This window comes from Nelumbo nucifera, chromosome 5, assembly GCF_055504915.1.
Source record: "Nelumbo nucifera cultivar China Antique chromosome 5, China Antique-T2T, whole genome shotgun sequence".
Lineage (NCBI taxonomy): Eukaryota > Viridiplantae > Streptophyta > Magnoliopsida > Proteales > Nelumbonaceae > Nelumbo > Nelumbo nucifera.
The window spans coordinates 37130970-37409008 of NC_142653.1; the positions used below are offsets into that span (position 1 = coordinate 37130970).

Below are 278039 nucleotides of genomic sequence, written 5' to 3' on the forward strand. Positions count from 1 at the left end.
GATTCAAGTTGAAGCCTTGAAGCAAATTTTAGGTGGAATTCCAAATGTGGAAGCTTAAGTGCCACCAAAAGTAAAAAGTCTTTTAGTTTTTTCTCCTTAATAACAGGCTTCCTACAAAGTTTTGTAAGAAAAAAAGGGGCTAACGTTGATGGTTCCTACAACCATTATGGAGAAGAGGACACCAACCATATTTTTAAAAATGGTAAATTGCTAAAACCTCCCCTAAAGTTTTTGGTTGTTGCTGAAAGTTTGATAATTGCAGTCACCCCTGGCATTTCTGACATAGTTGCATGTAGATCCCATTTGGTAGAATCTTCTAAAAAGAGGCATGTCCAAAATACTCATGTAGTTGCTTTTGATCAAAATGTTTATTTTTCAAATTTTCTCCTCATGTGAATTGCTAGCCCAAAGCTTCCAATATATTTTCTGAAATTGATTTATTTTCCAAATTTACCCTTCATATCAATCATCCAAAGGCAAAGATGCAACTTTAAATTCTCTATATTTTTGTTGTTTATAAAATTTGTATTGTTTCTTTTTTTGTAGAAACCAGCCTCAATAATAAATGCATGGGTATTTTGGACATTTTTGTGCCTCTTTTTAGAAGATTCTAATAGAGGGGGTCTACTTGCAACTATATCAAAAGGCTTAAGGGAGGTGATTGTAATTATCAAACTTCAAGGGAGGATTCAATAATGGTCAGAAATTTCAGGGGAGGTTTCAGCAATTTATCCTTTTAAAAATTATATTTTTGTGAGACAAACTTGATTGTGCCTGTCTTCAAGGAGTTAAGTTAGTGAAGGCTTTTAGCAAGGGTCCTTTTGTGATAGAAAGTGATAGCAAATCCTTAGTGCAGGCTTTGATCTCAAAGAATCCTATTGAAGTTCCTAAAGCTTTCTTTCTTTGTAAAGATATTCTGGATGAATGTAAAGATCTGGACTGTTCTTTTTCTTTTTCCAGGCGGGAGACTACTTTGCTATCTCACAATCTTGCAAAAAAAGAGTTATCAGAAACAGGTTTATATACAGACGCGATCCCTTTTTAGCTAGCAAATTGGATGATCTCACTGTCCTCTTTGTAACTACTTTGTTTCTTTCCTTAGTATAATCATTTCTCTACCGAAAAAAAAAAAATTGGCTAGCAATTAATCATATACTTTAAAGGTCCTAAAGAAAAGTATTCATTTGTAAGGGAGTGGTGGTCAAATATTAGTGACATTAATGGGTCTAGTGGTGACTATAATAAGGAAAAGTTTGCTTTTATTCTCTGGTATTTGTGAAAGAGTAAAAGAGCATAAACTATAAAGCTTTTAACAATTTATTGGTCCACCCAATATCATGTTCGGATTTGCTCCTGAGAGAGCCTCACAGCACATTGCATTTGTGCATTGAGAATATCTCCCCACGGATGACAATATACATGTACGAGACATATTCCTAATGTGTGGTTGCAAGTGTTGTGAAGTTGGTGTGAATATTATGAGTACAAATGTGATGATCAAATCATGGAGACCATTGAGTGGAAATTTCCCAAAGATGGAACATTAAACATTAATGCCCTTGGTTGTACTTTTCAAGGTATTGTTTATACTTTTAGAAGTATGAAAATATGAAAAGTACAAGATCATGTTTGTTTGACGTGTTTTTACTTTTAAAAAACACAATAAAAGTATAAAATACATGAAAAACATGAAATCAACTTTTGATAGTTTGTACTTTTTGATTCTTCGATATGAATTATACTTTCTAAAACGTGTGCATCAACCACACGCATAATACTTATAGACTTCAACATGTGGAATCATATATGAATTACACATGGAATCATAAGCACATTAGTGTATTCAGTGACATGTGTGTGCCCTATGGTATCCATGTATCATTAACTTGACTTTAAATGCCACATGGCATCCTTATATTGCCATGTAGGCATCTATATATGCCAAGTGGCATTTATATATGTCATGTGGCAGCATATATAGATGCTATGTGGCATCTTAGTGAGGTTTTGGACATTAAAACTTATAACTTGGGAGTTACTACGATTAACATGGCTGAAGTGTGGGCTGCTTGGTTCGGGAACCGTCCAAGCAACTTGGGAATTACCACGATTAACATGGCTGAAGCATGAGGTTTTTGAACCATTGTTGAATTGGATGGTTGGACCATTTGGTTCAGGAACCGTCCAAGCAACCAGTTCCATTTCACCCTTAACATGTCCTTTGGCAAAAAATTGTTGATTTGGTCAATAACTTATTGACCCAAGATTTTGGTCGCTTTTATTTTAATTAATTTTTTTATTTTTTTAATTTAAAATAGGTCATCCATTCAAACTAGATGGTCAAACCGCTGACCCAGAAACTGGTGGCCAAAGCAGTTCTAACTCTATGTCGATTTTTAAAACATTGCTTGAGAGAGTACTCTATCATTATGTGCTCAGCCCTCCTTCAAGATTGAAGAATATCTTCAATGACTACCTAGAGCTGAAAGATTTGCTTGAGGGAGGCATTGTTTATAAACATGTATTTTGAGAAGCCAATCATGCTACTGACTGACTAGCCCATGAAGCTCAAAATACTAATCGGGGTTCTATTTCTCTTACCTTCGAGACCTTCCATGTAGGGGTGATCATTCTTGGCTTAGCCCGACCCAAACCACAAATTTCTAGGCCTAGGCCCAACACTTCAAGCCCAGCCTAGCCCACAATATAATATAATATATATTATAACATTATATTATATATGTGTTATATATATACAAGTATATTTTATGTTATACTAAATGTTTATTATTTTATATAAAATATAAAAATTTTAAATTTTAACTATAAATAAATATTAATTAGTTGGCACATGTCAATACATATGTAAACACTTGAGCCAACTCAAGTATGTAAATTGTCCTCCTAGGGAGGACTTTATATAAATGAAGGCCATCCTCATTGCTTAAGCTATGTAGGATTTAGGAAAACACTTATTGGTAACACTCATTATTTAGTGTTGTCCTAATTCCGACATTGCTCAAGAATGGGAATGGAGGTCTTGCCTTCATTTATAAAAGGATAGGTAAGCCAAGCCAAATCAATTTTGATAATTAAATGAGGCTCATGCCTTTTTTGGTGCATAAGCCCAAAGATTAACCAAGCCCAATTTACCTTGGGCTCATGCCATATTTTTTTTTGCAGGCTTGGGCTTGCAAACTAGGCATGGGGTGAGGATCGAGTTAGGCCCGAGCCTAGGAAAAAGTAATTACCATTAGTGCTAAACCCGGCCCTACCCATGGTCACCCCTACTTTCATGGACAGTCCTTAAAAAATTCTTGAATCTATTTATGCTTTTTAAAATAGTATAGATAGTTGAAAATGATAAACACCCTACTAATCATATCAGGCATTAAGAAGCTTTCTATCCATCTGGCAGCTATGATCATTATATCCTCTGTGATGTGGCCTTCTCCCAATCGTCTGTCTCGGAAAGCTGGCATTGTGTGTGTAATTATGCAGAGTCCAAGATCTTTATGTTGTGCTACTGGTGGAGTGATGATTGTGGGTCCGCTCATGAAGCCAAACTCAGGCCATTGGCCATGTCCGAGGTGACTAGGCTTGAACTTTGGAATCCAATCATTATATCTGATGCTAAAGCAATGGTTCAGCACCTCCTGGGTTAGAAGCAAGTGTTTTCTCCTTTCCTCTCAATTGTAAGAGATATTGAAGCTTCGACCCAACCTTCTCAGCCTATTCGTTTTTTGCGACCTATGAGGCCTTGTTCCCCCATGAAGGGGCCTATGTTTTGCTTGGAAGCTTAGTGTTGTCTTTTCTTTTAAATAAAGGCACTCTTCAATTATGCATACATATTTGTATTAATGCATATTGATATAGTTAGGATAGGACATAAGTGATAGTGACGATCATTTGTATTAATGCATATATACATACACATAGGCCCAACAAAATACATCAAATTATTGTGCTGGCTGGTTCTGAGTTTGAAAGGTCGGGCTTAATATATGGGGATCAATTTGGGCACAGGGATTTAGGGCCCAAATCTTAGGTTGGGCTTGGATTGACTATAAACCCAACTCGTAAGACTTGTTCCCCTACTTATAGCAAAGGGAGTCTGTGTGCACGGAAGTCAAAAGTCAAGACTTAAAATTACTATTTTGAAAAAAACGGGCTAGACTGGACAGTCGGGCCATTTTGACCCAGGAACTGGTCGAGGTTCTGGGTCAGATTAAGGATCGAAAATTTTCCTATAAAATTGAGGCCCTTCTCTAGCTTAAATGGGGCAGGTTTTCCCCAATCTTAAACAAGAATGAAGCAGGGATAGGGAAAATAATGTTTCTCCAAAGTCCAAACTGGGTATGGGAAGGAACGGGGTTTTGTATATAATTGCCCAAACCTACTCTGAACCCAATGGTAAACTAGTAAAATGTTTAATATTAATATCTAAAATACCTCTAAATTTCTCCCAAATTCTTAAAACCCTAGGATCCCATAAATCCATTTTTATAATACCCCCAAATTACCAAAATACCCCAATTTCTCATAATCCTATTTTTAAAATATGTTTAAATTAGATGTATTTTTAGGTGGTTGGTCGGGGTGAGGGAATTCGAGGATTTTTTATCCTTGATGGGGAGTGGATGCCCTGCCTTGAACCCTCCCTGTTGTCATTCCCAAGTCTGATTATGCACTAGACTGCTTTTTGCTAATAAACATTAAAAAAGTCATAAAACCACTGACCTAGATGGTTCAACCATTTGAACTGTTTGACCCGGGCAATGGTTCGCATGTCACTTTTAACATTACTTTAAACATAAAATAAAATTATATAGGTATGAAAAGGACATTTCAGTCCTATTTCTCATTCGACCAATACCGTTTTACAGAAATCTTGTTTCTCAAAGACTCTTAAATCTCAAATATTTCTCGACCAGACTCAACGGCGACCTATGGCTTTAAAGGAGACCATCAAGACATCGACGCCCTATGTCCAATCTCCCTCTATCCTTGCATCAATGACCATCATTTGCAACGGCAGCCTTAGAGGGCTTAGGCTTGCAACAATGACGTAGCTTGAGGTTTCATTTTACTGTTGTAGCTATGCCATTTGTAGAGGTGATTCAAGGATTACAACGAATCTTCACCTCCCACATTGATTTTGATTTTGTTTGGAGAAGTGAGAAAAGTTTCAATTTCCAGATTTCAATACTGACCTCCCACAACGATTTTGATTTTGTTTGGGGAAGAATAGATCAAGTTTCCATATTTGAATCTTAACTCCCACACCAATTTTGATTTTGTTTAAAGAAGAAGAGAGAAAAGTTCAAGTTTCCAAATTTGAATCTTAACCTCCCACACCAATTTTGATTTTGTGCCATTCCTGTTAGACGATGTATTCTTGCTAATAGATAGATTATCATCTTCATTCTCATTTTAGTATGGGTTGCAACTGTGATTCAAACATGTTTATGTTTACTTTTGTGATGAAATTTATTCTATTAAAAAATGCTTTATAATTTTACTATTATATTTATGATATCACAGGTTGAATCGTTCGACCCGGATGATTGAACCATTGACTTAGAAACCGATGACAAAAGCCATTCTATTTCCGTGCCATTTTTTAAAGTTGTTTAAAGGTAGAAAGCATGGCTTTGAAAACCAGACCGATTGGATGCTCGGACCATTTGGTCTGAAAATGGCCAAGGTAATGATTCCATTTTAATACTGAACCTTTATTTTACCAAAAACTGCTGAATTGATCAACAAACTGTTGATTTGGACGGTCTTGACTGCTGAGTTGTTCGACCCAGACAACAATTCGCAGTTTAATATAATTTATTTAAAATTTTCAAAAAATAATAAAATAATAAAATAGAGAAACATAGAATGAAAGGAGAACGATCTCACACCTGAGACCTGAGAAAGATCTCAGATTTAATCATTCATAGATTTGAGATGAGAGAGAGAGAGAGATATCAGATCATTATGGTCGTTGCTCTAGATCACCGTTGCTGCTACAGGTTGCCTTTGCCATCACCGCTACAGGTCAATTTTTTTTCCTCTCAACCTTCTTTCTTTTTAAAGTTTTCTTAGCCAACAATCCTCTTCTCACTCTTATTCTCAACCCCTTTCTTATAACATTTATATCCATCTTACTCTAATATGACATAGTTTTAAATTTGGGCAAATTTCTTAAATTACCCCTACTGTTTAGCTAATTGATTAAGTATACCCTTATTGCTTAACTGTTGTCTTGCACCACGCCTACTATTTCTAACAATTGCTTAAAACCTCCCTTACCGATAATGCTTTGTCATATACTATTCGCATGTGACATCACATGACTATTATATTTTTCAAAAATCCCTAACTTATCCTCTATGATCGAAAATGCCCTCTTTGGTTTGGGCAAGAAGATTCTACCATAAGATGCCCTTTAGTAGTTGAACTAGTCACTAATCTTTAGTTTCAATACATGGGAGATCATTTATGGAAGCAAACTAGTGGGACAACCAAAACTCACAACCCCCAATAAATATTTTAGCTAGTTACAGCCTTACAGGCATGACATTGGGCACCAGTAGCAAAAACTTAGAACTGGTTATAGGCTTCACTCATGCATAAGGGGCGTTTCAGATCTATTACTGGTAGCCAAAGCAATGGTGGGTTTGAAATGGCTAGTGGATTTGTGGGGTTTTCGGTGTAGGAGATGATGGAAAGAGATGAGCTGTGTAATTCCTCTCCTTCAACATTTCTTCCTTGACTAAAACCTATACAAGCTACGCCCATTAGATTGTCGATGAAGAGGTAGTGATTTCTATGGCAAAGAAAAGGCGATTCCAGTCCATCTCTTCTATTTACACCAAGATGAAACATATTAAACCAAATGTTTGCAAATAAGGGTTATTTCACGACTTTTTTGCTCTTTGTTAATTGAGTGACTGGAGTTTGTTCTTTACTGGTTTTTCAATTTTCTTCTTTGTATATATTGTTGGATAACTTTGGCTTCATCTGTGTCAAAATTCTATTTGAGCCATAGAAGAAATTGTAATAGGAAACATAAACTAATAATAACAAGTAATAGTTGAGAGAGAGGATGCTTCTCTTCGATTTGGTTTCATTAATGGCATGCACAAGTTTTCATATGCAGATTAAAGTGGAGCTTTTGGCGAGGACCAGAGAAATTGTAGTAGATAGCATGCAAGAAAAAGCCGTGTTGGGAGAGGAAGGAGAAGTGGAGGCTGAAAATCTAAGGCTATGTTTGGTTTGAAGGAAAATGTAAGGAAATGAAGAGAAAAGTAGGGAAACCTTTACAACCCTTGTATTGGTTTTCTTGTCTTTCTCTTCCTTTTCCCTGCCTTTTCCTCTAAACCAAACATAGCCTAAAAGACAAAGATGGAGGTAGAGACAAAAATGGAGATGGAGGCGGAAACAAAAACAAAAATGGAAATGGAAACAATGATGGGGATGGAGACGGAGGCAAAGACGGAAATGAAAACAAAGATGGAAGTAGAAACAAAGAGTCGAAGATGGAAATGGAGATGAAGATGAAAGTGGAGACAGAAAACGGATATAGAGGCAGGGATAAAGACAAAAAGCAAAGGTAGAGGCGGAGATGGAGACAAAAACAGAGGTGGAGATGAAGATGGAAACAGATATAGAGACGGAGATAGAGATGGAGACGGAAACGAAGATGAAGATGGAGATAGAGAGGGAGTAGTGATCAACTTCCTATCTTTGAGTTTTATTTTGAAAAATTGAGAAATATTGGGAAACAAATTTTACATTTTATTTTTTCCATTAGCACTTAACAACGATGTCATTATCAGAAATAGTAGTACTACTTTAAAATAATATGTAAACAGTAAGGATAAGTTAGTCAATTAATTAAACTACAAGGATAGTTTAAGTTTAAGAAATTTGCCCTTTAAATTTTTAATAGTTTTAACGTTCGAACCGCTTGACCCGGACGGTCGAACGGATGACCCACAAACCGGTGGCAAAAAAGGGTTGCATTTTCGGCTCGGTTTTTAAAACCTTGTAGAAAATTCCCCTCCACCTCCCTCGCCGGCGGTCTTTTATATGGGTTTTCCTCTCACTGTTCCCTTGTATGCTTCTTACGCCCCTTTCGCTTGCAATTTTTCTTTCAACGATAGTTTTCTCTCTTCTCGGCGGATGCCCAAGATGACTTCTTCGTGCCAGAAACGCGAAACCCAAACAAGAAAAGAAGATAGTGATAGCAAGAACAACAATGACAAGACCAATAATACTGCATACTTTGATGTCTATGGGCCGGAAGTATGTCTTCTTTCCCTTTTTCCTTTTCTGGGTTTATTTTTATACATGTATATTGATTTTTTCTGAAACTATTTTGTATTGTCAGCTATATTGTTGCAAAAAGAATTTCTTATTGTTTGATGTCAAGCATAGTTGTGAAGATTGCAAGTTGCAACGCAAAACTAGGTGAGAGGGTAGTGGCGAAAAGGATAGGTGAGAGGGCCTATTAGTCTGCATTTTTTGGTAAATAAAGCCTATAATTTTTTGTGTATGATCCATGTTGACATGCCCCTTTGTATTGAAAAATATAAAAGGTCTGTTTTTTTAGGTGGATATATAATTGATATTAGAGTTTAGATTCCTGAATTGGAATGGAATGGAATTAGGAAATGGATGACATTACTTGGATGAACTAATTAACATTGAAACATTAAGAAAAATTGCTTAATGGTTATGCGAATTGCTAGAAAAATGGGTATGCAGAGGTGTAGATGGATGGCAGTTGCACAAAACAAGAGCCATAAGGACAAGAAAGGGCCGAGGGGGTTGTGGAGAGAGGGGGTATGCAGAGGGTACAACCTATAGGAAGATGATCAGTAATGAGGATTTGCAGATGGCGAAATTGGATGAAAGTCTATTTGAATACTCTTTTTTCAGCCTTGGTAAGCGGAGTGTCTTGTGGTCGCTTTAGGATCTCTAGGGGCTTAAGGCAAGGGGACCCTCTCTCCCCATTACTATTTATTTGTGTGACTGAAGTTCTTAGTAGATTGATGAAAAGGGCCACACCAGGGGGCTTTGTAGAAGTTTTTATGGTGGAAACTTAAGGGTGGAGGTTTCTTTGCTGCAGTTTTCAGATTGACACTCTCATTTTTTGTGATGCTTCAGCTGAACAACTTGGTTATGTAATGGCAGTGCTTCAGTGGTTTGAGGTTGTGTCAGGCCTTCATGGAAACCTGCAAAAAAGTGAATTGGTCGCTGTGGGGGAAGTGCCAGAGCTAGAGAGGTTGGCAGAGGAATGGGGTTGTAGAACAGGTAAACTCCCTCTGAAATATCTGGGGATGCCTTTAGGTGCTAGGTGCAACTCCAAATTGATATGGGAGCCTATTGTGGAGAGATTAGACAAGAGATTGGCTTCTTGGAAAACTAAGTATTTATCATATGGAGGTAAGATAATTCTGCTAAAAAGTGTGTTATCCTCCCTCCCTTTGTATTGCTCTCTTTGTACCCAATTCCTAATGGGACGGCTAAGTCTTTAGAGAGGAAGATTCGAGATTTTCTGTGGAGAGGCTGGAGGGATGAGAAGAAAAAGTTCATGCTGGTTAGCTGGTCTAAGATATGCAAACCCAAACTTCAAGGGGGTTTGGGTGTGAGAAGAGTGAAGGATCTCAGCCCTGCTTTACTGGGAAAGTGGTTTTGGAGATTTGGTGAGAATCAAGGTGGTCTGTGGAGGAGGGTGATAGCAGCTAAGTATGGGTATAGAAATTCTGGCTGGGCCATGGGGGAACCAAATCAATCCTATGGATGTTCTGTTTGGAAAGGGGAAAGTCAATGGTCTTTATTCAAATGGAATTCTCTTTGGGGTTGGGAATGGGAGGTGAGTTCTTCTCTGGAAAGATATACAGACCCTTGGTGGTTATTTGTCCCACTTTGTTTGAAGTAGCTTTGGATAAAGATGCTCTTGTTTCAGACTATTTGCAGGTGCAAAATGGAAGCATTGTTTGGGTGCCTCTCTTCCGGCAAAATTTGAATGATGGGGTTGTGGAATCTCTGGTGGAGTTGCTGCACATGCTGTATAGTACTCAAGTGGATGCAGGGAGAGAGGACAGAAGAGTCTGGAAGTGGGAGAACTCGGGGGTCTTCTCTGTTAGATCCTTTTACAACTACTTTTCTAGATCAGAGGATGAGCCAATCCCAGTTAACATTATATGGTGTTGGAGTGTGCCCACAAAGGTGGTGTTTTTTGTTTGGACAGCCTACCTGAACAGGATTCTAACTAGGGATAATCTGGAGAAGAAGGGTATTCTGCTGGACACAACTGCTTGTGTGCTTTGTCAGAATCATACCGAGTCAGTCAACCATTTGTTACTTCATTGTTGCTTTTCCTATGAGATTTAGAATAAGGTCAGAAACTTGTTTGAGGTGAATCGTTGCTTCCTTGAATCGGTAGCAGATTTTGTGAAGATTTGGAGAGTCAAAGACCTCACAAAAGAGGGAAAGTTGGCATTGGAACCTGACTCCTGGTGCAGTTTTTTGGTGCCCTCCCAAATGGGCCATAAATCAATCCACCTGTCCCATACTCATGTGTAGGGGTGTCAATTGGACTGGATTTGTCCAATTCGATCCAGTCCAATGTGAATTCATTACAAATAGACCAGATTCAATCCAATCCAATGATTATTTGGACCATTTTGGACCGGTCCAATTCAATGTATGGACCATCTAATCTGTTCAAAATTGTTTTAATTTAGATTGGTTTAAACCCAAATCTGGTCCATTGACGCTTATATTCTTATCTTATATCAATAGACCAGATATTGTCTTAATCCAACCCAATCTAATATAAATTTATCATGGATGGACCAGGTCTAGTCCAATCCAATAAATACTTGGGACCATTAAGTCTGGATAGGTCCAATTCAATATGTCTTATTGATCCATCCAATCCATCTAAATTGATTTTGATTTGGATGGGGTTCAATCCAAAACCAGTCCATTGGCATCCCTACTCATGTGAATTGAATCATCTATGCATTGGAATAAATATGAATTGAGAGTTTGTTTTCGCGAGACATGAAGTTCTGACCCACGCTCCAATTGAATATGAATAATAATTGTCAAAAAATTTTATTAAACCAATACTTTAAATATTCTATACAAGTATTTATTTTTCTTTATTTTTTATTTTTATGATTGCTCTTTATTATTATATCGTTGTTATGCCATCCCAAATAGTTCCTTATGTTTAGCTCATATTTTTCTCTTTTATATTGTTATAAAAGAAATTCTTATTATTACTTAATTTTATTGGATAATAATATACACTTTGAGTTATTTATTGATTTATTTATTTTAGATATGTTAGCATTTTTTTTTGTAACCCCAAACTTTACTCTAGGTGGAGGGGCGACCACCTTAAATTTTATTAACCATTTTCAAAAGGAAAATTTGTAATAAGAGGGGAGGACTTAGCAGTTTTATTTTTAATTTCAATTATTCTATAATTTTCTGCTTTTAGAGAGTAGGGTCTTTGTCAAAGATAGAGGTTTGAATCCCACAAAATGTCCAAAGTGAAATAAATGGATATTCTAATTCATATGAAAATGGACACATCCAACATCCAAATTTGGAAGTGCAGCCTACAATTCCAATTCCTATTTGGCTATTTCCTACCCCCAATTCCCACAATACACATACACCATAGCAATCAATATTACAAGAATAAAATAAAGAAGCAAAATTGAAAACCCCAAATTCTAAAAAATTAAATGAGAAGTGAAAACATCTTAGCCCTATTGGTATAAGGCCTCGTTCATTTGCAAGTAAATATGCATGGGAAAGTTGGTTAATGGGTAACTTTTTCCCATTGACCAATTTTCACTGTCACTAAACAAGAAATCTCCAGGGACCCCTGATTTTGCTAGGAAATCAGCAACAGAATTTTGCTCCCTAGGAATCCAGACCAACTTCACATTCATAGAGTCTAGGATGTCCCTGGCTTCAGCTAAAAAGTGGGCTAATCTCCAGGGCCCTCCCTTATCCTGTAACCAAACTATAGCATTTGCAGAATCCCCTTTAATTGTTAAGGAGGATAATCCTAGCTGCTTGGCGCGGCGAATTCCTGTGAGTGCAGCCAAAACCTCAGCCTTTGTGGCATCAGCCCTCCCAATCGGACCACTGTAAGCCCAACAAATATTCCCCCTTTCCCTCGGATTACACCCGCATTTCCTGCTTGACATGTGGAACCTTGGGCGCTACCATCAAAGTTTAGAGTCATTCCTCCTTCTTCTCTTGGAGCCTGTCTTATAGTCCACTCAGATGTTGGAGAGGAGTGTAGGATTTCTGGTAGGTTTCTCTGGAGATCATTTAGGGAGAGCCCCTTGAGCACTTCAAAGTTAATTACCCAAAGATTGCAGAGATATGTGATGTAGGAAGTTAGATCTTCAATATTTCTAGCTTTATTTTCAAAGGTTCTAATGTTCCTTTCTTCCCAAATACTCCACAAGACTGCATGGGTCACTGTATTCCAGTAAAATCTTCCTCTTTTTCCAAGCTCTCTGCCTTGCCATTGCCACAAAATGTCCACCACCCTCTCTGGGATCACCCAGCTGTAACCCACTAGTGGGAGAGATGTAGACCTCATTAAGAGAGTTTAGCAAACTAGCTATATCAGCAATTTCTATTTCCCTTAGAGGCCTTTTGAGGTTTAAGTTTTAGGTTGTTCCGGAGGGTGAGGGGTTGAGCTAGAGGCTACCGTGGCTTCTTTGGATTGGGACAGGTTAAAGATTCTAGGATAGGAGTTAGCGAGGGTGTCCTCCCCCACCACAAATCAGACCAGAATTTGATTCTATTACCCTTTCCAAGGGTTTGATGCTTTGACCCGGTTCAAGTGGACCTTGCTATCCCAACCGTTGGCATGTTTCCCGTACTTGCTCTTGATGATTTTTGTTCACAACACTTCCATCTCCAAGGGATATCTCCAAAGCCATTTTCCAAGAAGGGCCAAGTTCCTTTCTTTAATATGTCCTAGTCCCAAACCACCAACTTCCTTTGGCTTACAAACCTGCTTCTAGCCTACTAGATGACACTTGTTTTCACTACCCCTTCCCAAAGCAAATCCCGTTGTAGTTTTTCAATCTTGCTTTTTACTTTGCCTGGGATTCGGAAAACCAACAGAAAGTAGGTTGGCAGGTTGGTGATGTCCCTGTTCTCCATTCCAGTTGTCGTATGAGGAGAATTGAGAAGCTTCAAATGGACTTTTTGTGGAAAGGTTGGCAAGAGGAGAATAAAATTCATGTGGTTGGTTGGGATGGTGTTTTAAAAGGCACGCCTAAGCGCATAGGCAAGGCACATTTTAGGGTATGTGTCTCACCTAGGCCCCAAGTGCAACACTTCCAAAAGGCGTGCGCCTTGTGCTTCAGCCCAGGCACGTGCCTTTTGAAAATTTGTGCATTTTTTCACCGAAAACTCCATATTTGCTTATGCCTTTTACTCATCCTAATAAAAGACATTTTTAAAAGACACTTAAAAAACTTTTTTTTCTTTTTTTTTTTATGGGGATTAAGAATTTAAGATCCTGATAAAGACTTATTTGGGATTTCCTTGAGGGGCTTGGTACAAAGGCAGTTCGTAGAATTACAAATGCATAATGTTTAACATTACATTAGCTATTTGAATTTTGAAGTAATGCAAGTGGGAAAAAAATAAAGAGATTATGAGTTTACATGCTTGAGTATGTTTATATGTTATGCTTATTTTACTTTCAAAATTTCATTTTAAATATGTTGTACATGTTATATTTACTTACTTTAATTTGAGATAATAGGTTTTTTGAAACATTTATTTTAAGATTTAAGTTTATATTTTTATTAATATTGTGTTTAATATTTTGCATTTTTTGATTTTTTAGCTTTTTTTTTTGCATTTTTGTGCCTAGCATCAAATAGGTGTGCACCTCGCCTTATGCCTTGCATCTCAGGTGCAAAATGGCCCTTGCACTTTTTTCTGCCTTGCAAGCCCAAAGAAACTGGGGAGGGCTTAGGGATTAGAAAGCTCACCAAGTTAACTTAGCTCTTGTTGCTAAGTGGCTGTGGATGTTTGGGGAGGAGGGTAGTATTTGATGGACAGGTCTGATTGCAGCAAAATATGGTGTTCCGAGAGACCCTTGAGTGAAAAATATCCAAATCTATTCTCTATTTTCTCAAATAGGGATGCTGTTGTGGAAGATTGTTATGAGATTTCAGGTTCTCAGCTGGTTTGGCTCCCCTCTTTTTGAAGGAACTTTAAACGATTGGGAGGTGGAGGACCTTAGTAATCTATTGACCAGGTTACAGGCCTTCCACATCTGTCCTGAGGAGGCAGGTCACAGACTTTGAACTGGGGACAGATCAGGTCTGTTTTCAGCCAAGTCTTGTTACAATCTGGTATTATCTCTCTAAGTTCCCACTGTCCCCTGGGCTTGGATGCAGAAAGCCCATTCTCCCCCCAAGGTGGTTTTCTTTTTGTGGACTGTAGCAAGAGACAAGACTTTAACTGTTTAACTTCTGATCACCTTCAAAGCAGAGGCATGCTGGTAGAAGGTTTATGCTGTCTATGTGAGTCTGAGCAAGAGGCAGTGAATCATCTGCTCATTCATTGTTCTTTTATCTTTTCAGTGTGGACACGTTTTTTCCAGCTATTCTCCAGAAGTTGGGTCAGTCCTCCTGACCTTCCATCTCTTTTGGCATCTTGGTCCTCAGTGGGTTTATCTCCTAGAGGAAAAGTTTTATGCGGTCTTCTTCCTTTTGCTCTCTGCTGGGGGGTCTGGAAGGAGAAGAGGAATAGCTGAGTTTTTGAAAATAAGGCAGTGCCAATCGAAGGTGTTATCAGCAAAATAGAGTGGCTGTTGGTGCGGTTGGCATGGGTTTTATCTCTCTTCAGTTCAGTGGCACACTGTTGGACAGTTTCTTTAATAGCTGGAGTTCTATCATTTTCTTTTTGTACATGTTGTTGAAGGTGGCTGAATGAAATACTTTTTACACTTGCCTACCAAAAAAATACGGTACAGAAAGAGGAAACTGGCTCTCTAAAGATGTGGGAAATGTCAGTGGCAGCTTGCTGTGGAAAGGAGTTCTTAGAGAAAAAGAGGTTCCTGCAGGGTATTGGCTTCAAGCTTGGTAATGGGGCCAGACTGAGTTTCTGGGCATGATACCTGATGTGGGCCTTTGCCTCTGGCCCATGCTTTCTCTCACCTTTACTTCTAATTGGATAACAGAGGCCTTTCAGTTGCCCAAACTAGTCAAAGAATCGGTGGAAAGTTGATAAGGATCTCCCCCCTCCTGAAGTTAGTTCTGCAGAAACTTCCAAGACTGGGAGATGGAGAGTGGTCGTCTTTTCTGTCTTTGCTGAAACAGCATTCAATTGTGGAAGATTGTGAAGACTCTTGGATGTGGAAGTGTGACAGAAGTGAGTACTTTTCAGGGAGATCCTGTGCCGTGCTGTCAAATCAAAACAACAACAGGTCAAGGTTGGACCCCCATTGGTTAATTTGGAAGTAACACCCCCTCAAAAGTTTCTTGCTTGATCTGTTCTCTAGCTTTGGACAGAAATCTGACCAGGGATATCCTGATCTCAAGGGTGTATTCTGTGGGGACTCTCTGGAGACTGCCAATCATCTTATCATCCGTTGTAGCTTTTCTCAAAGAGTTTGGTTGCACTTTATGTAGGCCACTGGTATGTTTTGATGTTTCCTGGTTCTATCGTAGCCCTGCTAAGCTCTTGGGGAATTGGGGGCCCTAGTAGTAGAGTCTGATCCCAGCTGTGGTGATATGGGTTATATGGTTGGAGAGAAACAACAGGATCTTCAAAAGCAAGGCCTGTGAGGAAGATGAAATTCTTTGCAAGATAAGGGGCAAGATTGCTTCCTGGTGCTCTGCTGCTAAGGAGTTTGCTTCCTTGAACACTTTTATGCTGTTGAAAGAGAATAGTCTGTATAACATTTAGTATTTTGCTTCTATTTTCTCTTTTTCTGTTTCTCCCATGGCTTTTCCCTGTGCAGGGATGGGCCTTGTTGTATTTCTATCTGACTTGCAATAAAGCTTATCATCCGTTCTAGTGGTATGTGCATGTTGTCATTTGGAGTCTGTTGGAATTTTGTTTTTGTTTTCTTCTTGCCCTTTCCTTCTTATTTATACTTGTATGCTTTCTTTTCCTACTCAAATAATTTTTTTGCTATCTAAAAGGTGGAAATATTGACAAAAGGAAGATGTTTGACCTGATATGTCCATGCAGGGAAAGGCAGATGTTATTTTCAAAACCCCAGAAGCTCACTCAACTTTAAATCTACAGGTATTATTGACAGTTGAATATTTTATTTTTCAGTTCTTTTACTAACCAAAAGGACTCTAAATTGTAGTTTCCATTGTGAGACAGGATGTTCAAGGACTTGTCACATGGGTTTTTGGTGAAGGATTTATGCCATCTTGGGTCTTTATCAAAGTACAGGCTTCGTTCCCTTTTGATTATTCTTGATACTTTGAAAGACTTCCTCTTCCCCCTCTCTCGTTTTCTTTCTGCAGATTGAATTCCTTTGTTAAACTTAAATTCAAGGCTCTTGCAATATAGAGGTTAATTTTGTTGTCAGATGCTTTCTCCATGCATCTTTGTGTGTGGTTGCTTATTTGTTATTCTGCATACTGAATTAGTATTCCTGTCATTTGCAGAACAAGCCTCTTATACCAAAAGTGGTTCTGCTTTATATCCCGGGCCTTGATGCAGCTACGTACATGGCCTATTCCAGTTTATTTACTGGTCTTAGAGAAAGTTGTGGCAATCCAAGGGCAGTTTTAGCCCTTAGGTTGGTAATGATCCTTAAGCAGTTAAATTGTTGCCACTCAATACAGTTACTGATTAGTTTTAATAATTTATTCCTTCCATCATATAGTAGATCAAGCAATTTCTTTTCCTTCTAGCTGATTCTCTCTTCCTGTATTCTATGTTTATGGTTGTTCCTATGTGTTATTTGCTAGCTGTGTATCAGATGGAATGCAGACAATAGATGCACTACTAACATGCAAACTGAAAAGAAAGCGTGGAGAGATCAATCCAGTTTCCCAGATCTGTGATCAAACACGTGAACAAGGTTCATGCCATATTTCAAAGATTTTACTTATTCAAAGTTCAATGTATTACCGCCCATTAAAAAAAAGTTCTTATGTGTTACTACTTCATTGTGCATTGTGTATTGAAGTTCTTAGTGGGGAATTTGTTCCCATGGTTCATGCATATTTAAATAATATACTTGACTGGCAATTTTTTTCCTCTTTGTTATAGTTATGTAATACCCAGCTTATGTTTGGGAACCGATATAGTATACTTGACCTTGTCTTGGTCAGCATCCTATTAGTTGGTAGTGAAGGGTTGGTATTACTATTGAGCCCTTATTTCTGTTACTAAGTGCTTTATCTCCCCCTATTTGTGTTTGTATAGCCATGGTCCTGGTTTGTTTTGTGCAATCTGGCTCACTACTACCCAAGAATAACCTTCTTCCATGATATTTCTGCAATCTAATGATTTCCCTAGCTTCAATATCTAATGCATGCTACTGATGGTTCACCGAGACCTACAGGTCCTGAAATAATGCCTTCATCATTCCATTGTTATCTCTGGAGAAACCATCCAGATCAGATCTTCCTAGGTTTCCGAAACTGCAGCCATCAAAATTAAGCTTTATATGTTTAGGTTTGGTGGGGTCTAAATTGCCTGTACATTTCTCCTTGTTGATGTGTAATTTGCAACTTTTTGCCATCCTCTTATGAGTTATGATACTTTGGTTGATAAGGGATCTTGATGGGTATTATGTGCCTTCATTGAGTTATCATTAATTTTCCATATATCTGTTTGATAAATAAGATGAACTTTGTATTGGATTGTTCTATACACTTGTACAATGGTCACAGGAGATGACTGATGACCCATGTACAGTGTGATATGAGCAGCTTATGGATTTACACAGAAAAAACATCATTGCTATGTGTTTTCTTCTAATTTCTAAAAAATGAGGGAATCTCTTTTAACACTTAGAATGAGTTTATTGTTTATTCTGGACCTTTCCTCCTCCTTTATGCATGATTGCATGCCTTAAAATTGATGCTACTATGCAGGTATTTGTAATTCTAGTTCACATAATCCTTCCTCTTTGGGAAGTATGAAGGATCTACCATTTCCAGTTTCATATTACACACTTACAGCAAAAGAGCTAGAAGATAATGGATATTGTTGCAAGGAACCAGGTGATTTAGGTATGTGATATTAAAAGTGTTTTTGACTATGTTACCTGGATATGGTTTTGGATATGAAATCTACACTAAAAATTGAAGCATCTGACATGATACAGACCCTTGAACAGGTATCTGGGTGTCATAGGTTTTTGGTCAAGGAGTCCTATTAATCCATATTGCCCAGATACAGCAAGGACATAGCTGGACAAGGTGTTGGATACAAAATGTACACTAAAATTTGAAGTATCCAACATGGTACAGCACCCTTGTACAGGTATCTGGGTATCATGACTATTAATTAGTTTGCATGCATTCAACTCTTAGTCCTTGACTCTTCAACTTACTCAATGCAGGTTTTGTCTCAACTCTTCCTGCTCCTATAGGATCTTCCCCATATGAGATGCTGGGACTTGACTGTGAGATGGTGAGGCAAGAGATGACAATTTTGGTTCTTTATATTCAAAGTTGTTCTATGCAATAAAGACTTGGAAAGTTACAGACGTAAAATAGAAAGAAAATAAAAATCAGAAATGTAGCAAATGCTACTGGTGTACCATGTTGAAGTTTGTTGTGTTTTGTGTAAACGATAGAAGGACTATAGATCCATCTTATGAAATCAATATTCACACCATGGTTCAGAATATAGATACAGGGCGATACACCGGTAGGGCGTATCAGCCTGTATCAGTACTGTTTTTTTATTTATTTTTTTTGAAACTGGTTCAGAGGGGCTGGTTTAAGGCTGGTCTAGCCCCTGAACCACTTGCTGGCCCGAAACACTCCCTGTAGGGGCATATCGGGAAGGCTCCGATACGATATGTATTGGCCGATGCGGGCCGATTCGTGATGAAATTTTGATCCTTGATTCACATATGTAAATCTGTTGGCAATGATCCTCTCTATTGGACACATGTTAATGTATATTGGCTAGATGGAGTTAAACATGAGAACTTGAGTCAACTTTTTATGGTTCAAATGAGTAAATTGATTGTTCAATTTAAAAGAACTTGGTAAATTGACCTATTTTGTAGTACAAGTAAACTTTCATTAGAACAAGAGTGAGAGCATTCCAAGTAGGCTTTCATGGCCAATTTATTAGGTGATTGACTGAAAACTGATCCAGTTGAGTTAATTCAGTTTGGTTTGTAGTTGGCATGCGGTTTGTTCGATTACAGATTTGAAAATATGCTTTGCCTTTTCAAACATTTATTAGATGTTCCTGCCTGTTTTTGACTTTTATTTTGTCATGTTATCTTAATTGATAAAATATTTTCGTTATTTTCATAATGATTCCTATATCCAACAATGTGGATGGCAACATGCATCTTTTGATGGGTACTAATATGATCATTGGGAATATTTCTTACTAAATTTAGTCTTCAAGTTTGGACTGTTTTTAACTCTCAAGTCAGATACTGTAGGGAAGTATTTCTTGTTGGATGGTGACTAAAATACCATTTGTTAACCTTTTTATTTTTCAGTGTGTCACTGCGAATGGGTTTGAACTTACAAGAGTGACATTGGTAGATATTGAAGGACAGGTATTTTTACCCACTTTTTTTATTATATCATGTTTCATAAGATTGGTTTTAATTGATAATGATTTGTGTGGTTAGTTTGAAAGTAGTTGGTTTAGATCATCATGCATATTACATGCTTTTGTTGTAGGCAATTTGCAATATATTCGGCCTCTAGATTCAGTTTGGAATTAATAAGTAATAAAACAAGACAGGGATCTTTTGGCGTGGAGGGTGAGAGAGATTGAAAGGCAAGATAAGATCATAAGAAGTTACAAAAAATTCCGAAGAGCAGGGAAGGGGATACCTTCTAGTAGATAAATGGAAGTTGCATGATCTTAGGTTCCCTTTTAGGATACCACTAGTTAGCTTACATTGTGAAGCCAACAAGAAAAAAGATTGCACCATATCTTGGGAGACCTGAGGTAAGGATTCATTGAAATTTCATTTAGAGGGACAGGGGAGGAGGTAAAAAGGAGACCTCCTTTAGCTAAATCAACTTATTCAGTGTCAATAATGCATTTTGAAAGAGATAAACTCGACCTTTTTTGTGTTTGATACCAAAAAAGATGGTGCTTCTTTCTTTTTAGATTTCAGGCTGATTTCTTTGTGGAATGTAGTTTATAAATTCATTACCTAGATTCTTGCAAATTGATTGAAGAAGGTGGTGCAAAAACCAGTCAGCTTTCATTGGGGACAAATCTATCTTGGATAATATTTTACTATGTTGTGATGTGGTGAGAGGCTTTGATGGACAAAATCACAGTTCAACTGCAGTGTTGAAGATTGACCTAAACAAAGATAATGATTCTATAAGATTGGAGTTTGTTGTTAGGGTTCTATGGAAAATGGGATTTCCAATGTTGGATTGATTGATGATACCATTAGGGAGGGCAGATGACATCTCATTCCTAAATGCAGGGCTGTTGGTTTGTCCCATCTTGCTTTTGCAGACGACCTAATGTTGTTTATGAAGGGGGAAGCTTATTTGCGGGCTGTAGCAACTGTGTTATCAACTTTCTCAGTCATGTCAGGCTTGGAAGTTGATAATTCTAAGTTGTTATCTTCTTTGGATGAACAGGAGGGGGCTAACTTAAAATCTATAATTAAATTTACTGAAGGAGAGAGCTCCTGGTCAGATACTTGGGTGTTCCTTTGGTAGCATCAAAGTTGACTTACAACCATTGCAGCCCTATCTCTGTGGCGATTAGGATGTGGGACAAGACTATGGCTGGACAATTGGCACGCTTTGGGGGTATTGATGAACAAAAGAGAGAGGAGCTGAATGTGATTCGGGACAAGTGACAGAGGTAGTGGGGGAGATAAATTCAGAAGCAGAAGAGAGAGAACTAGGGGACAAAATTTGGGAGTTGATCTGGGAATTATTTAGAATCAGAATGGAAGAGGAGCTGAATGTGAAAGAGGGTAGGGTTGAGGAGGAGATTATTCAATTTCCCAATACAGTGGAGAAAAGTGGATACAGTGGAAAATCAAAAGGACAACAGAAAAAGAAGAAGGGGTCAGGTAAGAAACTAGAATGAAATGAGAAGGTGGAAGAGTCTAGTAAGAAGGTAGGAGAGCTTTCTAAGAAGAGGAAGAAAAAGCTGAGTGAGGTGGAGAGGTTGAAGAGTGGGGTGTGTTATGATAAAGCAAGTGGGGGTAGGAAGGATAGAAAAAAGGAGTAAAGAGGGTGGTATGGTTGGGGCTACCTGAAATGTTTGTCCATGAAGTTAATAGGCTGGAATTTAAGAGGTTTGGGGAAGTTCAAAGAAAAGGCGAGTGATCGAAGACTTCTTGAGAAGAGAAAAGCCAGATGTGGTCTTAATACAAGAATCAAAATTGTCTGAGGTGGACAAGAAATGGGTGAAGAGCATTTGGTCAACAAGAAGTTTGACTTGGGCCTTTGCACAATTGTGGGGAGCTTTAGGGGGAATTATTACTTTATGGAGAAATGAAGATTGGGAGTGTGAAGAACAATTAATTGGGAACTTCTCGGTGTCAATAAAATTGAAGAAAAAGGAAGATGGGTGGGCTTGGGGTGCTAACTAATGTCTATGGTCCCACCTCTTATAGGGAAAGGCAAGGTTTCTGGGAAGAACTAGTGGCTGTTAGGGGTTTGTGGGATGGCCCTTGGTGTTTGGGTGGGGATTTCAACATAATAAGATTCTTAAACGAGTCCAATAACCCCAGTCGTAGGATTGAATCTAGCATGAGGAAGTTTAATCTCTTTGTGGAGAATTTTGCATTGCAGGACCTCCCTCTTCAGCAAGCAAATTTTACCTGGTCAAACTTCCATGAAAACCCTACTTGTTGTCGATTGGATAGGTTCCTTTTTACAGTGGATTGGGAAGCTGAATGGGGGATAGGTGTTACAACATTGCCGAGACCTATTTCAAATCATTGCCCAATCAGGTTGTCTCAAGAAAGACTAAATGGAGGCCTGTGCCCTTTTAGGTTTGAAAACATGTGGTTACTTCATCCAGAGTTTCTAGCTAAGGTAAAAGAATGGTGGGAAGTGGACCAAGTGGAATTCCGATGGAAGGGGTATAGGTTTTACAAAAAACTACAACTCTTGAAAGCTAGACCCAAGATTTGGAATAAAGAGGTTTTTGGTAGATTAGAGCAAAGAAAAGTGGAAATCAATCAGAGAGTGCAGGAGCAAGATGGACTAGAAGCTGAAAGAAGGCTGGGGGAAGAGGGTAGGGTGGAAAGATGGAATTTGAAATAGGAACTGAAAGATCTTCTTAGGAAGGAGGAGATAAGCTGGAGGCAAATATCCAGGTGCAAATGGCTAAAGGAAGGGGACATCAATACAAGGTTTTTTCATTCGTTGGCAAATGGGAAGAAAAGGAAGAATTCTGTTTCAAAATTGGAGTGGGATGGGCAATTGCTGACGAGGGGAAGATGATATAGCTCAAGCTTTGGTTAATCACTTCAAATTAGTGTATGACAACCCAGGGAGACCTAGTGAGAGCTTAGAGGACTTGGAGTGGAGGGTGGAAGATAGTGTCTTATTGGAATCTTTGGAAAGAAGATTTGAGGCCCAAGAAGTGAGAAATGCAATCTTCTCCATGGATTGAGCTAAAGCTCCTGGGTCTGATGGTTTTTTGATGGCCTTCTATCAAGATTGTTGGGAGATAATTAGAGAGGATTTGTTGAAGGTTTTTGAAGAGTTCTATGAGAGAGGCAAATTTAACTCAGGAGCAAATGCAATTTTTATTGCCTTGGTTCCTAAGAAGAAGGACACTCTCCAACCAAAGGATTTCAGACCTATAAGCCTGGTGGGAAGCATGTATAAGATCATATCTAAGGTCCTAGCGCTAAGATTAAAAAAGATCCTCCCGTCTCTAATCTCACCGTATCAAGGGGCCTTTGTAGAAGGAAGACAAATTGTAGATCAAATACTTATTGCCAATGAATGTATTGAGGTGAAGAGGAGGAGAAAGGAAAAGGGGTTAGTTTGCAAATTGGATATTAAAAAGGCATATGACATGGTGGATTGGGATTTTTTACTAGAGGTTCTCAAGCGGAGAGGGTTTGGGGAGAGATGGTGCAGTTGGGTAAAGGGATGCATTTCTCAATATTGGTGAATGGTGTAGCTAGGGGTTTCTTTCCTGCAAAGAGGAGTATTAGGCAAGGAGATCCATTGTCCCCATTCCTCTTTACCCTAGTAGCTGATGTGTTGAGTGCCATGATTTCGAGGGCCGATGCTAACAATTTGATAAGAGGTTGGAGGATTGGTAGGGAGGAGGTGGTGGTCACACACTTACAATTTGCAAATGACATCATCTTGTTTTGTAATGGGGAGGAAGGGGAATTACGGAACTTAAAGAGTTTAGTGCTTCAATTTGAAAGGAAGTCCAATCTTAAAGTGAACTGGGGAAAAAGTTGTGTGGCAGGGCTCAATCTAGGGGGAGAGGAGGTGGATTCCCCAACTAAGATTTTGGGGTGTGAAGTGGGGGGCTGGCCTTTACAATATTTGGGGCTACCACTGGGAGGGAATCCAATGGTTGAGAGTTTTTGGTACCCTGTAATTGAAAGATTCTCCAAGAGGTTAGCAAATTGGAAGAGGAATTACATCTCTTTAGGGGGTAGGATAACCTTAATCAAGTCAACCTTAGCCAACCTGCCAGTTTATTTCCTGTTTACATTTAGAGTACCAATGAAAGTAGCTAACCAGTTAGAGAAGATTATGAGGGATTTCTTGTGGGAACCAGGGGATACTAACAAGGATCACTTAGTGAAGTGGGAGGTGGTTTCTAGGAGTAGGGATGATGGAGGCCTTGGGTTAGGAAATATAAGATTAAGAAACATGGCTTTGCTGGGGAAATGGATTTGGAGACTACCGATGGTACAGGACAGAATTTGGTCTAGAGTGTGTTAGTATTCTTGGATTGGCAGATAACGACTAGGATGCAGGACTCGACCCTGGGGCTTCTAAGTGTTCTCCTTGGAAAGCTATTCAAGGTATTTTGCCTTTTATGCTTCCTTATTTCAAATGATGTCTGCGCTGGAAATAAAGTCTTGTTTTGGGAAGATGTTTGGGTTGGTGAAAACTCCCTTAGAGATAGATTTCCTTCTATTTACTCCTTGTCTGAAAACAAAAGAAAAGTGATATCTTCAGTGTTTGTTGATAACTCTTGGGATTTGGGCTTGAGAAGAGGTCTAAGGGATTCTGAAATGGGGATGGTTGATGATTTGATCACTCAGTTAGGGGAAGTCTTTCTTGATCAACCCTGTAGAGATAGCAAAATTTGGAAACCTTCCCCTTCTGGTTTTTTCAATTGCTTTTCTTTCTATAACATTTTGCTTCAGGCCTCTAACCTTGTAGGGAACTTTCCTTCAAAGGAGGTGTGGGGTAGCCCTATACCCCCTAAAATTCAGGCCTTTTGATGGGAAGTGGTACTCCAAAAAATCAACACCTTAGATTTATTGCAGAAAAAGAGGCCAAATATGTGCCTCTCCCCCCATGTTTGTTGCCTCTGTTTGGGTTCTGGTGAGATAATTTCACATTTACTAATCTCATGTCCCTTTGTGTTATTTATTTGGTCTTGGTTCTCTTCTCTCTTTGGCTGTAGGTGGACTCCCTCCTTAAGCGTGGTGGACCTCCTTGATCCAACATTTTACAAGCAACCAACGGTTCGCGGAAGGATTATGTGGAGAGCCACTAGAGCTGCTGTATTGTGGTCAGTGTGGGAGGAAAGAAACAATAGGATCTTTAAAGGCAGATGTAGATCCAAGGAAGAGGTTGTGGAAGGAATAACTACTAAGTTTATCCATTGGTTGAAATCCTGTGATCTTTTTAAGGATTTCTCAGTTGAAGACATTTATAGAAGTTGGGGTATTGTGGCATCTACTACTACTTCCAGAGCTATGATATAGGAAGTTTGGTCCCAACCGGCACAACAAAGGGTGAAACTGAACTTTGATGGAAGTTCTATAGGTAATCCAGGCCCATCTGGTATAGGAGGTGTTTTCAGAGATAATGAAGGCAAGATAATGGCTTTGTTTTCAGGTCCAATAGGAGTTGGAGATTCCTTAAGAGCGGAAATCTTGGCACTACATCAAGGTGTAAAACTGGCCAAACAGTTGGGGCTACAACAGATTGAGATAGAGGGAGACTCCAAGTTGATAATTGGGTGGATGCAATCAGGGCAGCTGGGAATTTGGCAATATAGACAGCTGATAAGGGAAATTCTTAGCATAACAAGGGAGGTGGGTGTGGTTCAACTGGGTAAGGAGATCAGCAAATGGTTTTGCTGACGCCCTAACAAAACAAGGGACTGTAAGGGAGAGCCTTTTTTGGGCAGTGCTGTAATGTTTGATGTTTATTGGATCAACCTTTTCTAATAAGGGTTGAATTCTGTATTTCAGGTTAATTTATCTCTAATGAAAGTTATCGTTTCTGATAAAAAAAAAAAAGAACAGGTCCAATAATAGAGTAAGGTATGGTTCTGGTCTGAATAGGAATGCTCTTGTCAGTTTCCTGTTTCATGGTGGAGAATGGCGCCCACTTGTAGTTAACTCCTTATTTGATTGAGGTATGGCAAGGGTTTGCAAGTTGCTCCTAGGATCACAGGTCATGGGGTTAATGAAGTTAAATGGACAGCATGCAAATCAGGTTGTTTTCTGTTCAAAGTGCTTATGATTATAGGAAATTGGAGATCTGAAGTCTTCTGGAGGAATATTGTTTGGTTCAGGCATAGCATTCCTTGCCATAGTCTTATTTGTAGATTGTGTATAGAGTAGCTACCAACTATGGAATAGTTGTTCAACTCAGATTATACAACACTCTGTATTCTGTGCAAGTGCCCTGCTGAAAATCTGCAGCATTTGTTCTTTTAATGTTGCTCTTCTCAAGCTGTTTGGTCAAGAATGGCAGAGAAATGTTGTCTGGTTACTAGGTATGTTGGTACTTGGGCTGATGAAATCAGATGGATTCTTGGAAGTTTCTAATGCAAGTGAATTGCTTCTTTGATACTAAAGCTTGTATATTGTAGTTCTGTTTACCACGTTTGGATTGAACAAATGCTCAGCTATTTGGGAAGGCCAGTACAGTAACCAAAATTGAAGAGCAGATTGTTACTGTAGTCGAGACTAAATGCCGCAATGCCAATTTGTCACAACATCAAAGCGGATTGCGTGAGTATGATATAGAACCCTGGTTTTGAGCTTAAACTGGTATATTGTAAGAACTGTAGTAATTGAGTTTATTGTTCTTGAACATGTGGGTGACTCTTTGTGTGTGTTTGGAGCTGTTATAATTCTACTGTTGGTTGTGGAAAATAGGGGGGATTGAATTGTGTTCTCATTGTTGCATGGTGTTGGAGTTGAAGCTTTGGGTTGAGTGAAGGTGTTTGTTGGTTGTATTTTGGTATTGTTTCATGAAATCCTTTTTTTTTTGGATCAATAACAGTAATTTTATTAGAAGAGATACAGAAATTACAACCAGAAGGGAGGGGTAAAAAGTCTTAACCCTCCCTAACAAAACTGAGAACACATGTTACAATATAGCCCAAAAGAGATTTGTTCTTCCCACCCCCTGTTTAGCCAAGGTATCAGCCATGGAGTTAGTACACCTCTTGGCCCATTGAACCCTTACAATCATATTCTGAGTTATCTGAATAATTTTCTTTCTTTCATTAGAGAACTTCTACAAGCTGGACACTTCCTTCTGCAACCATCTAATAGTCAACTGATAGTCACCTTCCACCAACAACTTACTAATATTCAGCTGCTTAGCTCTCTTAAATCCTTCTAGAGCTGCCAAGATTTCAGCTCTCAGTGAGTCCCCCCAGCCTATAGGTCCTGAGAACATAGTAATGATTCAACTTCCACATCCCTGAAGATACAACCTATACCTAAATGGCTTGGATTTCCTTCACTGCTACCATTGAAGTTCAATTTGATGAAACCCGAATCTGGTGGAGTCCAAACAGGTCTAAGAGCAGTGGACATGGGAGCTGACCGAGCCACTTCTTCCCACTTTCTAATGATGTCTCCTACTAAATAATCTTCAAAGAGCTTCAAAGGCTTGACCCAATGAGCCACCCTAACATATATAAGTTTTAAGATGGCTTCCTTACTTTTTTCTTTTTCATGAAATACTCTTTGATTTCTTTCGTCCCAGACTGTCCAACAAACAACAGCTCTAGCACAACTCCACAATATTTTCTCTCTCTTTTTTAAACCCTTCACTGATGTGGAGCTAACCAAGCTTTGCACACTAGAAGGGGAGGTCCACTTGCAACCAAATATAGAAAAAAAAACAACACCAAATATCTGAAACAAAAGGGCAAGAAACAAACAAGTGATATCAACTTTCACCATTTTTCTTACATAAGATGCACTAGTGCAGGGATAAACACCAATTAGGCCTTTTCTTTTGAAGTAGGTCACAAGTGTTACACTTTTCTAGGAATTTTTCCTAGCAAAAAGTGCCTACCCTAGGAGGGATTGGATTACCCCAAATTTCCCGGATTGGAAAAGAAGACCCCGGAATTGGACTAGGCTGTGTTAGTGCTTTGAAAAAGGAGGAGCATAAAAAGATACCCGAAGGGACAGGAGACCAGACCCTAGAGTCCCCAATGGAAGGCTCAAGGACTACCTCATCCAAGATCTTAAGCAAATTCAAAATGGGTTCCAATTCAGGATCCCTAAGCGCCCTTCTAAAACCCAACTTCCAACCAATAGTAGAATTAGACAAGGTAGCAAAGGTGGCTACAAGTTCATTTTTAAACCTAAACAGAGAAAACAAAGAGGGAAACTGCTCTTTCAAGGGGGAATCCCCCACCCAAATGTGTTCCCAAAAATTTACTGACAAGCCAGAGCCAAGATCATACCTGATGAAGGGAAGAAAATATTGAAGGATGGCGTGGATCGACTTCCATGGAGAAGCTCTTGAAGCCCTAGATGAGAGTCTCGGATCCCAACCAGTTGCCTCTTGCCCATGAAAACTTAGGATTATTTTGGCCCATAGGTTCTCCCTTTCTTTAGACCACCTTCATAACCATTTCTCTAAAAGAGCTTCATTCTTCTTCTATAGGTTTCCCAACCCCAGACCCCCTTCACTTTTAGATCTTGTAACTTGATCCCACCTAACTCTATGGTGCCTTTTCTCTTCCCCGGGTTCCCATAAGAAATCCCTCATCAGTTTTTTCAACACCCTATAGACTCCTTTAGGTATTCTGAACACAGACATGAAGTAGACTGGAAGGTTTGCCAATGTTGACTTAATTAGTGTAATCCTACCCCCCAGAGACAAATAATTCTTCTTCCAGGAAGCTAGCCTTTTAGTGAATTTGTCAATCACCGGATTCCAAAAGCTCCTTTTTCTAGGATTATCCCCTAAAGGAAGCCCTAGATATTTCAGTGGCCAATGAGCTATCTCACAACGTAACACTCGAGCAATTTCCTCCACCTCTCCCTCACTCATATTAATACCAATCATACAGCTTTTACCAAGGTTAACTTTGAGGTTGGTCATTAGTTCAAACACCTTAATCACCTTCTTCAAGTTACTCACCCAACTAATCTCCTCTCCGTCACAAAACAGAATAGTGTCATCTGCAAATTGTAGGTGAGTGACCGGAACCCTATCCCTCCCCACTCTCCATCCACTAATCAAGCTTCTTGAATTTTCCCTTCTCAATCAACCTCCCTAACACTTTAGCAATTAGGGTAAAGAGGAAGGGGGAGAGAATAATGACAAGTCCTGAAGCACCACCCTACCATTCACTAACACAGAATAATGACAAGTCCTGATGCACCCTTTTATCCACTTGCACCAGTTCTTCCCAAAGACCAATCAACCAGGTCATATGCCTTCTCCAAATCTAGCTTACACACCAGCCCTTTCTCACCTCTACTTCTATAGTCTTCCATGCTCTCACTGGCAATCAAGATTTGGTCCACAATTTGTCTATTCGTCACAAAAGCACCTTCATTGTGGGAAATAATTAAGGGGAACACCTCTCTAATTCTTCTAGATAGCACCTTAGTAATGATCTTGTAGAGCCTATTAACCAAACTGATGGGTCTGAACTCTTTAGGGTGACAAGCCCCTTCAATCTTCGGAACTAAAGCTATAAAAGTAGAATTCAGGCCCGGATTTATCACATCTCTTTTGAAGAATTCAGAGAACAAAGCTTGAATATCAACCTTAATTATCTTCCAACAATCCTAATAAAAAGCCATCGTGATACCATCAGGGCTCGGGGCTTTAGATCTATCCATAGAGAAAATGGCATCCTTGATCTCTTCCAGGTCAAACTCTCTTTCCAACCACACAGTCAACTCATCAGGGAGCTTAGGCCAATCTAACCCATCAACCCTTAATCTCTTCAACAAAGGCTTTCTGAAGATGGATTTAAAGTGCTCCACAAAAGCCTCAACAATCTCATGCTGTTGGGTCAAAACTGTCCCATCAACTACCAACTTAGATATGGTGTTTTTCTTTCTTCTACTATTGGCAATTGCATGGAAAAATTTTATATTCCTATCTCCTTCCTTCACCCATTTATGTCTAGATTTCTGCCTCCAACTAATCTCTTCTTAGAAAATAGTGTCCTCTAGACTCTTCCTTAACTCCCACCTTTGTTCTTTATCACTTTCCCCAAACAACCCCTTTCTTCCTTGGCATCTAAATCCTCTATCTGGCTTATCAACTGCTGCTTCCTCTCTTCTAACCTACCAAAGCGGAGAATATTCCATTCCTTAATTTTGACTTTCAGCTCTTTTAGCTTCTAATGTAATTTCATCCCTACCCAATTGACTTTCGGGTTACTTTCATTCCACCAACTTTTCACCTTGTTTTTGAAGTTCGGGTGGAGTAACCACGTATTTTCAAACCTAAAGGGGGAGGGTCCACTACCACCAATATCAGACTTACAGATCATTATTGGCCAGTGGTCGGAAGTAACTCTGGGTAAGGCCCTTGACACCAAATCTCCCCAATGCTCCTCCCAGTCTGTAGTGAACAAGAACCTATCTAATTTTGAGCAGATATGTTTAGCTTGGAGATTGGATCAAGTGAAGCTATTGTGCTGAAGATTCAATTCCTTTAGCTCAAAAGCATTAATGAAATCATTGAACTTCCTCATGCTGGTAGTACTCCTTTGTCTCTCCTTGTTACACTCTTCAATGAATCTGATCACATTAAAGTCCCCTCCTAAACACCAGGGCCCCTCCCACAGTCCTCTGACATCTTCCAGTTCCTCCCACAACTCCTTCCTCTGTTTATAACTATTGGGGCCATATACATTGGTAAGGGCCCATTCAAACCCATCTAACACCTGCTTAAATTTAACCGAGATTGAGAAACTTCCCATTAATTCTTCCACTCCCTCCACTACTTTATCCTTCCACAAGATAATTAAACCTCCAGATGAGCCCCAAGATGGGCTCATAGCCCAGCTTAGACCATTCACTCTCCACACTCCTAGCCCACCTTTTGTCAAATGTCATAAGGTTAGATTCCTGAATTAGAACAATGTCTGGATTTTCTTTCTTTAATACCTCCTTTATTAAGGATTTCTTCCTAGCACTCCCCAACCCTCTCACATTCCAACTTACTATCTTCATTTCTTCAACACCTCTACTCAGCCCCACTCCCTTTCTTCCTAGAATCCTCCTTTTCTTCCCCTCCCTCTTCTTTCTCTAGCCTCTTTACCCCCATCCACTTCCAACTTCAATTTCTCAGCTTCACTTAATCTTCTCTTCCTCCTAATCCCACCTTCTCTTTCAGTCTGTAAGTATCCTTTCAGCTCATTCAAGTCTTTAACCTTGCAAACTAACTTTGCCACAAATTCAGCTGTTGACTCCTCTTCATCTTCTCCCATGTCTTTCATTTCCCCCCTACCTCACCCCTCCTCTTCCCCTCCTTTTCCTCCTCCATCTTACCACTATCCTTCCTAGATTCCACCCTAGCCAGATTCTTAACCACATCAATTGGAACTGTTTCCCCCATCTTCATCTCCTTCTCACCCCCTCCCATGACTCCCCGACCTCCCCAATGTCAGCCTCTAATCCTTGGGTACACAGCAATGGGGCACAACTGGAATATGAGAGACAAACACCACAGGCAGAGCAGACATTAGTATGAAAAACCGAAACCACAACCATACCTGGGTTGGAGGCAATAGGAGAAATGACAACCGAATGGGTTAGTCCTTTCACTCGCTGGGTAGGGCTTATTTGATCGCCACCTAGACTTACTTCACCCTTGTTCGTACTTTCGAGGCTTTGTCGTTCATCCCCGCCTGTACACTCTCTACTCGAATTTTGGTGAGAAGCCGAGGTCCACTTGCAGATTTCTTGTCTTAAGTTGCTCTCCTAGTTTGATTATTCCCTACTTGGAGATCGATTTTCCCCCTTGTCTTCTAAAGCATTCTTGGCAACATTCAGTTCTCCACACCCAACGGAGGATTTGTGCAAGAAAGAGTCTTCTTCTACACTCTCTAAGAACAAAATATATGTGGTGCAAGGGTTTTCCACCACTCCTGGACGTTCGTCGCACTGGATTTCATCTTCGTCATCAAAGTCTGATGCCTCCTCTAAACTGTCGTAGTTAACCCATCCTTCGTCCTCATCCTCACCATCTTCTCTACTCCCCCTGGAGTATCTAGGGTTTGGCTTGTCACCTTCCTCCCCGTTCTAGTCGCCTTCTCTCAGTTTCACCACCGGAATCCAGCAAAATGGCTTCTTAGAAGAAATTCGGTCGCCTAAGAGAGTTCTTCGGACCCCAACACATGAGTCTCATGAGGAAGAAGAGACACTTATTTTTGTCTATCGTCGGTTGCAAAGAAGGTTTGACTTACGTGACCACTTAAGTGGTCACATGAGTCCAAAGAATAATTTTGGACCCTAGCTTAATATCAGCAAACCGATCACACCTTGAGTCGGCCGGGTCAGATCAAGTGGCAAGAAGCTCTATCTTAGACCTGATACGGATCCCCCCTGGTCTGACCGAGACTCTCCTTTGACCATACCCGCATAAGACCAACTAGTGGGAAAAAAGCTTTTGTTTTCAAAAACATTTGAAAACTTATCCAGAAAAAACATCTTTGCTTTTTACAAACGACTTTTCAGCTTCCACCTTTGGAGAACTCTTCCCTCCAACCACGATCACGTGTCCAGACTTCCTTCACTCTATCCCGCCAACTGGAACCCATCTTGCCACGTCATCATCTCCTTCAACCTTCGACTTCCCCATCCAGTGTGACGCTTCAACTTCTGAACTCACCCAAATCTTGTACCAGTTACCTTCTGCACAAAGGTGTAAAACTCTTGGAACTTCTTCACGCTTTATTCCAACTACTCTCAGTTGAACTGCTCTCAAATTTGTAATTTTGCACGATAGGAGAACACTGTCCATCGCCTGCACTAGTCTCTCCATTGTTGTTTTTTGCTAGAGATGAAAGGGTAATCCCAACATCTTCAGTTTGAAGTGACTGTCTACAGCCGCCTCCTCATTTGAAAGGGGACACCAGTTCTCAATACTTATAGGTCCTTCAGTCGTTACCAGCATGGTGAAATCTATCAAAGCCTCCCCCACATCAAGGACTTGTTTTCTATGAGTGAATGGAATAAGGATGACTGTCTGGTTCAACCCAAACTTCCACGTCACCTCCTCTAGCAGTCCCTTCCAGTATTTTACCTCCTCCCTCACAGATACAATGAATTTGTTCTCCCATGCTCCCTTTTCCCCAACCAAGGCAATTTTTGGTTCTGGTATTGTGAACGCCACTGTTGGATTTTCTTGGTCTTCTACTATTTCTTCTAAGCCCAACCTCTCCAATCTCTTTCTTCTTTCTGTCATCACTTCTTTCTTACTCTGTTTGCTAGCTACTTTTTCTGTCTGTACCTTCATTGCCCTTGACTCCTTAATGACTAATCTCCGGTGAAGAGCATTAGCCACCCCTGACCATCCCTGTAGCTGAACACCTTTAGGGATAACTATTGTTGCCTTCTCCTTTTATCGAACTTTTCTTCCAGAGTAACATACCATCCCCTGTATAAGAAATTCAACTAAATCTACAATCGGTGATTTCTACTAGGTATCAGAGCAGGCTGAAGGTTCCTTGAGTTGTTTTCTCATGCAGCCCTAGATTGGCCGACTGCATGGTGATTTAAGAGGCTGATCGAAGATCTCAGGTAAGCTCGGTTTTTGGATTTTTTGGTGGATCTGTTTGCCTTGTAGCTGGTCTAGGGTTTCTCATCAAAATCAGGAAAAACTAGAAAAAGGGGAAGAGTCCTGTTTCTGTTGGACTCTTCAATTTTGACCTAGGAAGTGGTGCCCTAATTTTTTAGGGTTCCTTGGAGTTTTTTGTAAGGGGCTGCCTCTTCTCTATCTTCTCTCGCATCGCAGAAAAGGAATCTTTTGTGGGAAGACAGTCTAGGACACCAGAAAGTTGTTGGTTCCAGAAGTGTTTTGTTTGATCTTGTATATTTCAGTTATTTTCTTTACACTTTTTGAGAAGCATGGAGGGTCACAGAGTTGAAAATAAGCCCGAGAGTGAAATGGGACTAGTGAGAGGAGGTGCTGGAGACCTTTTCAGGACTGGGACCATTACTACAGTTAGGTTGGATGGTGCAAATTACTTAGAATGGTCACAATCTGTAAAGATGGCCATTGGTGCTCATGGGAAATTAGGGTATATCACTGGTGAAGAAGTGAAACCCGAAACTAGCAACTCTCGGTGGGTACAGGAGAATTATATGGTGATGACTTGGTTTTGCAACCCCATCCCATATTTCCTTAGTTGCATTTGCCTATAAAAAAATTTTACTTATATGGGGCAACATGGAATTACACAACCAAGTAATCCACTCTACTTTCTTTGCTCACACAGGTAGTTCACACGTCACTGCAAATTATGTTTCTACTTCAGGTAAGGAGGGACCTCCTTGGATTATAGATTCTGGAGCCTCAGAGCACATGACCCATAGCTCTACTATTTTTTCTTCTTACTAGCTCTGTTCTGGTAGAGATAGGGTCTCCACAACTGATGAATCCCATGTTCCCATTGTTGGGAAGGGATCTGTCAAGATTAGTGATTCTATTTCTCTACCCTCTGTCCTTCATGTTCCCAAATTGAGCACTAATTTGTTATTTTTTAGTAGTTTGATTAAGAACCTGAACTACTTAGTAATTTTTTTTCCTGGTCATTGTATTTTGCAAGATTTGGATTCAAAGAGGACGATTGGGAGTAGTTGTGAAGTGAATGGGATCTACCTCCTGGATGTGCTTCATCCTCATAAGAGTCATCATGTCAGCAGGGATAGTGAGTCAGGGTATGTGGGTCAAATTATGCCTTGGCATAATCGTTCAGGCCATTTACCTTTTTCTTCTTTGAGTCTTTTGTTTCCAAAACTTTTTGAGTTTGTTAGTTTGTTAAGGCTGGAGTGTGAAGGTTGTCAACTTGGAAAGCATTGTAGACATTCATTTAAACCTAGTAATAAAAGGTGTTCTTCTTTTGATGTTATTCATTCTGATGTGTGGGGACCTTACCATGTTCCCTCTATGGGAGACTATCGATATTTTCTCTTATTTGTGGATGATTTCTCACGATACTCCTGGATTTACCTGATGAGATCCCGTGATGAAGTACCATCCTTGGTGAGGCAATTTCATCAGATGGTGCTAACACAGTTTGGAACAAGAATAAAGGTGTTCAGATCAGACAATGCTAGGAAATATTTTGAAAAACATCTTGCCTCATATCTGTTAGAATATGGTGTTGTCCATCAAAGCAGCTGTCCCTACAATCCACAGCAGAATGGTGTTGCAGAAAGGAAGAACAAACACATTGTTGAGATTGCAAGAAGCACGACGATCACATCTACAGTTCTAATTCGGTTTTGGGGTGATGCAGTTCTCACATCAGTATATCTGATTAACAGGGTGCCCTCTCGTATACTTGGATTCAACACCCCATTCAGTCTCATTTTTCCTGAGGGGGAGATGTTTCATATTCCTCTTAGGGTGTTTGGGTGTGTTTGCTTTGCACACATCCTTGGTCCTCACTGCTCGAAGCTTGACCCCAAGGCAAAGAAGTGTGTCTTCCTTGGATATGTAGAAAATCAGAAAGGGTACTGCTACTATGATCCAGTCTCTGGGAGCCAGTATGTTACCATGGATGTCACCTTTTTTGAATCCACATACTTCTTCTCAAAGAATCCTTCTAAGGGGGAGTGTTTTGGGGAAGTGAGTCAGCAGTCTATTCCTCTCCCAGTTCCAGTCCCTGTGTCTACTCCTGTGCTTGACCCTCCTGTGTCACCTACCTTACCACCTCCATCCTGCTTCTCAGCATTAGTTATGACAAACTTCACAAGGAGGTTGATTCCACTACAGTAGAACTCACATCACTTCCTGTCGGTTCCTTGGAGACTCCAAATTCAGCTGACATGGATTCAGGTATTCCTCTTGGTCCCGCTACTGTTTCAGTTCCCATTGATTCTACTAACCCTGTTACAGATAACCTCGATCTTCCTATTGCTCTCAGAAAAGGGAAGAGAAAGTGTACTGCTCATTGTATTTCACAGTACTTATCCTACAGTGGACTTTCTCCTTCCTACCGTGCTTTTCTTTCCTCTCTTGACTCTGTGTCTATACCCAAGGGTGTTAGTGAGTCTCTCTCCAAACCTGAGTGGAAGACAACTATGTAGGAAGAGATGACAGCTTTGATTAAGAATCAAACATGGGACATTGTGGATCTACTAGAGGGCAAGGAGATAGTTGGATGCAGATGCGTTTACATAGAAAAATATAAGGCATATGGAAGTATAGAAAGGTACAAGGCAAGACTTATTGCAAAAGGGTACACACAGACCTATGGCATTGATTACTTAGAGACCTTTGCACCAGTTGCAAAGATGACCTCTGTTCAAATACTTCTTTCTCTTGCTGCATCATACTCTTGGCCCTTGATTCAACTTGATGTGAAGAATGCTGTCCTAAATGGGGATCTGCAAGAGGAAGTGTATATGGATCTTCTTGCTAGCTTCTATAGTGATGTTGAAAAGGGAAAGGTATGCATGCTTAAGAAGTCACTTTATGGTTTGAAACAATCTCTCAGAGCATGGTTTGACAGATTCAGAAAGGCCTTGATTGCTTTTGGCTACACTTAGACTCAATCCGATCAGAACCATATAATCAATGCATCAGAAGGTGAGCCAGTAAAGGACATTGGGAGATATCAGAGACTTGTGGGTTGGCTGCTATACTTGTGTATGACAAGACCAGACATTTCCTATGTAGTAAGTGTGGTAAGTCAATACATGCATGCTCCACGAGTCCAACATTGGGAGGCAGTTGACAGGATTCTTACATATCTGAAGGGACACCCGGGCAGAGGCATATTGTTTACTGATCATGGACAGTTGAAACTAGAGGCTTATACAGATGCAGGTTGGTCAAGATGCCTTGATGACAGGAGATCAACTTCAGGAGTGTGCAAGAGTAAGAAACAAACAGTGGTGGCAAGATCAAGTGCTGAAATTGAATATAGGGCCATGGCACATGGAGTTTCAGAACTTCTTTGGATCTGTTCCCTATTAGAAGAAATTGGTGTATAAGCAGAAGAACCTATGATGTTGTACTGTGATAACCAGGCAGCAATTAACATTGCCCATAACCCAGTCCAGCATGACTGAACTAAGCACATTGAAGTGGATAGACATTTTATTAGAGAAAGAGTGACTTTTGGAGAAGTTTGTCTTCCATACATTGCTTCTGATCTGCAGCTCGCTGATGTTCTTACAAAAGGTGTTGCAAAGAACAAGCTGGAGAATGATCTACGCAAGTTGGGAATGTGTTACATTTACTCCCAACTTGAGGGGGAGTGTTGAGTTGGGCCTAGTTGTTTTTATTCTTATTTTAAGTTATTTAGTTAGGAAGTTGTTGGGCTTTAGGCCCATTAGTTTATGTTTTTAAGTTGACTGTTTAGCTACATTAGTAGCCGCCCTACTAAGGGCATCCTTGTAATATCTCATCCTTTAAGTATAAATTATAATGAGGGGTTGGCGGCTAGGGTTTATCTAAAAATCCTGGTTGACTTCCTACTCTTTTCTCCTCATCTTTTCTTCTCTACTGCTGAAATCTTCATCTTCTTCCTCTTTCCCTTCACAAGAAATTCAACTAAATTTGCAATCAATGATTTCTACTGTTCTAACTTTTTACTGGAGAGAGTTGATTAGTGTGGAGTACTTTGATGGTTTGGGGTAGCTGGTTCTTAGGTAAATTAGGTGATGAGGGAATGTTGAATCTAGGTTGAATAATTTTTTTATAAGTAAAATGATTGTATATTAATAGTCAGAAACAATAACACAATTTTACTTTACCTTTAAAAAAAAAGAAAAAGAAAATAGTCACAAACAATAAACAATACAAGCATCCAATAGAGAGGCACGAGATGCTACCTCTCACTCAGACATTAGAATACAGAAATCAATTACAACTGAGCCCAAATACAAGCTGTCCCTATTTACCCCTTGTTTAGCTAACCCATCTGCTATAGCATTAGCCGTTCTCCTAACCCAAGTTATTCTCATGTTCATGTTCTTAGTTATCCATTTAAATTTCTTCATCTCAACCCTATAACACCAAATTATTGATTGACCAACCCAGTCACGAATTTCTCATGCTCAGTTTACTTGCAATCTGTACCCCTTTCATGACAACGAGCAATTCCACCCTAATATAGTCTCCTGATCCCACAAGACCCGAGAATAAAGCCATAATGTTTCCTTTCTTGTTTCTTAACACCCCTTTTATACCTGGGGGGCCTGGGTTGTCTTGGTTACTCCCTTCAAAATTTAATTTCACGAAGTCTTCAACTGGAGGTTTCTACATAACATTTTCTTATACTCTTTGGGAGGAGCTTCTTGCCAATTCCTTCCAATTTCACCATATATTGTCAAAGGACCAATGAGAGAAAGAGTCCAGGGTCCTAAGCCAATGTATCATCCTCTCCATTATACAATCTCTTACCTCTTCCTTACTTCTCTCCTTTCCTGAGAAGATTCTATTGTTTCTTTCTTCCCACATAATCCAAATTATCACTTCTCTAGCACTTCTCCAGATGATCCTTTCCCTCTTTTTAGGCCAATTGAAGGTAGAAGGGTCAAAAAGCTTATCTACCTCTGTTGGCAAGGTCCACCTACAACCAAACAAAGATAAAAGCCATTCCCAAATATTTGTCGCAAAAGGACAGGAAATTAGTAAGTGGTAACAATTATCTTCATTGGATTTACATAGAGTGCACCTGTTTGGGGATAAGCACATGATGAGTCTTCTTTTGTATGGTGTTAGTGAGTAGTTGTAGAAACTGGCTGTTGGGGTTAGCTTAATTTTGAAGTTTTGTCAATTAATGTAAGGATTTGTTGGGGGATTTTATTGTTGCTTACATCATCATTGTTTGTGATACTTTCATATTTTTTTCTGTATTACCCTTTTTTAGTGAAAATGGTTTTACATAAAAAAGTGTAGTTCCATTGCTTAGCCATGTTCTGAAGTTCATGATAAAGACTATTGTTTTAATGGTTCGGACCAGTCTTGTTCTAAGAGAAAGAAAGAGAGAAAAGCAGTCGAACTAGAGAGATTAACCCTACTAGTCAACCATAATCTCTATTATAATGTAAATAGAGTACAAAGTCAAAACAGAATTGTCACATCATCACATAACTTAAAACATAATGAAAAGACTAATCTACCCTTACTTGACCAACTCTAACACTCCCCCTTAAGCTGGAGAATATATGCCATATAATCCTAGCTTATTACATATATAGTTCACTCTCCCTGAACTCAAACCTTTTGTAAACAAATCTGCCCATTGATCACTTGAACTCGCGTGTTCTGTGCTTATCTCTCCAGTAAGGACTTTCTCTCTCACAAAATGGCAATCGACCTCTATGTGTTTTGTTCTATCATGGAAAATTGGATTAGATGAAATATGGATTGCAGCTTGGTTGTCACAGTACAATCTCATAGGTCTGCCCATTGTGAATCCAATCTTTTGTAGAAGATTTTTCAGCCATACTAACTGACATGTAGTGTGTGCCATGGCTCTGTATTCTGCTTCAGCACTACTCTTTGCCACAATAGTTTGCTTCTTATTCTTCCATGTCACCAGATTTCCTCCAAGAAACGTGCAATAACCTGTAGATCTCTTATTAGACACCGAGTCTGCCCAATCTGCATCTGTGTACCCAACTATCTCAAGTCTTCCTCCTGGTTTGTACAATAACCCATGACCTGGAGCTCCCTTCAGGTACCTTACAATTCTAAGAATTGCATCCTAGTGAGGTACCCGGGGATTTTGCATAAATTAGCTCACCACACTAACAACAAAGGAGATGTCTGGTCTTGTGATGGTCAAGTAGTTCAACTTCCCCACTAACCATCTATATCTTCTAGGGTCATCAAATATTTCACCCGCATCTCAACTTAGCATTCGGTTCCATGGGTGTTTCAATTGGTTTCACACTTAACAGTCCCGTTTCATCCAGCAGATCAGGAACATATTTTCTTTGGCACAAGTTTACACCTTGTTTTGACCTAGCAACTTCTATACCCAAGAAAACACTTCCACTACCACGACCTCCTCGAAATGCATGTCCTCCCCCTTTATTACCACGTCCACTTCCTCTCGCTACAACAAACTGATCTGTCAGACACTGTGGTACTCTTTGTGGGTCCCAATGAAATCTTGCGAAGCCGAGCAAATACTCAAGTGTAGGAAGGGTAGAGCCTCCCAATGTTTGTGCTCTAACTGGTTCATACTCTGATTTCAGCCCCACTAAGAACCTAGTTACATCTAGTTGCTCCCTTTGTTGTTGCTGAATTTTAACATCTGGAGTTAGGGTATGATAGACATTGAGTTCATTTTTGAGGTTTCTCATACTGGCATAATACTCTTCTAGGGTTTGATTCCCTTGCTGCAAATTGGAATACTCCTGATAGAGTTGATATACTCTCATAGTATTATCTTGTCCAGAATAAAGTTTTTTGGCATGTTCCCATATTTCCTTAGCTGTATCTAAGAACATAAAGTTCACACTTATCTTGGGTTCCATATTGTTCCACAACCATGTCATGATTTGGGCATCTTCTTGTTCCCAGTCATCAAACCTTGGGGATTCAGTTGATGGTTTATCTTCCTTCACATGTTCCACCTTTCTCTTTGCCTTGAGAAAAACTTACCCTGACTTGGCCCATGGCACATGATTTTCACCATTAAGTTTAATTGATGTCATCTGCACACCTAGATAGTCTGAGGGGATCATCACACCAGATTTGTGATCACTACCACCATCTCTAGTTGCTGCCATTGTGTCCCCCTCTACTATTTCTAATTCTGAATTATCAGCCACCAAACAAATACTGCTGTCAAGTCAACACTACAACAGTCTCCATATCACTTATAACAATTTCTCAACCAGTCACAATCAAAGTGCTTGATGTAAACTACCATTCAGACACATTCAGCCACTCTTTCAGCCCAATTTTTTTTTTTTTTTTTCACACCACTACTGAAAATCAACCACCATGACTGTTAAACAACCACCAAGAACTCTCTTGAAACTGCTCAATAGAGGGTCTGGAACACCAAAAACACCACCACATGATTGCTAGGGCTGTCACTCATGGTGACAGCAGTATTAGAACTGTTATCCTAGTGCTGCCGCACCTTCCTAACACTTGTAATGAGGATTGCGGCAGTCCTGGATTAAAAAAAACTTTGCTGCAGCCACCTACCTGGGTACCTTAGGTTGCGCAGCCCAAAGAAGAAGAAAAGAAGAAGAAGAAGAGATCGCAAGTCAGGATACTTGAAGCTGCAGCCTTCTTCTCCTTTGTTTAGCGCTCTGATATCATATTTTAATGGTTCGGACCAGTCCTGTTCTGAGAGAAAGAGAGAGAGAGAGAAGAAGAAGAAGAGGAGGAGGAGGAGGAAGCAGTCGAACTAGGGAGATTAACCCTACTAGTCAACCATAATCTCTATTTAAACGGATATCAACTGAATCAATTATTAAAGAATGGGGAAAAGTGACCAAATCCCCTTTAAGTAAAATTTTGATGGACCCAGAATATGCTCATAGAAGGCCTCAGACGAAGCTTTGCCTTTTGGGTAGGAGTGGATTCAGATGGAGGCCTGAAGGGAGATTTGGGGTTGTGAGGATGGATGAGCAGAGGGTCCTTCGAGCCTTAGATTTCTGGTTAGGGAAGCTAGCACTTTCACATCCATAATGAACATCTCATTCTTGTGTTTGAGATCAGCAAATTTTGTAGCTGATTCTTTGGCAAGAGGAGTGGACATGGTTCTGCTTTACCAGGATACAGGTATGCTGCAGTGTTTTTGTTTTGGTACCGGAGCAGCAGCCTTGATTTCCTTTCCTCTTTGTTATTTGTTTCTCACTATGTTGATCATTGTTATTTTGATATGGGTTCTGTTTTTGGCTCCCTTTTGTTAATAAATTACCATTTATTCCATCCCCTTAAAAGACAAAAAAGAAAAATCAATTTCATCATTGCTTGTTTGTGAACTTGAACTATTGTGCTTTCAGAAAGTTCTAGTTAATTCTAAAAATGCTTTGCTCAATCTTCTTTATAAACTAAGTCACTCTTGATTTTTCTGTAGGTTGTGTTAGACAAATTGGTTAAACCTTCCAATGATATAATAGACTACAACACTAGGTATGTGTTATTTATATTTTTGTTGGTAGTTGCTGGTTGAAATTCTCTTTTGTTTTTTCATGTTCAAAGTTCAAACTGTATGTAAGTTGTTCAAGTGCTTCTGTTCTGTTGTCTTCTATGCTTTTAAAGTCCCATCCGTGTTTTAGTTAGATGTACAAATTTGTTCTTGAAGATATTGTTTGTAATCTTATATTTCATGATCATTCATGCTTTTATCAGCACCTCAGTCTATCATCTTGGACTCTTTTAGGTCTATTTTGCATTAGGTCTTACATCAAGAAAACCTGCAGTAGGAAATTAGGGATGGGGATTGTTGTGGGGGAGAGATTGCAGGGTGCCAAATTTAGGAAGCTCCTAATTTTGGAGTATTTTAGGTTTCTATGTTTGTGTTTTCTATTTTTAATTTGAGAAAAAAGTTAAGTATAATAGGGAATCATTGTTCAGGGCTCATTTTTAATTTTGTCTTTTGTTTTCTTTTGAGGGCTCTAGCCTCTTAAGGGTAAGTTATGACAGTTTATCTCCCCCACTTTGTACTTAAATTTTCTTAATGATTAATGAAAGTTACTTGTTATTGATAAAAAAGTTGGTATAATATTTTTTGAAGAAAGTTAAGTATAATGTTATTCAAAAGCAAAATTTATCAAAAAAAAAAAATGTTATTCAAAAGCAAAAAAGATCCCTGTACAAAAGAAGCTGTACACAAGGAAGATACATCATACAAAAGCTGACCAAGCAGCACTATACCTCTAAACCCTGCTTTTTTAAGAAAGACCGTCATGCATTAAAAGAAATTACAGAATCTATATTTAAATAATTTATGTATTGCTAACCAAGAAAACATCTTTCCCAACATTTTCTGGAATACAGAATTAACAGAACAACTCCTATTCTAGAAAACCGTAGGCCTTTCTTTCTTGCTATATGCACCAAAATACCACTGGTGGAACAATATTCCAGGCCAGCCTTCTCCTCTTGCTCAAAAAAAATTAATAGTGTGATGTCAATGATAACAGAAGACATTTCTCTAAAGGTGGTTTCAATGGCAAATGCAAAACCTTAGCATTTTTTTTTTCTATTTTATCAACAACCATCAATTTTGTTAAGGGTATTTGCCCCCTTACCCACTGATAAGGTTAATGGTGAAAGTAAAATTACTAAATTGCCCATTTGAGATTCTATGGACTGACAACAACAAATATCAAAATGATGAAAATAACCATTCTAATGCAGAAATCATCCTCAAGGCGTTCATGAATCAATCATTCTCGAGGTGTTCTCAAGATGAACTTTTGTTCAAAGAAAGTTGAGAGAAACATGTTAATGTTAGGATTTTAGAAAAGTTAAGTTGAACAGTAAAATGGTCTTATAAAATAAGATAAGGGTAGTTTGGGGTTTTAGAAATGCTTAAAGGAATATTCCATGAGGTTAACTAATGAAATGTTAACGATTGGGGCAACATGCTGGGATTTGAAAGTTCGTGGGGGGGCTTAATGTTAATGGTGGGAGATTCTTTAATACAAGTTTCTATTGTTGATCAAAAACAAATGTTAATGGTGGGGACAAAGTGCTGGAATTTGAAAGTTCAGGGGGGTCTAATGTTAATGGCGGGGGCAAAGTGCTGGAATCTGAAAGTTCAGGGTGTCTTTGCTGCAAAACAAAGTTCGGGGGGTCAAGTGTTACTACCCCTAATAGGTTGGCTGTTTGTAATTTTTTGTTATTTACCCTTTTACTAATTATAAAACAATAAAATGTACATACATGCATGCACTCTTTTGACTTTTGAGAGATAAGACATCTTATTTCTACCCTTTCTTTTTTCCTTGCAATTACGCCTGGAAAACTTCATCTCTCCCCACTCCTTGTATCAACCATACTGTTTGTTGCTCTTTGTACCAATTGAATCCTCACTTCTATATCTCTAGTCAACCACCTAAATTTCTTTATTTCATTTCTGCAAGTCCATAGAGCTGCCTCTTCACTCTTCAACCATCCTATCACCAAACTTGAATCTTCTTCAATTATATATATATATATATATATATATATATAAATATAAATATATATACTCATATCCATATTCCTTTTTTCCTTTGCACACCCTCCATTACTGCCATGTTTCATGATTTCAGTCCTTACTCCTTCGGGAGTCTCCTATACCAATTGGCCCTAGGAAGATTGCAACAATTTTTTTATTTTTTTTGAAGGAAAAGGTTACTTTCATTGCTAAGAAAAAAGAGGGAAGAAGGGACATGGAAGAGAATAACATCCAATCACAACAGCCACCAATAAAAAAAAAACAAAAACAAAAGGCCCACCCAAACATGTACAAGGATAAACTTTGTACAAGAAATCCCTTCCCACCCCAGATTTTTCAAGAGCTTCTGCTACACCATTCAGCTCTCTAGGGATCCATCTAAAAGGACAATACACCTGAGACAGAATTTCCTTAATTTCATTAACAATATGGTTCAATCTCCAAGACACAATATGCTGTTCGTGCTCCTAATTTCTAAAAATACCTCCCACCCCTGATGGCCCTGGGATCCCATATTGCTCCCATCAATTTTAAGTTTTATGAACATATTTTCTGGTGGTTTCCAACTTCTACAGATCTTAAATCTTTTTTGCGGATGTACCTGCTACTTCCATTTTCTCATGATGTCATTTGTTGAAAAGGATAAGAAGCTCTCCAAGGATTTTATTCAATGAGCCACCTTTAGTAGTAATGGATTTAGTTAGTGCCTCCTCTTTGCCATCTAAAATGTGGAAGGTCAAATTACAGTATTATCATTGTGTCCCTTAATGTGCAGGGTAAGGCTGTGCACATCTGTCCCTCCCTAGTCCCACATTGGCGGGGGCCTTGTGCACTGGGCTGCCCCTTTTTATTGTGTCCCTTAACTATGATCTCTTGTTTATGTGCAATTATGCTCCTAACTATTAAATGTGTTTTGAGGAAGGTTCCTTGGTTGGTTCCCTTGGTTTTGGAAATTGCACTTGTATCTTTTGTGCATGGTTGAGGTGGTCCATGGTGTCATGGTGAGGTTGTGATGCAGCTGATTCTAATCGCCCATATGGCTGTGGAGTTTGGAAAGGGATTTACAAAGCTTACTCTCATTTTTTGAAAGGAATTAAGTATAAAGTAGGGGGCAGATAACAGGCTGAAATTCTGGATTGATAATTAGTGTGGCGACCTTACCCTAAAGGATGCCTATCCGGATCTGTTTTCATTGACATCTGATAAAGAGATTTCAGTGGCTGCTTCCTATACTAGACAGGGAGAATCATTGATCTGGATGCCTTTGTTTAGAAGGAATTTCAATGATTGAGAGGTGCCCCAAGTTGCAGAATTTCTTTCCACGTTGCAAAGCCTAAGAATACATCCTCAGCTTACAGATCAAAGGTTGTGGAAATGGTCCAAATCCGGAGCCTTGTTCAGTTAAATCTTTCTACAATGGATTGAGGCCTAATTCATCCAGACCCTTCCCTAGTAAAGCCATTTGAGGAGGGCTTTGCTCCTTCAACAGTTAAATTTTTCTCTTGGGTAGCTGTTGAAGAAAAACACCCCATAAAAGAAATGCTGATTATAAAAGGCTTTGCTTCGCCTGACACCCTTTGTGCTTTATGTAATAAAGAAGCAGAGACTTTTAATCACTTGTTGCTCTACTGCGAGTTCTCTGTCAGAGTCTGGCCAAATTTCCTTGTAGCCATTTCTTACCAGAGTTGCATGCCTAATTCAGTTAAATCCCTTTTGGAAAGCTGGAAAGTTGGAGGAATGAGTAAGGGGCGGATTCTGTGGTTTGCTGTTCCTGTGGGCTTTACGGGGCAAAAGACACAGGAGGATTTTTGACCAAAAACAATCTCAATAGAAGCTGATAAGCCAAATAGTTGAAGTTCTGAGAGGCTGGTTGAGCATCAATGTACATATCAAAGAGGAATTTTGGTCTTCCTTTTTGGCTGTTGACTTTTTTGGGAGTTCTTAATGGTGTTCATATGTACGGAAACTTTTGTACAGTGAATGTGATATACTTGTTTACTTTCCTTTTTGATTAATACAATTTTACCTCTTTGAAAAAAAGCATGCACTTTTAAAATCTCGATTACACAGGGAAAAGCTGGGGTTATGATGGTCCTTTGGACTGCTTAGTATTATCTGAAGAATACAAAAATAGGGATATAAAAGACCTTTTCTAATTATCAACAAACAAACAAACAAATAAATAAGAATAAAAGAGCTTCCCTTTACTTTTCTTATTTGCAAATTTTCTGCCCATGTAGTGCACTTTGTGTTTCTTATCTATGCAAACAGCTGCAATTGTATAACTAGATGTACTGGCAAACCAAATTACAGACTACTATGGTTATACTATCCAATACCTACCTGATCTCTTTCTTGTAAATGCTTGGAATTATGGACTCTAGGTGCGTATATGTACTAATTATCTTCAATTAAAGCTACACAAATATGAACTAATTATCTTCATGATGCATGGTAGTTAGCTAGAGGAATAATGAATGGTCCTCAATCCTTTAAACTAACTCAGGACCAATAACCAATGAACTGACTTTGCTAAACCACTGCAAACTTAACAAAAGCAGTTCAAACATTTGATTCTTTCCTCCTTCCACATGGTCCAGCAATAATCTCATAATGAATTTTCCCATCAGGGCCACCAATAGGCAAACCTGAAAAATGTTCAAGAGGCTTCAGGGGCCACCAGTTGAACCCAAAGAGGGCATAAATGATCCCACATTGTTTGGAAACCCTAAAGTGAAGGAGAATATGATTGTTTCCTTGCTTATTTATACAGAATTCTAACTTGAGAGGGACATCTTCGGATCTTCCTCTTAATGAGCCTTTTCACTCTATAGCACTTGCTACACTAGTGTTGAATCCATTGGAAGAATGTTATGTTTAAAGGAGAATGAAATTCCTAATGAGGGAGATGGGATGGACAACAGGACCTCAGCTTTCAATGCTGATGTAAACATGCCTTAAATGATCCTTTAGGATCACTCTCAATGCAAAAGATCTGGCTGATAGATAGCTGATCGTGGTTATGGTCTAAAATAGTTTTCATTGGGCATGGAATTTGGGAAACCTATTTTAAATTCTTCATTAGCCATACTTCACTTATTCTTGTAATGGGAATAAAAAAACTGTGTACAAGCATTGCCTGTGGAATCTGTAATGGATAACTCAGGAACATTGCTGCCAATTCCCACCATGTGTCTGAGTTTCTGAGAAATAGAATTCTGTGCAATACTCTCTCACATTAGGGGGTTCTAACTTTCTTGGGGAAAATTTTAATTATTATGTTTTGTGCAATTAATTTTTCTCTTGATTGTGCAGATACAGTGGAATCACTGCTGAGATGCTGGATGGAGTGACTACAACTCTTAAAGATATTCAGGTTATTTAATATTCTCTCTTCATTTCTTGTCAAACTTGGGTTTGGCAATAAATATTTTTCCTTCTCAGTTATAAGGCTTATGTTTTGTCTTCAAAGTGCAACAATATTGTTTTCATGATGACTCACAGTTTTTCCTCCCCTCACTCTCCCCCCAACCCCCCAAAAAAGGAAGAGTTACTAAAGCTTGTTTACAAAGAAACAATCCTTGTTGGGCACTCTTTGGAGAATGATCTGTTGGCACTGAAAATTTCTCATGATATGGTGATTGATACTGCGGTGTTATACAAGCACCCTCGTGGTGGACATTTCAAGACTGCTTTGCGAGTTCTTGCCAGGAGGTTCCTCTCCAGGGAAATACAGGGTTCAGGAAATGGGCATGACAGTGTTGAAGATGCAAGAGCTGCAATGGAATTAGCACTTTTAAAGATTAGACATGGTAGGCAATCTAATTTTGTATGCATTAGCATGAACTAAACTATCTTTTCACTGTTTAAACTTGTAAAATCTACTAGAGTTCTGCAGAGGTGTCTATTTCCTTGCATTTCCTCTTTATATTCTGATGAAAAGTTATTTTTATGTACAAATGGCAATACCATATATGAAAACAAAATGATTACTTGCTTCGCCATGGAAACTTAATTTCCAACACTACTGCTAATTAGTTCAGGAAAATGTTAGGTGTGATTACAAATCTAATACATTCACTATGCATGGTAAGCATAGATGTGCATTCTGATTATATAATTTGTATATGAAAATTGTGTGGAAAAGAAAAGAAGAACTTAAACATTATCACAAAAATTATGTCATGTCTGCAATAGGACAATATATCACATGATGTAGTGGCTACCATATGCAAATATGATGCTTGTTCAACTGCAAGGGCAAAAGCAGCTTCTCCTTGAAAGCCATCTCAAGTTTGCTTCCTTTGTTCTTGGGGAATATCCCTTTGAAAGAATGTTATTCTACTTTATTCTCTATCTTCTCATACAAAGCTAAATCTGTCTATCATTTTGTTACCTTGTCCAATTTTTCAATATTGTAGGATTTTGGCTTTCAAAGAGCCTCTTCAAAGAGGGGTTAAGGAACGTTAAAACCCCTCTTGCTTTGAATTTGATTAATACACTGGAAGGGGGAGAAGTTTTGAATGCCTCTTCAAAGCTGTAGCAGGCAGACCCCTCCTGCAGATGTGAAGAGCCTCTTCAAAGTTTCATTTCTTATTTCACCAATGAAGAGGGGAAGAACCTTATAGAGAAGTACTAGGGCAGAAGGGCTGCGATCCTCTGGACAAGGAAGCTCTCATTGAAAATGTTTCTATTGAAGTGGTCAATTGGGTAAAGACACTGGACATTTTCCCCCTCTTCTGTGGATCACAATCTTAAAGTATGGTAATTATTAGCATCCTCCCCTACATATAGGCTGTAATCATGGATCTCTGGGAACCATCAGTTTGATGGATGCAGCTTGGGCAATAGGATATACTTTTAGAGATGGTGTGTGGACAATGCTTGCCATATATTCAAGACCTATGGGACATGGGGATTCCTTGAGGGCATTGAGACAGTCTTGCATGACCTAAGGATTAGCAGCAGTATGGGCAATCCAGGGCTCTCCGGTATGGGGGGAGTTATAAGAGATGAAAAAGGGAACCTGTTAGCCATGTATTCTGGTCCAATTGGGGTGGGAGATTCCTTGAGGGCTGGGATACTAGCAGCTCTTGAAGGGGTACAAAGGGCTAAAGACATGAATATCAATAAACTGATCATAGAAGGAGATTCTGAAATTGTGGTGAACTGGCTAAAAGAGGACAACTCTAGGCTTTGAAATTACAACAATGAAAAGAGGAAATTTAAGTGGCTGACTAAGGGCCTTGAAGTTCAATGTACATGGGTAAAGAGAAGTGCAAATTCATTGGTGGATGGTCTAGCTAGGCAAGGGGTGAACAGAAACTCTATTTTTTGGGCTCTGTTGTAATTGCTTGTATATTTTGGGTGTATCATGGCTGTATTCGGGAGTTATGAGTGTTTAGCTCCCTCATTCTGTAATTTTCTCAACCCTTTAATATAATTTACTGTTATTGATAAAAGGGGGGGGGGGGTTGAAGGGTGGTAGTAGGATGGTTAAAAGGAAACAACAATGAACCATGGCAGTATTGGAACTTAACGAAATAAGAAGCTTGGAAAGGGGAATGATGACCACTGTTTCTTGGGTATATAGAGCAGCTAATTAATTGGCAAATTCATTAGCCAAGAATGGGGTCAATAGAGGTGAATTTTTGTAGGGACTGTTGTAAAATCAACTATGAACAGCCAAAGAGAGGGTTAGATTGCAGTTGTTAGTCTAAACAGAGGGCTGCTTGGCAGGCTTGTATGAACTACAATTAGTAAAGTTCACAGTTACCAATCAAAGAAAAAAAATTGCCATGTGCTTGTATCATATGATCTAGCATGTCAGTTTTCATACAAGATAGCTTGTCTTGTATCATAACTTCTGAAGCAGAAAGAAAATATGACCCACTTTGTTCTCTTTAAGTGGTTTGGGTTAAGAGATGTGCTAACTCCCTTGCTGATGGGATAGCAAAGCAAGGGGTGAATAGGGGAATTTGTTTTGGGCTCAATTGTAATCTGTTTTTCTTTTTTTCTTGTTTGGGGGTGATAAGAGAGGTTATCTCCTCCCTTTGTACTCTTTTTATTGATCAATTAAATCCTTTGTTATTGATAAAAAAAGCCCAACTTTGTCCTTGTAACTGCAACTGAAGTCCTTTTCTATTTTCTTAAATTTGTTATTTGTGTTCTAATTTCTCATGTAGTAGAAGATCTACTAATGTGTTGCTTGGTCACTCTTGCTTTGGCATTAGGGCCTGAATATGGTTCACCTCCAACATTCATGCGGAAGAAACTGGTTACCGTTTTGAGTGAGAATGGCAAAACTTGTTCTTTTATTGATGATGTTTCCATAGTGAAAAGATATGCTGCTGGTTCATGCCATTCATTTCCTATATGTTCAGATGATGAAGCTCTTTTGAAGGCTAAAAAGGAGGTTGATGTTATAATTGTATACAAATTTCAATATAAATTATCTACTTGGAAATGTTTGTCTTTGTAGCTTAAGTGGAAACAATTGAGAAATATTTCTTTAAATCTGTTTTTGTTTGTGATTTTAGGTCAAGAATGATAAGGTACACTTCATCTGGACTCAATTTTCAGAGTTGAATTCCTATTTAAAGGGACAAGCAGAGGACACAGAGAAATTGAATGCAAAAATTGCAGAGATGATGTCATTGCTTACATGTCATAACACCTCTACAAAGAGGAAAGGCATCAAGTGCAGTCTGACCTCTGAACTGAAGGACATACTAACTTGCATGGATTCTCGAATTCAAAGCCTCTATGATATGCTACCTATTAATACTATGTTTATTGTATGTACTGGTCATGGAGACACATCAATTGTCCAAAGGTAAATTTTGGTTATACCTATCATATTGGTTCTACTGCTTCACATTTCTTGTATATTTTTCATGCTTTACCTTTTATTTTTCTTATTGTTAATTAAAACTAGACTTAGGTAAGAGGGACTTGAAAAGAATGCCCTACTTTGAGACTATTCTCCAGCTCACAGCATCATAGCACATACCAATACAAAGATATTCTTGGGTTTTTTGGGCAATTGGGACAGGTTGGTGTAACCTGATCCCCTACAAAATCGAGTTCCCTATAGTGTAATCATGACCATATGGGGGGTTTGCCACAAGAAGGAACTCAATTATTAACCCTAAAAGAAGGAAAAGAAAAAGAATTGCTGCAAAAAAGTTGACAGACACAACTTTATAACGATCTTTAATCTTGGACATTCCCCTATAAGACTTCTAGATATGAATTCTTTCTTCCTTCATAGGTAGCTTCTAGGTTCACTAGAACATCTTCTAGCCTCTTTCCTTGACCAAGGCCTCGTCTCCAAATGATTAAACATGCTCCTCTAGGTATCTCTAAAAATACTCCACCAGTATCAAAGCCAACATGGTGTTCTATAGCTTATGCAATAATTTTTACCTCCAGTGAAGAATCACCACCATTGTTTGCCTTAATATGATACCCACATGCAGATACTGACATAGATTTGGATACAGGAAATGGGGGTTTGAATCCATTTACCAAGACCCAGTACATGGATATGATATAGATATCTGATCTAAAATCGGTTTTTGAAGCCAAGCGCGGCCAAATTTCTGTAGACTTCTAAATTCTAACCTATACTGGTATCTAGGTGTTCTAAAAGGTACCTGATTGTTCTAAGCTCCTCCAGCTGTAAATCTATGACCTTCCCACCACTACATTAGTAAGTGTTACATGAAAAAAGGCAGAAACTGAACATGGAATATCCCTTTCCCCTGCATGGACCATAATTACCACATGACGCTATCTGTATTTAGCTTCACAATGCTTTCTTAGGAAGCTATCCATCTTATGGGATTATTGGGCAAAATGGAGAGGTGCATCGGGAGCATAGTTGTCAAGAGGGTGCCCTTTGAGGTTCGCCTCGCCTAATTGCCAAGCAGTTTTCTACTTCCTACTATAAAATACTTTTTTATCCATTCTTTTTTGAGATTATAATTATAAAATAGACATTATTAAACTAAAATAATCATTTTGTGTGTTTATATACTAATTTATTTTTATTATTTTCTTATTTATTAGGGTTAATCAACACAAACATTGCTAAATGCTATATTGAACCCTCAAAGACTTAGAAACCTGAACCAATAAGGAAGAACTTAAAATTTTATCTAATCAGCACATTTTCCTCTTCCATATATTCTTCTTCTTCTTCTTCTTCTTCTTCTTCTTCTTCTTCTTCTACTAATACTACTACTACTACTACCAATACTTTTATTTTCTTCTTTTCCTATAACAAAAATAAGGGTTCAACCCCTATATTTTTTGAATTTTATTTTTCTTCTTCCTTTTCTTCTCATGAATATGCTGATTTTCTATACTTTAATATGAAATTTATACTTTTCCGAAAATCATGAATAATTATTAATGAAATATGGTTATGGTACCTAGGGAACTACCCTAGGATTTATGTTTTTAACATAAAAAAAACCATTGCCTAGGCGACACCTAGGTGCCTGACTAGGCAACAAGGCGCCCTCCAGTCGCCTAGCCTTGCCTTGACACCTTGAAAACTATGATCTGGAGTGTTATGTGGTAGGAGAGTACTACTTAAAGTCAAAAGGAAAAGCTTATAAAATGGTTGTAAGACCAACAGTGTTATATGGAGCAGAGTTTTGGGCAATCGAGAAACTAAGAAACATTTCAAAGAAAAAGTGTAGCAGAAGCAGAACAACAAATGCTGAGATGGTTGAGTGGAAAAACTAGAAAGGACAGGGTCAGAGAAATGAAGTCATACAAAGGAACCTAGTAGTAGCTCCAATAAGTAATAAAATGAGAGAATAAACTGACATGGTTTGGTCATATGCAGAGAAGACCATTTACAGCACTCTTAGGAATAAATGAACTGTTACAAGTTGAATATTCGGTGCCCTGCACCATTAATAACTTCCCCTTTCACCCCTTTTCCCCCCAAAGTGCTGGTTGCAGGATTTGATTCCGCGTTGAAGCTGGAACATACCAGCCAATACACCAACGAGTCAGCCCTCAGTTGGTGGACATGGTTTGAAGTAGTAAGAAATGATTTGGTGTTTAGATGATATCAGAACTTAGTAGCATGGCTTAAGGAAAGTTGACTGTCACAGCCTGACAGTCATAACCACTACATTTAAGATTTGTAGTTTGGTAATGATTTTTGTATGAAAAAAAAGACATAACATGCTTGTTGAGCCAATTGCAGATAAGATAGAAGTTCGTTATGTAATTGCTTTTTACTCATCTCCATTTTGTCCATTATTCTTGTACATGTTGCTGCTGATTGCTTGTGCATGGCATGAAGGTTGAGGAAAATGCTTGTGGAACAGAGTGAGTCCATAACATGCCGCGAAAAATTTGTAAAGGTATTAGAAGAGCTCCAAGCCCAGGCTGAAGTAGCTCTGTGTTTTGCAAGTATCAAGCATTGATTGACGTTTTTGGACAGTTCGAATTCTTTGCTCGGTTATTCTAATGTGGGAAGATGCTTTGTATCATAGTATTGTTTATTCTATTCATCATGCAAACAGCTAATTCCATTAGAAAACAGATGCATGGGGTCCTCACAATTTGAGGCTACCCATGAGGTGATAATATGTATTGATTACGGTGCTAATGATGAAATTGTTTTTTGTGTTGATGCGTCTCCAATATTCTAAAAACATGGCCATACAGAATTCCATCAGGAACGATCACGTTTACTAGCATTTAGCACCCAATTCTAAAAACATGGCAGAAGAGGTTGGACCTATAATCCCCAAAGAACCGTGATACTCTACATTCCGTTACTCCGACGTTGTTGGCTTAATAATTAAATAATTAGGTGGAGATAATTTGGATCAATACACTTCATTTGCTCCGGAGGGTATATTAATTCATGGTTCTTTTGCGAACAGAGTGAAGGGTGTCTGGAATGGGTCAATCTGATTTCAGCACAGCAGTTTGGTTGGGTGACATCCCCATCTGAGGGAATGGCCATTCTGGCCTCTCCCTTTAGGAACGAGAATCTCATTTCAACTGGACAAAAACAAGTGACTTAAAAACCCTCCAAACCAAATGAGGTGAGGGGAGATGAGAGGCAATTTTATCTAAATCAAATGAGAATCTCTTTGAGACTGCAAATCTTATGAAATCTGATATCGATTTCTGTCTAAACCAAACAGGTGAAGGGGGAAGGTAAATCTGAGAGATTTCGACTGTGAACCAAATTGATCCTGAAATCGAGCGGATGGCCGTCTGATGCAGTGAAATAATTTTCAAGCACTGAGTTTTCTTGCTAAAATCGAGTATTACATATTTACAACTGTTGGGTCAGACTTCAGTTGGTCGGTAGTGGTTGGTGGCGTTGGTGCACGTTAGGTCCACTGGCGGCTGGCCGTACTATGTAGGGTCTGCAATTCGCGTAGTCAACAGACTCAACACAGTGGTATCCTGAAGCTAGCGATGTTACAAATCCAGGACCAGAAATTCGAGCGCTCTAATTGCATGCACGGATGGAGGCAGTATGGAATAATTTCTAATGCTGGAGAATGGAGATGGTGCCACTCTCTTATGTCCATCCATATTTGAAATTTGAATTCCAAAGTTCCCAACTATCTCAGAATTTCATTCTACTTGGGTCTTGACTTATCCTTTGCGACGCGGCCATCAAAGTTGAAAGGTCTAATGCATCTTCCAGGAATCAGATGGCATCTTGAATTTGGATAGTCAAACATAGAGAAGACAAGTTGGAAGGTTGAACTCATCATGAAGTTGAACTGTTACACATAAAGCAACAAACATGATATAATATATTTAGCTGTCAAATGCACTAAATTAGTTTGGCATCTATGGTCATTCTACAAGGTCTTCAACAAAAACAGGAAAAAAAGGAAAGAAAAGGGAAAAAAGAAGAAAATATTTATTATTTCCTCCCAAGTTCTAACCTAACTTAGCTTATAGATGTGATGCTGATGCATATATAATATATATACAATGATAATATAATATGATTATAGTAAGAAATGTAAGGTATTTGCGCTGGACGTTGCAACAAATACCTAAAATGATCAAAACCGGTCATCTCCATGCAGAAGACACGATCAAGTATTTTTCCTCCCATCCAAAAAGTAGTGCCCCTTTCTCTTCCTTCACTGAGTACCTATCACAATATTGCTTCAGTAGTTTTTGGATTGTCTCATTGACAGAAGTGCTCATAGGACATGATGTGAAGCCAGTCATCATCATCCTTGCCCTCCATTTCCCTGCAACCTCATATCTTTCTACCCTCTCTTCGCCTTCGCATGCCACGATGTTGACTATGTCTCGTGCAAGGCACTGTCTTTCAACATTCATCCTGTCTGGGCTCTCCCTTGGAAGTGTTGCATCAAGTGAATCATATACAGCTGAGTAGTAGTTATATGCCTCAACAAACCTTGTAAAGAATGGGGCAGTGTTGGCATTCATATCTTGTTCAACCACTGTCACTAGCTTTGGATTCAAGCTCTTGACCATGCGAAGGAGCTGATCCCTTTGGTTTACTGTTGATACACTCTCATCAGGCATGTGGTGGAGTTGGAAGGCAAAATTGACAATGACTGCCTCATTAGGCTGGCAATTCAACATTGATGGGGTAACATCTGCAATTTTGGATGCTAATGCTTGGAATTCAAAAGGCATTCCAAGAGCCTCTGCAAGATTCTCAAGCCTCTGTCCAATGATCATCAGGCCACCAACTGCGCGTTGTATAGACTCCGGATCATCTACTGCAGTTATTTTAATGTGTGGTGGCTTGCCTTGTCGAGTAGCAAGAGCTTGTATCAGTGGAATGTACTGGCTTCCTTGGTTTATGTCAAAATCAATAATGTGGACCCTCGATTCATCCTTGACAGCTTCTGCTATTGCGGCATTGGCTGCCATGACCCCAAACTTAAAATAGGGGCAGACTTCAAAGAGGACTTGCATGGCTGAAAGCCGATCAGAAGAGGGTGGTTCCTTGCATTTCAGAGCCTTATATAATCCTTTTCCTGATGCAGCCATCCGGGCTGCAAGCCCTTCTACCATATATGCTGCTATCCTCTGGGGAGGATCTCCTTGAATTGAGACCATCTGCCGAAGCTCAGTTATCATAGATGATGCTTCCTCCATGTTGCCTTCTGAAATTGAAGCAGCACAGTCAAAAAGCAACTGTTTAGGGGTTAGGATTCTAGAAGAGTGTGGGGTGGAAACAGGAGGTATCGTAGGGGTCTCTGGTGTCAACTTGCTGCTGCTGGAGCTACTGATATTAGAGTCTGAGGATGAAGATTCCTTTGGTGAATTGGGGAGTACGAGATTCTTGATAGATTCAATCCACTCACAATCAATATCCATGTTTTGGTCCATACCAAACACATAATCATCAGCATCATTATCATTGAGGAGTGTTCTTTCCAGTTCTTGGAGCTTTAACCTAACCTCATTATCATCATCATAATCTAGTGTTCCATTGTCTGGGCTCTGCTCATCTAAGTATTCTGACAAAGAATGAGATTGATAGGCAACAGGATGTCTCATGGATGTGAAAGAGGAATTAAATGAGTTCTGTGTACTGACAGAAGAACTTGATGTGGTCATAAGCTGGTAAGAAGAGCCACCTTGAGGACGGAACATAGCTCCTGGAATGGCAGACTTAGCAGGACGGAGAAACTCCATCTGTGAAGCAAGAAATTCTTCTCTAGGAGAGCTGGTGAAGTTTGATTGGTTATAACTCTCACAGCTATAGGAACTGGGTTCTACTTGAACTTTTGCTTGGCTGAACTAAATGTTTGAGGGTATAAACTGGAGTTATTGCTTCTGCCTTCGAGTTTGTAGAGTTTATCTTCGCTGTATGAAGTAGCAATGGATCTGATATCTAACTAAAGACATGCATCCCTTTAAACCACTCACAAGTATTGGGAAAGATTTTTGTAGAATAAAGAATCTGAGTCCAATGGGCAGAAAGAACAAAATGGGTCTCCTCTTTTCTTCAAGCTGGCTAAAATATCAGCAAGTCTGTAGAAATGGTTATATATGGTCCCAGAATCCTCTGGAGCCACTAAGGTGCCTGGACTCAAACAAAAGAAATGATGGGTTAGAATGCTAGTTCAGCAAACTATAACAGCATGTGCAAACCATTAATAGAAATATCAGTACTGCAGATGTTCATAAACATGGCCAATGGGTAAGGAAGTATAGGATGAAAAGATATTCTTTAGATGCTGAGTGGAATATGCTCTGGAACCGTAGTATGTTATTTCTTCACTCCACATCAAATGGCATTTGTTAGGCACGTGTATAATCCTATATTATGAAAAGACCAAAACAAATGAAAGTTTTGATTATTTTTTCCATTTTCAATTTCATTTTTCTTCAAATCCGTCATGCAATTGTGACTGATTTGGACTTAACTCTTTCCTTAATTATTGCCTCTTGTGCAATTGTACTTCTGCCATTGTTCCCCAACCAGAATCACTATGGTCAATTGGCCACTACAGGTTTCTCATTATCACCACCACTTCAGCACTGGAATAGGATTTTCTTCTCTATCATGATTATGACCTTTGATCTTCATTGTAAATTTTGGTTTAAGATATTTGGGACATGGCTCCTAGACCCACAAGTTTTCATATATAAACTGTATAGCATGTCCAGATTCACAACTCTAAAATACATACATTTTACAAGTTTATATTGTGTGATCAAGTACATGGAGAGTTCAAATTTAATCATGTAAAACAATGCAGAAACGATGTGGGCTGGTTAAATTTTGTGATTTTCCTTTTGTTACAGGATACCTCTTCAAGGTTCTTGTACAACCTTAGAAGCTACTTCTTGATATCATGCAAACAGGTAAAACATTGTTAATCCACTAATTTCTTTGAGAGAATGGAATGCAATTTAGTAATGAAAAATCAAGGCAATAGAAGGTGAGGGGACTCTTTTTGACAAATGAGGAAAAATTTTCACAAGAATGGTTCATGTAGACCAGTATATTTTATATTATTTTCTGTGCATGCAAAACAGGACAATCACAAATCCAAATATAGCCTCTAAGAACACCTCATAATTTTCATATAGCAAGCAAGTGCCATCAAGATGGACATCTATTAAATTCGCTTGAGATTCAAAGCTCTACTTAATTTACCAAAAGCATGAAATTTATTCTAAAATTATACACTGATTTTTTTTAACTGATTATGTTCTCTTGAAAGTTGAAACATGCGTAGCTATGTGGCCCAAAACTAAGAAAATTGAAGCTGAAAGCAATAACCAATTAGATCTAGCTGACTTTTTACATAGAGGAAAAAAGATCTCTTGAAGCCAACAAACATACCACAAAAAATGATGTAAAATAAAGGAAAACTAACAAAGTTTATAAGAAATAAGCAGGTTAAAGAGAAGTAAAAAGCTCAAAGGAAAGGTGCTACCAAGGAATAAATTAGTCGAAAGTTGTTCAGAAGTGAATCAATATCTAACATAGCGATCTAGGAATAAGCAAAGAAACTTATTATCATGTGAATTTTGTAGAATTACGTCAAATTAACAATCTAGATCCTTCAGATGCATCTGAAAAGAATAGATCCAAACACGCCCCCTCTCCCCAACAAAAGAAAAATGAGAGGAGAAGCTACAAGCACGAGACGGGAAACAAAAAAGTGAAAATATTGAAGCTAATCCAAGAAAACCATGGTAGATTACCTGGTACAGAAGGAAGACATCAAGATCGAGATCGTATCAGCAATCAAATCCCGAAACGTGAAATACCCAGATGGAAGAAAAGCCTGAAAAATGGGCGGAGGGAAGACAAAATTTGGGTTTTGACCATGGAATCACAAGAATAAGCAAAAAAGTTAAAGCAAGAAAGCACCTTTAAGGAACCTTTTACATTAAAAAATTGCAGATTTGAGTGGTTAAAAAAGGCAACACCACATATGAAGAGCAAAACAATGGGCGGATGAAGAACAAATATGAAGAAATCAAAAGACCACACGCTTTAAACGCTATAAGAAAATATAAAAGAATAAAAAGAAAAGAAAATTGTGAGTTCCTTGTTGGAGAGTCTCAGAACCCAATTCAAGAATCTGAACAGATCAAATTTCCAAAACCCATAACCAAGAGCCTACTCCAGGAAAACCCAATCTTCTGGGTATATGAAGAAAAGAACTCACCAACAATCCCTTTCAAAGAACCTTCTGAGCTTCACAAATCAAACCCACTTTTTCCATCTCCTGCGTTCCTTATTCATCCCCTTACCCTCTGCCCCTAGTTTTACTTTTCTCTTTGTCTTTTCCAGTTTTCCCCACCAAGTTATCAACTCCCTATTGTCTTCACGTTTATACCCACTCGTCTCTGATGCTGTTGATGGCACATAAACAAACAACAGCAGATGTATGCACAATTACAGGTTGAAAGAAGTTAAGTGACCTTGGAAACAGCTGACTGTTTCAGTATCAAAATCCAAACCGTTCAGTCAGTCAGACCGTGTCATCTGATGGGTCTTGTTGGGGAAATATGTGTGGCTTTGGATGAAGGATCCGGGAAACAAACATGGTGCGAACACATTGCATCAAGCATCAATGGCGAGCTCTTTTTGTCTATTTTTCTCAACTGGGAATCATGACTGTTTATTAAAAAGTCAATGATCGCTTATTAAATATTTCCGCGTATCAACTCCTTGTGGTTGTGGCTGTGAAATGGCAAACGAAACCTTGACAATTGTGGGTAAGTATGGTTGTACCTAACCTGTGATAAAGAGAATCAGATGAGTAATGAAGTCAATTTCAGTGGTGAGGTCGTGCACTAACTCGCTTGATTCTCGAGTGCCTTCTGCACTGAATGGCATGAGTTGGAAATACACAACAAGTCCAAGTTGTCTATTGTTAATCCCAACTCAGTTGACATCTCTACCTTATCCAGTACACAAGTTAATGGACTTCAAATTAAGTGTGTGTTTGGCATCGATGCTGGTGATTGATGTGTGGATTGCAAGTATGGTTTTCTGAGAAGATGGTGTTTTTTTTTTGTTTAGAAAAGTTGTTGTTAGATAGGATATTTTCTAGAGCAATATTAATGTTTTCTGCTTGATATCAATGTTTCAGTAAATGTTTTCATATTGGTATCTATTATCCAGTGTCACATCATGTTCATGTCACTGCCACCTCATGTCCTTGTTGGCAGTAACAAGTTGTAGTTCCAAAAAATGCTAAATTTAGTGTTGCTCCAAGCCATGCCTTCTCGATTTCCAAGGCATGGCTTGAAATACTGTTTTTTATCGAAAAACAGTTCCAAACAAACAACCATTTCTTGGAACACCTTCCAATATAGCACTGATGTGTCATCGTTTTTCTGGAGCAACGACATCGATGCCAAACAGATGCCAAGTATTTGTTTGGCATCGATGCTATAGATATAACACTATTTTCTCAGAAAATGGTGTTGTTGATGTGTGGGTTGGAAGCATTGTTTTCTGGTGTCTTTTTTGTTTTTTGTTTGGAAACATTGCTGCCAAGTATGACATTTTCTAGAGCAACAACAGCATTTTTTGTTTGGTACCAATGCTCTAGGAAACGTTTTCAGCACTGGTACCTATTATCCAATGCCACGTCATGTCCCAGTTGGCAGCAACGAGTTACAACTCTAGGAAATAGCAAATTCGGCATTGCTCCAAGCCACGTCTTCTTGATTTCCAAAACGTGGCTTAGAGTACATTTTTTATGGAAAAACGGTTCCAAACAAATAAGTGATTCCTGGAGCATCGCTTTTTCCAACGTGGCACTGATGTATTGCCGTTTTTTGGAGCAATGGCATCGATGCCAAACAGACGCTAAGAGAGAAAATAGCAATAAAAGGATTTTACAAAATAAGATAAGCTCATTCCTCTTGTTTTTGTTTAGGTGGTGTTTGGTTTGTGATTTGGAAGATCCATGAGCCTGTTGAAAAATTGGGTTTTAATGGTTTGAAAAATGAAATTTAATCAGATTCTTAGACCATGCAATACATTCTCTAACCCATTTGTTGGTTGGGTTTTGAACCTGGAAAAATAGGGGTTTTAATTTTGAAATTTGAGAAAAAAATTCAATAATCAATAATTAATGACTATATGTTGCTTGTGCGGAGATCAATATAGCAGATCATATTTTGGTAAATAAATAAGATGAATTGACTAGTTCAAAATAAGAGGAAATAGCTACTGAAACCAGGAGTCAGTAAGCAAAGTTCTCATTGTTCATTCTAAAACCATGCCGAACGCAAAACTGACCAGATACTGGACATGACCTTGGTGGGTCAGTTGGGGTTTGGGGGCTAGATGACTTGTAACATATGATTCCATATGTAAATGTGCCCTTAAGAATCAAGGCCATGAAATGGCATTATTATTGTAACTGTGAAGATTATTTTGATATTTCCAAGTTGATATTTTCTGATTGGAGTCTACTTAACACCCATACCCCACATTATGGTGGCATGAGTCCACGTGGCACCAATCAAATGGTTAAAAGCGCCTTCATTATCCTAGTAAATTATTCTTAGTCCTAAGCTATTGGAGGATGGCTAGGCTGGGTTTTATTGGACTTCACAATTTACAGTTGATGGACCCTTTTCTTTCCACTTTCCTAGGTGCTGTAATCAAATATCATTGGACCTCGTCTCATGATGTATTTTTTTTCTTAGTGGAGTAGTTGGGGTGACTGTTTACTGTGGGATCTGTCTTTATGGAATGGCTCTTATGAGGACTGCCTCTTATGGGAGCATTTAATGTTAGGAAATATTTGATTATTTAATGAAAATCCTTAAAAATAATTCACATATCTGCTCCTCATATAGCGCGGATGGGAGATATGCGATAAAGACATGATGTGAGGTTAGAGTGAGGAGCAGATTCGGACTCCTAATATACCTCCTTTAGGGGGGACATTTAATGTAATAAATACCAGTCATGGGCCGTTTGATATCGACTCCTTAAGGGCTGAAGGTTGGGGAGTCTGAATCTGCTACCCACATGACAGTGGCACACTGAGAATATTTCCCATGAACGACAGCATATAAATATTTTCTTTTGTGTGGCTTTAGTGTCATTTGGGGAAGGTGCCAGCTTAACTTGGTGGTAAAGTCTCTAGTTCGTTGTAATGAAGACCTGTGTTGAGTCCCACCTTCTGCAGGGTTTGAGGGTAGGGGTGGGGGTAAGGGTTTGGTAAAGTCTCTAGGTGCTCCTCTTGTGTAGTCGGCCCATTTGCGTACCAAAAAAATAGGGTAGCAGATCTGATCTCCACATGAGCCCAGATCTCTTGCAAGCAAAAATTCTTTGCATATAGCAGTCAGCTGTATATTAATTGAAAATATCTTCCGTAAATGTATATTAAATTCATGGAAAATGTTTTCAATCTGCAACTGTATTCTCATACCTGCAAAGTGTGTGGAGGTTTTGCTCTTAACCTCTAGGGAATCCATCACGATTTATGTACCCCTTGAATTAATATTTTATTAATTATTTTATCAATTAAAAGATAAAGCACTAAGTTGTTTAATTCAGTTTCTATCCCATAGAACCAAACTTCGTAAAACCTAAAAAGAATGGATCCACCATCACTAGGAGAGGAAAAACATGTTTTGAATACTTCCACAATAAAAAAATAAATAGATAGATTAATGAATGGATAAACATTGAGCTCTATGGAAAGGGATATGGATATAAAAAAATAAATAAAAAAAAAACAAAATTGTTACATTCAAGGACATTAGCCATAGATAGCAGCCCTATAAAAATTCCTACTAACATGCCCATAATAATAAGAGGCTTGGCTTGTAAGAGTTCATGACCCAGTAGCTGAGATGGTTACTTGGCATCCCTTTGAATATGGAGGTGCGGAAAAAATTCACATAATTGCAACCCTCCCATTTGGTTTATTTTAATGAACTTCAAAAAATGGCAAGAATGTTCTATCGAGGTTCAAAGTATCGATATGTATTGACGACCAGTATTGGCTGATATGTATTATTCCGGAACCCCTCTGATATGCCCCCATAGTGGGTGTATTGGGGGTCTGACCAGTTCAGGGGATGGAGGAGACCTAAACCGGCCCCCCTAAACTGGTTTCAGAAAAAAAAAAAAAAATAAAAACTAAAAATAAAAACAGTATCGATTTGCCCAATACACCTATACCGACATATTTTAAACTTTGTGTTCTATATTGAAATTAAGGTTGTGTTTGATAGGATTATTTGTGAATCGATGTAAAACCTCATCAAGTATAAAGTTTTACATCTATAATCGATGTAAATACTATATCAATTTTATCAATGTAAAACTTTACACTGTTTTTATCATGATTTTCAAAATGTAACGGTTACCTATATACCTACATCGGATCTAAACGTATATAGGTCTGATGTGAACAGAAGGACAGATGCACTGGCCAATCTAGATGGTCCGTCACGTCCAGTTGATGGTTTTGATATGCCACATCATCTCTCTGCATGCATGGCATGTAGCTTGCGTAAGAAATCTCCCTACTCAATCAAAGAGTGAACACTTTATTATATTTTATGTAATATATATTTGTTTTAAATAAGAAAAATAACTAAATCTTTTCATGATTATTTGATAAAGCTTTTATTTTTCAAAAAAAAAAAGTTTTTCTTGAGAAAAGTTAATAAGTTTTTTTCAAGGGGTTAACATATTTGCAAACATCAGACAGGAACTCACCAAAACTAATTTCTTGTCCATATCATATGTCAAAAACCTATTTTTAATTTTATTTGTTAAGAAATTTGACTCAAATCCCACAAGATTAAGGGGGTATTCGTCAAATTAAATATATATGGTTTTGATTTCAAAACAAAAATAACTACCACATCAGCAAAATGCCAATATCTATGATTTCATTTTTTGAAAAAAATGCAATTGCTACATCAGCAAAATCATATTGTTTTTTTTTTTTTTCTAACATAACAATCGTTTTTTGTTTTCAAAGAATGAAATCAGACCTATCAGCATACAACCCCTAAATTAAAAATTGCAGAAAAATAACTTAAATTGTTATTTTCATTTTGCGTTATTTATGCGGGATAGAAGTAAAGGTTGACTATCAAACCCATAAGATCAATCTTGCGCTGATGGAGGTCATCTTGGTTTTAAGTCAGAACTTTGTATGTTATTGTTAGGTCAATCTGGATATCTTCACCCATGATAATAGGAGCCCAAAGAAAACTTGAAACAGATTGTTAATCTCTATCTAGTATCCAGTACTGGATGTCATGGTTATCCATGACTTTTGGGAGTTGTTTCTTTGTGAATTTCAACTTCGAATGCCAATTAATTTGTAACCGGTCTTAATCAAGAAGAAAGGCTTAAAGAACCAATGTGAGGCTCAATTCTAACCAGCACACAAATTTATAATAATCACTGGGGTCAGATTAGTTGAGCATTATCCAAATGTTAATTCAAAAGTTTTAAAGGAGAGAGACCAAAATTCTACCAGGAATCTAGTTGATAAAGATCCATCTTGCTTCAGTTCCCACCATTGCTTTATATACTTCAGTCTGGATGAGCTCTATAAGGTCAATGAGATGGGGCTGTCCAATTTGGTCCAATCCGCGCGAGGCCCCATTTTTAGTCCTATCTCTCTCTCTCTATTTTTAGTCCTGTAACCCCTTCGGCCTGTTGTTTTATATCCTGCATGTAAATGAGTCAATGCTGGTTCTGACCATTCTGTGGGTGCAAGTTTGAACAAAATGAGTTGTTGGCGCAAGTATGAAAAGGATCAAATGTAAATAGCATCCTTGATTTGGTTTTGACCAACTGCTGGGACCGATCGTCCCAATAAGTTTCCATAATGCGTTCTCCGTAAAGGCAAAGAGACCGAGGACCCACCAGCCACCAACCTATCTAGATCAGGAAAAAAGCCACTAATAAAAGATTTTTTTTTTAATTATTTGACAAATAAATTGTCTTCTTTGCTCTGCCAAACCTTCACTAGAATGCAGATCATATATGTATGCAGACTAGTTATGGACGTAGCCATCTCAAAATTAATTTTTTGGATGCTTAAATTAACTTGCTGAGGTTCTTTTGAGTACTTTAGTTTTACAAATATTAGGGTTTGGGATGTCGCTTTTTTGTCATTTATTTATTGTCTTTATTTTCTTAAATTCATTGACTTTTAATAATAAATAAAGACCCCACCACTTCAAGGGTGTTGAGATAACAACTGATGGCTGGGTTTTGTTATTTCCTAGTAAATATATAATTTATGAGAAGCAAGTAGGTCAATTCCTTCTCCAATGAGAATATGGCTATTTGGGGTCCTAGTAGAAAAAAGAAAAAGAAGAAACAGCTTTCCTTTTTACCTTTTACTGTATTTGATAATTTTTTAGAGGTCATTACAGAGAGAGAGAGATTGAGAGAGAGAGAGTCCATTTGTCTTACTTCAGCAAGCATCAATAACATAAAAAGGGTTTCTATAGGATGATTAATTGGACTGATTTCAATTGGGAAGTGGCAACTAGGGCTGCATTTGGTATTATTTTAAGGACTTACTTTTTTTTTGCAGTTAAGACTTCAGTATTCATAAAGGTATTTTAACTGCAAAAAAAGATAAAACCTTAAAATAAAGAATGCCAAATGCAGCGTAAAGTTGTTTTTTGATTGTCCTATTACCTAGAAATGCTGATGCAATCGAACAATACTCCAAATAAATGTATTAAATTAATAAGTATTGTTGCCTCAGTGATTGTCTGACAAAATTACTTTCTACAATCTAGACCTCGTTCATGCCTCTCCACACAGTGATTTGAGTTGGAAAGAAACAATATGTACCCATACAAAAATACCCCAGAATTTTCTCTTTAGACTGTTTTCTGATGCAACAATTGTTTTTATTTTTTCTAAAACCATTCATATTATCAAACACCCGTTTAATCTTCTCAGGGATGTAATCTGATTTCAACATCAACCCAACGATGGATGCAATCCATACACGAGTTCACATCTCCTCCCCACAAGGGGTCATCCCACAATGTCTCACAGCACATCCCTGTTGTGAGAACATTTCTTAATGATGACATCATCATTTTTGATACTACCATTAAGAGATGTTCTTCATACACGCCAAAGATATGCTATAGAACGTTGTGGGGTGGAAATATGAACTTCAGACACATGAGTTCAGCCTGTTAGGTGGAGGTTGAGCCAGATTTGAGTCCATTTGATAATATTATATGTTGGGAAAAATTGTAGACTGTAGCTATTAATATCGAACTCAGAATTTTCCAAGGTGACAATTGGCGCTCCAATTGAGGGAACATATTTGAGTTGGGTAGGCAAAGATCTCAATCCAAGTCCACCAACTTCTGATTAGGTCTGGTTGAGTTTTTAAGACCAAACTTAGCATGAGAAAGCCCAATATGTGCATGCTTAGATTGAAGTAGGCTGGGCAAATTAATTCACATTAATGCATGTTAGATCTATTAGGTGGCCGGTTTAATGATTCAACTGGGTGGTTTGCCTGGTGATTAAACGATCAAAATGTCATGTCCAGCAAGATCCAACTAGTTGTCCGTACTGGACCGTTTTGGCTCATAAATAAATTAGGATACCAGTTTGGTTTTAACCCCAAATCATTGATTTGGTCAATGACTTGTTAATCTTGGCGGTTAAATCATACGATTTTTTGTCTATTTTTTATTTTAATTTTTTTAATTACTACAGGCTGGTCTGTTTAAACCAGTTCATCCAAAAATCAGTGGCCAAATGGTATTGGTTCCTGATGACGGATAATTTGGTTCAGTAAATGATGTGACAACACATGAAACGACAGAATGATGTGATGACATCTCAGTGATCTCAGTCAGTGAATCACCTCGCGCACCTTGGGTCATCTAATTAGACTGAAGTGTAAATAGCTCAACTATATGTACTAACCTGCTGAGGTGCCACATTTCCTCAGGATCATGGCACCACATCAGTGGAGTTCATCTTCTCCCCGCCCGATTTGTACGGACATGGATAATCCTTATCAATTTGTCTATATAAAGACCTTGCCTCCAATCTCATTAGGTATACATGACCGAGCTCTCTAAATTCTCTTACAATCTAACTTTCAGCTCTCTCAAAACCTCCAAATGACTAACTTAAACATTGAAATGCTCATACCAGATAAAAAATCCCGAATAGTCTGACATACTTATCTTGCAATTTGACTAGGCGGCCTCATTAGGTCGGCGTCCGAACTGTCTTCTAGTATGGAGAATCAGATCGTGCACCATGAGTTCCGATAAACGTTGGCCCTAATTATATAAGAGATCATCATGTTTTCCCTGTGTCAGTCTTTGTTTTTAAGAATAAACATTTGATTGTCCGGTTTTATTTTATTCTTCCTACTTAATCAAATCGTGCTTATCAGGAAAAGGGGAAAAGAAAGAAAATTTTAAAAGAAAATTCGATAAATAACACCCAAAAGCTAATACAACTGACAAAAGTAAAATATAAAGAAGGGTGACGCATGAGCTAGAATTTATAGAATGATCCTACATCACTTAATTCATAAACAAAGAGGGCTAACTGATTCTAACAAATAGTTTTAAACCACAAGCTTCTCATTGTTTGGAATTCCGTTCCATGAAACTTGGTGTTCCTTTTATGGTTTTCAGTCTTTTGACAAGGCTAGCTTAATCCACAATGTATCTTCTTTACAGGTGGGAAATCTATTTCCACTATTCACTATGTGATTGTTTCAAAACAAATACTCTTTGTTGTGTGAGGCTGTAAATTTCCATAAAAAGAAGTGTGTGATGACCAATTACAACAACTGATTCTTCTACGCTCACCAACTGAACTTGAACAATGTGTTTTACTCCCCAAGAGAAAGAATTATTGGTCAAATCCTGAAAACCAACACTGCAAGCTCCTACGAGCTATTAAGGCATCAATGGTTGGAAACCCATGTTTTAAATTGCATCACTATCTCCAAATAGCTGAAAAGTCCTCTTCTGAAAAACATGTATCAACCAAGGATAAAAAGTCATCTTCTTGAGTATCTCTGGTTCTAATTAAAAATACAATGTCCCATAAGACCCCTTTCCTGTTAACTTGTTACCTTTGTAACACTGCTATAACCTTACAATATCTTTTGGGTTTCAGTTTTGGAAGCAATAAAATAACAAGAACATCTTTTGTTATACTTTTATGCACCAATTTATTTTGAAACCCGGTGATTTTGATTTGTTTTTAAACCAACTCAATTGAGAAAAATAATTCACATTGGAAAAGTTAAGAGCCCAAGAGGCATCATAGTCAACATATTCTATACAAATACAAAGGTAATAGATTTCAGAGAAAGGGTGATTATTTTCATTTTTAATATAGTAATTAATTACATCATGTTTATAGACTAAGACAGATCAAACCTATTCAAATTTTGAACTCTTAAACACTGTCTAGACCTCTATATAGCCTATTTCAGTCCATCTTAAGCTCTACCATAACAGAACAAATTCACCATATCATTATCCCTAATTAAAAGAAAATGTTTGATATAAATATATTTTTCACTATTGCCTCTTTAAGAAATTGCCATTCTGTTCTGTTCAGTGCTATATATATGGCCCATATCCATAATCAGTGTTTACCAAACAATCACCATAATCAACAACATAATGCCTTAATTTCTACCCTTTATTGCCGGAAACTCTTTTGTAAAGACAGTGCTTATGTGGCATTTTAAAAGTGTTTTGCTTTAAGTTTACTATCAAAGAATTCTGCTCTGCTGCAACTAAGATGTGACAAGGCGTGCTTGGTTGGTGGGTGTGGTTATTTGAAAAAGCAGGGCCTCTCTTTTTCTAAAAAGCAAAATATTTTATTTTTGAAAGAGAATGCCTTTTTTTTTTTGTTTTGATTGAGCCTCTTGAGAGAGGACCAATTTATGAAACAAAAGATAAAAGCTACTTTCCTGGTTTTCAAAAAGAAAAGTATTTTTTAGAAAGGAGGTGACCTTTGATTGTGGTTCTAGAACGGTGAACGTATACATGAATTTAGCTTCTTTGCCTATTTAAAACCATGTAAAAATAAAATCAACCTGCCAAGTTCCAACTAAACACCAAACTTAGAAAAATGTTTTGCCTTGCACTTTTCAATACATCCTATTTAACACCACCCTAGACTTGGAGAAATGTTTTGCCTTTTAAATTTATCAATATTATATGCCATAATACAGTGGGCGCTGTTTGAACATCTTCTCTAGGGTAGTCCATCCCCCATCCACATAACCCCACCCTCACCCAAATCCTGGTGGCAACGGATTTGATTTCAGGTCTCTGCTATGAGTCAGAGGTCTTACCAACTGAGCCATCATCATTTGGTAATGGCTAAAATAGTTTTATTTCTAGTCCGAATCCGATTATATTTCTCACAATTTTATCAATTACTATAGAATAGTGTTGGTTTGGTCTTAACACACTATGTGGAACAGACAAACCCCTATTTCTCATCTGTGTCTAATTGTAACTATGGGGTGTAAATTGTGTACTTGATTTGAAGAATTTACACTGCATTGCGCCCCATATTTTGGGTCAGGCCCATACAAATTTCAACAAATTCCCAACCTAAGCCCATCCAAATTGCACCTTGTAACTTCTACTTCTAAAAGTTAAATCCTTCATGATCAAACCAAAGCCCAAGCCCATGGCCCAATCCCCCTCTGAAGCTTATAGATTAAATGGAGTAGAGAGATGGGCCAAAACTGAAATCCATCTCATGAGTGAAAGAATAATACGTTGTAAAATCAGTTATGTTTGGTACCATTGAGATCGGATCTGCTCCTCACATGCACATCCCGTACTAATTTATTATTATTCACGGGAGATGCTCTCAATGCACGGTGGATATGCCTGTGAGACATCCATTTGTGAGGAGCAGATCCCATCACAATCACTGTGCATTGAAAACAATTCACTTGTTGGCTAGTCATGATTGTGACAGAATGTGCGTGTAAGGCGCCAGGTGTGAGGAACAGATCCGGTCTCGTCATAATTTTGTTTCCTTTGTGACTTAAAGTTGCAATAATTTGTTGTTTTGTTTGAGCTATGCTAGTTTTAGTTTTGCTTATATTCGATTTGTATGCTTTTAGCTTTGCATTGTATGACTGTATCCTTTCGTTTTTTTAATGAATCTATTTTTCTAGTAAAAAGGCCCAATATTTTAAAAACTGATCGGAAACCAAAACCGCTTTGAACTGATTTCTGGGTAAGTCGTTTAACTGTCCAATTTGAATGGACAGTCATTCAAATTTATAAACATAAAAAATAAAAATGATAAAAAACTATTGTTTGGGCCAAACAAGTCAAGTGGTCAACAGTTTAACTACCTAAATCAATGAATTACTGACCAAGATACAGGTTAAAGGTGAAACGGAACCACTTATCTAGGTGATTTTTGGGCAGAATGGTCCGATTGTCCAATCAACAACAGTTTTGATCCAAGCCCATGAAAAAGATTTCAGATCTCTGGTTCTACTCCTCGTCAACTTTGTTCAATATCTGTTTGTTTTTCCGTTCAACACTTCAAACGTTATTTTGGAGATGGTCTAGATATGTTTTTCTTTGAAGTGGTTTGCCCTTTTAATCGAGTTTACTTCAAGGGGTTTCTGTTTGCTTCTCGTTTGTCGATACTAGTGCCACTTCTGACTGGCTTCCAGGCTTATTGAATGGTTCTTTACTCTTGATGTTGAACACAGAGGACGATGTTACTTTTTCTCCAATGTCTTGGCTTTTAGTGAGTTGGATTGAGGCATTTCCGGAGTTGTTCTCTGCACATGATGCTACTGTTCTCCACCATTACAAGCAACCTTCGGGTTCTCTCCGGCAATGTCCATATTCCAACTGTTTCGGTTTCTACAATGGCTTTGGTAGTTACAGAATGTTTTGCGCCCCTACAGTTAACGAAGTGTTATCCAGATTTCTTGCTTTTGTGGAGCCCATTCTTTGAATGTTTGGCGGGTTATAGAATGGAGTTCACATCTCCTCTCCACAAGGGGCCACCCCACAATGCCTCACAGCACATCGCCGCCATGTATTAAGAATATTTTCCGATTATGTATCAGAATCGATGATGTCATCATCGAAAAATGTTTCCAATACATGACAGAGATGTACTGTGGGGTGGGGATGTGATCTCTATGGAATGTTATGTGAATTTCGAGCAAATTGGGCATATCAATTGTGTTTGTAGGAAAAGCTCTTGGATCTCTCTGCATTCACATTTATTCTGATTGCTTGTCTTTTTTTTTTTTTTTTTGCATGGATTAGGAGTGCCATGGCACCCTTGTCCTCTATCCCTCTTTTGTCGGGTATGCATTGTTGGTTAGGTCCCACGTAATAGTGAGTTACACTTGCTGAATTCTTCTCTGTTGGAGGCATTTAGCTGACCCTTTGACATTTCTTGAATTTGTGCCCTTTGCATAGATTTTTTGAGTTGTTTTCTCCCGGTGTTCTTAGTTATCTGTTTTAGTCTTATCATGTTAGAATGCTTTTACAGTTGTTGGTTTCTCTTTCTTGCTGTTACATTTTCTACCTTCAACCTGGGCATAAAAAAATTGGAAAAGCACGGACAGGCACAATGCAGATTTCTGATTTTCACTGCAGAGGTATAAACATTCAAAATGTCAACAATCCACACTCTATGTATCAATGCCCGCTTGTGAATTGATATCAATTCCGAACTGACACCTACCCCAACAGTACTTTAGGCCTATAAATTCTGATCCTAGGCTGAACCGTCATTCTCCCTAAAAAAAGAGGTTGCCTATTCAATGGATGTTCTAAATAGCAAGGTTTTTAAAACCAAACTGGATAACGAACCGGTCAGGGGTCTGGTTCCCAGGTCGAATGGTCCAACCATTCGAACCAAACGGACAAACCGTTCTAACAAAAAAGATTAAAAAAATAAAAAGAATAAAAAAACGGCCAAAACCGTTAGACGGTTCAAACGATTTAGACAAATTAACCGCCTGGGTCAATAGTTTACTAACCAAATCAATAGTTTTTGACAAAATACGGTTCTAGGGTAAAACAGAACCAATCACCTGACCAATTCCTGGTTTTTCCAGTCCAACCATCTGGTCCAGTCCAGTCCGATTTTGAAAACCATGATAAATTGACTTATAAGAATGTTGCAATGCTAAATGGCATAGACTCGGTCTTAGGGCTCCAGTTCGATACTTACGTTTGGGGCCATTGCTTGTTGCCACGGCAAAACTCAGAAGACTAGCGTGAGCATGGGGATTGGTGTTTGGCAGCAGCCACTTGGTGCAAATCTCAAGGTCTGGTTTGATTTTTAACTTGTGCAAAGCTTGAAGTTAAATTAAACAGAATGGAAAACAAAAATAGCAAAAATGAACTAGAATTTGCACTTTATACTGTTGTACATTGTAGATGAATTTTACATAGCAAACAAGTGGAACTCAAATGTTAGATCATATCTAGTCTACTATTCCCTATTTCTATAATTACAGACACATGATCATCTTGCTCCGGAGCTGTATTTCAAGTCATCGATTGCTTGCAGCGGCATCAATACGTGAAGATTGCAGTCAATTTACAGCACAATAATGTTGCAACGACTTCAGCCTTTCATCCTAATAGAGAACTGGGGTTCTTCCTGTTACAATAGATAAATATATTAAAGGTCCATTTGGTTTCCATCCGCAATTGGAATTGGAATCGAAATAATTTATTCCTATAATCTATTTGGTTTAGACAGGAATGAAAATAAGAATTAAAATCAGTAGAAATTGATTTTCATTTCCAAAGAAAGAGCAATGAATAAATGACCATTCCTTCAAATAGAAGAATGTCATTCCAGAAGAAATGGACAATCAAATAGTTGGAATCTAAATAAATCATTCTGGTTCTGATTCCAGACGCCTATTCCCATGAGAGACCCTGATTCATTTCAAGAAGGCACAAAGATGATAAATCCCATCATCAAAGATGCCAAGAACATCTAAGCTAACCCTAAATAAACAGGATTATAACTTTGATATACAAAGGTCTCAAGCAATTGCTGTCTCTTGATTGAGTACCATTACTTAATAAAATCAATCCAACTAAAAGCCAAGTTCCATAAACTAGAATTGTAACGCACGGTTGCTAAGGTGTGCTATTAACGATTTCCACCCACCAAGACGGCCTGTTTATATGGTTCATCCGTGTCCTTTCAGGGCCATGCAATTCGAGAGTTCACATCTCCACCCCACAACGCCCCACAGCACATCTCCTTCATCTCCAATGATGTACCAAAACCGAGATGTTCCCAATACACGGCGGAGATGTGCTGTTGGGCGGAGATGTGGTCTCGCAGTACCAGGTTCCAGCCAGCAGCCCTGTTGATTAACCTGTCCATTTATCCACCATGGAAGCAGCTTAATCACTTGAGCTCAGTCTGTTTTCATTTGGGTCGATGGTTCTCACCAACCGGTTTAAATCTGGCTGGGTTCAGTCTCCATTAGTCCCAATCCAAACCCATTTTGACACAATAATCCAACCAAAATCATTAGATATATGCCTTGATTAATGCACATATAGCATGTGGACGAGATCATCTTGAAGAGATTACAAAGGGCATTCAAGTCGCCATCACCCCTCAACTGAAATGTGGTGTAACAGTCTCTCTCTCTCTGAGAAATCTACATGGGTTTCTGCAACAATATCATCACCTTCTGATCAAAATCTGACAATAATGGAAGCTTCACCTGTTTGGTGTCTCTGTACGCTAATCTGGCAAATCGGATAACTGTTGATGGAGAATGACCTTTCATTTAGAAAAACCATAGAGTAGCTAAACTGTCGCATTCTTGTCGCACTAATTTAATAAAGTGATCTCGATCACTCGGTACCCATCAACAATTGAAAATTGTAGTTGCCAAAGAGATTAAACTAAAACACAAACACCCGTAAAAGACCAACCAACTGTACTTGATTGTCAATTGAAGCTCATTATTTTAATCGGTTATCAAATGGGGTTAGTTTTCAATAAGCGTGAAACAGAAAGAAAACGCCAAGTAACCAATTGTTTGCAGTTTCTTTGCATGATTATGTGCGGGGTTCCACGTCATACCGTTCTAAGAGCAACTGCTGGGATGCTTTTCTGATGAGGAATTTCCATTTCAGAGTTGCAGAATAAATGAATCTCACACCAACAACTGCCATGAAACAAAATCGATCATCAAGGAAAAGAATATATTTTTTACAGGATGGGGATTGATATTTAATGCTGGATGATCGAGCGCAGAAGAAAGTGGCAGTTGAGCCATTCAGGGAAGAGAGAGTGTTTTGATGATGGGTTAGTCAAATTGGTTTGTGGATGTTTTCAGTGTTTGTTGATGTCAAATTTGGGTTTGGTTGAGAAAAGATGGGTTGAGATCACAACAGGGTGGGGTGGGGTGGGGTGGGGTGGGGATGCTATAGAGGCTGCTCATCAAGTTGGTTTCTTGGTAGAAGTCAAGTTTTAGTATGATTTCCATGAAATGAAGACAAAAGTGGAGAAGAGATGTTTATTTGTGCAAGTAACTTTAATGCTTTGGATTTAATGTTTGAAAGCTATTTCAAACCTTTCTATCCATTTATCGTAAAAGGGTGGCCAGAGAAATCAGAAAGGTTTTATCATGGTAGATTGAAACTTGAGAAATGAGAAAGAGATTTATTGGTGGGTTTTAGATAGGATTTCAATAGTCCGGATCATATCAATCCACACTTGTAAAGTTCCGGCCCTGCTTGAACCGGATTTTGATTTGAGTTGGTTGAGGGCCGTCAACCTGAAGCCAGCAGGTAATGCATTGCAGTTGCAGGCTTTTTTGCTTTATGCTTTTTGCTATTTGGGGGTTTAGTCTGGTCTGATTCATGAGTTTACACCGGCCCAAAAAATTTGGCTTCTACCCGGTCCGAGCAAGCGGCAGGAACATACAAAACACTCTATAAGAACACAGCATCCAATTGAGAACATCTTCCCATGAATTTAATATATATGATAAGAAAGATATTTCAAATTAGGGAAAAAAATACATCCCATGATCAAATGCTTTTTACAAGTTAATTTTAAGATCTTTAGATTTAATTTTAGGGTTTAGGATTTAGAATTTAGAATTCAGGGTTTAGGTATGAAAAAATAACTTATTTTTTTAATAAATCAAGTGCGGAAGGAGCAAAATAAACCTTAATATATAGCAGTAAAGGGTGCACTCGATGAACTAAAACAGACTTGCCCCAATCAGCAGTGAGATCAGCCAAAGCTTTTAAATAAAGTGGTCTCTTCATCATCTGATTTGACCGGATTAGATGCAATCCATTACGAATTTCTTTCTGCATCAAGAAAAGAAAAAAAAAAAAAAAGAGAGAGAGAGAGAATCATGTCTAACGGTTTCTTTGTTTATTGGTGAAAAGATTTATTAATAATGGGAGAACCGCTTAAAACCGGCTCTCTTGCTCAACATAGAGAAATTTCTTCCTCTCCTAGTGAGAAGATTTACTAATAATGATAGAAAAAGCTGATTAAAACCAGCCACTTGACATAAAGATAGGGAAAATTTATCATAAACCTCCAAGGAACACTTGCCAGAGGTTTTGCAAATATATATCCCAGTTCCCACAGCTTGGTTTCCCATCTGTGATGACTTAAGCATAAGAAAACTACTGCTTGTGACAATGAGTTTATGCATCTGTTGGATATATACTTTGCGTTTCAGACAAGGTGGGATCCATGTCCACCATATCAGTAACGCAGGATAAGGCAGCTGGACTTGCACAAACTAGCTAGTTTAGGGCATCATTAAAAAAAAAAATAGTAAATGACAAAAATGGCATCAACTACTTGATATCACATCATCTTATTTAAATGGTGTCAAATATAAAAAGAAAGATTGTGGAGATCTTTCACTCTTTAGGGAGTTCGAGGTCCAAAAATTTAGCCAATGGGTAGAATGGTACTTTCATATTTTTCATGAGTCTACATATTAGGATGATATGACATGGATTTACTATCCTTCAATTCCTATAGATGATTTGGAATTGGTTTTGGGTTTTTATAGATTCCTCGATCTTATAAAGTTTTATAATTAGGTTTGTACCATGATTTTAAAAATTGGATTATAGACAGTGGAACCGGAAAATTTGGGAATTGGTTCCTTTCGCCCTAAAACCGCTTTTTAGGTAAAAATTGTTGATTTTGTTAGCACCTGCAGATTTGGAGTTGAATCGTTGATTCGAGCAACAGTTTTTTATCATTTATTTTTATTTTTTAAGTCAAAATAGGCTCTGTTTGAACCAGATGATGGGACAGTTCAACCCAAGAACTGGTACCTAGAACAGTTCCTTGTTCAATCCCGATTTCGAAAGCCTTGATTTGTACAAACAGATTGAGAAATTTATTACAATATAAAAAGGTACTGTAGCATAACATAGAAGTTTGGGATAATACATTAAAAAAATCAATAAAAATTTATGAAAGAGAATAAACCATATAAATATCCCTTTAATTTTTAAATAAATTCCCAAAATACAATACCCAAACGTCTTTACTATAGAATGTAACAAGCCATTTAACCAAAAAAAAAGAAAAAAAGAATGTAACAAACCCCACTTCATGAATTTAATACGCATTCATTAAGGGAAAGAGAAGTAGGTAGGCAAGTTTATATGGAGGGTTCTGTCTCTAGCTAGTATGGTGTCTATATTCCATAGACACCTTAGAACACCATGCATCATGCATGTATATAACTATTATATATGCACTCTTTAGCTGATCATGAATCTAGTGGCTGTATAGTGCCATCCACGTATGCATGGTGATGGCCATGCATGTCATTCACATGGAGAGACATACATCTACACGTTATATATATATATATATATATATATATATATATATATATATATAATTTTTTAGTTGGATCGGATACTAATTAATTGATAGAATTTAATGATGCATGCCTACGTACTTGATAAATACCACTCAATCAATAATACATGAATCAGAACAACCAACAACAACCAGTTAACCGGCCTGAACCAGCAAAAGAGCTGCTACAACCTATATGGTCCATACTTTCTAATTGTTTGACTCAATCATGCGCCTTGAATGCGATGTTTACAGCAAAGGAAGAAGAAGAATTAAGTTTTCCTCAGAATAAGATGTTTGTGGTTGATAATTGTGTAAAGGAAAGTGATTAAAGAAAAGGAAAGAAGAATATATACTATTATATTGCTGCTGGTAATATCTTAATTTTGCATCAAAAGAATAAATCTGAAAGTTGATACAATTCGTTTTGATCATGTCTAATTCTATAAGAAATATAATTGAGAGATATTTTTGTTGCATGTATATTAGTTTCATGTTATCTCTACTTATTCAATGCTGCAAAGCTTCCACTTGCAACCATACATTTTGAACTCTGTACATCTTTCTCTAAACATTTAGAGCTTGTTTTGTAGTGTTCTTGTTTCATGGCTACCACATAAGTACAATATATACGCAATTCAACCTTAATGTTTATAAATATAAGGATCAAAATATTGATACGATCGATAGCGGGATATAGGGGTTTTCAAAGTTTGCTAGGAATCTAAAAAGCAAAAAAAAAAAAAAAAAAAAAAAGATTGAGTATCGATTTGTATGGGTGTTTTATCCATGACAAAATGTATTTGACAGATCAGATTCAACTTGAAATGGAAACACCAAATTTTTGCATTGGGTTTCATGCATAAATAGGGGTGTTGGAAGAAACCTCATTTTGACATTTCTTGGGTCTAGATAGCATTTTTGTCCTATGCCATACCTGACAGTGCATACATGTTTAAAACAATAACAAAATATATTGTTCACAGAGTTGTGTCAACATGTATAGTCTTCTTTAAAAAATATTTAATTTTTTCTTTTATTTTTTTTAATTTTCCATGATATATATATATATATATACATACAGAGAAAGAGATAACAATTGAATATGCTAGTTGGACTAGTTCTCTCCATGGGTGTATATATTACCATTGGATATAAGTGCTTTAAAACCTCGAAGGAATAGGTCAGTTGTCCTGGATAATAGGGTACATGCCCTTAAAGTGATTTATTATTCTTGGAAAAATCTATTTGATGCATTCTATGGAATTGTTGTAACATAACTCAACATGATAGATCGGTGACATCTTTAATATTGTTAAAATCTTTAATGATAAGTATACATTATGAAACACGAAATCATATGTACCTTGTGTAATGTGAATCAATGAAGAGTAAGTAGACCATGTGATGATGCCTTTTAGCATGATTGGTTGAAATTTTGATTTAATGTGCGGAATGTTTGAAACTACTGTAGTGCTGCTTTCAACATATAAACTCAAAAAATTAGTCACTAAGGATGTGTTTTTAGGACATGAATGATTTTTCTTTTTTTAAATTTGTTTTCAAAGTTGCCACATCAACAGAAAATTGAAATATGTTCTTAAACAATGCTTTGTTTTGAGAAAGAAAGACAAGTTGGTTTTATTTTATAATAACAATCCATGTTTTTGAAACAAAAATAAGTTTTAGAGTATAGATCTATATGATTCATGAACATGATATCAAATTACCAGATGAATCATATTCTTTAAGCAACAAAATTCAAGTTCATATCTTTTGTTTCAATTTTGAAAACAAAAAACACATATACAACTAAAAACATGTTTTCTGTAATTTTGTATTAAGAACCCAATTATTTTCAAGCCAAATGGTTTTGATTTAATTTGTTTTTGGAACTCAAGAGTAAAACAATTCACATTGACTAACATCTCATTTAAACTCATGGATTTAATTGAGTCAATCTTCTGGCCGTCTAATTAACTGGGGTGGTTTAAGTTTTGTTCCCACTATTAATATACTAATATGATTATTTCTTCTCTATATCCCGAAGGAAAACCTTGTTAGGATAACAAAATATATGGTTGTTACTTGTTAGTGAGGCTCTAAATAGACCACCCAGTTTTTATGACATGTTCCTTTCATTTACTGGTAGAAGCTCACCCCAAAAATTTTAAATGCATTTTTATATTCATATTCAAAACAATTAGTTTTCAATCATGAAGCAGTATAAGCTTTAAGATATTGTTGTGTTCTGAGTCGTTTCTTATGCTCAACATAGTGGAGGTATAGGTTGTATTTAATTTTTACAAAGAAAATGACTATACTTCATACATCAATTTAAGTTAGTGATCTCTATTTGAGCTCTAAGCTGTCACTCTTTTGCTCAAACTTGGCGTTTCCTGTGATTTGATTTTGCAATTTTTTAATTTCATGCACTTGAATATAACTATAAAATATTGGTATCATCAACATGAACACAGACACCCCAAAGAAAAAACTAATGATGGTAGCAACTAAAATCTGACTTCTAAAATAACTTAGTTAATATATGATATGTTAAAATCAAGGTTCAAAATATTGATACGTATCGATCAATTGATACATATCGTGTCAGGAACTTTCCGATACGCTTTTATAGGAGTTGTATTAGGTCAGACTATGATTCAGAGGATAGCCAAGACTTAAACTGACTCTTCTAAACCGGTTTTAAAAAATAAATAAATAAAATATAAAAAAAAGCACCGACACAAACCAATACGCTTCGATACTTTGAACCTTGGTTAGAAAAAATTTCTCATAATCCAATGTATTGATGATGACTGGTTACTATTTCAATTAATTATAGAACAACATACCAGCATTCATATATCAGATGGTAATTAAAGATGATTGTTAAACAAAAAGGGGGTATAACAAATCAACAATAAAATACTCTATTGCATTTTAATTAAAGATATACATGCAAATATAACCGGCATAAGATATTTCTGCAGTGGATGAATAGCCATAGAATTAATTTTATACCAACAGTTCAATTGCCCATTTCCTAATTAACCCATAATATATGAGAGAGAGAGAGATTAGTAGCTCATCAGATGGTTGGGAGACACCTCTTATTCCAATTTAGGGAAACCCTTTTAAAATTTCTTAAATGAGCTGACGAAAGGTCATTGATGAGCGTATGCATGTATTGTCTAAACTACTCAAACAAAATAAGTGTAATATATATATATATATATAACAATAGCAGAAATGATAAATGATGATCATGACGATGGCTGTTGACTTGCTGTGTAGGATAAGCTATTTTTAAATAGTGTGTGTGTGTGTGTTTTTTTTGTAGTGGCAAAAAGAAGAATTTGATTTCGTGGAGTATGGTGTCTCATTCTGTTAAGAAATCGTTTTACTATTGTATTATTTAATGTAAATGTTTCTTCCTTTGACTCGCCATCTATATGGAATTCAAGAAAATAAAGACGGGCTGCCCATTTTTTTTAACTTGATATCGTGCTAAATAGAATTTGGACCGACTTAAGGCTAATATTCACTACTTAAAACTTGTAACAAGGACATAAGAAAATGACTAGGGACCTTACCTCTTTTTAGAGATCAAATTTGTGCCCCTAGAGTCCTTCTCATGTTGTAATTGGCGTAGTTAAATGAAGTGTATTTGGAGTAACATCTAAACAATTAATACGACTATCAAAGAATAAATTGCCTATCAAGGTTACATCATTGATAGAAGAGTTCAGCAAATACATAAAATGGAAGAGTAAAAAGGTAGCAGACACGTCATATACTGATGCAGACGAATTTCCTTCTTATTACTACCCATTTATAATTAAACTATATATCACCAATATTAATAGGCAAAAGAAAAATCAAAGTTAAGATATCAGTGCCAATTATAGCTAGGTAGGAAAAATTAGCCCAGTTTTGACAGTTTGGCTATTTTCTTCCCTTCTTGGTTAGTGATAACTAACAAAGGCAACCTTACTAAAATAAGGTGAGAGAGGCAAGAAAGCAAAGAGTATAAAATAAAATATATTGAAGGCCCCAAAGCCCTACCCTTTATAAAAGAGACTCCTCACCTCAAGATATATAAGTATGTATGCTCTTAATTATAAAGCCTTATAGTTATTACTTCAACTTGTCATAAACAGTTTATTATATTACAACATACTGCACCCCTCTCTCTCTCTCTGTTCTCTAAAAATTATAGAATAATTAATTTTTTTATTAAAATCATAAATTACATATAGACTAAATATATCAATTATTGACAAAGTTACATCTGCCACAACAGTTTCTTGATAATCTTTTCAAATAACTTATTTCCAACCTAAAATGAATTAAATAATTTGGTAATAACTAATTAATGTAACACACTCAAATGGACGATCTTCCACATGCATTTACACTAAGATGGGAAATTTCGTGAACCAATGAAATTAAGCTTCAGAATATGTAGTCACAGTTAGTTACACCACATTGTATTTAATTAATTTGAAGAGGGGTTTGTTTCGAAACATAAACATGAGAAATCGCCTAGTTGTTGTTGCACCACATGGGGGTGCATTAAAGCTTACTACTTACGAACAATATGATCATTCCCGTGTCAACAACCCGCATGCAGTTCCTTGTAGTAATTAATAAGCTTGCCTTTTATATGTATTCAATAAACTACTCCAAAGAAAGAAGATCTCAAATAGGCAACCTCAATAAATTACATATTGCCTGAATACGTTTGTGTTGAACTGCCATGTAAATAATAAGGTAACCCGTTTGATTCAATAAAACAGCATACCTGAAAATAGTTTTCTATTCCCTTTATTATATATCTCTCAATATGAGCAATATGAAAGACAAAGTATTGTTAGTGAAGTTTGCAAATAGGTGGGAATTGATAGTGAGGGTTAATTATGTGCCAATAGAAAAGCAAGAAAAACTATCAGTATCTCTACAGATATATAGTCTCATCGTATTAGGCAAAGCCACAAAAGTGACTTCTCATCCGCAACCCATAAACCAACCCACTTTCTTCTTCTTCTTCTTCTTCTTCTTTCGGTGCTTCTTCTTCCTCCTTAATTCTCTTGTTGCCATAAATTATATTGTCTAGGTCTCTACTTATTGGAAGATAATCTGCAGCTCTGTGGCCACGGATTTAATTGATAATGGAGGACTCAGGGTCTGGAGCAAGTGATGATGGAAAGACTTGTCCTCGAGGACACTGGAGACCTGCCGAGGATGAGAAACTCCGGCAGCTTGTCGAGCAATATGGCCCCCAGAACTGGAACTCAATAGCAGAAAAGCTTCAAGGAAGATCTGGTACATAGAAGACTCTCTCTCTCTCTCCCCCTCCCCCCCCCCCCCCTTCCTCCCTTTAATTTCAAAGCTCAATTACAGTTGGATACTAATTAAAATTCAACCTTAAACATCCATTCAACCTTTAAATTACCTCTGAGGATCAATTTGGTAGAATTATATCCGTTGCACCATAATAAACAAATTTCTTTTCTTCTTTTGTTTTCTTTTTTTTGATCAACTCCATGATAAACAAATATGAAGTTTAATATCCCACTTCCTCATCTACTAATAAAAGAAATTATCTCATTCCCTCCCTCTCCCCTCCCACCTAAAATTTCAGAATCACTAATAAATGGTCGTTTTATTTGTAATTTCCCAAATAATATTATATATATATTTATTTTATATTTTTTAATTCACAGGGAAGAGTTGCAGATTAAGATGGTTTAACCAACTTGACCCGAGAATTAACAGAAGGCCATTTACGGAAGAAGAGGAAGAAAGGCTTCTCGCAGCTCATCGCATTCATGGAAATAAGTGGGCTTTGATAGCTCGTCTCTTCCCTGGTAGAACTGACAATGCTGTGAAGAATCACTGGCATGTCATCATGGCTAGAAAACACAGAGAGCGGTCTAAGCTCTATGGAAAGAGGGGTTGCCAAAATTTTTTTCTTCGAAATTCCAGTGCTTCCTCTCATGACTACGGAAAGTGTTCAAGACCCCAAATAGAGAACCAGTCCAAAGAATTCCAGTTCAACCGTAGTGAGTTCCTTGAATTCCAAAGTCATGGAAAAGATGGGGTCTTTGAAGTATCCCCATCGAGTTCCCCCCAAACTTGGGTATTTTCGAGTTCAATGAATACAACCAGCACACAGTCAGTAGATACTTTTCATGGCGGAGGGAGGGATTACTTCAGTTCTAGTTGCTGCATTATGGGGAGCTCACATACTTCTGATCTGCAACCTCGCTATAGCTGCTATACTAATTCCTCTCTCTACAGCGGATGCAGGAATTTCAGTGTACCACTGCTTCCTAACTACAAGGGGTTTACTTATACTCAGCATGGGAACCCTAACCAGAGTGATCATGGTTATGAGAATAACAAAATGATCAAGAGTACCGAGTTGGAGAGATTTGGAGATAATGGGCTGACACCAAAGTTTAGAATGACTACAGATCAAGAGCAAGGAGATGACTCCAAACACAAAGATGTGCCCTTCATAGACTTTCTTGGTGTGGGCATCTCTTCTTAATTACTGATACATGTAAAATCCTTTTTAAGTTAATTAACTCCTAAATTTCTTTTTTGTATAATTTTATCTCAACTTATATGGCTGAACATGGAAAAGCATTTCAGTTCCTCCAAGGGAAATGGTGATGAGGTTCATATATATTTATGAATTAATTAGAATACTGTTCTTGACTTCTTGTTGTCTAGGCTAGGGATACATGAATTTTGTTAACTTTTTTTGCTCTTCATATGTTCATATTATAGATAACTAATACAGTTTCAGTCGTTTCTAGATGACAATAAAATTTCACCTTCTCTCAAGTTCCAATATCTCTGAGACAGGCTTTGTTCACATCTCCATGCTCTGAAATTTTCATGAAAGTTATAAAATAAATACTACACTTGCATCAAAAGACAATGTATATAAGCTGAGGTGTTCTTGTATGTGTTTGGCCCTATTCATCTCTTACAAGTTATTGACATCATGCACAAGTCCACTATACTTTCCATGATTGAGTCTTACTAACTAAAATTATAATAAAAAGAGATGCCTACTAAATTTGTGTCATTTGGGTAATCAAATTCATATAGTACTTTCTTTAATTTGATACCTAATAGTAATAGGTATAGGTATATTACACGTCTTATTAAGTTAATTGGTGTGTTAATGCATCACAATCTGGGTTGCCATAATTAGATTCTTATATTGGAAACATGCCTTACCAAAATAACTTTTATTCAAATAGTTTAATTGGCGGGACAGCTGATGGATGGCTTGTAGCTAAAAAGCTAATTCCAGTAAAGGAACCAACTTACCTGCTCTTAAACTTCTTCTTTCTAGTCCTTGTAATTTATCTTAATTTTGGATTATGATTATTATTATTATTATTATTATTATTATTATTATTATTATTATTATTATTGGATTTTATAGGTTATTTGCATGCCCACCAAAAAAAATTAAGAAAAAATGACCAATTTCTATTTTATAATCTTCTTTATTGACGCAGCGTGGAAGCAATGAAAACCGGAACTGGCGATGCAAGCACCAGGCGTTCGCTAGCACCTAGCGAAAAACACCGATTTCTCTAGGAGAGAGAAAAAGGTGGCGAAAATAGGAAGAAGAGAACTTAAAGAAATTCTGAAAATCTAAAGTATGAATTGATGAATAACTTTGGGAAAATAACAGTATTTATAATACATTTGGAAATTGTAAAAGAACTAGAAAATAATAACTAGGATAGATCTAAACATCTAATTTGATAGGATCGAACTCTCCTTGGTTTGATATTCTCCGTCCGATCTCCTTAGGTGCATGGATCTTGGATTATCTTGCTAATCTTGATGCTTCTTGGAGTCTTTCTTGATAATCTTGGAAGAGTCTTGTTCTATCTTGGAAGAGTCTTGCATTATCTTGCTAATCTTGGAAGAGTCTTGCTAATCCTGGATTCTTGGATCCCTTGCTTATCTTGAATTCTTGGATCTTAGTTAGCTTATCCTTATCCTAGGAGCTGCTGCCCCTAGGGATGAGATGGGCCTTGTGATGGGCCTCCATCATTCTCCCCCACTTGGAGAGAACTCGACCCCGAGTCGTGACTAGGGTAGGCGAGTGTTATTTCCGGTAGGTACCGATGAAGGTCAACAACGTTGAAGGTCCTGGACATACCATATGATCTGGTAAATCTACTACATAGGCATTGTCACTGATCTTCTTCACGATCTTATATGGACCATACTTCCGAGGCTTCAACTTGTTGTAAGTACCTACGGGAATCCTTTCCTTCCTTAAGAAGACCATAACCTCATCACCTACATCAAACACTTGAGGTCGGCGGTGCTTGTCTGCGGCCATCTTGTACTTGGCGTTGGATTGCTCTAGCTTCTGCTTCACGGCTTCTTGGACGGACTGGATTTGTTCTGCCATCTGTTCTGTTGAGATATTTGCGCTGGATACTCTGGGTAGCTTCACTAAGTCCAGTGCATGGTTAGGGACCTTCATGTATACGATGGAGAATGGGGATCTGCCTGTAGAACTGTGCGCTGCATTGTTATAGGCGAACTCAGCCTGGGCAATGGCGAAGTCCCACTGTTTTGGCCTTTCCCGGCATATGCTGCGGATTAAATTCCCTAAGGTCCGGTTTACCACTTTTGTTTGTCCATCTGCTTGCGGATGGGCTGTACTGCTGAAATTAAGTGATGAATCAAACATCTTCCACAGGGTCATCCAAAAGTGACTAAGGAACCGTGTGTCACGATCTGAAGTGATGGTCTTGGGTACCCCATGTAATCGAATAATCTCCCTGAAAAATAATTTGGTTGTTGCAGACGCATCTGTTGTTTTCTTGCATGGGAGTAAGTGGGTTATTTTTGAGAACCTATCAACCACCACGAAGACGGAGTCCATGTTCCTCTGGGTCTTTGGCAAGCCTAGCACAAAATCCATGGACAAGTCCTCCCATATAGCAATAGGAACGGGTAGGGACATTTAGAGGCCTGTGTTCTGGGTTTGTCTCTTAGTTGTCTGACAAACATGGCACCTGCTTACGATGATAGACACATCCCTTCTCAATTTCGGCCAGTAATATCGCCCCTTAACAGCTTCTATTGTTTTGTCCCTTCCCAAGTGTCCTGCTAGTCCACCCCCATGCAGATCCCTGATGATCTTTTCGCGGAGGGAGGTGCAAGGGATACACAACTGTTCCCCTTTCATAAGGAACCCGTCATAAATAAAGAAGTCTTCTGCTGACTGCTTATTCACACATTTCTCCCATACCTGTTGGAAGTTTTCATCTTGGGCATATAAGTCTTTTAGACACTCAAAACCCACAATCTCAACGCTGAGGGTCTTGATGAGAGCTACACGCCTGCTAAGTGCATCAGCCACTTTATTTTGCTATCCTGTCTTATACATAATTTTATATGGGAACTTGTCTAGGAAAGTAGACCATCTGGCATGTAAATCACTTCTTAATTGCTTTTGCCCACTAAGATATTTTAGGGCTTGATGGTCAGTGTAGAGAACAAATTCTTTTGCAATCAAATAGTGTTCCCATGTTTTCAGTGCTCTAATCATAGCATAAAACTCCTTGTCATAAGTAGACCACTTTCTCCTGGCTTCATATAATTTTTCACTAAAGAAAGCAATGGGTCTTTTCTCTTGGGACAATACAGCCCCTATGCCAACTCCACTAGCGTCACATTCAACTTCAAATAACTTATTAAAATCTGGCAAGGCAAGAACAGGAGCAGTACATAACTTTTCTTTTATGAGAGCAAAACTTTGTTCTTGTTCTTCTCCCCATGGAAATTTCCCCTTTTTCAAGCATTCAGTAATGGGAGCCATGATACTATTAAAATTCTTAATAAAATGCCTATAGAAGGTTGCCAACCCATGAAATCGCCTGACATCTGTGACAGTGGATGGGGTCGGCCACTCCCTAATGGCTTTCACATTTTCCTCATCTACTTTCACACCATCCTTGCTTATAATAAATCCTAGGAATAATAAATTATCATTTATAAAGATGCATTTCTTCAAATTAGCATATAATTTATTTTCCCTCAATGTTTTCAGGACCTCCCTAATATGTCCCACATGCTCAGTGATAGATTTACTGTATATCAAAATATCATCAAAATAGACTACCACAAATTTACCAATGAAGGGGCACAATACCTGGTTCATCAGCCTCATGAAAGTGCTAGGTGCGTTGGTTAGTCCAAAGGGCATGACTAACCACTCGAACAAGCCATCTCTAGTCTTGAAGGCTGTCTTCCATTCATCTCCGGGACGGATCCTAATTTGATGATATTCACTCCTGAGATCTATTTTTGAGAAAACTACAGCTCCGCTTAGTTGGTCCAACATGTCGTCCAGCCTAGGAATGGGAAATTTGTACCCAATGGTGATCTTGTTAATGGCCCTACTGTCGACACACATTCTCCAACTGCCATCCTTCTTAGGTGTTAATAAGGCAGGTACTGCACAAGGACTCATACTGATTTGAATGTGTCCCTTTTTCAACAATTCTTCTACCTTTTCCCGTAAGATTTCATTCTCCTTAGGACTCATCCTGTAATGTGGGAGGTTAGGTAGACTAGCACCTGGGACAAAATCAATATGGTGCTGTATATCTCTCATGGGAGGGAGTTCATTTGGTAACTCCTCTGGAACTACATCATTAAATTCATCCAGTAGTCCCTGTATTTCAGCTGGAATTGTATTTTCATCATTAACATCTTCTCTTTTTACTACTAACAAATGTATCTCATGAGTATCCTTACATTCTTTAACAAATTCAGCATGATGATGGGTGATGGTAAGGAAATTCTTTTCATATGCCTTTGGAGTATTTGTAATACTTTTTTCTGCTATGGGTAACAAAGTATACCGTGTACCTTCTTTTTCAAGTTGGTAGGTATTCTTACTACCCATGTTCCTTGCATCTGTATCAAATTGCCAAGGCCTCCCTAACAAAATATGGCAAGCATCCATATCTATAATATCACAATATGCTTCATCATGGTACTTACCAATTGAAAAAAGTACTTTGCAGCGTTCTTCCACTCGTACGTCGCTTCCTTCCTTGATCCACCCAATTGTGTATGGGTTGGGATGTTTTTCAGGAGTCAGCTGTAATTGTTGGATGACATCCCTGCAAATAATATTTTCCTGACTACAACTGTCAATAATTAAATTAAATAATTTTCCCTTGACAGTACATCTGGTACGAAATAATCTTGCCTTTGAGAAGTATCCTTATTTTTTAGGACAACATCAATTTTCTTACCACACAAGTATACTCCTCATGTTCATATGGACCCTCTTCATCCTCCCCATCAGGTCCACAATATACTTCCTCCTCAATATCTTCTTCCTCCTCCCTTTCTACCATATTAAGTGCCTTCCTCCTAGGACAATCACTGGATCTATGTCCAACCTCATTACATTTAAAACATTTAATAGGAGCAGGCCTTGCATAAGGGTTACTGGGTTTAGGAGGGTTGGAAGGATTACCTCGAGTATGTCCTCCTGTAGTAGCCTTACCGGCGTTACTTGTACTTGCCGGGTGAGAAAGTTGTACTGCCGGAACTGATTTGTTCCTGTCGACAGTTGCCAGTCTGTTGTCACTCCCGCTGTACCGGCAATAATTATCACTGCGTGCCTTGTCCTGGAATATTAATTCTGCTTTCAAGGCTAGGTTCCTTGCTTCCTGTACACTAAGAACAATCTGTACACCAATTTTATCTCTGATAGACGGTCTTAAGCCGCTTAGATAACGGGCTGCCTGCTGGTTATCACTTTTAGATAATTGATTTCTTTCAGCTAATCTCAAAAATTCAGATGTATATTCGTTAACACTACGAGAACCCTGTGCACACCTCTAATAAGATTCAAACATATATTGTTCATAGTCAGGAGGTAAAAATCTACCTCTGATCAATTGTTTCATGCGTCTCCAGGTTCAAACAGGACCCCTTCATTCTCTCATCCGGGTCTCTCTCATCCGTTCCCACCAAACAGATGCGCCTCCCTTTAATCGGAAAGCTACTAATTTTACCCTTCGTTCCTCTAGTATTTCCATGTAATCAAAGAACCTATCGACTTCTGTGATTCAATCCAGAAGTCCCTCTATACCAAGATCTCCACTAAAAGTAGGAACATCTACATTGAGTTTAAATTCATCATTATTCCTACGGGGTTGAAATTACCTTGATTGTGCCAATTTCTATCGTTTCTGTCGTTGCCAGGAAGAACTGGAACACCACCAAATTCGAAATCATCATCACTATCGTCGTCAAGAACTGGGCATCGGGACGCAGTAGCGACGGGTGGTCTGTCATGGTCGCCTCCTGCGATCTGCTGTGGATTTTTCCGGATTCGTGGGACAACCTCCCGTAACAAGGTTTGCAGTTGTTCAATCACCTCTGCCAACTGCCGTTCGATGTTACGTGTGGCTGTACGCTGCTCTTCGATTGCTTTCCAAACAGCTAGGAACCCCTGATTTCCGTCACGGGGTGGGTTGCGACTGCTACCGTCTGGGTTGGACATGATTGGGCGAATTCCCTACTCTGATACCACCTGACGCAGCGTGGAAGCAATGAAAACCGGAGCTGGCGATGCAAGCACCGGGCGTTCGCTAGCACCTAGCGAAAAACACCGATTTCTCTAGGAAAGAAAAAGGTGGCAAAAATAGGAAGAAGAGAACTTGAAGAAATTCTGAAAATCTGAAGTATGAATTGATGAATAACTTTGGGAAAATAACAGTATTTATAATACATTTGGAAATTGTAAAAGAACTAGGAAATTTTAACTAGGATAGATCTAAACATCTAATTTGATAGGATCGAACTCTCCTTGGTTTGATCTCCTCCATCCGATCTCCCTAGGTGCATGGATCTTGGATTATCTTGCTAATCTTGATGCTTCTTGGAGTCTTTCTTGATAATCTTGGAAGAGTCTTGTTCTATCTTGGAAGAGTCTTGCATTATCTTGCTAATCTTGGAAGAGTCTTACTAATCTTGCTAATCTTGGAAGAGTCTTGCTAATCCTGAATTCTTTGATCCCTTGCTTATCTTGAATTCTTGGATCTTAATTAGCTTATCCTTATCCTAGGAGCTGCCGCCCCTAGGAATGAGATGGGCCTTGTGATGGGCCTCCATCATTTATGTTTCACATTTTATCTACATTAATTTTCTTTTGAAAATTTTCAAATTGCATAAAGCATCAATGCCATGCATTTTGAAAATTAATTATACATACCAAGGATTAAAAAGATGGAAAAAGCTATCCTTTGTTAATTGTTATATATTAAAGGGATAATAGGATTGAAAGACTGAAAAGCTAGATTTGTCAAGACCAAAGATCAAAAGAAATTGTAGGGTCCCCAACAACCCTTGACTTGATTTTTCCTTGGCCTGAGGCTTCTAACAAGATTTTAATTAGTTTAATAAATTTCTAGCTAGGAATCAGTTTAACAAGGAGATAACTAGTTTGGAGATCTGCCCTTGTCAAAACGAATCGTCTTTTTGAATATCTCTAGAATCATCAGACGTATTGAAATTCTCTTGGTTAGATGCATTTTCCTTTCTGGTAGTTACTGGTGGATTATCATTCTCTGTATAATATACCTGTGAGTGTTATTGAGAGAGACTCTAGCTTGTGTTCTACTTCTAACTTGATAAACTCCCGACATCTCTCTATATATAAGTTGTAGAGCTTGTGAAGAACACATGCCAAGATAAAGAGACCCTTTACAAGAGAAAGCTCTCAGCCATGAGATCATTTTGTGCTTGAGAAGGAATCCGTGCTAATGCATGTGTTTGTATGGTTAACATGGTTGAAATGATCCATTGGGTTGACATTGATCTTATTGAGCAATTCATTGTCATTTTATCCTACTTGAGTTACATCAATTTTTAAGGCCTGTTTGGTTTGCAGGAATAAGGGTTTAGAATCAGAATCAGAATGATCATTTCAATTCCAACTGTTTGGTTGGACAGAATTGAAATCTCATTCCCATTCCTGGTGGAATGACATTTTGAGGGAATGGATTGGAAATGAAATCTCATTTAAGCTGATTTCAATTCTCATTCTTCTTTCTGATACAAATCAACCATTCTGATTCTCATTTCAATATATTTTGATTCCAATTCCACTGTGAACCAAATGGACAAGGTTTTTAAAACTGAACCTGACAGGGAACCGCTCTGGGGTCCGGTTCCCAGGTCAAATGGTCTGACCGTTCGGACTGAATGAACGGGCCCATTCTGACAAAAAAATTATAAAAAAGTAAAAAAGTAAAAAACAGCCAAAAATCGTTGTTCAGATTGACGGGTCGATGGTTCAACCACCCGGGTCAGCGTTTGTTGACCAACTCAATGTTTTTTGCTCAAAAAGTGGTTCTGGGCTGAAATGGAACCAGTCAGGTGACCACTGACCAGTTCCCGGTTTTTCTGCTCTGACCGTCCTGTCCGGTCCGGTTTTGAAAACATTGCAAATAGACGTTTAATTTTTTATTTGTTTGCTTAGTTCAGCTTCCTAAAAGAGTTTGTTTTTGTTATAATACTGTCATAGCGCAGGGCTAAAACAGAAAATCATAGCCTTAAACTTTGGCTTGTTTGGTTTGAAGAAAAATGTAAAAAAACCTATAAAGGATTGCAAAAGTTTCCTACCTTTTCCTTTCTTTCCTTACTTTTTTCTTAAAACCAAACGCAGCTAAATGTACTGCAATGGCCTTATCAAGAAGTCACTTCATCTAATTTATGATGAAGCCATGACAGCAAATCATAGACTTTAATTCAATTGTTTCAGCACAGGCTTATGACTCTAGAGTCGTAACAAATGTGGGTTGTTGCTTGAACAGGTGAACCCCATCTCTGGCTTGCCTAGCACAAACGCCTTGTCTACCCTCCTTTCTCATTGGAACCTTAATCTAAGCCGGAAAAGAGTTCTGAGCACTTTGGGTTCCATAAGTGCCTTGGATGTGAAATTGTGAAGTTGAGTTTGTAGCCCAGAATATTCCTCGTCTCCTAGGGGCTAGGGGTGATTCAAATCTATAATTAGTATTTCTTCCTCTGGCCCAGCTGAAAGGTCGATTCAAGCTAAGGAGGCCCTAAAGGCTGAAGCCTCTATATATCAATGAAATTCAATCCCCAAATGATAAAATGAAGGAGTTGAGCTCTAATAAAGGCTTTATATAATCTTTTTAATTGCCAATATTGCCCTTGGAAAGATATATTTTTCCATACCCAATTTGCCCTTTTTGTCTGTTATTAGCTTTCTTGAGTGTTTCATTAATGTGATGACATTAATTAGTTAGATATTGAAAAATTTAAGAGAAAAAGGGCAAACTAAAGCTGAAAGGGTCCACATGCTTTGCCATCTCCTTTCTTTCCTAACCCCGGTGTCAGTCAGATTTTAGGACAATAGGGCCCAGCATGAATTAATGAACCCTAATCAGCCAAATTAACGTCTTATTCCATCTTTTCAGCCATATTTTTCTAGCAGGAAACTGAAAAATGTGTTTTCTTGCAGGTGCAAAATGTGACTTTTCCCCAGTTTCAGATAGTTGTTGAACTAAATACTTGCCACCTGGACAATGTAAGAGCTGGTGATACACGTAAATTTAGACTTTTTTTCTGGCGTAGGATCTGTTTCTGATCAAACATTAAAAGTGAAGTGGCAACATTGAGAAAACCATGTTAGACCACACTATATATGAAGTGTCAAGACAAGTAATCGGTGTTTTAAACAGCAACTCAAGCAGATTAGTCTACTCCGGACCCAGATTTCCAATTCGCCTTTTCTGTTCACACTTACAGGTGCAAATGTTATCTTCTCAAATCTTATCTGATTTGAGAAGATTCGATCAGATATATGTTATATATATATATATATATATATATATATATATGTGTGTGTTATTTATTTATAAATATATTACTTATATTATATTTTTATATATTTGTTATATTATTTATTTTTTATAAATAAATATATATATATGAAAATAATTAAAAAATACTTGCATTTTTTATTTATTTTTATTTAAGTTGATACATTTTGTTTTTCTTTTAATAGTTTATTAATTTAAAAAAAAAAACAAATCAAATTGGATCAATTCAAATATTTGACTTACTGATAGGATTTGAATTCAAATTGAAGCCTATTAACTCCAATTGGATCCACATGAACAATGTCAGATCAGATTTAGATATACCCTGATTCAAATCCGATTCAATCCATTTGCATCTCTACTCACACTCTACCCCATGAATTGTTGTCACACATCTCACAATTCAAGATCGCGATGTGTGATTGCAATTCACAGCAGGTAGAGTGTGGATAAAAAGTAGTGGGCAGAAAATTTGATTTGGTCTAATACAACCAATAACTTATACACCGTGGATCTGGTCAATTGTGTGGGACCCAGTAATAAACAGATGAAATTACAGAATAAAACTGTTTACCCAGAAGAAAAGAATGTTAAGTTTGTAAATTAAATACTTGTGAATTTTTGTTACATTTTATCTTAGATTGGAATCTTCTAATTAATTTCAAGTGTGAAAAGTCGTTAGAAGAAGGTCAAGCTGCTGTTTGTTGAATATAATGTTTTAAGCAATCTCTGCATTATTATAAGGGATGAGACATACAAATCTATTTGTTCATCTACTTTATGGAGAAAAACACGTTATTCACATGTCGAACATTAGAATAAATGGAAGAAGTCATGACAATGAGTATTAGCTCTCACGAAGTATTCGACCAAACCCAATCCGAAATTGTAATTGGTTATTAGATTAGCAAATTATAATATCAGATCTTGATTTTCTTCATCCAATGACATTACTTAATACTCAACAACCCAAAGAAAGTAAAGGTTCCAGTGCTCGTAAATTAAAATGTCTCCTGCTGATTGTAGTGGAAATCTACACTCAAATCCTGGCTTCATCATCCGGGGTTAAGACTAAGATTAAAATTTTACAAAGTATCCATCCGTAAGCTTTTAGGGTTTTGACCCATTTCAGGAGAGACAGGCCTTAGATCGATCCTTCTGACTAACTTTTGAAAAACAAAAACAAAATAAAGCAAAGAATCAAGACACCTGACACACACCATCCGGTATATTGAAATTAATTTGATCCTTGGTTTATTTAAGAGCGCCCCTACAACCGTGTAGCCAATTTTCCTAGAAAAAAATAAACTAAGTTATTTAATTCTAGATGGAAAAGTGGAAATAAACCAAGTCTATTAGTAGCCCCTTTCCCCTATAAACTGCATCATGTCTGTGGATTTCTACAGTCAGGACTCAGGATTCATTCCACCTGTATAGTGGAACTAACATTTTTAAAAGTGGACTGAACGGTAAAAACCCTAAAAAAACACCCTAATATTGGTGAGAATACATCTCAAATTCAAATGGGATTAGCATGTTGCGCTAATTACTTCGTCATTTGTCATGCTTCAACCACACAAATTTCCAGAGAATTGCCACCTGAAATCTGATAGGATGGAAACCCCTTGGAGATAAGCTCTCCTATTCGGGTTAAGTAGGGAAACTCCACTGCCACGTGGCAACATAATGTGGCCCATCCAAGCACCCCTTTGATGAAGAGGAACCTCTCTATTTTCATGAGTCCAAACTACCCTTCGCCCAATTAGTAATTCCCAATACGTTACCTCTGGATTCTGGAACATTGTGTCTAAGTAGGTTGCCATGGCCAATTCCAACTGTCAGGCCGAGTGGATTGCACACACAAATTACAGTGTTTCAAATATGTGGTGTATAATGCATATCTGGTATATCCATGCAGTTGTAAGACATTCGAGACAGTAACTTGCTCTTAAGGCTCAGTTTGGAAGGAGTATGAATAGAAATATGTACAGTGCAAATACATAAATACAAAATATAAGGTTTTGCAGTTTATATTTATATTTGTACTCTTCCAAAGTAAGGCTCAGTTTGGTAACGGTATTAATGAAAATTTGTAGAATGCAAAACTTGTGTTTTGTATGTATTTGCACTTTTTTCAAACTGAGCCTAAGTCAAAGTATCAATACATTCCGATATGTATAAATTGGATGTATTGATCACTCGTTCTTTTTATTTTTTAGTTTTTTCTTTATAAATTTTATGGGGGTCGGTCTTAGGAAGGGGTATCCCTTAGAAATAACAAAATTATAAAATACCCAGTTTTTAGCATATTGGGGGAACTACCAATACGATATACCCCAATACATTGCAATTTTTGAACCTTGTTTGCCACGATCACGAGTCACATGGTTCCAAGCATCAAGCTCCATATTCGGTGGATCCTAACTATTGATCACTTGGATCCAATATATTGTAGAATATATATATATATATATATATATATATATATATATATATAATTATAATTATAATTACCCACTTTTACTAGGGGTATAAGTTGGGCTGAGTTAGGTTGGGTGGAGGCCAACCCTAACCCTAACAGTAATCAGGTTGAGTTGAGGTTGGTTTAGGTTGGTTAGACTTTTCTACTTTATTTTTACTAAATGTGGTCATTTCCTATACTGTGAGGGTTCATGTTGAACCAATATTAGCATTATTATGTTATAAAAGAGTATATAATTGACATATTTAAAAATTTGCCTTATTCAAAAATTTTATATATATATATATATGTGTGTGTGGATAAGTTTTTTATATACATAAATACATATTTATATAATCTTTATAAAGTAAACTAAATTCTTCCTTGTATCATCACTAAGGCCTCTTTTCTATGATCACCACATCCAACACATTAAAGGACCAAACAATAATGGAGGTGAGATTCCTAAGAACCCTACACCAAAACAGCATGTTCTTAGATCAGGGCCAGGTGACCCAAATAGGATATAGAACTATTATTTCAGCCAAGGTTTTTGATACGAAAAAATTGCATATTGACAGTTTCAATCAATTGAAATTTTGCTTTTCTTTATTTAACAATTTATCAGTGGTTATGATACGACTTCTTTTATTATTTAAAACCATTGAAATAAAATAACCTAACTCTAAGAAAATAGCAAATTAGTGGCCCTGGAAATCAATACCTATGCTGATTAATGAGAACCACACTAGATCAACATCCCAGAAACTGATTTGACAGAAATTGCAACAAAACATCAAGGCATATTCTCCGTATGATGGCTTACTGTTTTGTGCAAGGCAAATTGTCAATTGTTGTCGGCAATAAATTTTCACCACAAAGTTGCAGAAATACCCCTCTTATTTCAAAATTTGGAAATTCTTCAGACTCCAAAGTTGCCATTTCAATGTTTTTATTGTTCACTCCACCTTAAAAAATCTTAGCCCCACTTTATAGATGGGATGAATCCTGACCGTATATCAAATCTACGGACAGTGATGCGATTTATAAGGCGGCTACTAATATACTAGGAGGGGGCTGTAATTTTAGATTTTGTAGGTGAAGTGCACTAGTAGTCTACTTATCCCTTTTATATTATTTATTTATTATTTATTCTGTTTATGTTTTAGTTATCTATATAACAGACATCATATGTGAGACCTTCTGAAAGTGATAGCAGACATAAAGATAGGATTTCCACTGTTTAATGTATTAATTATAGAGCACTTGTTTTATTGAGAAAAAAATGACTAAATTGGCTAACACCACCTAATTAATTGCAATACAAATCTGAACCCAATACAAATTTTGCATCCAGTTTTGTAACCATTTTTTTATAATTATGATTTGCATTACTACAAAATTGATACTTTTTTTTGATATGTGATGCCATGCCCCACTAATAATTTCTCTTTTTCCCAAATGGGTGGTTGTGAGAATTGATTCTACATCAATGTTGGATCAAAACAGAACATACTAATGAATCACCCCTTCAACGTTCAACTAAGCCAAATTATCTAGACAGGAGGCATGGGATCAAACCCGTGGGACTGCAGGCTTTCCTTGGTATGGCCAGTGGGCCTTGCATGCTGCTCTGCCCCACCCAGGTTTTTTTGTAAAGCAAGTTGCATAGGTGTAAATGCATGGGAGTACAAATAGGCTGACTTTTGTTTGTATGCCCCAGTCGAAATACATGAGACCACAACATGGGGCATTATCATAGAGCTCGGATCACAACTGGGTGCCTGGGTCACTCATAAACAGAACCTCATATAAGGGCTCGGATCTGCCTACCAAGAAGTTGTTTCCACATCCTTACCCACGGGACATAACAGCTGTGCATTGGGAATATCACCCTTTTCATTCATAGGGAGATGTTTCCCAATGCCCGGCGGTGGTGTTCTGTGGGAACATTTTATGGATAATCACATCGTATCCATATTACTTTATTAATTTTACCAAAAAATAATTTATTAAACTTCCAATGGAATGATCCCACTTCATTGACGACGATGACCATCTTCATGATATTTACTCCTCTATGACCCCACATGTAAGTACATAGCTAGTGCAGTCCACCTAAGAATGACCATAGTCATGCTATTTATGAACTTTGAAGCCCATAACATGATCTGGTATTCTACTAACCATCCAAGTAACTAAAGCAGTTATTAATAAGATGAATTATCTAATTAAATAGTGATTCTTCAAAAGAAACGAAAAGGAAAAAGGAGAAAGAAGTCAAATGGCCTTTGATGAAAATACATCCTACCTCAAATGTAGTAGCTCTTAGAAGGTATGAGGTCGTTGAAATGTAAAGATCCCTGTTCAAATTAAAACATAAAATCCCTACACGAATCCGACCGCATCATGATTTCACTGCAGCACCCACCTTGAAATTTGAGTATCGTGCTTCAAGATCAAACCAAGACTCCAGGCTGACCAACTGATTGAACTCTTCAAAGGTAGCCATTTTGTGAAGACGATCTCTGGTTGTCCCAGTCTCCTTCAGAGCTTTGAGAACATCAATGGTTGCACGAGCTGATGCATAAAGAGTTGTCAGGGGATGCACGATGAGGTGGAAGCCGATTTCTTTAAGTTCCTCCGGTGTGTGCAATGGAGTGACTCCCCCTTCAAGCATGTTGCAGACCCTGTAACCCTTTGTTTGACGCCCAATCTCCCTGAGTTCGCTATCGTCCCTTGGTGCCTCCACAAAGCAGGCATCAGCTCCTGCCTGCAAATGCAATTCACCAACATAGAAATCATTATCCTTCTCATCCGTAGAGGTCAAATAAACCAACCCTCTTGTACTGCAGTTACCCAATTCAATATATTTTTAGGCAACTTTTTTATTGAATTAGGAAAGTAGGTAATCTCTTTAATTTTCTTAAATAGTTTGAAAAGAAAATGTTTTATGGGACTAATCGGTAAACATGATCTAAAGGGTTTCCAAAATATGAATAAACTAAATCAAAGAGAACCAAAAATACGATTTGGGTGCTTTTCACAACTGAGGGACCGTGAAAATGGCTGAAGTGGCTGAACCGAAAGACTTGTTGCTTTGTCTTTTTAGTAGATAAAATTACTATATAATAAAATATTGAAGGGTATAGTAAACAACCCAACTTACAGCTTCAGCCATTAAGCCTACTTGTGGTAACTATTCTGCTTCAAAGAATAACTATTTGAAGAATGAGTTTAGAGCAAAAAATGATTCGTTTTTTAAGCTAAATTTTGTAGGTCAAAAGAATCAATTCTTAGAATGAGTTTTGTGCTCAGAAAATGAACTAGTTCCAGCAGTTCTCATATTTTTACACTTATGATTCCTAGAATCACATAATTCATTGGAATAATACTCTGAATACATGCCAAATGCAGCCTAAGGAGCTCATAATCTCCTTAACAACTTATTCACTAAAAGATAAATCAAAAAGCCGTCCAAAAAAAAAAAATTATTCCAGAAGTAACAAAGAAAGAACAGATATTTGATGTGGTTAGTAACTTCTGGTTATTTATAAGGTGTCACATTATGGCTCTCACTTCCACTGCTACAATTCTAGGTTTCAGACTTTCAGCTCTTTTTGGCATTTGCAGCTTCCAGCTCTTCAGGTTACAAGTATCATAAAATCAAGGCAGGCAGTCAGTTTAGCCCGTCCAGTAGATCACAGGAGTAACTCCAACAAGATACAAGTAAATGGCCATTCACTGAAGTGATCTAGTACCCAAAATCAAGTCCAATATGTAAAGCAGAAGGTAGGACGTTATCAGTAGAGGCCCAATGCTACAGAGTGGAAGGCAAGGACACAATCAAGGCAATGAAAAATGATTCAGACACAGGCTTTAACAAGAAAATACAGCTTCAGATGTTAGGTTTGTTTAGAATAGCAGAAAACTTAAAATTCCAAAATTTACCAATGGAACTTTGGATTACAGCAATAAGTTATAAACAAAAGAAACTTGCTTTAGATGCTATATCACACAAAAAGGTTTTTAACTGAAAAAGTGATGAGGTCACTGGTACATTAGTCTACAAAAATAGACTAAGGTGGTGAGAAATGATTTAAAGTGTAGACCAGATAGTGGATATTTCCTTCCACTTCCCTTTTTCCTCCCCAGTCCCCACCCACACCCCTTTCATTGGTAAAATGTGATATTATTATAAAAAAAAAAAAAAAAAGAAGAGAAAAGGAGATAAAGACCCAAACTCCCAAGGCAAGGGAAGGATCAAATGTTTCAGAAAAAGGCCATTAACACCAAGGAAGGAAAAAAGAAAAAGTAATGGATTCCATAAAGTCCCAAATAACAACAATAAGGCTTGATGAAGATTACATCTTTCCTAATTGAATTCTAAAAAAAAACAAACTTCACTTGTTTCTTCCTTTAGGGTTTTCTTTTCTCACTATTATTTTTGAAAAAGAAAAGTTAAAAAGCGTTTGTAATTTGTGTTATGCAGGAGAGAAGAATGGAAGAGAGAAAAGAGAGAGAAGAAGAGAGAACTGAGAGCAAAAGATACTACTGGCGGCACAGCTTTTTTAATATATATACTAGGGCGACAGCAACTAAAATAAAAGAGTAAAAGTACAATAGTACCCCTGTGGTACTATACATAGGAAAAATAACAGCTGTTACCACTCCCCCTCAAGTTGGGACATAGATGTCAATCATGCCCAACTTGTCACATAAATCATGATGTCGTGAGTGGTGTAGTCCTTTTGTAAAGATGTCTACAAGTTGATCCTCAGAGTTGACATAGGGAGTACACACTTCCCCTGTGATAACCTTCTCTCTGATAAAATGCTTGTCGACTTCGATGTGTTTAGTTCTATCATGTAGCACAAGGTTAGTAGCAATGTTTATAACTGCTTTGTTATCACAGAATAGGGTAATAGGTCTGTCCACTAGAAAACCCAACTCACTCAATAGATTCTTTATCCACATAATTTCAGCAACTCCATGAGCCATTGCTCGATATTCAGCTTCAACATTGGATCTAGCTACCACACTTTGTTTTTTACTTCTCCAGGTAACTAGATTTCCTCCTATGAAGGTACAGTAGCCACTAGTTGACTTTCTGTCATTTAAGGATCCTGCCCAATCTGCATCAGTATACACTTCAACTTTCAAATGTCCATGCCTTTGAAACAACAAGCCAGCACCTGGAAACCTTTTAAGGTATCGAAGGATTCTTTCTGCTACTTCAAGATGAGTGGTCATAAGGGCATGCATGAACTGGCCAAGGACACCAACTGCATAAGCAATGTCTGGGCAGGTCATAGAAAGATATAACAATCTCCCTATAAGTCTCTGGAACTGTTTCACATCCTTGATAGGTTCACCTTGGCTGTCACCTAATTTATAGTTAGGATCAATAGAGGAATCAACTGGCTTCACTCTCATTTTTCCTGTATCCTAGAGTAAATCTAGGACATACTTCCTTTGGGAAATGAAGATACCCCTTTTTGAGTAGGCAACTTCAATTCCTAGGAAGTACCTTAGAGGACCTAGATCCTTTACTTCAAACTGTGTGGCAAAAAAACTCTTCAACTTTTGGATTTCATCCTTCCAGTCGCCAGTGATAATTATACCATCAACATATACTATCAAAGCAACAATTTTACCTTCTCCTCTTTTCACAAACAATGTGTGATCAAATTGACATTGCTTGTATCCTTTCTGCTGAACCGATGCATGGAATCTGCTGAACTAGGCTCTCGGTGATTGTTTCAGCCCGTATAAAGACTTCTTCAACCTGCACACCTTTTGTTGCCTTGAGCCTGAAAATCAGGGGGTTGTATCATGTAAACTTCCTCTTCAAGGTCACCATTCAAGAATGCATTCTTGATATCAAGCTGATGTAGATCCCAGTCAAGATTAGCAGCAAGAGAGAATAGAACTCTAATGGAGTTCATCTTGGCAACGGGTGCAAAAGTCTCTGCATAATCAACTCCGTACACTTGTGTAAACCCCTTTGCCACTGAATGAGCTTTATACCTTTCCACCGTGCCATCACCCCTATGTTTGATTGTGAACACCCATTTACATCCAACTAGATCCTTTCCCTTAGGAAGATCTACAAGTTCCCATGTGCCATTTTTATGAAGGACATTAATTTCTTCCTTCATAGCATCTGTCCATTCAGGTACTGAAAGAGCTTCTGCCACATTCTTAGGGATAGGAATACTGTCAATGGATGTGAGAAAGGCTCGAAAAGAGGGTGAAATGTTTTCATAGGAAACAAAGTGAAAAATGGGGTGTTTAGTGGTGCACGATCTAACACCTTTCCTGTGAGCAATAGGAAGGTCAAGGTCATTAGCAACAGAGGTATCAATTGCAATGGGGTCAGGGACATCAATGGGAACCAAGATACCTGAGTGAGTATGATCCGCCCCCGAAGAGTTTAATGGCATTGGAAGTACAGCTTATGTATTCTCCACAACTCTTGAATTTGGTTGGCCTTTGTGACGACGGAAGAAGACACGAAAAGGAGGAGGATCAGGAGGAGGAGGGAGCTTAACAAGTTTCTCCTCATTCCTACTCTCCCCCTGAGGAGAAACAGGGAAAAAATGCTCACTCTCAAAGAAAGAGACATCTATGGAAACATAGAATTTCCAAGAAACAGGATCAAAACAACGGTATCCCTTCTAAGTGAAGGAATACCCCAGAAATATGCAAGGAATAGCACGAGGATGAATGGGAAGAAGGGGGGCCTTAGAAAAGAGAAGTTGATGTGGGGCTTTGCACTCTAACCAACGAGAGGGCATACGGTTGATGAGGTAGGTAGCACAAAGGACAGCCTCAAGCCAAAAGCGTTTTGGGACATTCATATGGAATAGTAAACCCCAAGCCACTTCAAGGAGGTGTTGGTTCTTTCTTTCAGCAACACCATTTTGTTGTGGTGTTCGGGCACAAGAGCTACGATGAAGTGAACCACGTGAAGCAAAAAATTCTATGAGATCACTATGAAAATACTCTTTGGCATTATCTGATTGAAAAATTTGGATTTCAGTTTGAAATTGGGTGAAGACCATCCGCTGAAAATCTTGGATAATTTTTGGTACTTCATCCCTGGTCCGCATGGGATATACCCATGTATATCTAGAATAATCATCGACAATGGTAATAAAATACTTGTAGCCACTCTCAGATGGTAAAGTAACAGGGCCCCACACATCAGAATGAACAATGTGAAAAGGAAATTCAGATTTATTATTTTTTTAAAGAAAATGAGTTCTACACTACTTACTCATTGACAAGTTTGACAAGAGAAATCTGAAACAGCACTGACTTAAACAATTATGGAAACACCACTTTCAAAGACTCAAAAGATAAATGACCAAGACGACAATGCCATAAATAAACTTGACTCTTACAGGACTGACTCTTAGACTCTGTGACTTGAAGACCAGTCTTATTCTCCAACATGTAAAGTCCATCAACCATACATCCTCTACCAATCATCTTCCCCGAGGCCAGATCCTGGATCACACAGTAAGAAGGGAAAAAGGTCACTGAGCAGTTGAAATTATTAGTAATACTACTAACAGAGAACAAATTAATGGGAAATTTCGGAACATGTAAAACATCAAAGAGGGTAAGACCGAGAGGGAGAGAAATAGTTCCTTGACCAGCTATGGTAGTGTTGATCCATCAGCTAGTCTCACCTTGTCTCTTCCGGAAAGAAGGTGATAGGTTTGAAAGTAAGAGAACGTACCCGTCATGTGTTTTGACGCTCTAGAATCAATGATCCAAGGAGTGTCAGGGTTAGGAGAAGCAACATGGAAAGTTGTGGCAGAGTTACCTGATGTAGACGCAAATGAAGTTAAGGGAGGAGCATCCATCTGACGAATTGCTCTACCATAGAGCTCTAAATGGTCATGGAAGGAATTTATAATATCCTCCCTTGGGTCAGATCCAAATGGATGTATCTGAGTCACAGTATGAATGGGGGGTTGATTCTCCTGAGTAGCCATGTTTGCCATAGTTTGTTTTCTTGTACCTTGCTGTCCTAACTTTTTATTCATATCTGAACATTGCTTCTTATTCAGATCTTGAGCCCATTTCGGCTTCCCATGAAGATCTCAGCATGTGTCTCGGGTGTGTCGGGGTTTCTAGCAATGAGTACACCACAATTTGTCCTTGTCATCCATCTTTTTCTGAAGATCCCCCTTCTTAGAAGTATTTCCCCCACCGGTAGTAACACTCCCTTTCGCTGCCAACACAACTGCATCTCCTCCAAAACTGTTCATCAAATTCCTTCTGCTTTCTTCTGATTGTACAAGAGCATAAACTTCCTGAACTGATGAAAGATCCTTGCTACCTAGGATCTGGACTCTAATAGATTCATATGTAGGGTTCAAACCATGTACGAAAGCAAACACTCTCTGTTGGGAGACAAGTTTTTTGTACAGTTTTGCATCTTCACCACACTTCCAGTCCACACTCTGATAATGATCCAACTCCTTCCAGACAGAGATCAAGTCTTAGTACACAAATAGACACCTCTCCCCCTGTTTACAAGTAGACGATTCTGCCTATAGCTGGTAGATTTTTGCATAGTGTCGCAGTTCCGAATATGTTGATTTTGCTAGTTCCAAGATCTCATTTGCCGTTTCAGCCCACATGAAATTCCTTATCATTTGAGGTTGCATAGAAACTAAAAGCCGAGACATGACCATGTTGTTTTCCTGGTTCCATCTGTCATATTTAGCACTCCCAGAATGTGGTTCTTTGATCCTCTCATTAATATAACCAATATTTCCCCTTGCAGTGATGTACAGCTTGATCCCTCTTGACCACTCTAAATAATTTAAACCATCAAGAGGAATAACAGCCATGGGAAAAGATAGGTCCACACCCCCCACTCATTCCATTCAGCATTGAGGAAACACCGGATGTAGCAGAATCTTCACCACTCGTGATTTCAAATTCAAAAACAACTCTTCAATGGGGTACACAGCCTTAAAGAAATTCAACACTGAGGGGGAACGGAAAAAAAAAAAAATCTTCAGAAACACACCTCCTTTTGTAAAAACACAGGTGCTGTTACAGCACTAACAGGTCATCCCTTGACTTACAAGCTCAACACAAGTGTTGCCACAGTGCATACAGGTCATCTCTTGACCTACGCATCAATAGGACTGCTGTTACATCAAGTACTGGTCACTTTATGACCTTCAGTTCACCATAAAAGTTGTTGCAACACACAAGAGGTACTGCTCACTTTCTGACCCTCAGTTCACCATAAAAGTTGTTGTTGCAGCACACAAAAAGGTCCTCACGACCTATAGTTTCATAGGGATCAGTCGACCCCACAAAAAAGGAAAGAAAGTCACCTCACATCCAATCGGCAGACCTAGTACAGGTTCTGCCCTGGCACACGACCAGAAAAAAAGATAAGAGAGAGAGAGAGAGAGAGAGAAGTTACTTCAGTGTGTGAGATCTTCAATCAGCTGAACAGCAGATGAGGGCGGCAGATCTGGAAATCTGGTGCGAAGAAGAAAAAAACTATTAACTTGACTTCTCCTTTCAGATCTGATAGTCCCGCTCTGATACCATGTTATGCAAGAGAGAAGAATGGAAGAAGAGAGAAAAGAGAGAGAGAGAAGAGAGAACTGAGAGCAAAAGATACTGCTGGCGCCGCAACTTTTTTAATATATATACTAGGGTGACAGAAACTAAAATAAAAGAGTAAAAGTACAATAGTACCCCTGCGGTACTATACATAGGAAAAATAACAGCTGTTAACAATTTGTATTAAGATTGTCAAACTCTGAGTACATAAATGTTTCCAATGACTCACTTGGTTCATGGTAGCATCAGTAGCATTAAAGCACAGCCTAGGTGACCATTTTGGTGTCTCATTTTTAATGTGTGTAACCCATTTTGGGCCAGTAGGAGTTTTTTTTTTCTTTTTGATAAGCAACAGAAAATTTTATTAGAAGAAACTCCTAGCTGCCCTAGGAAAACGGCAGCAGGTCCAAAAAGTATAAAAAACCAGCTTCAAGAGGGAAAATAAAACAAAAACAACTATAATTTAGATCTACAAATTGAACCTTGGCCCCAGAAATCCCTAAACCAACTGATCCCTGACAACACCTGCTTTAGCCAATGCATCAACCATCGTGTTTGCTCTTCTAGGTAGTCATTTGAATGAGCTGTACAAACTGGCACCTATGATTTGTGCATTTCTAACTAGATACCTAAATCTCCAAGGAACTTCCTCTTGCTTATTCATCCCCAAAATTTTGGTTTGGTAGTTCCCTAAACCCATTTATTTTCAAAAGCTTTAAACCCTGGAGCTATCTATTCTTTCTTTGGTGTTGAATCTTGGATTGGTATCCAGTCATTATTTGTCATCCTCTCAACAGGTCATTTAGAGAGACATTTTTTAAATCTTCACTCACCTTAGCCCAATGAACCACCATAATCATAGTCAAATCAATTATTAATTCTACCACCATGTATTTGTCTTCAAAAATTCTTGCATTTCTTTCACTCCACAAATCCCAAAGCACTGATGTATACATCAACTGTTATAGGATTTTTTTGTCTTTGAGTCTTACAGTCATTATATTTGAATTGAACAGCCCCATAACATCAGGGATCTTACCTGTGTATGTGTTGATTTTTATTCAATCAGGGAAGTTGTTCAAAAATCGTGTCATTTTCTTTTCTTAAATCAGGTATAAGTTGTCATTTAATTATTTACTAATTTAATCTGCAACTTAATAGTTTATTATTAACATGTAATTCTATAATATTTATGTAAGATTACATATACAACATAAATAATGTGCACATTTTATTTAGTCATTGTTGTTGCCTAGCCACCTTAACTACTATGGATTTGAAGTATAGACATGGTAGAGAATAAAGCCTTCCACTTCATTTTAAGGAAAAGGGCAAACAGGTCATAAAAAAGCCATGAATACCAAGAAAAGAAAAGGAATAGAAAGTGGATACAGCTTTCTGTATTAGTTTCTATTAAAATAAAAGAAATAGATTCACAACTCTTGGTTAACGAGGATGACTCTTTGATGAAGACAATAGTTTTCCAATGAAGATGATGATGAGTTAATAATCATTGAAATCTCTACAAAGACAAAACTTCATTTATTTCTTCTTTTAGGGTTTTCTTTTTCTTTTTTTATTTTTGAACTAGGTCATTTTACAAGTTTAACTGATAACCTAACGATCATGTATATGCATAATCTAAAAGACAAGGTGAGTTGGGAGCCTGGAGAGGAGAAGCGGGACCATAGGGTGTTGGGAGGTGGTAACTAGAGGTAAAAAGCTAGGAGGTCTTGGGATTGGGGATCTTAGGAAGAGGAACATGGCATTGTTGGGGAAATGGCTATGGAGGTTTCCGTTGGAAAGAGACAAGTTGTGGACAAAGATTGTGGCTAGTATACATGGGTTGGAAGACAATGGTTGGAAACCTAGAATCTTGGCAAGGACTACAGCCGCTTCTCCTTGGTCAGCCATACACAAACTGCTTCCAGTATTCTCCCCTTGTATCAGGTATGGCCTTAACTCCAGTAATAAAATAAAATTTTGGGAACAACTTTGGATCGGGGACTCACCTCTAATGGACCAATTCCCCTCTTTGTATGCTCTTTCTAATTTGAAAAATGAACCCATTTCTTCCTTCTTAACCCCCGCAGACTCTCCTTCAGGATTTGGGTGGAACCTAGGGCTAAGAAGGGCAATTAGGGAGACAGACTTGGACCACATTTTGTCTTTGTTAGCCATCCTTGAAAATGTCTTCTTCGATCCCATTAAAGAGGACACCAGATTTTGGGTTCCCTCCTACTCAGGTGTTTTCTCTTGTGCCTCATTCTTCGAGACTTTAACTCAGCCTTCTGATCCCACTGGTTGTCTTTCCCGATTAAAGAAATTTGGAGTAGGCCTATTCCTCCTCGGGTTGGTAGTTTTTGTTGGGAAACTTTCCCGAAAAGAATTAACACAAATGACCAACTTCAGAAGAAGAGACCCAACTCTTGTTTACTTCCTAATAGATGTACTCTGTAAAGTTGATGGGGAAACTAGTTACCACCTTATGGTCACTTGTTCGGTTGCTAAATCAGTTTGGGAGTGGGTCTTTTCCCTTTTTGGGTGTGTTTGGATTCCCCCTGGGAATGTCCAAAGCTTGTTCTCTCCCTCTTTTTTTAGATGGCCAAAGAAGAGAGGGAAGACTATATGGAGAAGCATTAGGGCTGCAGTGTGTTCGTCTCTATGGGAAGAAAAAAACTCACGAATATTTTCAAATAAGGAAAGAACCATTGGAAACTTATTAGATCTAATCCTGTTAAGGGTGGCACATTGGTTGAAAACTTCTCAGATTATTCTGTGGTTGATGTTGTGAGAAATTGGAAGGAGATAGCCTCCCCTGCCCTCTGTAAGAGGACCTATAGTCCTTCATGGTCCCCTCCTCCTTCTGGGTTCATAAAATTGAATTTTGATGGTAACTGTATAAGGAACCCAGGGCCTTTTGGGATTGGGGGAGTATTCAAGAATGAGGTGGGGGCTATTATTGCTATGTTCTTAGGCCCAATTGGGGAAGGAGACTCTCTTAGGGTTGATATCCTCGCAGCCCTAGAAGGTACCCAAAGAGCAAGGGAGTTGAACATCAGATGTTTGGTTCTTGAAGGTGACTCGGAGGTGGTGATTAGGTGGCTAAAGGGGGGAGGCAGCGGATTATGGAGTTATAACAACGAGAAGAATAAATTTAACTGGCTGAGTAGGGATATTGTGGTTCATTACAACTGGGTGAAGAGGACTGCTAATTCTTTTGCTGATGGGTTAGCAAAGCAAGGGGTGGATGGGGTTTCGACTTTTTGGGCTAATTTTTGAATTTTCCTTGTATTCTTTGGTGGGGAGTTAAGTCTTTTTACCTCCCCTTTGTACCTAACTTCACATAGTTTCATATCTTTAATAAAGTTTCTTATTATTTATCAAAAAAAAATTAAAAGACAAGGTATATTTGGGCTTAGTTACTTTAGGAAGCTAAACCAAAGCAAAATCCAACCTTAGATATGGTTCGGAGATCCAGCCCAAGGTTAAACCACACCAAATGTGTCAGTCAAATTGTGGTTAAGTTGGTCCAATTTCCACCCCTAGTTAAAGAATTTAATTTCCACATTTCTCATCACTTCATCAGTTACTGCTTATCTTGATAATCCAATAGCTTCAATGTAAAAATACCTAACAATAACCAATATTAGGATGAAACAACTCCAAATCCCCAAGCCATGCATATGCCCTTAAAATGCCTACAGTATGTGCATCAAGGCTACTGGATAAAGAACAACCAAACATTCATTTGTCATACTACCATATCCTACCCTACACTACACATGGTAACCAAATAGAAAGCATTGTGCAATGACACACCTCCATGTAGAGATTTGCTCGTGAAATGGCCTCTGAGAGACCTGTTTTGGATGATGTTGCACGAGCATCAGTTCGAGCCACAAGAAAAAAGTCAGAATCCCCTATAGCATCTCTTGCAGATGCTATTTTCGCAGCATGCTCCTCTGCAGGTATCACCTGAAAATATAAAGAGGTACAGCCTAAACCTGGATTACACTAACAGGTGGTGATAGGGTGGCTGATTAAAGATCACAATGGCTTATGGAAGTACAATAATGAGAGGAGGAAATTCAAGTGGCTGGTGCGGGAATGGAAGTTAAGATACGTTGGGTTAAAAGATCGGCTAATTCCCTAGCTGACAGTTTAGCTAAACAAGGGGCAGAAAGGGATTCACTTTTTTGGGCCAAGCTGTAACTTTAGTGTGTTTTCTTTCTTTTCTCTTTCTTTTTTTTCCTTTTCTTGAGGTTCTTTGTTGCTCTTGGAAGATAAGCGTGTTTGTCTTCCTATTGTAAATCTTCTATTGATGAATTAATGAAAGTGTTATTGATCAAAAAAAAAAAAAAAAGGTCGACATCCTAGCGAAAGATTTATAATTATAAACAAAGTAGATGTGCTATAAATTCCTGGGTCTTGGATAGAAGAGCTTGTTTTCATAAAAGAAAAATCTGAGATTACCTGTTTGCCACGCATATGCCCTTGTTGATTGCACATAATAGAACAACAATCATTGTAAACATTGTAAGTAATGACAATAAAATGAATAACTATGTATTACCATCAAACTTAAATTGGGGAAGAAAACAAAGTGGGTCCAAATTATGAGTAGAAGATACTCACCACACTTCTTTGGCCATGCTTGATCCTGAGAATAAAGGGAAACCATAAAATATTCGTTTCAGGAATACAATAAATTTTGGTTACAATAGAATGATTATGATATTGTGTATCATTATCTTCAATAATCTAGTTTGTTTTTTGTAACTGAAGGCCAATAAGAGGTTTTAGTCAATAGTACCTCAAGAAAACAACCAGCAGCACCAGCTGCAATCAAGTCCTGGACAGTCCTCTGAACATTGAGAGCATTGCCACCACCCGTATCTGAAATATATGAACAAATAAGGAATAAAATTTTTCTTCAAACTATAAACATTTATTACAAAAAGAAATCAATAAAAAAAACAGCCCAAGGATGATAAGGTCCAGAAAGCTAACAACAAAAAGTAAGGAAGAAGGCTACAGATTGAGGGAGCCTACTATATGCATTAACCATAGAAGTTCCAGTTTTGCTAAGCCATTTATCACACCACCATGGGGCCTTCAGGTGTTGATTACAGATTGCAATAACATAATAAGGGGGGCAGACATGCAAGTAACCTTCTCCTCCCATGTCTACATAGAGGGTAACCTATTGGTGGATTATTTGGCAAGTCTAGGACACTCCATCAATATTAACTCAAGTGAACTGTATCAAGAATTTTAACTTAATTATTTAGGCATTCTTAATACTAGCAGAAGAGTTACCCACAGATTTTTGTAGCTTCCTTTTCCTTCTACTACCAAAAAACAAAACCTTGTTTAGTGCATTAAGCTCCTATATGCAAATTAACCATCACATATAACTCCCAGTAGAGCCTAGTGATTGTTATTTAGCTCCAAGTCCTAAATTTCTCTCTAAAAAACAAATACATTTTAAAATTTCCAAATAAATTTCAGGTTGACAAATTTTGCAGAACTTTCCTGTTTTCAAGAATTACATAATATAGGTAAATCCACATATCCCCTATCAAAGTTATTGCATTGGAAGGAAAATAACAATTTTCTATCCCCTCCTAGGAATACACATTTGTTTTTATCCTTCATTCCTTTTCTTTAACTTTTTGTCAGTTTAAGCACTAATGATTTTAGGATTTGACAATTTGTTTGCTGATATTATTCTAAACTTTGATGGCTTTAGAACTCCTATCTTCAGAATATATCAACAGAAGTGTTTCACAACATGTGTTTTAATCATTGGAATTTTTAAAAAAAAAAAAAACATCACTGGGATTATAGTCTATTTACCATCTCGATACACCCCATTAATGGTCAATTTTTTATTAATGACAAAGAATTCTATCAAATATTTTATTTATAATAAAGAATTGAGAATACAAGAAACAAAGCAAATAGTTACAGTCATACCACAGAAAGGCAATAAAAAAGGATTAAAAACTACAAATTGAAAACAGCACATGGTGAAATCCATAGCCCATTTAAAAGCACCTGAAAGGCCCATTTTTAGCAGAGTCCAGCAGATCATTTACCAAGAAAAAGATGCAAGAGAACGAGGTATTACATTTCATCCCACAACGCAGATTTCTTGATAAATCCTGGAGGAAACCATTCTTCAGAAGATGTTACCTTTTTGATAAGTTAGATGATTTCATGTGTTGAATCACCTTGAATAAAGGCTTGCTAGAACAAGGACTAATAAGTTGAAAGCTGTTACGAAGAAAGAGAAAAGGCTCCACTCTATTAGGCTGATCAGAATCTGTCAACTGCAATAGCATAAAAGTAAGCTAACCATATTTGTTTCTCCAATCTCTCCCAAATTCTGATTCCTCAATTGGTCCACAGGTCCAGATAGCCAAGAGGGAACATCTGGAAAAGTTAATTTTAACAGACTCACAAGGAGAAAAGTCCAAGAAGCAGTCAAGCTACAGGGAGCCTGAGGAAGAAGATAACTAGCAATCTACACCCAGTTAATGACAATGTAAGGGTGTTTTATCTCTAAACACTGATTCCTGGAAGTCGATGCCATTTCTTTAACCATAATCTCATCAACCATGCCTTTGAGAGTAGTGGTTTCTTCTCGCCTTCAAATAGGCTCCAACTTCATTCTTCCCATATTCCTCAAATGGATATTTAGCTAAAAGTTCTCCAATAAACTTTTCCCCATTTAAACCTCCAATTCAATGAAGGCCACAAAGATCATTGATGTCCTTAGGAAAGACCTAGGGGATATTGGAAACTTAGAACAGGTAATACAGACCCTAGGTGGACATTTTGCAATTAACAGGCAGATGACGACAGTTTCTCTATCCTAAATACAAATGTTACAGTCTCCAATGAAAATGACATGCTAATTAAAAAAATAATGCAAAATAAAGTATTCATTTCATGGATCCTATTTTAGAAAACTCTGGCATTTGGGAGAAAATTGATTGCCAGTCTTAATGAAGGAGATCTGAAAGAGAAGAAGGCATACTAATGACATTTTGAGAGGGGGGGTTTGGAAGAAAAGGATGCTTCAGAACTAAAAAGACCATACTCCAGAATTGGTTTCACTGTAACAAAAACCATGTTTAGAACAGTCATGAGGACGTGAAGCTATATGATCAGAACCAAATATATTCACTAAATAAAAGAGATAAAGGACATTAAGATACTATGTTTTTGCATTTGCAAAATAAGTATGGTAGCTTTTCCTTAGAAAATAAGGGTGTAGGTAAGGTGGCGGCTAGGCTAGGGAGGTGGTCTCTTTGAAAGATAGAGAAAGACCGAGGATAGGGGAATCAGTCCGGAGGCTAGGGCACGAAGGGAGTAACAGGATGGGAGATCAGTGATGAGGATACTCGGTGATTGAATGAATTTCGTTATGAAAAGGATCTCTATATATGGGGAAGATCCCGAGATCCTGAAAAGAAGGAACTAAAGGCGTTTGTCTTCTACTAGGAAAGTGAATATTGGATTCGCTGTCAATCATTAAGAGCACTGCTAGGGTTTTGCCACGTGTCCCTATGGGGATCTGACCGAGGATTGACTTTCCCTTCACTTGGAGATCCTCATAGCTCACGTGTGCTACTACCCTTTTGCACCTTACTTAACCGACATGGCGCTAGTGACGCCATTGCCTGGCAGGCGGCATTTTATTAGACCTACATGGCACCTTGTTACGTTTGTCACTTTGATATTATGCATGCAGCTAATACCCGAGTCTGGTTCTTAACGAACTAGGATCTAGTAGCAGTTTAGGGTTCATCGCGGGGCCGGGTGTGTGTAAAGCCTCATTGCAGGTTCATCTTGAGCTTGCTAAGAAAATGTTTATCGCAAGCGTGCGGTGAACCGTGGGTTCATCGCAGACCTGCAATGCATTGTAGGTTCATCACAGAAGAAAGGTTGGCTGCAAGCTAATCACAAGCGTCAATGTGGTATCAATCCAATGTTTGCTGTGCTCTGAGGGACTGAACGAGCACTATGCACCTACAAAGGGCATTTCTGATCGTCGTACATTTACCTGTTGCTCTTTTCCCCCTTTACCTGTTACTTCCCCAAATCAAATATAAACTGCTAAACACCTTTGCCCGTGAGAATAATTATTTAATTATTATCAACTATTTTATACTGTTTTTGGTTGGAGACATCAAACAAATACAATATAATTAGGGGTGCTCACGATTCAGTTAACCGAACCGTGGGGCATTTTTTAGAACCAAAAACCGGTACTACCGGTAACTGGAACCAAACCAAAACCAATCGGTTAACCAGTTGACTGGTTCAGTTAACCGATGGTTCGATTTTTTGGTTTTCAGTTTTTTAATTTTTATAATATAATATTATAAAAATAAATAGAAATATATAATAAAATATTATATTTTAAATAATATATAATATATAATGTATTATAAATTTATATATATATAATGCATATTTATTAATTTATAATATATAAGATATATATAATATATATAATATACATAAATATATATAAAATATATAGAAATATATGTATACTGGTCAGTTCAGTTAACTGCCGGTTTTTTATATTTGTTAACCGAAATCGAGTTGATACCTTCGGTTTTTTAAAAACACCGAACTGAGCAGTTCGGTTAACCGGTTTTTCGGTTCTGTTTCGATCAGTTTTTTCGGTCGGTTCGGTTTTTATATTTTTTTTCTCACCCCTAAATATAATTACATATTGTGTTAAGGAAAAATGTTTCCTACTAGACCCTTATCTAAGGGTGTTTGACTTGTTTCTATAGCATGCTTATACCAGTTAAAATGACTACCTAGTATCTACCTTTGCATGGTCCGAAAACCTCACACTGATGTTATATACTGAAATTTGGGAGTAGGAATTTGTTACCCTAGAGTCCTACCAGCATCAGCGATGATCGGTATAAGTGGAGCAGCGGCACAGACAAACCGAGCCGTTTCCGCCATTTCTGGAGGCCTGATATTTTAGAAAAAAAAAGGTATAGTCAGATTTAACAAAAAAAAGCAAAAGGAAACTCAGAAAATGAAAATGAAGAAACACGAAAAGAGAAAGGCAAGAAGGAGGAAGAAGATAGGTGTAGAGAGCAGAGTGGCGTACGTTAGCAAGCCAAAGTCGGGTTTGCCGAGGCGAGAAGCAGAGAGGGCATAGCCGGAGATAAAACCGGCACTGAACCCGGTCTTCTGAACGATGGCAGCAGACAGGGCGTCGTAGCATCCCGGCATGAGGACGATCCCTTGTTCCTCGATCAGACGGTGAATGCGGGTCCGCATCCTCACCATCGGATACGCCGACATGTTGTGGTTTTTCGACCGAAACGCGGTGTTAGGGCAATGTATCATACCGGCTTTCATGGCAACCATCGTCGACATTTCTGAGGGAGAGAATAGCAGAGCAGAAACAGTGACGATGGCTGCCTGGGGTTTTGTTGGGTTTTAACTTTTAACCTCTCTTTTCAGAGTTAAAGATGAGTTATCCATGATCCATCTTTGTAACCTTCTTGTCGGCTTCACGGGGTTATCGTCATCGTGGAGTCTCCAAAAATCCAAATTATTTTTTTAAAGGCAAAACATCTTATTTCATTCAATTATGAAAATTATAGAGTAGTGGTCACACACTCACACTACCAAACAACAACAAAGTACATGATAACAGAAAAGTAGTAATAAAGTAAGAAATACGCATACAAGTATTTAGAACAAAATATTCATAATGCGATACTAATTAAAATTTTAAAATTCTAAAATCATAACTGCTGGAATTGGTATCGCCAAAATTGGAACAATTGGAAATTTAACCATCCGATAAAAGTAACTGTATTGGAAGTGAAACCAATTAGAACTTTAATCACCTGGAACTGAGACTGCCAGAACTCTAATCATCGGGGGTGGAATCAATTAAAACTTTAACCATTTATAACTTAAAGTGTTGGAATTGTTATCGTCAAAACTGGAACAAACTAGAATGTTAACCATCCAGAAATGTAATTATCGGATTTGTTATCATCAAAACTGGATCCACCCGAATCTTTAAGTGTTTGTGAAGTAAAATAAGGAAATAATCACCAGCGATGAATCAAAAAGAATAAAAGAAAAAATTAAAAAAAAAAAGAGAAGAAATGAAAGAGAATGGAGGATTGGATCGAATTAATCAAGAAGAAGAGAGATGAGTGAGGGAAAAGGAGAATGGAAGAAGAAAATATATAAAAAAAAAGGGAGAGAGTGAGAAGAAAAAGAACGACTAAAATGGAAAAAAAAAAAGAAGAACCCGAGGAGATGAAAACTGTCTCAAAGAAGAGAGAGGAAACCTCCCTCCCCCCTGTTTGACAGGGGGAGAGAGAGAGACAAGACTCACAGTCGCCTGATTTCCAAACGATACATTTGATACAGGCATATTGTATTCGTATTTATGCTCATCGACACAGAATACACTTCAATTCTACACATATCCTATCAGTCATACGTATTAGTACGATATTCTACTGTACCGATATTAGTATGTATTGCATTGTATTAATGGATATGGCCCAATATTCATCCAATTTTAATTTGACAATATATTCAGACATTGATTTAAAATTTAATTTTTTATAAAATTTAATAAGAAATAAAAATTATAAAATTAGTTTATGTTATTTATCTTAAATAATTTATATATTCCAAGTACACGATGTAAGGAAGTATGGTGTGAGCAATGTTTTGTGATGATTGAATCCGAGTTTGGGGAATATATAGAAAAGTAGAAATAAAAAATAAAAAAAAAAAACTTTCAATAATGAGTATATTCCTCAAATGATTCTCTGGAGAGCTCTAAAAGCTTACAAGGAAAATATCGATTTCAGTTTTTAATATATATATATATATATATATATATATATACGGTGCTATGCACCATTAATAACTTCCCCTTCACCCATTTTTCCTTAAAGTGCTGGTTATATGATTTGGTTCCATGTCAATGCTGGAACAAACCAGTTTTGAAAATATTTTGATGAACTTGACAAAGATGTTGAAACAAATAGTATGGCATCCTCCTAAATTTAACACTTCCAAGATAAATTTTGATGCATCCTATTCAAATAATGGGATGTGTTCAATTGCAACTATACTAGAAATCAGTTTGGAGAGGTTGTGGATTACAAGGCTTATTGGAGTCCCATGATCTGATAGCAAATTTCATGAACAACCCCGTCGTCATCATCGTCGTCATCATCATCATCATCATCGGTGGCTCAAAACTTGTGATCTCATGCCTGAAGCTCATCACCTACCCTCGTTCAAGTTGAAAATTCATCTAAATGAAGAGATTCATTATAAGCACACATGTTCAAAGAAGCCAATGTAGCTCTTTTGTCTTCCCTAGGCTCTGTTGATTTTACTCTTGGAAGATTAGGCTCTGTTAATTTTAATCTCAGAAATCTTCCAGGACCTTTCGTTGTTATTTGTATCAGTGATTTAAGGGGAAGTAATACTTGTGAAGAAATACATCTAATCTATTATATAACACCCAACAAGTTTCTAGAATAAAATAGCACACTTCAACACATGAGTTGAACCATAAAGATTTTTACCAATCTTGAGTCCTTTGCTACTGTCATACGTGTTGAGCGTAGCTCTCATAATCCCGTTTCAGGGTAAATTTGTACTTTGGTTCACTTTTGCCTGTTTTTGGAAACATTACATTTATGCATTGATAAATGACAGACCAATGCATATTTACATTAATAATAAGATATAAAAGTACATCAATAAAAAAGAAGTAAATTTGCATTCAAGTGGGCTTTTGATAAAAAAAAACATATACTTTATTGAAATTCATGCTTGCATCCATTACAGCTAAAAATCTGTTTGTAAGAAGTAAATTGATTAGTGCAAAACTAACCCAATTTTACAATTTATATGAACCGTTTTACACTCTACATATTTACAATCACACTTATTTGCATTGTTTCCAAAGGCAGCCGAAGTTGAGAATAATTACATTTATGGGTGAAAATATTTTTTCCACATAATTGATTTTTACTAAGGCTCTATTTGTTTGCAATGCAAAATCTGAATTGAATGCAAATTTTGTACTTAGACTATGATTTGCACTCTTATCTAATATAAAATTTTTACTTTCTGTTTTAGTTCACTCGTTAATGGTGAAAATTTCTATCCAAAAGTTGATGCAAAATTTGTACCATCTTCCTCCTGTCTCAATTCTCTCTCATGTAAAATAGGGACCACATCACCATGCTTTCTCTCTCACACTTCACTCTTTCATGTAAGATGGGGGCCACATGAAAAGCAGAAATTACGCTCAATCTATGCGCATTCCTATGCATTTACACTAGTGAAAATTAAATTTATACTACAAACAAATACAACTTAAAGTTGCATTGCAAATCTTGATCAGGTGCAAAATTTATACCTGGTTCAATTTTGATTTTATTTATCTATAATTATGATTTGCACTCCTACTTTATACACAATTTGTTCTTTTTACCTCTTTTGTACTCAACGGCAATGAAATTTTTGAATCTCACAATTTATCAAAAAGGAAAAGAAAAACATCTCAAAAGACTATTTTCACCACCTCCCTCTCACCTCAATTCTTTTTCAATATAAAGTGGGGACCACATCATCCTGCATCCTACTAATCCCCCTCTTGCCTCTATTCTCTTTTATTTGAAGTGAAGGTCACTTCATTTTACTTCTCACAAATAAATAATACAATAAAAATCTGAAACAAAAGTAGACCAAAATTTACACTCAACCCTTTTGCACTCATGTATTTACACCAATGCAAATGAAATTTGTACTGCAACCAAACACAACACAAGATCAACCAACCTGAGTAACATAAGAACTGGGGCATTAACCCATTTGCATCGTTTGATTTGCAGATCTTCAAGAAATGAATTTCAGTGGTTTTGGTTTCTGGATTAAGGATGTTTCAGATTCTTTTCTGTTTGCAAAATGTGGGCCTTGTAAGGCCAAGTCTGTTGAATATGCTGAGGTCTTGGCTATTTTAGATTGTTGGTTTACTGCATTAATCCTGAGAGTGAAAAATCTTGTAATAGATTGTGATTCTCTTAATTTAGTTAATTCTTTGAATCAGAAATCATTTGGCTGTTCGCCTGGTGTTTGGCCTTTGCTGCAAGATCTGTATAGGCTAGTTGAGCAGCTGGATTTTAGTTTAGTATTTGTTAGTCGTACTCTAATGATGCAGTTCATGAGCTTGCTGCTAAAGGAAGCTCAGGGATGTCTGCATTTTTGGAGGATTGCGTTGGTGTTTCTCTGTTTTGATGTTGGTGCTGAGGTTGTGGTTTGCGTTGATTTTCAGCCTCCGTAGTTTGTTTGGTTCTGTTTTTTTTTTCTTTTTTTATTTGCTGTAATTTTCTGTTCTGTTTGTTTCTCTTGTTAGGCTAACTGGGTCTAATTTGGATTTAAATTTCGAATGATGTTTATCAGATCAGATTGGAAATTCCAAACTGATCACCTATTTTAGTAGTTACTCCCTCAACCGAATTCCCATCTGTGCCCCACAGAGCGTGCCCCATGGACACCCAACAGCACATATCAACCGTATATTGGTAACATCTCCCAGTGACTTGAATGCCGGAGATTCCACCCTAAAAACGAACTCTGGGGTCAGGTTGCAGGTCACCGGAATCCAGAGGTCCTTTCCTTTCTTCTCCTCATTGTAGATCCGAGCAGTATAATGTTATAGATTAGCTAGAAATAGGATCCTATCTCTGTATCTCATACTTACCTCATTTCAGCACTTGATAAAAAAAAAAAGCCAATGACAATGAGAATGACATAGGCTTCATATTGATCCCAAGAATAGGTTAGGTTGGGCTTAGGTTGTACATGGGCTCCGAACAAAAACTTCTAGCCCAACCCAATCCATATGTTGTCGCCTTGTCGGTGACACAAAGGCCAATTGATTTATCAGCAACTTGACTCGTGATATTTGTAACTGTTTGCTTGTGAATCCAAAAATAAGTAAGTTGTCTTCTACCTAACAACGAGGAAACAGTATTGAATTATTGACGTAAATGGAAACATTTTTCACCTCGATAGAAAATGTCTAAAGTTCTACCCTTAATACTGGGCCAACCATATCATCATCTGTCAAGCTGATGTTTCATATCGTGATTGGCCAATGAATTCAAAATGCCAAGTGTAAAAATGACGACTTCTTCGTAAGTGCATTCGGACCTGATGTTTGACGTTTCCTTTTCTTCAAACACAGATCTACCTTGGAGGCTTCATGCAATTATACTTGAGTGCAGGCACTTGATTTCAAATTTCTCATCTCCAAGTTTCCATTTTACATCTCGATCCTGTAATAGATTACCTCTCGAGCTAGCTAAATATGCCTTTAGGCATAAAATTTCGATGGCCTGGTCATCTCCACCAGAGTTTGTCAGGTGATCTCTTGTATTGGATGAGATGCAGTTCTTGAATCAATAAATCTGTCCTTGGCTGAAAAAAAAAAAAAAAAGTCAATCTAGCTCCAATGAAGAAACCCTTCAAAATAGGCTCTCTTAGTTAGAGATTTACTTATTACATATGATGGGTCTACCTTATAGTATTACCCAGCATTTCTTCTAAATTGATATGTCAATCCTAATATTTTTTTTCCCTGTTGCTGGCTAAGTTAATTTCAGGCTTAGGGGCAATTGGATAACAACTGAAGTGACTTAACTAAATGGTTCATTTTCTTATATGAATAAATTATTTAGTGGGTCCCAAGCTCAATTAATGCAGGGTATAGGTACCCTGTCCCTATCTGGATTATATATATATTATGTTATTTAAAATATTATTTATATTTTAATTTTCAAATTTTAAATATTTTATTAAAAACATATTTTTAATTAAAAATTAGGGGATTCGGATGTGAAACCCGTTTCATATGGAGGCTAAATTTTTACGAAAATCGGGATCGGAGCGAGGAATATTTTAAAAGCCCGTTGCCAATCAAAATCAAGCACAATTAATGGAAGGGGAATGGGTACTCATCAATACAGTTATTGTTTAGTTAGTTCTTGGATACAACACCTCTCCAAGGTTCCAGTCTCCCACCGAACCTCTTAAGAAAATCTTGGTGTCAGATAGAGATAAGACCAGACTTACCTCCAACGTAATGGCCATTGTGGATTGTTGTTATTAGCCCATTTTAATGAGCCTCACCCCTTCCAAACCTGAGCCACCATATAGCCTTTATCGTGACTTTGGCCCTGACCTCATTTTCAACATATGGGACCCCCTCCCCTTCCCATCAGTTGTTTTCTCCCATACAAACCCCTATAATAACAAGCCTTAGCTCCATTCCTGCTTGAATCATCTCTCAGCTTTCTTGATCTTCTTCTTGGTAGCTATCGATCGGTGTGTTGTTGTTGCTGATTGTTGGAAGAGCTACTAAAGATGGCTCGGGGAAGAGGCAATGCATCTGCAGTGGTGATCCTTGGGCTCACACTACTCTGCCTGCTTGTTCACTGTGAGATGGTCCATGCCGCAACCTTCATGGTCGGGGATGCTGGTGGTTGGACATTTAACACCGCTGCCTGGCCTAATGGAAAGAGTTTTCGGGCTGGTGATGTACTTGGTAAGGACATCTTACGACGTTGATGATGATGATGATGCAAATAAACCTTATTGTTTCTTTGTGTTTATGTTGTGTTTTGCAGTTTTCAGGTACAGCCCAGCGATCCACAACGTAGTTGCAGTAGACAGAAATGGCTACAACAGTTGCACCACCCCAAGAGGTGCTAGAGTGTTGACAACGGGGAACGACCAGATCAAACTGGCTAGGGGACAGAACTACTTCATCTGCACCATTGCTGGCCACTGTCAGGCTGGAATGAAGATTGCCGTCACCGCTGCTTGATCCAATCAGCTTTGAGCAGTACTACTAGTTCTCTTAGAGAAGCAGCATACCGTATAATTATATAGCAGAAAATAAAGTAGCTAGTATAATATAATATCGTCAAATCTTACTGTAATAGATGGATTGGGATTTGGAAATATAAACTTTTGTGTGACAGTAGAGAGTGGCTTCTGAATATATAAACGAATATTTGATTTAGTACATGGCCATGTTGCAGATGAGTTGGTGGGTTAGTGATACCGAGTTATTATTAGAAAAATATTAATCCTTTAAAAGTGAAGTTTAGTTGATGAGTCAATTACAAACCCATATATTTGTCAAGTTTCTTATTCTTATGTCCCTGTATTGCTTGGCAATCTGGACCAGATATCCCTCAAACATACCTGGAAAAACCAATCTAGTTTTTCCCAAGTTCAGGCCATTAATGCATATTAGAGTCTGGGACTCTAGCTGGGTTTGCACTTCCCAAGAAGACCCACTCCAAAACCCTACTCTCTGTTTGGACGTTGGTGTCTTTCGATGGCCGTGCAACTTGAGTGGGTCAGGAATCAGCATGGGACGTAGACCCAAGCGCTCTCTTCCCCTAGGACAATGAGTGAGACAAAATGATCACTGTAGTTCTCTACTGTGGGTAAATGGGTATTGCAAAAAGGGGTGGCAACGAGTTGACCTTTTCATGAGTTGTTTGAACTCGGCAGGTGAAAAGTTCAGTTCGGCTCCATTACAACCGAGGTTCAAGCCAAGTTCGAGTCTAGTAGAATCCGGCTCGTGAGTTCGGCAGGTGAAAATATTATAATTCTTAATTTTTTAAATTTCAAATAAAAAAATATTTTTATATATAATTTTTTATTTTTATAAAATATTTTTCTTAAAATAAAGTTTGAGCTGAGCCGAACTCGAGCTTATGAATTTTTGACTCGAGTCAAGCCTAAACTCAAGATTCTAGCTCGAATTAAGCTCGAACTCGAACATTTTAAAACAGTCTCGAGCCAAGCTCAAACCTCGTACTATTTGACTTGATTCAGCTCAAATCCACCCCTAAAATTTGCAATAAGCATCTTAGTGCACCCACTTCAATATGTATTGTAGTGGGTAATTGAAAGCTCAAAAGGCCTTTACATGTCTGTCTTGCTAATTTTTTTCAAATCAACATGGAGCCTTAAACCACAAAGTAACCCCATGAATAGATTTAACTTATTAAAATCTATGATGCAGGAATTCTGGAAAGAACATCATACCAAAAAGGCTTTAACCAATCACAACCCCATGAATTTTGGTGAAAACCCACATTAATTGTAAGTTTAGTATCATGTCTTTTTGGCATCATAGTCGGATCCTTTTAATTAATTAATATAAAACATGCAACTAAAAGGTCCTTTCTCAACAAATTTTATATATTTGTTGACAAAAATGATGAATTTATGATGCCAGAAATGCTTTGATCAATCAATACTCCTCCTGAATTTTAATAAATACCAATTAGAGGTACCAAATCGAAGGTTGATTGGTTATAAATTCTTTTTAGATATCATGTCTTTCAAGGTGGGCCATAGGGTTGATGTAACTAAAATGACAGCTGCGGGTTGAACATCTGGCCAATCAAAAGGGTTTTCCATATGGTGGTTCATTTGAATCCACCAAATCATTCCTCCATGAGGCAGAATTAGGTTAAGTTGTGCAGAGAGGAACTCCCCATTTCAATAGTTTTGGGTCTAGTTAAGGAGCTTTCCTACATGAACCCGAAATGAGAAAGGATACTGGATACCTCCCAAACTGGTGAATATTCAATTTGGAGAAAACTTTTGTATTTTTTTTTCCTTGAAGCGGGGTTATTTTGCACATTTAGCAAGGTGTTACGGGCTGAATTTTTTTTCCATAAATATAGGATAGGGAAGGACTTAGAGACCAGCTCGCTCGGATCTGCTACTCACAAGAACACCATCCATCCATGACGACATACAGGTTCGGGACTCGGGAGATGTTTGGCTGCAGTGTCTAGTGGGGTGGGTGTGGGTAGCGTTATTGTAGATAGCAGAGCCGAGCCCAAATAAAATTGCGTATTAGGGTGCAACTTGGGTCAGGTTGGGCTGAGAATTTATTAAATTTTGAATGGGCTTAAACCATAATAACCAAGCCCAATGTAGTTTAAATTATTCATCCCAAGTAACCTGACTTGAACCCCTTCAGGAATGGAGCACAGGCATCACTTATCTCCTTTTTGCCACCTTAGGCAAGGAATCTCTTCTTGGTTTATTTACCATTTTTATATGCAGTTATGGCTAACAAAATAGGGGCCGTAAGTTAGGGATACTCCTTTGGTACCTCTAAGTGGTCTACCGAAAGCCTATAGTGTCCAGAGGATATAATCAGAAGAAATGGTTTACTTTCATGCCTTCATCTAATGGATCTGATCACAGGAGGACCCCTTACGGGATTTTACTAGCTTGGTGGAAGGAATAGGAAGCTGGAACAAGCGGAAGATTCGATCGGTCTCAAAGACACCCACCACCACAAAAATTGAGTGTGGGGACCCAATACAAAATTAAGCTTCCAATGGGCGTGAGGAAATCTCACCTTATCCACACTCCCACCACAACCTTCTATTGCACATAATCTCCTCCACTCCACATCATCACGAAATCTATAAACAAAACAAAGACAAACCACCATTAACAACCATCCTCGACCTTATTCTGCTCAGTCAATTGGACTGAATTCTCTCTTGTCCTCACAGTTGATTGAAGCAATGGCAGCCATGAACTCCAGTGTGTTAGCTTGCAACTATGCCATCTCCGGCACGGCATCATCCGATGCCAATTGGAAGCTTGCAGCTATGCCGTCTGTTGCAACCCCAGTTGCATCATCTCCCAGGTTGCCGATGATCAAAGCCCAACAAGCTAAAGTTTCCGAGTCAAAGGTAGAGGGAGGGAGCGAGGGACGTAGAGCTGCACTTCTTTGCCTAGCCGGTGCTCTTTTCGCAACTGCTGCCTCTACGTCTTCCGCCAATGCAGGGATCATCGAAGAGTACCTCGAGAGGAGCAAAGCTAACAAGGTCAGTTGATATTGTTGACGCTACATCTCTTATAATCATCATATCTATATCTCCGCAACAATGAAACTTAATTCTAGACATCAATGGTGCGTACAGGAACTAAATGACAAGAAGAGGTTGGCCACAAGCGGAGCAAACTTTGCCCGTGCATACACAGTAGAGTTTGGCACTTGCAAATTCCCAGAGAACTTCACGGGCTGCCAGGATCTCGCCAAGCAAAAGGTTTGTTTGATGCTTTCTAGGCCTGTGTTCTCAGTAACCCCAGCTGGATTTTTAGTATGTTTGGTTCTGATTTGTGCCGTTTGGTGTGCAGAAAGTGCCTTTCATTAGTGATGATTTGGAGCTGGAATGTGAAGGAAAGGACAAATACAAGTGTGGTTCTAATGTCTTCTGGAAATGGTGAAAGACTGGAAGAGGCAGCTCTACCCTACCCAACCTGTATTTAAATGATTCCTATTAAATTTTCCACTGGGAATCCCTTTCGTCCAATTGTTCTGTAATCCTCTGTTTTCTCGTTCATGTTCCAATTGCTTCTTGTTTTCTGTTAATTACCCAAAAAGAATTACTGGGACTGAGAGTGTGGATGGAGACAGAGGAAGTGGCCTGCTTATGATTGATCCATTATTTTTGAAGAGAAAATGTATACTTTCCTATGCCAGATGCTTAGCATTTCCACCTCAACTGTTTAACCATTTTATAATAGTACAGTGGTATAAGGCTCTCTACAAATAGGTTATGTTAGATGTCTTCTCCTTTCTTCTGTACTTGTTTCTTGCTATGAGAGTGCAGGTAAACGATCAACGCCATAAGAGTTGCAGATGACATAGTCTGCCTCATACCTCCTCGTTTGTTGGTCAGCGTCCTACATTCAAGGCTTGTAGGGCATTATCTGATATATGTGTCTTCTCTTGTGATTAATCATAAAATGGTTGGCGAAATAAGACTTAAATACCAAGGAAACATCAGAAATACAAAAAGGGCTTATTTGATTTTCGGTTCTGTTCCATTACTCTGCTTACAATTCTGGCATCAGCATTGATCAATTGTGAAAAGTAAAAACAAGAACCCTTATATAAATTTAATTTATAGTTCCTCTGTACAATTTACAATTCTCTGTATAGAAACTGATGAATGTCAAATATACCCGAAAAAAATTGATATTGATACACTCAAAAAAAAAAAAAAGAAAAAACGAAAACAATGAGGATTGTTTTTCTTGTCCAAGCTCTGGCTTATCAATAGGTATACTCCGCATCCACCCAATTCAATCCAGAATGAAATTAGCCAGACATACCAAAGTTTGACACTGAAAGTTGAACTTTTAGGTGCGTGAATAATTCTCCACAGCATTACAATCCAATTTATCAACCTTGTCATGCAACCTGCACATGTTTGCATCAACTCAATCTGATCATGCTCGAGCAGGGATCACCATCAAACTTGGTCTGTTGGGAGTTGTACCCAGGTTCTGGATGAAAGTTCCATTGGACTATCCAATTAAACCCAAGCCTCTTAAATCTCTCACCGTGATCACTCGTACATGATGCCCTGAAGGTCAAAACTTTGGACAGCTGAATGAGTTGTTCTGAAGCTGCAGGCATGGCATTGGAAATACCTCAACAACATCACCTGTGATGTATTCACAATGCCATGTTTCTGAAGGACCTAATCCCAATAGACTAATATTTCTCAAACATATCCTTTCAAATAGTGCATTCTCAATACCCTGTAGAACTGGTGCTTTTCCTGTGTTGACACTAACAACATTACTTATGTAAATGTCTTTTACTGAAGGAAGTGAATTGGGGTCCCATCCCTTATCAGGGTGATCATTAGAACCTCTGCTGAACCTTATGGGTACCTTCACCCTTTCCATGGTTATGTTAGTGATGGTGATATTGCGTATGTATCCTCCTCTTCCCTTATCAGTCTTCACACGCACCCCGGCTGCTGAGTCTCGGACATGGAGTTCTTCCACAAGTACACCTGATATTCCACCAGACATCTCACTACCAATTCCTACTCCAGAGCATGTTGGAGTTGTACCTGACACCTTCCTCACTATAATGTTCGTGCTTGGACGGGCCATGGCGATTCCATATTGGTCCCATCCACTCTTCACTGCCACAAGATCATCTCCACTCTCAATGTAACAGTCTTCAATGCACACATTTTTGCTCGAGTCTGAATTAATTACAGAATAGATCAGCATATGAATGAAGATTGCAAATGGTGGATTAGTTTGAGGGTAGTCTCTCCTTCCAAACTTAACGTACATTTTTAATCAACCATAAATGCTTTGTTGAAAGAAACAGCAAGCATACCTGGGTCTATACCATCTGTATTTGGGGCGTTTAGGGGAGCCAGAATAGTCATTCCTTTGATGACAACATTACTGAAACATGACGCATTTAGAAATCAATTAGTTCAGACTTTCAAATAACTTAGAAAGCTAGCTGGAGGAGCAATCACATGTATCAAGAAATCATTCATCCTAGTTTTTATAAAGAGGGCACGGCACGTTCAGGAAAGCTCACATCCCATGTGAATGTACTGTTCTGCCATGATGCAAAAGGCATCGCTGGCATCACTGAGGCTGTGATCATAAAGGCTCCAGCAGCTTACAATAAATCACACCCCCCACAGGCCCAAGATTTAACCATCCATATGGGTATTTTATTTATTTAATCCCATTGTTTAGTTTTGATTGATTGGCGAATTAGAGACAAGGGAAGTCATACCTGCAGTAAACAGGATGGATAGTCCAGAAGGGAGAATTCAGGAAAGTGAGGTTGGAAATGAGAATGTTGTGAGAGTTCAGGAGTTCAAGCAGGTGACCCCTAGTGTACACAAGTGATCTGTTCCACCACATGTCCCACCACATCTTCCCCTGACCATCAATTGTCCCATTTTGTCCTGTGACAGACCAAATTAAGCACCCATAAATATTAAAATCAATATTAAGTCCTGAACAATCTGTAATCTGTAATCTGTACACATTTTGAGCTTCTGTTCAAGGAAGATAATCGTAGGTGTCACCAATCAAATGGTAATGGTGGGACCTACCCCCTGGATGGTCATCACATGGGTATGAGCTTGGTAGAGACTAGAGAGTCCTACCCATTGATGTGTCCATCTAGAAGAGAATCCTAATCATCTAACAAGCTGGCTATTTGACATAATTGAGCAAATGGTGATACACATCTTACATGATTATCTGGACCACGTAAGACTTTGCTAGTGGGTGTAATCATAGCGAGTGATCAAGTGGATAAACACAGAACTGTGTCTAGTGTCTGTGTTGGAAGTCCATTTGTAGAATAGCCCGAAGTTGGACTGGTTTAGTACTGGTCAACCCTGTTCTTGAAAAAACCGGGATGAGTAACTCGGTACTCGGTACGTACACTGAGATTCAACCCAAACTCAAACCAGGTGGGACTACGGTTTAGCCAACATTAACTCGAACAGAGCTGGACAACGGTGGGTCGGGTCAAAATTTCAATCCCTATTTAAAAAAGGGAATCAATGAATCTAAAGGTTCACATGACCAACACATAAAGATTAATATAACAGGCAACAACCATTAGGGTTTGAAGAATCATGATCAAAGAACATAAAAAAACTATTATTTGCACAGAGAAATGAATGCAAGAAATACTTAAAAAAAAAAATTAGATGGTTACTATGGGAGATGTACCAGTAATGACAACGTTAGTGAGACCATCTCCATGAATGAGGCTAATGTGTCTCCCTCCCAGTCTCTCCCTTCCTCTTCCATAGGATGGCAATGGCTCTATCACGGGCCATTCCTCTGTATTCTATTTAAACAATAAAACAAATGATTACTGTTCAGTTAACAAAGTATATCTGAATTCTCTGCAAGAAAAAGAGAACATTGTTGTTTTCTTCAATGGCTTCTATCATATCACCCAGTAATTAGATTGACAAAAGAAGCTCAGCAGAGCAAATCAGGAAATCAGGAATCTACTGTTCCATTGTTCGTTACATCAAAAGAGCCATAACCGTTGATTTGGTAGCTCATGGTGAAGCTGCTGACATTCTCCCGCTGTCAGCCTTTCTTCTCCGGCCATCATACGTTAACGTTTCAGGTCAAACGTATACTAACATGATTCACTCATGAAAATCCAATACGAATTCACAGAGGAAAGAACGGAAAAGATCATTTAGTCAAGCTTTCACCCTTTAATCCCATTAGAAATTTGAACAAGAAAAATAAAAAATCTGAAAATTTCCATACCTGAGAACCAAGAATAATAGCGTCCTCTTCAAGAAAAAGCGTGAAATTACTGGTTAGATTGAAGCTTCCAGTAAGCCACCTTCCTCTGGGAACGATGAGCTTGGAACCTCCTTTATCTCCGAAACGCTTCAAGTATCGTATCGCCCTCTGAAACGCTTTTGTATTCGACGTTAGACCATCACCAACACCTCCGAAATCTGTTATCGACCTCACAACCTTTCTCGGTGGTCCTTCTCGGAAAAACCCAGAACAGCTACGTGGGTCCTCCGGAAAACCGATTTTCTCAGAACCCAAAATCATCCGTATTGGTAAGACAGATTTTGTGGTTATCTGAAGCCAAGAAACCGCTATAACCGTCGTTACCAGTAGCAAAACCGGCCATGAAGGCCTCCTAAAACCACCCCAAATGTTCAGAAACAAGGGTTTTTCTACATTCATCATGGAGGAAAGAAGAAAAGAAAAAACAGAGAAGAAGAAGAAGAAGATGAAGAAGAAGGATAGGTGTATGGGATCGCGTAACGAGGGGGAGAAGCCGAGAAGGTTTTTTAGCATACGCGGAGGTGCGTAGTACGCAGTAGGATAGGAGATTGTGGGTGTACACGTCAAAATTCGGGTAAGAAGGGGACGTGAATGGAGGCGTGAGTGGGGTTTGTGCGCATTGCGCACATGGGCGTTTTATAGTAGAAATTGATTATCTTGAGGCTTCATGGTCATGGGGGTTCAAGAGAAGAAGGAAGCAAGCATTCGGGAATCGGGAGACAACGAAAGCGTGATCCGTCCGGTTCGGTGGGGACGACTCAGCTCCTTTTCAATGCGCGTGTAATTAAAAGTTTAAAACTACATTCCGCTCTTCACGGGTTTTTTCTTATTTTTATTATAAATAAAATAATAATCTTTATTTGTTTTTAGATTTTTGTACCAATCATGTGGATCTATGACACGTACTATCTGGTAATTGATCTGGCCGTCCGGTCCTTGATCATTTCTCCACAGGTGGGTCCTTTAAAAAACCAGAGCAGGAACCCCATCTGACGCCAATCCAACGGCTGGGAAAAGCTCTTCCTTGATGGGATCACTTAAAAAGCAAGGTACCGAACGTGCACGGAACAACGAAAGGTTTCTTATGAAATTGGCTTTAAAATGTATTTTTCCAAAGTACAACTGAACAGGTTGTTCACATAAAGTCAACCAAGAAGACCTAAAAATAGTATTTATCTTATTTTCTAATTATTTTTTGGTTAGAGCTTCTACCAAAATATATATAGTTTATGGGTGCAACAGTTTACGAAGACCTTACCAATTACTCTGCAAGATGCATGTATCCGACACGCATAATAAAGGATTTTTATAAATATTTTAATTTTAATGTATTAAACGAAGCTTCGGTTCGTTCATTTCGCTTGTTTGGCTCAGTTTGGAAACAGTACTAATACAAATAAATCTATACTACTTTAAAAAGTAGGAATGGATTTAAGAATATTTTTATAATTTTTTAAGGATATAATTTATTTTTCTATATTAAAATTTATTGATAAAAAATGAGAACAAATAGGATAATTAGTTCTTGATATTAAATGAATTGAAATGAGGTAATTCAAAGATACTCAATGCATTCAATTTTCTCATTAAATCCAATATTTAAGTTATTAACTTGCATTCATATTCATTGAATCATATATTTAAGTCATTTTTATTTCTTCTCATCATTAAGTTCTATTAATTAAATCCATAATAAATTAATAATTCCAAAAACATAAAAGTTTATATTTCTAAAATCTACTTAGCAAAAATAGTGTTTTCAACTAGGTGGTGGCAAGAAATTAAATGATTTTTGGTCAAATGGGTTAATCCATGTTGCCACGATTAAGTAATAAAATTAAAAAATAGAAATTAAAAAATTTGGAACATTTTTAACATGCATATTAAACAATAATAAGTATGATAAATAAGAAATGTTTTTATTAATGATGGAAATGAAATGTAAAATTTAAAACCAATTGGAAATAAAAATATTTTCTTATTCTCTCTCATTAAATCCTATATTTAAAATATATTTTTCTCATCATTAAATTATTCTAATTAAATCCACAATATTAATTTTAACAGTATAAAATAAATATTTTGAAAAGTAATTTGACAACAAAACAACTTTCTTCCCTCCCGGGGAGGGTAAGCAATTTGACCATTTGGGGTCAAATGGATTAATAAATAATGTCATAATTAAATAATAAAAATTGAAATAAATAACTATGAAATGTAAGAAGTACTTTTTATTAATGATGAAAATGGAATGCCAAATTCAAAATCTACCTACAACGAAATGATATCAAAGTCAAATAATAAAATTTTTAATAATAGAAAATATAAAAAATCACAAAAATAAAAAAAAAAAGACAATTAAAATTTTGGGCACATATCTAATGTTATATATTTATAAAAAAATAAAATATTGAGTACACCTATAATATTGTGCATTCACTATATTGAATATAAATAAGTTTTATACATAAGAAATAATTTCATCAATGATCAAAATGTAATACAAAATTTAATGTCAACCTAGAAATCAAACAATTTTTATTTTTAGATGGTGGGTTAGTGGTTTGAGTCAAATGATACCATAGACAAACAAAAATTAAGTGTTATAAGTAAAAATATTTTATACAATGTAAATGAAATATATAATTTAAAGGAAAATTTATAGTCAAAGTCAGTTGTACATTTAAAATTAGGTTGCAAGTTGGTCTAGAAACCAACAAAACTCTAACAATCGGCTCTAGATTTCAAATTACAAAAACCCCCACCAAGTCAAGCAGAGGCTTATGTGGCCGTTGCCAACATAGAACTCTTAGTCCATGTTGGACACAACAAAAAACCTATACCGAAAATAGGTTTTTAATTTCTCTCCCACTCCCTCTGTCTCTCGATCTCCCTTCCTTCTCTCTCACTCTCAAAGTCATCTCTTGATCTCCCACTCCCTTTGTCTCTCCCACTCTCTCGGCTTCGGTATGTAGCCAAATCAAAACCTCTCCCTCTCTCTCTCAATTGTTCTCTCTCAATTGTTCTCCCTCAATCTTTCTCATTCTCCCTCACTCTCCCTCTTAGTTAATATTTCCTTCTTCCTCAATCTCTTTTGTTCTCCAGTTGGTATAATTTCATAGCCAAGAGCTTATTGTGATTTTTTATCAAATTGGTTTAATAATTTTTGAACCATACCAAGTTGGTCTTATGTTCTTTTATAAGATCTGATTAATACCATATAAATGTGTAAGAAAATAAAAAAAAAATGAGAGAGGGAACAGGAGAGAAACAGAGGGAGAATGATAGAAATTAAGGGAGAATGAGAAATTGACTGAGAAAGAGAATGAGAAAGATTGAGGGAGAACAATAGGTAGAGAGAGAATGAGAGAAATTGATATAGAAAACATAAATACAGAAACCAAAAACCTTTTTTATTTATTTTCAAATCACATAGCCGTTGAGCAGATAAAGATAACTGTGAAGGAGATTGAAAGAGAGAGATAGATAGAGAGAGAGAGAGAAAGTAAAACCCTTTTTTTCTTATTTTCCAATCACCCAACATTAAAGGGAAATTTCAGTATAAGCTTTTTATTGTGTCCAACATGGATTAAGAGTCTCATGTTGGAAGCAGCCACATAAGCCTCCGATGACATGGCAAGGGTTTTTATAATTTAAAATGTAGAGCCGGTTGTTAGAGTTTTATTGGTTTATGGACCAACTTGTAGCCTAATCTTAAATGTACACCCGACTCTGACTGTTATTTTCCCTAATTTAAAGCTAATCCAAAAGCAAAGTTATTTTCTTATCTAGATAGTGGATCAATAATCCAATTTTTTAAAGAAACCCATCATGTCATAATTGAATAATAAATATTTAAGTTTATTTTTAATCATATTGTTACTTTTGCTAATTTTCAATTTCTATCTTAACTATGATATATTTAAAATTCAAATAATTAATATGAAGAAAAATTTCTCACGTGCAACACATGTGCTTAATTTTAAAAGTGATAAATAAGGTTTATAATTGATAACATATTTCATCTAAGAGAATGAGACCTACACCATTGAAAGCCCTTATAATGAGCCTTTTTGTTTGAAATAGGAAATCAAATTAAAAAGATTATTATGGGTCCTAAATCTTTTTGAAATGAATACTTTTTTTCATAAATAGCAATATGTTAGAATTTAGCATTATTTAAGAGTGGAGTTAACTACTCTCATTTTTTTCTAAAAATACATAGACACATGCAAAAAAAAAAACTTTATCGAAGAGTAAAAAAAACACTATATTTGTTTTTTTTAGAAGATAGTTCCATTTGTTTAAGGTAAAAGCACCCTATTTTGAGGGTTTTTCTATAATAAATATAAAAGACAATAAATGTAGTGCTTCAATTAGTGTTGGACATTTCAAATTAAATTTAAATTGGATGAATGTATTTGAAACTTTGTATAGGATCCAAAGTAGGTCCTAAATTTTTTGACATAATTGCAAATAGATCCTTCTGCTAGAATCCTCTAACAAGAGGCATGAAAATGTCCAAAATACCAATAAAGTTATTATTGACAAAAATGTTTATTTTTTGAATGTTCTCTTCTTATCAATTGTTACGCCAAATCTTTCCAATCTCTTTTTCAAAGTTGATTTATTTTCCAAATTCACCCTTGATAGCAATTGGCCAAAGGTAAAGCTACAACTTTAAATTCTCTTTATTATTGTTGTTCATAAAGTTTATATTATTATTTTTCTCTAGAAGCCAGCCCCAATAGTAACTACATGGGTATTTTGGACATTTTCGTGCCTTTGTTAGAGGATTCTAATAAAGGGGTCTACTTGCAACTGTGTCAAAATATCAAGGGAGTTGATTGTAATTACCAAACTTTAAGGGAAGTTTCAACAACGGTCAAAAAGTTCAAGGGGTTTCAACAATTTACCCTTAAATTAATGAGCATACATTCCAACAATTTTTAAACTCAATTAAAACTTTTCCTAAAAGAAGTTTTTTCTCAAAACATTCCCTTAAATGAGATTAAACATTCAGATAAAGTTAAAAGAGATTAAATGCATGGAAACAAATTATCATTTAGCATATTAGCAAACATAAGTAATTACTATTATCAAATTAGGAAACATGATTGAACTTAATCAAAGGGAAACCCAGATTAGGAAGGCACATTTTGTGAAACCATGTATGGAGAGGACTCAGCTAAATTTCCTTATGAAAATTCATACTTTCATAAAATGCAATTTCTAGGATAGAGAAACAGGTTTATATATCCACCATAAAAGTATTTATTGTAGTGTGTAAATGTTGCACACCCGGCTGTACTATTGTAGATATTGCATTGATTTGTTCTGCAAACAACAATATTGCATCCCATAGTGTACAGTACTTGTAGTATAATGGGCATTATTGTATCACAACAATGCTAAAAGAACTTTAAGAGAGAAAAATGTCAATAAATTGACTATATTTTTTATTTAGCATTCAGAGTTTTTTTTTTCTATTTTTACACAAGAAAAGGAAGGGCATCACTTAATTACAAGTTTGAGTCATATTCATTGTATACTCCCTGAATTTATGGTAAATAATTAGTAAAGAAAAGGTGAATAGAAAAAGGTAATAAAGAGTTTTTTTACATTCTAAAAACATAGAAACTATGCCCTAAAAAACTGTAGCAATTTTCAAAAGAAATATTATCTAAAACACACCATGACTTTTTCACATCTCTTAAACTCACCAATCATCATGACTTTTCAAAACCTCTAGAGAACCCTATATCAGTGAATTTAATTGTCCAAAGCTCACCTTTCGTTAAGCTTTCCATTAGATCACTATTATCGACCTTTAACATAAATTGTTCACATAAGCATTTAAATATTTTGCACAACCAAACTACCCCTAAATGGCCAATCAAGTTTATTAAATAATTTTTTATAACAAAATTACCAATGACTTGGGTCCAAGCCTATACTAGGCTAATAAATTTTTGAGTCAAACCTCGGCATAATATTTCAAGCCAGCCTAAGCCTAACCCAACCTACATATACTTAAAATATATATGCATAATTATTATATATGAGCAATCAGGGATAATTTTGTCATAAAAATATTTAATAAGGTTGATTGGCCATTTTTGGGTTAGTCTGGTCATGTAAAATACTTAAATGCTTACACCTTCTTTTATTGCTCACTAATGGTGACAGGCTCTTTGAAGTGAGTTTTGAAAGCAATAAAAATATTTATTGCTCACTAATGCTAATTTATTAGCACAACCCGCATAAACATGGTTAAATATGTAAGTAATGAATTTATCATACAACCCATTACAATTCATTAATTTTATTCATTCTTTAACATTCCTTTTTAAACCCTTATCCTATATTAGGTTTGAAAGAAAACTATTGTGAAATTTATATTAAACCAATAAAAACCTTATGGATTAAAGTAGGAAAATGTACCAAAACACCAAAATCTAAACCAATTTTTTTGAACCCAAAAAATAAATTAATTGTTATTACACATTAATCTAAACCAACATTTACTTATGTTTTTAAAATATTATTTAGTTATTAAATTAATTAAATAATCCATAAAATAATAATTTATATTGTTATTACATAATTTTATTATGAATTTCATAAAAATATAAAATTATTAATAATATAAATATGGAGTTAACAGATATCACTTTTTCTAAGAATAGATAAACACATGCAAAAAATAAAAACTTTATTAAAGTGTAAAAAAACCATTATATAAATATTCATTTTTTAGAAGATAGATTGCCATTTGTTTAAAGTAGAAGCCCCCTAATACAAGGGTTTTTCTTTAATATATACAAAAGACATTAAATATGGAGCTTAAATTAGTGTGACATATTTCAAATTAAGTTAATTAAATTGGATGAATGTATTTAAAAGATTGTATATGATTGGCTAATATTGTATTACGTAATGAGCAAAAAAAAGTCAAAGGGTATAGTAGTGAATTCAACTTCAACTTTAGTCTCAAGGCATATTCAGTTCAAGTTTAAATCTCCTACCTACGTCTACCCACATATCATTGCAGCCACATATGAAGAACATCTCATCTTTCTACATAGTATTATGCATGGGAATAGTGTTTTGGGTAGACGTGGGCAAAGTTATCGTGGGTAGGAGATTTGGAGTCGTTCAGTTCAATTTTACCCAAACGTTAATTTCAATTTTACTTGGTTCTCGTTGAGTAAGAGTCTAGAACTTCACAAAATCCATTGGTTACATATCACATTATTTTATTTATATTAACCATTGTCATTACATATCATATCATGCGGTGAGACAATTGACAACAATGATAAATTACTAATACCCTTTCTAATACACCAATAACATAGTTGACTATTATAGTCCTGATGCTTTAGAACCACTTTTTCTTGTTATGACCAAATGCCATGTTTATATCCTCAGCTATGTTCTCTGCATCCATGGACACCCCTGCAAGACCTCTACTTGAAAACCCAGCAAAGTAAAGACCATTCTTCCCTTTCCATTGGTTGGGAAAAGGTGTCTTAGGCATCCCGTTATCATTTAAGAGGTCACCATCCACCTGTCAAAGAAAAAAAATGCTAGATTAATTCCAAAAGAGGAAGATAGACATGCTTTTATTTCTCTAAAGTAGGAAGCTCTGTCTTATGTTTGGAAGGGTTGTGAGCTCAAAACAACTAAAAACAATGAAGTGAATACCTCAAGCCAGTCCTTGATTGTGGTCTTGAATCCAGTGGCAAAAATTATATCATCAAATTTCCACACTTTGTCGTTCTCAAATGTCACATTGGTTCCTTCAATTCTCGAAATCCTTGGGAAAACCTACCCATAATTATAATAAATAAGTCTAAAAGACAATTAAGAAACTTTGACAATATGAGAGGATGTAATACTACATGGGTAATAAGTACCTTGATATCTTTATTCACGATCAAATCCATTGTTCCAACATCTAAAACAGGAGATCTTCCAGTGGTTTGTTTGAGATGAAATGGACCCTTTTTAGGTCTAACAATCCCATATCTTGATAAGTCCCCATACTGCAATTTGGAAAGCATGGTCACCAAATTGTCCACGAAAAACATTGGAAGGAACTTCAATAGATTCATCCCCAAATACACCATCTCTCGAGAGAGAACATGAACCTGCATCAATATTAATTCAAATTAATACAATCAATAAGTTATTTCAGAAAGAACATTGTAATATCCACTATCATACCGGACTCTGAACAACTATGGATGTTTTTGCTCCAAAATAGGCAAGATTGAAGGCAATTTCCATGCCAGAGTTCCCAGACCCAACAACCAAAACATCCTTACCAACATATTCTCTCCCTGATTTGTATTGGCTAGAGTGGATAAAACTCCCCCTAAAGCTGTCTAGACCAGGAAACTCAGGGATATAACCTTGGCTGTTTTCCCCAGTTGCCACCACCAAGAACATGGCTAGATATACTTCATCCTCATTGGACACCTTGTTCTTAGCAACAACATTCCATTGTCCACTGGCTTTGTCATAAAAAGCTGATTCAACTGTCCTACAATACCTTGGGCAAAGGTTAAAATGGGATACATATTCATCCATATATTGGATGAAACTATTCTTAGTCATAAAGGTTGGGGTGGTTGATGGATGTGGCATGTAGGGAAGGAAAGAGAATTCCTTTCCCAGATGGAGTTTAAGGCAATCATAAGACCTTTTTTTCCACAGAGAAGAATGGCAATCCTCTCTTTCCAAGATTACATTAGGGATGGAAAGGTTGTTTAGGCATACAGAAGTTGCAAGTCCAGAAGGTCCAGCCCCTATTATCACTACTGTTACTTCTTCCATTTTGGTTTTTACGACTGACTAAATTCAAACAAATAGCTCTATATATGTATATATATATATATATGTAAGTAAAAAAATGAATACAAAAAAGATACTTGTTTTAGATTCACTACTTTTGGCAAATAGTAGAAATTTAAAGTTTTCTTTTCTACTGTTGGGATTCCACATTTAATAAGATTCTATTCCCATTCTTTTAGGATAAGTTTCTTTTCTTTCTTTCTTTCTTTTTTTTTGTATTTCATATTAGACATTACATGGGGATTAAGGGGTGGGGATACCATAAATATCTGGTAGTCAAAAGCCATAAATTGCTCTTCATTACCTATTACATCAATCTTTAACTTGATGTTTGCCTCTAACTCAATCCAAATTATCCTTGCAAAGTAAGTAATTCATTAAATATTCCTTTTGATTGCAAAAAACCAATGTGGTAGATCACTTTTAGCAAAATGTAAAATCATGGAAAAATATAATATAGGGATATATGCGAGGTTTAAACAATTTGATTAGCAAAAAACTATCAAAAATGAAAATAGAAAAATGCATATAGGGGATTAATGAAAAATATAACATAACAAAACTGGGAATACAATTGAACTGCAAATGTCATTAAATATGTATATTAGCAGTGATTATCATGGAAACCAAATAAAATTGGATTGAAGACCATTTTAACTAATAATACATTGTCAACAAGAGGTAGTTATGAAAAAACATATACTGATACATATTATATTTTAACAATTCATCATCAACATTTAAACCTTATCCTAACTATATGGGGGTGTCTACATGAATCCTATTTTACTATTGTATTTGTTTAGTGTCATGTTCTGACATCCACTATTAAATCAAGGGTAAATTATTGAAACATTTCCTAAAGTTTGATAATTACAATCACCTTCCCTCAATTTTCAGACACAGTTGCAAGTGGATCATTCTGTTAGAATCCTTTGACAAGAGGCACGAAAATGTCCAAAGTACCCATGATGTTATTTTTTGACCAAAATGTTTGTTTTTCGAATCTTTTCTTCATATCAATTGCTACCCCAAATCTTTTCAATCTCTTTTTCAAAGTTGATTTATTTTTCAAATTTGCCCTTGATATCAATTGGTCAATGATAAAGCTACAACTTTAAATTCTCTTTATTGTCGAGTTCATAAAGTTTGTATTATTTTTTTTTGTAGAAGCCAACCCCAATAGTAACTGCATGGGTATTTTAGACATTTCCGTGCCTTTGTTAGAGGATTCTAATACAGAGGTCTACTTGCAATTGTGTCAAAACATCAAGGGAGGTGATTGTAATTACCAAACTTTAGGGAAAGTTTGAGCAACGATCAAAAAGTTTAGGGGGGCTTCAAATAATTAATATGAAGAAAAATTTCTCACGTGCAACACATGTGCTTAATTACTAGTACATACAAAATAGTACAAAATATGAAGTTTTGCACTCTAATACAAAATTTGTATTTGTACTCTTTCCAAACTGAGCCTTTATTATTTGACTTGGGGCATTGTTTGGTTCAATGATAAAATCTTGGGTTAACAAGTTGGAGAACAAGGGTTTTAGTTCAAGAATAAAATTTCACACCAGATCAAGGTGTATTGAATCGATATGTATCATACCAGTGACTCTCCGATATGCCCTACAAGTTAAATTAAAATCATTTTAAGTAGTGTAAGAAAAAAAGACAGAATTATTTTAAGCCAAAAGATAGTATTTCATTCATGCTGCTCAGAACCAACCGAGGGCTGACTCGTTGGTGTATTAGCTGGTTTGTTCCAGTGTTGATGCAGAGTCAAATATCACAATTAACACTTTGGGGAAAAGGGGTCAAGGGAGAAATTATTAATGGTGCATGGGTCCGGAATACCAAAAAAAAATCATGCTGTTCAGAATACATATCAGAATAGATTATTGTTTTGGGGAAAGAGGAGTTAAGGATCAAGTATGACAATGGTCAATAGAGAGCAAATTTAGCAATTTTTTTAGCCATTTCAGGGTGTTCGACGACATCATTGGTTTTGTTTGGAAAATAAGTTGCCACATCAGCAAAATTATATTGTTTTTTTGCTGATGTAGCAGTTGTTTTTGTTGCCACATCAGCAAAAGTTGGCCCCCATTGTTTGAACGCACAACATGCTGACTCAGCAATAGGAGAATTTAAAAGAAGCATCCTGCAGTTCCCAATGATAATAATAATTTACCAAGGAGGTTCATAATTCTCCTCCAGTAGGGTTTGACAAGAACAAGAGCATCTGCCTCCCAGGTTTTCTGGAAAAATATGATACCAGAAAAACTTACAGCCAATCAATTCTAGTGGTCAAAGCTGTTCCGGTATTATAGATTTTTCCCTCCCTCAAACATTATCGATGAAAGTTGCAGGTCAAAGAAAATCAAAGCAAAGTAAAGAAGAGATTTATGTACGTAGTTTGAGTCTTCTAAACTATTTCTTTCCTTTTTTTTTTTTCATTTCATTGTCGGGTGGGTAGGGTGGAGGGTGTTGATTAGAAGGTTGAATATTGAGCAATTAAACAAGAACATATTTGGTTCTCATTGAATAACATATATGGAAAAATCACAGAATCTATCTCAATTTGCAAGCTTTGCATATTAATTAGTGGGGGGGGGGGGGGCAACAATTAGTGCATCTTATAGGGCTCCCACTTCATTTATAATGGGCATTTGCAAATGTTCCTAAAACGCACCTACATGAAAATGAACTATTCTGGCGAGGGGATAGCTACAAAACCATTGAAGCTCAATTTGGAAAGAGTACAAATATGTATAGTGTAAATATAAGATTTAAAATATAAAATACAATGTTATATTTGCATATTGTAGATTTCTGTATTTGTAATAACAAATAAAATTCACTTCATATGGCTTCAAACACTAAAGATACCATTTGGAAGGAATGCAAATACAAATATGTAGAGCGCAAAATCTTGTATTTTATATTATTTTGTGTCTATTTTTAATTTATATATTTGTAATTTATACTAAAGGTTATGCTATTATTATAATTCACACATACTTTAAAAATGTGTATGGGAAGCTGTTTGTAGAAAGTCAATTTGACTTTTAATAAAAACAGCAATGGTACTAATCGTCTGGTTGAAGTGAGCCCATGCTGGTGTGAGAATATACACCTCTCACCTATTTGTATTGATCAACCCAAGACATTTCAGGTAAAAACAATGGTACGAAATCAAATGGAATTGTGTAGGTATGCACTACAAGAAAAAATTGTCTAAGGTGGCGGTCGCAAAACCGCCTTAGATTAGGCCTATGCCGGTGATCATTCGTCCACCGCGTAAGTGGGTGCCGCCTTAGATTAGGACCACCGGCTTACGTAGGAAAAACCGCCGCCTTTTTCCCTTGGTCCGATGCGGTTCAAAGTTCTCTAAGGTGTGGTGGTCTTCTAGACCGCCAGCTTCGCCTGATTAAGCTGGTGGTCTAGACCGCCGCCTTTGGTTTTATTAATGGGTAAGCCAGCGAACATTGAACGCTGCCTTAGGTCCTGTGTGACACCATTTCCCATCTTGTTCATAGCTAAACTGGCGGATAAGGACTGCCAGCATAGACCTTTCTTTTGAAAAAAAATTATATGCTTACTTAATTTCAGCATTTTTTATACCTGCCCTTTTCCAATGATTTAGCATCTTAATGTACCTACGAAATCCTATAATTGATACATGAAAACTTTGATAAATAAAAAATGTAATTTAAAACATCTAGTAATTTAAAGATTAATTACATTAAAAAATCCAAAAAACAAATTATTCAAATACAACATCCAATTGACATATCAACACTACAAGAACCTCAAAAACTTCCAAACTTTCCAACGATATCCAATTGACATATTAACCATACAAGCCATTGGTAATGATAGTTGTCTTCCTTTTGAATGTTCAACTTTGGAATATTTCTTGAATTCCTTCACCGTTTCCTACGAGTCAAGCATTAGAGTGTTAGCAACAATTTTCATTCAATAGATGTATTAAAATAATAATTTCTTTCATCACAAATCAAACAAATACCTTGATGCCTCCAACTAATCACACACTTAACCACATTAACTATGCATTGGAAATTGATAGCTCCACGTATAACCAGACCTAGAGTCCTGGACCTTATCAAATGCATGATTTACAGCTCTTATGAGGTTCACACCCAGATTTGAGACCTGGAATTCTAGACTCCGATCCAAAACCCACCAAATGCCAAAATAAATTAGGTATGTAGAGATTGGGAATATCCTATTGCAAAGCATTGAAACATAAACTTCATTATATGCATACAATTAAAGACAAAAGAAAAGATATACTTCATTATATGCATACAATTATGATCTGATCCCTCATAAGCTTCAAGGTGGAGTCAGAATTTGGACTTTCGTATTCTCTCCTCCATATATTGTACCTTCCCTTGGCTATAGTGTTGAGCTATTTGGATTGTTCAATTGTTGCTGCTTGCATTTGCTTTTTAGACTCTTTGTTCTGGTGGATGAGCTCTGCAATTTGAAGTTCCCTCCTTGCCCGTCGTAGTTTCTGCAAAACTAAAAAACATGACCACCCTGAATCCATTGTCCTAAAGATATTTAGAATTTGTGATTAGAAGAATTTAACAGTTCACCTGTCGCTGGAGCTTTATTGGGTTCATTGTGATGGTTGGTTGATACTGCATACCTCCATCCTTGAATTGATGTTCATCAGTAGAAAGCTCACTTCTGTCATCCATTCCACTCATCACATGTTGAAATGAATCTTCTCTTGCCTGAAGAAAGCAGTAAGATGGAAACAAATAGCAGTGTTATTAATACAAAAGGAAAATGTAGTCAAATCAAAATTTTAGACATATATTCTAGACATTACAACCTATCATATTTTAATTGGTATGACCTATTTAAGGTATACAAGGATGACATGACCATTCCAGAGAGTCCATAGAAAGGAGACCAGTGGATTTGTCGAGCATTCACTTTTGTACTGGAGCTTCCCAAAGTAACATTATCTTTCCGGAGTTCTCATTTTTCAATTCTAAGAAATGCCTACAACAAAAAGCTTATTTTGGACATTTGGAAACTGGAAAAAGCTTCCTGGTTGAAAGTTGCCCCATGAATAGCACAATTCAACAAGTACATGTGAGGCACCACCTCCTTATAATTGAGCTAGTAGGTGGGCTTTTCTTTTATTCTTTTTACCGTAAGTCCAAATATCTATACATGTTTACTTGGCCTTACCTGTTTTAGAAACTCATAAAATTTGGCATTATTTTGGGGTGGTACTAATATTTTAAATTTTTAATTAACTTCCAAGATTTGATTATATCAATGCCTTTATCTTTTATTCTAGGTTGTTGTTCATGTTTCCAAGACTAGGGTCACTTATACCAATTCTATTAACATTGAACTAACCCAAACAAATGGCAGTTCAAGATCTTATAACTAATGCACCTGAACTGATCAATGGTGTCTACGTGATATCATAAATGAATCAATTCTAAAAAAAAAATTGAGGGTACACACAGTATTTTAGAAGGTAAACCTGGGTTCACAATCAAGGCTCATTGTTAGGTGTACTTTGCCAGACTTGTTGCTATGTTCTTTTTAATCAGTAACAGTAAAGCTTTGTTATAGGGAAAAAAAGGAACAGAAAGTACAATGTTCAAAGAACAACCAACACCCATGGAAAAAAAAACCATGAAAAATTAGGGCAGGGCCCTTGGCTGCTCCCCACCTACAATTTAAATGTAGTATGTAATAGACTACAACATTCTTTTTCTTTTTGATTGTTAATCATTGAATCTTTATTGGTATTGAAAAACGAATGTATAGGCAATCAACAACTAAGGATCGATCCATTGTTAAGCTAGCCTAAGCTACCCAGTCCCTAAAGAGTCAGACAAACAACTAAAATGAGAAAGGTCCATAATAAACACACCAACTGATAAAAAAAGCATACCTACACATAGGCCCCATCACCACTCAAACACATCAATAGTAAGGAAAACACAACTAGAATGAGAAACATGCGCACTGTGCAATTACAGAACAACAATTCGTTTATTCAAATTTGTAATTTTTTCCCTAACAAAAAGACAGGTTTTGAATTGTGGAGGAAGAATAAGAAGGGTACTGCAAAAAGCTTTCTAAAATAGTCTGGAAACAGGAAAGTATTGCCCACTTCATGTCAGTAAACAATAGGCACTGGATACTAAAATGGCTAAATATAATGGAGACAGAATTTCACTTAGTGAATGTATAAAACAAAGCATGAAACGTTTCTGTTGCTGCATTGCTCACAATCATGCAGGGGCCAATATCCTTTGAGTTCCCTTTGACTGAAAGAGCATAGGCAAAAAAAAAAAGAGTATATTACAAAGATTAGTAGGTTTAAATCTCTCCAAAAATATGTATATAAATTTGTAAAATATACTCTTTGAATATCTGCAATAATAGACATGTTTCTGAGTGGTCTTACATTCTTGCTACCAAATTCCTTCAAGTTTAAAGTGGTTAGAAATTTGGAGAACAAATACTTAGTTCAAGAGAGTTTTGATACAATATGACTTATCAAATTGCACAATGTCTATTAAATAAAAGAAGGGTAAATCATCTTTTGATTCCTCAAATTAAGGCTTGAAGACATAGGGAAACAAATCCTAGAATATTATATCTAAAACAACCTTAAAGCCTTGAACACTTGAAGAACTAGCTTCTTATTTACGATAAATGCAAAACACAAGGCAGTCCACTAAAAATTCTGGTCATACCAAAATGTAATTGAAGTTAATAATTCTGAGCTGCTCATGCATATGAGTAAAAGTACTAGAAATAAATGTAAAAGGGGGAAAACTTACCTGTTTGCGCTCAGATTCTTTGGTTTATCGTGTACAACATCAAATTTAGGTTCATATCTTCTTAGAACTACAAAGGTTAGAGCCCGTAGATAGCAGCAGCAGTTTACATATGACAACTGGTTTGGATGTCTCCCAACAATGCATATCCTTGCAAATGATTGAACATCACCTCATACATGATATAGTAGTAAATAATTAACTTGAATAAAAAATTGATCAATGATTTCAAAAATGATACGTATCAGATTAAATAAAAGAGTGGGGAAAAAACTATTATGATCAATTATAAGTGGAGGAAGAAACAAAAAAAAAAAAAACAAGAGATTGAATATATATTACCCAGTTAGGTCAATGATTGGATTTCTCGCTTCAATCCCTCATGCTTGAATGAGCCTCGCTTCTAGAGGTTGTTTCGATTAGAACTCCCAAATTTATTTGGGTCTTTTCAGAGTAGAACTCCAAGCGGTGTGTGGGGGTGGATGATTGATCACTTCGGGTATTAATTGTTAGAAAATATTTCCTGAACCGCTAAGTAAGTTGCAAACCACACCGATCTTTCACGGCTCGAAAATCCCTTTTTTTGAAAGAAATGATTCGGTCTCAGATTTTTGATAAACCCTTGCTCAAGTCATATGGATCAGTTTAGGCACTTGGATGACACAAATCTCCTCTAGATTTATTACTTGTACTGCTAATAGCTAAGATTCGCGATCAGTTGTAGGAAACAAAGAAGGTCACCGGCTGGTGGTGCTTTGTAGACCGCAGAAGAAAAAAAATGATGTTGTCGCAGTCCCTTGAGTGATTGATTCGGTTGAGTGGATTGGAAACACTCGAACATGACTCGAACTGGGGCGTCAGAGGAAGATGATGGCGGGGCGTAGCCCCTTCTGCCATGATTGACCATCGACGACAGCAATGGTTGTCGGGGCAAGAACTGATTGGTCATGCTCTATACCCATTTCCTCTGATGTTCAGATTGAAAAAAAAGCCGCGTAAGTGGGCAAGAACTTGAGTGACCAATTAGGAGAAAAAACCCTACATCTTCGTCGCTCTCTCTCTCTCTACTTGAAACTCTCGTCTCTCGAGCAAATGAGAAACTACTCGGTGAAAAAACCCTCTCTCTCTGATTGGAAACACTCGAACATGACTTGAACTAGGGTTTCACTAAAATGAAAGCAGTCAGAGAAAAAACCCTCCATCTTCGTCGCGCTTTCTCTCTCTGCTTAAAACTCTCGTCTCTCGAGCAAATGAGAAACTGCTTGGTGCTACTTCTCTTTCCCCATTCGAACCTTCGCCAAAAACCTAGGATCGAAGAACTTTTGAATTCATGCGGAAAAAAAAATTGGATTTCCCGCGGCTGCGTGATTTTATTCGACCGGTTTAATTTTAAAACTGTCGCGTCTGTTCTTTTAGACTGCCGCGTTTATTCTCGAACCCAATATAGGCGGCGGTCTATTTAAGACCGCCTCCTTAGATATCACTATAGTGGCGGTCATTTAGACCGCCGGGTCTAAACCGCCGGCTTAGACCGATTTTCTTATAGCAGTATAAGCAAAGGATAGAGTTGTTTATTTCTGAAATCAAGGAGGGAATGAGTTCTAAATAGGATGAATCTCTAAAAGCAATTTTTAATAGGATCAATTCCCTTTTTGATAATTTTCCAACCAAACCATTAAAAGAATATGATTTTGAATATATAACAAACAATTTACTCATTTTTTTCCTTGAGACATGAGGTGAAAGTAAGAATACCGCATATGCTAAACCGGTTTGGTAGATCATCTTTGAGGGGTGGCCCTTAACAAGTAACTAGGAATGACAATGAGGAGGGTTTGGGGAGGGATCATACTCTCCATCCTTGTCCCAAACTTTGAAATAAATTCCCATCCCTACCTCGATCCTTATCATGGACTTGAATTTCTGCAATTTTTAAATTAAAATCATTTTTAGAAAATAGATTTTATTTAAAATAAAAGATTTTTTAAATAAAAAAATACTTTAAATATATTTTGATATATATAATATAAATAATATCATAATTAAGTAAGGTGTCACTATCAATCCCCATCCTTACCTTGCCCTCGCCAACGTAATTTGCATCCCCGACCCAATACCCTATTGGGTCAGGGGAGCTGGATACCCAATGGGGACATGAAAAATTGTCATCCCTACAAATAACATTTAGAGCTATAAACAGATGAAGCTGCCCTTGGAAACAATGCAAATGGAGTGTAAATCCTGGTTCGGGGTAAATTTGCACTCTGGTTCACTTTTGCTTATGTTTGGCAACATTACATTTATACATTGACAAATGACAGACCAATGCATATTTACATTGATAATAAGATGTAAAAGTACATCAATAAAATAGAATTAAATTTGCAATCAAGTGGGCTTTGAATTCATGTCTGCATCCATTACAATTAAAAATCTGTTTAGTAAGAAGGTAAATTTGTTAGTGCAAAACTAACCCAATTTTGCAATTTATATGAACCGCTTTACACTACATATTTTTATTGTTTCCAAATGCAGAAATAGGATTAAATTCAGATAGGGGCATATCAAAATCCTATCCATAATTATATAAAAAAAATCCTATGCTTAAGAATCCAATAATTTTTTTTTTTCTTTTAGGTAAAACAAACTCAATTTAGATTGCATTTGGCGTGCCTTATTTTAAGGACATATCTCCTTTTCGCAGTCAAAATTCTCCTATGAACAATGAGTTTTTAACAACAAAAAGAAGATAAGTCTTTAAAATAAGGAATGCCAAATGCATACTTAATATCCAATGGATATATAAGACACATTCAATTTGATAAATGTGTATAGAAATAGCATAAATTTATAAAATTAAATATAAAACAAAAATATATACTATAAATATAAAAAGTAGGTTTATCTAAATCCAAAATCCACTTAATATTCTAAAGAACTTTAATACTAAAAAGTATTTTCTGTATCCATGTATTAACCTATTATATATAGATAGATAGATAGATAGATAGATAGATAGATAGATAGATAGATAGATAGATAGATAGATAGATAGATAGATAGATATAGATATACATCTATTATATAAGCTTCAAAACTATGATTTCAAACCCTAAAACCTAAGTGGCTTAAAATCATTTTTAAAGTAACACTTACCAAATGCTCAAAACACTTTTTTTTTCACAATTTTGCTTTTTACATTCCCAAGCTCAAAAGCAAAAGCTTATCCAAATAGATTGGTGATTGTTTATGGACTGTTATTTCTTAGCCCTTATTTTTTAGGAATCGAGCATCCCCTTTCAATCAGTTGCCTTATTTAGGAAAACTGGAAAGATTCCCATTCATTAATTTATCTAAACCAAACAAGAGCAGGATTAAAAGATTTTCCACCTAACAATTATGGCTGCAAAAAGATCGAATCAAACATGATATAGGTAGATTCAAATTTGATTTGTTTATATCAAATTTGAATTGGTTCTTACCCATCAGATTTATATTGAATTCGGATTGCAATGAGATATCGAATAGTGTTAATAAATTTAAATAAAAATAACTTTAATATTATATTTCATGAACAAAATGAGTTGAAAATAACTTATATGAAACTTGAACTTGCAACAATTTACTAAAGATATTTATCAGATGGGTAAGTGTGGATCCATATTTTGTCCAATTATAAACGGATTGAATTAGAATTCTAGCAAATGGATACGATTTTCGGCCTTACTAAATAAAAAGCGTGAAATAAATGGTTGAGGCAATTTCACACTGCTGAATCTTAAATTGAACCCCTTTGTTTGTTTTTTTCTTTTTAAATTTTAATTGGACCCCCCCCCCCCCCCCCCCCTTTCTTGGTGGTCTGTTTCCACAAATTTCCAATAAATGTATAAAATACATTATCATATGCTTTTGACACATTTCTCATATTTATTAAATAGACATAAAACCCTCGAATCAATCACTAGTCCTCATAAAAGAATGAAGGAAGAAACAAAAAGGATCCCCTCTTTCAAAGCTTCTTTTTTAAACAGCTGAGGTTGATAAACAATCAGTTAAGCACTTAAGCTCTTGATGATAAGTATGGACGCAATTAAGTGGCTGGGGACATATTGAACTACAATCAATCAATTCATGTAACAACTAAAATAGAGCTTAGACATATTTGGCCCACCCACACTCAGTCTAACCCATCATCCAATCCAATCCACCCTTTACCCCAACCGAAATGGATTGTCAACCCATATAAGAATACAAGTAGATAGATGGGTTATAAGTAAAGGCTTCAAAAGGGCCCATGGGTGGCAACGTAATAAAAAAAAGACAACAAGTTCTGTGGGCAATAGGTGTAATGAATTTCTGGTCAAATTAAGAAAATTCTTAGCTGTCATAAGATTCCTATTAGCAATTCTTTTAGCTAGCTCTTGACATTAATTATATCCTATGGAATTTTAGTTAATTTTCAATGAACAAAATCCCCGTGTTTGTGATCCAAATTTTGGTATTGTTTTGGTCTCAAAATGAGAAAGGAAACACATATTTGCAGGACAAGCTGCTCTTCTCAACATTATTTATTAATAGAGAGAGAGAACATAATTGAATGGGTGCCAGTTAAGAGTTTGCTTCATTTGACTATAGCATCATTGTGATAAAATTGCTATTAAAGCTCAATTAGGAATAAATACAAATACAAATATGGACAATATAAATGCATACAAAATAATATATTGCACTTTATATATTTGTCTTTGTACACCTTCCATAACATCAGATTTCTGCATTTCTTTGGGATTTTTCTTTGGCTTTAAATTTTATACCATCGACATGAAATTTAAAAAAAATGAAGTCCAGTAGTTCTGTTAACTAGTTGTTTAAGCTTTAAAGTTTAAATTAATAAATCTTTGGCTTGTTTTCAATGGTAGATCCTCACTATAGTGCGCACTGACGCACTAGGCACCATGTAAATGGGTGTTCTCTGCTGTATACAGTATCTAGGATCTAGAGCTTTTGTTGGTTAAGAATCGCTTAACCAAATCTTAACCATGGTCCAAATGGGGTTCAACCTCTAGGATTTCAACTCATGTCATCTGATGAGTATCACGAGATGAAATACAAAACAGTGTACATAGAAAAAGTTATTAACCCATTTCATGCCTCTGTAATCCAGATAAAGCTGAAGCTGTTTGATTGTCTCCACCACCGAATAAAGCACTAGAGTTAAAAAAGAATCACAAGATGTTGTCTTCTTCCTCTATTTTATTTTTTTTAGCCAAGTCTGTGAGTGTTAATGAAAAAGATCCCCATATTCCATTTGTTACATTCTGCATAAAATTCTCCACCGACCTTTTCTTCTCTTTCACCCTAAAAGCTAAAATAGTTCCCACTTCTCATTTCGATGAAGCCAGAATCACAAGTTCAGAACAGATTTTTTTTGGGTAAGTGTATTCCGAAAATGGTATCTGTTGGTCTGAATTTAAATTTTAATCCGATTCGCTTAAGGGTGATCCAAATTCAATTCATTCATATAATGAATCTGACATGGATCTACCGCTATTCAATTTGATCTCTTGACATTTAATATCTACATCTAGATCTAGATCTGTTGACCACAATGCATTGTTGGCCACATTCACCCAATTGCACATCGGGATAGATAAATATAAGAGATATTCTCAATGTACAGCAAGATAAACGTGGACAGCAATACGTTGTGGTCATCACATCCAAACTCAGAACTTTATGCCACCTTTGGGGCATAAATTCTAATAGCATTTGAATTGGGACCATTCATGTCTATTGAATATTCTGTTCTGGCCTTGTATGAGGGAGGAAGAGTTGGTCTGCCTCCACAGGCTGCAATCGATCCAGTTTGGAATATTGCTTGCCTCCTTTTTCTATTGTGCAGGAAGGGTTTTAATCGAGAAGAACTTTTACCAATCAGAGCCCCTGAATTTTGATAAAAATTCAAATATATAACTAAATCGCCTGGTCAGGGAGGCTGAAAACTCGGCTGGAATGTGAAAATTTGTCATTTTTACCCCTGGATTATGTATTTCCATAGCGTAATAAGTTTTAAGCTTAATAAACCTTAACAAAATATTGAACATAATACTCAAGGATCAAAATAGTGATATCAGAGGCTAAAACCAAGGTCACTTATGCATTAATATGCAGAGTTTGGAGGTTATGCATGTTTGGAATGATATAAGGCATCCCTTTAATTAGCCTGTTTAAGAATTATCAAGCTGATTAAATGACAAAAAAAAGTATTAGTCTATCCATACACACCGATACCCAGTTTTTGATATCGGTGAGCATCAATATTTTGATCCTTGATGATAACCAATCAATTGGTATCATAAAAGAAAGTGGTAATCGATCAACTGGTATTCCTCAAAAATTCAAAATTTACAAGGGAATTCTGATTGGTCAAAGTTCTTTCATATCATACTATTCCTGCATCATAAAAATCGCATTTAAAATGAATACCAATTAACTACCATTTCTATGATACCGATTAATTGGTTATCAACTTTAAGTATCATGCATTTTGGGTATCATAGTCGGACTCGTGCTTCACAGCTAAGCGTCAAAGGCTCAAAGACTTCCTTCGTTCGTGTGGTAAAGGCGATGATGGAAGCCCATAAAGGATTAAGCCCTGTGAATTCACAACCTCGGAGGCCATTTCTAGTATTGTTGATAATAGGCCCAAAGTTCACTTTTTACCCCAAATGTTCTTAGACATACTGCTTTCGGCCCATTCGGTCATTCCTACTGTCTTCTTTCCACGTGGCCAACCCTCCAACCATTGGCATCAGAGGCCCATCTACTTTGTACGTTCTAATCACAACGTTTCGTTAGAGACCATGTAATTATTCAAAGCATTTTTTTTGGCGGATCCAGATTTTCAAACCATCCTTCACCTTGACGGTCAGACCATTCGGTCCAAAAACCGGTCAGGGTATAATTATATCGGCTCTGTTTCACCCTTAAACCGTCTCAAAATCTGTTGAATCAGTCAGTGGCCCGTTGACCCAGGCTGTTGAACTATCGATCCATTCAATTTGAATAACGGTTTTTAGGTCAAATTAAATATTATTTTTTTTTTACTTTTAATATTTTAAAACATCATGGCTGATCTATTTGGAGTGGACGGTCAAACCACTGAACCAAAAACCTGTGGCCAAATCTAAAACGGTTCCAGTTTGGGTCAACTTTTAAAACATTGGGTGGCATTGTATGTAAACATTCCGCAATTTGAGCAAATTTTTGTGTGTTGGTTCGAAGGATGAATGTTTTTCTGTATTTTTTTTAACCTTTTCTGTATTCAGTTGATCTGGAAATGCAATTCCACCAAGAAAACGACCTTTTAAACCACAACCATGCAGTTTACTTCTATATATACTTGACCAGTTTTTTGATTGAGACAAGCTAAGCTGCTCTTTGGTTCTGGGGCTAACTGCTGTCCAATTAACTGTTGGCCCAATCCAGTGATAAAACAGTCCAGTGTCCGGTCAAAGTCTAACAACACTATCTCGAAGGCCCAAGAAGATGTGATGAATCAAGATGGAATAGATGGGGTTGAGGGGTTCCATTAACTTGTATTATTTATATGCGGTTAATCCACCGGTAGCCATAATCCAACTCAATTCATTTATCCAGTTGGTGGTTCAACCCATTTCCAATCCACTAAGTAAATGGACTGGTACAGGTTATAAATGGGTGGGTCTAGGTGGATTGGATGGGTTCAGCAGGTTGTTGGGTGTGAAATTGCCATGCACCTCTATATCTCTTTGTGAGAGGATTTGTTGTTGAGGATATGGGGATTGTAGAAACATAAAGCCACTTGATAAGGATTGAATTACTAACAGCTCCTGGAGATTGGCAATGTGATAACTGACACAGCTCCTATCATGCCATTAATTTCTATTGGGCTGGTGACATGTTTGATGTCGATCGTGTCTTTCTGAAATTCTCTCACAAGCTTGAACCATTGATCAGGGTCCAATGTCAATCTATTTTCTCCCAGTCAAGAGTCAGAATCGAAATCGAAATTAAAATCAGTCGGAATGGATTTTCATTCTCAAAGAGGGGGAAAGGATGGCCATTTCCTCAAATAGGGAATACCATTCCACCAGAAATGGGAATAAAATTCCGATTCCTCCCAATCAAATAGCTGGAATCGAAATGGCCACGGAACCCTAATTGCCATTTGGCTTGAATTGAGCCAAGTCATGAGAAAGGAAGAAACGTAGTTATGGGATTGAAACTAGTTCTGAATAGCAATTAATAATAATAATAATAATCTATATATTCAACTGAAAAGAAAACCAAGAAAGAAGAGAGGAACAAGGGATATGAAATTCCACAAATGCAAAATTACCTTCTATTAGTAAGTAAAATACACAATTCATCGAATCTCTGGTTCAATTAAGAACATATCTCTATCTCAATAAACAAAAAAAAAGCAATGTACCAGAATTCGGATCAAACGTAGTAATTCTCTAATTGAATATCCTTCCCATGCAAAGGCACATACTCTCCAAGGTAGACCTCAAGGTGATCCGCCAAGCAGGACTTGTCTATGTTCTCATGGTGATACGACTTGCAGACAAAGTAGATAACAGTTTGGACGACCAAAGCCAGGAGCATCATCACGAAGAGAAACATGCAGCAAATGATCCCAAACACAACTCGGTCCCCAATCCCCAATGAAAACCCATGAACAACGAGCTTCTCAAACGCAGAATGGATTGCTGCAAAACCAAAATTAAGCACAAGAAAAATTGCACTCGCTACCTGCGTCTTACCCTTGATCAAATCCTTGCTCTTGACCATGGCCTGCATTCCATACGAATCTTCCAGAACCGAAACCACGCTGGCCAGATGCCATACCACCGTAATGTAAACCAGTCCAACCGAGTATAGCACCAGCAGGACGAATATAATCATGGTTGCAGATCCGAAGAGGATGAGAAAAATGAGTATGATCAATACAGCCACGATGTTGTAAGCGAAGACGATGATGAAGTTCCATAAGAATGTGACCATGAGCCTCTTCCAGACCTTGGGGACTACACTCATGACCTTCTTGAACGTAATTTCCTTGGCTGTGTAGATGCAGGCGACGGTGTAGACGACCGCCGATGTTGATAAGAGGGAGAAGATGAGGACGGCAAGGAGGTACACGGCCTTGAAAAGCCAGAAGGCGGTCCACTCCGAGGAGAGGCGATCAAGAATGGTGTTGTATGTGGGGCTGTCCTCCGGGGTGTTGTCTAAGGAGTCCTGGTTGTTGGTGATGTTGGCGAAGAAGAACTCGGTGACTTGGATGTGTGCTAAGAAGATGAAGGCGAGAGGGAGGATGAGAGCTAGGGTGATCTTGATGAAGATCTCCCTCCATGAGAGGATGATCTTGATGGATTCTTTGAAGATGCCAACGATCCCCAGGAACTGGAATTCCTCTGCGTCTGCATCCATGGTTGATAGTTTCTCAAGATCGATCTTCTTGGGAGGAAGGAAGTTTTTGTTGTTGCGGGGCTGTCGGGACTCGGAAGGCAGAGTTGGGGTTGTGAGAGAAGAATGAATACGAAGATGGGTTGATGGGTCGTGGGTGGTTTCGTTTGTTGAGGGTGTTTTGATGCATTGGCGATAATGCTAATTGATTAGAAGAGCCAGCAGAGAGAGAGAGAAAGAAATGGCCTCAACTTTGAATAGGCAAGTTGCCCTTGGGTCTATAATTTGCCACCTGTCTTTATTTCAGATGGTTTAGATTTGGGACCTACCATTAAATGGGGCCCACCAAGGTCTGCTTGAACCATTGCCATTGTGTTATAGCTTGATAAGCCTTCCTAATCCTACCATGTTTCAAAAAGAGAAATAGAAATACAAGACTACCTGAACCCATCTAGATCTACCCATCTCTCCTGATGTCTCTTATTGAATTTGAAATTCCAAATGAGTCGATACGGCAAAGTTAATTTGTTATTAGTTGTTAAATCACTAAAACATCTAAGAACCACTTAAAAAGAATAAAAAATTTATTCAGAGACCTTGTCTAACAGCTTATTTTAACTTGAATGGTCATGCATTCTCACACAAAAGCATATCAAAGCTTGAATCATATATGGATAAGCATAGACATGCCTATATCTTGTCCCAGAAAATGGTGAAATGTTTGATTCGGTTTCTCTAGAAAAAAATGTTGCCTCAGACCACACCTAAGAAATAGCGAAGGCATAATCTGAGAAAACATGAATGCAATATTTTCTGAGGTTATTGCATGTTGCTGCCAACGATATCGGTATAATGATGTGGCACCAATGTGGTATCATCTAAAGCATTGGATAATGTAGACTAATGCTGAAAATCACCAGACGGTTGAATCAGAAAAATTGGGAATCAGTCACCTGATCGGTTCCGTTTTTCCTAAAAACCGGATCCCCCCCCCCCAAAATCGTTGATTTTGGTCAATGAACCGTTGAACCGGGCGGTTAACCGTTCAAACGGTTTTGACCTTTTTTATTTTTTTGAATTTTTTTTATTTTTCTGTCAGAACAGACCAAGCATTCGGTTCGAATGGTCGGACTGTTTGACCCGATAACTGGACCCTTGACCGGTTCGGTTTTAAGAACCATGCTGAAAACTGTTATACAGCAATGGTACCAAATAAACCAGTGTCATTTCCACAAAAAAAAAAAAAAAATTATGTGTCAGCATTGATACCAAGCAAAAAAAAAATGTTTTCTCAGAGAACAATGCAATAGACCTCATCCATACAACACCATTTTCGACTCTCAAGCAACAGCAACAATGTTAAACACCAGCTTAACTTACATTTGGATAAATTTCAGGATCTGTGTTTTTGAAGTCCCAATTGTAGGCTTTATGTTTATGGGCTTGGCTGCATTTGGAAGAGGTGTAAAACATCATCAGTGTAAAAATGCACTGATGACGTTTTACACTAAACCTTAAATATATATGACCGTTGTATTTTGAAATCGATATAAAAAGTGGTTTAAGTTTTACATCGATAAAATTGATGTAGTTTTTGCATCGATTATCGATTATCGATGTAAAACTTTAAATGTGATGAGGTTTTACGTCTATCATCGATGTAAAACTACACTCTATCCAAATGCACACAAAACTTAACCAAAGTGTAGTTTTACGTCAATAATAATTACACTTGTTTACCATATGCATACAAAAATGAACCGATGTAAATTTTACGTCGGTTCTTGATTTACATTACATCCAAATACAACCTAAACTGTTTTCAATTTAAATTATATTTTTAAAAGAAACATTTATCAAATACTTTCTGTCACATTTTTATTTATAACAGCACAAAGTTCAAGAGAAGCTTATCCAAACAAGGCTTAAATTCTTGAGAGTATAGAGAAGGAACATCTTAAGTGAACATATGTCCAAGAACCACAACATTTTCCTCAAATTGCAATCTTAATATATTTGTTTAATTATAGAATCAGGCTTGAGAGATAATAGGTATTATTTAGCTGTATGAGAATTAATGGATTAATTATCCTATCTACAAACATAACTGCGGAACAATTTGGTGAAGGTTCAAATGGGTTCGATTATATGATACCGAAAAATTTTACAACCAATCAACTGGCATAAAAAGGGTAGGAACCAACGAGATGAATTTTCACCAAAATTCACGAGGAATTGTGATTGGTCAATACCTTTGCGCTACATCATATCATAAATTTTCCCATAACAGTGAGGTATGTACTTTTAGAATGAAGGCATCCTTAGTGCAAGAAGCTCCTTGAAATGCAAGGTTTGGGGGATGGGGCATTGTCATGCATTTGTCCCTACAGGCTATAGATATACAATGGGGTAATTATTATTTTTTTATGGTTTAGTTAATTGATTAAGTGTATCTTTATTTTTTAAAAATTGACTGTCCCTGTCCTTATTTCTGACAATTGTTTAAAATCTTCCAAGAATCGTTAAAAATGTCTTCTTGTGTGAAGTTATATTTGTGTCCATTTTATCCTTAAAAATGGACAGCAAAAGTTAAATGTCCATTTTATCCTTGTGTGAAGTTATATTTGTGTCCTTCGTTAGTCGAGCGTGCGTAGGCAGAGTTGTCCTCTACAATGTCTTCTTACCCATGTATCCTGCTGCATCCTGCATGCGCTGCTTCACGTAATCCGAATTCCCATTCATAGTCCCTCCCGTCCCACACAAGTACTTCAGTAACCAAGACATAGACAATGACGTCGCTAGCCTCAAGAAACCCACCGCGAGGAACCCCATCACTGCTAAACCGATGGGTGATAGTTGCAGGGACCAACACCAGGCTGAAAATTACAAAGAGTGGTGTCACCACCACGATGCCACTGAGCAAAGATCCCAGATCCGTATCTGTCTCCGGCAAAGACGCAGATGGACTTTAATTTGGGGTTGGGGTGGAGCACCATCTCTGTCATTTCTCCATTTCCCTTACCGGTAAAGGAGTCACGAGAGGTTGCCGGCAAAGGCGGAGCACCTTCTCCGTCATCATCTCCATCTTCTGACCCATGTATCCTGCTGCATCCTGCATGCGCTGCATAGACAATAACGTCGCTAGCATCAAGAAACCCACCGCGAGGAGCCCCATCACTGCTAAACCGATGGTGTGATTGTTGCAAGGACCAACACCAAGCTGAAAATTACGAAGAGTGGTGTCACCACCACGAGGCCAATGAGCGAAGATCCTAGATCCGTATCTGTCCCCGGTGAAGATCTTAGATTGACTTTAATTTGGGGTTGGGGTGGAGCACCATCTCCGTTATTGTCTCCATCTCCCTTACCGGCAAAGGCGTCACGAGAGGTTACCGGTTCTGCAAAGGCAGGAATTAACGCTACCAATGCTGGTGCTGCAAAGGCGTTGGAGGGTATTTGGGTTGTAACAGAAAAGAGTCCAAAAAACTCCAAGGTTGCCGGTGATGCAAAGGCGGAAATTGACGCTGCCCGTTGAAGCCTAACTGCATTGAAGCTGGAGAAGGCCTCTAGACCTCCGTGGTGCAGCTTAATTTGACCTGCAAAAAAACAGGAGAAAAACATGTATAGAAAGACCAGAGAAGCTACAACCATTAGATGTGGAGAGAGAGAGAGAGCATATGCAGGGGTGTGTACCAGCCGCTTGTGGACGGTGGAACAGTGGAGAGCGGAGGTTGTGGGAGAGAAAAGTTACTGTTCATAGTCTCCCAACTTGAGGCGAAAAACAGAGTAGCAGCGCCAAGAACATCTCCTCTCTGTTTGTCTTTGGTAGGAATGGTTCTTTTCGTTCCCGTGGAAGTCCCTGTGAGCATACGAAGGCAAAAGAACACGGTCTGACCGTGATTTTTCTCTAGAAAGACTTCCTAAAAAGATCCATTTTATGAAGGCCGTTAGGAGTGAGTTGCTTGCCTCTTCCCGGACGCAAAGAAACTCGGCGGTGGGGTCAGATTTCTCCTTTCTTTATACTTGGACCTCCCCTTCCGCTTCCTACTCTTCTTCCTCTGAAGAGAATGTAGAGGGTATTTTGGACATTATGTAACATTAAATCATACACATAAAGTCAGGTGTAAACGGTCTTTGATGTAACATTAAATCATATCACCCCAATCCTATAGTCTACAGATATTGAGATATACGAGGTCACCTTCCTAGCGGCTAAGGGTGCTAGAGCTGGAATCATTAAAGGTTAGTTTTGCATGGCTAGAGCTATTAAGCGTCAAAAGTGTTCGGTTGAAAAAGCTGGGGCCAAAGCAATCTTAGGCACTTTGGAAATTGCGAATAGAGAGAGACTTAAGGGTGCCAATGGACCGCTGTCCAGTCCAAAATTAATTTGAACGGATTGGATGAACCAAAAGGACATAGTGGATTGGACCAATGTGGTCTAAAATATTTATTAGATTGGAGTAGACCTGGTTTATCGTAATAAATTTATATTGGATTTGGTTGGATTAAGCTAATATTCGGTCTATTGATATAAGATAAGAATATAGGTGTCAGTATACTGGGTTTGGGTTGAAACCCATCTAAAATTAAAATGAATTTGAATAAATTGGATGATCCAAACATTGAATTGGACAGGTCCAAAACGATCCAAATTATTCATTGGATTGGACTGGACCTGGTCCATTTGTAATGGACTCACATTGGATTGGATTGGATCGGACTAAATCCAGTCCAATCAACACCCCTAGAGTGACTCAAGCTTCTGTGGGCAGAGCGTTCCTCACCGCCTTGGCGAATTGCCAGCATTATTTCGGATTACAGAAGTCTTACGCACCATTTGGTTCACAAGAATAGGGGTCTGACATCGGAATCAGAATAGATTATTCTGATTCCAACTGTTTGATTGAATAGAATTGGAAGCATTTTCCTATTTGAAAGAATGGTCATTCCCTGCCTTTCTCTTAACTCTTGAGAATGAAATATCATTCCTGCTAAGTTTAATTCCCATTCCTATTCTTATCTAAATCAAACAGACAATGAGAGAATAAACCATTTCAATTCTAATTCCAAAGAATTTTGATTCCGACTGCAAACCAAGCGGACCTTTAATTCCTCGTTTTCGACGTACCAATTCTTCTATGCTCCAACATCTTGTAACCAAGTTGCTCACGGTCTAGCCAAGAATGCTTGCAACATTCAAAACATTCATACTTGGTCTACTAGCTACTACTCCTTTTCTCAATGATCTTCTTGTATCAGACTATCCTTTGAATCAATGAATGTTTTGTTTGTTTGTTTGTTCAAAAAAATACAAAAATCCTTCACATCATCAATTAATAACATTGAATTTAAGGTTCAAATTACAATAAATGAGGTACAAAGACATAAAAATAATATATTTCTCTAGTTTATATGTTAAGTGTGGCTTCAAGATATACTTGGAACACAGGGAAATGGTAGGAGTTTGTCAAACTCAAATTGGACTATAAAACACAAGCAGCCAAAGTGATTTTTACGTAGCTTGATGCTTAGAAATGTTGAGTTCATCAGATCTACCACTAGTACACGTACAAATGCCTCTCATACCTCATATATTTATTATTTTAAGTTTATTTTGATAAAAATATAGCTTTAAAAAAATAATTGCAATTGTTTCCTACTTTCTACTTTATTTATTCAAGCAAGTCAAACTGTTAATTAATGGATGGTTAGAGCAATCGACCTGCGACCCAATCATCAAATTTGGAAACCAAAATAAATTAATCTCGTTAACACTTAAAAGATACCAATTTTAATGGCTAGTTAATTATTGTCCTTTTTTCTTTTTTCTTCTTTCTAGTTTCTAGTTGATATGGTGGAGAAAAATCATAAAAGGTGATTTAAAAAGCTCATTTTTTGGTAAAGAAAAGGCTCAAATTTATTATTTTTATATATTTTGTAATATAGTGTAGTGATAAAGATAGGGATCCAAACGGATCGGATCACCAATCGAGGGCTGGCTTGTTGGTGTGTTAGCTGGGTTGTCCCAGCATTGATTTTGGATCCGATCGTATTCGGATCTTTCGATCTAATCTGATCCTGCCATGTCAGCATAGCTCTCCTTAACTCCCATTTATCTCTTAAACTATCTCTAATTCCTTTTTATCCTCTCCCTAACTTTTTATCTATGTCTATCTAAAGAAAGTTCTAATTAAAAAAAAATCATAAATATTTAAATGTTACAATCAAATTATATACTAAATTTAAAATATTTATTCAAAACACAAAAAAAAATTAATAGATTTAATAATATTCATATTATTAATAATTCAACATTTTTATAGTAACAATAAAAATTATAATTTTATGAATTATTCAATTTAAATGTTATTCAAACAATAAGAATTTAACATTAAAAAATAAAACATTATTTAAATATTTCAATAACTAAAAATCTTCAATAAAAACACTAAAAGTAACTAAATAATATAACAAAATATTTAGTATTATGTAATAACATTAAAATAAATAAAATTCAAATGATGAAAATTTTTAAATATTTTACATATTATTTAAATATTTAAATAATAAAATATTTAACATGACAAAATTTTAAATAGTTAAAATAACGAAATTATGTAATAAATTTAAAAAAATCTTAAAAGTAGAAAAATAATTATAATAGAAGTCATAATATTCATATTAATAAAAAATTAATATTTTACAAAATTAATAACGAATTATGCAATAATAGTACAATCATAATTTTATGGATTATTAAATTCAATAAATAATTAATATTTTAAGAAATTAAATAGCAATATTATTTAAATAAGTAAATAATATTGTAAATAACTAATTTCACTTATATCAATTAATGATTATAGAAAATAACTATCAACAAAATTATATTTATTAGTAATAATTTTACAGTAGTAGTGTATATTCATTATATATTTATATTTACTATAATTAATATTTATTTTATTTTCAGTAATTATTTATTGTTTTTAATAAATATTCTTTCAATAATTATTTTTAAATGTATTTTTATTTTATTATTTAATAGAAATTTATCAATAATTATTGGAGATTAAAAAACTATTATTTAACTTTTGAAATTTAATTTATCGTATTTATTGTATTTTTGTTATAAATTTATTTTTAGTAATTATATATTTTTTTATAATTTATAGATTAATACTTATTAGAGATTAAACTATTATTTAAGATTACACTATTTATTGACTAATTTCGTATATTTTCAGTATTTATTATATTTTTGTAATTATTATTATTATATTTTCATTATAAACTTATTTTCAACGATTGTGTACTTTTGTTATAAATTTTCAATAATTATTGGATATTAAACTATTGTTATTTATTAGTGATTAGACTATAAATTTAGTTGAAATTAGGAGTGTTCAATGATTGGTTCAGTTTAGTTGCAAGTTGTTTTGTCGGCCAAATCGATCTGGTTAAATCTGTAGTTTGTCACTCGATACTGATTGACCATTAGCGAAAATCCACCAGTTCGGGTTGTATCGATTTGGGTCTATTTTCGGTTTAGTTTGTTTATTCAAAAGATTTAAACTTAAAAAAATTAACTTTAAATTTCATAAATTACAATGATTTATTAAAATTAAATTACAAAAATTAAATCTATGATATAATATATTTTGGACTAACAAATATGGGAATTTTCCTACTTTTTCGTATTAAAAATTTAAATTTAAAATATAAAATATTAATATGCATATATATATATATGTATATTTATTAAACCAAAGCTGATCTGAAATACTAGAAAACCGAGTAACTCGAGTTGAGTTTGAACGGTTTGTTTATTAAAAAGTTCAAATATAAAACAATTATATACTCTTATGTATTTCTATTGTTTAACTTTCGCTTAACAAAGCACGAGTCACCATCACCATGCCTCTCCTTGCTCCATTATCCCCACCCTACATTCTCTTTGACTTTCTCTCCTCTCCCCTTCCCACCACTCCCATTAAGCCATGTCACCCAACTACTTAAAAATATTCCTATAATCTCTCTCCAAAAATATCTAATTTAAACAGGAAAGTATCATTATTGCCCCACTCCCTAATGAATTCAAAAAATGCATCCCCCCAATCTATATCCACTCTCCCTCATTTAAAATATTTATATTAATTAATAAATAGTTAAATACGATTAATATTTAATCCCACCCATATTCAATGAGTATTAAATAGTGTTATTACCAAAAGTTAATAAATATAGTTAGTAAATTACCAAAAATTAATAAATGTTGTTATTAATTAACTCATTAACAACATTTTATAGAAATTGAAAACTCTTTAACTAATTTCTATAAAATTGATAGTTATATTTAACAACTATCAAAAAGTATAAAAAATTAGTTATTGTTATATTATAACTAATAACCAAATAAAAATGGTGGAACAAAATATTATAATGTTAAAAATGAAACCATTAATTAATTTATTTTGAAAAATAAAAGATAAATTAGTGTTATTTTGTTAGTAACTACCAAATAAAAATATATATTTAATAACAATTTAAAAAAATTCAATAAATCACCATAATTACACAAATGTAATAAATTTTTCAAAAATTTTCATAAAACTACATTATCATAAAATAACAGTTTTGAAATTAAAAGATATAAAGTATTTGAAAGTTTATTTAAAATGCACTAAATAATTATTGAAAATTATTATAATATTTTGGAAAATTTAGGAAAATTTATTACATTTGATAGATTTTGGAAAATCATTGAAAATTTATGTAATTTTCATTGCAAATTATTGAAAATTATTAAAGATAAATGACTATGGGAAATGAAAAACTATAATTTGAACAAATAATAACACAAATTATTAAGTTAAACTAGTATAATATTGGAAAAAGGAAATTATTGGTTAATTTATATTAGAAATTATAAGATAATTTTGTATAACTCTATAAGTAAACCATTTAAAAAGAAAATAAATTATTTAATAAAAATTTAAATACATTTGAATAAATTTTCAAAATTACACAAGTACAATAAGTTTTCCAAAATTTTCATAAAATTACATTTTTGAATATTAAAGACAATTTAGTGTTCTTTTAAAAATTTACCATGTGGTTGATACTCAATATATCCTTTTGATCATTTCTATCATCAAATTGAATATTGGGTTGACGGGGACAGTGTTTTCAAAACTGTATCAAACCATATAGTTAGACCAAAAAATTGGAAACCGGACACCATTTCTCCTCAAAACCTCTTTTTGTCCAAAGACCATTTATTTGGTTAGCGAACCGCTGACCTGGGCAGTCGAACCATCAACCTGGATGACAATTTTTGGCCTTCTTTTTGTTTTTTTAATTTTTTGTTATTTTTTGTCAAAACGGGTCATCTGTTTGACAAAGAGACAGTTCGACCCCATAACGGTTCCCTATCCGGTCCAATTTTAAAAACGTTAGACGGGGAGTGGGTGCCTTTGTCTTGAGATTGGCTTGGTGTACGGCATGGCCTGGCCCAAGGACCGGCCCATGGACCAGCCCGACCCACGGCATGGCACGGGTCCGTGCGGGCTCGAGCCATGGGCCATGCCGAATCGACCACCCAAATTTTCCTAGAGGGAGGCACGGCCCGAGACTCCTTGTGGGCCAACACAACACGACTCGCATTTTGTGCGAGCCACATGCGGGTCGTGTCGTGTCAACCTAGCACGACCCAATTTACACTTCTACTTGACCCCACCCAATATTGGGGATGGAGCAGGGAAATTCGAGGATTCTCCATCCTTGATGAGGAGTGGGGCGTCTTGCCCCTAAACTACTCGACATTGAGGAGTGATTACCTTACCCTGAACCGTGTGACACTAGGAACGGGGCGGGGATGGGGTGCCCTGCCCTGAATCCACCTTGTTGTCATTCTTATATAATTGTTAATTATTAGTGGAATTAATAAAAATGTTAGCTTTTATAGTTATTTTTGTTTATTTTAAAAGTAATCAAAATTTCATTAAAAATAATAAAAATTATTAAAATTACTACAAATTAATAATAAAACTATATTTATTAAAAAATATTTATTCATATTCAATTAACAATTATTATTTTTTATAAATCAACATTAAATGAAAAATAAAATTATTAAATCTTTCAAATTTTTCCCATGCACCGCACGGGTCCCTGCTAGTTTAAATAAAATCTAAACAAAAAATACAAGTGTAGGTAGGGTGTGGTTAGGCTATGTGTGGGTGGCCATCAACTAGGGGGTTATGGTAAACATGAATGACAAGACTACTTAATAGGGAGTCCAATGATTGAGTGAATCCGGGAATGAATGAATCTCCCCGCCTCGAGGAGGGTTCTTATTTATAAGGAGGGATCCCAAGATCCCGAAAAGAAGAAACAAAAAAGTGATTGAATCCTATTAGGAAAGGGAATATTAGATTTGTTGTCGGTCGTTAATGAGCATTACTAGGGTTTCGCCACGTGTCTTATGAGATCTCTCAATGTTGACTTTCCTTTTACCCGAAGACTCTTGTAATCCATGCATACCACTTCCTTTCGCACCCTACTTGGCCGACGTGGCACTGGTAACATTATTGTTTGGCGGACGCATCAAAACTTATGTGGCATGTTACTACATGTGTAATTTAAAGTCGCACGTTTAACTAATATTCAATTCCGTCTCATTATGACCTACACTTCTGTAATGGTCTCAGGTTCATCACAGGTCCGTGTATCTCTGAGGTTCATCGCAAAACTGTGTGTCATAGATTTATCGTAGATTCGTACGCGTTCAAGGTTTATTGTAGAATAAAATTCGTATGAAATTTATTGCAAGTTTAACTAGAACTTATTTTAGGCTCAGGTAAAGAGTGAGTCCATTGTGAACATGTAATGAACCGTGAGTTTATCACAAATGTGCTACGAGTTCATCGCAGGTGACCGATAAGCTAAAGACTAATTGCAGGCATCCATATGGTATCGATTCAGTGTCTTCTTGACACTGAAGGATTGAGCAAGCACTATTTACCTACAAAAAATATTTTTAATTATTTTCATCATATGTATACATGTTTTTTATAAATAAATAAATAATTTAACAATCTTATCAAAATATAATATAAAAAATATATATATTTATAAATATATAATACATATCGGATCGAATCATGATTTGATTGATTTGCACCCCTAGGTAAAGAATAAAGACTCTTACCTATGAAGTAAGCTCCTATACGTGAATTCTTAAGTCAACAAATAATTTTCATATAGAAGTTTAGGCCTTATTTGGATAGACTTTGTGAAAGTATTTTCATGATTTTGCAAGTACAAAAGTATGAAAAATACCACATTGTGTTTGGATGGCATCCTACTTTGACTTTCATCTATACTGCCTATAAAAGAGCGAATGCCCTTTCTTTCTAGATTTTTCATTGGATGTTTCTACCCCCCTTGTCCAAGCATACAACAGGCATAAAGAGGCCATATATGTCCTTTACCCTCATTTTAAAAACTTCCCACTTATAACCGTTTAGAAACTACCACTTGTAACCATTCAGAAACTAACCATGAATTATAAATAGTTTCGTCTTAGAGATACTACTACATGCAAATGCATGTACATGTTTACTAGTACTTTTTAAAAACACGAAACACCCCAAAAGCATAAAGTTGACTTTTATTAGTCCGTGCTTTTGTGGAAGTTTTGCTTTCATCACATGACCACCTTTTCAATAAAACCCCTCGATCGAGACTCCCCCATTCGCTTGTCGCCTTCAAGCCCTAACATCTTTGCTGTCATGGATTCTTGCTCCACCATTTCCCATCTCCAACCACCATTGCCACCGAAAGCATAGTCCTTTTCGGAATTGCAGGTATGGATCCAGGTTTCATATCCCCCCTTTTAATGCTTTTTCTCCATTTCATGCACTACCTTCAAGCTTAATGGTATGTTTGTTGCATGTTTACCACCATTGGAATCACTGTTGTTGACTTCTTCGTTTCCTAAACTCTTCTTGAAGGTTAATGGAATTTTTTTGTTTGTTTATTGTAATGTTATAGATATCATTCTACTTGTACAAAACTAGTTCATTGCTTGTTGATCAACTGTATCTATCAATGAACTTTGGCATGTATGTGTATCTTTGATGTATACAAGTGGCTAATCATGGGTAATAAGACATATGTCACGTGTAAGATCAGATGAATCATATGACTGATAGTGTGCTTTTGCCAAATGGAAAATGGTTCTTTTGTTTTCTAAAGCATACTTTACAATTTGTTTACCCAAACAGTTTTCACATAAAAAATACCAAAGTAAAAGTTGTTTGCATACTTTGTACTTTTGTACTATTAAAAGTACAAAAGTAGAAGTCTATCCAAACATAGCCTTAGAATATGAATGCTTCTTTCCTTTTTTTTTTCTTTTTTCTTTTTCAAATTACCTGTAGGAACTTCATTGCAACTGATTAAATACATTAAGTCCATGCTTTTAAATGGAATTTAAATGGATCCATGCTATAACATGCTTCAAATGGTGTTGTTTAGATGATGTTATTAATAATTAGATATGTAATTGTCGATCGATGATAAGGATGATCATTCTTTTCTCACTCAAAACTTAGGGTCCATTTAACTTGCAGACAAGACCGGAAATGAATCAAAATCTCCTAGAATCAGAATTGGATCACCTATTCCTCACGCTTGTTCATTGGGATTGGATTCTGATTTTTGCCATTTGGTTCAATCACGAATTAGAATTGGATTCTGATTTTTGCCATTTGGTTCATTGGGAGTTTGAATCGGAATCAACTAAAAATTTTCAATGTTGTATTAATCTATTTGTTATTTTATTATTACTTTATCAATATCTTTTTAATATATATAGTTATTATCTTATTAGTATTTTGTTATGATTATTTTATTAGTATTTAATAATTAATATCTTAGTATTTATCATAAATTTATGAATATTTTATTAATATATCATTATATTATTATTACTTTAATTATAATATATTAATATTCTATTGGTACTTAATTATTATTAAATAAACAATACCTTTTCTTTTTATTATTAATTTATTAATATGTTATTATAGTATTACTATTTTATGAATATTTACTAATATTTTGTTATTATTTTAATTATTAATATACTCTCATTTTTTATTATTATTTTATTATTTTAATTATATTATATTAATGTTTTATTTATACTTTACTATTATTATCTTTATCTTTGTTTATTATTATCAATTTATTAATATTTTATTATTTTATTAACATTAGTATTCAGGGGCTTTTTGTCTTGAGTTCTTTATTTCTTGACATACTCTAGAATGGGATTCCCATTCCTTGGGGGTCGGAATAGCCATTCCTCCATATGAGGGAATGGGATTCCCCCAAGAATGGGAATTGGAATTCCATTCCAGCCAAACAAATAGTAGGAATCAAAATGGGCCATTTTGATTCCAATTGTAGATTTGTAGGCACCTATTCTTGGAAACCAAACAGACCCTTAGCGACATGAGATCAAAGGTGTGTAATTGCAAACACTATGTGGCAAGGTCGATGGACTTCATGTAAACCCTACTTTGCGTCCCTACTTCTTAATCTCCTATAATGTGTAACTATATATAGGTTTTTTATTTGACTTAAGAGATTAATTAATCACTTTTTTATTTGATCTATATTGTATATCTAATTTGAATTTCTTATTTAATTTTAAAAGTGATAAATAAGGTTTATAATTGATAACATATTTCATCTAAGAGAATGAGACCTACACCATTGAAAGCCCTTATAATGAGCCTTTTTGTTTGAAATAGGAAATCAAATTAAAAAGATTATTATGGGTCCTAAATCTTTTTGAAGTGAATACTTTTTTTCATAAATAGCAATATGTTAGAATTTAGCATTATTTAAGAGTGGAGTTAACTACTCTCATTTTTTTCTAAAAATACATAGACACATGCAAAAAAAAAACTTTATCGAAGAGTAAAAAAAACACTATATTTGTTTTTTTTAGAAGATAGTTCCATTTGTTTAAGGTAAAAGCACCCTATTTTGAGGGTTTTTCTATAATAAATATAAAAGACAATAAATGTGGTGCTTCAATTAGTGTTGGACATTTCAAATTAAATTTAAATTGGATGAATGTATTTGAAACTTTGTATAGGACCCAAAGTAGGTCCTAAATTTTTTGACATAATTGCAAATAGATCCTTCTGCTAGAATCCTCTAACAAGAGGCATGAAAATGTCCAAAATACCAATAAAGTTATTATTGACAAAAATGTTTATTTTTTGAATGTTCTCTTCTTATCAATTGTTACGCCAAATCTTTCCAATCTCTTTTTCAAAGTTGATTTATTTTCCAAATTCACCCTTGATAGCAATTGGCCAAAGGTAAAGCTACAACTTTAAATTCTCTTTATTATTGTTGTTCATAAAGTTTATATTATTATTTTTCTCTAGAAGCCAGCCCCAATAGTAACTACATGGGTATTTCGGACATTTTCGTGCCTTTGTTAGAGGATTCTAATAAAGGGGTCTACTTGCAACTGTGTCAAAATATCAAGGGAGTTGATTGTAATTACCAAACTTTAAGGGAAGTTTCAACAACGGTCAAAAAGTTCAAGGGGTTTCAACAATTTACCCTTAAATTAATGAGCATACATTCCAACAATTTTTAAACTCAATTAAAACTTTTCCTAAAATAAGTTTTTTCTCAAAACATTCCCTTAAATGAGATTAAACATTCAGATAAAGTTAAAAGAGATTAAATGCATGGAAACAAATTATCATTTAGCATATTAGCAAACATAAGTAATTACTATTATCAAATTAGGAAACATGATTGAACTTAATCAAAGGGAAACCCAGATTAGGAAGGCACATTTTGTGAAACCATGTATGGAGAGGACTCAGCTAAATTTCCTTATGAAAATTCATACTTTCATAAAATGCAATTTCTAGGATAGAGAAACAGGTTTATATATCCACCATAAAAGTATTTATTGTAGTGTGTAAATGTTGCACACCCGGCTGTACTATTGTAGATATTGCATTGATTTGTTCTGCAAACAACAATATTGCATCCCATAGTGTACAGTACTTGTAGTATAATGGGCATTATTGTATCACAACAATGCTAAAAGAACTTTAAGAGAGAAAAATGTCAATAAATTGACTATATTTTTTATTTAGCATTCAGAGTTTTTTTTTTCTATTTTTACACAAGAAAAGGAAGGGCATCACTTAATTACAAGTTTGAGTCATATTCATTGTATACTCCCTGAATTTATGGTAAATAATTAGTAAAGAAAAGGTGAATAGAAAAAGGTAATAAAGAGTTTTTTTACATTCTAAAAACATAGAAACTATGCCCTAAAAAACTGTAGCAATTTTCAAAAGAAATATTATCTAAAACACACCATGACTTTTTCACATCTCTTAAACTCACCAATCATCATGACTTTTCAAAACCTCTAGAGAACCCTATATCAGTGAATTTAATTGTCCAAAGCTCACCTTTCGTTAAGCTTTCCATTAGATCACTATTATCGACCTTTAACATAAATTGTTCACATAAGCATTTAAATATTTTGCACAACCAAACTACCCCTAAATGGCCAATCAAGTTTATTAAATAATTTTTTATAACAAAATTACCAATGACTTGGGTCCAAGCCTATACTAGGCTAATAAATTTTTGAGTCAAACCTCGGCATAATATTTCAAGCCAGCCTAAGCCTAACCCAACCTACATATACTTAAAATATATATGCATAATTATTATATATGAGCAATCAGGGATAATTTTGTCATAAAAATATTTAATAAGGTTGATTGGCCATTTTTGGGTTAGTCTGGTCATGTAAAATACTTAAATGCTTACACCTTCTTTTATTGCTCACTAATGGTGACAGGCTCTTTGAAGTGAGTTTTGAAAGCAATAAAAATATTTATTGCTCACTAATGCTAATTTATTAGCACAACCCGCATAAACATGGTTAAATATGTAAGTAATGAATTTATCATACAACCCATTACAATTCATTAATTTTATTCATTCTTTAACATTCCTTTTTAAACCCTTATCCTATATTAGGTTTGAAAGAAAACTATTGTGAAATTTATATTAAACCAATAAAAACCTTATGGATTAAAGTAGGAAAATGTACCAAAACACCAAAATCTAAACCAATTTTTTTGAACCCAAAAAATAAATTAATTGTTATTACACATTAATCTAAACCAACATTTACTTATGTTTTTAAAATATTATTTAGTTATTAAATTAATTAAATAATCCATAAAATAATAATTTATATTGTTATTACATAATTTTATTATGAATTTCATAAAAATATAAAATTATTAATAATATAAATATGGAGTTAACAGATATCACTTTTTCTAAGAATAGATAAACACATGCAAAAAATAAAAACTTTATTAAAGTGTAAAAAAACCATTATATAAATATTCATTTTTTAGAAGATAGATTGCCATTTGTTTAAAGTAGAAGCCCCCTAATACAAGGGTTTTTCTTTAATATATACAAAAGACATTAAATATGGAGCTTAAATTAGTGTGACATATTTCAAATTAAGTTAATTAAATTGGATGAATGTATTTAAAAGATTGTATATGATTGGCTAATATTGTATTACGTAATGAGCAAAAAAAAGTCAAAGGGTATAGTAGTGAATTCAACTTCAACTTTAGTCTCAAGGCATATTCAGTTCAAGTTTAAATCTCCTACCTACGTCTACCCACATATCATTGCAGCCACATATGAAGAACATCTCATCTTTCTACATAGTATTATGCATGGGAATAGTGTTTTGGGTAGACGTGGGCAAAGTTATCGTGGGTAGGAGATTTGGAGTCGTTCAGTTCAATTTTACCCAAACGTTAATTTCAATTTTACTTGGTTCTCGTTGAGTAAGAGTCTAGAACTTCACAAAATCCATTGGTTACATATCACATTATTTTATTTATATTAACCATTGTCATTACATATCATATCATGCGGTGAGACAATTGACAACAATGATAAATTACTAATACCCTTTCTAATACACCAATAACATAGTTGACTATTATAGTCCTGATGCTTTAGAACCACTTTTTCTTGTTATGACCAAATGCCATGTTTATATCCTCAGCTATGTTCTCTGCATCCATGGACACCCCTGCAAGACCTCTACTTGAAAACCCAGCAAAGTAAAGACCATTCTTCCCTTTCCATTGGTTGGGAAAAGGTGTCTTAGGCATCCCGTTATCATTTAAGAGGTCACCATCCACCTGTCAAAGAAAAAAAATGCTAGATTAATTCCAAAAGAGGAAGATAGACATGCTTTTATTTCTCTAAAGTAGGAAGCTCTGTCTTATGTTTGGAAGGGTTGTGAGCTCAAAACAACTAAAAACAATGAAGTGAATACCTCAAGCCAGTCCTTGATTGTGGTCTTGAATCCAGTGGCAAAAATTATATCATCAAATTTCCACACTTTGTCGTTCTCAAATGTCACATTGGTTCCTTCAATTCTCGAAATCCTTGGGAAAACCTACCCATAATTATAATAAATAAGTCTAAAAGACAATTAAGAAACTTTGACAATATGAGAGGATGTAATACTACATGGGTAATAAGTACCTTGATATCTTTATTCACGATCAAATCCATTGTTCCAACATCTAAAACAGGAGATCTTCCAGTGGTTTGTTTGAGATGAAATGGACCCTTTTTAGGTCTAACAATCCCATATCTTGATAAGTCCCCATACTGCAATTTGGAAAGCATGGTCACCAAATTGTCCACGAAAAACATTGGAAGGAACTTCAATAGATTCATCCCCAAATACACCATCTCTCGAGAGAGAACATGAACCTGCATCAATATTAATTCAAATTAATACAATCAATAAGTTATTTCAGAAAGAACATTGTAATATCCACTATCATACCGGACTCTGAACAACTATGGATGTTTTTGCTCCAAAATAGGCAAGATTGAAGGCAATTTCCATGCCAGAGTTCCCAGACCCAACAACCAAAACATCCTTACCAACATATTCTCTCCCTGATTTGTATTGGCTAGAGTGGATAAAACTCCCCCTAAAGCTGTCTAGACCAGGAAACTCAGGGATATAACCTTGGCTGTTTTCCCCAGTTGCCACCACCAAGAACATGGCTAGATATACTTCATCCTCATTGGACACCTTGTTCTTAGCAACAACATTCCATTGTCCACTGGCTTTGTCATAAAAAGCTGATTCAACTGTCCTACAATACCTTGGGCAAAGGTTAAAATGGGATACATATTCATCCATATATTGGATGAAACTATTCTTAGTCATAAAGGTTGGGGTGGTTGATGGATGTGGCATGTAGGGAAGGAAAGAGAATTCCTTTCCCAGATGGAGTTTAAGGCAATCATAAGACCTTTTTTTCCACAGAGAAGAATGGCAATCCTCTCTTTCCAAGATTACATTAGGGATGGAAAGGTTGTTTAGGCATACAGAAGTTGCAAGTCCAGAAGGTCCAGCCCCTATTATCACTACTGTTACTTCTTCCATTTTGGTTTTTACGACTGACTAAATTCAAACAAATAGCTCTATATATGTATATATATATATATATATGTAAGTAAAAAAATGAATACAAAAAAGATACTTGTTTTAGATTCACTACTTTTGGCAAATAGTAGAAATTTAAAGTTTTCTTTTCTACTGTTGGGATTCCACATTTAATAAGATTCTATTCCCATTCTTTTAGGATAAGTTTCTTTTCTTTCTTTCTTTCTTTTTTTTTGTATTTCATATTAGACATTACATGGGGATTAAGGGGTGGGGATACCATAAATATCTGGTAGTCAAAAGCCATAAATTGCTCTTCATTACCTATTACATCAATCTTTAACTTGATGTTTGCCTCTAACTCAATCCAAATTATCCTTGCAAAGTAAGTAATTCATTAAATATTCCTTTTGATTGCAAAAAACCAATGTGGTAGATCACTTTTAGCAAAATGTAAAATCATGGAAAAATATAATATAGGGATATATGCGAGGTTTAAACAATTTGATTAGCAAAAAACTATCAAAAATGAAAATAGAAAAATGCATATAGGGGATTAATGAAAAATATAACATAACAAAACTGGGAATACAATTGAACTGCAAATGTCATTAAATATGTATATTAGCAGTGATTATCATGGAAACCAAATAAAATTGGATTGAAGACCATTTTAACTAATAATACATTGTCAACAAGAGGTAGTTATGAAAAAACATATACTGATACATATTATATTTTAACAATTCATCATCAACATTTAAACCTTATCCTAACTATATGGGGGTGTCTACATGAATCCTATTTTACTATTGTATTTGTTTAGTGTCATGTTCTGACATCCACTATTAAATCAAGGGTAAATTATTGAAACATTTCCTAAAGTTTGATAATTACAATCACCTTCCCTCAATTTTCAGACACAGTTGCAAGTGGATCATTCTGTTAGAATCCTTTGACAAGAGGCACGAAAATGTCCAAAGTACCCATGATGTTATTTTTTGACCAAAATGTTTGTTTTTCGAATCTTTTCTTCATATCAATTGCTACCCCAAATCTTTTCAATCTCTTTTTCAAAGTTGATTTATTTTTCAAATTTGCCCTTGATATCAATTGGTCAATGATAAAGCTACAACTTTAAATTCTCTTTATTGTCGAGTTCATAAAGTTTGTATTATTTTTTTTTTGTAGAACCCAACCCCAATAGTAACTGCATGGGTATTTTAGACATTTCCGTGCCTTTGTTAGAGGATTCTAATACAGAGGTCTACTTGCAATTGTGTCAAAACATCAAGGGAGGTGATTGTAATTACCAAACTTTAGGGAAAGTTTGAGCAACGATCAAAAAGTTTAGGGGGGCTTCAACAATTTACTCTTAAATTAATGAGCATATATTCCAATAATTTTTAAACTCAATTAAAACTTTTCCTAAAATAAGTTTTTCTAAAGGTTCATAGAATTAACATCTATCATTTATTATTGCTTATTCTTTTGGAAGATAAAACCAAATTCATTGAACATAAATTAAGTGTTGAGAAATACAAAACATTCCCTTAAAAGAGATTCAACATTCATATAAAGTAAAAAGAAATTAAACGCAAGGAAAAAAATTATCATTTAACATATTATCAAACATAAGTAATTACTATTATCAAATTAGGAAACATGATTGAACTTAATCAAAGGGAAACCCAAATCAGAAAGGCACACTTGTGAAACCATGTATGGAGAGGACTCAACTAAATTTCCCCATAAAAATCTATACTTTCATAAAATGCAATTTCTAGGATAGAGAAACAAGTTTACATATCCACTATAAAAGTATTTATTGTAGTATGTAAATGTTGCATATTTGGTTGTTCTGTTGATATCAATTGTAGTTTGGTAATTACAATCAAATTCACCCTTAATATCAATTGGTCAAAGGTAAAGTTACAACTTTATATTTTCTTTATTGTTGTTGTTCGTAAAGTTTGTATTATTTTTTTTTCTATGAAAGCCAGCCCCCATAGTAATTACATGGGTATTTTAGACATTTTAATGCCTTTGTTAGAGGATTCTAATAAAGGGGTCTACTTGCAACTGTGTCAAAACATCAGGGGAGATTATTGTAATTATCAAACTTTAGGGGAAGTTTCAACAACGGTCAGAAAGTTTAAGGGGGTTCAACAATTTACCCTTAAATTAATAAGCATATATTTCAACAATTTTTAAACTTAATTAAATTTTTTCCTAAAATAAGTTTTTCTCAAGGTTCATAGAATTAACATCTATAATTTATTACTGCTTATTTTTTTGGAAGATAAAGCCAAATTCATTGAACATAAATTAAGTCTCGACAAATACAAAGCATTCCTTTAAAAGAAATTCAACATTCATATAAAGTTAAAAGAGATTAAACGCATGGAAACAAATTATCATTTAGCATATTAGCAAACATTAGTAATTACTATTATCAAATTAGGAAACATGATTGAACTTAATCAAAGGGAAACCCGGATCAGAAAAGCACACTTGTGAAACCATGTATGGAGAGGACTCAATTAAATTTCCCCATGAAAATTAACACTTTCATAAAATGCAATTTCTAGGGTAGAAAAACAGGTTTACATATCCAACATAAAAGTATTTATTATAGTGTGCAAATGCACACTCGGTTGTACTATTGATATCAATTGTAGTTTGGTAATTACAATCAAATTCGCCCTTGATATCAATTAATCAAAGGCAAATCTACAACTTTAAATTTTCTTTATTATTGTTCATAAAGTTTGTATTATTTTTTTTTCTATAAAAGCCAGCCCCAATAGTAACTGCATGGGTATTTTGAACATTTTCATGCATTTGTTGGAGGATTCTAATAAAGGGTCTACTTGTAACTATGTCAAAACATCAGGGTAGATGATTGTAATTACCAAACTTTAGGGGAAGTTTCGGCAACAATCAGAAAGTTCAAGGGTGGTTTCAACAATTTACCCTTAAATTAATGAGCATATATTTCAACAATTTTTAAACTCAATTAAAACTTTTCCTAAAATAAGTTTTTCTCAAGGTTCATAGAATTAATGTCTATCATTTCTTATTAATTATTCTTTTAGAAGATAAAGCCAGATTCATTCAACATAAATTAAGTTTCGAGAAGTACAAAACATTCCCTTAAAAGAGATTAAACACATGGAAACAAATTATCATTTAGAATATTAACAAAAGTAAGTAATTATTATTATCAAATTAGGAAACATGAATGAACTTAATCAAAGGGAAACATCGATCAGGAAGGTACACTTGTGAAACCATGTATGGAGAGGATTCAGCTAAATTTCAATGGTAGATAAACAGGTTTACATATCCACTATAAAAGTATTTATTATAGTGCGTAAATGTTGCACATTCGGTTGTACTGTTATAGATATTGCATTGATCTGTTTTGTAAACAATAATGTTGTAATGTTGCACCCCATATAGAGTTCTTTTGGTTGTAACATATACAACCTAAATGTGCAATATTTCTAACCCAATAGTGTTTTTACAGTACTTGTAGTATAATGGGCATTATTGTATCACAACAATGCTAAAAGAACTTTAAGAGAAAAAAATGTCAATAAATTGCCTATATTTTTTATTTGACTTTCAGAATATTATTTTTTTCTATTTTTACACAAGAAAAGCAAGGGCATCACTTAATTACAAGTTTGAGTCATATTCATTGTATCCTCCATGAATTTATGGTAAATAATTAGTAAAAAAAAAGGTGAATAGAAAAAGATAATAAAGAGTATTTTACATTCTAAAAACATTGAAACTATACCTTAAAAAACTATAGCAATTTTCAAAGGGCATATTATCTAAAACTCGCTATGACTTTTTCACATTTCTCTTAAACTCACCAAGCATCATGACTTTTCAAAACCCCTAGAGAGTCCAATATCAGTTAATTTAATTGTCTAAAATACACTAGAGATACCATTATGTTTTTCTATTATGATTGCCCAGTTGAGCAATCACTGTAGCTCAAAATCGAGTGAAGAAGACAATGTTTTTGGCAGGTCATGGATAACCACCCAATCTAGATCTAGATCCAAATCCAAGTCCATGTTTTGTTAATTATATTTGGTGGTCTACCCACTAGTATGGGCCTTCTTCTAGGTCCATTCAACCCAGGCTCGAATCAAACAATTTTTTTGACCCATCAATAGTTCTGAAATTATTAACAATATTAGTAATTATTTATAATTTTGAAACTATTAACAATATTTAATACTAATTACTAATTACTGTTTTTTTAGAAATAATTTTTCACCCAAATTATTGTTAATAATTAGCAATTCTTCAAATACTATTAATAGTTACAAAATTTATTATAGGAACCATTTACCATAATTTCAATAAAATTACTATCAAATATAATATTTTCAGAAAATGTTATTATCAAAACCATTATTATATTACTCTCAAAAAATAACAGTAAATTATTCATAGTAGTTGTTTAATATTTGCAGCGGCTGTCCAGCAAGTTTGCAGTGATGGGCGGGGAGAAACACTTGCAGTGGATGGCAGTAACACCACCATTGGGCATTGGCAATTCTACAAGTTGGAGCAACACTTGCAGTGGCAACTTGCCCGCGGCCAAGCCCGAGCCCACCGGCGGCAAGCCCACTGTCACACCATCATTAGCAGCACTTGGAAGTGAAACCTTAAAGGACCTAAAGGTATAATTTTTTTTTTCTGAATTTTTTTGTGAGGTGAACAAGTTAAAATTCTTTGCAACCATCTACTAATAGTTGTAAGAATTGGGGATGCTGATTTTTTTGGTGTGTAAGTTGTTGGTTTTTTTCTTTCTTTTTTTATCTAGTTTATGATAGCCTCCTTAGTTTACTCTGAGTAGGATCTCAATTATTTACTGTCAGTGGAATTTCAAGTAACTGTTTTATTGAGAAGGTCCTGATGTTTTGGTCAAGAGGAGCTCCGAAAAAGAATGTTGCACTACTCTACACTGGTTGGATGCAATATTGTTTTTGGAACCTGCATTTCCATCTCTTTAGATTTTCAAGTTTGTTATGAAAATTTTTATTACTGAAATTTCTGTTGCTTGAAATTATTAGAAAATAGTGTTGGGCTGGAATAGAATTTCTATTGCTTGAAATTATAAGGAGTTTCTACAATTCTTTGGGATGAAATCCATACAGTTCCATGATGAACATATGACATGGAATTTTGAAAAGGCTAGTCAATGCTATTTGAATTGCCTGATTTCTAGAAGATTTGGAGATTGATTGTGAGTGTTTTAACACCTAGGAGCAGTTCTAAAGAATTTTCAGAAATTGAATAAAAATAGAGTTATGAAGTTTTTGCTTGGTTGAAGCTTAGGGAGCAGCATTTATAGGGAATCTATCCCTGTGAATCTTGATTTTAGGTAAAGGATTTTTTGCATTTTAGTTTTTAACATTCTATAATTTTTTTCTGTATTTTCTGTTTTATTTTTTTGTATTTTTTGAATTTTTTTCTGTATTTTATTTTTATATTTTCTATGTGCTTTGTAATGTATTGTTTTTTATTTAGATAGTTTTATTTTCTATAATTTTTCTGTATTTTTTCCGTTTTTTAATTTTATGCTAGTTTTTATTATTTATAAATATTTTTAATTTTTAATTTATTTATGACGTCATGGGTCAAACCATTCGAACTGGACGGTTGAACCGCTTAATCGGAAATTAGTCCCTTGGCCGGTTCTATTTCCGGTTCGTTTTTAAAAACCATGATATGAGATACATGGATTCAAAAAGTGTGGACGCCTATAGAATGCTACTGTGGGTGTGGACTAGTCCAGTGACTGGTCTAGTCTACACAATTTGTCCATAATTCAGAACAGTTGTGGGCTCTGGTGCGGTGTGGATTGATCCCTGCCACAGGGTGTGATTCACACCCACCAATTTTTCATTCACATTAAAAATGCAAAAAAATTAAATAACAGATTAAAAAATACAAAAAAATTAAAAATAACATACCTGTGTTTGCAGTAGATTCAAAGAAATTGACAGAAATTCAAAGATACGATGTGGAGACAAAAAATTGTGATTAGAGAGAATTGCCCCCCCCCCCTTTCCTCCAAAACGATGAGCTATGGGAACATACTTGTGTTTCTCCAATACTGCGACTCTGCGAGAAGATGCCCTGTTTTCCAGATTTGTGGGAATTGTGAGTGAAGAGAGAATAGGTCCGCCCTGTTTTCCAGAACTGAACACACTGTGTGGAGATACAACTTTAGCACCCTGTTTTACAGTGACGATTCAGGAAAGGAAGGATGTGGAGAAAATAATGGGTTATTTTCTAATTATAGAAAAGGATAGAAGTAGCATGTTGGCTTTGGATTTGTGTTAGAATTGTGATAAATTTGGATGATAATGTGGCATGTTTTCCTTCCTAAATTATTGGGGAAAAAGGGAGATTGCCATGCTGACATGGCAACTTCTAATGTTTCTAAAGGGAATCTTGTACTTCCTCTAAAATTGCTTGGTTGGGATAATCAAGTAAAGAGAGAGCTGCTGACATGGCAAGCTCAACTATACACTAGTGGGGACCCATGCGATGCACGGGAAAATCTAAAAGATTGAATAATTTTATTTACTATTAATTAACTAACAAATTAATAATCAAAATTTGATGTTAATTAACTAAAAAGCATTCAAGTTATTGTTAATATTTAAAATTTTAATAATTACATGTTTTTATTTAATGTTGATTGATTCACATAATATATTTTTTGTTAATTTAATATGAATAAATAATTTTATTAATCATTTGTCACAATTTTAATAATTGTTATTATTTTTATTATTTCTAAATAAATTATTGATTAAATTTAAATAAATAAAAATAATTGCAAAAGTTAATCTTTTTATTAATTTCACTAATAATTAACAATTATATAGGAATGGCAATGGTGCAGGGTTTGGGACAAGTCACCCCCCCTTGTCCATACCTTGTAGTGAAGACACTCAACCCCATCCCCACTCTATCCCTAGTGTCGAGCGGGTTTAGGCCAATGCACCCACTTCCCTAGGGATGGCAATTTTCCCCATCTCCGATAAAAACCCAACTTCCCCGGTGTTTTGGCAGGGCGGGGACAGGGATTAATAGGAATCCAGATCGGGGTTGGGGGTGGGGATTGAGGTCCCCGCCCCGCCCTAACCCTGATATGTACACACACACACACACACACACACACACACACACACACACACACACATATATATATATATATATATATATATATATATATTATTTATATTATATATATCAAAACATATTTAAAACATTATTTATAATTTATAATTTTTATTTATTTAAAAAAATACTATTATCTAAAAACATTTCGGGGATTCGGGTCCCTACGAGGAACCAATCCCCGTCAGGGATCGAGGATGGAGGACAAATTTTATCCCCGATGGGGATGGGAGTTAATTTCAGAATCATGGTCGGAGATAGGGAATATGATCCCTGGCCCGAACCCACCCCATTGCCATTCCTACACTTCCCATCAAGGATGGGGAATCCTTGAATTTTTCCCCACCTTGTCCCTAATGTCAAGAAGGTTTTAGGGCAAGGAACCCACTCCCCATCAAGGACAGGGAATTCTTGAGTTTTTCCCCGCCCCACCCCGATGCTGGGTGGGTTCAGGGCAAGGCACCTACTCCCCATCACTCTGTCAAGGATGGGGAACCTTCGAGTTTTCCCCATCCTGTCCCCGATGTTGGAGCGGGTTCAGGGAGATGCCCCCACTCCTCGTCAGGGGTGGAAAATCCTCAAATTTTTCTTACCCTGGGGTAACCACCTAAAATAATCTAATTTGTGGTTATTTTACAAATAAGATTATGTGAATTTGAGGGTATTTTAAGAATTAGATTATAACAATTTGGGATACTTAATAAATGGAATTATGGGACCATAAGATTTTAAGAACTTGAGAAAAACTTAGAGATATTTTAAAATTCGATATTAAATCTAGGGATATTTTACTAATTTACCGTCAAATTCGAGATCAGGGAAAACTTGGGGCAAAAATATTTTCCCCATCCCTACCCCTCCTTGCCCAATCCCCATTTAAGATAGGGAAAACTTGCCCCCGTTCGGGGTGGAGTGGGACAAGGCCCCAATTTTATAGGGGAAAATTACCACCCCTACAATTATAATTAATGAAAAATATAAAGTTAACATATCAATGATTAAGATACTTAATCACTTAATAAATGGTCAGAGATTAATATATTATCTAAGTTAATATAACTAATTAATTTTAAGCTAATTAAATTATTAAATATTAAAAACTAAATTAATATAAAAATTTAATTAACCGTGTCTAAGTACATTTAATCTAACTGTAGTTTGGTAATAATGAATAAAATTAAATTAACATATTATTTGTATTATCCTAATTAATCATTTTACCCTTTAGCGTTAGTTAATTATAATGTGATTTAATTACATTTATGTGGTTAATGTGTAATAATTACATTGACATAATATTAATCAATTATCATAGCTTAACATTAAATTTGTCACCATTTAACGTTGATCAATGTTAATTTAATTACAACTAATCAGTGTGATTTAGGCTTAAAAAATCAATGTGATTTAATGATTCTCACAACTTAACCAATGCAGCATTGCGTGTAGGTGAGATGACCCGACCCGTTAAACCCAGAATCTTCACCAATGTAAAGAAATGTTTCACTTTAATATTCCGAGTGATCCGCATTTTCAAACAAAAGAGATGCCACAGTTTTCTGATAATAAATTTATTACTCAAAAAAGTTATGTAATTATTTTCAATAAATAAATAATTTTTATAATTAATTTGTTTACTATAATTACGGTAAATAAAATTTTATTTAAACAAAATTTTCAAGTAAATAGTTTATTGTAATTATGGTAAATTAATTTTTAATTTAAACAAAATTTTAAAACAAAAAATACTGTAAATAGTAAATAACATAAATGGGTCGGATATGAAATGGATATAACAAAGATATAATCCATTTTAATCATCATGTGTTACCCGCATTGCATCTACAGTGATCGCTCGAATGGGCGACCACAGTAGGTGAAGCTGGTCTAACACAGTGCGATGCATGGACCTGGTGATGATTTCCATTTCATAGTGATCATTTCCAACTAACAGAGTGCAGTGGAAGTATGCTGGAGAATATATGAATGATTCACCTGAGATGGAGGTTTCAAACCAATAGAGGTATGCTAGTAGTGATTTCCATGTGTACTACTCCAAAATCGCTCAGAGAACAATGGAGTGGAGGTGTGCTGGCAGTTCAAATTACTTGGATTGTTGAACTACAAGATAAGAAAATAATACGTTAGCAATACAATGGGGCTCCCTTGTATGCATTTTGTATGTATTTAGCAATACAGTTCCATGTTTTTAAAATTTTTGAAAAAATAATACAAATTTTAACATAAATTAAATAATATATACAAAAAATTAAAAAATATTTTAAAATTTTATTTTATATAAATTTTAATGTATACAATTGTTTATATATGTAATAATAAAATAAAATTATATATACTAGTATATTATATATTTATTATATATATGTATAATATACATATTATATATATATATTTATAATATATAAATATATATGGGTCATGTCAGCATGCGGGCCATGGGCAGCACAACTCGCTCAATCATATTGGCCCATGGATCTAAAATCCTAAGCCTGACACAACCCATACAATTGTGCCTGACATGGCTCACAGTCCGTCATGCCGAATCGTGCCAAGCTGCGAACGACACCCATGTTCCCTATTCACAGAGGGGATGGGTTGTGGGGCGGGCTCTGTGTGAGTAGGGATGTCAATGGATTGGGTTAAATGGTAAACTCGCCTGACCCAATCCTATAGGATCAGATTAGGGTAAAGTATATTTGGTTTAGGATCGGGTTAGGGTTTTGATTCTTTGACCCGAGTTAGATTGGGTTCAGGTTTTGGCTGACCCACCCCATTGGGTTATGATACTTTGCATATGTATCAAGTATTCTTATAATTTTTTAACTTATAACTATATAGGCTTAAAGTTTTTAATGTAGTTATACCTTGATTTTGATTCTCTTCATTTTTTCTTAAAATGGAAAAATAACACCTTAGAATCTATAAAACAATTTTTTTATTTAAATTAATATATTTTAGATCTTCAAAATGTATTAAAAAATACATTCAAAACTATACGGATCAAATCGGGTTAGAAACGAGTTAAACTCTATACGGTCGGATCGGTTTCGGATTAGAGTGATGGAGGCTCGGATTAGAAATTTAGAATTGAGGCAAACCCGTGCCGAGCTCGACCGTTGACATCCCTATGTGTGAAGATCCCATCCCATGTCGGTTGGGTTGACTTGCATAGTGATGACTGTGATGAGTGATGAGATGCGCAAGAGAGATGTTTAATTGGCTACCTTACGGGCTTCAGTTCAGAAAAAGTAAAACATTCGTTACATTCCAATCCAACGGTTTCCTGTCGTGATCAAATGAGGATGCCACCGCCTGTGGCCGCTGTGGCGCCCCAGGTTGTTCAATAGTTTTGGGTGGGCCCGCCGGATCCCACATTTGCTTGGTAAGTGCCAGGCTGGCAGGCTGTCCGCATCTAACCGCATTTAACTACTTAAAACTTTACACGTGGCTTATGACCTGGTCTCCACTTGTTTCTTAATCTCACAACCTTTCCCTTTTGTCACCTGGCAACTAAGTCAAGCAATATGTAACCTCCACGTGGCAGAATATTACGCGTTTTGTCAGTGGCGCGACCTGTACTGTAAGTCATCAAGAAAGGTCAGACTCCATTTATGAACCGTCCGATTTCCAGATTAACGGTCAGTGCGTCATGGAACATTGTAATAGGATAGTTCCTGAAGTACCAAACTGGAGTAATTTAACAAACAATTGGCGGAAGGCGGAAGGCGGAAGGCGGAAGACGGAAGACCAGATTCTTGATTCTTCTTTGGTTAACAGGAACAGCTGAGAGGACTTTTTGAAGCTTTCTTTGCCTGTCTGCAACCTCTCTTTCTTGTGCTCCTGCTTTATTTACTTCTTATCTTTCTTCGATGTATCTCTCTTTTACATCTCTTGAGATCTGAGTTCCTTCATCTTCAAATTTATACAGATTCGAAATATAACAGGTACACGAATATAATGATCTCTGATTTTTTCTCATTGTTTCCCCGAGATTGATAAGCATTTTGATTTTTCTGTTCTTGTGAGGATTTTATTGTGATTTGCTCATATTGTATAATTTAGTTGAGATTTGTTTTAGGATTGTTTCAGGGGAGAACTCGATGGATTTGTCAACGAGTCAACCTGAATTTGATTATTTGTTCAAGTTGTTATTGATTGGAGACTCTGGAGTTGGGAAGAGCAGTCTTCTTTTGAGTTTCACTTCCGATACCTTCGAAGATCTCTCTCCCACGATTGGTGAGTTTTGCCCTGAGCCATTTTCTCTTTCCATAATGGAATCTTCTTTTGTTCTTTTTTAATGTTTATATGGTATTTTATTTCTTTTCGTTGGATATTTATTAAAAGATACTGCAGTGTAGCTTTTTTTTTTTTTTTTTTTCTGAGTGGGTGAAGGAAATGAAAAAAAAAATTATGATTTTTCATTGGCTGGAATTTCTAAGTTCCAGCGTTATAAATCTAGAAGTGCAGATCAAGCACAGAACTTGTTACTCATGTATAAGTGTTAGGAGGTTCTGTTTTAAAAGGTATTAAGTCTTAAATGGTTTAAATTTTGAAGATTAAGTAGCTAAAGTAGTCATCTATCTATCTATCAAAAAGTAGCTGAAGTAGTCTCTTCTACATATTCTTGCAACTAGTTAATTTTTATTCGTATTACGAAGAGTAAAAATCAATTATCCGGATTCATCTAGACAACTTGATGTGCTTGAGAAACTTCTCCTGTAGTAGAGGAAAAGTTTTCTCCCCTTATGTGAGGAATGTAATTAAGACTGATGGCAGTTTGGCATTGAGATTTACATGAGGAATCCAGACTTGTGACAAATTCAACTTTTAAATTCCTCGTTGTCATGAATACATATTAAACCCTTCAATACCACATCTGATATTACTCGTACTTTTAAGTTTTATCTATCAAGAGCACATTCCATAAGTTGAAAGAGAGTTGGGATGTCAATGAGCATGGTCCCAAGACTTGATAAATTTACTTTCTTGATGTTCCGATTATCTTTGTCAAGTGATAAGTTACTGGAAAGTTATTTTTCTTATTTGGTGAAGGATGGTGCACAGATGAGTCAACCATCCAGGGAAAGTTTCAAACTTCAAATAATCTCAATATGGTTTACACCATTGAACTCCTCAGTGACAAGAGCTCAATGTGTATAGAAACATTAATACTGTTATATGGTAGGTTATACTTTACTAGTGACTACTTACGAAATTCTTTCCTCCTAGATCCTGCAATGAAGATCTTGTAAGGTGCTTCTTAGGATTTTACCTCAACCTTCTGAATCACCCTATTCTCTCTTCATTGTGACTGGAACCCCCCTACATTCCATGGAAAAATCCCAGTCCACATACAAGGATCATTATCCGATATCGGTCCCAGCTATACATGGTGTTGGCCTGTTGGGATGGATGGACTGGATATTTCTATCAGACTAGGACCTGCATTAGCTTGCTTGTCAGCCACCCAAGGTTTTACTTTCACTTTGGCAAGAAAAAGGTCAAAATTGTCTTACTAGTTTCACAATGGATGAAGATGGTTGAAAAGTTTATATGTTCCATATTTATAATAAAAGTCAGCATGTGGAGATGAATCTTTTAATCATCTGCCCTTTTGGATTGATATTTTCAAAGCAGATTCGTAGAAATTCCTTTGCCTCAACGGAAAGTAGAAGACACGCTTTCTTGTATTTTGTTAAGCACTAGAAGGATTTCTTTTTCAGTTGACTACTTTCATGTATACTAGTAACTGCTTCTGTTTGTTTCCATTATCACCTAATTTGCATTTCCTTTCCTCTTTTGGTCTGTAGGTGTGGACTTCAAGGTGAAACTAGTCAACCTTGGTGGGAAAAGGTTGAAGCTTGCAATATGGGATACAGGTAATGTTTTTCTTCTTGCATGTTTCTTAGCATTATTTTTTTTTTCATTTATAGAGTTATTTGCAATCATCAGTATCATCTCGATCAATATTGTGTATATATCATTTTTCCAAAGTAACTACTAGTGTCTCTAGTGCTTGGAGAAGAAAAATTATCTGATTTTGCAGCTATATCTTTGGGAATTGACATTTGGTACAAAGGATTTATATTATGCTGTTAAGTGGTAAAAAATGATCACATATGGAAGACAAAAAGAAGAAATTGTTAAGCATTGTAGGCTACTAGTTTAGAACCACTAGCATGGAGCATGGCATTATTATTATTTTTGTTTTTTGATAAGTGAAAGTATTGCATTAATATGAATATGAAGGGGGTCAGAAGCCCACCAAAGCATGACGTTGTCAATAAGTAGTCCTAAATTTGCTCCCAGTCAAACGGCAGTTTGGATAACTAGCATGAGCAGATTGGCACACATAGAACTGCCATGTGAGAAGGGGAAACGTCTTTATTGCTAGAGAAATTGACTCAAAGTACATATGTGGGTGTTTTTATGGACAGGTGCTGAACTAGACCCTTCTCTAGAGTACCCTTAAATTTTATGATTTGTAACATTTTCAATTTTTATGGAAGATCTTAGACTGGATAATGTTACTAAACCCATCAAGGAATTGGTGAATTTGACATAGCCAAATAATGGGTCCCAATTTAGGGATATATCTAGGAATGTTGGATCACTTGAAGAATGGATGAAGGCTACAGTCATTGTGAAGCGATCCACCCCTCCTGCAGTTGGAAACAATATTTTAAAGTGTCTTCAACTAGATGACTATAAAATTCCCACCAGTGGATGGTTGATATGAGTTATTGATCTTGGTTTGCAAAAGCATATATATTACTATCAAGGTTTAAAATATCGATACAGGCCGATATGCCGGTAGGGGTGTATCAGCCTTTATTGAAGCTCGCCCACCTTTTTTTTTTCTTTGAAACTGGTTCAGAGGGGTCGGTCTAAGGCTGGTCTACCCCCTGAACCAGGTCATACCCTGATATGACCCCTGTAGGGGCATATCGTTAAGCCAATGATACGATATGATATGTGATGTTTCACTTAATAAATACATACACGTTGTTTCTATATATCCATCTTATATTAACATAATAGAGATTCATCCCCTAGTTTTTTGTAGGCCTATGAAATGTTGTTTTTATTTGCCTTTAATGTTTGATTTTCTCATATTTGTTCACTACACTTTTATTGTTTTTCTAGTTGCTACACTAACTAGAGAAACAAGATAATCATAAAAGAATAGGGAGACAAAACAAACTAAAAACAAGATCTTTTATATAAATAATCATGATCGATGCCCAGGAGACAAGGCACTCCATTGTCACCCAGCCTCAACTTAGAGCCTAACAACAATGGTGCAAGACACATTTGACAGTTGTGGCCTATGACCAAATATTTCTCTTATTTCTTTCCTAATCTCTGAGTTATACATATAAAGTTTCTTTATCAAATACCAGAATCTGAACTACCACTTACTTGATGATGTTGCTTTCTTGTTTTTCTTTTCTAGTGACAATAATGACAAATTTTCCTGTTGGTCATTTTCACCCAGCCTTCATCTGGAGCCATCAGATATTATTTTCCACAATATAACTAAACAGGTTTATCTGTAATTTCATTGTCCAGCTGGTCAGGAGAGATTCAGAACATTAACAAGCTCATACTATAGAGGAGCACAAGGGATCATAATGGGTACATTATTTTCTGTTCCTTGATATTTCTTGTACCTGTGGATAATGTAATTTATATTGTAATTATTATTCTTCTCATTATTTTTTATATCATTTGCATTGTTTTTCCTTTCATTTGTTTTTTATGTCAAAACTGCATTTCATGACCATTTTTTTTTGTTTATGATGTTTTCTGCATACATAAATTGGAAAATGGTTGCCATTTTCTCTGTTGTTTTTCTTTTTGTAGTGTTATATATTTCATAAATAGTAATTACATTATAACTCCTTACAGCCATAAGCCATTTGAGATTTTCTAAGTTTATCATAATACATAACATGTGTCTAGTGAATCAGGGATGGTTCAAAGTATCGATGTGTCTATTGACTCTATTTGAATGCTGATTTGTCGTAACTATATGAATCAAAATGCTAAACAGGACACCTAGTGGCTCTTATTTTGTTTTGTTGGAAAACCATATAAAACTGTTAGGAGATTTGGGATAAGATCAATTATGGTTCTAACAAAAAAAAAGTTGTTATTATGATAAGGATGAGATGGAGAGTTTGAGGTGGCCCAAGATAATTTAGGATAGAATTTAGATATTTTTTTATCTATACAAGAGTCTCTTACACTTCTCTGTTTAAGTTGTAATAATCTGATTATCTTAGTAATGCGATATTTTCAACCTTCTCTGATATTTCACATGGTATCAGAGCTGGAGGAGGTTTATCAAACTAGAGTTCTCTCAAAGTTCTTCCCATGTTTCCAGTGGGTGACCTGCATCTTTGCCACCCGTCGTGTGTAGTTTCATACTTAGCTCTATTCATTTATTTATTTCCATATCTTAAATTTATTTTGTGTTTATACTTAAAATAGTTATCTCCATATCTAACTCTTTTACTCATCCTCATCTGTGTGCGACACCCACCAATGCTCTCCTCTGCATCTGCAAAGACAACAACGACTTTCCAACTTTTTAACTAGTTTCTACTCTTTCTTAGACTCTTACAGCATAGCACCAGCACCGGCCTGAACATATCTCTCTCAAATTGCCATCTCTGGTAGAACAATAATCTGCATTATAAACCATTGTCATTCCTTCCTGGGAATATCACTACTTGAACAGAGTCACCCTGCAACAAATTTGGAGCTTTGGCAATGATCCATCTCTTCTTCATGGATCTCCTCTACTTCTTTTACAGTTTCATTCTCATACTCTTGTTCAATTTGGTCTCATAGGGCTCTGTTTGCAGAAGACACATCTATCAGCGGATGTCTGATCGATTGGAAGAGGTCTCACCATCAAAGACCCAATATTAGATGCCATTCTCCTCTTTGTTGCCCCTCTATCAACTTCTGCACAACACACCTCTTAAAACTAAATTGGACTCAAGCTCTTAGTCATCCATCGTTCTTCCTATCTTTCCTTCTCCTTAGTCTGCAAGCACTTTCTCTCTATCAATGCTTGTTCCTCTCATCATCATGTTCATGTTTGTGTTCGTTGTTTTTAGTTCACGATGATGGCTCCTGATCTATCAGGCAAGGATGCAGAGCCATTGTGGTGATTTGCTTGTTGTTGCTCTCAAGCTTTATTTCTTTGTCATTGTTATGCCAAAACCTTACAAATTTCTGTTTGCTCTTGGTCATTGATCATCAGTTGTCCATCTCTTGTCTTGTATTTGCTTCATCCATGACCCAACATGACAACAATAGGAACTTCTTTTACCATAGCTTGAAATTTGGTCCTTTTGTCACTGCTCAGCCTTCGTTTCTTCTGGTTTTTCGGGACTGACTAGAACACCTCTTCTCTACAAGATTTTGTGGCTGAAACCATCTCTCTTGGACATCCTCACTCGGGTTTTTCAATGGACTTTGCAAAAGGATATATGCTTCCATCCATTACTAGTGTTGGTGTTTTCTAATCTAGTCGATCCGTCAACATGATACTTTATAGTGTAAACCCACTTACACCAAATTGGTTCCTTTCCAGCTGGTAAGTCAATTATGTTCCAGGTATTATTTTTATAGAGTGCTTCTATTTCAGCCCTCATAGCATCTCCCCGTTTTGGTTTGGCTAGGGTTTCGATTATTGACGTTGGGATTGGTTGAGAGGAAATGGAGGCTAGAAAGGAATAGTAGAATGGAGACAATGGGCCGTAAGAAAGATGTTTGGAAATACAATAAGCCATACATTTCTGCTTACCTTTTCTCACAATAATGGGAATATCAAGGTCTGGAAATGGGGGTGTTGGTGGTAGAGGTGTCAGACGTATCCTCTCTTCAATGATCAGAAGTGCTTGAGACTTAACTAACTAGAGATGTAGGAACAACTTGTGTCTACCTTAATCTTTGCCGCTGGTACCACCTCTGGAGACTAGGATGAGTGGTAAAAATAGGAGGACTAGTAGGAGGGGGAGGAACAGGAATAGGAGATCTAGAAGGAGAGGAACCTTCCATGAGAGTGGGAATAACTATGGAAGGCTAAACACAAGACTCAACCGGAGCTGGCAAAGGAAGGGATGAAGAAAATAGTTCAGAATTCTTCCCCTCAAAAGGATGACTATAAAAGGGAATTGATTCTGCAAAGGTGACATCCATGGAAACAAATCGAGAACCACTAATGGGATCAAAACAACAATACCCTTTTTGTGTGTAGGCATAACCAAGGAAGATACACTTCTGAGCCTTGGGTTCAAACTTATGTCTCTTGGAACTAGGAATGTGGACATAACAAGTGCAACCAAAGACACAAAGAGGAATGAAGAATACCTCAACATTGGGAAAGAGGACACCAAAAGAGGATTTTATCTCCAAGACTCGGGAAGGCATAGGATTAATAAGATAAGTGGTTGTTAAAACTACATCACTCCAAAATTTCACAGGAACATGGGTAGCAAAAAGAATACTCCTTGCAACTTCCACAATATGTTTATTTTTCCTCTCTGCTATTCCATTTTGCTGTAGAGTATGCGCACAAGAACTCTGATGAACAACCCCAAATTTTTCAAAATAGGATAGGTTATCAAAATATTTCTTAGCATTGTTTGATCGAAATATTTTGATGCAAGTATCAAATTGAGTGAGGATACATTCGTGGAATTGTTGCACAAACACTTTATCCACAAGACTTGGGAAGATACGGTTAATAAGATAACTTGGTTGTTAAAACTGCATCACCCCGAAATTTCACAGGAACACAGGTAAAAAAAGATTACTCCTTGCAAGTTACACTATATGTCTATTTTTCCTCTCTACTACTACATTTTGTTGTAGAGTATGGGCACAAGAACTCTGATGAACAACCCCAAAATTTTCAAAATAGGAGGTAAGGTCCTTCTCAAAATATTCCCTAGCATTGCCATTGTCTGAATGGAATATTTTGATGCAAGTATCAAATTGAGTTAGGATATATTCATGGAATTGTTGCACAAGTTTAGGCTCTTAAGCACGAGAGCGCATAAAGTAGATTCGGGTATATCGTGAAAAAATCATCAATAAATAGGATAAAATATTTATGTCCACCCATACAAGGTAAATGGTAAGGCCTCCACAAATCGGAGTGAACAATATTAAAAGGAATAGTCAATCTTTTATTGCTTGTAGGATAAGTGTTCTTACAATGCTTTGAGAACTCACAATGTAGACTTGACAAACTTATTCCTTTAAATAGTTCTAGAAACAATTGATTCAATGAAGAAAAGGATAAATGGCCTAAACAATAATGACATAACATAACACAACTAGTGGACTTTGAAACAAAAGTAGCTCTTTGAGGTTGTACTTGGCTTTGCTCAAGCATGTCTAACAGATATATCCCATTCACCTCATGGTCACTCTCAATCACTTTCTGAGATTTCATGTCTTCAAAAACACAACATAAATGATAAAAGGTCAAACTACAATTCAAGGATTTAGTTAAATTACTAACTAAAAGCAAATTGGTGTTAAGTTTAAACACATAAAGAACAAATGATAAGGTCAAGGCATGTGAGGTCTTGATGCCTCCCTTTCCTGTAATAGGGGCAAGAGAGCTATTAACAAGGGATATTTTGTCCCGACTAGAAAGAAGCTGGTAAGAGGTGAACAAGTGTGAAGCACTAGTCATGTGGTTAGAGGCACCATAATCAATTTTCCAAGGGATTTTATAAGTACCTAAGATAGAAGCATGATTTGTTGTGGCATGAATACCTGAGTGTGCATATGTAGAGGAAGGAATGGTCTCTGATGAACTAGATGTTGTAGCAGTAGAGTCCAAATGATTACTGATTATTCGACCACTGCTAAGTAATTTTCCTGCATCCACTTTCATAGGTAGGGTCGTCCTCCTTTGGTTTTTTCTTGCTCCCAGTAATGTACCCCCATTTCTTTCTAGTACACACACATTTTAATTGATTGAGATCAGGATAAATAATTGGTTCCATCCAACTTCACAGTGGTCACTACCCTTAACAAAGTCTCCATAGACCCCCATGTCCAAACCTAGAATTTGTGGAATATTTGGTTTCTCCTCTAGTTTGCTTCATTGAATGAATGAATGCAAACGGAAATCAAATTAAGGATTTAGTAGGCTGGATTTGCTATTTCAAGCAAAGAATTGCTCTTCAATCACCCAAAACTAGGGTTTCACAGGACTTGCCAGGATGAGAGAAGGAGAGAAAGCTCAGTCACTCCTACCAAAGGTTTCAGAACTCTATCCAACATAAACAGCCCTTCATAGAAACCAAACAGCTCCCCTTTGATCCCCAAGTGCCAGCTTCAAAATGTCTCTAGGACCTATAACAAGATTTCTCTAGTTATATAAGGTTTTTGGGAAAAAAACTCCAAGAACCTGCCTTGGGCTTCAACTAAGGATGAAAGTCTCTACAAAACCTCTCCAAAAACCCTCCAAACTGGGCTACATAAGCTGCTAATTGATCAGCCAATCAGTTTTTCATACACACTGTGTATGGGCTAAGAAAGGAGAAAGATGTTGAAGGTGAGAACCTGCTCTGATACCAAGTTGTGAAATACACCTGCAGTAGTTCAGAAAAATATAGAAAAGAAAAGATTTCAGCAAGAGCTTGTGGAAGAAGAAGAAGAGAGGAAGAGAGTAGAAAAGATCTTTGATCCCTTCTCTAATCCCCTCAAGCTGTCTTTTATTTCTAAATCTAAAAATGGAGTACAGTTCCTTAGATGCCCTTAATAGGGCAGCCGACACTAAAGAATTAATAAAACAAACAAAGAAAAGGCCCATAACTAAAAGAGCATAAACTTAAACATAACTTAAAAGGAATAAAACCACTAAGGATTCAGCCCATTCTCACTACAGAGACATCTGCACATTGCAGCAGTTTTGTCAAACACATGCAGATCTGTGATCCCCATGTGTTAGGAAATTTGAGATAAGATCAAGTTGTTATTATGATAAGGATGAGATGGAGAGTTTGAGATAGGTCAAGATAATTTAGGATAGAATTTAGATTGAGTATTTATCTTTACAAGAGTATCTTACATTTCTCTATTTAATTTGTAATCTGATTATCATCCTTAGTAATGCAATGTTTTCAACCTTATATGATATTTCACATAGACTCTTGGTTCTGGATAACATGGTGGAAATAAACATAAATAATGGGCTTTCTATCAGTTGATTTCCGTTATTTAAACCACATATTTTATTTGATGATCTCAGAGGGTTTTAAGTGAAGTCTGTATATGGAGAAACAGCGAGCTTGAAGCTTATATTGATGTTTCTTTTCCAATTGCTTTGACTTTTGTAAACCCTCTAGTTACGGATGTCAGTGGATTGGTTTAAATGGTAAACTTACCTTGGGTTTCAGGTTGGGTTTGGTGTGGGTTGTTTGCATTGGTAGCATTGAAACATTTGCAAATATAGCCTTCACTTAGTGTAAGGGTACCATTTATGGGAGGAGCAGGTCGGCTTTGGTGTCCCATTCTATTTGGTGAGGTTGATTCAGGTTAGGGCTTAGCAAAAATAACATGCCGGACCCAATCCATTGACATCCCTTCCTCTAGTATTTGATTCTATAGAAATAAAGCCTAATTCTGTTTCCATGAAGAGAGAACAAATGGTGTTGAATTTCCCAATGTTTGAATCTGATGATTGCACCGAAAGCATAAGATTAAGTCCATAAATTGATATCAAGTGTCCATCCTTCAATTCTATCTATCTAGATGCGAAGAGGTTTCTCTATTTGATCTTTAGAGGTAACCCTTTTGCATGTATTCCCAACACTGCATCTTCTATATCTACAACTTTTATTGTTGTCTTTTTAAATCAACCAATTTGTGTAAGTATATACATTATTGAAATTAAAAAATTCTTGTGCAAAAACCTGTAACTGTGTTCTTTTCTTGGCAACCACAGTTTATGATGTGACACGGCGAGAAACATTCACAAACCTTTCTGATGTGTGGGCAAAGGAAATTGACCTCTATTCAACCAATCAAGATTGCATCAAGATGCTGGTTGGAAATAAAGTAGATAAGGTACTTCATAAGATATACTGATCCTTATGTTTTTACTGAGCCTTTGAGGGGCAAGTTCATAACAAGAATTCTTTGATTGATACCAAAGAAAGGAACTATAAGCAACTTTCTTTTGTTTCATGTGCATATTTTTTTACCAGGAAAGTGAAAGGGTCGTCACAAAGAAAGAGGGAACTGAATTTGCTAGAGAATATGGGTGCCTCTTTCTTGAATGTAGTGCTAAAACAAGAGTTAATGTTGAGCAATGCTTTGAGGAGCTTGTTTTGAAGGTATGTGCAATGCAAACTTCTTTTGTCTCTTTTTTCCATGATTGCATAAACATGCAATTTCTAGAATTTGCCTTTAAAACTTGATCAAGAACATCTATAAATCTTCCTGATTATTCTAGAATTTATAGATGTTCTTGATCAATTTAATTATGCTGAACATCATTTCATTAATGGAATTGAATACAAACCTTTACTTTCAAGGACAGCAAACAAGAACAACAGAACTCAAAGCTGGTACCCAACAAAAAACTACTAGGAAAACCTTCAAAAAGGGGTAAAAAACAGACAAAGCAAAAGCCATACAAATAATGGTCCCTATGTAAGTGCTGCATTACAATGATATGGTATCTCCTGATCCTCTCCCCCAGCAAGCCCCACAGCAATTAGGTCAGAAGATCTGAGTCCTGCTGAACAATAGGATCAACCTAAAAGACTAGGATCTTGCCTCTCTGATGATTTGATTAAACCAAGGTTCAAAATATCGAAACGCCCGATATGCCGGTATGGGTGTATCGGGTGAATCGATACTCCTTTTGGTGGTTTTTTTTTGCCAACTGGTTCAGGGGAGCCGGTTTAGGTCTTCGCCACACCCTGAACCGGTCAGACCACCGATACACCCACTGTAGGGGCGTATTGGTGAGGTGCTGGAATGATACGTATCGGCCGATACGTGTCGATACTTTGAACCTTGGATTAAACCTTAACCTCCAGGGGCCTTGGGAATAATTTTTTATACTTGCTTCAGATCTTGTTATGTCTTTGTTCTTTTGCTTGCTTCAGGATAAGGGGTTCTGTTTGGATTGATGTTGTCAGACTGGAACCAAGCCAGAGAATTGAACCAGTGGGCAGGTTACCTTTTTGGGTCCTATTAGTTGGGGTGCAACTTAGGCAGGCTTGGGTCGGGCTTTTGTCAAAATTTGAATGAGCTAGGGCCAACCCAAGTTGCACCCGTACCTGTTGGCACTTTGGTGGTTTCCATGGTCAGAATTTGTCAGTGGGACGGTTAAGCATTAAAACCCTGTCCCAATGACATCCAGTTTTGTTCAATTCAAGTCAGGCAACAATGGTTAGCCTATTTCTGCCTGACCATGCAAAACAGCCAAAATACATCATATTCATGTTATTTAATAAAATCTGTTTTAATTTCATATTCTATTCATACTCCAAATTAGGCCTTAATGTTTGCACCGAATAAATAGATAATTGCACTTCCTCATCAAACAATCATGCTTCAAAATTGAACTAGTGCCATAGACTACCTTGCTGCTAGAGTTTGAAGAATATGCATGACTTTTTTCCTTAGTTTAACAGGCGAGTAGGTGGAATTTATAGCCTGTGATGACGGTTGTGGTGATATGCAGATATTGGATACACCGAGTCTCTTGGCAGAGGGTTCAACAGGCGTGAAAAGAAACATCTTCAAACAAAAGCCTCCACAGCCTGATCCATCGGCCAGTACTTGTTGCTAACGCTTGTAGCTAACACAATTTACCATCCATGATTTCTCCCATCTCCACATCCGACAACAGTGGTTCCTGCAGTGATAGTTGTGGTGTTGGTGTGCATGACAGTTTATTACTTGGTCTATTGGTCACTTATATGTACTATTTGTTGAATGGGAAGCTGTAAATTTGTTTTAATAGTACACTTCGTTGTGATTTTGTGATCTCAGACTCTAGAACTATTATGACAAGGAAATGTTCTTATTCTTAGCTTCTTTATATTTTAGGCTTTTAGCAATGTGAAATGCTCTTCAAGGCGGTGTGGATTACCCCAATGAGTACTCAAATTGTTGTTTTGAAGTCTCCAACTTTTATGTTTGTCAAATTCGGATACAACCTTATTCGATTTGATAAATATTTGAATTTGATCGATTATTTAATTCTTATATATAATATATAAAATATTTAAATATTTTATATAATATATGTATAATAATTAAAATATTTATTTGATATATTTATTAATTACCTAAAACAATTAATCCGTCAAATTTAAATCAAATAAAGTATTCGAATTCAAACATTGATTTTTAATATCCATCCGATATTGAATCGAATTCGAATGAAGGGAGAGTATTCATTTGTACGAATTGATTATTGGATTCATATTTGTTCATTGGAGTCTAATTCAATGAAGGAAAATATAAGTTCATTCTGTTTATAACTGGATCAAATATAGATCCATCTCTTTTTGTTCTTATAATGCATATTTAATTAATAATCCTGATGAAGGTAGGATTCAATCCCTAAGTCTCTACAACCAACCAAAAACTTTTCCAACCATGATTTTGAGAAAATCGGACTGGACTAGATGGTCATACCAGTTAACTTAGGAATTGGTCATGGATCCCAATATGGTTTTAGGGCCTGTTCGTTTTCTCTTATCTCTTATCTCTTAAAGTGCAATCATACAACTTTTTGTTTTTCAACGATGCCCTCAAAAAGATAAACAAAAACTCTCATATATGGGGTAAAAATGGATATTTGATAATTTCCAGAATTTAGAATTCAAACAACATTCTCTGCATTCAGAGTTCAAAGGAAAGAAAAGTTCACCAATACCAATATACCTCAATGTAATTATTGCACTTTCAGATGTTAGACTTTAGAGCAAACGAGCAGACCCTTAGACCCCAAAACCGTCCATTGAGGTCTGAAATAGATAGTTCACCACTCCAATGTTTAACAAACATCCACTAAGACAAAGTATAAAGTTAATGGGTGATTTGTTGACTTTTGGTCTAGCACCAAGGTTCCAATCTTGTAGTTTTTATTAGGGGTGCAATTGAGTCGAGTCGAGCCGAACTTTGCAATGTCTTGGCTTGGCTTGACTACGGTACTAATAGGGTTGAATTCGAGCTCAAGTTTAGATCAAAAACTTGAAAATGAATATATATTTATATTATATATATATATATTGTAATACATAGTATATTCTTAAATTATATATAAAATATAAAAATATATTTTACACAAAAATATATTTTTATAATATATTATCAAATATATTTTTATATTCTATAATACATGTGTATGTATGCATGTATGTATGTGTGTGTTAATTGAGCCAACCTCATGAGCTTTTGAGCCAAAGTTTCTATTGGTTGAGCTCAAGCTTGAATAACTAATCAAGCTTACCTCAAGGTTTGAAATCGATTGGAACTCAATTAGAAACAAATTCCAATGACCCTAATTGAACTTGAGCCCAAAATAATTCGGTTAGAGTTTGATTCAATTGCAACCTTAGCTTTTATACCAAGAAATTATAGCTTATGGTAATCAAATAAATTTAAGGGATTTTGAGTAGCTACATGTAAGGAGTAATGCTAATTTGAATTTGGAGAGACTATTAAAAAAATAGCAATATTTTCTTAACTAATACTACAAGAGTACTGGTTCATATTTTGTGCCATGTATAATTGCCAAAAACCATTTTGTTTCTAAATTTAAATGACATTTTGCAAAATAAATAATGAAATTTGTTAATTTGACAAAATCATTGATGTTTAAAATGTAATGAAAATGAGTAAATCTATGATGCCGGGATGACATGATATTGGAAGAGCTTTGACCAATCAACCCAGTGGTGTATTTGACAACTATCACCTGATTGGTTACCACTTTTATGACATTAGTTGATTGGTTATAAGGTTTCTTGGTATCATGCCTTCATAGTATCATATTCAAACCCAATAACAAAACCTGAAAATGAAAATAAAATTTCTTCTTTAAATAAACACATTGGTAACCTACAATGCCCTTTCATTGATCTAATTGTCACAAAACCTATATCCTAAACTAGCCATTATATTATGATCCTTGGATATCACTTTGTAGAGCTCTGCTCCAAGCCTTCTCTTTAATTTATGAAGAAACCCCTTAAACTATCCCTATGTTTTAGAAATTGGATTATACACTCTACGTCTATGGTCTTCACTTCAAGAACTATTTCCTTAGGGTGATTAGTGAGAATGTAGTCATCTTCTATGAAGTATGCATTTATGTTGACAAAGATTTTTTTGCTCAGTCAAATCATAGAATAGGTACCCAATAAAAATTTTGGGGTAGCCTACAAATAGGCACTTCATTGTTCTAGATTCTAGTTTGTCAGTACTTACCTTTTTTACATGTGTTTGACAACTCCAAGTTTTCAAGTGTCAGACATTTAGTTTCTTATTGATCCAGAGCTCATAGGGAGTCTTTGGAATCGACTTGGTTGGAATCCAATTTAACAAATATATCTCAATTTCTAATGCATAACCCCAGAACGATATGAGTAACTCTAAGAAAATGAGTAAGGAAAAAACCCGTGTTTGATTCCTTCTTCAAATACACCATTTAGTTGTGGTGTAGCCAGAGGGGTTAACTGTGAAACAATTCCATTTTACCTAAGGTAGTCCCTAAATTCATCTAAGAGATATTCATCTCCTCGATCTATTTGATGGGCTTTGATCTTCCTGCCCAATTACTTCTTAACTTATTGTTTAAATTCCTTACACTTTTCAAAGGAATCAAATTTGTGTGGCATCCGGTATATGTACCCATACCGAGAAAAATCATCAATAAAGGTGATGAAGTAGACATATCCACCTTGTGCCCTTACGTTTATATTACCTATGGATCTTTGGGATTTTCTAGTAAATGGACATTTAGTAATTTTGCACTATAGGCATAGTTCATAATTTTACACATTTTTTAATTTTAAAATACCCAAAGGACCATTCTTAACAAATCTTGTGATTATTTCTTTGTTAATATGGTTAAGTCTGAAGTGCCATAAGTAGGTAGGGTTAACAGTTTCACAAATTCTTTTCATGAGAACGGTGGCTGTAATTTGTCCAATAACATTAGATTCTAAGGAAAGCTACAATATATAAAGACCATTCTCTATTTCTCCAACAACAATGATTTTGTTATTCAACTTAATGGTAATCTTATTATTGAAAAACAAGAATATCCATCACTACTAAGTTTAGAGATAGAAATTAAATTTCTTTTTAATTGTAAAATATAAAAACAATCTTTTATAAAAACTAAAACTCCCCCCTAAAAACTTACTCTACTATGCATATGGATGTAGTTTTAACATTTGATGACATCTCCATGTAAAGTACCACCTTGCTATTACTCACATTTTTTCTTTCTTTGAATCCTTGCAATGTGTTACACACATGAATAGATGCACCTAAGTCAATACACTAGGAAAAAGCAGAAGTAACCAACAAATTGAGTTTTATCACATAAGTTTCGGTTTTACCTTTGATAGGTTTTTTCTTAATGGATTCCATGTACTACAAGCAGTTTGCATGCAATAATGATACTTGTCGAATGATTTGTCTCTCTTATTCATTGGGGTGCCCCTGCTTCTTCTGAGGTTTTTTTTTTTTTGCTTATCTCTTCTTGCTTGTTATCCTTAATTAGCTCCTCTACCCTCTGTAACGTGTTGCTGAGTTCTTGCAAGGTAACTTTCATCTTATTCATATTGTAGTTCAACATGAATTGATTAAACGAAGCAGAGGAGGTAAGGATTGCATTAATTTTGGTCTCATCATCCAATTCAGCACCAAGAGACACCGATTCATTTATGTAACCAATCATATTCATGGTATGGTTGTGGACTGACATACTCTTAGTCATCTTTGTTGTCGTCAACTGTTTGAGGACCATTTGCCTGGTATAACGATTCTGCTTCACAAACATGTCTTTAGACTTTCGAGCATCTCCTTTGTAGTAGAGAGATTTTTATCTTGCTTTTAAAGTGATGCATTGATGGATGTGAGGATGTAACATTTTTCAAGAGAATTCTTATCTTGCTAGTCACTGTATGCTTTTCTTCTATGCTCAAAAGCATCCTCTCCAAGATCTTCAGGTGCATCCTTAGTCATAACCTTTTATAATTTCTTAGGCATAAGGAATGTATTTAGGTTGTGTTTCCAATCTACCTAGTTAGGTCCTTTGAGACTATAGTCGTCAAGCAATTTGTCAAGGGGACTAAGTGTCATTTCTAAGAGAAAGAACATCTAGTCAGTTTACGACCTTAATTCATGTTACCTAAGATGGGATTTTGTTTAAGTTTCACTCTCATTTATTCATCTTTGAGATTTCCCTCGTATCCATAAAAGGAGGCATTTTCACACCTCTAAGAGTGTAAGGAATTACATAGGTGCATAGGGTCAACTATTTTAATTGCACAATTCTGTCACTTCTATGAAGGATACCTCATCCATTCATCTAATGAACTTTCCTTTAGCTTCTATTGTACTAGGGTTCATTGTTATTTTAGGTTAAACCACTTCAATAGCTTAGTGTAAATCCATCACAAAGAAACACTAAAGGTTCCATGAAGAGTCTTCCATTTTAGGATAAACCTCTCCTATCAGTTTTTAATGTTGTGTCATCTTATGAAATGATCTAGGTGCATCCACAATCAAGTAGATACCCCCATTTTAAGATGCGTCTCCACTTAACATTTCAACTCACTATCTCACCAATGATGGAAGGCTTTTAAAGATGACTTCCTAAGTTCATCCCTATATGTAGCATTTATATAATCAGTGAGAAAACATTTAAATTTGCAGTCCCACCTGGTCTAGGGTTAGGTTAACTACGGTAACTCCCACTAGCCATCATAAGACTAGAATCCCTAAGTCCATATGGGTTAAGCGAATTGGATGATCCCTTTGGGAAGAATCTGAAATTGACTTAGTTTGGGAAGGAGATTATTTAATAAACCTTGGAATATGGTTGAGTTGGTTGGACCCCATGGAACAAGCTAGAGTCACCAAAAATCTCACATGGCCAAGCACTTATGGTCATGTTCCATTTAGCATACTAATTATGTAAACACAATCACATAAAACAAGCAATAGAAAGAAGAATTAAATAAAAAGTTGAGGCCTTAGCCCATTTAACACTAAAACGCTATAAGCCCACATAATTAAGTGGCCATGTGACTAATCACATTACTTTTTAACAGTCCAAGTAATGGGCCTTGTTGTAATAAACAATCTGGCCCATACATTAATGCTGTCAACATTGGGTTTACCTTTGCTTTAATGTCCATGAGTTGGGTCAAACGTAGATCAATTGAATTAAGGTTTCAGCACTTCAAACCTCTGATAATAAGTGAATTATTCACAGCAATGGTGTGAATTTGGGCTGGAACAAGTTTCTACTAACACGGCTAGAAATCGGCCATCAAGATGGATAATTCTTAGCCATCGATTTTAGGATTTGATGTGTCGCAACCTTAACCTAATTGTGATAATGTGATTTGAAAAGTTATTTTAATTTGCCGAAAAATATCATTTGAAAAGTTATTTTAATTCGTTGGAATAGTGAGGCAGTAAATACCACTTGTTGCGACTTTGCTAGCTATTTATAAACAGTGAGACTTATGCAAGTTTAGACATTTCTTTATTCTATGGCGGATGATTTAGGGGCTATTTAGCATTGCCGTTGCTTTTTGTTGCCTTATATGACAGTTAGAGAAATAAAAACTGATGTTTCCTCTGGCTCTCCATCCAGAGAGAAATAATTTTCTGATAAATAGATTAATCAAATAAAATTTCAAACTTCATTCTCGAAAATGCCAATATGACACTGAATTGACACCCGTTATCTAATATGGAGCCAAACTGTTATGTGCAGCAATTTTAATTTATTTTAGTTTATTGAGTCTGCCCAAATAATTAGTTGTAATGAGCTAGAGTTGTTATTTCTTTTAGTTTCTATTTTCTAGTGGTTGCTATTTTTCTAGTAGCTATTATTTTCTAGAAGTTGCTATTTTTTGTAGTTGCTAAGTTTGTTGGGCCTGTAAGCTATAAATTCTATTATTTTCGAGCAATGAAGGGAGGAGATGAAAAAAACTTTCAAAGGCTTGTCTTTGAATTCTGTTTCCCAAATTCTTTGATTCTGCTCTTACTTTGCCTTAGCAACATAGCTCAAGGTCGAGGTAGGGGGCGAGGAAGGGGTTGGAAGCGTGCCATCAACCCAGAACATGACAGGTTGGTATCAGAGCCGGTTATGGCTGACGATCAATGACTCCAATGATTTGAAATTCAGGTGGAGAACCTAAGCTCAGGTCAAGAGAGGCTCCTTAAGCAGGGTCCGTCAATAGGAATCGGGACTCCAACTAATGGGGACAATGAACTCCCGATTAGAATTGTTGGAAGAAGGGTCCGTCAATAGGAATCGGGGACCACATGGACAAGGTGGTGCCAGGTACACAGGTGGAATGGTGGTTCCTAAGATTGCAAAGTTTGATTTTCCTCGCTATGATGGCTCGAAAGATCCAACTCTATGGATTTGCTGTGCAGAACAATTCTTTGAATTTCAAGGGACATCATTGGAAGAACAATTCAAATTAGCAACCTATCACTTAGAGAAAGATGCTCAATTGTGGTACTAGCGACACAAAAACCAAGGACACTTGGTTACTTGGGAAGGAATGAAGGCAGGATTACTAGAGAGTTTTGCTGTGATCGAATATGAATATTTCTTTGGAGACCTATGCAAGCTTAAGCGGACGGGGACTGTTTCAGATTATCACTCTGTTTGAGAGACTTCTAGCACGAGCTGGTACTTTGATAGATAAACAAGAAGCTGAGTGTTTTATTAGTGAATTAAAAGATGGGCTAAGGGCTGATGTAAGAGTCCAAAACCCTCAAAATCTGTCCACTGCAATTGGGTTAGCACGTACCTATGAACTCAAGGCCCAGGAAGTGAGGCGCTCCATTAACACAACATTCCATTCTTCAGTTCGCAACTCCAACAACCAATGGAGCAATTCAAACCTGAATGGTTCTAAAAGCACCAATCCAGAAAGGATTTTACCAATCCGAAAATTATCTCCAACCGAACTCCAAAAGCGGCGAGAACAAGGGTTGTGCTACAATTGTGATGAAAAGTATACCATGGGTCATAAATGCAAGAAACTATTCTTCATTGAATTAGAAGAAGATGATGAAGGAACCACAGAAGAAGAGTATGTAGAAGAGACACCGGTTATCTCTTTACATGCCTTGGCTGGGGTTCAATCCCCACAAACCATGCGGGTCCACTCACAAATTGGTAAGACACCATTAACGATTTTAATTGATTCTGGTTCCACTCACAATTTTTTGCATCATAAATTTGCCAAAATCAGCGGACTCAAGCCGGAAAGAAGCTACTTGTTTAACGTGGTGGTCACTAATGGGGAAAGGTTGTCAATTCTGGGACGTTGTAATGGAGTAAAACTATCCTTGCAAGGCATTCAAATTGAGGTAGATTTTTTCTTGCTTCCTTTAGAAGGTTGTGATGCTGTTCTAGGTGTGCAGTGGTTGGGTAATCTTGGCCCAATATGGGATTTTGGAAGGATGCAGATGCAATTCACTCTAGCTGGGTGAAAGGTGCTGCTACAAGGTTCAACATCCTCAGAACTTCAAGCTCTCGAAGGTGAAACTGTTCCTAGAACATTGAGGCAAAGTGATGGTAGGGGAATTATCTTATAGCTTTGTGCAATCCAGCATGATCATGCAGATCGTGAGGAGTTACTGCCTGAAACAATGGGGCCTTTACTCATTGAGTTCAGCGATCTATTCGAAGCACCTATGGGACTACCACCTCCGCGTTCTCATGATCACAGAATTCCTCTCCAGCCAGGAGCAGGACTAACTTGTGTACGCCCGTAACGGTACCCGCATTTCCAGAAACAAGAGATTGAGCGCTTGGTGGAGGAGATGCTATCACAAGGTATAATTCGTCCTAGTCAAAGCCCATTCTCCTCTCCGGTACTTTTAGTGCGGAAACACGATGGGAGTTGGAGGTTTTGTGTGGACTATCGAGCACTAAACTGGGTGACAGTCAAAGATAAGTTCCCAATTCCTGTTATAGATGAATTATTGGATGAGCTACACAGCGCCAAATTCTTCACCAAACTAGATCTCAGATCCGGGTACTTCCAAATACGAATGGATCTTCTTGATGTACATAAAATAGCCTTCCGAACTCACCATGGGCACTTCGAATTTCTGGTAATGCCTTTCGGCCTCTCTAACGCCCCATCTACATTTCAATCACTTATGAATGAAATTTTTAAGGCTCATCTAAGGAAATTCATCTTGGTATTATTTGATGACATTCTAATTTATAGCAACACATGGGTTGAACATCTGAAACATGTTAGAATTACCTTTTCTATTCTACGAGTTCATCATCTTGCAGTCAAGAAAGAAAAATGTTAGTTCGGGCAGACCCAAATCAAATATTTGGGGCATATTATTTGTCAAGACGGTGTGAAGGTGGATCCAGAAAAAATAAAGGCAATGGTGGAATGGCCAAAACCAGCAACCATCAAAGTTTTGAGGGGATTTTTAGGATTAATGGGCTATTGTCGAAAGTTTATTGCAGGTTATGGCAGAATTGCAGCTCCCTTGACTGACATGTTGCGAAAAAATGCCTTTTCTTGGTCCCAAAAGGCAGAAGAGGCATTTGAATTATTGAAACAAACCATGATGCAAGCTCCAGTTTTAGCCTTTCCAAATTTCCAGCTCTCATTTGTGGTGGAATGTGATGCATCGGGGAATGGATTAGGGGCTGTCCTAATGCAAGAACAAAAACCTATTGCTTACTTCAGCACCGCCTTGAAGGGAAAACACCTTTTGTTGTCCACTTATGAAAAGGAACTTATGGCACTGGTTCTTACAGTAAAAAAATGACGACCTTACTTGCTTGGACGTCACTTTGTGGTTCGAACTGATCAGCGCAGCCTCAAATTTCTTTGGGAGCAACGAATAATGACAGAACCACAACAAAAATGGCTGCTCAAATTAATGGGTTATGACTTCTCCATCGAATACAAAAAGGGTAAGAATAATATGAAAGCAGATGCTCTATGAAGAAGAGAAACACAAGGGGGAGTTCAATGCAGTTTCTAGCCCTCTTCCTCAATGGCTGGAGTCCATCAAGGGCGAGAACCAGTCACACCTGGAGCTGCAACGAATTTATCACTTACACGAGCAAGGAGAAACTATTGGACCATGGGAAAATCGACATGGCGTAATGTTCTTTAAGGGACGTATCTATCTTCCATCAAACTCAGAACTCATTCCAATCATTTTTTAGGAAATTCATGGCGTTGAGCATGAGGGTCTTTACAAAACTCTTCATCGCGTAAAGGCGATATTCTATTGGGGGCAGATAAGGAAAGTTGTACTGGATTACATCAAGCAATGTAGTGTACGTCAACGCCATAAGATAGATCATCAAAAGCTGGTAGGACTTCTCCAATCATTACCTATTCCTACACAGGTATGGGCAGACATCTCTATGGATTTTATTGATGGCCTACCCCCATCTAAGGGGAAGACAGTCCTCTTTGTGGTGGTAGATCGGTTGTCCAAATATGCACACTTTATCCCAATGTCTCACCCATACACTGCACCAAAAGTGGCTCAAATATTCTTTGAAAATGTGTTCAAACTCCATGGCATGCTGAGTTCAATAGTATGTGATCGGGACTCCACTTTTATAAGTGCTTTTTGGAAAGAGCTTTTCAAATTGCAGGGGACTAGCTTCAATTTCAGCTCCTCTTATCACCCCCGAAAGATAGCCAAACGGAGGCAGTAAATTGGACTCTTGAGATGTACCTGCATTGCTTTACTAGTTCAAGACCAAAGGAGTGGGTTCAATGGGTTCCTTGGGCCGAGTTCTGTTACAACACTAGCCTACATGCTTCTACTCGCAAAACTCCCTTTGAAGTGGTGTATGGAAGGGAGCCCCCCAATTTGCTTTCCTATGTTCCGGGTACACCAAAGGTCGGGGCTGTAGATGACATACTCCAAGCAAGAGATCAAGTTGTGAAAGACCTAAGAGGCCAGCTCCAACAAGCACAAGCTAGAATGAAGACTGCTTATGACCAAGGAAGAGTCGAGAGAGAATTTGACGTGGGTGATTGGGTATATCTCAGACTACAACCTTATCGGCAAACTTTGTTGGCATTGAGAAGATCACATAAACTCTCCCCACGATTTTATGGGCCATACCGTGTGCTGGAACGAATTGGGTCGGTGGCTTATCGGCTTGATCTTCCGCCAGGAAGTAAGATTCACCCAGTTTTCCATGTATCACTCCTAAAGAAACAACTGGGTACAACTGATAAAATTGATTCTTCTCTTCCATTAGTATCAGAAACACCAGGTCACCTGCAACCTCAGCCTATAGCAGTTCTAAACTCTCGAGGCAAAGGGCATAAACTTGAATTACTTATACAGTGGCAGGGGCTTCCAACAATCGATGCTACTTGGGAGGATGAGTATAAACTTCGAGAGAAATTCCCAGACTTTATGTGTCCTTGAGGACAAGGACGTTTTCACGGGGAAATGATTGTCATGTGCAGCAATTTTGATTTATTTTAGTTTATTGAGTCAGCCCAAATAATTAGTTGTAGTGAGCTAGAGTTGCTATTTCTTTTAGTTTCTATTTTCTAGCAGTTGCTATTTTCTAGTAGCTGCTATTTTCTAGAAGTTGCTATTTCTTTTAGTTTCTATTTTCGAGTAGCTGCTATTTTCTAGAAGTTGCTATTTTTTTGTAGTTGGTATCTTTTAGTAGTTGCTAAGTTTGTTGGGCCTATAAGCTATAAATTCTATTATTTTCGAGCAATGAAGGGAGGAGATGAAAAAAATTTCAAAGGCTTGTCTTTGAATTCTGTTTCCCAAATTCTTTGATTCTGCTCTTACTTTGCCTTAGCAACATAGCTCGAGGTCGAGGTAGGGGGCGAGGAAGGGGTTGGGAGCGTGCCATCAACCCAGAATGTGACACAAACACCATCTTAAATACAAGGTCTTAGCCATTAATACCGAGTATGGACCCGAACTGGGCTCACATAACTTGTGTCCAAAACTTGTTTATGGTTGCTTCTTTGAAGACGTTAAATGTCAGAAATAAAGAGGGTGTTTGGAATTAAATAAATACTATAACATAGGTGTCACTTCAGCATTTCCCCCCATTTGTAAAAGTAGGCTTTGGTTTATGTGCACATCTAGCGTTTGGAGAAACTTCATTTTAACACTTTCTCCAATAGGTTCATTATTGCTTTTCTCAATTTTCTAAACAAATCAAATATAAAACATTTAGTCAATAAACATCCACAGTTCCAAACACATACAAAACCTATTCTGAAATGTATACTTGAACTGAGGAACCCCACCTTTTAGTATGACTATAACACACGTTAAGCGACTTCTAACCATTTGAACAAATTAATTAATAATAAAACAAACTTTTTTACCCTGTTACTCCTCACTTTTGTAAGAAATCGGATTTGGTCCTCACAAGCTCACCCTTGCAGCCTTGCATTGGAAATATCTTCCCATGAGAAAAAGCGTACAAATAGGGAGATATTCCCAATGCATGGCTGTGGTCTTGTGAGCACTGAAGCCGATGTCCTTTTGTAATCCAAATTTCATGCTCACTTTTTCTATTCACGTCCTTACCCACAATACACTACATCGACACATCTCACAATACAAATACAAGATGCAATTCAAGGCAAGTGGAGAATTGTGGAGAAGTGTGGGTAGAAAATTGTGGGCAGGAAACCACTGTTGTCGAGTTGAATCTTAAGTCTTAGCTTGGAAGGAGTACAAATACACATATGTAGAATGCAAAACCTTGTATTTTATATTATTTTGCAAGGAAAATTTTCAATTAGTACCCTGTACTTTGGGCCTACCGCCACTTTGGTCTCCCAACTTTAAAATGTGACAATTCAATACTTTAACTTTTAAAATGTATCAATTCAATACCTATCATTAACCAGCTGTTAAATGCATTTGAAAAAGACACAAATGCCCTTCGAGTGTCATCTAATTTTCTTTATCAACCATCCAAACATTGACAAAAAATTAACAGCCCTAAATCCTTGACTCTTTTATTTAAGAAAGTTAGGGTCCAAAACGCTTATTGAGATATGACCCCAACTTTCTTGAATAAAAGAAACAGGGATTTGAGATTGTTAATGTTTGAATGGTTGATAAAGAAGATTAGATGACACTTGAAGGGCATTTATATCTTTTTCAAATGCCATTTAACGGCTAGTTAACAGTTGATTAATGGTAGATACTGGATTGACATGTACATATCGAAAATGCTCATTGAGTAATGGCACTAAGCCCATTACAGGATACTAATCAGAAATTTTCCCTATTTTATATTTATCAGTATTGTACATATTTGTATTTTTACTTTCTAAATTAAGCCTCCGAAACAATCTTTGGTTCAATAAGAAAGTACATTTTTCTTTTTATAGAGAGATGCTGAGTTAGAAAAGTCTGCCTGCACAATCTGCCCACAGAATTGATCTTAAATGAAGCCGGTGCACGTATTCTATATTATATACTACATTATTAGACTGTTTGATCTGGTAGTTGGCTGGTTATGACGATACCCACATGGTATTTCCTAGCTAGTTTCCTTCTTTTGGTTAGACTATGTAGCAATACTGTCTCGTATATTTTATAGTCTAAATCTCATGCTCATACGACGCATACAAATCCAACGGTCTGATAGGCCCTTTTATTAGACAAGTAGGCGAAACTAACCTAGACATTCTGAGAGTCTGGGCTATCTATATTACTCCATGGAAAGAAAGAAGTCGCAGTTGATTTGAAGCTGATCATCACGCTGAGAAAGGCTAGAGGTAGGCTGATTCAGCCCACAGAATCGAATTATTTGTTGTGAGTTGTGACAAACAGCCACGCAGGCCAACACGGAACTGTTCAAGGTGGTTGATGGTCGGCAACTAATCTTGTACATATAAATATACGTGCATGCCCCAAGGTATTACAGCCAGTCAGCCATGGATTCTCCCAGCACAGACTACAGAGTAAGCGGAGCATCGATACTTCCAACAGATGAAAGGTCAGAGAATACAGAAGTCGACGATGATCTCTTTGAGATCGACTTGGAAGTGGTTAACAATCTCCCACCACCTTTCTATTGGGAGAGCAACTCCACTGCAACGGATTGCGTACTCCTTGCCAATTGCCTTCTACCAATCTCGGACGTCTCCGGCGCTGTTCCGGTTGCCTCAACTTGGAGGCAACCACCGCCCGTTTTGTGCCAGCTGAGCTTCTCGCATTCCCCGTCAAGGGCTTTGTGTGCCTCTCGGACGACCAGCTGAAACACTCCCGACTGCAATACACTAACCAATTGAGAGACACCAAACCACCATGCACCGGCCTAGAAAGAAGATGGAGACAAGACCAGGAAAAGACTAAGGCAGAAGGCAGAAGCCAAACGGCAGCTCCTTCCCCACTTTGACACAAGAATCTAATGTATGATAAGTTGCAGAAAGTTGTTTAGCATTATTTCCAGCAAATCCTTTCCCGAACTTGTACTTTAATTTCCAGCTCTTGAAATCTCGCTAACCCACATAACTCCTCCCGTTCTGATCTTCGTTTCCCCATAAAAATAAAAGCAAATGTGGAAGAAACTGCAGTTATATGAGCGCTACGAGTCACTGATGTTTTTTGTGCGAAGTGGACCGAAGTCCCTCACAAGAGAAATGGATCAAAAGCACCTCGCAGTGTTCAAGAAAGAGACAAGAGAGATGGAGGAGAGGAACCTGGCTAGATCTTTTGACTGTTTCAAAAAGTTACAGAGTTCTTGTAAACTTTACAAAAAACATGCACAGGTTTGCTGCTTGCTGCTACCCAAGCCTACCTATGAGAAGGAAACAAGGAACAGGGCAAAAAAGGCATATATGTACATTCCCTTCTCCTCGCTCTATCTTTCCTTTTCTTGGGATCTCCATTTCTGCATCTTCCGGTCATTCTTCTGTATCTATTCTCCTCGTATCTGACAGCCACCAAGAACCTTATGCATACCTGCAAACTCAATACTAAGTTATTATCCTTCTTATCTTTTCTGGGTATAAACAGAAATGGCTGATTTAACTTCTCTGAATCAGTGTCTGTACCTGTTTTGGATCGTAGACAGCGTACTCGTTGAATTCAAGGGGTTTCTTCCTTCCTAAAGCCTTCACACCTGCCTTCTTCACTTCTTGGTGTCCTGCATATGCAAAATACCAGATGAGATGATCAGGGCAAAGGAATTGCAACTTCCTTGTATACCTCTGGTGGGCTCTTTAACTCGGTCACTTTGTCGCCCAAGGAAGCAATGGCTAAGACCAGGAAGGGATCCTTCTGGTCTGTCAACAGACGTGAATCCATACCTAGCAGCTTCTGCTGCGGCATCAGAACAAATAATCGCCTTGCCAAACTGAAAAAAAAATTGCAATTGTCATCAATAGGAAACGAGTTACACAGGAAAAATTTAGTAAACAAATTTGTGTTAGTACAAACCATATAGCCTGGAACAGGAAGGTAAGAACCCTTTATGCAAGTGCCTGAGTAGATTAGAACTTCCAGTACCTATCAAAGAAAAATGGAAAGCAAATCATGGTATTTAGTTACTTGGCAATGTAGTCCCTCGGTTACTTACCCAGAGATTAAAAATAAAAAACAACAGTAACATATATATCTTACCACACCACAAGAGAACCTTGTTTGGTAATTTGATTTCTTCATAAGAAGGGAAAGCACTTGATTCAACAGCAAAAATGTTTTTAACTGTTACTCCATAACTCGATCTGCAAGTATATAAACCATGAGCCAGTCAGGTCTACTATGAGATGTGAGGCCACATTTATGTCCCGGACAGTCTCTAATGCAGCTGCTGCCTGCAATCTCCAATAGACTTATGAGCTTCTACTAATTATATATACCAGAAGTATCCAATTCTGTACATGGGTAACAGGTTTTCAATTTTCACTTACATTATCTGCAATATCCAGATAGTCCCTGAAGATAAAGCGCCTGGTAGAGTCATGAGCGTAAACCATCTCTGGCTGAAATCTGACGAAACAGCATGAACTTACTGTCCCATCTCCTCTGTTGATTTCACAGTTTCTATGAACTGTAAGAGAGTTTCCTCACCTGAAAAATTAAATGATCCTCCCATTTCTTAGCTGTAAATTTTTAATAGAGTGATTGGAGAAAACAGTGAGTGCAACGGAATAAACGAGAGAATGTGGTCATGCATCTTTTTAAATGGATATCAGAGAGCATTCCCATAGGTAGATCAGGAGAGTCCAATGCCATCTCCATCATGGCATATCTGTTCAAAATGCAAGATTAATTTCAGAGATCCCTTGGATGTAAAAGGGAAAACAAAAACAATAAATTTTGAAAGCCAGAAACAAGAGTTGATACTCTACTTGTAAATCTCCTGGTTGCACATAAAACTTTCATAAAATTTGCCACCAGTGGTTCAAGCTTGCAATGGCTGACTGCGACTCCAAGTTGTCGAAGACCGAGGCCTCCATAACGCACATCAACCCCATCATCCAGTTCAAAATCCAAGAGTATAGTTACACTTCAAAGCCATCCCCACCTGTATTGAGAACATCTTTCGCGCCTCACAGCACATCCCTACCTGTATTGACTATTGAGAACATCTCCCGGGAGATGATGAGACTGCGCCCCACAATGTCCCACAGCACACCTCCGCGTGTATTAGGAACATCTCCCGATGATAATATAAAAAATGATGATATTATCATCTGGAGATGTTCCAATAAACGGCAGGGGTGTATTATGGGACGATGTGGGGCGCAGTCTTGTGGAGTGCTGATTTGAACTCCGGAATGACTCCAACCAGAAAATTTCCTTGCGAAAACATAAGTTTTTCATTCAAGTCTGGCAGGCTTGTATCAAGCTCGAACAGAATGTGGGCCATGCCTGGTACTTAAGCCCGGCCAGATCAGATATATATATGTTGATGACTGTGTGTATGTATACATATTTGTGATTTTGAATATAAATTTAAATTTAAATGTCTATAATATATTTAATTTCATTAGTTTATGTGGACAAGCCGTGATGCCTGGTCTAGCCCACAAAGAATCAGGTCCTGGCATATAATATCAAGCGCATTTTGCAGGCCCGGGCCCAGGCAGCTGGATACATTGTTATGACCATACAAAAACAGGCCCAGCCCATCATTGTCTTTATTATGATCATGCTAATGTTTGGTGCAAGCACTATGTAAGCAGAAATCATCTATCAGTGGCTCTGAACCTTTGGATATACCATAGCAACCAATATAATCCCAGACTGCAAAGCACAGGTTTGTAGCTCTAAATTCCTATTTAAGTTTAAAAATTTACGATCCATAAAATTTTATTTTAGAATTTCCTTAATTATTAATAAATTATAATTTGATTCTTCATGTAATAAATTCCGAGTGTAATATTGCACTAAATTTCTTCTCGACCAGCAGGATTTGGTAATTCCCTAAGGGCAGAATTAATGGTGGTTATACAAGAATAACATAAGGATTTTGGTAACCTCTTGGCTGTGTACAGTAAATGTCGTACCATCGAAATTCGGGTTCTCAGTTAGGCTCCTTAGGCACTGTTTGGTTTGAAGGAAAAGGTAGGAAAGCGAAGGGAAAAACAGAGAAACCAATACAAAATTTGTAAAGATTTCCCTACCTTTTTTTTTCCTTTCCCTACATTTTCCTTCAAATCAAACATAGCCTAAGGGAAGCTCAGTCATTGGGAAGAAGTCTGAATTGCTTAATCAAGCAGATTCCAAGGAGTGGTAATAAGTTGTCTGACAACTTTGCTAAATCAGGAACATCAGAGGAACCTTTAGGTTATGTCCGGGACCTTGCAAAACATTGTAAAGCTATTAAGCAAGACTGATAATTTCTGGTCTCATACTTAAAACTACGTTGGCATTTTTTTCCCCCACAAAGTGGTTGTTTTCATACTTAAAACTACGTTTCAGCCTGAGATTTTAGAAATAGCAGTCTTCAACATGTAAATTTCTTAAAAAAAAAAAAAATACATTAGGGCAAAAACTTACATCTTTTCATCCTTCCTTGTTGGTCTTTGGTGATATTTAGAAATTTAGATACAAATTTCACTGATTTATTGATTTTCAATTTATCCAGGTAGCAACATTTTTTTTAAATATATCAACTGTTAATGGAACAGTTTCTAGGATATCTAATCCAACAAGTTGGTTCACTACATTGCTTTTTTGGGCACTGCATCCAAATATCATTAATATCTAGTTAAAGCAACACATCAGTGTACATATTGCATGAAAGCTGAGGTCAAAGCAATTGCTAAAGCATACCTTGTCAATTTTAATGGTTAGTGTAACTGACTTCATTCTTCAGATGGTGAGACATGAATTTTCTCCATAAGACCGGGTGACACTTCATTTCTATAAGTGTTTTATTTTTGCTTTCTATTAGACCATTTTGTAGAGGTGTATAAAGAGTAGAAAATTGGTGTATTATTCCAAAATTTTTATAGGGATTTTTAATCATTTTGGATTTTACACATATCTTATATTCATCATCTATTTAGTTAGTGCAAGTGATCAAACCAAGTTTATTCATGTTCTTTATGGATTTAAAATTCAGGTGTGTTAATTTATCATTCTATAAAGAAAAAGAATTGACAATATAAACAGAATTCTTATCTTCATTAATGCTTAATTTTAATATTCCATTGCAACCATATCCGTTTTCAACACTACTAGAATTTCTATGTTTAGAGGCACTTGGCCAGAGGCGGTCAATAAAAAACGCCTTTATAATATATCAAAAGAGGTAAAGTTATTTGGGTGTGAGATTGTTGACACATGATAGAGAAGTTAGTACACAAAAGGAGCTCCAGCAAAGAATAATAGCAAAATTCAAAACTTGGAGCTCAAATTGGTTCTTGGGACAATTGAGCCTAACATAGTTCGAGTTGAGTCTAAATTGGTTTAGGACTGGGTAGAACCAGTTCCAAACCATTGATAATTGGGAAAATATATCAGGAACCACAGTCGACCCAATTGGTTCGGGCCTACTAAGTCAGACCCGATCCATTGACAGCCCTAAACATTTCTAATAGATAGATTACAAATAAGTTTCTGTTTTAAAGATCAAGAATCTAAAACAGGATGTGAATAACAAAAATATGCCACTAAGTGGGTACCTCTTCATCCTTCAGAAGATTTCAAAACTCGCATCTAAAAGAGGTTGGGAAACCTTCTCCTCCAAAATAAGTGTCATTATAGATAACATAGCTTGAGGTACACTCTGTAGATGATGTTCCCTGTACACCAACAATTCTTCAACCATTACTAACATGGCTAAAGGATACTTTTCAAAAGCCTGAATAAAAATTAAAAAACAAATGTTGTGAGGCTACAAGGTATGCCATATGGTTGAAAATCTTTCTAAAAGAATTGATTGTCATTGATTTCATATCCAAAGCCATACAACTTTATTGTGATAATTCCACTGCAATTGCACTTTTGAAGGATGCCCAACATCACTCAAGAGCCAAACACATTAGTATACAATATCATTTTATTCATGAAAAGGTGCATGATGGGTCAATAACTATATCTTATATTATCTTAGAAAGCAATTTAGCAGACCCTATGACTAAAGGACTTCCAATTAAATTATTCAAAATGTTAATGATATGAAGTCCATAATGTAATGAATTTATTTAATTAGTGGAGCTTGTTTTGTTAATTGGGCAAATTTCTTATACTATCAGTATTGTTTAGGTAATTGACTAACTATACGCTTACGGTTTAGTTAATTTCTTATACTATCAGTATTGTTTAGGTAATTTCTTATACTATCAGTATTGTCAATAACTATACGCTTAAAGTACACTACGGAAAGAAACAAAATATCGAATTTTTCCTCCTCTATTCTTCAAATTTCAAAAAAAGAAAAAAACCCAACCGATGAATAGTTCTGATCTGAAAGGTATTTCCCATTGTCATATGCCGGTGCTTCTCCCCCAAGGTATTTTCCGTCATTACTGCAGTTGTCGGTTGGGGATGCCAATGTCTCCCTCACTAGGTGCTAGGTTGTGGAACAATGACTGCACCGACCGGGGTTGGGCACTGTGCTGGCAACCAAAAATGACAGAAGAAAGTGCCACCCACTGGCTACTCATGCCGATTAGTCGAGCAAGAAGTCGTGTCAACACTGAGCTCAGAGGAAGAAAAGGAGAGGGTGAATACCAAATGGTCTTTCAATCAGTGAAAACCTTGAATCAGACCCACATTTTACAAGTGGGTCCTCTCTCACAGCGAACTGAAAAAACAATGTTCATCATCTCTTCCAACTCTCGACACAGCGGTGGCGAACCGGCATTATCCCCTCCACCTCCGGCCAGGTCCCTTCCCCGTTCTCTCTCTCTCTCTTTCCCCCTCTTCTTCTTCTCTTTCTCCTTCTTCCTCTTCTTCTCCTTCCTCCATCTTCATCTCTGTTCATCGTCTTCTTGATGGTGAACAAAGAACTACCACCGGCGTCATCATAGCCGAAAATAATGATGGCCACTGCTATTTTGCTTGACGAAGGCGACGAGCCCTTCATTCTCTCTCCCTCTCAGCATAATCGCCATAGGCAACGACGACCACCGGCGAAGGGCTCCCTCCCTCTCTTTCTCTCTTCGTCCCCTTCATTCTCCCCCCTACTCCCTTCGTTCTTTCTCCTTCTTGCCCCTGTTTCATCACCGCCACTGTTGCAGCAACGGCGAACCCCTCCACATTCGACCTCTCTCTCCCTCGAGAAAAATAGGGCTTTGCCTGGATTCGACAGTTGCGACAGTTGGAAGGATTTCTGGAGAGATCCTTTTTGTTGGAGAAGTCACCGGGCATGGCTGCCACCGCCTGCAACAACGATAGTGCTCAGTCTCTGAGAAAAACAACAGTGTGGGCTACGAAAATATTTACACCCAAAGATGGTCTAAGCGGAGACCCGTTACAACTCTCTCTCCCTCTCCCTCTCACGCCTATTTCATCACCCTACAGTGGTGGACCTCTCCAATAGTGGCGGCGCTCTAGTATTACTGCACGTCTGGGGGTGGAACACTACTGTCTTCACCGTCTCCATCTCCAGCCTCTCTCTCTCTCTCTTCTCCATCCCTTCTATTCTCTCTCCCCTATTTCGTCACTACCCAGTGGAACCCTCCACCGGCCTCTCTCACTCCAACACACCCAAGGCCAAGCTCTGAATTCCTCCCGCCTCCTCAAACTCTTCCAACAGATCCCGCCTCACCTTGGATGGAGTCGCCGAGCTGGGGGTTGCAGGTCTGAAAGGGCGATTAGAAAATATACGGTGGTAACCAGATACATGGCATGTTCGATCACTAATCTCTCATTTCGTTATAGGTTCTTATTGAACAATAAAGACATTTTAGGAATTTTAAAATAATTAGAACTCACGTGACATCACATATGAATATGAATGAAGTGTGACAGAAAATCAATCAGAAGGGACATTTTAGATAATTGTCAAAAAATTTAAGAGTACTTTAAGACAATAACTAAATAGTAAGGGTGGAATTATTAAGGGTGAAATTAACTAAACAGTAGGGATAGTTTAAGGAAATTGCCCTTTGTAAATTCATTGTATCGATCCAAACTTTGTTGTACACATTTGATTCGCGTAGCTGATTACTGCTAGTTGTTCTTCATCATCTAGATGATGCACTTAAGTATACAAAATATACCATTATGGTTAGTTGACCATTACTAGGGTCTCAGAAGGTAATTTCGCAAATTCATTGTATTGATTAGACCTATTCAGTATTCACGAGCCAGGCCGGGCTTTGCCTCTTTATCAACAGATAATGTCTAGGCCCGAGCCCGAGACCAAAGCCCGATATGCACATAAAATGTCCTATTTTTGTTGTAATTTAGTAAACTAATATTATATTAATTTGGTAATAATTTAATAAATTAATTCATATTTCCTAAATAGTAAATTAATATTTGATAATAGCTTTATAAAGAAATACATAATATATATTTATTATATATAAATAATATATATTTCTATTATATGTAATAGTATCAGGCTAGGCTTATTTGAGAAAGCCCGAGCCTGGCCTGAAAAATAATCGGGCCTGGTATTTAAAGCCCGAGCTCAAGCCCGTGGCCTTGAAATTTTGTCCAAGCCCGAAAAATATCAGGTCGGGCCAGCCTGTTGGGCTACCCGAGCCTAATAATTAAGCGCATCATTAACTTTTATTCAATTTAATGTCCACAACGAATTCAAATAAATAACATATATTATATTTAATCACCCCAAATATAAATTAAGAAGATTAATATTCTATAAATTAATAGAACAAATAATCTATAAATCTATATTTATATTAAAAAATGATTTTTAATCTCAAGAAATTTATACAAATAAAAATACTAATAATGAAGTAATTATCTTATACTTAAAATATATAAAATTGAAGAAGATATGTATCTTAAAAATTTTCTATTTTTTAATTTGTATTAAATAACAATATTGTATTTATTATGTACAAAAATAAAAATATTATTTACAAATTATTTGAGAATATAATATAAATTTAATCTATCAAGTCCACTAATCTACATTTATATAAAGTATTGTTAACTTAAGAAAATAAAAATATTAATAATGGAATAATTATTTTAGTAATTAAAAATTATGAATTTACATATGATATGTATCTTGAAAGTTTGAATAGATTCGATATATTTTAAGATTATATATTTTTGTAAATTATCAATTGATATTTTAATTTACATTTTGTAATAACATATTTATTGTTTTCAAAAAAAATATCATTTACCAAACAATTGAGAATTAAATTTTTAGTTGACCTTTTTGTTAATGTTAAAAATTAAAAAAAAAGATAAATATAAAATAATTAATATAATAATTCAAATATAATAGTTGCATATTTTTTTGCCTTGGACTTTAATAGAAAATAAAATAATATTGGCTATGCTTGTATTAATTTGTAAATTAAATATATATAATATATCTCTTGGGCTCTTGATTAATGTATTATCAATAAAGTTGTATGATATCTATGCATCCTACCATAATAATTGTAATGTATTTTTTCATATATATCATTAAAATATACATTTTTATGTATTTATACACTATTTGTAGTTATTTTGACATTTAGTTTAGTGGTATTAATATATTTATGGAATTTGTACGCATTTTCCTAGTGTCTCTAAGCGTTTCCATATCTTACGTCTGTATCCATGTGTTTTCAAAGCATATCCGTATCCAATCTGTCCAATACAATACCCAATACTAATAATTTAATCCTTGTCCTATTATGCCAAATTTATACTTTATGACTTGGGGATGGTGATTTTGTAAATACTTTGACATGAACATAAATTTGTGCTTGCATTAAATTAAAAAGATCATCTCTTCTTGCTCAAATCAAGGTTTAAAGTATAGAGTATCAACCTGTATCGACTGATGCGTATCGTACCGGTGGCTTTCCGATATTGCCCTTATAGGGGTTGTATCAGGTCAGCCACTGGTTCAGAGGGTAGCCGGGCCTTAAACCGGCCCCTCTGAACCGGTTCCAAAAAAATGTAAAACTAGAAAAAAAGCACCGACACAGGCCAATACGCCTTACCAGCATATCGGCCAATGTCGATACTTTGAACATTGGCTCAAATATTTATTGAAGTCATTAAAACCAATTATTGACATCCTTGCTTTGGACCTATAAAAAAATTGAATCCATAGAACAACAGACCAAGTGGGAGATTTATTAGACTAACAACGTAGTTGGTCACGTTGTTGGAGATTTAATGCATTTATTGGACTATTAGAGAACTGAAGTCTGGAAACGTTTAGAGACATCAGGGTCTTTGATGGGTGGACCTTTTAATTGCCCCAAGAACACGTATACATAGAGACGGTCACCACTCGAGGAAGCTGCCATTTCAATCCTTTTCCCATCTTCTTGGAGTCTTAGAGTCGAGTGGAGAGTCATCTGAGAGACCAACACGGGTCAAGGCTGAGTTTTCTAGTTGAGAATAGAAAAATGGAAGGTATGATCTAATTCTCATATAGATTTATGTATATTCTTGTTTAATGACGATTTTTAAATTTTAAGCCAACCTGCGTCTAAAAGACTTCAGAGCACACCAAGTCACCAATACAAGCTCTACTTGATCTGATTTTTACATGGAATTAGGATTTACAACTCACATAGCACGCCTCACACCAACCTTACAGTATATTACAGCCATTCATTGGGAGCATGTCTCATGAATAATAACTTATAAATGCAGAGATTCTCTAGATGTGCTGCTTCAAGTGCTGTGAGGAATAAATCCGAACTCACTTAATTGCCCATTATTTAACCCAAAAAAGGGAAATAGTCTAAAATTCACCATGAGTTTTCAACATTTTTGTTAAACTCACCACAACTTTTCAAAATGTCTAAAACTCACCATGTCAGTAAGTTTTTATTTTCCAAAACTCACCTTCCGTTAGTGCACCGTTAATGCTTCTTAACAAATTTTCATGATCAAATTACCCTTGAATGGTGAGTTAGAGGAAAAAGAGTGCACTGTTATCCAATCTTTATATTTTTCAAGTTTTTTTTTGTCTTTTTCAGTTTTTAATTTTCTTGTTTTTTTTACATTTTTAGTGTTTTGTTATAATTTACAATGTTTTTTATATTTTTTTTACATTTTTCTATTTTCTATGATCTATAAATTTTCTTGTATTTTTTGTTATTTATTTGCAATTTTTTGTGTTTTTCTATATTTTTTGTTGTTTCTTTCTACAATTTTTATTTTCTGATTTTGTTTTTCAATTTCTATAGTTTCTATAATTTAAAAATATTTTTTTATTTTGTTTGCAATTTCTATAACTTTTTATACTTTTTGTAATTTCTGTGTTTTTATGTGTTTTATATTTGAAAATATTTTTTGAACTTTTTCCTTTTTTTCATGTCTTAATATTAAAATATATGTATGTATTTTATATTTTCTGTGAAGGTTAAAATTATAATATATTAACACCCCTTAGTCTGTTTAACGTCAAGTTAGTGGCATGGTGAATTTAGACATTTTGAGAAGTTGTGGTGACTTTAAGGGGTCATTCTTTTTTCAGATTTTGAGAGGGGGGAGGGGGGGGGGGGAAAGCTGGTCAATGGGATTTTGGTTCCCATTAACCAAGAATCCCATGTTCTTTTTTCAGATTTATGTGAGGATCAGGGAAAGTTTATTTTTCTCGGTATCATCTCCTAGGTGGATAAATAATTTTCCCACCTAGGAGAAAGTTACTAACACTTGAATGGACAAAAATGCCCATTTTAATAATAGATTTTTATGGCTAAATTGGTCATTGCCTTATTTATTTGAGAAATAAAAGAACATGGGTAAATGAACCTACCCAAGTAAGTATTTTACAGGAAAACTTACACAGGTAACTGCATTTACCTCGATATAACTAACCAAAAGGGCCTAATAGAAAATAGAAATATTGAAAATTCACGGTGAGTCTTAGATAATTCCAAAAAAAAAAAAAAAAGATAATCAGATTTGCTGTCCTGTTTAGTGAAGAACAGCCTTTCCCATGGTTGTCTGGTTATGTTGAGGACATGCTCCTCTTTTCTTGAATAGAATTCGTTATTTACCGAAAAAAAATCTTCATATACGGTCCTGACTTGCTGGCGAGATCCCATCAAAATTCAGAGTGCTCAAGATACGCAGACCATCATTGAGTTTTGATGACTGACCACCTGGCCCAGATTTGACTGGGGCTCCATCAAATTCCAGGCCTGAATCACACCCGTGAATCATGGACTGATGGTTCTGGTTTGGCCAAACCCAACTCCTTCAGGCGGAAAAGCTTTATAACCAGGGCTATTTTTAATGGTGCCATGCATTTTCAACACCACCATTAGTGGCCAGGTAGTCTGAACTCTGACCTTGTCTGGTCATGATCAACGACTTATGGTGATCTGACACCAGACAACATAGCTTCCTGCTAACATTTAATTGGAAATTTTCTGCCTTCTGGAGTGATAAATGCAAGACCAGACCATATTACGTTTGGATAGGCTAGTCAGACTTGCCTATTTAATGGAGAGAGGTTGCAGGTCGGTATTTGCTGAAAGCATTATTTAATAAAGATGAATCAAAGACATTAAGTCCTTAGTTCTTTGCCATTCTTTTGAAGAATCAATACCTGAAAACAGAAGTCTACATTTGACTGTTTTTTGCAGCTCAGGCCCATCAGAGGAATCAGAGCCTTTATCCAAACAGAGTAACCATAGCTCTTCTCATTGCTTCCATTGCAATCAAAGATGCAACTATGGATCATGTCAAGCCTTCTGTTGTGCATCAGAATTGCCATCTCATCTTCTCAGACTTCACCTGCTTAGGTGCAGTACTGAACTCCTTAGCAGGAACACTCTCCATGAACAAGTCAATGAAGCTTTCACCTCACTATTTACTGCTGTGGTAATTTTTAATTTCTGGGTCAGGGAAAGACCATCTTCACTCTTGTTCATAAGGCAAAGTACCCAAAGTTTTCAAATACTGAGGACCCATCACTTTGCACTGTCGTTTATATTCATCACAATTGATTTCATATCTGCCTGGAGCTGCTGTAACTGACATCAATCACCTTACGAAATTGGATTTCTTTATTGAGGGGAAAGACCATAGATGACAATATATGCTCTTGTTACGTGTGCTACTGTAAAATCATAACAGAGACCAATTTCCATCAGAAGTGTGCAGCTAAAATTGACTAATCTTAAGGCGTGTGACACAATTAATTGACTTAATTTCCTTGCCATCAAAAGTGAACGGATTTATTTAGGCACACCCCCTTTTTGATGAAGGGCTTCAACCCTAATCATTAGACAAAAGAACCTGGGTTAGTATATAGATGGAAACACTTCTATGTTTTGACTTTTACCCAAAAGTGTTTTCTTTGTGTGATATGGCCGGTTTAGCAAAATGGGTTGTGCCCAAATTATCCCCTTAACCGTCAAGTTTTACAACAACTGATACAGTACTGCTCATAACAGAGAAATCTTTGGCAACCCATCAAAGCAATTCCTGCAACAAAAGCACTAATTCACCTTAGCTTGACCTTGGACACCCTTTGTTTGCTTGCAGTGCAAATCTGAAACGGATGTAAATTTCGCACATAGTCCAAATTGGCATATGTTTGTTTGTAACTATTAATTTCACCTTTGCTCAATGCAAAATCTTCACGATTAATTTGTCCCCAAATTTCATTAGCATTGCAAATCTTCTTCATACCTTAATTTCCTCTCATATAAGTGGGGATTACATTTACATGTCATTTTACTTCCTTTTATACTACTCCCAAATGAACAGTCTTCTTCCTACTTTGATTCTATTTCATATAGAGTGGACACCACGTCATTTTACTCCCCATGAACAAATAAAACAAGTCAAACTTCAATCTAAAGCAAATCAGAATTTACGCTTAATTAGTCCATTTGCACATGTATTTTGGACCAGTCTAAAACTCCAACTTTCTTTTACACTGCAAACAAACAGACAACAAGTACACGTTTGGTTGGATTCTTTCAAAAGGATTAATACGCGATAAAGCACTGAAATTGTTTGTATGGGCCCTTGCCTCCAATTAACTGGAATCTTTACCCCATTAGGCCTAACACAAAAGTTTAGTCATTTGTCGTTGTCTTTTGAAGATGCTTCATCTAACCATCTGGGCCCTTGTCTTAAAATATCAGTCTAAGAACAGAGCTCCTTCCACAAGCTTTGTTGAATTGTGTACCTGCTTGCGGTAATCCATCATCAGAATCTTATCCAGAACTTCAATCCAAACGAAAGAGACACCTCCAAACAAACTCATTAATTTCTTCCTCAAATTACTAAGCTACAAGCAGGTTAGCATCAAGGTTTCACTGCTCTCTCTCGTCTCTCAACCAACTTCTTAAGCAAAGAATCGCTTCAAAGAATGCCATACTATCAGATGAATCAGAATAACCAAGTTGGTAGTGGAAGCAGAGAGTCAGAGATCCTTCTTGGTTGTGTGTGTTTAGGTAAAATCTGCCTGGTTATGTTGCAATTAAAGCAGAATAGCATACACAATGAGTACAAAGTAAAGACACCCAATTCTCTAAATTTTCTGTTGGGGTGGGAGTTTATTACTTCTTACACTCCATTCCATAAGCAATCTCTTAAACTGTGATTACTGAGACATCGTAAAAAAAAAAAAGTGGAAGCCTCTGGTACAGGAAATAAACAATAGGGAGATCCTAGACTGAAATTTCCACAGTGAAAACACAGATTAACTTAGGCAACACACTGTACTTTACTTAGGTCCTCAGACCACATCGATCTAAGAAACTTGAGCAACATCCTGGCCTTGTTCTTGGCCCTGGAACCACACTGGCTCTGAAGTAATAGTAGCAGTTGTTTCAAGACTCCGACGCCTATTGCTTCTTCTCGCACCCTCAACGAATCGTAGCACATGATCAGCAGAGAGCTGACTGCACTCTCACTGCCTTCATGATCAGATACTCTGAAAACCATCTTAACAAGAGCATGAACTGCACTTGTGTTCTTAATTGCAGCCTTCTTGCCGCTCTCTAGTCCTAATAGAAGCTCAAGCGTGGCCAATGCTGTCGATGCTTGGCGTATGTTGGCAGTAGAAATATAGGCTATAAGGCCGTCCACCCCGCCTGCCTTAACAATATTTTCTTGATTCAGGTCTAGAGAACACAGAGCAGATATGGCTTTAGCTGCTGCATCAGAGGCTTCTGAGTTATGATGCAGGAGAGTTATCAATCCGTGCAAGAAATTTCGGGTTTTCCCAAGCTTCACGCAAAGTTCTCTGGTTTCTGAGGACGATGCAATTGCCTCTACTATCTGACACAAACTGGTCTTAATCTTGGTAGTGCCCTGGTCTAGTAAAACCAGGAAGGATGCTAAGTTAGAGTCTTCTTTGAGCATATCTAGAGAACCCAATTCGCTGAAAGCCAGCATGTTCAAAACACAAGTGAGAGATTGTTCTGCGAGCTCTGAATAATCTCGGTCGAGTTTTTCTTGTCGACGACTACCGACGTTAACGAATAACAGTCGCAGTAGTAGTGGGAAGAAGCCTAACTGGATCAAGCCATACCTCCACGCCAAATCCTTGGACAGAATTCCGAGTTTCCCGAGTGTTTCTATCTTAGTTGTCAAGGTTACTTCGTGAGATTCAAGCTTGTGCTTCAGGGCGGCCAAGGACAGGTCTGGATCGATGGTTTTTAAATAATCAGGGTCGAAGCCGTAGTCCATGCAGAGCCACTGGTCTATCAGATGCCGAAGCGTGTGATTGGGGACTAGGGAAGGATCGTGGAGCTTCTGCATTGTTACAGGACAAGTGAGATTCCCAGCTGCAAGCCATTTCTCAATGCTGGATCGATCATAGGTCTGGCCTGTACATAGAGTGACTGGATCTGTGAACAAGTCTAAACTAATTGGGCATCTAAACAAGGGAGGAATGGTCATCTGATCATCCTTCATGGATGGCAACAAATGATTTAAAAGAAAGAACGAAGAAGAAAGAAATAACTGGGTTTGGTTTGATTCAGAAATCAAGAAATGGGTTATGAGGAACCACCGAAGACAGTCGACATAAATTTTATTGGCGAGAGAGACTTGATGAAACCCAGTATACAAGAGGCGGGTCTCCTGTGTCAGCAAAAAACAAAGCAGCAACAGATGGCCAAAGTAGTGAATTGGGCCTTCATCTTGAGATTCCAGAGCTGTCTACTGACACTGAAAACCAGCAAGAGATGACAGGAGATGTAGTGGATTGTCAAGTGAAAATGAGTAAACTCCAGCAACGGGAGTACTAGAGGGAAATGCAGGTATGAATAGGGAAATGATGGGAAACTTCAGATGAATAGAAAGGTGAGAGATTGCATTTCATACTGACAGTGGATGAGTGGTAGAGGCTACCAAGTAAGGAACTTCTAGTTCACACTGACAGACAATACATATGAGAGAGAGAGAGAGAGAGAGAGAGAGAGAGAGAGAGAGAGAGAGAGACTAAGAGACACAAAAGGGAACAAAAGTGCATCTTAGTTGGAGGAATCCGATTAGAACACCAATATACAAACAATAGAGATGGCTATCGTGGTCCTTATCCTGGCTGAAAGTAAGAGATTATAACTAATAGGATACAATAATAAGAGAAATAGGGACCAGAGAGTCTCTCCCTCTCAATCTATTCATGTGGCTAGTCAAATGACCAACCTACACCATTTGAAAAAGCAAAATTAACAATTATACTTTTGAAAACTTTGAATCCATCCAATAGCCAGCCACAAAAAAAAAATAATAAATAATAAAAAGGAAAAGGAAAAGGAATACCCAATATAAACTGGAAAAATCAAACTAGAAATTGTAGATGTCAATTAGATGAATAGGGGGAGAGAGAGAGAGAGTTACAGGACTCATGAGAACGACCTTAATGTGAAGAATCAGTTCATCAACACTGGGCAGTGACTGTATTATTCTGAGGTTGAGCTAATATAAAATTTGGTTGCCTGTTCATGTTCAAACTTGTGGTTTGGAAGGGTTCTCAAAATCCTGAGGGAACTAGCTAGCATGGGTTCTAATCATGTTGATGAATTTGTCTCTTTCGATCAGCAGAATCCATGACTGAACCCTAAAAGGTCCTCTTAGAAACATTTTCATTCTTAGATTCTTGGAGAAAGGAAAGATCAGAAGGAATGGAAAGAAGAACAATTGTGTAAGATACAAAAATCGTGTTTGGCAATTCCACTCCGCAAGGGCCGTGTCAAAATGTGAGTCCTCAAATGTTTTTCTCACTACCTCCACTCATTCCCTTACATCTTCTAGAAGAGTAGAACCCTCAACATGTGTTTTTAGTTTAGATAAAATATTATTAATTAGCCGACTGTGTGGACTAAATTTTTTTCTTTTATTTAAAGAAAAATACAGTGACAGAATTTCCGATCCAGGGCTTACATACGGAGCAACAGAACGGCTTAACTCCTCATAACTTCCATTTTACCCATATTAAAAGGATTAGGACCCAACATTGAATGATCCATGGATGGGCCAAAAATCAATTTAAAATCTGGTCATGAATTAGATGATTGAGGGTCAACTAGTTATATTTATCTTTTGTTTAAGCTTCTTCTTAGGCCCAACCCATCAAATTCTGGATCCTGACCCTTCAAATAGCAACATGTGTAAGCTATGGGAGGCCTAGACCCCATTTATATATGGGCCCTGCAACAAGTTTCTTTACTGTAGTTTCTTTTTAAATGACTAGGGATGTCAGAAGAAGGTTTATTTTTTGGGTTCAAGAATCATCATCCAATAAAAAATAAAATTAAAAAAAAAAGTTGCCAACTGGCTCAGCTAGTAAAGTCAGATGATGTAGCTTAGAAATCAAAAGGAGTGTTTGAATTCTTCTCTCCACACTCTTTTTTTTTTTTCTTTTGAAAGCTTCTTCCCACCCTCTATTTATGGAAAAGATGTAGGCCTAAAACATACTACTATATGTGCAAAATAAGCCTACCTTCATAAGTAAATTAATTTATATTATATTAAAAATTAAAATTTTGAATGCTTAAATTTAATTGTAAAAACCAACAATACAGGGTGAGGGTGGGGCATATGGCTCACATGGATTCTGGGTTTAAACATGTGGAAAACCCTGTGATTTCTTTATCCCATGAAAGGTCCATGTCAGCCACAAGACCTCTACATACATGACAGAAATAGGTAGATTCCTACAGGGAAGCTTCTCACTTTGAACCAATTAATGAACTTTTTTTCACTACACAAATAAATACTAGCAGGGAGTTAGGGATATAAGAGAAAATTGAGGAGGAAAAATAGTTATGTGAGAGAAAAAGTAGGAAGGATGGAATAGAACTTTTGAGGAAAGAAAATTCTAGATATGAAGTGGAAGAAAGTAGGAATTTCAAGAAAATATAAAAGAAAAGACAAAAAACACAAAGAAAAAGGAGAGGAGAGTTTTAACTTAATTTTACATTTTTTGCTTGAACAAAATATATAAAACCATGGGGAGAGCCATCTAATCATCTCCTTACTATAATATACAATATAGATATGATTGATGTACATTTCCCTCCATTAGAGGTGGGGCTTAAGAATTAATATTAAAAAATCTTGGGAAAACTTGTATCATAATCAATGGATAAAGAAAAGAATTGATGAGTTCATTTAATTTTACATTAAAGTTTTTTTCTTAATCTAGAAGAAGGATTAAAGTATCGATATAATACGCCCATATGTATGGGCCATATCAATTTTGGGTATCGGCGCATATTAACCGAGGACATACTTGATCTGATATACCTTTTCTATAAGCAAATACAAAGCCATAAAATGATAAACAACAATGTAAAAATTGGTTGGAACATACAATATATACCTCTCTTTTTTATGTTTAAACCCCAAATATCATCAAATCCAGTTGATTTGTCAGATACAAGGAATTATACTATATGTAGTATATGACAAATATGAATGAATTTTTGTGATGTGATCGAGATTGATAATGATATTTACCATCAAACTGTCCAATTCGATAAATGAAGTAATGAACAGCATAATCTTATTTATTTATCAGTTTTGACCAGTCAAAGTTTTCGGTTCTCATTGAATGGATCTTGATTGAAACAGTGATGGTAATTTGAAATGCTAATTAAATATAGCATTGAAGTCAGACATGCATACACAAAGATTTCCCCAAAAACAGTGTCTATTACTATTTTCATTAGAACATTCTATCAGAATTTTCTTCACCATTCAAAGTGGTTTGTGTCATCAAGCATACTTAACATATAAGTGATCTCTTTTTTTTTCTGAAAATAATTCCATTAACAATGCTAAGAAAAAGACAACCTACTTGAAATTTTAACCCTTTTCTCTAGTCCCACTATACATCGAGATATATATCCCCATCAAATGACACCACTTACCCAACAATGTAGATTGGTACAAAGTAAATTACACGAGAGAGAGAGAGGTCAAAAAAAAAAAAAAAAAGTGAAAAAGACAGCCACAATACCATACAATAGATACAACAAAACCCAATAGTAAAAGCTTGAGAAACTTGTAGCCTTCTGGAGCTCTATCTTGTTTGCCATTTGAACAGTTCTAATTTTGTTTGTTTGTCAAAGAATATGAAATAAAATAAAGTCATTTATTAGAAAAGTAGAAAAATTCAAATATGTCAATTCAAGGAGTTAATGAGTAGATATTAAGGAGGCTCAAAAAAGTACAGCTTACCACACTAGCTGACCAATACGACTCTGGTCTGGTTATTAATAAGATCTGAGTACAATGTGCTGGACCCAGTTAATAATTTGTTGGGTGATAAGTTTCCTACATTTATACTCCATTAGGATCTTTGTCCAATCTCATAGATGCCCCAAAAATATATAGAATTATAGATGCATGTCTCATAACAAAGTACTAAAACTGAACCAACTTTATTGTTCAGCTCTCAAAATTCAAGGTGTCCATATTGTGAAGCCCATAAAAAAGAAATCAAAATGCTGAACATCATCACTGTATTAACCCAATCTAAAGTCTGAACAGTCTTTCAAAAAAAAAACAAAAAAAACAAAAGAAAGGTAAGATGTATATAGAGAAAGGAAAGAATAAAAAACAATTATTCATTGGAAAAATCCAATTGAACAGACTGACTACTTTTTCATATAAAAGGTCTTTTATATGCTTTCTAATGGTTACACAAACCTGATGAAAAGGGATATTCTGCAACAACCCTCATAGAACATATTGTTGTATTGTTTGAATCACATAATATTCATCTCTTTCTTTTTGTTTGTTTTAGTGTTTTTCCATTTTAAATTGCCAAAATGGTGGGGATACTGACTGTCTGTAGGCATGAACCGAATCGAACCAGCTGTTTGTGCTTGCACATAAACCCAGTAACACAGAGAACCAGTCTGCATATCCCGTGATGGCATAGGGTATTTTTGGACCCATTATGGTGATGATAGTCATTTTTTACTATTATAATGTGAAACCTCCTAAAGGTCTCACTCCACCGACACAACCTCAATAGCCCAAACTGCTGAAGGAGTGAAAAAATAGAAGAAGAAGAAGAAGAAGAAAAATTTACTGCCCCAAACTTATCTTCTACATACCCATTGCCATGATATCAAACTGGAAGCGGGTCTGGTTCCCTTTTCATGGTTGAACCGTCTGGTTCAGCCTCAAAACTGTCAGAGCCATCCAGTTTGAACAAGTTTAGCTTTGAAAACTTTGATTAGTTATTACAGGGGCTGTTGTGATTGTGATACACGTACAACCATATTTGGTTAGGCTGAATTTTATGGCAACTAACCTACTGATTAAATTTTCTGAAGAAAATTTGTGTACCAGATCATCAATGCTCATGACCACCCCATGTGTGGCCCCAATCAGAATCAAATTTGACAGCCTGTTTTGATAGTTCCCTTTGGCTCTAAGTCTCTAACCCAAAGTAGGGTCAATTCGAGATAATGACCATATGCTAACAGAGATGGCCCATGAAAATCCTTAGAACCAGATGATTCAAAATCCCGTGTGATTGTTATTGTGCTAGGTTCTTCCAATGTTGAATATGCAGTCAAACTTGAACTGTGCTTGTATGACAAACAGGATCTTTGAGAAAAAAAATCATGTGGGGCCTTTAGTTAGGGCTTCCAAGTATAGTTGTAGATTGAAATTATTCTGTGGTGAGGGAAGAAACCAAAATAGATTAAATGATAGGTACAGTGACAATGGAAATACTACAGTCTACGGCCTATACTTTGACTACCAAGGTGACAATATGCAATCACCTTAAACAGCTCTGGCCCTCATTTTGTTAATGGCTGAAGCAGATGGGACCCGTTTGAATGTGAGTTGTATTGATAGAAGGCAAAATACCCAAAAGTAAAAATTTGACTTTGACCAAAATCTAAGGACAGAGAAATCATATATGATGGGTCCCAATTCCCACCCTACGAGTGGCAATTAGTGGATTTATCAATAAAGTTATCTCCTCCCCCTCAGCCCATATTGGCACATGTAGGGCCTGGACTTGTTCACAAAGGCCTATACCCAAGTACATCAATCCATGGGTTGTAGGCCTGTGGCACTATAGATTTCTGGTATTGTACCTGGCATTGGCATAGGTGTAGTAGGCTTTAGAGTGTAGTCTCAACTCTCCAGGTCTCTGGCTTGCAGATTGTTGAAGCTGATTGCTGAATTGTCTGATCAAAAATACACTCGAAAGACAGACCCATGAGCCAATTCAGCAATTATTAAAATGCCCTTCTTTCAAAGGGCCTCTTGCTTTGCTATTTTCCGTCATTTACCATTACGGTATTAATTGGTTGATTGGGTGATGTTTGGTATGACAACGGCTACACGCAGAATTTTGTAAACTAACTTTGGATTCCGTACACATTATATATATATATATTAATAGGAATTGGGTGTTTTCTACATGTATATGAAAATGAAATGTAATCTTTCGTGCGAGAACCCACATCCATAACAAGAGCAGTAACCCAGATCCGTAACAAGAGCAGTATTTTTCTTTAATTATTGTCATTATCGATTATAAATAAATAATAGTAATTACTGATTATTACAGTAATTATTTACTGTAATTTAATAATTATTGATTATTACAGTAATTTAATAAATATATAATTAGTGATTATAAATAATAATTACTGTTATTATAAATATTGTTAATAATTATATATTTACTTTAAATTAAAATTATAAATACTGTTATTAAAAAATATTGTTAATGAATTTAGTAACCCGGTTCTAATAATTACTGATTATTACAGTAATTTAATAAATATATAATTAGTGATTATAATTAATAATTATTGTTATTATAAATATCGTTAATAAATAGACATCTACTTTAATTTTGCTTTAAATTAAAATTATAAATACTGTTAATAAATTTAGTAATTATTAATTAAAAATATTTTTAAAAGTATTGTTATTGATTATTTAATAAAATATTATAATTACTGAATATTATTGATAAATACAATTAATTTAATTTAATTTTGGTAATTATTAATTTAATGAATATTGTTAATAAATCCTATTCATAAATTTAATAATTACTGTTATATTAAAAATAACTAAATAATATTATTAAAACTATCATTAATGATTATTTAATAAAATATTATAATTACTTACTATTATTGATAAATGTTGTTAATAATGTTTTGACAACCGATGGTTCGACCGTCTGGTTCGAACGAATGGTCCATTCTAACAACAAAAATTACAAGCAAAAAATACAGAGCCATTCTAGCCACCAGTTTTTGGGTCGACAGTTTGATCATCCGGTTCGAACGAATTGTCTGTTCTGACAACAAAAATTATAGGCAAAAAATTGAGTGTATGAGGTCCATTAAGTAGTATCATACGTGTTATGTCATTCGAGTGTGTGACTCATACAACCCGAAAATGGAACCGTTCTGGCCACCGGTTTTGGGTCGATGATTCGACCATTCAGTTTGAATGGATGGTCCGTTCTGACAACAAAAAATTATGGAACCATTTTGACCACTGGTTTTTGGGTTGACGGTTCGATCGTCCGGTTCGAATGGATAACCCATTCTGACAACAAAAATTACAAACAAAAAATTGAGTGCGTGAGGTCCATTAAGCAGTATTATACGTGTTATGTCATTCGAGCATGTGACTCATACGACCCAAAAATGGAACCGATATGGCCACCGGTTTTCGGGTTGACGGTTCCATCATTCAGTTCAAACAGATAGCCCATTCTAACAACAAAAGTTTTAAAAATAAAAAGAAACAACCAAAATCCATTGAGCAGGTCAACAAGTTGACGGTTCAACCACTCGGGTCATTGGGTCATTGATCGATTCAATAGTTTTTGACCAGGGACCGGGGTTTGGGTAAAATGGAACCGATTGCATGGACGGTTCCCAATTAAAAAAAAGTAAAAAGTGAATGATACATTCTGACAACAAAAATTACAGGCAAAAAATTGAGTGTGTGAGGTCCATTAAGTACAGTACCATACGTGTTATGTCATTCGAGCGTGTGACTCATACGACCTAAAAACGGAACCATTCTAGCCACTGGTTTTCAGGTCGACGGTTCGACTATTCAGTTTGAACAGATGGTTTGATGGTTTGACCACCTAGGTCAATGGGTCGTTGACTGATTCAACGATTTTTGGCCAGGGATGAAGATTAGGATAAAACGGAACTAGTTGCCTAGATGGTTCCCAATTAAAAAATTAAAAAAAAATAGCTAAAAACCATTGAATGGGTCAACGAGTTGATGGTTTGACTACTCGGGTCAATGAGTCGTTGACCGATTTAATGGTTTTTGGCCAAGGACCGGGATTGGGGTAAAACAGAACTGGTTTCTTGGACGGTTCCCAGGCCAAAATGTCCATCCATCCGAGTCAATGGCGGTTCGAAAACCTTGGTTTTTATGCTTTTGGATTTTCACTATTCGAAGGTTTCTTCTGTTGTGGGTTTTATTCGAGTGTGTAAGGTATATTCCTTTTTTCTCATTTTCTGGTTTTGCTTTTTTTTTTTTTGGTGTTTGGTCTTCTTCTTCAATATCCTACAAAACGGTTTAGGGTTTACCACCATTTTATTTCTTCCTTTTTGTTTTTTCTTTGGGTTTTCTTGTGCATTTTTTTTTATTTTCTTACAAGACGATATGCTTTGTCTCTTTCTTTGATTGCATATTTGTTTAGCTCCGTCTCAAAGCGGAACTTTGGACTTGATTTTTTGGTTTTTTTTCCTTGGTTTTTCCAATTTGGTGGATTACCAGCAATTTTTTTATGTATTCAAAGTCACTTTGGATTTATCTTTCAAGGTTTTGGAATCCCTTGCAATGTCCATCCTTCCCATGACTATGACTACAAAGTTATTTCGTCTAATTATTGACACCTAGGAAAAACGACCCAGAAACATAACCGTTCTGGCCACCAGTTTCCAAGTCGACGGTTCGACCGTCCAGTTCGAATGGATGGCCTGTTCTAACAAGACAAATTAAAAAATAAAAAAATAATTAAAAATGAAAAAACAACCAAAAATCATTGAATGGGTTGACAGGTCAAGGGTTAAACTGCCTGGGTCAATGGGTCGTTGACTGATTCAACGATTTTTGGCCAGGGACCATGTTTGGGGTAAAATGGAACCAGTTGCCTAAACGGTTCCTGAGATAAATGGTCCTACTATCCAGGTCAACTGGGAGTTCTTGGTGTGAAACAAAGGACAACTATGAAGTAGAATTCAAAACTATCACTATATGATTGTGTTCTTTTATATGAGATGCTTTGCTAAAGCAATATTTAAAAAACAAGCACATGATGATCTCTTTTAAGTCTTTATATGAGTTTCAAGAATTGAGTATTTATATTTGCAAGTTTCTTATTAAGAAACCATTGTCTTTTTTAATGTAGCAAATAGCAATGTTACAATTCCATTCCAACCCCTATAAAGCAAGGCCACTAGTTTTATATTGTTACTAGTGGGGACCCATGTGATGCACAAAAATTGTTAAATGAAAGCTAAATAATAAAAAGGGTCATTTACTAAAACACCCCTATAGTTTTATGGATTTACTAAAATAATAAAATCCATCCTATAGTTTGTATTTTATTAAAATACCACTTATAATTTGCAATGGGTTTAATCAATCATCCATTAGATGACAGTGGAAAATGACAACGTTGGCCCTAATGTTCATTTAAATAAATTTAATCAAAAGAAAATAAAAATAAAAATACCATTTTTGCACCTAATAAGACATGAACAACCACTCTATTGGCTATAATTGGTCAATTTTGTTTTCTATACAATAAAAAAGTGCTTAGGGTATTTTTGGAATAAAAAATCATGGACCTAAGGGCAAAACATACACTCCTTAATGAAATGTTGATTAAGTAAATAAGTTGTAAAATATATGGGATATTTTAGTAAAATTAAAACTATAAGGTAGGTTTAAGCAAATATGTAAAACTATAAGGTGTGTTCTAGTAAATGACCATAATAAAAACACAAAAGAGTATGCAATTAATTTGTTTTTTCAGCTTTTTAAAATAATTATTAATTATTCATATTTTATATACTACTTTTAATAACTTTTTTATAATACAAAATAACAATAATTAATTTCAGTTAGTTTTATTTATCAAACTAATGAAACCAACTCGACCTGAGTTGATCGGTTTTCTAGTATTTTTGGTTTGCTTTGGTTAAAAAATTTCCCAACTCGACCAAGTTGGATCAGTTTCACTTTGGCCATTTGTAAACTGACTAAAATCGAATGACCTAACCATTAATACATATATATATATATATATATATATATATATATATATATATAATTATTGAAAATACACATTTATTGAAAATATATTGATAATGAAAAAATACAATAAGTACTAAAAATATATTAAATTAGTCAATAAATAGTATAAATTGAAATAATAGTTTAATCTCCAATAAATGTTAATCAACAAATTATAACAAAAATACAAAAAATACAATAAGTACAATAAACAAAATTTGAAATTTTCAATAATAGTAGTTTAATCTCCAATAATTTTTGAAAGTTTTCTATTGAATAAAAAACAAAAATAAATTTATACATAATTATTGAAAATACATCTATAACAGAAAACAATAAATAATTACATAAATACAATAAATATTAATACTAGTATATATAATTATATAATAAATATATATTAAGAGTTTAAAATTATTATTAATAAATATTAATTTTTATGAAAGTTATTTTCTCAAATTATTAATTGATATTAGTGAAATTAGTTATTTATAATATTATGTAAAAATACTAAATTATTTTTAAATTTATTTCATTATTAATTTTGTAATATATTAAATTATTATTAATTTAAATACTATGCTATAATTACTTTTCTACTTTTCATATTTTTTAAATTTATTACATAATTTCTTTATTTTAACTAATTTAAAATCTAGTCATGTTAAATATTTTGTTATTTAAAATATTTAGTTATTTAAATACTTAAATAATATGTAAAATACTTAAATGTTAAAATTATAATTTATACTGTCATTACATAATTTATTATTAATTTTGTAAGATATTAAATTATTATTAGGTTCAACATCATGTTATAAAATGTAAAATCTAGTTATGTTAAATATTTAGTTATTGAAATATTTAAATAATATGTAAAATATTTACATTTTTTGTTATTTATTGAATTTCATAATCCATAAAATTATAATTTATACTATTAACGCATAATTTCATTAATAATTTTGTAAGAAATTAAATTATTATTTTCAATATTATGTTATAATTATTTTTCAACTTTTAAGAATTTTTTTAAATTTATTACATATTTTCGTTTTTTTAACTATTTAAAATCTAGTTATGTTAAATATTTAAATAATATGTAAAATATTTAAAATTTTTTTTCGAATTTTATTTATATAAATATATTACATATTATTAAATAGTTTTATATAATTATTAATATTTAGAAACTTTTTTTACTTAAAATATTTATTTATTGAAATATTTGAATAAGATTTTATTTTTTAATGTTAAATTTTTATTATTTGAATAACATTTAAATTGATAATCTAGAAAAACATAATTTAAATTGTTAGTACATAATTTCATGATATATTTTGTAAAAGCATAAAATTACTTTTTGTATTTTTAATAAATATTTTAATATTATTATATAATTTTGTTAGAATATTTAAATAATTCTTACATTTTTCAATCCAACTTTCTTTAGATAAATATAGATAAAAAGTGGGGGAGAGGATAAATAGGAATTTGAGATAGTTTGGGAGAGAAACTCTTTGCTAAATTAGAAATAATTTTAGAGATAAATAGGAATTAGAGATAATTTAGGAGAAAGTGGGGGATAATGGGGGAGGTTATTTAGGAGAAATTTTAGGAGAAGAGATTATTTTGATTATTGGGAAAGTACATCTCAATGGTTGTTTCAAAAATGACATGGAATTAAAAAATAAAAAATTCAAAAAAAGGAGAAAATTTCTAGACTTCCTCGTTTTAGTATATATATACAGAGAGAGAGAGAGAGAGAGAGAGAGAGAGAGAGAGAGAGAGAGAGAGAGAGAGAGAGATTTGGTGCACGTTAAGTGTCACTTGGTGGAAATGTTGTTTTCATTGTAAGAAATATCAAAATATCATTTTCTTTAAAAATTGCTCTTACAAAATTTCACATATTCAATATTGTTTGAAATCATTTCAAAATGCTCAAGTAAATAAGAAAAAATGAGGGAGTGAGCAAAACGCCTACATGACAAAAGTTCCCTAAAGAAACAACTCTAACACCAAACACCATCTTGTGGGTAGACCTGTTCATGGGTCGGGTAGCCCAACTGCCCGGCCTGGCCCACACCCCAGTTGGGCTTGGAAATGTAATTAGGCCCACGGGCCTGACCTCAGGCCCAAAATAGCAAGCCCGATTATGTTTTGGGCCGGGCTCTATATTTGTTAAAAAAGCTTGGCCCGAGCTTGGCCCGACCCAACTCATTGTTTTATATTTTATAAAATATATAATATGTATTTTATATAATATAAAATATATAATATTTATTAGGATATATATTTTTTATATTTTTTCTTTATAATTTCTCTCTCTCTCTCTCTCTATTTACCGCTTCAGTAATAGTAGCAGCATGAGCTAAACTTCGGGTTTGGGCCTAGGCCCGAGCTTTGGGCTTTTTATGAGAGTCAGGATCGGGCCCAAGTTGTAGGTCCAATGGTTGGACTGGGCTCGGGTTCAAGCCTTAGAAAAATCTGTTAATGCAGACTGAAAGTCCGGCCTGAGCCCAGCCGGCCCGGCCCATGAACAAGTCTACTTATGGATAAGATCACATACAAAAATGTCCAATATAACTCAACTAGACCAAAAAGGGATGAATACCCTACCCCATGCACAACTCTAGTGCACAATAATAGGTGTAATTTGGATTTGGAATAGTTTATATATATAGCAAGTCTATAACCCAATGTGGAACTGGCAACTCTGCATAGCGTAGGCTACCTAAACAACACTAGAATTATTTCAATACTAGGCACAATGGCAGGGTTTGAGTTATATAATACTAGTGTAAGGGCACGTGCTATGCATCTATGCACGTAAAAGATAAAGATATAAAATGAGATTAAACTATAAAGCTTAACTTATATGACTTTTACCAAAACCAAGGAAAGTATTCTCATTATTTATCTAATCTATAAAAAGAGAGTTTTACACCCCTCCTTTTTCTGTCTATGAACAACTTTTTATTTACTTGAAGTACCCTTCTAAATTTGCTAATACCCACTTTGTTATTCCCCTTTCTCTCATTTCTTTTCTCTATTTCTTGCTATTTAGTATCATGGACCTCATGGTGTTGATATGGTGTTACAGTACATGTTAATCCATATGCTACAACAATTTGAATTTTATGAAAAATTCAACTATGATAATGGAATGGCATGGTATCGGAAAAACTTACAACCAATTAACTAGTGTAAATCCCCAATTTTTGCTTGGTCCCTTCACCCTATCTCTCCATACCCTTCTTTTAGACCCTAAAACTTAAAAACACAACAAGATCAACTAGAGTCTCACCAAAATTCAAAATTATCACTTTTGACGGAATCCATATGATGAACAAGAACATTGAGATCAACATCGAACATCTAATTAGACATAATCCCTAGACTTAGGAAACTAAAGCTTAACCATTTATCTCTCTAACAGTCTTGATCTACATAATGTTTAAACCCTAGCTCCACAAATCTAAATCCGACACATTCATTGCCCCAAAGACACTAAGATATAAAGAACCTCCAAATCTCACTTCAATTCTACAACAATCAACCTTAAGAATGCCAAGATTTCACTTCAACAGCCTTAAATGAATAAAGCTAGACAATCAAGATCAATCAATTCTTTCTCAAATTGGAATCATCCATCTAATTATTGATCTCAATCCATGCTACATGCTAAATTTCAATTCAAAATTCTCTTGTTTAACCGTCTGATCAACAAAGATTCTAATTTGACATTTACAATTAAATTGCACAAGAAGACGTGGCCTAAGCAACCAAGCACCTCTTGTTAAGTCCAGAAAAACCTTCTATCCAATTTCAATACCTTTTATTAAAGATTCATCACTCTCATTAGATTTAGGATGCCCGAATATGTCCACTCACTAAATTTCATTCCAAAATTCCCTCATTTAACCCACCATCGAGCAAAGATTTCATTTTATCAAATCCCATTAATCAGAGCTTATCAATTGTAAATCTTCATCACCCCAGCCTTATTTAAATCAATTAGACATCACCACTGTATTTTAGAAATCCCAAAAAACCATAGCATATCAAATTTCATGACCTAATTCACCTGTTTAATTGTTAAACTAAAAAGATTTTATTTCAATGCACTGAATTAAATCACCACTTCATTTATCCCAACTAGAGAGACCTCTAAAAAGTGATGGATGATATCAGACCCGTGCTTGACCAGTTCAAACACCTAGACTAATAACATTTTTTGCCTTTTTCGTGAAAAGCCTCTCTTAAATCCCAGGCTCTTTGATTGGGAAAATTTCAGACCTATTCCCCTTCTTTTCTCTATAAATAGAAACACAATTCAAGCTCTAGGAGTGAATTTTAAAAGGGAGAAGCAAAAGAGATACCTCAGAAGCATTCTCAAATCTCTATAGATCTCTCATTCTTGAGAAATCTACAAGCATTTGAGCTTTAAAGCTTTAGGTCTTCTCATTGTATTTCAGATCTTAGATTTGCACAAAATCTCTAAGCCCTTGATAGTTTTAGACCATTCTTTAGCTCATTCAAGCACTCTTTTTGTCTGGTTCAAATATGGGAATTTCATCAACAAGGCTACATATAAGAAGAAAGCCTCTCATTTGGTCTTTTTATTGGTTAAACTTGTAGTTTATAGGTTTGTTTTATTTCTAGGTTGCTAAGCTTATGAAGTTCTAAGACCTTGGAGAACTTGTGTTCTCAACTTCTTTTAAATTGAGATAAAGAGGCAAAGAAGCAAGGGACTTAAGGAAATTAATACCTAAGACTCGATAACATAACCTCAAATCAGTTTTGGGAAAAACTAGAAGTGGTTTCTCTATACTTTGAAAATTCTTAGCAATCATTTTATTGGTTCTTCACTACAAATTAAGCATAAGCAACTCTTGTATTGAATTGCTACAATAGTTTAGAGAGGGGTGCATAATACTTTCCCTCTCTCAATCCTTTGGAATTCAAAATCTCTAATTGAGTGCCTTAGAGGTGAAGAAATGCAGTTACTATCAAAAAATTAAAACCAATTTCCAAAGTTGAAAACAAGGGCCCATTTCCTCTAAAAATGGCCGTAACTCCTTTGAGCTGGTGGCTATAAGTTTCCCACATCTTACAACCAATATTATAAAATAAAGAAGTGACCAATTAGGTGGCATTCATCAAAATTTATGGGTTGCTTTGATTGATCAAATCTCTTTTGCACCATGTCTTAGCAATATCATAGAGTTTCCCTTTTATGATATTTGTGATATTGACATGAGATGCACATGATGGGTTGGGATCCACTGCACCATTTGATAAGATTCGCACCTAAAGACCACTAGTCAATGGTCAATTTAATCGTACAGCCATAAACAAGGGATCAATCCTTTCGTAGCGTAAGTAGTAGTTATAACTTTATAACTGCTATAATGGACATCTAAAAGGAATCCAATTAATTGTAGGGTTAGATCATGCATCAATACTTAGCCTAACACTTATATAATCTCTTAATGGGACCCACTATTTTTTTATATGAAATGCATAGATGCCTAAATATGATAATTGGGTGGGGTCCATTGATCCATTTAGCTAATTATCAAACATGTGATGCATCTTTGTGTCCATATTTTAGAGGGCCCTCAGTTTTTTTTATTTTTATATCATCTATTTTGTAATATTATCTATCTCTCTCACACACATGTATTTTATTGTTGTGGATTTCATCCAATTAAATTAAATTTTGAATTTGATTATATTATATATATATTAAATTCAATATTATATATATATATATATAAGTTAGAAAATAATTAACTTCTCAAATTTTTATTTACTTTAAAAAATAGGGCAAAGTTAGATTAAATTTGAATTCGATCCAAGATTTTCAAATCTGGTTGCATTTCAAATGGGAGTTAGATTTAGAATTTGCTCTCATTAATCAGATCCATTTATAATCTGAACTAATATGAGTTTTGGTTTTGCATCCCACTTAAGCTTTGTAGGTTATATAGTTCTACTTGATAAATGACCAATGTTAACCATAGCTCAAACCCAAAAGATGAAGGAGATAGGTCATTAAATTCATGATGAATAAATAGATTAGGAAACAAACTTGCATTTCCTTTCCTTTGTGAGTATAGGACATGAACTAACTTTTTAATCCATATTAGGAATTGAAAATTAATTTTCTATATATTGGGTTGCTCCTACCGTCTTGGTTTGAACATGCTCAATTTTCAACTTATAAATTTTAGTTATACTTATAAAATGATTTATCTTGATCCATTAGAACTTACCTAAGTTTTGGACTTTAAGTAGTCCCCACATTGGGATTGGGATTGATTATTGATTCAATGTTTAATATTCAATCTATTTTTAAAGATGAAAATTTTTTCTCATTTTCAATTGATGAAAAAAATAAATTTATTAAACTTTTTCATGACAAACTAGTAAAACCTAGAATGTATATAATATTCATATTTTTAACATTATATACACATGCAAAGCATGTGCTTTTCCACTACTAATAGTATAAATAGATGTACTTTTAGGAGTGCAACTTGACATGGATGATGGATCAAGCCAAACCCAACCCGATTTTGGATGAATTGGGTTAGGGTTAAGATCTCGGGCAACTTGACCCCAATTTCTATATGTATTAACCTCCCTCCCTCCAGTCGGCCTCGCTCCCTCTCTCTCTTAATATCTTTAAATATTAAATATTATATTATTTTAATCAACATTAAGTATAACAAAATTGTTATACTTAACAAAAAGCTCCCTTGTAGTTGAGAATGGCAATGGAGCGGGGCGGGGACAAAGAGCCACTCCCTACCCATCCTCCCGAAAATCTCTCTCCCCATCACTACCAGCAGGGGTAAGGTTATCCCCATCGCCGTGGTCCAATTGTCCTAGTGATGGAGACTTCAAACTTATGAAATTATCCTTACAATTTATTAGGGCATTTTTCAATATAATTCAAAATGCCATATTTGACCTTATAGACTTAACGTTGGAGAATATTTTTAAGTAAAACTTAAAAGTGAAATGTTCTTTTGGGCATATTTTACTAAATTCCCATCTGAATTGTTAGATATAAGGGTAAAATGGGCACTTTTGAAAAACTAATGCATTAGACCAATGTTTTCCATCCAAGACAAGAACAAAAGGGAGGTAACTGCAGGTTTTTCAATACTATAGGGGAGGTTTTTATGATTGTCAAAACCTCAAGAGAGCCTTTTTTTTTATTTTATCCTAAAAAACATGCAAACGATTAATTAAATAGTTATTAATGCAATTATATTCATACATTTGTCAGGTTAGCTGCATAGGTATTTTGAACATTTTCATGCCTCTTTTTACTGGATTTTAACAGAAAGGGCCTACTTACAACCATGTCAAAAAGTTCAGAGGAGATTATTGCAATTACCAAACTTTAAGGAAGGTTTCAAACATAACTAGAAACTTCAGGGAAGGTTTCAATAATTTACCCAAAAAAGGGATTGAGTCAATGTTACATATTCTAAGATGGGTTAGGTCAGGTTAGGATTCCATCCAGCCTCCCCCCATCCACTTATACATTGGTTTAGTTAATGACATTTGAGGGTCACACAACCAAGTTTCCTAAACTTCCAAAAATCAACACTAAGTCCAGTCATTAGAATTCTGTCATATATTTGTAGCACATGATGTCATTTGCATTTTGAAACATTTCAAAATCCCAAAGCTACTCTTCGTATATTTTATTAAGGGCCATAACTTTCAAATGCCACAACCAACTACCCTCAAAACTTTTAAAAGTCACACACAGTGATGTGATGTGCATCTTGAAACATTTTAAAATTTCAAAACTATTCATCACATATTTTATGACACCTTTTCATGAGGAGTTCTTTTGAGAATTTAGATCTCCCACCCGCTGTACATTAGGAACATCTCCCTATGAATGGTAACATATAAAATACAGAAGATGTTCCGATCCCAATCTACAGCTGTAATGTTGTGTGGCTAGGTATGGATAGGATCCTTGTGGATAGGAGATCTATCCCATCTTTTCTTTTGAGTTCTATCAAACCAACCCTATCACATAGGGGCAGTTTAGTAATTTTCCCAACCTGGCCCAAGTTTCACCCTCGCTTTTTTTAGTGGGTTTGGGTGGTGGGGACTCTACTTGGATAGCAATGGCGTACTTTTTAAGAATCAGTTTTGATTATTTGCCTGCCAAATAAACTCCCACCCACTTAATGGAAAGTGATGAGTCTAAAACTTTCTACTCTGTTGTATAAGGGAGAAGATGTCCTGATCCTTGGAGGGCCGCTAGGTGATAAGTGCTCCTATTCCATTCATCATAAATCAGGATGCACCACTGAGTAAGACGGAAGGCGTGTCAAAGCAATGATGGTAGAAATACTCCAAGGAGAGGGGTTTCACTATTCCCCAACAGAAGTGAGCAAATGGTCTTCCTCCTCCAATCACCTTCAATTATTACTGGTAGGGATCAATGGGTCGGGTTTGGTACGGATTTGACTCCACCCTACTTCAACCTCCTGACCCAACCCAACCAGTAACATGTAGTTTCCAAATCTGTACCGACCCTATAGGGCTCACATGATACTGATCCGATTCAATCCAATAACCCTTCAATAGTATTTTTTTTATAACATATTTTGAAAAATTATGTCATCAATGTAAGTTAGAATTTGATTGTGGGTTTTAAAGTGTCATTTCCTTTATGGTGAAAGAAGAAAACCAAAATAACAGTGAAAAGAATTCTTAATTAAACTTTAGGTTATAGAGTTAGACGTCATAATAAATTACAATAATATTGTATACATTGTAGAGGTATCATGACTCAGTGGGGTGGGGCAGTCAAATCCAAATCTGATTTGGGTTCAATAATCAAAAACCTTACCCAACCCTACACTTGAATAAACCTTAGTACATTTAATTGGGTCCTAATGGAACCAAGGCACAAGCCAGGCAGCCAGCATTGAGCCTGTTCTGGCCCAATTGAGACATGGGTAAAGAAAGGACCCAGGCCCACATACCTTGTCTATGCCTTATCCCCGACAATTACAGGATCAGACCTGATTGGTTCTGACAGGCGGACCTGACCCATTAGCATATCTATCCATCCAACCATGGACTCTTTGGATTTGCCATGCATGTGAATGGTTTCTTAATTTGTCAATTCAGCCCACACCCAAACATGTAGTTTGGGATTTCTATATGGATGAAAGCACTTGATTCCTATATTATTTTTATGAAAGTAAGCAAGATAGGGAATCTCCTTTCACTCACATGGCAGAGGTCCCTAGGCCACGAAGGAGAGAGGCTAGGTGGAGTTGAGGTGATGGAACATAAAGCCTTAAAGGATATTGTGATTTTGCTCTCTTAGGAACCTTGATCCCTAATTGTTGCATTTGCTTTCCATGTCATATGCACTGTTGTTGAGTTTGTCCTGAGTGGGGAGCATAGTGTTCAGAAGGTTTGAAACAAGTTGGTTACACCATTCCATCAATGTTGGGAGATTGATGCCCTTCCATGTTCAGATTTCAACCCTTTTCTTGTTGGATTGTTGGGGCTGTTCCTAGATGCCTTACATTGTTCACATAAAAAAAAAACACCTAGAAAATACGAACTCTATGAATTCCTGATCTATTTCTCTTCTTCTTGGATTTTTTGAACTGGTTAAACACTTAGGCCTTGTTCGCTTTTCAGTATGTCATTTATCCGGGTAAATGCATTTATTTGGGTAAGTGTTTCTTTTCATAAATAAGGCTAGGTGGGAAAGTTATTTACCCACCTAGGAGATGGGTATCACTTACCCGAGTAAGTGGTACTCAGAAAAATAAACTTTCCTTGGTCCCCACATAAATCTGAAAAAAGAACATGAATTTCTTGATGGCTGAATTGCATTATTCTCCCACCAGGTTTAATGCTTCAGAACCTTTCTGGAACAAACAATAGGTCCTAATTTGGTCTAATTGGTTCAATGGACCATCCAATCCTAGGTAAAGTAATGATATTGCTGATTACAGTATCACAAGTTGTTTGGGGAAAAATTCATTAATTCAAAGCTCGATCAGGCTTTTAGATTAAACTGTCTGACTCATATGTTTCCTATGGCTTCAAATCTAGTTCAATTGTTGATCAGATTAAATGGTCCAAGGGAGAAAAATACTGGGTAAAAATTCTGATTTATATGGGTGGCTGTGGTTCAACCTCAGGACTGCCTGAACCGTCCAATTCTCATCCACTGGATTTCGACGGAAAGGGCAAAGGAAAATGAGCCATATACTTTTTCTTATATATCTTGTCACCAATTATCAAATAAGAAGAAATGCAATTATATATATTTATTATAAATTAATAAAAGTATATGTGATTTGTATGTGGCAATTTTAGATGATGATGATGAGAGTAATATGTTTCCAAAATTTTCTATATATATTTTTTTATATTTCTATTTATATAAAACCAATTTTTATATATCAGACTTATTTTTGTTTAAATATTGGAGATGTGTCTAAATATTTTCTACAATATTTTGTATTTCTCATAAATTTATGCTTTTATATTTTTTTAATTTTTATTATTTTAATTATAACATCAAGGGTTGATACATTTGACCCAAAAGAAGGTTGAACTGTTGGTTTACCACAAAACAGGAAAACAATTCTATATTTTGATTGGTTTTAAATTTTGTATTTTATTTCCATCATTAATAAAAACAATTTTTCTTTATCACACTTTTTTGTTTTATGTGATTAATATTTAAAATTTTATTGTTTATTATGACATCAAGAGTTGACACATTGATGTCATAATTATAATTAAATAATACAATAAAAAAAAATTTCATTTTTGAACTACTTTTAAATTTTGTATTTTATTTCTATCATCAATAAAAAAATCTTGTTTATCACATTTTGTTTAATATGATTAATATAAAGTATTAGAGATGTGGTCAAATATTTTCTGTAAAATTTCTATATTTTTTCATAGTTTTTGTGTGTTTTATATTTTATATTTTTAATATTCAATTATGATATCAAGGGCTTAAATGTTTACCTTGAAAGATGACCTGCCATCAAATAGGAAAAATATGATACTTCAATAGCTTTTGAATTGTTTATTGCTGAGCATATAATCCATTTGTTAGATTTATCTTTTAAATTTTGTTGTTAGGCACCAAAATAAAATCGAACACAACCCACTTTTAAATTTTCAATGGTCACGGACAATATGTCTCAATGATTTAACCCTTACTTTGTCAAAGACAAGTCTAGCTAACACTAGCCAGTTTGGGAGGGCTTCTACGTTGATTGATCTGCTTTGACTGAGTGGCTTTGGAGAAGTTATCAAAACAAGTTTCACTAGAAAGTTGGGTTCTCAGTTCAATGACATTATTTTTCGACTTTACGGGGTTTTCACTAAACACAATTTCCTAACTTTCAAGGAAGCCGCTGCGGGAAGAGAATGGGCCTCATGGTAAAAGAAGTTCTATTTTCCCAGGTAAAAGTTATCCACCTGGGAAGAGAATTTTATAAAAAGGATAATAGGACAACTTTACCAAAATATTAATTTTTTATGGATAAAAATGATATTTTATTATTTACCTGAAAAAAAAAATCAAAAGAATATGAATAAATTACAAAAATGTAAACGAACAAAGCCTAACAAGAAATCTTGCCCCGCTGCCCAAGATATCTTGGCTTAATTGTCCAATGCAAGCTCAGCGGCATCCAAGAAGCCCACAACTTGGATAGCCCATTATTAGATGTCCATAGACCATGAGAATGATCAGTTAAATCTAATCCAGAAACATCCAGATGGTTGAGTGGGCTTGGATATTAGTTGGTAGAGGTGCATATCCAATCCATTTACATTCTAGTCGGATCATAAAGGAAAATGTTAGGAATGTCAATCGAGCAGATTAATTATCAAGTAATCAACCGGGTTTGGTATGAGTCTAATGGGTTTGGCCCGTTTGAGTTGTGAAAATATCAATACATTTATGTCATTTAGAGATTACAATATCCAATTGATTTTTATTTTTTTATTAATGCTTTTTTGGGAGAACAACGGTTCAGCCCAGAGTCAGAATTTTTAAGCCTAAAGTACAGTTAGGGTGGGTGCCAGTTCGGAATTGATGCCAATTTACAAGTGGGCATTGATGTATAAAGTGAGGATTCTTAACATTTTGAAAGTTTATAAATCTGCGATGAAATTCTGAAATCTGAATTGGGTCTGTCCGTACTTTTCCATACTTTTCTTCATCATTTTATCATGCTCCACTTGGTGCCTTGACAGTTAACACTACTCCACCAGTCCACCTGGCCTGCTCTGTTCATGGTGGGCTGGCGATTGGTGCAACTCGGGTTGGGCGGAATTAGCAATTTACACTGGGGCTTGGGTCCAAACGTCGCGCCCATTTAATTTTTACAAAAATCCAACCCAAGCCCCCATGAAGTTGCACTCATAGCCTGGCCCGTTAACCGTTATTGACAATCTAGGTCGAATTCGGGTTAAGCCCAAAATGTACCATCTAACCTGATCCTTTGAGACCCCCAAAAATGTGTATATGATGAGATCCAAATCCATGTCCAGTCGAATTTTGCATCCGATCCTGTCATATTATTCTTCTATGAGTATGTCATCGTGAGCATCCAAATGCAATAAATACGGGTATAAACAAGGTTGAATTTCGGGTCTATCAGATCCGTTTTATGTCGAGATAAATCATAAAGTCCTATCTGGTTTTAACTTTGTTCTTAGGCACAAGTCCACAACCCATTTCTTCATAAAGGGACACATCCCCAAAATCCAAATGATTTTACAAGTAAAACACCTAGTTTTCCAGAACTTTGTTGATGTGAATAGTTGTTTCTTTGTCTTTCCACCAAACAAAATACGCAAATCAGTTCCTTAATCAATGTTTTTTACCGGCACTCCGCACCAACTCTGCCAGAATGTTTTCTAGACCCATTTTTCAAATCCATCTCTAACATTTCAAATTCCATGAAAGAATTCTCCTTCACGGTTTCTTACCTAATAAATTTTTGTGGGATCTCGTCAGAAAAAGCTCGTTCTGTTGCAAAGAAAGTTCATTTCGAAAACAACAAGAAACCAAATTCAGTGCTCAAATTCTTTGAAAACCAGGGATTCAGCAAAACCCAGATCCCATAAGCCGTTGCCAAGTGTCCATTACTACTCCTTGATAACCTAGTGAAATCCTCTGAGCCTATAATTCAGTTTCTTAGACTTAGACAGGTTGGGCTTTCAAGCCCCTACATACTAACATACTCTCTCTACAGAGCCTGGCATCCTCCAAAGACGATTAGAGAAGTGTATTATCCCTTCTTGGAACTTCATGAAAACTTCACTTCACACAGACAAAAATGTCTCATTTGCTGTTAACCACAATGCCTCGTGGATTCTCTGCTTTAATCCCCTAACAACGGTGGCACCCAAAATTGAAATCTTGCAAGGTCATGGTGTGCCTGATTTCAGTATCTCCAATTCGATCACGTTGTGTCTTAATAGACCAACGTAACTCTGAACAACATCCGGTTTAAAGAATTTGTCAAGGAGATTAAGGGAATGGATTTTCATCCCTCAAGCACGAGGTTTGTCAGAGCCGTAGCTATAAAATTAGGGTTGAGAAAGACTACATGGGATGTCAACCTTGGAGTTTTAAGAGTTTCTGTTGGTCAGACGATGAAATACTTTGCTCGTTCAGGAAGCAACCTACTTGCTTATCTATCTCCGAGGAGAACATTAGTGCTAAGTTGGATTTCTTCATGAATAAATTGAACCTGAAGCCTTCGGTTCTTTCCAAAAACCCCATAATATTTGGTCTTAGCTTGGAGAAGAGGGTTATTCCAAGATTATATGTAATGCAGATTCTGCTCTCAAAGGGACTCGTCAAGGAGTTTTGCCTTTTAAGTGTTTTAAAAATGTCTGATGTGAGATTTCGAAATAAGTTGGTCACTAGGTAAAAGGATCAACTAACAGATTTATCCAAGGTAAAATATGATCATCTTTGTTAATCACCAAGTGGTTTGCTACTTCAAAATTGTAGAATTTTCAACTTATAAATGAAGAGAGGTAATTCTTTTTCTTTCTTTATGCTTAATGATACTTTCTTAGCATGTTGGATTGATTTGAAGCATCAATTAGTTCAGTTTTGAAAATCAACAAGGTTGAGGGTGATTCGGAGAGTAATTGGCTGGTTCAAGGATGGATATGAGATTCCTTAGCTCTCTAACATCATGTTAGAGAAGCCAAGACTTAGCATCTACAGTGAATACATTGATCAGTTGGTTCTTGGATCTTTAAACTCTCTTGCAGACAACTTAGCTAAAGGGGGTGGAGAAGAGTAGAGTTTTATTAGGGTAGGTCTTTTCTGATACATCTGGGGTGAGGATGGAAGGTGAAACTAAAACAATGGAGAAATAGAAGAATTATAAAAACTAGCAATTACTCTTTGAGGGCCTTTTATGTAAGAAGACCCTGTGGTTTAGGTTGAATTAGATGTGCTTGGAATCTTATAACATTTTCATTTTCTTTTATCACCTGTTTCCTAGAGTGAGATTGTATACTTCATCACTTAACATTATCTTGTACTCTAGAAGGACCACATATTGGACATCTAACGAGTTCTGATTGACAACCAAAATCCTTTGGAACTTGATATGGAGTATAATGGCCTAAACTTTTACACTTGTTTTTATAACATAGTTATCCAAATTGTGAAAATTTTGAAGATTACTTCCCTAAAAAACTATAGTGGCTCTAAACTACCGATGTTTCCATATTTTATAGATTAAAATATATTTGTGTTGAATAACTTATGGCTAATGCGACTAATTTATCAAAGCTCAAATATGAAAGGTTTCAGCATGCAGTTCTTCAAAAAACATTAGTAAAAAATTTGACCAGTTCTGCTTATACAATGCACAATGTCATCATCATCATCATGCAAGCCTATCCCAAGTATATGGGGTTGCCTATCCATGTTTATGAGAGTTTGGCGAAAGTTCTAGTGCCAGCTACCAACCTGACACAACCCTCCTTTATCCAGGTTTGGGATTGGCAATGTAAGACAAGCTTACAATGGCAGAGTTAGAATATGATCTATAGAGAAAATTCCAATATAAGTTTTGATAGATCCCCATCCAATTTCCCCCATGGATAGGGGTGGCCACGAACTGTTCAAGCTCGGCTCGGCTCGGTCTAAACCAAGCTTCGAGCCTAATATATAGGCTCGTTTGCTAATCAGGCCGAGCTCAAGCTTAATAAAGCCCGGCTAGTGAGGCTTGCAAGCCTATGTCACCTCGGCTACTGAGGGAGACCTTGGCTTGGCACCTCGGCCACTGAGGGTGGCCTTAGCTCGTCACCTCGGCAACTAAGGGAGACCTCAGCTTGGCACCTTGGCTGCTAGGAAAACCTCAGCTTGGCACTTCAGCAGCTAAAGGAAACCTTGGCTTGGCACCTTGGCAACTGAGGGAGACCTCAGCTTGTTACCTCGACAACTGAGGGAGACCTCAACGTCACACTTCAGTAGCTAAGGGAGACCTGCAATCAAAGGTAGCCGAGCCGAGCTTGAACTTCTGAGCTTTCGACTCAAGCCGAGCCGAGCTCGAGCTCAAGTCACTAATTCGAATTGAGCTTGAGCTCAAGCCTAATAGTTTATGAGCAATTGGCTAGGCTCAAATCCACCCCTACCCATGGACATACCTCCGTGTGAGCATAAGAAATCCAATTATTCATCCGTTAGATTAAGTCATTAAACTCTTTTGCCCATCTTGGTTATTTTTGTTTTAAAAATGCATTACGCATATTGTCAAAGAATCCCTTAGATGAGAAGTGACGTAACTAAGGGTCTGTTTGGTTCAAGGGAATAGAAGCCTGGAATCGGAATTGGAATGGCCCATTCCCATTCCAAGTGTGGTTGACCGGAATGGGAATTCCATTCCCATTCTAGGCAGAATGGGAATCCACCATATGGGGGAATGGCCATTCCCGACCCCCCTAGGGAATTGGATTCCCATTCTGGTTTATAGTTTGATTTTTTTTTGTTTTTTACAAGAATACCCCCTTCATTCCCAACCCCAGTCAAACGAAGAGCCATCGCTGAACAGAGACTGTGAGCAGTGTAGAACTCCAAACCATCTGCCGTCGCCGAAACAACCTCTGGCAAGGTAAGACAACTGCTAAATCATTCTCCTCCTCCTCTTTCTCCTTCCAAATCAACCGCCCATGCTCTTATCTGGGATCTAATTGCTTTGGTTTCATATGTTATCCAATCTTCATAGAAGATGAATCATTTTCAACAAAGGTACATATTGTTTAAGATCCGTATAAAATGTACCATTATAGTCTTTTTCTTTTGCACAATAGCTGCACCATTATGCTTTGTGTTTTATTTGTTTATTCTTCTTTTCAAATTTAGCTTTGACATTGTTTTAGTCCTGACATAAAAAAATTGCATAATATTTTCTTGTTAAGTTGCAAATACTTGCATCAATTTTGTGTTGGAGATATTCAGAAAGTTGCAAAAATATGAGAAGTGTAGGAGAGTCCAGATGCCGGAGGTGGTTCTTTGAAACTAAGGATGACGTAGAGAATTTTATTAGGTTGGTTTGTAATGTTGTTGAGAAAGATGTGGTGGTCCTGGTGGAGCCATGGGTCTCTAGGGGTATAGGTTGGAAGAAGACTAAAATGGGATTCTTGGCAGCAGTGATTAATAATAGTAAATACAGAGATTCAAAAGGGGGTCAGCAATTGCACGGAGGTTGACAAGGGTACCTCAAAAAGCAATAGAGACAGAGGCCATAGTGTGACAAGGAGAAAGAATGTCCTATTGACTGGGTGCTTGTTGTTTCTTGATTCTCACCTAGCTTGTAATTGGATAGAGTTTGGTTTTGTCATTGTAGTTTTGTCATGATGTTAGGAGTTTTTGTCTAGAAGGTTGGATGTTTTCTTTTTTTCTCACTCTTGGGTGGTATTTATTATGCTTCTTGTTTACTTAGTTTCATCATTAATAAATTCTTTTAATTTATTTCAAAAATATTAGTATTCTCAGAAACCTACAAATGCTTATGTGCTTAACTTTAATCAAGACCAAGTTGTGCAGATTCATGACACTGATCACAAGCCTTTAGAGATCTAAGTTGTTGACTTACTTATTCAACTTGTACCATATGTTTTGGTTTTAGGTGAAGGAAATTCCATTATCTTGGATAGTGAGGCACCCATCAGTCTACTTCTATGCTTCCTATGTTTCCTAATAGAATATCTGTTACTTCCCGTCCACAAAAAAAAAGAAAGAAAAATCATTAGCTCAATCAGGAACTTGGATCAACAAACATGTGAGTTCTGATTTAATGTGTTTACTGATGCCATTAATCTGGAAACTGCTTCAAATGTTAGTAATATAGGCAGTTTAATAAATGTTGAAGCTGAAGCCAATGGCACCTAGAGGAAGGGGATGTAGAAAGATTAAGAAAGGAAAGGTGGATTCATCAGGGGGGTGAGAAGTCAGAGAGAAGGGAGAGTGCAAGCATGAAGGGAAGAGGCAGAAGGGGCAGCAGGAAGTAAAAATGTCAGAGATTGCAGAATCAGATGGCCTTGTGAGGTGGCTTGATGGGGGTAGATGATGTTTGTGATATTTTCTGGTGGTTCATGTTGGATGTGGTTATGCACATTAGTGTTTTGGTTTGCTGGGTATTCTGTTTGTTTTCCTTTGTTTTTGGCATGTTCCATGGTTGTTGTCTAGTGCTTCATGTATGGGACTAGGGTCGACAGGAAGTGGCTAATTTTTACTTTCACTCTTTTGTCTTGTTAGGTTTCTGGTATTTTGTTGTTTTCTTTTCTGCTAAGGCTGCATAACTCCTTTTAATACAATTTTGAATTTACTTTAAAAAAGGTTGAAGTCTTAGGCTCTTAGCATTGTCAGAGAATGTTAGAATATCAATAGATTTGACTTGCATAAGGTGGAGGTAGAAGGGGGCTCCAGTGCTACCATTGGGTTGCTCAATTCACTTTCTGCTTATCCTTACAATATCTCTTGATTTCAGTTTTCTAATTTGGCTAATAACCTTGCTGGCTTATTGACCTTGGTGCCAAAGGGTTGAGGGATTCTTTGTTCTGTTGCAATGTTGATTTTGTAGCCTGTGCATGGATCAATTATGTCAAATTAAGTGCAGGGAAAAAAATTCTAACTACATTTATATAAATTTAAGTTATCAATAGGGGGATGTTCTCTATTTGTGTCAAACATACAACTTCATAAGGAGTTATTGGAATGTGACATCTTTGTGGAATTATGACCATTAAAATTTACCTTATAACACATGTCAATTCCTTTATTAGGTATTGAGCCTTGTAATATGAAATGCTCTTGGTTTCTTTGGTAAACATCCAAAAACCTCTCTAGAGTGCATGTATGCAGTAATTATTGGCACTCATTATGTAGGAGAAATCCAGAAATGAAGGAAAATAATAACAAAACATGTCACATGACTCACAAAATTATCAATATTTTTGTCATTAAATGGTTGCAGGTTTCCTTTTTACTATAAATTTTTGAATGTTTAGGAAGCATAACCAAATGGTCAAGAATCAATGGACATGATGAATGTGTTGATGTTGGGAGTCTCCAAAAGAGTGGAATCGTAGACAAGCTTTTTTTTTCTGTTATTGCTTGAGCAGGTTTTGCTAGTGAACCCATTTTCTAGACCTACTAAGCTGAAGGTAAACTAAGTTGATAAGCTTTGTCTCGCTGAATGGCTTGACATGGGGAATAAAATGGTGTTTATTTGGTTGAGTAATGAGAGTATCTATGAAATTTATGACTTGTACAAGCTACTGAATTTTCCTGCCTGGTTCAAGTTTCTAAAAGTTATTTCGTGTACTACAAACATGGGTCTTACTCTCCCATGACATTACAAAAATTATAATTATGGCTTCCCAAGTTGATTTACAACAAATATTTTAACTGGTAAATATGTAGATATTTCATGTCAACGACATTTGTTAGTTCTAAACAACTTCTACTTCATGAACATGTTTCTAGGATTTACTTGTTGGTTCTAAAACAACTCTACATGATAGATAAAACTGTAGAAATCTCATGTTAGTTCTAAACAGCTTTCCTATTTCTAATTTAGTTAGGAATATATTTACTTGCCTTTAGTTATTTCCTATTTAGAATTTAGAAGATCATAGAAGAAATGTTGTTTCTTTTGTATCTTAAAATCAATATTCTTTTGTAATAACTAATAAGCACATTCAACACTATGAATCTGTAAATAAGGTTGAAACTTTTGAATGTTGAAAGAATACTATGTACAAAAGTGATAATTCCTCATGTTAGGATGTCCCCTAGCACAGAACCCCTTGCTTACTCTTCATAAACACCTGCAAAATTGCAGGTATTTTCATGCATTTTACTGCAAATTTTGCAAAATTCCTGATATTTTCATTCAGTTTTCTGCAAAATTATTGTAATTTCTGCATTTTTTTATTTTCTTGCAATTTTCTACAAATTTTTGCAAAATTTCTGGTCTTTTCAAGCATTTTTCTGCAATTTACTGAAAATTCCTGATATTTTCATGCATTTTCTGAAATTTTCTGCTAAATTATTGTAATTTCTGAATTTTTCTGATTTTCTTGCAATTTCTGCAAAATTTCAGGTATTTTCATGTATTTTTCTGCAATTTCCTACAAAATTTTGTAATTTCTATAATTTTCTACAAAATTTTTTTAATTTCTGCATTTTTCCTGCAACTTTTGCCATTTCTGTGAAATCCCTGATATTTTCATGCATTTTTCTGAATTTTCTGCAAAATTGTTGTAATTTCTACAATTTTCTGATCTTGCAATTTCTGCAAAATTTCAGGTATTTTCATGCATTTTCTGCAATTTCCTGCAAAATTTCTAGTATTTTCATGCATTTTCTGAATTTTCTGCAAAATTGTTGTAATTTCAGCATTTTTCCTGTAAAATTTCTACATTTATGTTTTGTAATTTCTCCAAATTTTGAGTATTTTCATGCATTTTTCTGAATTTTCTACAAATTTATTGTAATTTCTGCATTTTCCTGCAAATTTTTTGCATTTTTTGCTTTTCTATTTTTATTAGGGGCAAAATTGAAAATCATGATTGATTCCGATTCCAGCCTCTTCATGAACCAAGCAGCATCAATCGGAATCCAATTCCAATTCTTATCTGAAGCAAACAGGTAGGGGGAATAGACCAATCACGAACCAAACGGATCCCAAAACTTGGGATTGGAGCATTTTCTTTGTAGGTTAGGTGCATGAAGTTGAATTGGTTCTGGCTCGGTTCATATTGAAGCATTGAGACAATAGTTGATGGATGAGGTTTAGGTATGCTTTTATTTGACTTTATTCTGGTTTCGCATAGATTTATCTTCTGTTGATGTCCAATGCTTATTAGCTTTGGATTGTCTTAGGCTTGCATACTTAAATGTGAACGCTTAGGGCATGCATACTTAAATGTGAACGCTTAGCGTTGGCAAACACCTCCCTTAAGATTCTACTATGAAAATCACTCGAGGAGAGTAGTTAGTGTCATATATTTAATGAAAGCAATTGGAAATACAATTAAATAAGACTTATACGGGTTGAAGAGTAGTTGATGATAAATTCCTAGATTTTCTTTAGGAGTTTATAATGATGGTGGCATTTTATTGAATTGTTTGAGCACTATAGAAATCTTGGGAAAACAATAATGTGTAAATATAGTAGTAAATTAGTTGGGACCCATGCGATGTATGGAAAAATCCAATATCTAATTTGATGACTAAAAGATCAAAAGTAAATATGAATCTTACATCATTTGCCTCCCAAAAACTTAAGAAATCATAAATTACTGTAGGGCAAATTTTTTAAACTATTCCTAAGAGTTAGAAAATTGACTAATTATATCCCTACTATTTATTTCAGTATTGTCTTAAAGTATTCAAATATTTTTGACAATTGACTAACTCTACCCTTACCGTTAATGTCCGTTAACAGAAGGATTAAAAGGATTATTTTGTCTATCATGCAAAAGGAAACTTCATTGCTTAGACATTTTCTAACAGAGTCTCGTGTACTGGACCCCAACCTCCACCCTTGATGTAGATCAGGCATTGGTCATCACATGACCAAGTCTCTCCAAGAGGGAGACATAAAGCTTATTTTCCCTAGATAGTCTCCACCATATCCTCAAGCGTACCAATCAAGATGTGAAACTTTACCTCCAATCCATTGAGGAACTTGAGGAGATGGCCCGTGCCTGTTATGATGGGGTGGTCCCTCTCAGTAGCAATGAACTATCACTGGTAGACGGTGGAACAGGGGAGAGCAAAGGTTGAGAGAGAGAGGTGGGCAATTGCTCTACATGGTGGTGCCAGAGACATCCTACTCTCGCACCTTCCAACACAAAGAGAGCCACGCAAAGCTGCCCTTCGCCATTGTCTCCAACTAGGCATCGCAGCTCTCAAGGTTAAACAACCACCATTGAATGTTGTTGAACTAGTGGAAACCCACTTCGTCCCATGTCATCCTCTCCTTTCTCTTTCTTCTTCAATCTCATGCCCATTTTTTGTTTTGTACCTCTTTTCGTTGCCACCGAGAAGAGAGGCAAGGGTTTCCCCGAGCTATGGTGAAAACACCGTTCGAAGGGGAAGATGCTGTTAGCCCAAACGAAAACTAAACTCAGAGAAATTTGGATTCAAGATGCTATCCTTTATTCAATCGTCTCTATTTAAAGCCCGCAGGCGGTTACAGAGTTTGACACGTCAACACAAATCATAACAGAATGAATGGGTCCTGAACTCCTGATCGCCCATTATTGAAGTGGTTGTCTGGAGGTCACTTGCTAACGGTTGGAATATTCCCCTGCGTCAGGCGATTACGTGACATTCCCCCGCCCTTGACCACGGGCTCGTCTTCGAGACCAAAGTCTGGAAACTGCTGCTGAAGTTGGGACAAAGGTTCCTAGGTCGCGTCTTCCTTACACATGCCCTCCCACTGAATCAGAGCCTCCGTGACTGCTTGATTCCCACACTTAACCATGTGTCAGTCCAGAATCTTACAGGGTTGAGGAAAGAAGGTTCAGTCGGCAGCTACTGGTGGAAGAGTTGGTTGGCTTCGGATGGGGGCACCCATCGCTTTCTTAAGCCACAAAACATGCACTACAGGGTGAATCTTGCATCCGTTTGGTAACTCCAACTGGTACGCAACCGACCTGACCCAATCCAAGATTTTAAAGGGCCCGTAGAAGCGGGCGGCTAATTTTTGGGATCACCAGGCAGCAACGGTCACCTGACGGTACGACTGTAGTCGAAGGAAGACGATATCCCCTGTTTGAAACTCCCTCGCCGCCCATTTCCGGTCGGCAAACTTCTTCATTTGTTCTCTGGCCCGATTCAAGTTTTCCGTCAAGAGTAGCAGTGTCTTCTCTCTGGCTTTTAATTCATCTTCGACGCTCTGGACTAAGGTGGTTCCCAGTATGTAAGGCAAAAGGTTTGGAGGGGGGTAGCCGTAAACAATCTCAAAGGGAGTGACCTTGGTGGCTGAATGTTGGGAGGTGTTGTAGCACCACTCCGCCAGCGGTAACTAGCGACACCATTGCTGGGGTTGGTCCACTGCGAAACACCGCAAGTAAGCTTCTAACGTTTTGTTTACGATCTCGGTCTACCCATCCGTAAACAAAACGTTAGAAGCTTACTTGCGGTGTTTCGCAGTGGACCAACCCCAGTTTGCGGGTGGTAGGAAGAGCTTAAATTAAGTTGGGTTCCTTGCAAACGGAAGAGTTCCTTCCAGAACAACCCTGTAAACACTACATCGCAATCACTGACGATGCTTTTCGGCATCCCATGAAGTCGAAATATCTCTACCATGAATACCTGAGCCACGTCCCTAGCAATGTATAGGTGTTGTAATGCTAGGAAGTGGCTATATTTGGACAGATGGTCAAGTACTACCATGATCACCGTCTTATGGTTCAAAGGCGGCAACCCCTCAATGAAATCCATGCTGATCTCTGTCCGGATTTGTTCTGGAATCGGTAACGGTTGCATAACTTCACAGTGCTTGATCCTTTCTCAAACTTGTTTTTTGTACCCCTGCCAATAGCAAACCTGTTTAATCCTATGCATTGTCTTGTGGTATCCTTCATGCCCACCTCCTAGAGAGTTATGCAGCTCATCAAACAAATGTTGTCTGAGTGGAGACTCCTGTGGTATCACCACTGCCATCCTTCCAAATCAATCCATCCCTGACCTTATATTTTCCCTTATCTTCTCCCCTGTTTTCGATTTTCTTTCTAAAGCCTGCATTTCCGGGTCACCCTCTACTTCTCTTTGTAAGTCAGCAACCCAATCTACCACAGGCCCAGAGATGGCTGCCAGCTCTCCATGACTGCATCGAGATAAGGCATCAGCAACCAAGTTTCCCTCCCTTTCTGGTATTGAATTTCGAAATCATAGCAATAAGCTTAATAATTTTTGTTGGAGAGGTGTGGTTGCTTGTTGCCCTATAAGGAACTTCAGACTCTGATGATCGGAGCGAACAACAAATTTCTGACCTAGTAAGTAGGGGCGCCACTTCTGTACAGCTGCTACCACTGTTAGGAGTTCTTTGTCATAAGTGGACATGGCTAAATTTTGGGGGCCGAGAGCCTGGCTGAAGTAAGCAACTGGCCTCCTGCTTGGGATAACACCGCCCCGAACTAGAGATAACCAGTTTGCGGTGATTCCACCAAACTAGAGCTCTCAACTAATCCTGCAAACTTCGACAATGAAGATGATGATAACAAGAGTTCTTCTTTTTGAGGTTCTGACACATTGATAGTCCTTTCTTGGTTACCCTGCTTCAGTTTTGTATGTGAAGAAATTAGTCCCTATTCTGCAGTTGGACAATCATAATATCTACCAGTAAACGCCATATCTGTGGTTTCATCTTCCCTAACCGATCTGTTCATATTGTCCCCATTAGTACACATAGAAGATATATTGTTTCTTTGATTATGATGACTGTGAGAAGGTTTTCCAGCCGTGCCAATAGTAACACCAATTCATCTACTCCTGCAATCTTTAATGCTTTGAACTACAAGTTGACAGGAGAGCCCAAAATTGTGATTGACAATACAGAAATAACAATTAACAACATAAATATAGAAAATGTCACTTAAGATTTAAGAAGACATAAAAGTATACTTTGTTTTTTTTTGTAGACAAAAAAAGATGGAATTAAATAAGGTCATGCTACCATTATAAATCTTTAGTTATGATAAGGCACTAAAACCAAAACCAAGATCTTGAATTTTGTAGTTTATGAGGGGAAAGAAGGAAAACGTTTACACTCTGCAACAATTCTAGTGGCCTTATAAGCCTACAATTTGACAGAAATGCAAACTAGTATTTTTGGTGAAGCATGAAAAAGGTGTTTCTGGGAAGAGAGAAGCCTAAGAGCATGTATGCACTTCCTTTTTTGTTCAAGTTGCTTGCAGATTTATATTCAGTTCATGCCCCATTAAATTGTGCATTTGTTTTAATTAAAAAGTCAGAATGTCACTCAATCAATCCCATGGATCGTGCCCAAAGATGCCATTACATTACACATATACCTTCATCAATATGATTCAAAGCTTATCTATTCCCTTTCTTCTACTAATCGAAAAGCATCCCCCTAAAATTTTTCAATGTAAAGTCCAATCATATAGCTAATGCAGCTCTATGATTTATATATAGAAAACTTATATATGTATGATTCCTAACAGTAAGATATGCAATATAAAGTCCAATCATATAGTTAATGCAGCTCTATTTGACTGTCACAGGTCTCATTTTGCAAATTTGACTTCAATAAGCACATCCATATAGTTGAAAGTTGAAAAGTTAAGAAAGTATCACCTGAATGGGAGTTGCCTTCTTAATGGTCTTTGGTAATTCATCAGCCAGAATGGGCTTAATTCTTGGCAAACCTAATAGCAGAAGTAAAGGATAACTTGACAAAAAAGGAATAGAAGTGAAGATACTGAAAGTAAATGAGAAGTAACCAATGCTACACTACATCATCACCTTTTGTATCACACGCCTTGTTGACTCAAATGGGTAGGCCTCTGAAGTTCCAACTACAGGCTCATCTTCTAATAAAACTTTGACACATGCCAGCACCGAATTTTCCAGAGAATCAAGATTATAGCCTCCTTCTAAAGCCTTCACTATCGTTCCCTGAGCAAACTCCAGTAGCTGAAAAGCAATTGAAAAGTAAAATCAAATGAAAAGCAAGAGAAAGAATTCTCCACAAAACAACTTTCAGAGTGCAAAGTTATGAGAGATACTTTGTTGGGCAATATAATGAGTTATTTTGAAATCTGAGTATAAAGTTTAGAAAGAGAACACACAGAGCAGGCTTAATTGAATGCTAACCTTTTTCATCATAACAGAATATCCATATGGTGTGATTCGACAACCTCCTAGAGGATCACCTGTGGCTGTTCCAAGAGATGGACCGATGATATTTAATATGTGAAAATAGTTAGCAGAGGCAACTACAACTCATGTATTACCCAAATTTAACAGTTTTCCTAGAAAGAATTGACAAACGGAATGCATCATTATCAAGTAACATTTTCAATGGTTACATAGATAATAAGCCTCCCAATATAAATACAATACAAAATAAAATACAGAAAGCAGAAAAAAATCATCATCGATTTGTTCTTCTGAAAAAATAAGGGATTGTTTTCACCATTGGCAAGTAAATGAAAAGGTCCTAGGTCTCATCGAATATAATGGTGGCCCTGAGAAATGTGAAGATTTAGTAGTTATCATGACTAGAGCAAACCTGCATCAAATCCACCAGAGATTAGGATAATGTCTGGATTAAAATCACTGGCAACAGGAATCAAAATATAGTCCCAAACTGCCAGGTAGTCTGCATCACCACATCGCCCATGCTCCCAAGGAACATTTATATTATATCCTGCACCTAATCCTTCTCCAACCATAGTGTAAAAACCATCATCTCCCCCTGGATAAAAGCTTCCAGAGTCAAACCAGCATGGATAGAATCAGCCCATCAAAATAATGATTGGAGGTTTACTTCTTTCTTAAGACAATGAAAAATAAACTCTGTTCAGCTATTTGGTATTGAATATGCAATCTGGTGGTTAATGGTGCAGAAAATCCAGCTAAGGTGCAGTCTCAAGTCTATCAAATCTGTCAGGATATCTAGTCTAAGTGTTGGAAAATGCAACCAAATTAGCTACATTGGTAATTGCTCTATAACCCCAAACCTTACAGTATTGAAATGAATTATCGGTGCAAAACTTGCGAGAAAGGTTATGATTTATGCCTATGAATCAAATAGCATGCGACCTTCCATCAATTAACTCAGTTCAATCCAGATAGTAGGTTGGCCTATCCGAGCCAATTTTAGCTCTTTTTTTTAAGTAAGGCTCTATATGGTTTGTGGGAAGATTTGGGTGGGATGGGAAGGGAGTCTTTGTCTCATAGTGATAGTACAAGGGTTCTTTGTCGCAAAACAAAGTACATGGGGTCTTTGTCATAAACCCCATAGTACGAGGGGTCTTTGTAATTTACCCTAATTATTAATTTGGTTCTGTTTATTTACCGATAAGCAAGTTTGTGAAAGTTGGCTAATGAGTATCTTTTTTTATTAAGTTTACAATATTCTTTTTGCATTAAGTACTAGGCCTTATGGTAAAATCGGCTTCACTTATCTAGTAAAACTTACCCGTAGGACAAGTTTACCCATTTTAATATTAGCTTTTAATAGATAAAAATGTCATTTTATTACTTGGAAATCCTGAGAATAAAAAAAAACATGGTTAAGTGAATTTACTTAGATAAATGAGTGCACTTCACTGATAAGTTACAAAGTTATAAACAAACAAGGCCACAATGTTATCTAGATTCTCCTCATATTTAATTAAACTCAGGGTCCGTTTGGTTCACAGGAATAGGGGTCTGGAATCGGAATCGGAATCCAAATTCTAATTATTGCAACTACAATATTCTTTTTGCATTAAGTACTAGGCCCCATAGTAAAATCAACTTCACTTATTTAGTAAACCTTACCCATAGGACAATTTTACCCATTTTAATATTAGCTTGTTATGGATAAAAATGTCATTTTGTTACTTAATTACTTGGAAATCCTAAGAATCAAAAGAACATGGTTAAGTGAATTTACCCTAATAAATGAGTGCACTTACGCTGATAAGTTACAAAGTTAATGTTATCTAGATTTTCCTCATATTTAATTAAACGCAGGGTCCGTTTGGTTCACAGGAATAGGGGCTAGAATCGGAATCGGAATCGAAATCCAGATTCCGATTATTGCAACTACAATAAAAAAACCAAGTGCCTTTTTTTCATCTATTAATAAATAACCATAAATATAAACTTAAGTTAACATTAGTAGAAATTAAAAAATAAAAGGTAATTTTTCGAAACCGCCATTAAAATTTTTGGTTGTTGCTAAAACCTCCCTTGAAGTTTGGTAATTGCAATCACCTTCCTTGAACCTTTTGACACAGTTATAAGTAGACCCCGAATCCTCTAACAAGAGACACGAAAATATCCAAAATACCTATGCAATTACTATTGAGCAGTATTTAGAAAATTTGAGGAGAGATGATTGTAATGACCAAAACTTCAGAAAAGGTTTCAGCAATTTATCCATAAAACAAAAGACAATAAATTTTCTAGAATAGAAAAATTGCAAAATAAAAAAAAAAAAACAAATTTTCGTAAAACATATACTTCAACTAAAATTAACTGAAATGGTAAAAAAATATAAATTAATTATAAATCTAAAACACCAAGATTCAAGGTATCACTACACTTTTGCAAAACATCGAAAGTCTTGTTTTCTTCCACTTTTATGCTTTCGAAATTTGAGAGAGGATTGTGTATGGAAATTATTAATAATTTATCCACTACAGGGTGTATGTTTTCTTAACAACACTTGTTGGTATTCCAGTAAGTCAATACATATGGTATGATATGCATAAACCACTTTATATGTGATTCATGGTTTTAGCCCAAGATTAAAACCATGTTGTAGCAAAAGGTGTGTGGTCTGGACCCGTTATATATGTGGCCCCACAAAGCCAATAATTGAAGCTGTGTTCGGTTTTCTTACCTTTTTCTTTCTTTTCCTACCTTCAAACCAAACACAGCTTGAATAAATAAAAAAATATTTGAACAAATCGGATGATTGTGGCATCAGATTACATGTTCCATGGATAGACCAACAAGCATTATTAAATGAAGATAGAAAATCTGTGTGAATAAAGTTAATTTGAAAACTTCATTAAATAATAGTCCGTGGATTTATATTACAAGCGGTTCATATTTGTGAATCAGAAACAGAAAGCTCTCTCTCCAGTTGAACTGGTTGAACCAGATAGTCCAATATATCCAGTTTTCACTTTTTAAAACATTGGAATGGATGATTCCCAGCCCATTTATGGGTTGAAGTCCAATCCCTCTGAGATTAATTGGCCTAACACAAACAAACACCAGAGGGTTTCGCACAGAAAAGGGGGAAGTGATATTTGGACCTTGAAAGGGAAACTATTACCCAAATTCTAACCAGTTCATATACTTTGTTTAATAAAACCAAATGAATAGAAACAATTTGGCTGTATCTTAAGGCATTGGCGGAGTTCAGCTTTCTTATTGCATGTATCTTGCTTGATTTGTAGTATCATGTCAATTAGCTTGATTCTGTGAACCGGATACTACAAAACCAAATTCTCTGGTGGCTTCCATATCCATATTCATAGGCCCACAACGTTTTCGTAGGCATAGGCCCGCAGTTGAAGTTACATGGATGGTGATAGGGCTGTAACCTGGATTGAGTTAGGGTTGAGGCCTTGGCTAACCCGACCTAGTTCAAATGCGACTTAATTTCATATTTGTGTGAATTATGAAAATATTTATTTTTATATGTAAGTATTTGCATATATATATGTATATATATGTCAATATCTTTAAATTTAAAGACAATTTTTTTCAAAAATATGATAACTATGTTCTATTGCATATAATAATGCTAAAATTGAATTGAAAGTAAGAACATTTAAGAAAAGAAATAGGGAAATTGGGCCAACCCGAGCCCAACTCTAATCCAACCGGAAAATTTAGCATTGGGTTAGCGTTAGGATTAGGATTGAGGAATCTCGACCTGACCTAACCAAGCCCAACTTGCACCCCTAAACGGTGAGATTTATAATTGGGATGGTCAAAATCATGGGCTTCATGTAGAATTATAGAGTACGAGTACAAGATATTTCCAGAACATTTCAAGATTTCATATACAATTGATTCTTGACCCAAGTGGTGTCCCCTGACCTATTTAGTAATGTGCACCACATTTACAACAGAAACTTTATGAACAACTAAAAAAAGTAGAGAATTTAAAATTGCAGCTTTACTTTTGAAAGATTGATATAAAGGCTGTATTTGATTTCAATGCAAATAAATTTGCATTAATACAAAATTATGGCAATCCAAATTTTAGGGGAGGTTTTAGCAATTTACCCAAAAACAAAAGACAATAAATTTTCACAAAAATAATCACTGTTATCCTGATTGGATACTCCTACCTATCAAGGTATTAGTTTAGCAGTTTTATGGACCTAAATCTTTTATCCATGACAATTCTGCATAACTACTGTTTCAAATACACTTTGTCAATTCTTATTTCACCTGGGTACCTAAAAGTTCTGCATGATACCCTTTGCTGATTCCTATGGCTAATTTCATTTGACAATGATTTTGTCAATTTTAGCCTACAAATCCCTTTTTTCTCTAACTTCTGCTGATAAGCAATAAAGCTCAAATTGTTGTATAGCATTTCTAATTAGCATTTGTTTTTTTTTTTCTACTCTTGTATATCATTCTTGTGTGTTTATCTTGATGGATTACATTTATTGATCTATCTACTGTGAAAAATATTTTATTGCAATAAATAAGAAAGGGAAAGAAGAATTAGAATGGGATAGAAATCAGAATAGGCCAGACAAGATACCTATTGCCTATGCATATGTGATCATAATATATATATACCCTGTGCTCAAAGCAACAGAAAACATCATACCCCCAACTCGTAAGGAGTAAGGGCCATGGACTATCTATAAATTTCTTTCTATCATGACTACATCAAATCCAAATGAAAATATCAAAGTGGTCTTTTTTTGGAAGTGTCAGGGTGCCTACTCTAGTTAAGCGGAGTCCCCAGAGCAATCTAGAGTTGAGATGAATAGAAGTACATTTCCCTTATAGGTTCTCAAGGTTCCTTAATCCTAAGATCTGTCCCGTTGAGGAACAATCCTCAAAATTGAGCTGTTGGGCTCCGTGAGGAGGTGAAGATAGCTACAAAAAAAAACAGCCTATTTTTTTTCACAAGTGGCTGCTCCAGGACTCAAACCCACATTCTTGTGCTTGTCAGCCTGGAATTTTATCATTGCACCCATCAGTGGCCCCAGCTAACAGCTATTATTTTAGGTGGTGGTCCCAACTAGAAAGCTTTACATGGAAATGCCCGGGATTAGGGGTGCTCAAGATAAAAGCCTTGAAGAGAGATGAGTAAGAAACACATCATAGAGATCAATAGGCCAAATATATTATTAGTAGTGTTCGAGTTTAGGTTAACTGAACCGTGGACAATTTTTTCAAATCGAACCAGTCCTATCGATTTTGCAATTTCTCCAAACCAAAACTGAACTGGTACCACTGGTTAACCGGTCTATCGGTTTTGATTTTTGACTGGTTCAGTTCTTCGGTTTTTTATATTTATAATATATTATAAATATATGCACAATATTATATTATAAATAATAAATGATATATAATATATTATAAAAATATATAATATGTATAATATATTTATAAATAGATTATTATAAATATAATTTTTGTATTTATTTATATATATAATGCATATATATTTATATATAATGTATAGAAAATATGTGACATATATTTAAAATATATATAAAATATACATATAAATATATACCGCTCTATTAGTTTAACCATCAGTTTTTTTCTAGGGTAACCAAAAACCAAATCAGTCCTTCAGTTTTTCGAAAATAGCAATTGAAACCAAACCGATTGGTTCGGTTAACCGCATTTTCTAGTTCGGTTTTCTCGGTTCAATTCAGCTTTGGAGTTTTTCGGTTTTTCATGGACACCCCTATATATTATTAATATATAATATTTTTTTTACTACTATATATATTAGACTAGGCTCGACCTAAAGATGGTCTTATTTGGAAAAATCTGAGCTCAGCCCGAAAAATAGTTAGACCCATTGTTTAGAGCCCAAGCTTGAGCCCACAGGCTTAAAACTTTGTCCAAGATTGAATTAGAACAGTTTAGACCAAGCTAGCCCGTTGGGCTACTTGTATGAACAGGTCTATGGTGAGTCAACCACACATTGAGGATAATGGAGATGTTCCCAATGTACGAATACAATGATTGTAGGCACTTTGTGTCAAGACTCGATTCAGTGCAGATGATATGGCTACACCTTGGGAACATATCTTAAGAAAGGTACTGTTTGAGTGTTTCTGAATTCTTTGCTTCAAGTTCAGATCTGTTGACCACAACATATATATCTCTAGCCATAGGACTGCAAGCCTACAACCACACATGGGTTCTCCATCAATGAAATATTTAATATACGTTTGAGTGAATTGATTAAAGTTGCATCCCAAAAGCCTTCCCAAATGAGCACTGAGACTAAATTTGAGAATGCTTAAAAATAAGTGCTTATTCAAATACACACTAATTTTTGGCTGAACCACACCGATAACTGCTTATTTGCATTTGAGAAATAAGTCCAAATAAGTGCTTATTCCTGAAACTAAGTACTTATTCGAGAAGTTCAAATTATAAGTGATTATTCAATAATTGCTTATTTCTTTGGGAAAAGTATGGACAGGCCCATTGCAGATTTCTGAATTCTACTGCAAATCTATAAAAATTCAAAATGTCAAATACCCCCCACTCTATACATTAATGTCTACCGTGAATTGGCAACATTAATTCCGATTGGCACCTACCTTAACTATACTTTGGACCTATAAATTATAACTCTGGGCTGAACCATGGACTGAACCATGATTCTCCCTATGTCTTTTCTAGCTTGTCTTGGCCCGCTATATCATTTTAAAAATACATATAGTAATCCTGTTTGAAATAAGTGATTTTTCACCAACCTGATACCAGTGGTAAATTAATATCCGCATATATAAACTACTTTCTGGACTGCGCTATTAAAACTCTGAAATCAAGATGTCCTTTCTACGTGCAATTTCTTAGCCATTGTGTGTTGGCAATGGACCTGGTTTACAGTGATTTCAGAGAATTCTCATAATTCCTTATTCAAAACAATGTTTAATTTGTTCAATCAAAAGTATTTACGGTTCCTAAAAAAAATACATCGTGGCAATTAACTTGACCACCATATGTTTCAATATCATCTAAGGCCGCCTTTAGCTGTAAATTTGGATGATGCTAAAGTTTAGTTTGAATGGAGGTTTCGATCATTTTTCATTTGTTGAATTATTAAAATTTTTAATCGGAAAAATGGAGATATATATGCATCCTTGTCATCGTTGTTTTCGATATTTGTCTTTTGTGGAGAATTTGAGCACCTTTGGACTTTTCTCACGGGAGATATATATCTTGATTATTTTTTCAATCAGAACGGGTTCTTGTTGTTCTGAATCAGTTATTGAGTTGACGAGTTTTTCTTTGCTTTTTTTTATCGTATTTTATGTTTAAAAAGAATAAATTATATATAAGATAATTTTGGTTAAAATTAAAACACTTGATTTATTAACATAAAACAAAAATTTTCAATCATTTTTATTAAGGTTGTATTATTAAAAATGAAGAATTTAAGTTATTAATAAGATAGATAATTATAGGTTTCACTATTTCTGTAAATATTGATTATAGCTAATAGGGTTCAGACCCAATTATCTCAATTAATAATTGGGATGAATCTGGATCCAACGTGAATTACACGTTGATATCACTAGTCAATAGTCATTGCGCTTTCATAGTTTATTTTCTATTATCACTCTCATCCCCTGGAATTCTATGACCCAACGTGAATTGCACGGCATCAAATGCATTTTCCTGGGCTCTCACCCTTTCTCCTCTATGCATAAATAATAAAAAAGATATAAATTGAGCCAAAATTAGTAGAAATTACTAAAAATAAAAATTCATCAGAACCAAAAGAAATAATGAAAAAACAAAAGACAATATATTTTACAGTATTTTAACCTTGCAAAATACCATGTATTTTTTGTTAAAAGTAGCAAAAATTAAAAAAAAAAAACACAGGAATTGTATAAAAGCATACAAATTGAAGAAAAAAATGCTAAAATTAATAAAAAACTTAATTTTCAGTCAAAAATATATTATTTTTTTTATAAAGATCAGTTGAGGAATATAGAAATTATAGAAAAAAAAACAACACTTAAGGTCCCATGCACTCTTGAAGACTTGGAATTGTTAATTTCTTTCCAAAAGTCATTTGGAGTGAGCATCGGTCTGCAATAATTAATCTTGGAGTTGGATTTATCCGCTTGACCTTGACCTCCCCAAAGTCATTTGGAGTGATCATCGGTCTGCAATAATTAATGTTGGGATTGGAATTATCCCCTTGAGTAGGCTAATTCCCTCCTTTTTAATTTAACTGAAAGTGAAGGCGATCATCGAGTATGGAGATGAGGTGTTGGTGTTGGTGTAAGAAGATGGTGAGGTTGTATGCTGTCACCCTCCTTCTTCTTCTTCTTCTCTCTAATTACTTTGGTGGTGGATTATTATGCCAAGGCCAAGGCCACGAAGGCTACTCCTACTGTTTGGAGGAGGAAAGGATGGCTCTCTTACAACTCAGAGACTCGCTACTCAATAATAACCATCCTACAAATCCATTCTCCAAAATGTATACGTGGGTTGGAGACAATTGTTGTGAATGGGGAGGGGTGGAATGTGATGAATCATCTTCTTCAACATCCCCGGTCGTGATTCGAATTAATATTCAAGGTGAAATGGAATACACTACAGGTGCAGTAGGAAAATGGTACCCAAATGCCACCATTTTCACTCACTTCCAACACCTGCAATTCCTAGATCTATCTGATAACAACATTGGAGGTTGGATTATGCCACAAGGTAATTACTAATTAGTATTATTTTGCTTCTCCTACTCCCAGTCCGTAATAGAATTAAAGTATAATGCTCTTGTGGGTTTAATTAATGATCGATATTTTTCATTATTTAATTATTTATGGAGGCCAACTGTTGGTGGATTAGATACATATTCCATATTCCAGAACAAATAATTAATTCTACTCGGGTTCAATCTTTGTGCTTCAAATTAAATTTCAAATAATTAATTTGTTGTTAAGAGAATTAATAATGCGTAATTTAAGGATATTTATCTATTTGCATGGCTTGCACAGCATTGTGTCAACTACGCAATCTTAAAGAATTGGATCTGACGGCGAACGATCTTGGCCATGATGGACTCCCTGGCTGTCTAGGGCGTGCTCTTCCTTCCTTAGAAGCAGTATCCTTATCAATTAATCAACGTAATATGTCTTCTTCATCACTATTAACAGGTAAGTAATTATGCATTAATTAAGTATTGATTTGCTTAATTAATTATATTTAATTTGTTTTTGGTGCATGGTGTATGTCTTAGCATTATGTGGAGCCAGGAATCTCTCGCTATATCTATATATAACCGAACCAAGTGATAACAGCTTACCCCCTTGCCTTCTATTCGACAAGAATGTTGGCTCACCATCATCATCATCATCAATTCAAATTCATCTCGTTTTATCTATCACTAACAAAAACATCCAGGGCTGGCCCGGTGTCCTAAACGGTATGTTTATATGTATTTATATATTTATATGTATAAAGAGGAATTATTTCTATCATACATTAATATTAATTCAATATTTGTTTTCATTGCTTGCAGATGTATGCAAAGCCACCAATGTCAAAGGATTGTCGCTATGGAGAAATGATGATGATATTGGAAGTGTACTACTACTTGTACCAGCAGGGTGCCAGTTATTCCATAATCTTGAATCACTGGATTTAGCAAATCTCAATCTCAATGCCTCGTCACCAGTTGTAGTTAATGGTATGGTATAAATTAAAATTTATAAATTAATTTGATCTTAATTGTGGGTTCATATATGCATTGCATTGGGATATAACACTACTACTAGTCATGTCTTTTATTGCAGCACTATGCCAAGCAACCAATCTTAAAGAGTTGGACCTCTCTCGAAGCAATTTGGGTGATGATGATGATATTGGAAGTAATAGCAAACCATTACTATGCCTACGTAATTTGACGTCGTTGGAAAGGCTTCATGTATCAGACAATAATCTCAAAGCTTCCTCAGCATTTCTAAAGGGTATAACTAATACACGAACAAGCATGTATTCCCCTTATTTATATATCTTGGATCCTTCATTAATTGCAAATGATTTTAATTATACACACTAATAAGAATATTCTCTTAATTAATTAAATTATGGGATGTGGGTTGTTAATAAATAAATTCTCTTATTTAATTAAGCCCTGTTTACGTAGTTACAATAATTAATATTTAATATATATGTGGTGCATTTACATTTGTAGGATTGGGTGGACTCAAGAATCTCAAGCTATTGGGTCTAGGCGGTAACTCTCTAACCAATGAAGACCTACCCTCAGGCCTTTTGCATAACCTCTCTTCACTGGAAATACTCGAAATTTACTCAAACAAACTCACAAGTTTACCAACAGGTACCAATTATATCAATGTTACCTCTTCTTATTTGACTCTTTATTTGAAAGTTTCTTCCATATATGCAATTTTTTTTTTGTGGATTATATATAAAAGGTTCTCACATTTTCTTTTTCCAGCAAAATATTACCTTTGAAATAGGAATATGTGATATTTATTTACTAGTGGTGCGATGCATGGGCTGATGTTAACAGATGCCCCTGTTAATTGGGAGTCATTACAAGTAATCTGATTTTGTTATAATCAACCCATGTTTGATTTTTTTAAACCACTAAATTCTAATGGAATTAGAAAGCAAAAGAGAGCAAGTTGATGTGAACAACTACATGAAACATAAATAGGGTAGGATTGCGACTTGGGTGAGACCAACCTGATCCAACCCAAGTTCTTAAATAGATTTTCTCTCTTCATTGGAGACGCTAGATTTATCATTTAATAATCTCAAAGGCTTACCGGCTATTCTCAAAGGTACGTAGTTACAGTAATTAATAAGAATATTCTCTTAATTAATTAAATTAAATTTTCGGATGTGGATTGTTAATAAATAAATCCACTTATTTAATTAAGCCCTGTTTACGTAGTTACAATAATTAATGTTTAATATATATGTGGTGCATTTACATTTGCAGGATTGGGTGGACTCAAAAATCTCAAGGAATTGGATCTATGGCACAATTCTATAACCAATGAAGGCCTACCCTCAGGCCTTTTGCATAACCTCTCTTCACTGGAAGTACTCGACATGTCAGGGAACAAGCTTACAAGTTTACCAACAGGTACCAATTATATCAATCTTACCTACTTTTTATTTGAAAATTTCTTTTATATATGCAAATTGGTTTGAATGGAGACCAATTAATAGTACTCAATAATGAATGCCATGCCATTTAGTGAAAGAAAAGCTCTAACTCGTAGTTGATTGAGAAATGCTAGTTTGTTATATGAAATATAGTATAATACATCTTCATACTTATGGATATGTCTCTTATATTTTCTTTACAGGGCTCTATCAATTGAGGAACTTACAATTATTGGATCTTTCTGATAATCAAATTACAAGCAACATTGCTCCTTGGATTTTCAACAACCTAACTTCACTAGAGTCCCTTGATCTTTCAAATAACCAGTTTTCTGGAGAGCTCTCCTTCTCTATCTTTGCTAATTTCTCCCAATTAACAGCAATTGATCTTTCCAACAATTATAACTTGGATGTTGATACTGAGTCACCATCTTGGATTCCATCTTTTCAACTAAATTATTTAAATCTAGACAATTGCAACCTCAATAGTAAGAGTCATAATGTCATTCCAAATTTCCTCTCCACTCAATACAAGTTAACAGCAGTGTCTTTAACTCATACCTCTCTTCAAGGAACCATTGCTCCCTGGTTGTTGTACAATAACACTTCACAAAAACACTTGTCCTTAAGGGGTAACCATTTAGTTGGTCAACTTCCAAAAATGCATTTCCAAAATGAAACAACAAGACTGACCATTCTTGACATTTCTGACAACCAAATCAAAGGGCAGCTTCCTACAAATATCGGTGACTTCTTTCCCAGCCTACATTTTCTTAACATGTCAATGAATAAACTTGAAGGCAAGATTCCGTCTTCGTTCAGTAGGATGTGGCAATTAGGAGTGCTAGACTTGTCTAACAATGCCCTAACAGGAGAAGTGCCCAATGGATTATCCCAAAACAAAACCATCTTATCACAATTAATCTTATCAAACAATAATTAATACACGAACAAGCATGCATTCCCCTTCTTTATATATCTTGGATCCTTAATTACATATGAATTTAAATTTACCGGTGCATTCATGCTATACATCAGCAATATGTCAAATCAGCAACCTTAAAGAATTGAGATTGTATTCCAACAATAATTAATATTTAATATATATGTGGTGCATTTACAATTGCAGGATTGGGTGGACTCAAGAATCTCAAGGAATTGATTCTAGACGATAACTCTCTAACCAATGAAGGCCTACCCTCAGGCCTTTTGAATAACCTCTCTTCACTGGAAGTACTCGACATGTCAGAGAACAAGCTTACAAGTTTACCAACAGGTACCAATTATATCAATCTTACCTACTCTTTATTTCAAAGTTTCTTTTATATATGCAAATTGGTTTGAGTGAGACCAAGTTCGACCCAACCATTATCCTTTGGTTATGTATTGTAGGTAAATTTATTTTAACTTTATTATTTTTATCACCTTCTATTAATTTTAGTATTTAGTGCTATAAGTTTTCAACTAGTCATTATTATTTTATAATTGATTTTTAATTTTATTATATTACTGGATTTTATTAAATATTTCTTAAATATATTTAATATTATTAATTATCATTCTATTTTATATTATTATTTTTATTATTTCAAATGAAATTAACTGATATGAAATTGTAAAAACTAATTTTCAAACAAATAATTCTTACAATTTCAATAATTTCTAATAATTTACCCATAATTAAAAATGATTTACTGTTAATTATTGGAAATAATATAATGATGATAATTTACCGATAAATTTTATTGTAAGTTTTACACATTTTGAAATTTCAATAATTATCCTACTACTAAAATTACAAAAAAATTAATAATTATTGTTGTTATTATATAATTTTCAATAATTTTGAAATTATCAGAAATTTCTATGGAACCGGTAATTGTAGTATTATTATGAAATTACTGAAATAAAAAATTATTGAATAACAAATTTTTTCATAGGCAAAAGAATATTTTAATCATCAATAATTATTAATAATTATCAATAATTTTTTTATTGTAGAATTATTTAATGATATGAATGGTAAATTAAAATAATTATTGTCAATTTTTATTAACACCTGACACCACGTAACAGCTTTGTGACCATTGTTCAGAGAAGAATAAAACCTTCCTCAAAAGTCTTGTCTCAGCTTTGTGACCAAATCCCAACCTACAACTCTCGAATTCAAATTACAAACAAAAAGCCTTGTCTTAGCTTTAACAAGTCTCACTGGCTAAAAGAAAACGATTCTATTTCAAATGATAAAAACCTAGGTCAATGAGCGATTCTATTTCAGATTATAAAAGAAAAGGTTACACTGGTTAAAAGGAAACACATCGAGGGATTTGAGAGTATCTTATATACCAGCAATGTTTTATTTCAGAAACAGTAGGGATACTGTAAGACAATAGTTAAAATAATAAGATTTATAATTAGGGGTGAGCAAGAAAAACCAAAAACCAACCAAAATTGAACAAAAAATTCGGTTAACCGAATTGGTTGGTTCAGTTTCGGTTTGGTATTTTTTAAAACCCAAAGGTACTGGTTCGTTTACGGTAAACCAAAATAGAAAACCAAATCTGACCAATATATATATATATATATATATATATATATATATATATATATACATCTATGTATATTTTTATATATATTATAAATTAATTAATACGCATTATATTTGAATATATTTATAATATATAATATATTATTTATTATTTAAAATATAATATTATATATTTCTAGTTTTATATTATATATTTATATATTACTTTATAATATATTGTAAATATAAAAACTGAAAAAACGATGAATCAAATCAGTCAATCGGTTAATTGGTTTGTCTTTGGTTGAATTTCGGTTACTTGTTTTCCAAAAACCGATAACCCCAGTTCAGTTTCAAAAATAGGCCCACGATTCGGTTAACGAACCGTGAGCACCCCTAGGTACAATTTGACAAGTAGATAAATAGTAGGGGTAGTTTAAGAAATTTATCCTAATAATTATAGATAATTTATAATTTAAAATTATAGATAATTATTTTTAATAATGAATAATAAATTGATAACAACCCACTACTACTCGAACTAGACTGTCTTCCGCTACCACGACAATGAGAAACTGGGCTCCCTATGAATAACAACCGCATCTATTGAAGGCAATTTCTATTTGTTACTTACTTTACCTGTGGTCGTGGATTAAAATCTCCGATTAATCCAAAAGGAGAATTTCAAAGGCAACCGCATCATTCTATTTCTCTCTTTCGAAATACATCAGGCAACCGACCTTCTTCTCTCTTTAGATTCTCCTGTCTATTGCTGGTAGGGTTTCTTAGGAGGCAAAAATGGTGTTTCAGATCTGTAGCTCCCTCTTTCTTTTCACCAATGCTTTTTGAATCCAAACAAGTTTGAACTCCGAACTGGAATCTCCCTCCATCTTTCTTGTACGTTCTGTGATTTTAGCGCCACAATAGCTATGTTCCATGGTTGTCTGGCTCTCAAGGTGGGGGAATGCCGCCCGACGTCTCAATGGAAAATGTGTTCATTGAGCATTCTCAGCCACAGATTGGTGAGTTATCCAACATAATCCTTTACCCACCTCACAAATTGAACAAAATTACAGAAACCCAGTTGCATTTTTTAGTAATTCCGAGACCCTTTTCTCCATTCACCGTTTTCAATCCATCCAAGCCGAAACACAACATGATTCACGCCACGGTACGATGAACATGAAAATCAGGTACAAATTTGACATAGTTGATTCCGACAGGTTAAACAACCATTGGTCCCACCCGATATTTGAATTCTCGGCCGGAAGAGCTGATGACGAACACTGGCTCCCACCAGATGCGTTGCTCTATGTGCTTTGACTTCTAGCATCAATCGCCTTGTTAGGGTCCACTTTGACAGACTGTTTCTAAACACTGGTAGCTAGGATAGAGACGTCATTCCATTTGTAAACCTCTTGCTCCGACCGAGTAGAATACAAACCACAAAAGAGGATTTGAGGCTGATTTGAGGTTGTGTAGTCAAGCTAGGTTTATGCTGCTTCATCTTTTCAATTTTCTTGTTAATGATAACCAACGATTGTCAATTGTCCAAAAACTTTGGGATAGGGGTGGGTGAGTAAATTTACTAAACCTTAGTGGTACTTTAGGCTCAGTTTGGAAGGAGTATAAATGCAAATATGTAGAATACAAAACCTTATATTTTATATTATTCTGTATGCATTTGCATTCTACATATTTGTATTTGTGAGCCTAAGAAATTTGCCCTAATATCACTAACATCATGAAAATTATTATTGAAAATATAACATTAATGATTTGTAATTCAAAAATAATAATATTATCAAAATTATTATTGTAAATTTGACATAGTTTTGCAAATTTATAAATAATTATTGAATAATAAATTTACTGTAATTAGTGAAATTCTCTTATTGATCAAATTTATGAAATAACAAAAAATAATAAACGAAATTATTGGATAATAAAAATTATTTAAAAAATTTGTAATCACTTTTATTATTTAATTTTGTTAATTTTCGTTGTTAAAATTATTGTACTTAATATGATTATTTAATAATTGTTATTGTGTTTATTTAAAAAAATTATTATTATTACTATTCAAATAATACTTGTTAATATTACTAGTTTTCTCAAATTAATAATTTCCACCTTTTATTTTCAAAAATTACAGCTAATTTCTCAAATTAATAATTCGGAGATCTCCTGTTCACCTGTTTGTAAAGCACCTATTTGAGTTTGAACTCTGCACATTCACATGGGTGGTTTCTAGATATATGTTTTATTGGGAATAATATCTCAAAGAAAGAGAAACTTAGAATCAGTTTGAGGAAGATATGATGCAAGGATGATTTGTTGCCAAGTTTAATATATTATGGTATCAAGCATAGGAAGAAAGAGAAAATGGATTATTGAACTTCTAAAATTACTTTTTTTTTTCTTTTAAACAAGAACTTCTTCTAGTTTCAGATATATTATGGTATCATCTTTTCTTAAACAAAAACTTCTTCTAGGTCCAATTGATAGTACTCAATAATGAATGCCATGCCATTTAGTGAAAGAAAAGCTCTAACTCGTAGTTGATTGAGAAATGCTAGCTTGTTATATGAAATATAGTATAATACATCTTCATACTTATGGATACGTCTCTTATATTCTCTTTACAGGGCTCTCTCAATTGAGGAACTTAAAAGAATTGTATCTTTCTAATAATGAAATTACGGGCAACATTGCTCCTTGGATTTTCAACAACCTAACTTCACTAGAGTCCCTTAATCTTTCAAATAACCAGTTTTCTGGAGAGCTCTCCTTCTCTATTTTTGCTAATCTCTCCCAATTAACAGGAATTGGTCTTTCCAACAATTATAACTTGGATGTTGATACTGAGTCACCATCTTGGATTCCATCTTTTCAACTAAATTATTTAAATCTAGACAATTGCAACCTCAATAGGAAGAGTCGTAATGTCATTCCAAATTTCCTCTCCACTCAATACAAGTTAACAGAAGTGTCTTTAGCTCATACCTCTCTTCAAGGAACCATTGCTCCCTGGTTGTTGTACAATAATACTTCACCAAAACACTTGTCCTTAAGGGGTAACCATTTAGTTGGCCAACTTCCAGAAATGCCTTTCCAAAATGAAACAACAAGATTGACCTTTCTTGACATTTCTGACAACCAAATCGAAGGGCAGCTTCCTACAAATATCGATGACTTCTTTCCCAGCCTACATTTTCTTAACATGTCAATGAATAAACTTGAAGGCAAGATTCCGTCTTCATTCAATAGGATGTGGCAATTAGGAGTGCTAGACTTGTCTAACAACTTCCTAATAGGAGAAGTGCCTAGTGGATTATCCCAAAACAAAACCCTCTTGTCACAAATAATCTTATCAAACAACAAGTTGCGTGGTATGCCAATATTTACCAAAATGGATAGCCTAGCCAATTTACGTCTTGAAGGAAACTGTTTCACAAAACCCATCATAATCAATGCGTCAAGTGTCCCATCTCTTTTCATTTTGGATCTAAGTGAAAACTATTTGCTTGGCTATCTTCCAAATCATCTGCCTATTCTTCCAAATTTGGGTGTTCTTCACTTAAGAGGAAACCATTTTTTTGGCCAAATACCAGAGTCATTATGCCAAATGACAAACTTGCACACATTAGATCTTTCAAATAACCATTTGTCAGGGAGCATACCTTCTTGTCTCAACAACATTACATCATGGAAGGAAAAATCTGCACTTGAAGAGTTTCTCCCTTATTTTGATCAAGGATACCAAATGGACAGTGAAGTCGAAATCAATTTTGCCACCAAGGGTAACATGCACACTTACCAGGGTGATCCTCTGCGTTACATGACTGGGATTGATTTGTCAATGAACCAACTAACAGGTCAAATTCCAACAGAAATAGGAGACCTGAGAGAACTCCACTCATTGAACCTTTCCAATAATTTTTTGGTAGGCCATATCCCTGAATCGTTTCAAAATCTAGAACAAGTGGAAAGTTTGGATCTTTCTCACAACAAACTTGAAGGAAGGATCCCACATCAAATAACCAAACTCAATTTTCTTTCGACCTTCAGCGTGGCCTTCAATAACCTCTCAGGCAGGATCCCTTATGAAGATCACTTCACTACTTTTGATAACAATAGTTATATTGGTAATGATGAACTCTGTGGACCACCGCTACAAAAGAATTGTTCCTTGTTCGGGAACCAGCCACCACGGCCTAAAGGCAATGACTTTGGAGGTGGGAAGAAGAAATTGTTAGCCAAGGTCATGGATGAAGACTTGTTTTTCTATTCATACGTGGCTATTTGTTATGCATTGGGTTTTTGGGGTGTTATTATCCCACTGATTTTGAGCAAGAATTGGCGTCGGAAGTACTACGGAGTCATTAATGGGTGCATTGACAGGTGTAGAGAGTGGTTGTTACGATTTTCATTTTATGTACATAATTATTTTTAATTTCCAATGTAGACAATGTGCTTATTATAAATATATATTATTTTTGAATACATATAACATAATAACTCTCATTTGCCGTGTTGTTTATACTTTATTTGGTAGTTAGAAAACATCCAAACAATATGGATATTCTTATTTCTTCCTTGAAGTAAAATTATAGTAGTTTTTACAGAATTACAGTGAGACATAGTCTCAATGTGATGTAAGACATTAGTCTCAAAATTTAAGAAAAAATTAATTAAATTTTATAAATGATAAAAATAACATGTAATATGCAATGTTTGAATGATAGAATGTAAAAATATCTATAAAATAAAAGTTTATAAACAATAAGTTTTAAACAATAAATTTTAAATTTTAAGTGTTAAATAAAATAATAATTAATCATCTAACAATTATAAGCATTTTACATTTTATGTTTCAAACCAAAGTTGTAAAGCTTAGGCCTTGGGACAAAATCTAAATGCCTCACCTCAAGGCATACGCCTCACGCCTCTGAGGCTTAAGCCTTTTTAAAAAATGGGTTTCGTAGATTGAGAAATGACTGACC

General features: G+C 36.1%; 15 protein-coding genes, 1 long non-coding RNA gene and 1 pseudogene across 33 annotated transcripts; 8 read left to right on the forward strand and 9 right to left on the reverse strand.

Moving 5' to 3' along the window:
* The first annotated feature begins 8055 nt into the window (after window positions 1-8055).
* Window positions 8056-53660, forward strand: LOC104606737 (Polynucleotidyl transferase, ribonuclease H-like superfamily protein). Of its 3 annotated transcripts, none has more exons than XM_088887192.1 (15): window positions 8161-8301; window positions 8387-8466; window positions 16267-16323; window positions 16408-16473; window positions 16698-16831; window positions 17004-17116; window positions 18138-18275; window positions 18608-18678; window positions 19736-19795; window positions 41911-41966; window positions 47317-47377; window positions 47546-47813; window positions 50235-50416; window positions 50541-50836; window positions 53330-53660. In XM_088887192.1, the coding sequence occupies exons 4-15, from the start codon at window positions 16450-16452 to the stop codon at window positions 53451-53453; spliced, it is 1527 nt and encodes a 508-aa protein (XP_088743318.1). In that variant the 5' UTR covers window positions 8161-8301; window positions 8387-8466; window positions 16267-16323; window positions 16408-16449; the 3' UTR covers window positions 53454-53660. The 3 variants fall into 3 exon arrangements, with proteins under 3 accessions (XP_010270385.1, XP_088743318.1, XP_010270386.1); XM_010272084.3 differs by lacking the exon at window positions 8387-8466 and adding an exon at window positions 14652-16092; XM_010272083.3 differs by lacking the exon at window positions 8387-8466 and having other exon boundaries at window positions 8056-8301.
* A 1076-nt stretch (window positions 53661-54736) lies between these two features.
* On the reverse strand, window positions 54737-59626 carry LOC104606736 (scarecrow-like protein 1). 3 transcript variants are annotated; one of them, XM_010272080.3, is made up of 3 exons: window positions 58717-59626; window positions 55062-57082; window positions 54737-54779 (listed from the first exon to the last, which is right to left on the reverse strand). In XM_010272080.3, exon 2 carries the CDS (start codon window positions 56689-56691, stop codon window positions 55081-55083), a length of 1611 nt encoding a protein of 536 aa, XP_010270382.1. In that variant the 5' UTR covers window positions 56692-57082; window positions 58717-59626; the 3' UTR covers window positions 54737-54779; window positions 55062-55080. The 3 variants fall into 3 exon arrangements, with proteins under 3 accessions (XP_010270382.1, XP_010270383.1, XP_010270384.1); XM_010272081.3 differs by having other exon boundaries at window positions 54737-57082; window positions 58717-58799; window positions 59187-59624; XM_010272082.3 differs by having other exon boundaries at window positions 54737-57082; window positions 59187-59624.
* Window positions 59627-81821: 22195 nt separating this feature from the next.
* On the forward strand, window positions 81822-83722 carry MYB69 (myb domain protein 69). The gene is made up of 2 exons (XM_010272078.3): window positions 81822-82228; window positions 82630-83722. Exons 1-2 carry the CDS (start codon window positions 82075-82077, stop codon window positions 83457-83459), a joined length of 984 nt encoding a protein of 327 aa, XP_010270380.1. The 5' UTR covers window positions 81822-82074; the 3' UTR covers window positions 83460-83722.
* Window positions 83723-97491: 13769 nt separating this feature from the next.
* Window positions 97492-114611, reverse strand: LOC104606734 (carboxyvinyl-carboxyphosphonate phosphorylmutase, chloroplastic-like). Of its 2 annotated transcripts, XM_010272077.3 has the most exons (7): window positions 114060-114529; window positions 113845-113918; window positions 109722-109804; window positions 109544-109568; window positions 109382-109401; window positions 108728-108883; window positions 97492-98069 (listed from the first exon to the last, which is right to left on the reverse strand). In XM_010272077.3, exons 1-7 carry the CDS (start codon window positions 114329-114331, stop codon window positions 97704-97706), a joined length of 996 nt encoding a protein of 331 aa, XP_010270379.1. In that variant the 5' UTR covers window positions 114332-114529; the 3' UTR covers window positions 97492-97703. The 2 variants fall into 2 exon arrangements, with proteins under 2 accessions (XP_010270379.1, XP_088744718.1); XM_088888592.1 differs by lacking the exon at window positions 108728-108883 and having other exon boundaries at window positions 114060-114611.
* A 5596-nt stretch (window positions 114612-120207) lies between these two features.
* On the forward strand, window positions 120208-121043 carry LOC104606732 (basic blue protein-like). The gene is made up of 2 exons (XM_010272076.3): window positions 120208-120560; window positions 120643-121043. Exons 1-2 carry the CDS (start codon window positions 120380-120382, stop codon window positions 120840-120842), a joined length of 381 nt encoding a protein of 126 aa, XP_010270378.1. The 5' UTR covers window positions 120208-120379; the 3' UTR covers window positions 120843-121043.
* Window positions 121044-123491: 2448 nt separating this feature from the next.
* Window positions 123492-124552, forward strand: LOC104606730 (photosystem I reaction center subunit N, chloroplastic-like). The gene is made up of 3 exons (XM_010272073.3): window positions 123492-123894; window positions 123991-124116; window positions 124208-124552. The coding sequence occupies exons 1-3, from the start codon at window positions 123589-123591 to the stop codon at window positions 124295-124297; spliced, it is 522 nt and encodes a 173-aa protein (XP_010270375.1). The 5' UTR covers window positions 123492-123588; the 3' UTR covers window positions 124298-124552.
* A 311-nt stretch (window positions 124553-124863) lies between these two features.
* On the reverse strand, window positions 124864-128817 carry LOC104606731 (Pectin lyase-like superfamily protein). Its single transcript, XM_010272074.3, has 5 exons — window positions 128153-128817; window positions 127592-127712; window positions 126636-126810; window positions 126219-126289; window positions 124864-126078 (listed from the first exon to the last, which is right to left on the reverse strand). Exons 1-5 carry the CDS (start codon window positions 128702-128704, stop codon window positions 125450-125452), a joined length of 1548 nt encoding a protein of 515 aa, XP_010270376.1. The 5' UTR covers window positions 128705-128817; the 3' UTR covers window positions 124864-125449.
* Window positions 128818-135575: 6758 nt separating this feature from the next.
* On the reverse strand, window positions 135576-137035 carry LOC104606786 (putative indole-3-pyruvate monooxygenase YUCCA10). Its single transcript, XM_010272153.1, has 4 exons — window positions 136424-137035; window positions 136114-136347; window positions 135902-136024; window positions 135576-135764 (listed from the first exon to the last, which is right to left on the reverse strand). Exons 1-4 carry the CDS (start codon window positions 137033-137035, stop codon window positions 135576-135578), a joined length of 1158 nt encoding a protein of 385 aa, XP_010270455.1.
* Window positions 137036-140728: 3693 nt separating this feature from the next.
* On the reverse strand, window positions 140729-145281 carry LOC104606729 (uncharacterized). Of its 7 annotated transcripts, none has more exons than XR_016076553.1 (6): window positions 144244-145281; window positions 143905-144051; window positions 143325-143385; window positions 141679-141819; window positions 141084-141593; window positions 140729-140992 (listed from the first exon to the last, which is right to left on the reverse strand). It is a non-coding gene; the product is annotated as an uncharacterized LOC104606729 (long non-coding RNA). The 7 variants fall into 7 exon arrangements; XR_016076557.1 differs by having other exon boundaries at window positions 141084-141302; window positions 141466-141593; window positions 143905-145281; XR_016076552.1 differs by having other exon boundaries at window positions 141084-141237; window positions 141387-141593; window positions 143905-145281.
* Window positions 145282-152385: 7104 nt separating this feature from the next.
* LOC104606785 (uncharacterized) lies at window positions 152386-153375 on the reverse strand. Its single transcript, XM_010272152.1, has one exon. The coding sequence runs from the start codon at window positions 153373-153375 to the stop codon at window positions 152386-152388; it is 990 nt and encodes a 329-aa protein (XP_010270454.1).
* A 2656-nt stretch (window positions 153376-156031) lies between these two features.
* LOC104606783 (putative indole-3-pyruvate monooxygenase YUCCA10) lies at window positions 156032-171934 on the reverse strand. Its single transcript, XM_010272150.2, has 7 exons — window positions 171323-171934; window positions 171013-171246; window positions 170801-170923; window positions 170501-170663; window positions 156690-156947; window positions 156374-156571; window positions 156032-156291 (listed from the first exon to the last, which is right to left on the reverse strand). Exons 1-7 carry the CDS (start codon window positions 171932-171934, stop codon window positions 156032-156034), a joined length of 1848 nt encoding a protein of 615 aa, XP_010270452.2.
* A 10961-nt stretch (window positions 171935-182895) lies between these two features.
* LOC104606728 (ras-related protein RABC1-like) lies at window positions 182896-195278 on the forward strand. Of its 2 annotated transcripts, none has more exons than XM_010272071.3 (7): window positions 182896-183123; window positions 183258-183415; window positions 184990-185058; window positions 186752-186817; window positions 193167-193288; window positions 193429-193557; window positions 194919-195278. In XM_010272071.3, the coding sequence occupies exons 2-7, from the start codon at window positions 183280-183282 to the stop codon at window positions 195024-195026; spliced, it is 630 nt and encodes a 209-aa protein (XP_010270373.1). In that variant the 5' UTR covers window positions 182896-183123; window positions 183258-183279; the 3' UTR covers window positions 195027-195278. The 2 variants fall into 2 exon arrangements, with proteins under 2 accessions (XP_010270373.1, XP_010270374.1); XM_010272072.3 differs by having other exon boundaries at window positions 182903-183123; window positions 183269-183415.
* A 6770-nt stretch (window positions 195279-202048) lies between these two features.
* On the forward strand, window positions 202049-205897 carry LOC148791423 (uncharacterized). The gene is made up of 5 exons (XM_088888173.1): window positions 202049-202886; window positions 203082-203219; window positions 203952-204247; window positions 204666-204934; window positions 205207-205897. Exons 1-5 carry the CDS (start codon window positions 202049-202051, stop codon window positions 205895-205897), a joined length of 2232 nt encoding a protein of 743 aa, XP_088744299.1.
* Window positions 205898-209152: 3255 nt separating this feature from the next.
* Window positions 209153-215796, reverse strand: LOC104606727 (protein ADP-ribosyltransferase PARP3-like). Of its 5 annotated transcripts, none has more exons than XR_736817.3 (9): window positions 214371-215796; window positions 213604-213723; window positions 210820-210995; window positions 210379-210719; window positions 210089-210282; window positions 209906-209974; window positions 209776-209822; window positions 209521-209612; window positions 209153-209428 (listed from the first exon to the last, which is right to left on the reverse strand). XR_736817.3 is itself a non-coding variant. In XM_088888865.1 (9 exons), exons 5-9 carry the CDS (start codon window positions 210128-210130, stop codon window positions 209261-209263), a joined length of 519 nt encoding a protein of 172 aa, XP_088744991.1. In that variant the 5' UTR covers window positions 210131-210192; window positions 210379-210719; window positions 210820-210995; window positions 213604-213723; window positions 214371-215796; the 3' UTR covers window positions 209153-209260. The 5 variants fall into 5 exon arrangements, 4 of the variants coding, with proteins under 4 accessions (XP_088744991.1, XP_088744992.1, XP_088744990.1 ...); XM_088888865.1 differs by having other exon boundaries at window positions 209675-209822; window positions 210089-210192; XM_088888866.1 differs by having other exon boundaries at window positions 209675-209822.
* A 6758-nt stretch (window positions 215797-222554) lies between these two features.
* LOC104606726 (U-box domain-containing protein 26-like) lies at window positions 222555-225237 on the reverse strand. The gene has a single exon (XM_010272069.3). The coding sequence runs from the start codon at window positions 223967-223969 to the stop codon at window positions 222755-222757; it is 1215 nt and encodes a 404-aa protein (XP_010270371.1). The 5' UTR covers window positions 223970-225237; the 3' UTR covers window positions 222555-222754.
* Window positions 225238-245296: 20059 nt separating this feature from the next.
* Window positions 245297-247942, forward strand: LOC148791424 (uncharacterized; annotated as a pseudogene).
* Window positions 247943-267617: 19675 nt separating this feature from the next.
* On the forward strand, window positions 267618-277529 carry LOC104591152 (cuscuta receptor 1-like). 2 transcript variants are annotated; one of them, XM_088887341.1, is made up of 9 exons: window positions 267618-268070; window positions 268361-268519; window positions 268603-268788; window positions 268885-269052; window positions 269159-269332; window positions 269560-269706; window positions 270337-270483; window positions 271636-271782; window positions 275682-277529. In XM_088887341.1, the coding sequence occupies exons 1-9, from the start codon at window positions 267623-267625 to the stop codon at window positions 277487-277489; spliced, it is 3384 nt and encodes a 1127-aa protein (XP_088743467.1). In that variant the 5' UTR covers window positions 267618-267622; the 3' UTR covers window positions 277490-277529. The 2 variants fall into 2 exon arrangements, with proteins under 2 accessions (XP_088743467.1, XP_088743468.1); XM_088887342.1 differs by lacking the exons at window positions 271636-271782; window positions 275682-277529 and adding an exon at window positions 270710-271526.
* Window positions 277530-278039: the final 510 nt, after the last annotated feature.

Bases quoted from the DNA above. Each gene is read 5' to 3' on its own strand.
- LOC104606726 (XM_010272069.3), bottom strand. From the start codon at position 223,969: ATGAAGGATGATCAGATGACCATTCCTCCCTTGTTTAGATGCCCAATT.
- MYB69 (XM_010272078.3), top strand. From the start codon at position 82,075: ATGGAGGACTCAGGGTCTGGAGCAAGTGATGATGGAAAGACTTGTCCT. The intron at 82,229-82,629 runs GTACATAGAAGA...TTTAATTCACAG, and splicing joins AAAGCTTCAAGGAAGATCTG to GGAAGAGTTGCAGATTAAGA.
- LOC148791423 (XM_088888173.1), top strand. From the start codon at position 202,049: ATGAATATTTCTTTGGAGACCTATGCAAGCTTAAGCGGACGGGGACTG. The intron at 202,887-203,081 runs GTAATCTTGGCC...ATGATCATGCAG, and splicing joins TCTAGGTGTGCAGTGGTTGG to ATCGTGAGGAGTTACTGCCT. The intron at 204,248-204,665 runs GTAAAAAAATGA...ATCATTTTTTAG, and splicing joins TTATGGCACTGGTTCTTACA to GAAATTCATGGCGTTGAGCA.
- LOC104606737 (XM_010272083.3), top strand. From the start codon at position 8,086: ATGGGTTTTCCTCTCACTGTTCCCTTGTATGCTTCTTACGCCCCTTTC. The intron at 17,117-18,137 runs GTTCATGCCATA...GCTACTATGCAG, and splicing joins TGATCAAACACGTGAACAAG to GTATTTGTAATTCTAGTTCA. The intron at 18,276-18,607 runs GTATGTGATATT...TACTCAATGCAG, and splicing joins CAAGGAACCAGGTGATTTAG to GTTTTGTCTCAACTCTTCCT.
- LOC104606734 (XM_010272077.3), bottom strand. From the start codon at position 114,331: ATGTCGACGATGGTTGCCATGAAAGCCGGTATGATACATTGCCCTAAC. The intron at 109,569-109,721 runs GTACTATTGACT...CTTTATTCTCAG, and splicing joins CTGCTGGTTGTTTTCTTGAG to GATCAAGCATGGCCAAAGAA. The intron at 109,402-109,543 runs GTGAGTATCTTC...GCAATCAACAAG, and splicing joins AGCATGGCCAAAGAAGTGTG to GGCATATGCGTGGCAAACAG.
- LOC104606727 (XM_088888867.1), bottom strand. From the start codon at position 210,130: ATGAAGAAATCAAATTACCAAACAAGGTTCTCTTGTGGTGTG. The intron at 209,975-210,088 runs GTAAGATATATA...TTTCTTTGATAG, and splicing joins CAAGGTTCTCTTGTGGTGTG to GTACTGGAAGTTCTAATCTA. The intron at 209,823-209,905 runs GTTTGTACTAAC...TTTTTTTTTCAG, and splicing joins TTCCTGTTCCAGGCTATATG to TTTGGCAAGGCGATTATTTG.
- LOC104606732 (XM_010272076.3), top strand. From the start codon at position 120,380: ATGGCTCGGGGAAGAGGCAATGCATCTGCAGTGGTGATCCTTGGGCTC. The intron at 120,561-120,642 runs GTAAGGACATCT...TGTGTTTTGCAG, and splicing joins TCGGGCTGGTGATGTACTTG to TTTTCAGGTACAGCCCAGCG.
- LOC104591152 (XM_088887341.1), top strand. From the start codon at position 267,623: ATGAGGTGTTGGTGTTGGTGTAAGAAGATGGTGAGGTTGTATGCTGTC. The intron at 268,520-268,602 runs GTAAGTAATTAT...TGTATGTCTTAG, and splicing joins TTCTTCATCACTATTAACAG to CATTATGTGGAGCCAGGAAT. The intron at 271,783-275,681 runs GTACCAATTATA...TTCTCTTTACAG, and splicing joins GCTTACAAGTTTACCAACAG to GGCTCTCTCAATTGAGGAAC.
- LOC104606736 (XM_010272080.3), bottom strand. From the start codon at position 56,691: ATGGAGTTTCTCCGTCCTGCTAAGTCTGCCATTCCAGGAGCTATGTTC.
- LOC104606783 (XM_010272150.2), bottom strand. From the start codon at position 171,934: ATGGAAGAAGTAACAGTAGTGATAATAGGGGCTGGACCTTCTGGACTT. The intron at 170,664-170,800 runs GTATTCACTTCA...TTTCTTTGACAG, and splicing joins CAATCAAGGACTGGCTTGAG to GTGGATGGTGACCTCTTAAA. The intron at 156,292-156,373 runs GTAAGGGAAATG...TGCCGGAGACAG, and splicing joins CTCTCGTGACTCCTTTACCG to ATACGGATCTGGGATCTTTG.
- LOC104606731 (XM_010272074.3), bottom strand. From the start codon at position 128,704: ATGCTAAAAAACCTTCTCGGCTTCTCCCCCTCGTTACGCGATCCCATA. The intron at 126,811-127,591 runs GTACATCTCCCA...GGTCTGTCACAG, and splicing joins CACTAACGTTGTCATTACTG to GACAAAATGGGACAATTGAT. The intron at 126,079-126,218 runs GTATGCTTGCTG...TAATTAATTCAG, and splicing joins TACAGATGGTATAGACCCAG to ACTCGAGCAAAAATGTGTGC.
- LOC104606730 (XM_010272073.3), top strand. From the start codon at position 123,589: ATGGCAGCCATGAACTCCAGTGTGTTAGCTTGCAACTATGCCATCTCC. The intron at 123,895-123,990 runs GTCAGTTGATAT...TGGTGCGTACAG, and splicing joins AGAGGAGCAAAGCTAACAAG to GAACTAAATGACAAGAAGAG. The intron at 124,117-124,207 runs GTTTGTTTGATG...TTTGGTGTGCAG, and splicing joins AGGATCTCGCCAAGCAAAAG to AAAGTGCCTTTCATTAGTGA.
- LOC104606785 (XM_010272152.1), bottom strand. From the start codon at position 153,375: ATGGATGCAGACGCAGAGGAATTCCAGTTCCTGGGGATCGTTGGCATC.
- LOC104606786 (XM_010272153.1), bottom strand. From the start codon at position 137,035: ATGGAAGAAGTAACAGTAGTGATAATAGGGGCTGGACCTTCTGGACTT. The intron at 136,348-136,423 runs GTATGATAGTGG...ATATTGATGCAG, and splicing joins CCATAGTTGTTCAGAGTCCG to GTTCATGTTCTCTCTCGAGA. The intron at 136,025-136,113 runs GTACTTATTACC...AATTATGGGTAG, and splicing joins TCGTGAATAAAGATATCAAG to GTTTTCCCAAGGATTTCGAG.
- LOC104606728 (XM_010272071.3), top strand. From the start codon at position 183,280: ATGGATTTGTCAACGAGTCAACCTGAATTTGATTATTTGTTCAAGTTG. The intron at 193,289-193,428 runs GTACTTCATAAG...TTTTTTTACCAG, and splicing joins TTGGAAATAAAGTAGATAAG to GAAAGTGAAAGGGTCGTCAC. The intron at 193,558-194,918 runs GTATGTGCAATG...GGTGATATGCAG, and splicing joins TTGAGGAGCTTGTTTTGAAG to ATATTGGATACACCGAGTCT.